We start from the raw sequence: 274,126 nt of genomic DNA, 5'->3' as shown, positions 1-274,126 counted from the left end.
ACAGGAATAGTGATACCGTACCTCCTCAGAGGTGCAGAAATTAACATTGGGGAGTGTTGGCCGGCGCCGCGGCTCACTAGGCTAATCCTCTGCCTTGCGGCACTGGCACACCGGGTTCTAGTCCCGGTTGGGGTGCCGGGTTCTGTCCCGGTTGCCCCTCTTCCAGGCCAGCTCTCTGCTGTGGCCAGGGAGGGCAGTGGAGGATGGCCCAAGTGCTTGGGCCCTGCACCCCATGGGAGACCAGGAAAAGCACCTGGTTCCTGGCTCCTGCCTTCGGATAGGCACGGTGCGTTGGCTGCAGCGCACCGGCCACGGCGGCCATTGGAGGGTGAACCAATGGCGAAAGGAAGACCTTTCTTTCTCTCTCTCTCTCTCTCTCTCTCTCTCTCACTGTCCACTCTGCCTGTCAAAAAAAAAAAAAAAAAAAAAAAAAAAAAAAGCACTGGGGAATGTGCCAGAGTACTTTGCACCATGCTGAGCGTGCAGTAATCCACTGTTACTAGAAGAGGATCTCCGCAGTAATGGACTCCTGCTTCAGGGCAGGAGGAGCCTTTAGAACAAAATACAGATTTCTGTAGATTCTGAACCAGGAGGGCTGGAGTAGCGCACCGCGCTGATCCGATGGCAGGAGCCAGGAGCCAGGTGCTTTTCCTGGTCTCCCATGGGGTGCAGGGCCCAAGGACTTGGGCCATCCTCCACTGCACTCCCGGGCCACAGCAGAGAGCTGGACTGGGAGAGGAGCAACCGGGACAGGATCCAGCGCCCCGACCGAGACTAGAACCCGGTGTGCCGGCGCCGCAAGGTGGAGGATTAGCCTAGTGAGCCGTGGCGCCCGCCATCCTAGGGCGAATTTTTAAAGATCCAGCTCCCTATCATGTGCCTGGGAAAGCAGCAGAGGATGGCCCAAGCACTTGGGCCCCTGCATCCACGTGGGAAACCCTGATGAAGTTTCTGGCTCCTGGCTCTGGCAGTTGCAGCCATTTGGGGGGGTGTGAACCAGTGGATGGAAAATCTCTCTCTCTGTCCTCTCTCTCTAATGCTGCCTTTGAAATAAATAAATCTTAAAAAAAATATTGAGAGAGAGAGGCTGGTTTACTCCCCATATGGGTGCAACCTGGTCCAGGGGCAGGCCAAAGCCAGGAGCCTGGAACTCTGTCCAGTTAGGGACCCAAGCACTCAGGCCATCTTGTGTAGAGCTGGACAGGAAGCAGAGCAGCTGGGTCTTGAACTGGCACTCGGATATGGGATGCCAGCATCGCAGGTGGCAGCAGCTTAACCTGCTATGCAACGCTGGCACCCCTGAGGGTGGTTTTGACAGGTTTGGGAATAAGTCTTGCTAACCTTGACTTAAGAAGCTGGCTTCACTGGGGCTGGCGCTGTGGCATAGTGGCTTAACATCCTGGCCTGAAGTGCCAGCATCCCATGTGGTCGCCAGTTCGAGACCCGGCTGTTACACTTCTGATCCAGCTCTCTGCTAGGAAAAGCAGTAGAAGATGGCCCAAGTCCTTGGGTCCCTGCACCCGCGTGGGAGACCCGGAAGAAGCTTCTGGCTCCTGGCTTCAGATTGGCCCAGCTCCAGCCGTTGTGGCCAATTGGGGAGTGAACCAACAGATGGAAAACCTCTCTCTGCCTATATATAATAAGTAAATAAATATTTGTTTATTATAAATAAATAATTTTTTTTTTTACAAAAAGCTGGCTTCATGAATATCTCCAAAGAGGTACAAAACAAGACTCAGGACAGGAATATTAGGCCTCCACCCTTAGACTAGCTTTGTTAGACGAGAGTTTAGAGAAATTGAACGTGGGGCCCGCCCATGCAGCCCCACAGCATGTTCATCGCATGTGGCCCAGATAAACTTACTGGAAACTTCAACTCTGTCAAGCGAGAAGGCTGCCAGGGGAGGGAACAAGCGATCCATGCAAAAGCCCTGGAAAAGCAGCAAAGGGCACCGTCTGGCTGGAAGGAATGAGTTAGGAAGGCGGGAGATGAGACCGTGGCGTGGAGCGGGGAGCAGAGGGTGTCCTTATTAGCTGTTCCCGTTTACTCCGGGTTTCTGGAATTGGGGAGCCCGCGAGTTCTGAGCACACAAGGAAATGCCCCGACTTAGGTCTCACAGGATCAACACACCGCAGGAGACGAGAGACCGCGCTGTTTTCAAGGCGGGCGCGGTTATTCCTTAGCCCCACGTCGTACGTGGCTGAGGTGGCCAGGTCGGCTCTAGCTCCCTCCCACACGAAGTCCGCCCCAGCCCGACAGGAGGCAGCATCCCCGAGAAAGCGCCTCCAACCCAGACGGGCGCCTGTCTTAGCTATACTCACCTCAAAGGCGGCTTCCTGTTGGTTGGAGTGGCAGCAATATCAACCAATGGCTGCCTATATCAGCCCGGCTGTGCCGGGCCGCCGACAGCGGCGCCCAATAGGCAGGGGCGCTGTCCGCGGCTTCTGATTGGCCGCTTCGACCGCATATAAAAAGCGCACGCCGGCGCGCGGCCCTTCTCTTGCCAGGCGTCCTCGTGAGAGGTTCGTGCGGGCCGTGGAAGTCGGGGGCGGGAAAAACTAGAGGGTTTTAGGGAAATTTTGGGGGTTGGGGAGGGCGGACCGCAGGGGTCCTGTCGTGGCTCGCTTCGGGCCTGGGCGGCGGCGGCGGCGGCCGCCGCCTCAGCCCTGGCGGACGGGAGCTCGCTCGTGGCCTGGTCCGCGCTGGGCCCTGGACGGGTAACGCCTGTCGGGGACACCGGGACTGAGCGCCCTCTCTCCCCTCAGTGACATCGTCTTTAAACCCCACGTGGCAATCCCTGACGCACCGTCGTGATGCCCAGGGAAGACAGGGCGACCTGGAAGTCCAACTACTTCCTTAAGATCATCGTAAGTTAGGGGGGCGCGGCAGCTGGGGCCTTGGGCTCTAGGAGGGGCGATCGGGTGCCGGGTGCCTGCCTGATGCCAATTACCGACGCGGCGACCTTGGGGCCAGCCTCGCTTGATCCTAACAGTTGGACCTGTTGCAGAGGAGCAGGTTCAGGCGGCTGCTCCTCCCTCGGGTCTGTCGGGCTCCCAAGGTACTGCGCGCGATGCTTCTGCAGCTTTGGTCTCCGTTGGGAGCGTCTGGGGCAAGGAGTGACTCACTGTGAGGAGGCAGGTTGCTGCCTCTTCAGCACCTGTCATCAGCAGCTTTGGGTGCTGCTCTTCGGGCACCTGGCTGCGGCCCAGAGCTTAGTCTGCATTGCATTTGCTCACGTCTGTCGTATGTTGTTCTAGACACAGCACAGAAGAGTCATACAGTAACCCAGATTATCTTGCCGTGTTTGCTGAATGTGTGTTGTAAACATAGCCAGTGCTTTGGGTCATTCAAAAGTAGTGAATCGGAGCCGAGCCTCATAATAGGGGAAATCAAAAAGTAAAAAGCAAGTTAAAATTTTTCTGAGTGTAGAGTTCTGATTTCCCTTCGTTCAGTCATGACAGCATCTAGCAGGGGTACGATCCAGTGGGGAGGTCTGTCCCAGGGGTCTAAAAGGCAGAGAGGGAGTAAAGTGGTTCTCCTGATTCCACCTCTCCTCCTTTCTTCCTGCTAAACTTCGTTTCTGCCTTGTTGTTGTAGCAACTTCTGGATGATTACCCAAAATGCTTCATCGTGGGCGCAGACAATGTGGGCTCCAAGCAGATGCAGCAGATCCGCATGTCGCTCCGGGGGAAGGCTGTGGTGCTGATGGGCAAGAACACCATGATGCGCAAGGCCATCCGGGGGCATCTGGAAAACAACCCTGCCCTGGAGAAGTCAGTCAGCTCCCTGCCCGGCGCCCCGGTCCCCGCAGCGTGGGGCCAGAGGGGCTCTGTGTTGTATAAACTTCTTTCTCCGCAGGCTGCTGCCTCATATCCGGGGAAATGTGGGCTTTGTGTTCACCAAGGAGGACCTCACTGAGATCAGGGATATGCTACTGGCCAATAAGGTAGAGGAGAGTCAAGCTGGCTAAAGAGGCCTGATGTTGGTTCTGTAAGGAAAACAGTCAGGCTGTGTGAGTGGAGAAGCTGTGCTCACCGTTCCTATCTTTGCTCAGGTGCCGGCTGCTGCCCGTGCTGGTGCCATTGCGCCCTGTGAGGTCACTGTGCCAGCTCAGAACACTGGTCTGGGGCCCGAGAAGACCTCCTTTTTCCAGGCTTTGGGCATCACCACTAAAATCTCCAGGGGCACCATTGAAATCCTGGTGAGTGGACCTGGTCTGCCAGTGCCAGCCTGGCCAATGCGGGCTTCTCTTGGAGGCTGTGGGCCTTTGTGTCCAGGTGGTGGAGTGCCCACTGTTGCCTTGTTCTGCAGAGCGACGTGCAGCTGATAAAGACTGGAGACAAAGTGGGAGCCAGCGAGGCCACGCTGCTGAACATGCTGAACATCTCGCCCTTCTCGTTCGGGCTGATCATCCAGCAGGTGTTCGACAATGGCAGCATCTACAACCCCGAAGTGCTGGACATCACGGAGGACACCCTGCACTCGCGCTTCCTGGAGGTGCCCAATCCAGCCCCCGCTCGCGTGACTGGCTGAGAGCGTGACCAGTGGCAGACGCCAAGTCCTGTCTGCGCTGCTTAGAGAGTTGTCTGTATAGTCCCTTAATCTACTTCCCTTTGCAGTTGTGAAACACGCTGACAGGAGACTGTTGATCTAATGAATTAGTGTAAAGCCTTGGAACAGTGCTGGGCCCTGGAAGGGTTCGTTCTGGGGCCAGTTACAAAGCGACAGGAGATTCTGGGCACCATCATGGTGACACTGTCAAGTCTCCTTCCCTGGAGCGACTGATTCTGCTTTTTTTCTGAGTCCACCTTGCCAGATGTCACCTTATGAAGGTTTTCACTGAGTAATGGTGATAGGAGATTGATTTAATTTTTGGACCAAAAAATCAATTCTATTTACTGTTTGCTCCTGTTAACTTTTTTGGAAGTCTCATTGGTGGATGAAATTCATAATGAAGTAATTTAAAAGTTTTCTCTCATGAAACTCAGTGGCTATGTGAATAGCCTCTGTTTTCCACAAAATAATGGTAGCTTTTAAAGTAAATAGTGTCATAGCTGAGAACCCTCAGGTGTGGCTGAGGGAGAGGCCCTGCTGGGAGCATTTGGTGTGAGGAAATGTGTCCTTGGAAGGAGCTGCTGGCCTAGCAGTTGTCTGCTGTGGGTTACTTCTCCTACCCTCCCTAGGGCAGCTCATCAAAAACGTCATCTTCCCCCCACAGGGTGTGCGCAACGTTGCCAGTGTGTGTCTGCAGATTGGCTATCCGACCGTGGCATCCGTGCCCCATTCCATCATCAATGGGTACAAGCGTGTCCTGGCTTTGTCTGTGGAGACTGAGTACACCTTCCCACTTGCTGAAAAGGTAGGTTCTGCTAGGACACAGTGGGCCTGGCAGCAGGGTGATAAGGGGTAGCCTGCCAAGTTAGTGTTTTTGTGATCATATTTTACACAGTGGATAGGTTTTTTAAGAGTTAAGAGGCTGGGAAACAGGGCACTTCAGAAATAAGATCCAGTGGTGAGGAGGTTGGGGGGGGTGTCCTGCTGGCAGGGGGTGTTCACTGACTTAGGTAATGGCTGTGAAATGGCTGGAGCCCTGTGGATGACCATTTTGACCACTGACTTCTTCCCTGCAGGTCAAGGCCTTCCTGGCTGATCCATCTGCATTTGTGGCTGCTGCCCCTGTGGCTGCGGCCAGCACCGCTGCCCCTGCTGCTGCCGCCGCAGCCCCAGCCAAGGTGGAGGCCAAGGAAGAGTCGGAAGAGTCGGACGAAGATATGGGATTTGGTCTCTTCGACTAATCACTGCAAAGCAGCCAGCTTTATTTGCGAAACAAGGAAATAAAGGCTTACTTCTCTTAAAGTTCTCTTTATCTTGAGGCTTATAGCGCTGTGTGCTGGATCTTACAGCCCTGGTAAAGCTAGAGCTTTGTATTTGGGTGGTGTCTCTGAATGAAGCTACTAACCTTCTAGTCCTATACTTTCCTAGACCCAGTTTGTGAGTGTACAGTGGTCCCCCCCGCCCATCCCCTTTTTAATTTTATTTTATAAAATTTATTTCAAACGCAGAGTTAGAAATCTCCCATCTGGGTCACTCCCCAAACAGCTGCAAGAGCCAGAGCTGTGGCAGGCTGAAGCCAGGAACCCAGAGCTGCTGCTGGGTCTCCCACATGGGTACAGGGCCCCAGGCCCCTGGGCCATCCTGCTGCTTTCCCACAGGCATTAGTAGGGGGCAGATGTGGAGCATCTCACTGTTTAAGCTGCTATACCTTTTGTTAAAAAGATACATTTATTTGAAAGAGTAACAGATCTTCCATCTGCTGGTTCACTCCAAATTCCTGCAAGAACCAGGGCTGGGCCAGGTTGCAGCCAGAGGCCTCTCACATGAGTGGCAGGAACCCGGGTACTTGTGCAGTCCTTTTCCTCCCAGGTGGATTGGAACTAGGCACTCTTGGTAAGGAATGGTGAGTGGCCCACACAGAGCAAACGCCTGCCCTAACAACCTGCAGGAATTACAGCCCAAGACCATCCCCTCCCCAAGCAGGAAATAACAGTATCTTAAATATTGGAGATTATACAGGGCAGTTAAGTAACACTATACCATAGTAAAACTGGTAGCATGATGAGTTGTTTGAGCACAAGAATCATGGTAGCACTACAGTTGGGTAACTTTCACCATGCTGAAATGCTGTGCAGTTGAAAGCTCAGGAATTACGATTTTCCATTTAGTTTCTTTGGATGGGTTGTCTAGATATGACTGGGAAGTCAGACCACAGGTCATGGGGATATTTTCCTGCACTACAAAGCTGGTTTCCACGGCCATCCAACCATTAGTCGGGCTTCCTCTCACTGCTCAGTTTGAGTTCAGGCTGGCTACAGCCAGTTGCTGAAAGAACAGGCATCCTGAAGCTTCCAGTTCGCCTGGAGCTGTGTGCGTGTGTGTCTGCTGTAACCAGGTTTGGCAGGTTTGCAAGCCGCTGCATCCGAACTGGGTACCTCCCTCTAGTCTACAGAGGGGCCACATCAGCACAGAGAAAACAGTGCAAACCCCGCCTTGGGGCATGAGGTGCTGCCCGCTCAGCCTTGGCTTTAACGTGCATCCTGGCGCGCCCAGCATTTAAACAGGCGGGCTGGTGCTTCGCCTCCTGACCGCCACCCCGATGCCACGTGTGCCCCAGTCGCCCAGCCCTCTCCAAGTCCGCCGCGGACCCCTCGAGGACACCTGGTTCAGTTCCTGCCATCCGGGAAGGGGCACTTACTAAATACATTCTCTAACGACTGTTGACTCAGCAAAGGCCTACGGCGGCGTGTCCGGCCTGGAGCTGCCGGTTCCAAGTGGCTCGGGTCTGGCACGGCGGTCTCGCCGCGTTACAAACCCTCAGCGCCTGGTCTCCCACGAGGTCAGCATGCCTGGGGCTCCGGGCTGGAACGCAGGCCCCGGAAGGGAGGCCTTGATCTTCCCGGGTCCGCGCCCGGTCCGCCCGACTCCAAGCTGCGGTTGCAGCGGCCGCCATCCCGCCCGGGGGCGCCAGGCCCGCGCTCGGACCCAGCGGGCTCCCGGCCTCGCCCTGCCGCGTGGGCCCTGCAGTGACCCGGAAGCGCTCCGGAAGCGGTTCCGGAGTCAGCGCCGGCAGGATGGCGGCCGACACGCAGGTGAGGCGGGCGGCCGTGGGACCGAGGCGGGCGGCGACAGGGCGCGGACGGTCGCCGTCGGGTCAGAGTGTCCTCGCCGTTCGGCCCGGGGGTGCGGAGGGTGGCGGGTGCGGAGGGCGCTCCCCGGGCTCGGCTCCCTCAGACCCGCCCCTCACGACTCCCGGCCCGGCTCGGCCGGGGCGGCGCTGACCGCCGCCGGGCTCGAGGAGTGCGGGGCTCCGGCCTCGATTTGGGCAGCTGGAGCCCGACAGGGCTCTCCGCGACCCTGCACTGGCTCGAGTTCGTCTTTGGGAGACTCCTCTCCTCCGGCAGTGAGCCCCTGGCCAACGCCGGATCTTCGGTGAACTTTGGATTCCGCAAGCGGCTCTCGGGCAGTTTCTGTGTGCAGGGACGTAGCACTGTAGTTCGTGGTTTGGGTCCCCGCTCTTCGATTTAACCCCCCAGGTCTCAGCCTTTCCATCTGTAAAGTGGGGTTAAAGTGCTGCCTCTCTTCCGGGCTCGTTGGGAAGACCCAGTGAAGTAAAGCAGGACCCTGTGTATGCTGGTTGTCACTAGTCGGTCCACGGTGAGATGGGAGGACTGGCCTCACCCGGGAGGAGCCTTGACACCTTGGAGTAGCAGCACCTGTTGACCCCTTGGGAAAATCTTCTTCCTCCACTTCAGCCTGGTGTTTTGAATATGGAAAAGTTCACATTATGGGGGGAAAGAAAAAAGACTGTCCAGGAGAGCTGGGCTTACGCGGGTCTCCAGGGTGATGAAATGAATTACTTGTAGGCTGGAAGACCAGAGGGTGACCACTTAATCAGAACGCTGAGAAGGCGTGTAGCCTTGGGCAAGGGGCTGCTGGTTAAAGTTGTGTTGTACTATATCCTAGAAAGGAGAACTTTTCCAACTGTTGGATGTTTCTGGGGGGGGGGGGGTTGGGGGAAAATATGCCGACTGTTGAACGTGAATATTCAGCCGTAAAAGGTGTTCTCCTCGAGAGCTGTAGCGTCCAGTGCAGTGGCCACCAGCCACGTGGCGATGTAGTTATTAGCCACATGGCCGCTTGGATCAGTTAAACGCCAGCCAGGCCTTTAGTTGCGTTAGCTGCCTTTCAGTGCGGTGGGTCCCGCATGTGGCTAGTGGCCGCAGCATCGGGCAGTATAGAACGGCTCCGTCAGCTCAGAAAGCGGCCCTGGCCGCTGCTGCTGGAGCGGTGATTCTTCTGAAGGAGCTTGGTGCCTGCTTCCTCAGTTTTGCTCTGACAGGTTCTCAAATGAGAGCTTGGAGCAAGAAAAGTTGTTTCTCTTTGCGAGGAAACCATAGCATTGTATGTAGAATTGCATGTAAAGACAGCTAGGTGGGGATCCTAGGTAGAGGATGGATTGTGTTCCTTCTTGTATCCATGTTTGTTGTCTCCTCAAACCTGTCTAAAGCAGTAACAGCACAGGGACTGGGAGAATAGGGAGTTGCAACAGTAGCAGACTTTTGTCTGTTGAATGAGTTACAGAGAGGGAGGGAGAGATGGATCTTCCATCTGCTGGTTCACTCCTCATATGACTGCAACAGCCAGGGCTGAGCCAGGCCAAAGCTAGGAGCCAGGAGCTTCATCTGTGTCTCCCACAAAGTGCAGAAGTCCAAGCCCTTGGGCTGTCTTCTGCTGCTTTTCCCAGGTATGTTAGCAGAAAGCTGGATTGGAAGTGGATCAGCTCAGACTTGAACCGGTGCCCATATGGGATGCCCGTGTCACAGGCGGTGGCTTTACCCGCTGTGCCACAGTGCCAGCCCCAGCAGCAGACTTGCAAGCTGGAAAGTGATGATGTGTGATAAAGGATTTAGCAGACCTAAGGGAAATGAATCCTACACCAGTAGTTAGGCAACATGACAGCCAACCTGATTTACATCACGGAATCTCTGAAAGATGGAAATTGATGTTATCGGTCAGCTAACCTAGAAATGAGTGTGAATGGTGAATGGGGATGGGATCAGTTAAGGAAGATTGGTTGAAAGCCCAGTTCAGACAGTCAGATTCCAAGCTGTCTTCTTCCACTTGGGCACAAAACTTGAGGTTTTCTCTCTGGAAACTGTAAAGCTGAGGAAGACTGTACCAGGAGCACTGACAAAGCACCAGTGTCCCAGGAAATCATCAACAAAATAATTCAAGAAACTTTTCCCCACCTGAAGAATTTGTCTCCAGACTTAAAGTGCTCAGCACAATGGATACAAATAAACTTGCAGCAAAGAAAAATTAACATGCAATTTTAGAACCTGGGACACAGAAGACCCTAGAAGCCTCCAGGGGGACAAACCAGGTCTCATCCAAAGGATCAAAAGTCAGAATGGCCTTGAACTTAACAAATTTGATGCTAGAACTCAATAGAGAAATGCCTTCAATATATTTTTTTAATTTATTTGTTTATTTGAAAGAGTTTCAGAGAGAGAGAAGGAGAGGCAGAGAAAGAGAGGTCTTCCGTCTCCTGGTTCACTCCCTAATCGGCCACAACGGCCGGAGCTGCGTTGATCCAAAGCCAGGAGCCAGGAGCTTCTTCCAGGTCTCCCACGTGGGTGCAGGGGCCCAAGCACTTGGGCCATCTTCTGCTGCTTTCCCAGGCCATAGCAGAGATTGGAAGTGGAGCAGCCAGGACTTGAACCAGCGCCCATATGGGATGCTGGCACTGTAGGCGGTGGCTTTACCCATTACGCCACAGCACTGGCCCTTCTTTCAATAATTTGTAGGAAAATTACTTCAACTAGAATTCTACATCCAGACAAACTGAAATGAAGTGCAAAGCTAGAATATTTTCAGACTTGGAGGGACTTCGCAAAATGGAGGATGTGCGACTCCTAAACTCAAGAGAAAATACATTTTCAGGGTGATAAACTGCACTTCAGCTGTGGGGGATAACCTGCCAACTTGTGTGGTGGAATGGACGAATCCACAGCAACAAACTTGGGGCAGTTCAGGAGACTCTGGAAGAAACTTTTCCAGGAAGGTGGGATTTGATGGATACCTGACTTACCTGAATGTATTAAGATTCAGACAAGTGGCAGAAAGTTGGGACTTGAATTAATAATAAGAATACACAAAATGAGGCAAGACTAGATGAAATAGGAAGAGGTAATTGCTAACTTCAGGGTAACAGAAAAAGCTGGGCAGGATGGGAAACATAGTTTTTTAAATGGATGTTCAAGCCGGCGCTGCGGCTCACTAGGCTAATCCTCCGCCTAGCGGCGCCGGCACACCGGGTTCTAGTCCAGGTCGGGGCGCCGGATTCTGTCCTGGTTGCTCCTCTTCCAGGCCAGCTCTCTGCTGTGGCCAGGGAGTGCAGTGGAGGATGGCCCAGGTGCTTGGGCCCTGCACCCCATGGGAGACCAGGAGAAGCACCTGGCTCCTGGCTCCTGCCATCGGATCAGCGCGGTGCGCCGGCCACAGCGCGCCGGCCGCGGCAGCCATTGGAAGGTGAACCAACGGCAAAGGAAGACCTTTCTCTCTGTCTCTCTCTCTCACTGTCCACTCTGCCTGTCAAAAAAAAAAAAAAAAAAAAAAAAAAAAAAAAAGGATGTTCAATGTTATTTACTTACAGTGTAAACTGACTACTGAGCTAACTCATAAAACAGGATTGTACTGGGTACATGGGGAGGGTATATGGGGAGGTTGGAGAAGGAAAGAGCTATGGTAGGAAGGCAGTAATACTGCAAACACAAGAAGTGCTAGCACAGACAGGTGACCTCCATATTTAGAGCTGCAGAGATGACTGTCAGCATAGCCAGAATCAACCCAAGAGGTTGCCTTTGGTTTTTATAGCAAACCTGCCAAAACTCTTTTTACTTATGTGTACCTATGGCTGTAAAAACAAAAAGGTATTTTGGAGCTGGCGTTGTAGTGTGGTGAGTAAAGCTGTTGCCTATGATGTGGCATCCCATCTGAGTGCTGGTTCGTGTCCCAGCTGCTCCCTTTCTGATCTGTCTCTCTGTTGGTGGTCGGGTAAGATAGCCCAAGTGTTTGGGGCCTGGCCACCCACGTGGGAGACCCAGAAGAACTGGTTCTTGGCTTTGGCTTGACCTAGCACTGATGATTGTGGCCTTCTGGGGAATAAATCTGCAGGTGGAAGGTCTCTTTCTGTTTCTATCTCTCTCTAGTTCTTTCAAATAAGTAAAAAATTTTAATGTTAAATCATGTGTGTAAAAGAGTTTTAGACATTATTTATTCATTGGGAGAATAATTAGTGCTTGGTTTAAGGACAAAAGAAAAACTCAAAATATTTTATTTCTGTCTGCATTTTTTTTTTTTTTTTGAAGATTGATTTATTTGAAAGGAGGAATGATAGGGAGAGACACATCTTCATCTGCTGGTTCAATCCCCAAGTGCTTGCACAGCCAGGACTGGGCCAGGCCAAAGCCAGGAGCCAGGAACTCCATCTTGGTCTCTCATGTAAATGGCAGAAATTCAAGTACTTGGGCCTTACCCATTAGCAGGCAGTTGGATTGAAAGCAGAGGAATCGGGACACAAACTGGTACTCTAGTATGGGAAGTGGGCATCCATGTGGTGGCCTAACCTGCTGCACCACAACGCCTGCCTCTACTTTTGACTCTCATGCTGCTAATAAGGCCTAGCTGTGGAACATCCCAGAAGAAAAAGAAGATGACACTGTGTGTTAGTTACAGGAATCTTAGTGAGCTCTGCTCTACTGCTCAGGAATCCACAGCCTGCCCACTTTGTGGCTTGTGGAATGGTGCTCAGGAGCATTAAGAACTGCCCCTCTCCTTGGGTCTTGTGCTTACATCCCAGTGCAGGGGACTGTAGCTATAGTAACTGCTGTTGAAAGCTGAGGACTTCCTAGCATCAGTTTATAGAGCTGTTTGGTTTCGGGTTTCGTTTCAAAAATGCAGGTGCTGTAGTAGTCAGCTCCACTCTGAGCAGTGACTTTGCCTCCTGGGGTGGTTCCTTCACCTATAATATGGGATTGCTGATGTCTCCCTTGCCCGCTTGTTGTTGGTAGCAGCTGACTTGTGCTTGGATGAGAGGAAATGCTCTCACACACCATCTTATTTGATCTCTGTAATAGTCACAGGAAGTAGGTGCTATTTCCTGCTTTGTGTGGATGAAGAGACAGAAGATGACGGGAAACTTCCACACCCAGTAAGAAGCAGGGCTAGGATCCAGTCTCTTAACCTTTCCCTTTTTAGCCAATGTGCTTATGTTCTACTAATAACTTAGCAGATGCTGACATTGCTATGGGGGAAGGTTAAGGTGAAGACCAAGGGAACATGTTGGTCATATAATAGGCTCTCGCTAGATTTTGATTAGTTCTGAAAGGATATTTTCTATCCCAAAGTTTTTGCCTTTTGCTCTCCCTCTTTTTGTCCACATTCAAATAAGACATTGACTGATTGGGTTAGAGTGGTAATTCACTGGGATGCCCCCCACGAGACATTTGACAATGTCTGGAGACAGTTTTGGTTGTCAAAACTGGGGTGGAAGGTAGGTGAGCTGCCTCTGGCATTTATGGTGAGTAGAAATCAGGGATGCTGCTAAAAACCTCAGTATGTACAAAACTAGCCTCCTATAACAGATGTATATGATTCAAATTGTCGGCGCTTGAAAAACCCTGCACTGGAGACGTTCACAGAATTCTGCACCCGTCCACTCCCTGATGTGTGCCCCCACACATGTACAGGCACTCTCTCGTTGTTCTGTAGTCTGACCGGTGTGAATTTCTCTGTGAACTTGATCTTCACAGGTTTCTGAGACACTAAAGCGGTTTGCTGGGAAAGTGACAACAGCCAGCGTGAAGGAACGGAGAGAAATCCTCGGTGAACTGGGGAAGTGTGTTTCTGGGAAAGGTACCTGCTTTCCATCCGTTTCAAAGGAAATTGAATTCTCTCTTCAGAACCATGGCCTCCCTTTCCCTCCCTGCACACCCTCTGCCTTTTGTATTTGCTTGTTACAGTGAGCATTGAGACATTAGTGGAGAGTATCCAGGTTAATCAGGTGCCAAAGCTTTTTTTTTTTTTTTACAGTTTAACTATTTTGTTTGGAGATACTTTTATTTTTTAAAGGTTAATTTTATTTATCTGAAAGGTAGAGTTACAGATAAAGAGAGAGAGAAGAGAAGACAGAGATCTTCCATCTGCTTGTTCATTCCTGAAGTGGCTGCAATGGCTTGGTCTGGGCTGGGCTGAAGTGAGCAATCAGGAGCTTCATCCGAGTCTCCCAAGTGGGCACAGGGGCCCAAGTACTAGGGTCATATTCTGCTTCCTCGTGTGTATTAGCAGGGAGATGGATCAGAAGTAGAGCAGCTGAGACTCAAAACAGTGCTCATATGGGACGCGATCCGAAGCCAGGAGCCTCCTTGAGTTCTCCCACATGGGTGCAGGGGCCCAAGGACCCGGACCATCCTCCACTGCTTTCCCAGACCACAGCAGAGAGCCGGATCGGAAGCAGAGCAGCCGGGCCTCAAACCAGACCCACATGGGATGCCAGCGCTTCAGGCCAGGGCATTAACCTGCTGTGCCAGAGTGCCGGCCTCTCAGGCAGTGTATTAACCTGTTGTGCTACAACACTGACCCCATGTTTGGAGATATTTCTAAAAGACACCAACAGGAGCTGGAGTTGTACCATAATAGGTTAAGCTTCTGCCTGTGGCGATGGCATCCCATGTGGGTACCAATTTGTGTCTCGGCTGCTTTTCTGATCCAGATCTCTACTTATGTCCTGGGAAAGCAGTGGAAGATGGCCCAAGTGCTTGGGCCCCTGCACCCATGTGGGAGACCCAGAAGAGGCTCTTGGCTTTGGATCAGCCCAGTCCAGCTACGGTGGCTGTTTGGGGAGTGAACCAGTGGATAGAGGACCTCTCTCTGTGTCTCACTCTCTCTTTCTCTCTCTGTAACTCTGCCTTTCACATGAATAAATCTTAAAAAAAAAAAAAAAGATACCAACAATCTTTGTTGATTCATATGCTGGGTGCAAAAATGTTTTCTTTTATGACTTGGGATGCTATCTTTCCTGATGTGTGTTCCATGGAAGTCAGCAAGATGGTAACAGGTGATTAACCAGTAATGAAGTCCAAGATCCATTAAGTTTGGGAGGTGCTATGTTTTCCAGTGCTCTCACAGAGAATTGACAGGGTGAATTAACTCACTAAGAGTTTTTCATCTGAAAACCATTTTGGGGCTGGGGAATGCATTTTGGGACCTGATCCTGTACCGTAACCAAAGAGTATCCCTGTGACGTGTTGGGGTGTGCAAGATGATTTCACCTTCATTCAGTGAATCCGTATTTGTTTTCTTTTTTGGTTTCCTCTTGGTGCATTTTTTTTAAGATCTTTATTTTATTTATTTGAGCAATAGAGTTACAGACAGTGAGAGGGAGAGGCAGAGACAAAGGTCTTCCATCTGCTGGTTCACTCCCCAAAATAGCCACAATGGCTGGAGCTGGGCCAATCCGAAGCCAGGAGCCAAGAGCTTCTTTCAGGTCTCCCATGCGGGTGAAGGGGGACCCAAGTGCTTACCACTTTCCCAGGCCTTAGCAGAGAGCTGCATCAGAAGAGGAGCAGCTGGGACTAGGACTGGTGCCCATTATGGGATGCCAACACTGCAGGCAGAGGATTAACTTACTGCGCCACAGCGCTGGCCCCTGGTGCTAGACAGCACTGGTTCTCTAAGTGCGGCCTCCATTGCCATTGGTTCTCCAGGCAGCGTCCTCACCATTGCCTCAGAACTTGTTAGATGAAATCTCAGCTCCACCCAGCAACAGATTCAGAAACCCTGGGAGTGGAACTCTTTGTTTTAATAAAGCCCTCTAGGTGATTCTTAGGTTTACTCAAGTTCGAGACCCGTGTTCTACATAGTTGGGCCTCCCTTTCCAGCAGCTTTCATTTCTTGCTAGTGAAGAACCTTCTTCCTCCTACTCTTTTTTTTTTTTTTTTTTTTTTTTTTTGAGAGGTAGAGTTATAGGCAGAGAGAGGGAGAGACAAAGACAAAAGTCTTCCATCTGCTGGTTCACTCCCTAAATGGCCACAACGGCTGGAGTTGGGGAGATCAGGAGCCAGGAGCTTCTTCTAGGTCTCCCACACAGTGCCAGGGCCCATTCACTTGAGCCATCCTCCAGTGCTTTCCCAGGCCATAGCAGAGAGCTGGATCAGAAGAGGAGCAGCCAGGACTAGAACGGGAGCCCATATGGGATGCCAGCGCTGTAGGTGGTGGCTGAGCCCACTATGCCACAGTGCCAGCCCCTCCTGCTGCTCTTTCCTTAAGTTTGCATTTGTTGCCTCTGACCTACTATTGCCTGGGTAACATACCCAAACTTGTTAAAGTGATGCGCAAATGAAGTCATTGCTGGCTTGTAAGCTTCTAAGAATACTTTATTTATTTTTTTTATTTTTATTTTTTTACTGTTCAATGGAAAAGGATTTGTGGCTGCGTGTTAAATGGCATTTTAAAAATAGCATATTTATGGGGCCAGCATCGTTATAGCCAGTAAAGCCACTGCCTGCAAACTGACATCCTGTGTGGGCACTCACTGGTTTGTGTCCCGACTGCTCCATTTCCAGTCCGGCTCCCTGCTAATGGCCTGGGAAAAGCAGTGTGTGAAGGCCCAAGCATAGGCCTATGCTGCCCCGATGGTAGACCCAGGCGAGGCTCCTGGTTCCTGGCTTCTGCTTGGCTCATCTCTGGCCTTTGCAGCCATATGGGGAGTGAACCAGCAGGTGGAAGATCGATCTCTCTCTTCCCCTTTTCCCTCTTCTTTCTCTGTAACTCTTCCATATAAATAAATGAACCTTAAAAGATAAAAGATAAAAGATAAAAGATATGTGCCTGTGTCAACAAGTAGGGATGTTAACTACAGTCCATTCAACAAATACTTGTTGAGCCTGTGTACCAGGTACTATCCCTGGGTCTAGGAACAGTGGTGGAGTACATAATAATGGGATTTGTACAGCCTTATGCTAAGGACTTTATTTTTTTTTAAAGATTTATTTATTTTATTTGAAAATCAGAGTTACACAGAGAGAGAGAAGTCTTCCATTCTCTGGTTCACTCCCCAATTGGCCGGAACAGTTGGAGCTGTGCCGATCTGAAGCCAGGAGCCTGGTGCTTCTTCCAGGTCTCTCACGTGTGTGCAGGGGCCCAAGGACTTTTGCCATCCTCCACTGCTTTCCCAGGCCATAGCAGAGAGCTGGATCAGAAGAGGAGCAGCCAGGACTAGAACTGGAGCCCATATGGGATGCCGGCACTGCAGGTGGCGGCTTCACCCGCTATGCCACAGCGCCAGCCCCTCTAAGAAACCTTTATTATGATTTTTGTGGTTTCCTCAGAGACCTTTCTGGCCACTTGGTCAGCAGGGTTCTAGTTAAGTGACAAGGTGCCAGCTGTGCACACCTGCTGAACCATAATGGTTAATTTTGGTGAATAAGTGGCAACTTTTAATCTGCTTCCTGCCCATTTTATGAAATATGGAGTTTGACTTCTGTGGGTGAAGTTTCTGAACTACTCAGAACCTCTTGAGAATGATTTTACTCTTTAGTTCTCTGATTCTACATTCAGGGTGAATTGCATTTGTAAAGTGCTTAGTAACCTTTGTTGTTCAGGTTCATAGTGGAAAGTTAACTACCTCCTTAAAATCCTTACCTCTCAATTTTCTACTTGTCTGAGTCTAAGGAAGGGCTGTTGCACAGTCCTGATTATTCTGGCCACATTTTTGTAGGGTAGCAGATAATCCAAGTGCATTAATCAAAGGTTGGGTGAGATGTTCCTAGCCAGGCTAAGGAGTTGAGGACTTCCTCAAAGCTGTCTAATCCTGGAGGCAGTTGGTCTGCAAGGCCCAGCTGGGCTTGTGTTGCCTTAGTTTCTTTCACTTAACAGATGTCCACCTGAACCTTTTCTGTACCAGGCATGTTCTCACAATCATATTTTGTCATTGCCTTTTCCTCTTGCGGATTCTATCTCAGATATATGAGGCGCGTCCAGTGGGCCAAGATCATATCTGGCATAGTGCCTGGCTCAAGCAGATTCTCACCAAGTTTTTTCCCCCCTTATTTATTTGTATTTATTTGAGAGAGAGAGAAAGAGATCATCTGTTCACTGGTGTACTCTCTAAATGCCCACAACTGCTAGGACTGTGTCAGGCTGAAGCCAAGAACTCCATCCAGGTTTCCACGGGGGTGGCAGAGACTCAACTACTTGAGCCATCTTCTGCTTCTCAGTCGTATTGGTTAGAAGCTGGATTGGAAGTGGAGGTGGGACTTGTGGGCATCCCAAGTCATAGTAACCCAAATGCCACAATTCCTACCCCTGCAAGTTATTTCCGTTGATCACTCTCTGTGATCTTTGGTTTCAGATCTGCCAGAGGGAGCAGTGAAAGGGCTCTGCAAATTGTTCTGCTTGACTCTGCATCGATACAGGTGAGTCCCAGTCACTGGTCCAGGGTCTGGAGCACTTCGTAGAGAAGTGATATAGGTTGTAGTTAGAGCCCGGGCATTGAAGCCAGATTTTCTTTTTTTTTTTTTTTTTTTTTTTTTTATTTTTGATAGGCAGAGTGGACAGTGAGAGAGAGAGACAGAGAGAGAAAGGTCTTCCTTTGCCGTTGGTTCACCCTCCAATGGCCGCCGCTGCAGCCGGTGCACCGCGCTGATCCGATGGCAGGAGCCAGGTACTTATCCTGGTCTCCCATGGGGTGCAGGGCCCAAGCACCTGGGCCATCCTCCACTGCACTCCCTGGCCATAGCAGAGAGCTGGCCTGGAAGAGGGGCAACCGGGACAGAATCCGGCGCCCCAACTGGGACTAGAACCCGGTGTGCCGGCGCCGCAAGGTGGAGGATTAGCCTATTGAGCCACGGCGCCGGCTCTGAAGCCAGATTTTCTGGCTCCACATCCTACCTGTTGAATCCTGGGCAAGTTACTCTGTGCCTCAGTTTCCTCTGTTATCTACCCCACACTTGGCTGTTAATAAGTCTAAGGATCCAGAACAGTGCCTGCACATCCTGAGTGCTCAGTATGTATATGCTGTTATCAGTCATGTTTCTAAAAGCACTTGGCCTAGTTTGTGGCCCTTGTAAATGCTTCATAAATGCAGGTGCTGCGGTTATACTCAGTGGCTCACTCACCCTTATCAACTGCTCTCAGGACTTAGGGAGGAGATGGATTTATCTAGACATTTCTTAATCCCATCCATCATCTGTGAGCCACAGTGCAGTCAGTTTTCCTGAGAAGAACCAGTACTTGGCCTAGGCAGCCAGGCGCCTACCCAAGTCCATGTATTAACCTGTCTCCTTGGTTTTTTCCTCTAGAGATGCAGCCTCTCGTAGGGCCCTGCAGGCAGCCATCCAGCAGTTGGCTGAGGCTCAGCCAGAGGCTACTGCTAAGAACCTCCTGCACTCTCTGCAGTCTTCAGGCATTGGCTCCAAAACAGGGGTTCCCAGGTAAGAGGCAAAGGCCGTGGCCCCTGGGGAACTGGTGTAGTCTTACTCAGGAGAAACTGGTGTGGGTGAGCCTCACTGAACAGGTGTGAGCATGCCTGCCTCTTAGCCCTTTGTACTCTGAATGGCTCCTGGAGTCTGCCTCTGAGTGGAGGGAGGAGCAGTACTGGGGAATCAGTGGAAAGAAGGCCGTTCTGGAGGGGAACCAGTTGCCCACTAGGCACTTAACAGGGAAACTGTTTTATTTGTTTTTATATTTGTTAGTGCCAAAAGAAGTGGTATCTGAATGAGGCCTGGACTCCTTATCCTGAATTGTCCCGTGTGATTTGTGGGGAATGAGATTCAGATTCTGTCCTGTTAGGTCAAAGGAAGGGTAGGGACTTGGGGAGAGCCTCTGTCCTGAAGATGCAGGCTGCTGATCTGTACTCACCCGTCTCCCTTTCCACAGTAAGAGCAGCGGCTCAGCCGCCTTGCTGGCCCTGACTTGGACCTGCCTTCTGGTGCGTATCGTCTTTCCCTTAAAAGCCAAGCGCCAGGGAGACACCTGGAACAAACTGGTAGGTTCCCTGGGTCTTTGGAGTGGTGAGGTCAGCTTTCTGTGCAATTAAGAGCACCGTCAAACACCTTTGTGGCAGGTGCTCTTCTGGGTGCTCAGGACAAAGCATTTTGAATTGTCCTGAGGTATGTGACTTTGGAATGGGCATGCATGCAACACAATCATATGCATCTGCTGGTGAACATTGTTGAGCTTCTCTATGTTAGACATGGTGCTCGGCATTGGAAGTACAGCGACAAGCAAGAGAAATGTGGTTCCCACCCTCGGGGCATGGGAGGAAGACTTGACAGGTTGGAGTGGGGAAGATAGTCAAGAAGCAAGTAAGCCAGAAAAGATGATAACGTAAATCATTTCATTTTTTTCGGGCTAGCCATCCCGTTCCTTGTGTTTGTGTTACAGTGTTAAACTGGCTAAGGGAATGGAATTCTGATCATGAGTTTTGGTCCTTAAATTCATTCTTCTCATTCTGTGCCCACTCCATCACATGCCCTACTTTTCCTTTCCACACATCTGCTAAGTGGGTGGCCTACTAGGTCAGATCTGCAGGTTCTTCTGAATGCCTAGATGTGCTTTGTGATGGATGGGAGGAATGGTTTCAGAGTTCAGTGAGAAGGAGTCTGAGGATCTTGTTATGGGTCTGATTCTTGGCTGTGAGATTTGGCCGAATCACTTATCTTCTGAGCCTGTTTCCTGAGCCTGTTTCCTGTTATGCAAAAAGGGTGGAAAAAGTACTGCCCACCCCATCCACTTCAAAGAATTGCCATAAAGATGGCTCAGTGGAGATAGGAAATGCCTGTAGGAACTGTGCAATGCTGTGCAGGTAGGTGTAAATGATGAGTGCGTGGGAAGCAGTCAGCTCCTTAGGCAGATAGTTGGCTTCATCCTTGGAAGTTTCTCCAGTACACTCTGGGACAGTCATGGAATGGTCACCAGTGACTGATCGTTGATGGGGAGAACATTGAAACCATGCTGCTAGAAGACATGCGGGGCGGGGGCCAGCGCTGTAGCACAGCAGGTTAAGTCACTGCCTGCAGCTCTGGCATCCCATATGGGCTCCCGTTCAATTCCTGGCTGCTCCACTTCCTTTCCAGCTCCCTAGTAATGGCTTGGGAAAGCAGCAGAAGATGGTCCAGGTCCTGGGCCCCTCCCACCAATGTGGGAGACCTGGAAGAAGTTCCTGGCTCCTGGCTTTGACCTGGCCCAGCCCCACCCCCACTCATTGTGGCTATTTGGGATCCGTGGAGGAAGATCTCTCTGTCTCTCTTTCTGTCTCTGTAACTCTGCGTTTCAAATAAAAAAACAAGTCACTACTGTGGATACCTGGAAGGGCAGTCTGGGGACAGTAAGCTCTGCAGGAATTGATGAGAAACTCCTTCAGAGTGTGGGTTTCATTGTTTCTTTCTTTTTTTATTTACTTATTTATTTATTTTTGACAGGCAGAGTGGACAGTGAGAGAGAGAGAAACAGAGAGAAAGGTCTTCCTTTTGCCGTTGGTTCACCCTCCAATGGCCGCTGCGGCCGGCACGCTGCAGCTGGCACACTGCGCTGATCCGAAGGCAGGAGCCAGGTGCTTCTCCTGGTCTCCCATGGGGTGCAGGGCCCAAGCACTTGGGCCATCCTCCACTGCACTCCCGGGCCACAGCAGAGAGCTGGCCTGGAAGAGGGGCAGCTGGGACAGAATCCGGCGCTCCGACCGATACTAGAACCTGGTGTGCCGGCGCCTCAAGGTGGAGGATTAGCCTAGTGAGCCGCGGCGCCGGCCTGGTTTCATTGTTTCTAACAGGCCACCTTATCAGATATCTCATCATGGGCAAGCTCACAGGCCTGCCTCTGTTGAATTCTTACAGTCAATTATCTGAGATAAGTCATTCTACTAATGAGTTAAGGAATAGAAGGGGTTGGCCCTGGAATATTGTGTTTATGGGGCAGCATGCATCAAATGCTTGAGACTATGTTACTTTTGTAAATAATTAGAGAAAGAGAGAGATTGACCTGGTTCACTCCACAAGTGCTTAAAATAGCTGGGGCTGAGCCAAGTCTAAACCAGGAGCCAGGACTTTCACCCAGATCTCCTGTCTGGATGGCAGGAACTCGTACTTGGGCCATCATTTGCTGCCTCCTGGGATACATCAGCAGGGAGTTGGATTGGAAATGGAGTAGCTGGAACTGGAACCAACACTGTGATATAGGATGCATGTGTCCTAAACAGCTGCCTAACCTGTACCACAATGCCCATGTGCAAATGGCACCCTCCCCCAATTCTGTAATTCTTTGTGTCTTGAATCTGGGACCTGGGCTTTTCCTTTGCTAGTCGCTGATGTCACCTACACTGTGGTTTATTGAGTTGCTCAAGTCTTTTGTTGAGGATCTGCTATGTGCTGGGTACTGTTCTAGGGGTTGACACTCAAGTGGTGTCCAAAACAGAGGAGCACCTTTCTCTCATGGAGCTTATGCTCTTGTGGAGAAGATAAACAATAAACAAGCTCACAAGTAAATAGTAGTAGTGCTAAAAAACCAGGCAAGAGGGTAGTGTGGTAGAGAGTGATGGTGGGAGGGAGGCCCCTTTGAGGAGCCATCGTTTGAACAGAGATCTAAAGGATAAGAGAGCAACCTACACTCAGATCAAGGGAGAGGGAATATCAGTGTAGTTTATGTGGTAGCAAACTTAAAGATCCTTTTTTAAAACAGTTTTTTTAAGATCTATTTTTTTAAACAAATTATTTAATTATTTGAGAGGTAGAGAGACAGACTGAGAGAGAGCTCTGGAGAGCTACAATCTGCTGGTTCATTCTGAAAATGCTTACAAAGCAGAAACAAAGAGGAAGAACTCAATACAGGTCCCCATATCTGTGGTAGGGACCCAACTACTTGAGCCATCATTGCTGCCTTTCCTGGTCTGCCCTAGCAGGAAGCTGGAGTCAAGAGCCAGAGCCAGGTATCAAACCTAGATACTCTAGTATAGGATGTAGGCATCTGAACTGGCATCTTACTTTCTAGGTTAAAGCCACTCTGCCCCCCAAACAGTGTATACTGGTTTTTCTTGTACCCCTATCCCTAGGCACCTTGGGCCCTTCTATTACTAGTTCTTATGTGTATGGTATGTTCCCTGTATTTGTGACCTAGTAGTTGTTTTTTTTTTTATATACATCAGTATACCACACGTACATTCTTCTTCTTCATTTTTTTTTGTTACCTTTTTTCTTAATTAAAAAAAAATTTTTTTTTCATTTTATTTGAAAGCAGAAAGAGAGATCTTCCATCTGCTAATTTTACTCCACAAATGCCTACAACAGTCAGGGTTGTGCCAAGCCAGAGCCAGAGCCTAGAACTCACTCCAGATCTCCATGTGGGTGGCATGGACCCAAGTGTTTGAGCCATTATCTGCTGCCTCCCAGGGTATATATAGCAGGAAACTAGAATCAAAAGTGGAGTAGCTGGGACTTGAATCAGGCACTCCAATTAGGAGTGCTGGCATCCCACGTGGTAAATTAACTGTTGCATCATGCACCCACACACCCATACCCCTTTAGCTTTTTTCTTTCTTTTTTTTAATTAAAATTTTTTTATATAAATGGAACAAATTTCAGGTATCTCATACCTACAGTTTTAAGAACATAATGACACTTTCCACACCATCCTCCCTTCTTCCCTTCCTCACTCACTCACTCACTCACTTCCACTCTTCCTCCTTCCTTTCTTATTTTACTTTTAATTTTTGCAATAAAATATTTTTTCCTTTATTAATGATAAAACTTGTTCTATCATTAATTGAAGAAGCACCTAAGGAAGCAAGCAATGGAGTTGGGAAGTTAGGCTTATGTAAAACTTATGAGACATAAGAATATCCTCCACTAATATACTAAAGTGAAATATATTTTGAGAACAAGTTTTACTATTAATTCTCATAGTACAACTCTTTGAGAACAGAGGTCCTGCATGGAAAGTTAGTGCACAGTGACTCCTGTTATTAGTTTAATAATTAATACTCTTTTGTATGATGTCAATGATCACCCAAGGCTCTTGACATGAGCTGCCTGGGCTATGGAAGTCTTTTGAATTCATAAACTCCTTCAGTACTTTTTTTTTTTTTTGGAATTAAAAGGTAACATTTATCTTGTTGCTCCTTCAGTATTTACAAAGGCCATAAGCAAAATGGAAGCTCTCTCCTCCCTTCAGAGAAAAAGTACATCCTTCTTTGATGACCACTTCTTTCCACTGGGGTCTCATCTGCAGAGGTCCTTCATGTAGGACACTTTTTGCCACAGTGTCTCGGCTTTCCATGCCTGAAATGCTCTTGTAGGCTTTTCAGCCAGACCAGAATGCCTTAAAGGCTGATTCTGAGGTCAGAGTACTACTGTAAGTGATTGTCTTTTTGAGTCTGGTGTGTGGACTAGCTCTTTTTATCTAATTAGCCTTGGAATTTGTTTCCAAGTAGTGTGTACAGGTTTTCTTACTCCTATTTTTTTTTTTAAAAAGATTTATTTATTTATTTGAAAGGCAGAGTTATAGAGAAGCAGAAGCAGAGAGAAAGAGAAGTCTTCCATCTGGGGGTTCACTCCCCAAATGGCTGCAATGGCTGGAGCAGGGCCAATTGGAAGCCAGGAACCAGAAGCTTCTTCTGAGTCTCCCACACGGGTGCAGGTGCCCAAGGACTTGGGCCGTCTTCTTCTGCTTTCCCAGGCCATAATGGAGAGCTGGATCAGAAGAGGAGCAGCCAGGACTCCAATCAGTACCCATATGGGATGCTGGCACTCCAGACAGTGGCTTTACCCACTACGCCACAGTGCCGGCCCCACATTTTCTCATTCTTTATGACTGTTTACTAATCTGAATATACCACAGTATATAAATGTAACTAGTCCTCTGTTGATGGCCATTTGTGTTATTTACAATCTTTAATGTTATAAGCAATGCTGCAGTGAATAACCTTGTGTATATGCCATTTTGTACAAATGGAGTTCAGCAGCATGGACTTCACAAGCACATCTTTTTTCTCAAGTGACAGTTCATGCTGCTCACATTCCTCATTTGCAGCTGGTGGTCTCTTTGAGGTTTATTTAGTTGAGCACCTATTATGTACCTCCTCCTGGGTTATACAGGGAGTTCCATGCAAGCTAGAATCACTGTCCAACACTTCATATCTACATTGCCTAGCCTACTGCCTGCTGTTTAGTCATTATTTGGTAAGTATTTGCAGCATGAATGAAGTACAAGTCAAGGCAGATAAGAGGTATGAGAGTACTTCAGAAATTCATAGAAAATGAAATTAAAAGATTATTTTGGTGCAAAAATTTTTAGATCCAGGCATATAAGGGGTCTTCAGAATATTCATGAAAAATGTGTATTGTGGAAAAAACTATGCATGGATTTCTGAATTTGCACCAAAATAAACTTATCTTTAAATTCCATTTTCCATGAACTTTTTAAAGTATCTTCATACATACCCTTGTGCTTTTCTTGTATGGTACTTTGCTCACTGAAGTGATTCACTCATTTGTGTGTGTGTTTAATACCCTGTTTGCCTCTGAACTAAAGTGCATCAAAGCAGGGACCATGGCTGTCTTGTTCCCAATGTGTCTGACTCAGTAGGTGCTTAATATTTATGGAATAAATACTTGGGTGACAGTAATTAAAGGACAAGGTGAAGTGTGGGGGTGGAGGGGAGAAGATCTGGCTAGAGCTGAATGGGAGAGGCCTACTGGAGATGAAACCAGGGTCTGGAAGGCCTGTCAAAGATCTGGGGCAGGCTTTGAGGGTTATGGGGCTCCCACTCTGATGCCACATTCTGATCTGAGCCTTTGCTTGCTGCTGGCAGGTGGAGGTTCAGTGTCTACTCCTGTTGGAGGTGCTGGGTGGCTCCCACAAGCATGCTGTGGATGGTGCTGTGAAGAAGCTCACAAAACTTTGGAAAGAGGTGACAGGAATCGATAAGGAGTGGTGGGCATTGCTTCCTCCGCACCACCCCCACTGCCATCTGATATACCGTCCTTACACCTTCCTCTTCAGAATCCCGGGCTGGTGGAGCAGTACTTGTCTGCCATTCTCAGCTTGGAACCCAACCAGAACTATGCTGGCATGCTGGGGCTGTTGGTGCAGTTCTGCACAAACCACAAGGAGATGGATGTGGTCAATCGGCACAAGGCGAGCTCTGGGGCAGTGTGACCATGGGGTTGCCCTGGGTGGTCTCAAAGGGAAGAAGGAGTGGGAACTTGTTTTGTGCTGATGGCCGCAGCTGCTGATCTCATCTGAAACCTTTTGGTTTTCTCATGTGAGTCCCTGACCTTTTCATCCTGATAGATGAATTTGAAGGAATTGGAAAGTTTCCCTTCCAGTTCTGGCTTGTAAATCCTGGCATCCTTTTTTGGAATGATAGATGTTTGTTTGTGCTGACAATAAGTTACCCCGGTTCAGCAGCTGCCACGTGCCAAGCACTTGCCAGGTGCTGGGGAGGAAGCACTGAGCAAGGGAGTCCCGACTTCTGCCTCTGCAGAGCTGAGTCTTAGAAAGAGCCTACCATTAGGCACAGAGGCATCTGGTTTTATTTAAATAAGGAAAGACGTGGTCAATGTGCTTACCACTGCATCTTTGGGCATTGGTTGGTAGATTTTGGAGGTACTCCCATGAGAGGGACGTTTTAGGTCCGAGATCAGACCCTTCAGTGTGTCAGGATCTAGCCAGACCTCTTTGTTCTTCTAGAGTGCTCTGCTGGATTTCTATGTGAAGAACATCCTGATGAGCAAAGTGAAGCCTCAGAAGTACTTACTGGTGAGTGGGAGGTGGGCCTTCCTCATGATACTAGTCAAATCTCATTTCAGGTTCTGGGATTCTGAACTGTCCTTTGTTTTTGTTCTGTTCTTTGGAGGGCTGAGCACCTGAATTCTTTCTCTTTGTAGGATAACTGTGCACCTCTGCTCCGGTACATGTCCCACTCGGAGTTTAAGGATCTGATACTGCCCACCATACAGAAGTCCTTACTGAGGAGTCCAGAGAATGTTATTGAAAGTGGGTTGAGATGAGTTGCCTGATAAGCTTTCTTCTTCTGGGCAGCGAGGAGCATGTGTGTCAGGGTGGGGATACAATATATTCACGGTTTACCTTGTTGGAGCTTTGGGAGAGAGATTAGGTACCCTTTTGAAAATATGTTGAAATTCATGGACCCTCCTACTAGAATGGATGAAAATACTCTCACTTAAAGTACGACACACAGGTTTAGAGTCCAAGCTCATCTGCAGGCCATTTGGATTAAGAACATCTTTTCAAGGGGCCAGCGTTGTGGTATAGTGAGTTTAGCTGCTGCCTGTGGAACTGGCATTGCCTGTGGGTGCCGGTTCAGGACCCGGCTACTGCACTTCTAATCCAGCTCCTTGCTATTGTGCCTGGGAAAACAGAGGAAGATGGCCCAAGTGCTCGAGTCCTTGCCACCCACATGGGAGACCTGGAAGAAGCTCCAGGCTCCTGGCCTCCACCTGGCCCAGCCCTAGCTGTTACAGCTAGTTGGGGGAATGAACCATTGGATGGAAGATTCACTCTCTCTTTGTTAACTCTGCCTTTCAAATAAACAAAAATAAATCTTAAAAAAAAAAAAAAAAGAAAGAAAAAGAATGTCTTCTGGACAATTTGGACGTGGTCTGGAGCTGGCAGCTGAAGTACTAGGGTGTGAGGGTTGACTCTCTGGCCCTGTTTATCTTGATAAAAGGTGTCAGTGAAATATTCCAAGGGCAGTTTTTAGTAGAACTTTGGGGAACCAGTGTGATTATTCATGTGGCCCTTTAGAGATGAGTGGTCCCAATTCCATGTGGCTAAAGAATAGGCCTGGTGGCATTTGTTGGGTATTAGGCAAAAATGTGTGTTTTTCTTTTTTAATTTATTTGTTTTGTAAGATTGACTTATTTATTTGACAGGCAGAGTTACAGAGACAGAGGAAGGGACAGAGATCTCCCATCTGCTGTTTCAATCCCCAAATGGCCACAATGGCTGGGGCTGGACCAAGCCAAAGCCAGGAGCCTGGAACCGCATCTGGGTCTCCCGTGTGGGTGCAAGGGCCCAAGCACTTTGACCATCTTCTGTAGCTTTTCCAGGCACATTATCTGGGACCTGGATCAGAAGTGTAGCAGGGGCCAGTGCTGTGGCACAATGGGTAAAGCCTCCGCCTGCAGTGCTGGCATCCCATGTGGGTGCCAGTTCAAGACTTGGCTGCTCCACTTCTGATCCAGCTCTCTGCCATGGCCTGAGAAAGCAGTGGAAGATGGCTCAAGTCCTTGGGCCCCTGTACTTTTGTGGGAGACTTTGGAAGGAAGGAGCTCCTATCTCCTGGCTTCAGATTGGCACAGCTCTGGCCATTGTGAACCATCAGATGGAAGACCTCTCCCTGCCTCTGCCTCTGCCTCTACCTCTCTGTAAATCTGCCTTTCAAATAAATGAATAAATTAAAAACGACAACAACAAAAAAATGGAGCAGCCAGGACTTGAACCAGTGCTCATAGGGGATGTCGGTATTGCTGTTAACCTGCTGTACCACAATGCCAGTCTCTGGGTTCATCCTTAAGACTGACATTGGCAGTGCTTTTTGTCTCCCTAGCTATCTCCAGTCTGTTGGCATCAGTGACTCTTGATCTCAGCCAGTATGCTCTGGACATTGTGAAAGGACTGGCTGGTAAGTATCCATCCCTCAGATGGCCCCTTGGGTCCAGTTATTCTTGGGTCCAGTTGTTCTTGTCCTGTTTACTATAGAAAAAGAGATAGAGAACAGCTCAGGGTTAGAAATAAGACTTTTAGCTCATCTACAGGCCATAGTTTCTTTCTTGAGATCATTTACAGTGAGAAGATTTAGTCAGGATTTAAGAGTTGGGAGCCTGGAAAAGATACAGATGAATGTCTGGACACTTAGTTGTGGGCAGTCTCTGAGCAACGACTCTGTGTGTTCAGGTCAGCTGAAATCCAACAGTCCCCGCCTGATGGATGAAGCGGTGCTGGCGCTGCGGAACCTGGCCCGCCAGTGCAGCGACTCCTCAGCCATGGAAGCCCTGACCAGGCATCTCTTTGCGATCCTTGGAGGTGAGCAAGCCTTCTTATTCATGGTGACAGCTTAGATGTGCCCTCGGGCATTACCTTGGACCCTGGATCTGATGGGGACTTGGTTCTGGAGTCTGCTTGTGGTGAGATGTGTGGCCAGGGTTCACACTGGGATGTGATGTGTGGTGTAATAAAGCACAGCCAAGGGCAGTGACTCTCACCTGGTTTTTTAAAATGTAGTTTTTAAAGATTTATTTATTTACTTGAAAGTCAGAGTTATGCAGAAAAGGAGAGGCAGAGAGAGAGAGAGGTCTTCCATCCGCTGGTTCATTCCCCAGTTGGCTGCAACAGCTGGAGCTATGCCCATCTGAAGCCAGAAACCAGGAGCTTCCTTTGGTTCTCTCACGTGGTTGCAGGTTGGGCCATCTTCAACTGCTTTCCCAGGCCATAGCAGTGAGCTGGACTGGCAGTTGAGCAGCAGGGACTTGAACTGGCACCCATATGGGATACTGGCACTGCAGGTGGCAGCCTCACGCACTACGCCACAATTGGCCCTAATGTAGTTTTTAATGGACACAAATATTTGTGTGGTATATATTTATGGGGTAACACGTGCTACCTTCATGTGTGTGTGGCAGTGTGTAATGTCCAAAGTGTTTGTAAGTATGCATTTGTCCCTTAGTATCTTTGGAGATTTGGTTTCAGGACCCCCTGAGATGCCAAAACCTGAGAGTGCTCAAGTCCCGTAAATAGGATGGGGTAATACTTGCAATGAAACTCATCCTCCTTTACTTTAAGTTTTCTTTTCTTTTTAAATTTGAGAGGCAGATAAATCCCACTTGGTTATTCACTCCCTAACTTCCCACAATGTCTGGGCGTGGGCCAGAGTGGAATCTGGGAGCCAGGAATGCAATCCATGTCTCTGACACGAGTGGCAGGAACCCAGTTAAATGAGCTGTCACTTTCTGCCTCCCAGAGTCTGCATTGGCAGGAAACTGAAGTCAGGCGCTCTAATGTGGGACATGGGTATTAACCTCTAGGCTAGAGGCCTGCTCCCCTCCAGTATTCTCTAAATCCTCTCTAGATTACATATAGTATCTGATACAATGTAAATGCTATGTAGTCCTGTATTGTTTATGGAATAGTGAGTGGCAAGAAAAAAGTTGGTATTCAAAACAGATGCGGAGGATGGCCCAAGTACTTGGGCCCTGCACCCCATGGGAGACCAGGTTAAGCACCTGGCTCCTGCCATCAGATCAGCGCGGTGCGCCGACCGCAGCGCGCCAGCCGTGGCAGCCATTGGAGGGTGAACCAATGGCAAAGGAAAACCTTTCTCTCTGTCTCTCTCTCACTGTCCACTCTGCCTGTCAAAAAAAAAAAAAAAAAAGAAAAAAAACAGATGCAGTTTATTTTATTTTTGATGTTTTTTGTGCATGGTTGGTTGAATCTGTGGATGTGGAATTCATGGATATGGGGGGTTCCTGTATATGCATTTTTGTATAAGCAGAAAAAATTAATATACCAAGATATTACTGACTTTGAGTAGTGAAAACTTGAGTGATTTTTTTTAAATGTTTTTATTTGTTTTCTGTTTTTTTTTTTTTTTTTAATTTTCTCTAAGATTATATTAGTAATAGTTTTTTAGCCAGAAAATGAAAAGCTAGTAGGTATTATTTTAAACTCAGCTTCACAACAGAGAGGCAACTTCTAGAATAAGAAACTGTATCATATAAGCTCTGTGCTCACTTGGTTAATCCTCCGCCTGTGGCGCCGGCATTCCATGTGGGCGCCGGGTTCTAGTCCCAGTTGCTCCTCTTCAAGTCCAGCTCTGCTGTGGCCCGGGAAGGCAGTGGAGGATGGCCCAAGTGCTTGGGCCCTGTACCTGCATGGGAGACCAGGAGGAAGCACCTGGCTCCTGGCTTCGGTTTGGCGCAGCACGCCAGCTGTAGCGGCCATTTGGGGAGTGAACCAATGGAAGACCTTTCTCTCTGTCTCTATATCTCACTGTCTATAACTCTACCTGTCAAATAAAAAAAAAAAAAAAGGAACTGTATCATAAATCATGCTTATCACTACCTTATTCAACCCCTGGGAGAATGTGGCAGATGAGAATTTGAATTGTTGCTGTCTTTCCTCTCAGGCTCAGAGGGAAAACTAACTGTTGTAGCCCAGAAGATCAGTGTCCTCTCAGGTACGGAATTCCCCCTGGGTTGTGGAAGCGTAGTCTGGTGGTAGGTGAGCTTTAGCTCATGGGTAAAATCTTGACTCTGTAGTGTTGGACGTGCCAGCCTGCCTCCCAGGACTCTCTTGCCTGCTTGATTGGCAAGAGACTGGTTCAAGTCTAGTAGAAGGCTTGGCTTCTGTGAAAGGCGGGGCTGTGGAGGATAATTGAGGAAAGGTTGGTAATGGCCAAAGAAGATGCATGCTTGCTGGGGGGCCCTAAGGAGGGCTGTGGTCCAGTATGCAGAGGTGGTAGCCGGGGGAAGACTCCATGTTGATGGTTTTGTACTCATGAGGGGCTGAACAGGGAATCTGTCTTTCAGGGATTGGGAGTGTCAGTCATCATGTGGTGTCTGGGTCTTCTAGTCAAGTCCTGAACGGGACTGTGGCTGAGCTGTTCATCCCGTTTCTCCAGCAAGAAGGTAATCCGTGCACCAGGGTGAGGGATCTGGACTCTTCCATGAGATTGGTTTCTCACCTGTCTTCCATAAACCCTGCTGAGGGAACTCCTCCCTCAGAGAGGCTTGGGGGTTGTCTGAGATTGCTTTTGCTGCTTACAGTGATTCGGCGTGGTTATAAGGTGTGGGACTGACTGGACTTCTGTGTCTTGCCCTAGTTCACGAAGGCACCTTGGTACATGCTGTCTCTGTCCTGGCTCTCTGGTGTAACCGGTTCACCACAGAAGTGCCCAAGAAACTCACTGAATGGTTCAAGAAAGCTTTCAGCCTTAAAACGTCCACCTCTGCAGTAAGGCATGCCTACCTGCAGTGCATGTTGGCCTCCTTCCGAGGTAAGTGCCTCCTGCAAGCCAGTGTCTGGCCTCCCCTGCAGAGGCGACCCAGTCTTCTGGGCTTGTCACCATTCCAGGCTTTCTCTCAGTTCAGTTTGTTTTATGTCGTTTCCTCCTGAGCCTCAGGGAGCATTGGGCTTAGCCATCCATAAAGCCTGGAATCAGAGCCCAGTCAATCTTCACAACCAATTCTGGCCTTGCCTCCTGTATCAGACTCTGAAAGTCCAAAGTTTTATTCAGGGAGGACCCAGAACCTGAAGCTGTCCTGGTAGTATCTGAAGTCAGGGGAGATGGTTCTGATAAGACTGGTTTAAAAGGCCCAACATGATGTAAACTTTACTCTGAACCTTTTAGAAATGAGCATGGCCTTGCTTCAGTGCCAACAAACCTACTGTCATGGGTGTGGCTTGGAAATCTGCCTCCTTCCCAAGGAGAGCAAAGGGAGGCTTCAAACCTGTGGTGGAGCAAGATCTCCAAACTACATACCTCTAGTACTCATTTCCATTTCTGAGAGAGATGTGCATTTATTTCACATAATGTTTGAACTTAGGATGAGCTGTGTTTAATGAAACCTGTAAGAGATTCCAGAGCTGCCTCTGGAGAAAGGATACCCTTCTGCGTGAAATGCGTCTTATCCAATGAACTTTGTCCCTATGTATGTATTTTTTTTTTTTTTTTAAGATTTATTTATTTATTTGAAAGAGTTACAGAGAGAGAGAGAGAGAGAGCCAGAGAAAGAGGTCTTCAATCCACTGGTTCACTCCCGAAATGACTGCAGTGGCCAGAGATGAGCTGATCTGAAGCCAGCAGCCAGGAGCCTATTCTGGGTCTCCCACATGGTTGCAGGGGCCCAAGCACTTGGGCCATCTTCTACTGCTTTCCCAGGGTATAGCAGAGAGCTGGATTGGAAGTAGAGCAGCCAGGACATGAACCAGCGCCCATATTGGAAGCCAGTGCTGGGGCTTTAACCAGCAGTGCCACAGCGCCAGCCCCCGTATTTCTTTTAATGGTTAGGGAAGAAGAATATGACCAGAGATTTTTGCACTGAGTTTAGAGCAGCAGATCTTCTTCTGGAACCTCTCTCCAGGCCTAGAGTTGTAGGTCATCCCTGTGCAGTGGTTTGTGAGGTTTACACAAAGCCACAAATAGTACTGATTGAAGGCGTAGATTTTCTGTGGGTGGAAATGTACAGTTCACACATTGTCAGCTACCTTGGGCACAGAGTGAGCGCATACCCTAATTAAAAACGGTCTATGTAATCATATGTCAGTTTGTATGTTTGCCATGTTGCCCAACCTTGGTTTTAGATGGCAGAGATTTGGTTTAACCTAATCCTCTTCAGCTTAAGCGACTTTTCTTTTAAAAAATTATAAAGAAACTTTTAGTATAGCCTTTCTTGGGTTCAAATCCATGACGTTATCCAGAATAATGGTTTTGTTGTGAAATGGTCTGATGTACCGATTTAGTAGTTAGATTCCTGCTATTTTTTTTTATGGGTTTAGTTCATAGATTAGCAGTTTGGTTCCTGTTTTGGATTTTGGGTCCAGAGATTATCTGGTATGGGGGAAGATTACCAGATAGAAATGGATAGGCTTTAGATTGGTATTACCTGCCTTAACCAGCTATGTGACATTGGGCTACTCACTTAACCTCTATGTTTCTTATCTATCAAATCAGTAACTGGACTGTTGGATTATGGTTGTAAGATTTAACCCTAGATTCTAACTCTGCTTCTTTGACATACTTGAAAAATTAACTGAAGAGTTTGGTCAGCTTGTTCCTACTTGGGTGGATTATTTCTTTCTCCAGTAATCTTGTCACCCTATGGATCAGGTGTCCTCTCTCCACAGGTGACACACTTCTGCAGGCTCTGGACTTACTACCCTTGCTCATCCAGACAGTGGAGAAGGCCGCCTCCCAAAGCACTCAGGTTCCTACAGTCACTGAGGGGGTTGCTGCAGCCTTACTGCTCTCAAAGCTTTCGGTAGCTGATGCACAAGCAGGTAAGAGTCTGGAGATGTCCAGCATGGTAGCAGACAGAGGCCTTGTTGAGTCCTTGGGAGGAGCACTGTGATGTTTAGGACCAGCAAGGCCCTTCCTGCACTGGCTCAACCAGTCATCTGTAGGGATGAGCCTCAGGGCATACTGGGCAGTGAGAATTCACCTAGAAGATTCTTGTCACTGTCCTGTGTGCTGTTGCTCTGGGGTATGGTTTTGTAGATGATTTGCAGACTGACCTGGGTTCAGTATTGGGGATGGTTTTTTTTGTTTTGTTTTGTTTTTTTGTTTTTAAGATTTATTTATTTATTTGAAAGGCAGATTTACAGAAAGGCAGAGGCAGAGAGAGAGAGAGAGAGAGAGAGGTGTCTTCTATCCACTGGTTCACTCCCCAAATGTCTGCAACGGCCGTAGCTGCACCAATCTGAAGCCAGGAGCCAGGAGCTTCTTCCAGGTTTCCCATATGGGTGCAGGGGCCCAAGAACTTGGGCCATCTTCTATTGCTTTCCCAGCCCATAGCAGAGAGCTGGATTGGAAGTAGAGCAGCCAGGACTTGAATGGGCACCCCATGGGATGCTGGCACTGCAGGCGGTGGCTTTACCCTCTACGCCACAGCAATGGCCCCCTGTACCTATCTTGAAAATGGCTCAGAATCAGTACAACAAAAGAGCTTTTAAATTCTTTTTTTTTTTTTTTTTTATTTGGACAGGCAGAGTTAGACAGAGAAAGGTCTTTCTTCCGTTGGTTCACCCCCCAAATGGTTGCTATGGCCGGCGCACTGCGCCGATCTGAAGCCAGGAGCCAGGTGCTTCCTCCTGGTCTTCCATGCAGATGCAGGGCCCAAGAACTTGGGTCATCCTCCACTACCCTCCCGGGCCACAGTAGAGAGCTGGGCTGGAAAAGGAGCAACCAGGACAGAATCCGGTGCCCCAACTGGAACTAGAACCCGGGGTACCGGCGCCACAGGTGGAGGATTAGCCTAGTGAGCCGTGGTGTCGGCCTGAAGTCAGCTTTCTTACATTATTATGTACCCACTGTGTATATGCCAGTGCCTTGGGCTACCCGGGGGTATGCAGAACTGAAACTGATGTCACTTCAGTACATGTTAGAGTGCTTACTTTACAGTAGGAGCGAGGAGGTGCAAAATTACATTTACATCTGTGATTTAATACAATATAGTGGAGTTAGAGCAATTTTTAAAAAAGATTTATTTATTTGAAAGTCAGTTACACACAGAGAGAAGGAGAGGCAGAGAGAGAGAGAGAGAAAGTCTTCATCTGTTGGTTCACTCCCCAGTTGGCTGCAATGAATAGAGCTGTGCTGATCTGTAGTCAGGAGCCAGGAGTCTCCTTTGGGTCTCCCTGTGGGTGCAGGGGCCCAAGGACTTTGGCCATCCTACACTGCTTTCCCAGGCCATAGCAGAGAGCTGGATTGAAAGGGGAGCAGCTGGGACTCAAACCGGCACTCATATGGAATGCTTATACCACAGTGCCAGCCCTGGGCAATTTTTAATTTTATTTTTTTTAAATTTGAGCAGAGAGATTGAGACAGAGTGTTCCCATCTATTGGTTCACTCCATCAATGTCCACAGTGCCCAGGGCTGGGCCTAGGGCTAGCACCAGGAGCCAAGATCTCAGTCCAGGTCTCCTACGTGGGTGGCAGGGCCCTGAGTACTTGAAACATCACCTGCTACCTCCCTGGGTCTGCATTAGCAGGAAGCTGGCAGTGGGAATCAAACCCAGGCAATCCAGTATGGGACACAGGTGTCTTAACCACTAGACCAATGCTTGCTTTAGAGCAATTTAGGAGTGATTGCTTTTAGTTTGGAGTGATGAGTGTTACGAACGGCTTCATAAGGGGAGAAGCATTTGAAGCAGTCCAACCAGTCTCTTTCAGGGAAGGGCCGGGAAAACCTCAGTGTGTGAACCTCAGAATTCCAGCTTGGTGTCTGGGGTAGGTGAGAATTCCAAATGAGAAGGAGCTTGCCTAAGCAGCGAACCACTAAAGGTTTTCATCTAGCATGTGATAGCCAAAGGGCTGAGATTCGTGCTCTAAACAGGAGAGCAGCCATCTCTGCCTGAGGAGCACTTCTGCCTGCTGCAGAGCAGAGTGTCAGCAAAGTCTGCCCCAGCGGCATCAGGATGGAGGGCACTGGGGACCGGTGAGCTATATTGTGCGGTGACCTTGTGTTTTCTTACAGAGACCAAACTGAGCAGTTTCTGGCAGCTGATTATGGATGAGAAGAAGCAGATATTCACTTCTGAGAAATTCCTGCTTATGGCCTCAGAGGATGGTGAGTTTCTGACCTCTTAGACTCGAAACTGGGGCCACGTCTCTAGCAGGCCTTCAGCGAGAACCCTTTCCTGCTGCCTGCTGTCTGAGCAGTCAGCTCTGCCAAGCCTGGGCTACAGTGATCTGCTTAACAGCCTATCTTTCTGTTGTAGGAATAAATTCATTCCTGTGGGGGTGTTTTAAAAGGCTCAGGAAATGGTGGGAACTGGGGAAATTTGTGGAGATGCTTGTAGGGCTGTGATTATAGCTGATTGGGTAATTGCTGCTGTCTCAGACATTTCCTTATGTTAGGAGGAGCTGAGAAGCTCTGCTAGAGCGTGGCAGGCTCTATTCTCCCATCAAGAGACACAAAACTACTGGTTGCTATCCTGGCAGAAAAGGAACAGTTTATCTTTAAATGTATGCTTAAAATTCAGTGTTGCCTTAGAGGTGTCTGCCACTAATTGATGATTTGAAGTCTTTTGACTCACAGATCACAACAACTTATTAAAGGACAGATTTGTTAGTCACTTTCTGGTTTGTTGGTTTCTTTTCCTTTTTTTAAGTTTTTACTTGAGAGGCAGAGAGAGATGTGACAGAGAGGGTCCAGCACTGTGGTGCAGCAGGTTAAGCTGCTGCCTATAGTGCCAGCATCCCATTTGGCACCAGTTCAAGTGGTGGCTTCTCCACTTTTTTTAAAAAAAGATTTATTTTATTTGAAAGAGTTACAGAGAAAGGTAGAGACAGGGAGAGAGGTCTTCCATCTACTGGTTCACTCCTCAGATGGCCTCAATGGGCAGAGCTGTGCTGATCTGAAGCCAAGAGCCAGGAGCTTCCTCCGGGTCTCCCACATGGGTGCAGGAGCTCAAGGACTTGGGCCATCTTCTACTGCTTTCCCAGGCCACAGCAGAGAGCTGGATCGGAAGTGGAGCAGCCAGAACTAGAACCGGCACCTATATGGAATGCCGGCACTTCAGGCCAGGGCTTTAACCTGCTGCGCCACAGTGGCAGCCCCTGCTCTACTTTCAATGCAGCCACCTGCCAGTGTACCTGGGAAAATAGCAGAAGATGGCTCAGGTCCTTGGGCTCTTGCCACCTACGTGGGAGATCTGGAAGAAGCTCCTGGCTCCTGGCTTTGGCCTGACCCAATCCTGATTGTTGCAGCCATTTGGGAAGTAAACCAGTGGATGGAAGCTCTCTCTGTGTGTCTCTCCTTCTCTCTCTAACTCTACCTTTCCAATAAATAAATACATAAATTTTTTAAAAGAGATATGACAGAAGCCGGCGCCGCGGCTCACTAAGCTAATCCTCTACCTTGCGGCGCCGGCACACCGGGTTCTAGTCCCGGTCAGGGCACCGGATTCTGTCCCGGTTGCCCCTCTTCCAGGCCAGCTCTCTGCTGTGGCCAGGGAGTGCAGTGGAGGATGGCCCAAGTGCTTGGGCCCTGCACCCCATGGGAGACCAGGATAAGTACCTGGCTCCTGCCTTCAGATCAGCGTGGTGCGCCGACCGCAGCCCGCCAGCCGTGGCGGCCATTGAAGGGTGAACCAATGGCAAAAGGAAGACCTTTCTCTCTGTCTCTCTCTCTCTCACTATCCACTCTGCCTGTCAAAAAAAAAAAAAAAAGAGAGAGAGATATGACAGGGAAATGAAGTTCTCATCCACTGATTCACTCCTCAAATGCCTGCAGTGGTCATGACTGGGACAGGCCTAAGCGGCAACCTCCATGCAAATGTCCCATGTGGGTGATAGGAACTCAACTAGTTGAGGCATCGCTGCTGCCTTCCGGGTCTGCACTGGTGAGAAACTGGAGTCAGGAGCTGAGAATTGAACCCAAGCCCTCTGTTAGGGATGCGAGCATCTTCACTGCTAGGTTAAATGCCCACTCCTGCCATTCTTAAAACTTCATTTTTCTGTACATTTTAATCCTATTTGAAGGATCTTCCATCTGCTAATTCACTCCCCAAATGCCTGCAACAGTCAGCAGTGGGCCAGGCAAAGCCAGGAGTCTGGTCCATGCCTTCCACATTTGGGCCATCAGCACTGACTCTCAGGGTCTGTGTTAGGGAAAGTGGAAGTAGGGCCAGTGTTGGGTATAACGGGTGAAGCCTCTGCTCCTAACGCTGGCATCCCATGTCAGAGTGCCATTTCATGTCCTGGCTGCTCTGCTTCTGATCCAGCTCCCTTTTGGTGTTTCTGGGAAAACAGCAGAAGATGACCCGAGTGCTTGGGCCCCTGCTACCCATGTGGGGGACCTGGATGGAACTCGAGGCCTCTTGGCTTTGGCCTGGCTGAGCCCTGACCATTGTGGGCATTTGGAGAAGTAAACCAGCAGATGGAAGATCTCTTTCTGCCTTTCTCTCTCTTACTTAAGATTTTATTTATTTATTTGAGAAGTAGAGTTATTAAGGGCAAGAGAAGAGAGAAAGGTCTTCCATTTGCTGGTTCACTCCCTAGATGGCTGCAGTGGCTGGAGTTGAGCCAATCTGAAGGCAGAAGCCAGGAGTCTCCTGTGGGCCTTCCCATGCAGGTGCAGGAGGGGCCCCAGCAGTGGGGCCATCTTCCACTGCCTTCCCAGGCCATAGCAGAGAGCTGGATCGGAAGAGGAGTAACTGGGACTTGAATCGGCGCCCATATGGATTCTAGTGCCACTGGCGGAGGCTTAGCCCACTGCATTGCAACACTGGCCCTGTCCCTTTTTTTTTTTTTTTTTTTTTTTTTTTGACAGGCAGAGTGGACAGAGAGAGAGACAGAAAGAAAGGTCTTCCTTTGCCGTTGGTTCACCCTCCAATGGCCGGCGCGCAGGCCCCGTCTCTTTCTCTTTGACTTTGCCTTTCAAATACATAAATCGATCAATTACCAGAAAGAAAAAGTGGAATGAGAAGCAGAGGTGGGACTCAAACCAGACACTGATAGGGGATGTAGTTATCCCAAGTGGCAGCTTAACTGTTACACTAGATGCCTGCACCTCTAATTTTTTATTAGAAAGCATATACTTTTCCTTATTCCAAAATATATGTGTATAAGAAGCAAAAAAGAAGGAAATAAAAGTGACCTATAATTTCACATCCAGTGTTAATCACAATTACATTTTGATATTTTCCAGTTCATTGCAGTTCTGTGTGTGTGTGCGCGTGCCTGTGGGTGCACTTGGCCTATTTTAAAAACACTTCCACTGTTTCCCCTCCCAGCACTGTGCAGTGTGTTGCATTTGACAGAGAGACTTTTCCTTGACCACCCGCAGAGACTCACCGGCAACAAAGTTCAGTAAGTGAGGCTTGCTTACCTTATCCCTTGGGCCCAATGCAGGGAACCCTAACAGAAGCCTGAGACATTGGTGTTTAGAAGCCTAAAGGTTTGGCTGTAGAAAACTCTGGTTTACAGCCTCCCGCAGGACAACTGTCCCTGTGCTTGCAGGCAGTACCACCGGGCCTTGGTGGCTGTGCTCCTGAGCCGTACCTGGCACGTCCGCAGGCAGGCGCAGCAGACGGTTCGGAAGCTGCTGTCCTCTCTCGGTGGCTTTAAGCTAGCCTATGGACTCCTGGAGGAGCTGAAGGCCGTCCTGAGTTCTCACAAGGTGAAGGTGGCTGGGCTCCAGAAGTGTGACTCTCAGACCTGCTTGGCTCCCCCCTACTTACCCCCTGGGGTGCTTTGTGGTTTTTTTGGTGTTGGGTGGGGTTACTCCTGGGCTGTTCTCTATGACTCAAGCTCTTCTCCCTGCCCTTGAGCACTGGTGACATCTTATATATAACTCCTTTTCAGGGGCTTTTTCTTCCCATGCCTTTGGACATGCAGCTCAACCTTTTAATTCTTGAGTAATTGAAAAAAACCTTAATGTGTTTAAAACATTTTAAACCCATTCTCCCTTCTGGTGGATAGGGCTTATTATCACCCCCCCCCCCCTTTTTTTTAAATATGTTGTCCTGGGTCCTGGGAGCTGAAATGATCTATACAGGGCCTTCCAGCCAGGGGGAGGAAGAATTAAGAGTAGACCCCATGGGCCTGACTCCTTCAGTGCTCTCCATGCCATGGTTCAGTGCTTCCCTTCCTCTAAGCCTGCTTGAGGAGCTGGTAGTCTTGTGCTGGGTGCCTGGGCCAGTTTCCATTACCTTCCTTTCCCCTGTAGGTTTTTTAGGTGCGTGGTCACAGGTCTGGCACATCTGACAGCCTGCAGGTCCCCGGGCAGGCGGCTGTGCATGAGGCTTTATTCCAGCTGGGAACACAGCAACGTGGGCGAGAGACACTGTGTCCCTGGCATCTTTGTCTTCTGTTTCCAGCATGGAAAGAGCTCTGAGCAGTAGGGGCTCATGTTTTGTTTCCACATAGGTGCTGCCCTTGGAGGCTCTGGTGACTGATGCTGGGGAAGTGACTGAGGCAGGCAAGGCCTACGTGCCTCCACGGGTCCTGCAGGAGGCTCTGTGTGTCATCTCAGGGGTTCCAGGGCTCAAGGGCGATGTCACCAACACTGAACAGCTGGCCCGGGAGATGCTGATCATCTCCCACCACCCCTCTTTAGGTTGGTGGCTGTGGTGGGTATAGGAGAGGCAGGGCTCTGTTGGGCAGGGTGACAGCATGTTGGGCAGATGACCTCAAAGAGCCTCGCTCCCTTTCAGTGGCAGTGCAGTCGGGACTGTGGCCAGCACTTCTTGCCAGGATGAAGATTGATCCTGAAGCCTTCATCACCAGGCACTTGGATCAGATCATTCCCAGGATCACCACACAGAGTCCCCTGAATCAGGTGATTGCTGGTTCTGGCCTCTTGTTGGGCTGACCTGCCTTCCCTACTTGCATGAAGAGAGGAATCAAAGAAGCAGGTGTAGGTACCCTTGGTACAAACAGAAAATGCAAACTGGTTTAAGCACAAAAAGGAATTTACTGTTTCATTTACCTGCAAAGTCCAAGAATGTGACTTACGCTGGCTGCGGAGACTCCAGTGTTGCTCATTGGACATTGTCACGGTGTCCCTCTTCCTCTGTATGATCTGTCTGTCTCTTGGCTCTGCTCTCCATGATGTGGGCTCTGTTCTCAGTCTGCCCCTTCCTGGTAACAAGATAGCTGCCAGAGCTCCATGCTTCACCCTGTGCCCCATTAGCTCCATTGAGGAAAGCCTAATAATGTTGACTGGCGTGGGTCTCATTGTCCCTCATTTGGGATTGAGGATGTGGGAAGTGTGTCCTTCAAAATCGGGGTGCTATTACTGGACAGAGGGGTGAATGCTTGCCAAGTAAGGGAGGCACAAACCATAGCTGTCTACCCTGCCATGGCACTTTGGCATGATGGGACCTTCCCTGATACACACTGACCATGTCTGCATTTGTCTGACAGTCTTCCATGAATGCCATGGGCTCCCTTTCCATCCTGTCCCCGGACCGGGTCCTCCCGCAGCTCATCAGCACCATCACTGCCTCTGTGCAGAATCCCGCACTTTGTCTGGTGACACGGGAGGAGTTTGCCATCATGCAGACTCCTGCCGGGGAGCTGTATGACAAATCCATCATCCAGAGGTGAGACCCGACTCGTGGACTCAGTTGCCTCTCCTTCCCAAGCCCTAGCTTTCGTGCTTGTGAGATGGAGACTCGCCTCCTTTGTAGGGTGGTTGGGAGGAGTTGTTGTCCATTCACTGACAAGTGCCTCCTGTGTTCCAGGCCTGGTGCTCAGGTTCTGGATCCCAGAATGTGTCGAGTGTCCAGTGCTTTGCTGGTGTGCGGTACTTAAAAGCTAGCTGGGGTTTCATGACTGTGGGAGGCTGAAGGACCTGGCTGCTCTTTGCAAGCTGGCTTATCACCTGCTCTGGTTTCTCAGTGCCCAGCAGGACAGCATCAAAAAGGCCAATATGAAGCGGGAGAACAAAGCATACTCCTTCAAGGAACAGATCATCGAGCTGGAGCTGAAGGAGGTGAGTTTGAAGAGGTGTCTCCTGTGAGGATGCTGCTGAACTTGGTGGGCTAGGGCCGGCTCAGCTCTCCACACAGGCCGTCCCCTTAGGTCACCTGAGGCCTGTGGCGTGCTGCTGCCCCCCAGGCAGTCCTGGTCCTCCAGTCATGCCATTTATTTTTTTCTCTATAACTTCTTTTACCCCCTACTCAAAGAAAACAGGTTTCTCTCTGTTAAGTGCTGACAGCAATTTGTACGTTTTCCCTGCTAAGTAATGCTTGATTCTGTGTCTGTGCCCTGAGTTCCGTGAAGACTGGGATCTGTCTTTACATGCAGTAGCAGACAGGGTCTGGCGCAGTAGACAGAGGGTCTGGGGAATCCTGGCTCGGTTGGTGCATTCAGCTTTGCAGAGAGCTGGTTCTGACAGGAGAGAGCGAGCGTGGGGTTTCTTGTGAGTCTCAGTTCTTCCCTCCGGTCCTTGTGAGCCTGGCTCTTGTGTGTGCCCTTCTTACAGAGGTGGCACCCTGTCTATCCAGAGCACATCCTCACCTCTCTTTCTGGTGACTGCACATTATACTCATTTCTTTTATGATTTGTCCTATCCTAAATCATCTTGTTTAGGTATTTGTTTACTTGTTTATTGTCTATCTTTGCCCACCAAATTTTTTGCTTTGGGAGGGCAGGGACCTCATCTATTCATGATATCCTTAGTATCTAGAACAGTGCTTGGCACAACCTAAGTGCTCAATAAATACTGAATGAGTGAGTGATTTCTCTGCCTTGTTATCTCAGTCCGCCTCAGCAGGCCTTTCCCAGGCTTCAGGCTGTATTGTGGTTAGAGCAGGAGAGGAGGCTCACGTATATTGAGGAAGTTTTTCATTTTGTTTCAAGGATTCATTTATTTATCTAAAAGGCAGAGGTACAGCGAGGCAGAAGCAGAGGCAGACCCAGAGAGAGAGATCTTCCATCTGCTTGCTCACTCCCCAAATGGCTACAATGGCTGGAGCTGGGCCAGTCTGAAGCCAGGAGCCAGGAGCTTTCTCCTGGTCTCCAATGTGGGTGCAGGGGCCCAAGGACTTGCATCATCCTCCACTGCTTTCCCAGGCATACCGGGAGGGAGCTGGATTGGAAGTGGAGCAGCCATGACATGAACTGGCATCTATGTAGTATGCCGGCACTGCAGGCAGTGGCTTTACCCCGCTATGCTACAGTGCTGACTCGCAGAAGTTTTTCTCTTTCTCTCTCTCTCTCTATTTTTTTTAATATTTATTTATTTATCTGAAAGTCAGTTTCAGAGAGAGGCAGAGACAGAGGGAGGTCTTCTATCCACTGGATCACTCCCTGAGATGGCCACAATGGCTGAATCCATGAGCTTCTTCCAGCCCCTGGGTGGCAGGGACTCAAACATTTGGGCCATTTTCTGCTGCTTTTCCAAGGCCATTAGCAGGGACATGAACTAGTGCCCATATGGGATGCTGGTGTCATAGGCACTGGCTTAACCTGCTCTACCACAACAGTGGCCCTGAGTTTTCTTTCTGTAACATAAAAAGCCCTCTTTGCTTTTATTATGGAGAATCCAGTGAAAAATTGCCTCTCTATTCTGGCCTCCATTCTGAAGAAACCAGATGGCTGTGGACTTCGTGGGGCTAGAGGAGGTCCCATGCTGAGTTTGGGGGCCCAAGTCACACACTTAGCACTGGCATGGTGCTTTTGGTGGAAGCAGGCTCACCTTGCCCTGGTAGGGAGGGTGGTCTGTTCCATGGCGATGGAATTGGTTTGCTAACCCTAACCCTTCAGGAGATAAAGAAGAAGAAAGGCATAAAAGAGGAGGTCCAGCTTACAAGCAAGCAGAAGGAGATGCTGCAGGTCCAGCTGGACAAGGAGGCACAGATCCGGAGGCGGCTTCAGGAGGTTAGTGGCTGCCACCCTGATGGGCCCATGCTGCAAGAGTCCTGAGCAGCCCCGGCCTGCTCCTCAGTGTCCTGGAGCAGGGCCCTGCTGACTTGCCTCCTGGGCCGCTCTGCTTGCAGCTGGACGGGGAACTGGAGACCGCGCTAGCACTGTTGGACACCATCCTGGCCAAGAACCCATCGGGCCTGACCCAGTACATTCCGGTGTTGGTTGACTCTTTCCTGCCCTTGCTGAAATCTCCCCTGGCTGCTCCCAGGATCAAGAACCCTTTCCTGGCTTTGGCTGCCTGTGTGATGCCCCCTAGGCTCAAGGCTTTGGGTTAGTCCTTGTTTCTTGGCCATGGGGAAGGACTGGGGCAGTTTGGGAGGTGGGCAGGGATGTCCTTGAGTGTAGGGGGGACTTGGTGACCTCTGCTGCTGGGTTTTGCTTTCATGTGGAAACAACCTTGGGAACCTGAAGCTGGATATGCTTTTAGGCCCAACACAGTGCTTCCTCTTCTCCCTTTTGCTTTCACTCTGGGGACCACGTTTTAGATGATAGTGTCTGAGCTTTCTGTGGCAGCTTTTGTTTTTAATGAAACAAATTATGTACTGGAGCTGGCACTGTGGCATAGTAGGTTAAACTGCCTATGGCACCAGCATCCCATATGGGTACTGGTTCAAGTCCTGGCTCTTCCACTTCTGATCCAGCTCTCTGCTAATGGCCTGGGAAAGCACTGGAAGATGGCCCAAGTGCTTGGGCACCTGTACGCACTTGGGAGACCAGGAAAAAGCACCTGGCTCCTGGCTTTGGATTGACCCAGCTCTGGTCATTGTGGCTGTTTGGGGAGTAAACCAGCAGATGGAAGACCTCTCTCTGTCTCTCCCTCTTTATATATATAACTCTGCCTCTCAAATAAATAAAAAAACTTTAAAGAAAATTAAGCATTTACACTTATTTGAAAGGTAGACAGAGGTCTTCCATCTTTCAGTTCACTCTTCAAATGCCTGCAACAGCCAGGCTGGGCTAGGCCAAAGGCAGGAGCCAAGAACTCAACCCAGGTCACTCTGGGTTACGAGGCCCCAGGTATTTCAGTTATCACCTGCTGCCTTCCAGGGTGCATGTCAGTAGGAAGCTGGAATCAGAAGTGGAGCTGGGACTTGAACCCAAGCACTCCGAAATGGAATGTGAGTGTCTCAAGCAGCAGCTTAACAGCGATGCCAAATGCCTGCCCCATTTACAATTTCTTGAGTGTCAAAAGGAGGAGCTCCCCACCTGCCTACCTGTGATAGGTAGCTGTCCTGAAAATTGAGTGAGAAATTAGGTTGAAGACATTTTGGCAGAGCAGAAGAGGTTATTAAGTTAAGGGAGGGACCAGGCTCCTCTGCACTGGGTCACTTTTTGTGCCTGGGCCACATTCAGTGTCTTTGTTTGAGTCATCCCCTGCCAGGTCTCTTCTCTTTGTCACAGGCACTTTGGTAAGCCATGTGACTCTGCGCCTACTGAAGCCAGAGTGTGCTCTGGATAAGTCCTGGTGCCAGGAAGATCTGTCAGTGGCTGTGAAGAGGGCCGTGACGCTGCTGCACACCCATACCATCACCAGCAGGGTGGGCAAGGGCGAGCCAGGTAAGGGATGGCACGGGACCATGGGCATGAGGCGGTCTACACCAGTGTGGGAAATGTAGCAACATCATCTGGGGTTTCCTGAGTCTGTGACCAGTTCCTTCCCTCTCTGGCTTTGGTTTCATCATCTAAAAAATGGGAGCTTTGGAACCAATGAAAGATTTTAAGTGCAATCTTGATATTCTTTGACCAAGACTGACACCACATTGAGGGTTTACCTTTTGTCACTGGCATCTGCTTCTGTTTTGACCTCTGGGCGTTTGTAGAGCAGAAGCAGGATTGGCTTTATCATTGAGCCAGCAGCTGTCGTCCCTGTTGTTGTACCATGTGCTTGGAGGTTTTGCAGGGGCTTCCAGTCTCAGCCTGGGGCACTGCCCCGCCTGCAGGATCACACCTGCTTCTTGCATCCACAGATGCCGCACCTTTGTCTGCGCCAGCCTTCTCCTTAGTCTTCCCGTTGCTGAAGATGGTGCTGACTGAGATGCCCCACCACAGTGAAGAGGAGGAGGAGCGAATGGCCCAGATTCTTCAGATCCTTACCGTCCATGCCCAGCTGAGGGCCTCCCCTGGCACCCCGCCTGGGCGTGTGGATGAGGTTGGCAGGGAAGCTCTGCACTCCCATTGGCCTGAGGGGAATCAGGGAGGCAGGGCTTGTGATGCTTGCTGACGTATGAGCAGTTCTAGCTGGGGAAGTAGAGAGTATGTGTCTATACCTATGGCTGCTACACATGTGGTATTGTGGGTTTTTTAATGCAAAAAAGGGTCCTGCTATTTCTTTCCTAGGATGAGATCCTCCAGATAGGTCAGTGTGTGTGGACCTGCCTAATTGACATCCCAGGTCACATGAGATCCTACAGCATGTTTTACTTAACTGTCCCTATTGATGGCTGTTCTGGGTGGTTTCTGACTTTGTCCTGTTTTGAACACCGCTCCGATGTTGTTTGGACATGCCCCTTACACACCTGGATGTGAGCATTGCTAGGACAGATGTTGGATGTGGGATTGCTAGGTTGTGTGGCATATTCTGATCTCTTCTATCTCTTAAGAGTTCCCTTTTCTCCAAACTTAATTCAACCTCAGGTAGTATTTGATGTTGCCAGTGATGGGTGAAAGAATGAAATATCTTTGGGTAAAGCTGAGTACCTCTTCAACTGTTTATGTTTCATCTCTATTCTCTGTGAATTTCAGGCACATTTCAGAATTTATTTATTTGTAGCTTCTGAGGATAACAGTTGCCTGGGGTTAGCGCCTGTAGACTTTATTGTAAACTTAATGAGATTTCGGCAGTGGAGTCAGTTGTATGGCCCAGAATGTTTTTCTGTGGGGAGGAGGATGCCACTTGACTGGCCACCAGGCTGGTTACAGACCTTCCCCACAGCCTCATCCTTACTTTTCTGCTGTTCTTCCTAGAATGGCCCGGAGTTGCTGCCGCGTGTGGCCATGCTGCGTCTTCTGACGTGGGTGATTGGGACAGGCTCACCCCGCCTACAGGTGATCTGGTTTTCAGTTGGCTGTTGCTGTGACTCGTGACCTTGATCTCAGGTTCCATGTCTCTCTCAGCTCTCACTTTCGGACTTGGGAAGAAGGACTGCTTTTGAGAGCCAGCCTGAATGTTCTTGGCTAGTGAGGGATTTTACTGGAGTCCAACACTGAGCCTGGTTGGGAGCTGGGGGTCTTTGCACTAGAAGGGCTTTGGGGGTGGATGGTCTCCATTCAAATCTCCCTCATTCTGTTGTTTGGCCCCACAGTAATACATCTTTGGTCAAGCTGAACCCAGTGGGTCAATGTCTTCTCTAGGTCCTGGCATCAGACACTCTGACTACCCTGTGTGCCAGCAGCAGTGGTGAGGAGGGCTGTGCCTTTGCAGAGCAGGAGGAGGTGGATGTGCTGCTCAGTGCCTTGCAGTCCCCCTGTGCCAGCGTGCGGGAGACTTCACTCCGGGTGTGTATCCACTCTGGTGGGGCCACTGCTGCGTGCCTTATCACTCTGTGCTTTAGGAGGATGTCTCTCACTCTAATGGGAGGTCCTAGAGACAAAGAGAAGAGATTATGGGGGTGTTTTGGGGGGTCCTAAAAATCAGGAAACTGGCACCCATATGGGATGCCAGCGCCATAGGTGGAGGCTTAACCTACTGCACCACAGTGTTGGCCCCTCTTGTTGGCTTTGGATCATTCCTAAAGAATCCACTTGGAGTCAGGCACTGTGGCATAGCTGGTCAAGCCACTGCTTGCAGCGCCAGCATACCGTATAGGCGCCAGTGCATTTTCTTAATAAAAATGTAAAAGATGATAGATAGCAATGTGATAAATTTTTCCTAAAAATTTATTCAACAAAGAGATTGTACTTTTTCTGGTTTTGTCTATCTTGTTTATTTAGAGATAAATTTTTTGTTGTTTTGTTTGTTTAAGGAATTAATTATTTATTTGAAAGGCAGAGGTGACAGAAGGAGTGAGATCTTCCATTTTCTGATTCACTCCTCAAATGGCCTCAATAGCTGGGTCTGGGTTAGGCCAAAGCCAGGAGCCTAGAACTCCATCTGGGTCTCCCACATGGGTGGCAGGACCCACGTACTTGAGTCTCCTGCTGCTGCTTTCCCAGGCACTTTATCCAGGAATTGGTTCTAAAATGGAGAAGCCAAGACTGGGACTGATGCTTCTATATGGGGTGCTGGTGTCATAGGAAGTGGCTTAATCCACTGTGCCACAAGGCTAGCCCCATACATTTTTAAGTTTTACATTAAAAAAATTGTACCATCACACAGCCTCAATTCATAAAGCAGTTTGAGGAGATCTGAGCGGGCAGGCAATTGAGCTGATTCACAGCAGTGCCTACACCAGTGCCATCTGGTGACATTTTCTACATTGATGGCAATATGTTATATCTGTGCTTGTCATGTGTGAGTACTGAGCACCTGAAATGTGGCTGATACTACTGAGGAACTCAGAGTTGATTTTTATTGGTTTAACTTTAAATATAGCCACAGTGAGGGGTGGGTGAGGAGGCAGGTAAGAGGCTCTTCTGAAAGGTCCTACTTCACACAGTCCAATCTACTCCCAGGGGCTGATGGAACTCCACATGGTATTGCCAACACCTGACACTGATGAGAAGAATGGCTTGAACCTTCTGCGGAGGCTCTGGGTGGTCAAGTTTGACAAGGAGGAGGAGATCAGGAAGCTGGCTGAGAGGTGAGAGCTGGCAGGAGGTTGTTTATTTCCTGCTTTGTCCTCTCTGCTGTTAGGAATTAATCAGACCTGGTGTACCTGGGTTCAGTGAGAGAAGGACTGAGTGGTTGGAGTCGGCAGCACATGTGCTGTAGTTTCTTCCCTGACCTACCTCTTTGGTGTGCTGTAGGCTCTGGTCGACAATGGGCCTTGATCTGCAGCCAGACCTCTGCTCCTTGCTGATTGATGACGTCATCTATCACGAGGCAGCTGTGAGGCAGGCTGGGGCCGATGCCCTCTCCCAAGCAGTGGCTCATTACCAGCGGCAGGCGGCAGAGGTGATGGGCAGGCTTATGGAGATCTACCAGGAGAAGCTCTATGTAAGTGATCTGGGTGGCGGGAAGTTGCATTGAACTCTGCTCAGCCCCCAACTACTCCAGATAGGAGTCTTGGGGCTCACGGTGGTTTCCTACCCCACAGTCCTATTGCTGGTCTACTGGGCTGGCTGGGGAAAGTACTGTAGAGATTTACCCTGTTGTCTGTTGCAGCGGCCACCCCCAGTGCTGGATGCTTTGGGACGAGTTATTTCCGAATCTCCTCCAGATCAGTGGGAAGCCAGGTATATATCCGCTGTTCCAGTCTTGTTCCACTCTGCACTTGCTGAGATGCAGCAGATGGGTGGGGTGGGTGCTGTGAGGAGGCAGTGTGGCATAATGGTACATTTAAAGGAATGAGCAAAGCTCCCTCGGAGTCCAGAGACCCGAGTTCAACTCTTGGCTCCTCCTGTGCCAGCTGTATGACCATGGGCATGATTGTTTTTTTTTCTCCAGGCCTCTGTTTCCTCAAGTGTATGAAGGACACAGTAACAGACCCTATTTCATGGGTTGTTAGAACTAGCCAATCAGGCTGGCGCCGCAGCTCAGTAGGCTAATCCTCCGCCTATAGTGCCGGCACCCCGGGTTCTAGTCCCAGTTGGGCACTGGTTCTGTTCCGGTTGCTCCTCTTCCAGTCCAGCTCTCTGTTGTGGCCTGGGAGTACAGTGGAGGATGGCCCAAGTGCTTGGGCCCTGCACCCACTTGGGAGACCAGGAGGAATCACCTGGCTCCTGGCTTCGGATCGGCGCAGTGCGCTGGCTGCAGCACACCAGCTGTAGCGGCTACTTGGGGGGGTGAACCAATGGAAGGAAGACCTTTCTCTCTGTCTCTCTCACTGTCTAACTCTACCTGTCAAAACAAACAAACAAACAAACAAAAAAAAACTAGCCAATCAGCAATATGTAGGCATGGGTGTTTGATGCAGCACTGAAGACGTTCCATATTAGAGTGTCTGGGTTGGAATCCTGGCTCTGCTTCCCATCCATCTTCCTACTAAAGCATGCTGTGGGGGCAGCAGGTGATGGCTCAAGTAGTTGGGTCCCCCTGCCATTCACATGGGAGACGTGGATTGAATTTCAGGCTCCTGGCTTTGGCCTGCTCAAGCCTTGGCCATAACAGACATTTGGGAAATGAACCAGTGGGCAGGAGATCTCTCTGTTAATCTCTCTGTTTCTGCCTTTCCAATAAATACAAAATAAGTGAATAAAAATGTATCTTAAAAAACCTATGCAGGGGGCCTGGCACTGTGGCATAGTGGGCTAAACCTCTGCCTTCCACACCAGCATCCCATGTGGGCACTGGTTCAAGTCCTGGCTGCTCCTGTTCTGATCTAGCTCTCTGCTATGGCCTGGGAAAGCGGTAAAAGATGGCCCAAGTCCTGGGGCTTCTGTACCCATGTGGGAGACCTGGAAGAAGCTCCTGGCTTTGGATCACCCAGCTGCAGCCATTGTGGCCATTTGGAGAGTAAACCAGCAGATGGAAGACCTTTCTCTCTGTCTCTCCCTCTCTCTGTCTAAAACTCAACCTCTCAAGTAAATAAATAGTCTTTTTTTTTTTCTTTAAAGATTGAGAGGAGGTCTTCCATCCGCTGGTTCACTCCCCAAATGGTCGCAATGGCCAGAGCTGTGCTGATCTGAAGCCAGGAGCCAGGAGCTTCCTCCGGGTCTCCTAGGCGGGTGCAGGGGCCCAAGGACTTGGGCCATCCTCCGCTGCTATCCCAGGCCATAGCAGAGAGCTGGATCAGAAGTGGAGCAGCCAGGTCTTGAACCTGCGCCCATATGGGATGCCGGTGCTTTAGGCCAGGGCATTAACCCACTGCACCACAGCACCGGCCCCTAAATAAAGTCTTAAAAACAGGCCGGCGCCATGGCTCAATAGGCTAATCCTCCTAGCGGCGCCAGCACACTGGGTTCTAGTCCTGGTCAGGGTGCTGGATTTTGTCCCGGTTGCTCCTCTTCCAGTCCAGCTCCCTGCTGTGGCCCGGGAGGGCAGTGGAGGATGGCCCAAGTCCTTGGACCCTGCACCCGCGTGGGAGACCAGGAGAGGCACCTGACTCCTGGCTTTGGATCAACGTGGTGCGCTGGCCACAGCGCGCCAGCTACAGTGGCCATGGGAGGGTGAACCAATGGTAAAAGAAGACCTTTCTCTCTTTCTCTCTCACTGTCCACTCTGCCTGTCCAAAAAAAGAAAAAAGTCTTAAAAACAAAAAAACCAAAAAACTACTCAGGGGCCAGCGTTGTGGCATAGTAGGTAAAGCTACTCTCTTTGATGCCAGGATCCCATGTAGGCGCTGGTTCGAGTCCTTCCTGCTCCTCTTCCAGTTCGGCTCTCTGCTAATTTGCCAGGGAAAGCAGCAGAGGAAGGCGCAAGTGTTTGGTCCCCTATACCCATGTAGGAGACCAGGAAGAAGCTTCTGGCTCCTGCTTCAGCCTGGCACAGTCCTGGCTGCTGCAGCCATTTGGAGAGTGAACCAGTGAATGGAAGATCTCTGTCTCTCCCTCTCTGTCTTTCAATGAATAAAATAGATAAATAAACCTTTAAAAAAAAAAAAACCTATGCAAAATGCTCAGTGAGTATTAAGTCTTTTCCCTCAGAGCCCATAAGTAGAATTTGAATGGTTAGGCAGTTGTCTTGGAACAAGTAGGAGTTGGGAAGACACCTCTCCCAGAGCAGCCACAAAACACACAGTGCTATCAGTTTTCTGGGTGGCTGACTCTGCCTTTCCCCACTTGGATGTAATTTTGTGTGTCAATGTGAGGTGATATATGAGCTCATCCTTGTTTAATTCTTTTCTTTTTGTGTAGTTGAGAAAGACAGAGAGAAAGCTCTCATCTACTGGTTCACTCCCCAGATATGTTGGAGCCAGGAGTTCAATCCAGCTCTCCCATGTGGGTGGCAGGGGTCTTGAGCCATCACCTCCTGGCTCCAGGACATAGAATTGAAGCTGGAATCAGGAAGGGAGGTGGGACTTGAACTCAAGAATTCTGATACGTTATGTGGGCATCTACACTGCTATGCTGAATGTCTTTTCTGGTTTTTTTTATGTGATGTTTTGATCCATGTATATATTATACCGTGATCAAATCAGGGTGTGACAGAGAGAGGGAAAGACAAATAGATCTTCCATTCCCTGGTTCACTTTCCAAATGCCTGCAACAGCTAAAACTGGGCCAGGCTGAAGCCAGGGGTCTAGTGCTCCATCCATGTGGGTGGCAGGGTCCCAAGTACTTGGACCATCATCTGCTTCCTTCCTAGATGCATTAGCAGGGAGTTCTGTTGGAAGCCAGGGCACCTGAGACTTGAGCAGCACTTCTGTATGAGATGCTGGCATTATAAGCTACAGCTTGACTCGCTGTGCCAGATGCCAGGCCTCCAAGTGCCTTTGCATCTTGATTCCTTTCTTTTCTCTTACAACTTGCCTTGGAGGTAGAGGAATGGCATTGCACTCAGATGTGGGGCAGTAGGTAGAACAGCCTCCCACCCAGGGTCACCATGTGGAAGGTGAACTTGGGGCAGGTGGCAGGTGGCTCTTAATTTGATGAGTTTCAGACCACTGAGTGAGCACTGGATGGTGGGCTCTGTGCTGTGCCTTCCCTGTCCTGTAGCCCTGTTTGCTGCTGCCAGGACCTCTTTGCTTGTTACACGTTGACAGCTTCCATCAGCGCAGAAGGCCCCAAAGGCTGGCCCCAAATTGCCAACATGCTCCCATTTCTTTCCAGGTGTGGCTTGGCCTTGGCCCTGAATAAACTCTCCCAGTATTTGGACAGCTCTCAGGTGAAGCCACTCTTTCAGTTTTTTGTCCCTGATGCCCTCAATGACCGAAACCCAGACGTCCGAAAGTGCATGTTAGACGCAGCTCTTGCAACACTCAACACCCATGGGAAGGTAAGAGGGTTCATTCTACCAGCCAAGTAGATAGGGCTGAGCCGTGGACACAGAAGTGCTGAATGCCAGACATCCTGGTGGGCATGACTAGCCTATGATGGGAAACTGCATATCTTTTTCTTTTGAGCCAGAAAGACCTTGAGGTTGTTAAATTCTTGTGAACCTGCTACAGTCTTTCTGGAAAACTGGGAAAGCTGCTGGCATTGCCGGTTGACTTGTCCGGCTTGGTCCTTGTGCAGAGACCATCACCCCCAGATAAAACCTGTGGGGTTGGCCTGAGCTGCTGGGTGGCTTGACTTTCTAGGAGAATGTCAACTCGCTGCTGCCAGTGTTTGAGGAATTCCTGAAGAATGCACCGAATGATGCCAGCTACGATGCCGTGCGGCAGAGTGTGGTGGTCCTGATGGGCTCCCTGGCCAAGCACCTGGATAAGAGTGACCCCAAAGTGAAACCCATTGTTGCCAAGCTTATTGCTGCCCTTTCCACACCCTCTCAGCAGGTACGTGCTGCCTGACCTGGGAATTGGGAACTGACCGTAAATAGGCAGAGGGTTGCTAGGAGCCCAGTGGGGGACCCCAAAGGGCCCATTCTCTGGGAGGAGTCATCCCCTCTCCCAGAGGAGTCTGGTGTATAGTTACCAGCAGGTTGTAGTATGTACCTGATGGGGCATGCGTGTCAGAAGAGGGTAGAGAACACTGTTTTCTGTCTCCTGTAACACCCAGGGCAGGGTGGAGTTGGGGCTTGGGGACATCTAATGAGTGCTGCACAGGACTGTCAGTCACCAGAAAGGCAGTCGTTGTGCCTGCTGTGCTGATGAGGCAGGCCCCTCCCATAGGTGCAGGAGTCCGTGGCCAGCTGCTTGCCGCCTCTCGTGCCAGCCATCAAGGAGGATGCTGGGGGGATGATCCAGAGGCTCATGCAGCAGCTGCTGGAGTCTGACAAGTATGCAGAGCGCAAAGGGGCCGCCTATGGGTTGGCAGGCCTGGTGAAGGGCCTGGGCATCCTGTCACTGAAGCAGCAGGAAATGATGGCAGCACTGACTGATGCCATCCAGGATAAGAAGAACTTCCGCCGGCGAGAGGGTGAGTGCCTCTGAGCGTGGTGCTGCAGGAGGAAGGACCGTGGCCTTTCTTCCCCAGCTGATGGGCTGCAGAAGGGGCAGTGTGTGACCCTTCACCGCAAGGACCCTCCTGAGTTGACCTGAACATTCTGCCTTTTTTTTAAAAAAATATTTATTTATTTGAAAGGCTGAGTTCCAGAGGGGGTGGAGAGACAGAGAAAGAGATCTTCCATCTGTTGGTTCACTCCCCAACTTGCTGCAATGGCTAGGGCTCTGCCAGGCTGAAGGCAGGAGCCTAGAACGCCATCCAGTCCACCGCATGGGTACAGGGGCTCAAGCTTCTTCTGATGCCTTCCCATGCAGATTAGCAAGGAGCTGAGTCAGAAGTGGAGCAGCCATGACTCAAACCAGGGTTCATAATGCCGGCTGCTGAACTTCCTGCCGTTTTCCTCGTCAGTGCCCCTTTGCTGGGAGATTCTGCATGACTCTCCTGCTCTGGCCTCTTGTGCTCTGCCATGGCCTGCTGTGTGGCTTCTCGAGCTGAGATAGTGTGTGCTGCACATTAGTCTCACAGTGCTCTGAGAGGTCCCAGAGGGTAAAGAGGTGCAGGAAAATTGCCAGCCCTCTCAGTCCCCTGGGGCTGTCCCAGCTGGCCTATTTCTCTCACCCCAGGAGCCCTGTTTGCCTTTGAGATGCTTTGTACCATGCTGGGGAAACTCTTTGAGCCGTACGTGGTTCACGTGCTGCCCCATCTGCTGCTGTGCTTCGGGGACGGAAACCAGTATGTGCGTGAGGTAAGTCCTAAGACTGCACATGCACACAGCCACTCACAGGCGTGAGGGTCAGCCAGGGGAGTCTGTGAGGTGTGGGAGCCCCTGTTCCCACTGCTGTAGTCCCTTTTGCCTGCACCTGGGGCCCTTGTTACTGGTGTGGACTTCCCTGATTCCCACTAAAGATGTGTTCTCAGCTGTGTCTGTGGTCTTGGTTTGACACAGACACCCGGTGAGTGAGGCTCCTTGTAGGCCACTAGGACTTGCATCAGGGCTGGACCCTTGCTTGGCTGAGGAGGCCCCTGAACGTCTTTTCTCCTTCCTTGAGGCTGCAGATGATTGTGCCAAAGCTGTGATGAGCAACCTGAGTGCTCATGGTGTGAAGTTGGTGCTCCCCTCCCTACTGGCTGCCCTGGAGGAGGAATCCTGGCGGACCAAAGCTGGTATAGTTGCTTTGTTCTGTCTCTCTCAGCTTCCTGTTCTGAAAACTGCCCTCATTGGGGATCTAGGTATCCTCAGCTCTTGTCCTCAGCTCTTGTCCTCTGTGTGTGGGCCCAGCCCGTGATAAGGCCAAGACTGTGCTTCTATAGTTCAGGTGCTTTCATGCCAACACCAAGTCTCTGACAGGCTACAGCCCTCACACAGGAAGTCCAAGAGCTTTAAGGCTACTCTGGCTAGTTCTGTGGCTTTAAAGCATTTTTTCCTCTCAGTGAAACTCTTTAAAAATAAGATCTTGTTTGGAACCTTAATATGCAAGACATGTAAGCAGAGCTTCCCTGGTTGTGGGAGGCGGGAAGGGTGGTGGTGTGGGAGCTTTGAAGTCTAAGGCTCTCCACCTGGGCTCTCCCTTGGTCCTTCATGCTTTGCCCTATTGTTCAGAACATCACAGATCTAGGTCAGTTCCCTCATTTGTGGATAAGGAACCTGGGGCCCCAGCATTTAAGTGAATGGCCCCTAGGTCACCAGCTCACCTCCATCCTGGTCTGCTTCTTTCCCCTACCACTCTGACCCTCACAGGGATCCTAGGCTCAGCAGCCTCAAGAGCTTTTTACTTCCTCTGCTGAAGCCAGCCCCATCCGTTCCCCTTCTGAGGACTGCTTGAATACAGTCTGCAGGGGGACAGACCGGATGGCCCCTGCCCATACAGTAGCCAGCCCAGGTGACTTGCTGGCCTGTGCCCAGTGATTTACTGCTGGGCACGTGTTTGTTTACAGGGTCGGTGGAGCTGCTCGGGGCCATGGCGTACTGTGCTCCTAAGCAGCTGTCATCCTGTCTGCCCAACATTGTGCCCAAGCTCACAGAGGTGCTGACCGACTCCCACGTCAAAGTTCAGAAGGCTGGACAGCAGGCACTCAGGCAGATCGGCTCTGTCATCAGGAACCCGGAGATCCTGGGTATGTGTCCTGCCGGGGCACTCACCCTGGTTGCCCCCACCTTTGGACGCTGTAGGAAGCATGCGCCTATTCAGTTAAGACATCTTTTAAATGCTGGGAAGCCCTTTTCCTAAAATGTTAGTTGAAGGTAGTTTGGAAGCAGCCTGTTTCCCACAAGTCTGGAGATGTCATTGGCTGCCCACAGGGACACCAGAGAAGCTTGACTCAGAGATCCCATGTGCTGAGCCAAGCGTGAAGCCAGCAGAAGTGAATAGCACTTTGGACCCTCCCAGTGCCATTCAAACTGTCTGCTGCTTTGGGAACTTTCTGTTCAGTCTCTTTCCAGGAGGCTGCTGGAAGGGAGGGTTAGGGAAAGGGTTTAGCCCCCTGACTGTACTCTCTAGAAACCTTGTTGTACTTGTTAGATTATAGGCTTCTGCTTCAAGCATCAGTGCCCGGAGTATTTCAGCTAGGGTATTGCTAGATGTTTTTTATTCAGAAAATGGTGGAGTCTTTTTGTTTGCTTATATGAATTTGTTATTTTTAAATTATTTCTTTATTAGAGAGAGGAGAAAGAGGCACAGAGAGTTCCTGTCTGCTGGTTCACACACTCTGTCCCCCAGAGATACCTGCAGTTGGGACTTAAGGAACTCAGTCTGGGTCTCCCACATGGGTGTCAGGGACCCAATCATTTGAGCCATCACTTGTCCCTCCCTGTAGTCTCTGCAACCATTGTTCCTCTCTGTATTCCTGTGAATTCAGCTTTTTTAATGTACAATAGGCCTGGGGATTTCTAAGGCATGAACAGTCTCATCTTTATCAATGAATAGAAATGCATGGACCTTTTTTGGAAAATTGTGATATAATTTGCATAATATAAAACTTTTAAAGTGTACAGTAAACTGGTTTTCAGTGTATTCACAAATTTGCGGTATTGTCACAGTTCACTGTTGTCCAGTTCCAGAATATTTTCATAGCTCCAGAAAGAAGCCACATAACCATTAGCATTCACTCATTTGTCCCCAAACCCCAACCCACAGTGTCAGTCTACATTCTGTCTCTACATTCGCCTGATGTGGATATTTCATGTAAACTGAAGCACATAATTAATGACTTTTGTGTTTGGCTTTCACTTAGCCTGATGTTTCCAGGGTTCATCCATGTTGTAGCAGGTGTCAGTACTTCGTTCTTTTTTATGGCTGAATAATACCCTTTGTGTGGATATATGGTTTTGTTTATCGTTTTATTCATTGATGGATTGTTTCCACCTTTTGGTTCTTAATAATGTGCTGTGAACATCTGTGTAAAAGTTCTTGTGTGGACATAGGTTTCAGTTCTCTTGGTTAGATTCCTAGGAGTGGAAGTGCGGGATTATGAAGTAACTCTGTTTAACTTTCTGAGAGCTGTTTTCCAATGTCCAAATGACTGTATCACTGGACATTTACAACAGCAAAGTATGAGGGTTTCAGTTGCTAACACATGTCATTTAATTTGCATTTCCCTAATGACCAATGATGTTGAGCATCTTTGCTATTTGCATATCTTCTTTAGAGAACTACTTGAGTCTTTTGATCATTTTTTTTTTAAGATTTATTTTATTCATTTGAAAGAATTACAGAGAGAGGTAGAGACAGAGAGAGAGGTCTTCCATCTGCTGCACCAATCCAAAGCCAGGAGCCAGGAGCTTCTTCCTGGTCTCCCACATGGGTGTAGGGGCCCAAGGACTTAGGCCATCTTCTACTGCTATACCAGGCCATAGCAGAGAGCTGGATCGGAAGAGGAGTGGCCGGGACTAGAACTGGCACCCATATAGGATGCTGGCACTGCAGGCCAGAGCTTTAACCTGCTGCACCACAGCACCGGCCCCTTGATAATTTTTGAATGATTAGTTTTTTTTTTTTTTTTTTTTTTATTTATTTATTTTTTTGACAGGCAGAGTGGACAGTGAGAGAGAGACAGAGAGAAAGGTCTTCCTTTGCCGTTGGTTCACCCTCCAATGGCCGCCGCGGCCGGCGCGCTGCGGCCGGCGCACCGCGCTGATCCGATGGCAGGAGCCAGGAGCCAGGTGCTTTTCCTGGTCTCCCATGGGGTGCAGGACCCAAGCACCTGGGCCATCCTCCACTGCACTCCCTGGCCACAGCAGAGAGCTGGCCTGGAAGAGGGGCAACCGGGACAGAATCCGGCGCCCCGACCGGGACTAGAACCCGGTGTGCCGGCGCCGCTAGGCGGAGGATTAGCCTAGTGAGCCGCGGCGCCGGCCATGATTAGTTTTTAAATTGTTGGTTAGCATGGGTCTTTTTTTTTAAAAAAAAATTATTTATTTATTTGAAAGGCAGAGTTATAGAGGGAGAGGAAGAAACAGATATCATCCATCTATTGGTTCACTCCCCAAATGTCCGCAAGGGCAGGGGCAGGGGCTGGGCCAGGCCGAAGCCAGGAGCCAGGAACTGGATCCAGGTCTCTCATGTGCTTGGCAGGGGCCCAAGTATCTGGGCTGTCTTCTGCTGCTTTCCCAGGCACATTAGCAGGGAGCTGGATCAGAAGTAGAGCCACTGGAATTGAACCTGTGCCTATATGGGATGCCAGCATTGTAGGCAATGGCTTAACCCGCAATGCCACAACCCCAGCCCCTAGCGTAAGGTTTTTTTCTTTTTAAGATTTATTTACTTATTTGAAAATCAGAGTTACACAGAGAGAAGGAGAGGCAGAGAGAGAGAGAGAGAGAGAAAGAAAGGTTTTCCATCCTCAGGTTCACTCTCCAATTGGCTGCAACTGCCAGAGCTTTGCCAATCCAAAACTAAGCCAGGAGCCTCTTCCGGGTGTCCCACACGGGTACAGGAGCTCAATCTCTTGGGCCATTTTCTGTTGCTTTCCTAGGCCACAGCAGAGAGCTGGATTGGATGGAGCAGCAGGGACTTGAACTGGTGCCCATATGGGATGCCTGCACTGCAGGCGGCGGCTTTACCCGCTATGCCACAGTGTTGGCCCCGCATGAGTCTTTATAGTGATTAAACTCTCTGGACTTGTTGAAGAGATAAGCTAGGTATCCCTTTTGGAATTCCTTCTGCCAGGCTGCTTATGCTGAATTTTAAAGAGCTTTTATCTGATCTTAGATTCTGTAGGACTGTGAACTTCACTCCCACCACTGGCTCAGAGGCTGTGGTTTCTCAGCAGATTTTTCTCAAGGCCACTTTCGAGTGACTGGTTTCAGGATAAGATCCATGGTGCCTAAGAACATTCCTGTGAGGCTTAGCACTTGGGCTGCCACTCAGTGTACAGTGAAGCCAGCCGACGGGCCCCATGCTGGATCAGCTCTAGAGCATAAAAGGGCAACAGCTGCTGCCTCCACGTAGCCCCCTCTATTTCTCACTGATGGAGCAAGGGTTGCTCTTTATAGACAGAGCTGGCTTCCCCAGCTGGTGACTTAGGGGACTGCAGTGGGGAACTTCCATGGACTTCCCTTTCTTCTGAGTCACTGTGATTCTGGGGACCCATGGCCTTGCCAGTACATGGTGTTTTTACAGCCAACCTCTCTCCTGTGTGGACCTATAGCCATTGCCCCAGTCCTGCTGGATGCCCTGACAGACCCCTCAAGGAAGACCCAGAAGTGCCTGCAGACCCTGCTGGACACCAAGTTTGTCCACTTCATTGACGCCCCGTCCCTGGCCCTCATCATGCCCATCGTCCAGAGAGCCTTCCAGGACCGTTCTACAGACACACGGAAGATGGCGGCGCAGATTATTGGCAACATGTACTCACTGACAGACCAGAAGGTAGCAACCCAGCGGGGCACGCGATGGGATAGACCCCGAGATGCTGGTGTAGGGTGCAGTGGCCCTGCCATGGCAGACACACAGGGATGTGGGCATTCGTCCCTGATGGTGTTTGGAGGAAGAAGTGGGCAGAGCTGGATATCTGGGCTCTGAGGGTGTCTTGGAGAGTGCAGTGTACCGGTCCTCGCTAGCTTAGTCTTCAGGCAAGGCCTCCACTTTGAGCTTTGAGAAGGCTTGGGAAAGTGGCTGCTTCTCTGCCTGCCTGCCGTGTTTGCCTGTCAGAGCATTCGCCTCTGTCAGCCTGTCAGAGGAATTTAGTGTAGTTTGGGGAGATTTGCTTTATTTGCTCCCAAAAACTTGCGTGTGTGATTTGCTTGGTGAGGCTGTGGACAAAAGAAGAGGAAATGGAAAAGTCATGTCAGTTCTAGAAAATTGGGAAATTAAAAAATCAGAAAAAGTTTTGCCCCTAGATCCCTGCCCAAATTAAAGCAATCACTGTTAATGTTTTCTAATTATATTAAGAGAATTATATTCCTGAACATAAGCTGCTGCTGCTTCTTTTTTTTTTTTTTTTAAGATTTATTTTATTTATTTGAAAGACAGAGTTACAGAGCAAGGTAGAGCCAGAGAAAGAGAGAAAGGTCTTCTATCCGCTGGTTCACTCCCCAAATAACTGCAATGGCTAGAGCTGAGCTGATCCGAAGCTAGGAGCCAGGAGCTTCTTCCAGATCTCCCAGGCAGGTGCAGGGGCCCATGGACTTGGGCCATCTTCTACTGCTTTCCCAGGCTATAGCAGAGAGCTGGATTGGAAGTGGAGCAGCTGGGACTCAAACTGGCGCCCATATGGGATGCTGGCGCTGCAGACTGCAGCATTAACCCACTGAGCCACAGCACCGGCCCTGTAAGCTTACTTCTAGATTATAACAAGTTATTCATAAACTGGGTTTTTAATAGTTATATAATATCCCAAGTTTATATACCATAACTTATATAATTCTGTCATTGGTCATATAGTGTCCAAGGTTTTTTTTTTTTTTTTTCTATTTTAAGTGATGCTGCAGTGAACATAAGGCGTTTTCTATATTTAAGATGACTCCCTAAAACTGAATGCTACATCAAGAGACATAAACATTTTAAGGTGAAGAAAGGGAAGATGGTAGAGGAATTCTGAAAGCAAAGTACCAGAAATAATTTGCTACGCATTGCACTGGGGGCAGGCCTTGGTCCTAAGAGAAGAATAGGAGGAATAAGAGCTTTGAACTGTAGCTGGTGGCTCTGGGACCTGCTGAGGATGGGCCTGGGGACCCTTGTCAGTTTCCCTGAGCAAGTTGCAGTATGCCTTCCAGGGAGGAGTCCAGAGGGGGATTTTCTTTGCCATTATACCTTCGCCACCTGTTCTCTGAGCAGTTAGATGTTTGTTCATGAGCTCTCCTTGTCAGCAGAATGGTGCGGATAGAGTCCGCAACCAACTGGGTCCTGGAGAAAGCAGGAATCGAGCCCCCACCTGAATCACCTTCTGTGTTGTTGCAGGACTTGGCTCCTTACCTGCCCAGTGTGACACCTGGCCTGAAAGCCTCTCTTTTGGACCCTGTGCCTGAGGTGAGTCTGGGGGTTAAGGGAAGAAGCTCATATTTTAGCCCAGTCCTAAAGAAACTGCTACCTGAGAATTCCCCGAAGCTGCTTTTGTGTCAGTCAGGTAGCGAGGAGACCTGTGTGGCTGCCTTGATGGGAAGTGCATCTCCTCATTTCCCTGCTCGGTTACCTGACAGGTGCGCACCGTATCTGCCAAGGCTCTTGGGGCCATGGTGAAGGGCATGGGAGAGTCGTGCTTTGAGGACTTGCTGCCATGGCTGATGGAGACGCTGACCTATGAGCAGAGTTCTGTGGATCGTTCAGGCGCTGCACAAGGTGAAGCCAGAGCAGGCCCAGGGGCCAGACTGGGAATGCCCTCTAGGGGCCTCCAGCTCCAGCGGGTTCATTGTGTCCTTGTGTTACAGGGTTGGCTGAAGTCATGGCTGGCTTGGGAGTGGAGAAGTTGGAGAAGCTGATGCCAGAAATCGTGGCTACAGCCAGCAAAGTGGACATTGCACCTCATGTTCGAGATGGCTACATTATGATGTTCAACTACCTGCCTATCACCTTTGGGGACAAGTTCACTCCTTATGTGGGGCCCATCATCCCCTGTATCCTCAAAGTAGGTACCGGTAATCATGCTGAGGCTAAAGAAAGTGAGCAGGGCAGGCTGCACGTGCCTTCCTGGAGTGCTGGGGCTGCTTGCACCTGGGGCCAGGTAGCAGAACTCCTCATCTGCTCTTCAGGGAGCTCCACTTCCTTTTGGTCTGGGTGCCCAGGGGAAGGCATCCCTGGCTGATCTACCCTCTGTGTGCCCAGGCTCTGGCAGATGAGAACGAGTTTGTGCGTGACACTGCCCTGCGTGCAGGCCAGCGGGTCATCTCCATGTATGCTGAGACAGCTATCGCGCTGCTGCTGCCCCAGCTGGAGCAAGGCCTCTTTGACGACCTCTGGAGAATACGGTGAGAACACGAGCCGGGAGGCCCAGTGGGCTTTTTGCACTTGGGAACTGTATTGAGAAATCAAGGGTAGAATGTTTCCCAGAACACTCTACTTGCTTTTCACCATTTTGTAGCTTTCCAATTTCCTGTAGCAATTTGCTTATTCTGATTTTTCCTTTGAAAGTTTCCTGTATTCCGTCCTCCACTTTGTGTTAAGATTTTAATTAAGATCTTTAATCTGGAAATTCCACTTACAGAAATTTTTTCTGGCCGGCGCCGCGGCTCAATAGGCTAATCCTCCGCCTGTGGCACTGGCACACTGGGTTCTAGTCCCGGTTGGGGCGCCGGATTCTGTCCTGGTTGCTCCTCTTCCAGTCCAGCTCTCTGCTGTGGCCTGGGAGTGCAGTAGAGGATGGCCCAGGTCCTTGGGCCCTGCACCTGCATGGGAGACCAGGAGAAGCACCTGGCTCCTGGCTTCGGAGCAGCGTGGTGCGCTGGCTGCAGCACACCGGCTGCAGCGCGCCAGCCGAGGTGGCCATTGGAGGGTGAACTAACGGCAAAAAGGAAGACCTTTCTCTCTGTCTCTCTCTCTCACTGTCAACTCTGCCTGTCAAAAAAAAAAAAAAAAAAAATTTTTTTCTAATGATATATTTGGTCCAGTGCTTAAAGCTGCATAAAGAGTGATGTTTATTGCAGTATCGCCTAACATTTAAAAAATTGGAAGTTGGTTTAGAAATATCATAGAATATCTATACAGTGTACTTTTGTTCAGCCACTACAGAGAATGATATAGGACAATATTAGCTGACACAGAAAGCTCTTTGATATATTGTTGACAGGATAACCCAGTCTGTCCTAGCCATGTGATGCATGCCTGCTTCCCTTGTGGGGGGTGTGCATGTCTGTGAGAGGTGGAAAGTGGACACAAGGCTATCATCAGAGGGTTAGGGCTGTTGCTTGAGTGCTGGGAGACTGAGTGATGGCTTATACTCTTCCTTTATGTATTTTTCTGTTTTCTTCAACTCTAGTGTGAATATAACTTTACAAAAAAAAAAAAAAAAGAAAGAAAGAAATTTGTTTATTTGAAAGGCAGATGTCAGAGAGGGAGAGACAGATTGTCTAGCCACTGGGAACCTCCCTAACTGCCTGCAACAGATGAGGTTAGGTGAGACCAAAGCCAGAAGCCAGGAACTCCATCCAGGTCTCCCATGTAGGTGTCAGGAACCCAAGCACTTGAGTCATCATCTGCTGCCTCCCAGCCACAGTAATAGGAAGCTGGATTGAAGACTGGAGTAGCTGGGACTCAAACGAGGCGCTCTGCTCTTAACCTGCTACACCACAACACTGGCCCCTGTTTACTGTTTATTGGAAGGGCAGAGTGGTAGAGAAGAGACAGACAGAGAGAGACAGAGGTGTATTTCACCCACTGGTTCACTCCCCACATAGCACAACAGCCAGGGCTGGTCGAGACTGAAGCCAGAAACCTTGAATTCCACCTGGGTCTCCCATGTTGGTGGCAGGGGCCCAAGCCCTTGGGCAATTTTCTCCTGCTTTCTTAGGCACATTAGCAGGGAGTTGGATCAGAAGTGGAACAACCAGTATTTGAACTGACACCCTGAAAAGGGATGCTGGCATTACAAGTGGCAGCTTAACCTGTGCCACAGTGCTGTTTCTTGAATATTATTTTTCTACACATTAAAAGCAATAAACCAAATTTATTTTGAGGCAGAAGGAAGTTTATCCTTCTAAGGCCTCCTGGTTTTTCCACTTCTGATGGTCTTTCTAGTTTCCTGTTCTGCCTCCCCTTTTTTTGTTCTTTAATGCTTTCTTATAACTTTTAATGTAGCAGTTTTCATACATGCATATTCTTTTTTTATTATTTGTTTATTTGAGAGAGAGAGTTACAGACAGTGAGAGGGAGAGACAGAGAGAAAGGTCTTCCATCTGCTTGTTCACTACCCAAATGGCCACAACAGCCAGTGCTGCGCCGATCCAGAGCTAGGAGCTTCTTCTGGCCTCCCACACGGGTGCAGGGGCCCAAGGACTTGAGCCATCTTCTACTGCTATCCCAGGCCATAGCAGAGAGCTAGATGGGAAGAAGAGCAGCCAGGACTAGAACCGGCGCCCATATGGGATGCCAGCACTGCAGGCAGAGGATTAACCTACTGCGGCACAGCGCCGGCCCGTGCATATTCTTTTTCATTATTAAAGTTCTATATGAACAGATGAGTATAAATACTAGAAAATATGTGGAAAGAAACGAAAATTGTCGTTTTTTTTTTTTTTTTTTTTTTTTTTGAAAATTGTCTTTAATCCTTTCCCATTCCAAGAAAATCACCATGACTGTTTGGGGTGTTTTTTCCTCTAGAGCTGGGCTGTGCCCTGAGACTGCCCTGTGCAGCTATGTAGCTTTTTTCTTGGCCTCCTTCACAGATTCAGCTCTGTTCAGCTACTCGGAGATCTCCTGTTCCACATCTCAGGGGTCACTGGGAAGATGACCACAGAAACTGCCTCTGAGGATGATAACTTTGGAACTGCTCAGTCCAACAAGGTGCGTGCCTGGGGTTGGTTTTCTTTCCTCTGCTGACTGTGGGATTCACCCTGGAGTTTGTGCTGGGGGCGCTTGCCCACCCTGTGTTCTTTTCCATGGCTGCAGGCAATCATCACTGCGCTGGGCGTGGATCGGCGGAACCGGGTGTTGGCAGGGCTGTACATGGGCCGCTCAGATACCCAGCTGGTGGTACGGCAGGCATCCCTGCACGTCTGGAAGATTGTCGTCTCCAATACCCCCCGCACCTTGCGTGAGATCCTGCCTACTCTCTTTGGGCTCCTGCTGGGTTTCTTGGCCAGCACTTGTGCAGATAAAAGAACGGTAAATTTCCTGGGTCTTGTTCTGGCCCAGCAATCCCTGATGCCTCCTTTCAGAGTCTAGAAATCTGGGTCCGCAGAGCGTGGTGGAGTCCTGAGTTTCCTCTAACAGGGAGTGTTTAGTTTTTTATGCAGCAAATTCTACTTAAGCGTCTCATATGTGCTGAGCAGGAACCTTGCCCGGGGGATATAATGGACAAGAAAGGCAGCCTCATTCCTTATCCTCATGAGCTGTAGCCTGGTCAAGGAGATGGCTATTAATCAGATAGTCATCACTCAGACAGACAGCTGTGGTTAGTACAACATGGCATTGCAGGTGCTGATAATAGGGGCATCTGGCAAGGAGGTCAGCAATGCTTCTTAGATGACATGATGCTTGAAGATGAAAGACAAGTAAGCGCCAACCAGGTAAGGAAGTGGTGAGACTATTCCATACAGAGGAAATAGTGCTTTAGATGCAAGCGTGGGGTGTGCAGAGGCCCTGTGGTAGGCAGGAACATAGCATATTGTAGGAGCTTAAAGAGGCCAGTGTGGCTGGAGTGAGAAAATAGGGCCTTGGTGATTGTGAGGAGGTGCCCAGCCTGGGTTCCTGATCACTTCTGCCAAATTTGGCTCACTTCCAGTCCTTAGCCCTGGCAAGCAAAGTGTATTTGATGCTAAACAATGGTTTGCGTGAGGCCTCAGAGAGCAGATGGGTTTTTTTCCTTAAAGTGTTTATTCCTTTTTTTTTTTTTTTTTTTTTTTTAAGATTTACTTATTTATTTGAAAGAGAGAGAGGGAGGGAGGGAGGGAGGGAGGGAGGGGTCTTCCATCCGATGGTTCACTCTCCAATTTTCTGCAACGGCCAGAGCTGTGCCAATCCAAAGCCAGGAGCTGGGAGCTTCTTCTGGGTCTCTCATAGGTGCAGGGGCCCAAGGATTTGGGCCGTCTTACACTGCTTTCCCAGGCCACAGCAGAGAACTGGATCAAAAGTGGAGCAGCCGGGACTTGAACCGGCGCCCATATGGGATGCTGATGCTTCAGGCCAGGGCGTTAACTGCTGCGCCACAGTGCCAGCTCCAAGTATTTATTCCTAAATCAGCTCCTCTTTAGCAAAAACACAGAAGTAAATTTTCAGCAATCCAGACAAATGGGCCCTAGGTGAATCAGCATGTGATATGTTTCATGTTCATATGCGAGGGGAGTTCAAACAGTTCATGGAAAATGGAATTAAAAGTATGAGTTTATTTTGTTGCACAACAATTCTTTTCATAATACGTGAACATGTGTATAATGAAGAACTATATGTAGATTTCAAAAATATTTTTTGTACCAAAATAAACATATTTTTAATTCCATTTGTCTATGAATTTTTTTTAAGATTTATTTATTTGAAAAGCAGAGTTACTGAGAGAGAAGGAAAGACACAGAGTTTCCATTCACTGGTTCACTCTGCAAATGGCTGCCAACAACTGGGGCTGGGCCAGGCCAGAGCCAGGAGCCAGTTTTCTTTCAGGTCCTGGACATGGGTGCAGGAGCTCAAGGGCTTGGCCTGTCTTCCGCTGCTTTCCCAGGCACATTAGCAGGGAGCTGGATCGGAAGTGGAGCAGCTGGGACTCAGACTAGCCAGGATGCTGGCACTGCAGGCAGTATCGAAACCTGCTGTGCCACAATGCCAGTCCCAGTTCATGAATTTTTGAAGTACTCTTTTGTAAGGTACCATCTCTTGCTTTAAATTGTGTAGAGATAATTTTTTTAAGATTTATTTATTTATTTATTTGCAAGGCAGAGTAACACAGAAAGAGAGAGAAAGATACTGTGTACACCGGTTCACTTCCCAAGTGGCTGCAATAGCCAGGTTACTGGCTCCAGCCTGGTCTCCCACATGGATGGTGGGGGCCCAAGTACTTGAGCCATCATTTGCTGGTTTCTCAGGTGCATTAGTAGGAATCTGAATTGGAAGCAGAGTACCCGGGACTCGAACCAGCACTCCGATATTAGAGACCAACATTGCAAGAGGCAGCTGAACCTACTGTACCGTAACACTGACCCCATAGAGATAATTTTCTGATGCAGTGTTTTGTGGGCCCCTTGGAAGCTCTTTAGGGGTAGGAGCATGTGGGAAACTTAAATCACTGTTTCAGATAAAGCCTGGAAGGGTCCCTGACCTTCATTCTGGAGGTCATCTGGGTGGCCTGGGGTTTGCAGGGAGTTAATGTCCTGACTTGATCTCTGCTGACAGATTGCAGCAAGGACATTGGGAGATCTTGTCCGGAAGTTAGGGGAGAAAATCCTCCCCGAGATCATCCCCATCCTTGAGGATGGCCTGAGGTCGCCGAAGAGTGACGAGAGGCAGGGCGTGTGCATCGGGCTGAGCGAGATCATGAAGTCCACCAGCCGGGATGCTGTGAGTATCTTTAAAGGGACCCGCAGGCCATGCTCCTGACTGATGGGGCGGTCACAGGAGCAGCCAAATTCACTGCTAGGCCACTTGTCCTGGGCTCTGGGACACACCAGCCTTGCTCTGGAGGGCGTTGCTGGCATTGGGATGCTAGCTGGACCATGTATGGCCTTCGCTTCCTTCTCAGCTTTCCTACCAGCTTTGCAGACTAAAAACGAAATGATTGCTAGGCCTCCTTGAGTGCTCTCAGGAAATTAGAGATGATCTTCACTGTCTTACACTCAGGAGTGCTCCAGAGCAGTCCCTCTTTGGCTCTTCTCGGTTCTGCTGAAGTGTGTAGTGCTGCCTCAGTGCAACAGCAGGGTTTGCATGTGTGTGAGTGGTGGAGGGTGCAGGGAGCAAGAGAGGTATGCACGCGTTCTTAGAAGGAGTGGAGTCAGTGAGAGGTTAAGTACCCAGTGGGTGGAAATGTATTCTCTCTAGCAATAATACTGTTCCCATAGTAGCAACATTCAGAGGCTTTGGAGTACTTTACTTTCCAAGGTTTGACCTTACTTTTAAGGTAATTGCTCTCAAAACACCCCTGGGGAGCAGGTTAAAAATGCAGCTAGGCCCTCAAGTTGGGTGAAGGCAGCGAAGCAGTGCAGTGGTAGGCTGGTTAGAACTAGAAGCATACAGCCAGTTGTGTCACTTGGACACCCTACTCTGACTTACTGGATCCCTATCCTCCTCTGTCAGTATGTGTCTTACATTTGGTTTTTGTGTTTGCTTTTGACAAAGAATCAAAATAAATCCTGTCACCCTAAAGACTTGTGAGTCATTACTAGTTACTGACCAAGTCCTTGCCTGTAAGATACTCGCAGTTCAATGGTGAGGCTGACACATCAGGCATTCAAATTCAGAGTGAGCTTTGTTATTGTGGAATTGGTAACAAGAGGACAGAGCTGTCACTGGTCCTACTGCTGACCTAAAGACTTAATAGGAGAGAAAGTGTTTGCATTGAGACTTGAAGAAAGGCTTGCAGATTTCCAAAAGGAAAAGCAAAAGAATCTAAGGGGAGAGGGGCCCTGATTGGGCAGGGCCTTGCTGTTGGGAAGTTTAGCATTCTATATATTTTTTATTAATTTATTTGAAAGGCAGTGTTACAGAGAGAGAAAGAGAGAGACAGATCTTCTACTATCTGCTGGTTCACTCCCCAAATTGCCACAATGGCCAGGGCTGAGATATACCAAAGCCAGGAACTTTATCCGGGTCTCCCACGTGGGTGCAGGGGCCTAAGGACTTGAGCCATCTTCCACTACTTTTCCGCGTCCATTAGCAGGGAGCTGGGGTACAGGTGGAACAATTGTGACTCCAAACTGGCGCCCATATGGGATGCTGGCATCTCAGGCCGTGGCTTTACCTGATATACCACATTTCTGGCCCCAAGTTTGGCATTCTTGAAGAATTCACTTAAACAGTTCTAGCTGTTAATTATTTAAAAAAATTTTTTTTTCTATTGAGTTTCAAAGAGAGAGAGAGAGAGAGAGATTAGGATCTTCTCCAACTGGTTCACTCCCCAAGTGGCCACAATGGCCAGGACTGGGCCGGGGCAGAAACCAGGAGCTTCATTTGAGTCTCCCACTTGGGTGGCAGGAGCCCAAGCACTTGGATCATCTTCCACTAGTTTCCCAGGCTGGTAACAGGGAGCTGGATCAGAAGTGGAGCAGCCAGTACATGAACTGGTGCCCATATGGGATGCTGGCATTGCAGGCAGCAGCTTAACCTAGTATGCCACAGTGCCAGCCCCAAGCTGTTAATTATTAAATCTGTGTGAAGGATACGTGGGCTGTATCACATCCCCTCTCTGTTTCTGTGTGAATTTCCACTGTAAACAATTAAGTGATAAGACAAAGGGGCCCTTGCCCACATTGCCCTGCTTGCTTCTGCTCCGTCCTGGTTGTTTGCGCATTTCATACCTTGCACTGGGCTGTTGTAGGTGCTGTATTTCTCTGAGTCCCTTGTGCCCACGGCGAGAAAGGCTTTGTGTGACCCTCTGGAGGAGGTGCGCGAGGCGGCTGCCAAGACCTTCGAGCAGCTGCACTCCACCATCGGCCACCAGGCTCTGGAGGACATTCTCCCATTTTTACTGAAGCAGCTGGTGAGTGGATCTGCCACACACCTACCAGCTTGGCTTTTGGTGTCTGTGTAGAAACAAAGTGCGGGGGGATTATTCTGCCAAGGCAGTAGGGATGTGGGCTCTCCAGAGGGAGTGGGCACAGCAGGATCAGAATTGGTTTTGTGCCTTCCCTTTGACAGTAAGTATGGATGCAGTGGGTGGGGGGAGAGAAACTTGGCTGTGGCTGGCCCAGCAGCAGAGAAGGTAACAAGAGCGAGCTGCTCAGCGTTGTCCCCGTTGCCCACCTGCAGGAAGACGATGAGGTGTCAGAATTTGCCTTGGATGGTCTGAAGCAAGTTATGGCCATTAAGAGTCGTGTGGTGCTGCCCTACCTAGTGCCCAAGGTAAGTCCCCACACACGGCAGACTCCTTCCAGTTCCGAAACCAGTTGTCATTGCTGGGCCTGCCTTGAAGATCACATGTAGGTGTTGGGGTTTGGTGGTGGGTACAGCACAGGCAGGATGCTCCCCTGTTGTCCTCCACGAGCTGCTGGATCAAGCCTTCTGCTCTGAGCTGCAGATGTGGGCCCTCTTGCTCAGCATTCTGTTACTGGAGCTCAGTGCAGGGCCTGGTATGGAGCAGCTGCATGGTGTTCATTAAGTTGATGTTGTTCATCATTCCACCAGCTGACAACTCCACCTGTCAACACACGGGTGTTGGCTTTCCTTTCATCCGTGGCAGGCGATGCCCTGACCCGCCATCTTGGAGTGATCCTCCCGGCGGTCATGTTGGCCCTGAAGGAGAAGCTTGGGACTCCAGACGAACAGCTGGTAAGGGGGCAAAGGTCATGATCGTCCCCATCACTTTCTGGTAGCTGTCCTACCCTGCTTAGCATACGTGTCTCATGTGCTTTTCAGGAGATGGCCAATTGTCAGGCTGTGATCCTCTCAGTAGAGGATGACACTGGGCACCGGATCATCATTGAGGATCTGTTGGAAGCCACCCGTTGCCCTGAGGTGGGCATGAGGCAGGCTGCTGCCATCATCCTCAACATCTACTGTTCCCGCTCCAAGGCCGACTATACCAGCCACCTGCGGAGCCTGGTCTCAGGCTTGATCCGCCTCTTCAATGACTCCAGCCCTGTGGTTCTGGAGGAGAGCTGGGATGCCCTGAATGCCATCACGAAGGTGAGGGGACCACTGGCCCCACATCCAGGAAACACTGGTACAAGGACAGACTCCTGCAGAGTCCCCCACATGCCATTTGTTAGCTCATGGCCAGTCTTGTTCATGCTGCCATCCTTCCTCATCCCCTTGCTGTATGATTCTGAAGTAGTCTTGAGAGGGCTGTACATCCTCTCTGCTTTTCCTTGGATTCCCACAGAAGCTGGATGCTGGCAACCAGCTGGCACTCATTGAAGAGCTGCACAAAGAAATCCGGTTCATAGGGAATGAGAGTAAAGGGGAGCACGTTCCAGGCTTCTGCCTTCCCAAGAAGGTAAGCCTGGGTCTCCTGGCACCTGGTGCTGTGAACATGTGGCCTGCCTGTGCCTTGTGCCCTGACCCCAGGTCTGTAGTGACCAGCTGGGGCAGCAGCCATGTTGCTATTGAGCATCTTCCCAGACAGTGTACTCCTTCCGTGGTGCCCTGATGGGGTCAGGGCGATGCCACCCTTGGTTTAAGCTGTGGTGGCCACCTCATTGCCTCTGTGGTGGGGCTTTTGGGGCCCTTTCTCCTTGACACCATCAAGTCAGGCCCTTCTCCAGCTGACCTCCTCCTAGACTCTGGTCCTGAGACTCAACCCCGATCACTTTCTCCCTTGGCACTGAGGAGGGCTGGCTTTCATGAACACCTTACTTTGCCTGGGAGGCCTGGAAGCCCCGGGCCTAGAGCCTTTGAGATTTTACTCTGTTTTGTTCTCTGTTCAGGGAGTAACCTCCATCCTACCAGTGTTGCGGGAGGGAGTACTGACTGGCAGCCCCGAACAGAAAGAGGAAGCAGCCAAAGCCTTGGGGTTGGTGATCCGCCTGACCTCAGCTGATGCCCTGAGGCCCTCCGTGGTCAGCATCACTGGCCCTCTCATCCGCATCCTGGGGGACCGGTTCAGCTGGAATGTGAAGGCGGCTCTGCTCGAGACACTCAGCCTCTTGCTGGCCAAGGTGAGCCACTACTGAGTCCATCAGTGGTCTATGTGGATCATAGAGAACGGAGCTGTATGTGGGAGACTGACACAGGTGTCATGTGGCAGCGGGCAACAGTTCTGTTATAGAGACATGATGTAGCAGAGGGAGGTAAGGCCTTGGCCTCTAGACACGGTACACCATGGTTCAATTCCAAGTCTTCCCCTTAGCAGCTGTGTGACCAAAATTACCTTGGGGAAAGGTTAGTGACCTCTGAGGATATTTCCTTACCAACGAATTGAGACTAGAAATCCTACTACCTCCCGAAGGGATCAGATGCAGTGGCATCGGGCACAACACCTGACGCAGACTAAGCAGTTGGTGTGCATCAACTGCCATTGCTTCAAAGGAAACTTTCTGAGCCGCAGAATACAGTGACAGTGTTATATCAAGGTGCTTCCGTCTCTTACTGCAGCTGTCTGAAGGGAGATACAAAGAATCTGGTGAGAGGATGAGAAGGAGGTCAGAGAGCAACTGAAATGATCTCATGTTTGGCCTGGAGATCCAGTGCATTAAACCATTTCTGATGTCTCAGGGGGCGACAATTAAACCCCTTGACTTTAAGAAAGTATGAACAGGCCGGTGCTGCGGCTCAATAGGCTAATCCTCCGCCTTGCGGCGCCGGCACACCGGGTTCTAGTCCTGGTCGGGGCGCCGGATTCTGTCCTGGTTGCCCCTCTTCCAGGCCAGCTCTCTGCTGTGGCCAGGGAATGCAGTGGAGGATGGCTCAAGTGCTTGGGCCCTGCACCCCATGGGAGACCAGGAGAAGTACCTGGCTCCTGCCTTCGGATCAGCACGGTGCGCCAGCCGTGGCGGCCATTGGAGGGTGAACCAAGGGCAAAAGGGAGACCTTTCTCTCTGTCTCTCTCAGTGTCCACTCTGCCTGTCCAAAAAGAAAGAAAGTATGAACAGATTCAAGATTTATTATTGCTTAAGAAAAACTGAATTAACACAAGATTTACATGAGGCTTAGTAGAAAAAGTAAGCTTAAAATCTATAGATTTTCCCTTTTGGTGGTGGGTCTGGAGAGCAGTATCCCAACTAGAAAATGAGATTTTGAGTACCAATCTTAATTTTGGGGGAAAATTGAACCTTTTTTAAAAGTTAAGTGTCATCTTCTTGTTGCATCCTGTGTTATTATTTTCTCTAGTGTTTTTATTATAACTCAGGACACAAGTGGAGCCCCAGTGTCATCCATGGGCAGGTGGTCCTCACCTCAGATTGGTCAGCTTCCCCCTGTAGCAGGTCTCCAGCAGCCTGCAGATGCTCCTGGCTCCAGTTATTTCCAGACCTTCATTGGTATTGAACCTCCACAAAGCCACTTCGACTTTCCCATTTAACAATAAATACTGTTCACTCTTGATCCCATATGTATTTTATCAAGTGTGCCAGTTTTTCTATGTATTGTCAGAGGTTGAACTGGATTTGTAATTAGGAGGGCGCACATGTGTACAGGAAGAACCCTGTGCGGTCATATGTTCATAGGCTTGCTCTGGGCAGGCTAAAGGCACAACACCAAGTCTGGCTGGCGCTGTGGCTCAATAGGCTAATCCTCCACCTGTGGCGCCGGCACCCTGGGTTCTAGTCCCGGTCGGGGTGCCGGATTTTGTCCCGGTTGCTCCTCTTCCAGGCCAGCTCTCTGCTGTGGCCCGGGAGTGCAGTGGAGGATGGCCCAGGTCCTTGGGCCCTGCACCCCATGGGAGACCAGGAGAAGCACCTGGCTCCTGGCTTCAGATCAGTGCGGTTGAGGGTACCTGCTGTGACACATCTCTCCATTGCTTGTCTTGGCATGAGAATTGCTTCAGCATTCCTGAGGGCTGTCCGCCTGCTCTGTTCTTCTTTTTAAAGATGTATTTATTTATTTGAAAGGCAGAGTTACAGAGAGGCAGAGGCAGAGGAGTCTTCCATCCACTGGTTCACTCCCCAAATGACCACAATGGCTGGAGCTGGACTGATCCAAAGCCAGGAGCCAGGAACTTCTTCCAGGTCTCCCACATGGGTGCAGGGGCTCAAGGACTTGGACCATCCTCTGCTGCCATAGCAGAGAGCTGGATAGGAAGTGGAGCAGCCGGACTCGAACTGGCGCCCATATGAGGTGCTGGCACTGTAGGCAGCAGCTTTATCCACTATGCCAGAGCACCAGCCCCTGCCTGCTCTATTCTTTAAGGGACTCAGAGGAGGCTTTTTGTAGAATTTTTATTTTCATTTTCACTTGAAAGGCAGAGGGACAGAGAAAAGATATCTTCCATTTGCTGATTCACTTCTCAAATACTGACCACGGCTAGGGCTGGACCAGGCCGAAGCTAGGAGCTAGGAACTCAGTCCGGGTCTCCCTCGTGGGTGGAAGGGACCCAAGCACTTGAGCCATTACTTGCTGCCCCCAGGGTGTGCATTAGTAGGATGCTGGGTCAGAAGCTGAGCTGAGACTCAAACGCAGCCACTCGGTATGGAATGCAGGCATCCCGGGTGGTGTCTTCACAGGCCTGCCCCCTGGAAGGTTTTCAGTCACTTGTCCACGTGGATGGGTTTCTGCTGAGTCAGGCCTCGGTATGACCAAGGCTGCAAGCCCTTGGACGATGGCTGCCGCGACTGCCTCTGCCGCCGCCCCCTTCACCCTGCTCCTCCTAGTGCCATGAGGATGCTGAAAAAGATGAGGGGGCTGAGGGAAACTCGCCTGTGCTTGACTCTTCTGTTTCAGGCAGAGGAGAGCTGGGTTAGCTGCTGGTGCTCGGTGCTGGCTTCCGTGCCTTTAGTACTCCACGGCCTAGAGCTCTGCCCCAGCTGTGTTCAGATGCAGCTCTCCCCCACAGGTTGGGATTGCCCTGAAGCCTTTCCTGCCGCAGCTACAGACCACTTTCACCAAGGCCCTGCAGGACTCCAACCGAGGCGTACGCTTGAAGGCTGCTGATGCGTTGGGGAAGCTCATTTCCATCCACATCAAGGTGGACCCCCTCTTTACAGAGCTGCTGAATGGGATCCGTGTCATGGAGGACCCAGGCATCAGGTGAGGTGCTGGTGAGGGAGTGCTGTGGACATGAGGAAACCAGGAGGCTGCTCCAGCTGTGTGGAGGAGAGCCGGGGTTAAATGGTACATTGGTTCTTTAAAAGGGACACCATGCTACAGGCCCTGAGATTTGTCATTCAGGGAGCAGGCGCCAAAGTGGATGCCGCCATCCGGAAAAACATTGTCTCGCTCCTGCTGAACTTGCTGGGACACGACGAGGTACAGTAGCAGGTGGAAGGCTGGGGTGGGCTCTGCGGGGTTCCCTTCTTTTTTTGGTTGGTTTCTCCGCTTTGTGTTAGAAGAGCTTGGTGCAGCTGCCAGTGGGTCAGTAATAACAGTCATTCCTGAGATTATGTTGCTCTGTATGGTTTACCAAGCATTTGCTGGTATTGTGAGGGACACGGGGTAGCCATCATTGACACTGATCACTCCGTTATACAGATGCATAAGGGTTGTTACATCTCAGAGCTGTCACTTAAAAATTTGTTCTCTGATCTTAAGTCACTGTCTCTCTCTGCCCCTCATTTTCCTCTTTATAACACAAAGGGAATCATTTATTGTATCAGGAAAAATTTGCAGAGCTGAAGAGCCTCACCCAGAGGTGAGTGAGGCCTTGGGTACAGACCTCAACAGACTTGGTATCTGGTGGGATACACAGTCTTTAGTACACATCTAAGTGGGAGCTCTTCACACTCTAGTAGACGGTGAGATGTGTCTGGGGCCACACCCTTGCAAGTAGAAGAGGCAGAGCCCGCATCTGGGCTGTGTGACTCCTGCTTTTGCCTAATTCCATTAGCCCTGCCCAATCTAGAAGCACTTCTTAAGTAGCAGTTGGCTGTCCAGCACTGTGGTGGGCCCAGAAGGAAGGTGAGTATGTGAAGAAGAGTCTTCTTGTTTCCCCTTTCGCAGCCCTCTGTTGTGAAGGCCTCACCTTCCCTGGGGGCCAAGACCTGTGGATTCATATGGTCTTACATTTGCACGTGTGCACACACTTGGGACTGGCAGTGTTGTCGCAGGACTTACAACGCACTGCAGGTCTAGTTCCGATCCCTAGCTTCTCGGCAGGTGCACAGGGAGTGTTTGCCCTCTTCTGATCAGAGACGTCAGGGCTTTTACAGGGTCATGCACAGTGCAAGCAAAATTTGCATTTTACCACAGCCAAACTTAAAATAGATCCACACTGGATAGGGTGGGTGTCAGGACCAGCTTTACCTTGCTTGGCACCTGGGCTTCTACTTAGAGCTCAGAGACCCAAACTGCAGGTAGTCCATCCTCTCGCCCTTAGAAATACAGTTGGATTTAGGGAGCCATCCAGGCCACAGCATGGTTTAAGCTTCTCCACAGGTCACTGAGCAGTTTGTGTGGACACATGTCAAGTGGGCACCTATTGATAATACAACACATAACATAAAATTCCCTCTCAGTGTTCCGTAGTGAGCTGGCCAGGGAGGAGCAGCAAGAGGCCATGGTGCAAGAAATTGTTTATTTTACCCACCTTCCTTGGGTAGTGGCTTGAGTTTGACTGCCTAGGAGAAACCCAAATCAGTTAGGTGGCAGTGGGGCACTGACACAGCAGAGAGGGAGCATGGAGTCGTTCTGGGTGTGAGATGATGCCCACGACTCAGGGAGAGAAGAGCATGCAGAGTGGTGTCTTTGCCAGCTTCCCTGGTGGCTGTGGGCTGGTGGTCCCCCTCTTTGGCCCCTCCCTGCCCCACAGGGCTATTGATAGTAATTGAGATACTACGTGTAAAGCGTTTGGACTTCCTAGGAAGAAAGATGCTAGTAAACACACTTGCTGCTGATACTGTGAGGCTGATTTATCATATGCACACATGTGGGGTTTCCTATCAGGAAGTGCAGTGTTGTGTGCGTCATTTTTAACTCTGCACCAAGTGGCAGTATCAGTGAGTGGCAGTTCCCGTGTGTTCAAGGAAGGCCCACATTTAGAGCTCCTGGTTCATTTGTTTTGCCTTCATGCCCGCCCTCTTTTCCCTGCTTCCCTTGGAGCTTGTGATGCCTGCGCCCCTTCACGCCCATCGTTGCTTTGTTAGGACAACACTCGGATCTCTTCGGCTGGGTGCCTCGGGGAGCTGTGTGCCTTTTTGACAGACGAGGAGCTAAGCACTGTTCTTCAGCAGTGCTTGCTAGGTAGGTCTCTTTCATACACTGGGGAGTCCCCCTTCAGGGATATGGGCCTCTTAGCCCTGAGGGAGAGTCCATGGGCACCTGTGGCCTTGCCTCTCAGAGGATCTGTCAGCTGCTGGAACAGATTTGAGTGGCCAGTGGTCATGTAACCATGAGTATCCTTGCTCAGAGAACACAGCTGCAAACGAGCCTTGTGTGAGAGTCCAGGAAGGTGGTGTGCAGTGTGGCCTCGGCTTTCCACCCTACTCTGGGCCTACACACTGGCCCTGAGGCAGGGTAGGCCCATGGGCTGTGTGGGTGGTGGGGCATACTCTGACATGCAGGTTCACCCCAGTTGTCCTCCCACTCAGCGGATGTGTCTGGCATTGACTGGATGGTTCGGCACGGCCGGAGCCTGGCACTCTCCGTGGCTGTAAACGTGGCTCCCAGCAGACTCTGTGCAGGCAGATACGGCAGTGAAGTTCAGGAAATGATCCTCAGCAGTGCCATGGCAGACAGGGTAAGGCTTTGGGGGAGCCAGGCCACTCCTTCCCTCCTCTGGTCAAAATTCGACAGCCATTGCCTTGCCGACTCCACCGGGGAAAACACTGGACTGGGTGTGAAGAGGCCTGGGTTCTTACTTCACCTTGGTTGGAAACTGCTTTGCCCTGGACCAGTTCTTGATCCCTCTGAGCCCCAGCTTTATCATCTCAAGCGAGCACTTTGGTTGGAAGCTGTAGCTGTCCCTTCTAGTCAGGTCTCTGGTCCTTCTTCCTGGGTCGTTTTGTCATCTGCCTGACATCTGGGGCAGCCTGTCTAAATGAATCTGTGATGTGCAGTCCCAGGGATGACGTGGTGGTGAAGGGTCCTGGAGAGTCCTAGGGAATGAGTTTGACCTGGCTCTGCTGCTCTGAGGGCTGACTGAGATGCTCTCTGTCTTCTCCCCAGATCCCCATCGCAGTGAGCGGGATCCGGGGCATGGGCTTCCTGATGAGGTACCACATTGAGACAGGAGGAGGGCAGTTGCCGGCCAGACTCTCCAGTCTGTTCATTAAGGTGAGTGGAGCAGAGACTGTTTGGCCCACTAAGTCTGGCAGCTGTGAAGACCCAGGACCAGAGAATGCTGGAGAGGGCCCCTTGGCCAGTTGTATTCTAACTGTCCATAGGTCGCCTCTAGGAGTTCCTTGGACTCTTAGGAACACAACACAAAGTGTCTATGTGTTTTTCTCTGAAAGAGTGTCCAACTTTTGGTCAGATTCACACATAGAGCTGTGACCCTAAATCCAGGTAAGAACCGATGTTTCATGAATTCTTCCTCTGCATCCTGTTTTGTAAAATCAGGAGGAGACCTGCGTTTGAATCTTAAGTCTCTTCCTGCTTCCCTGCTTTAGCTGGCATGGCACTTAGTAGTGTGGCTACTGTGTTGTATGCCAGGCCCCGATGAGGAAAGCAGGGGGATCTGATGGGCCCCCCTACTTCTCAGACATTGGTGTGCACACAAATCAGAATCAGAGTCTTCATTTTAATGAGATAGGGCCATGTCTAAGGCTCTGCCTTTGTAATCAGCTCCCAGGCACTGCCAGTTGCTGGGGTGTGGACTTCATTCTGAATGATGAGGTTCCCAGAGTGGCCACCTCCACCCCACAGACACCCAGAGCCCTCTGAGAGTCTCCCGGGGGCTCCGAGTTGCACAGTGCTGAGGACTTAGCGAGCATGGTCAGAGCTAGACCCAAGAAGGTGCGGAGGTGAACAAGGCTGGTCTCTAGAGCCTTGGGGAGGTCCCTTCTTTAGATGAGCTTGTCAGGGGAGACCTCAGAAGCATGAGCAGGAACAACAGCGAGGATCAGGGTAGACACATCCCAGGCAATGGAACTAACCAGAGGCTTGACCAAGGCAGGAAGAAGCGTGGCCTGTTGGAGGAAGTGAAACCCCACATGGACAAGAGTAGCGAGGCAGGGGGAGAGTGACAGAGATGGGGTAGGGCACATAGATAGGTGCTGAATCACACCCGTCTCCCTCCCATGGAAAGGCAGCATGGGGTCAGTGTCCATGAGGAAGGGTGAGCATCAGGGCCAGAAATCTGGGCGTCTTTGAGAAACAGACTGGATGTGTTGTTTGTTCCCCCTCACAGTGTCTGCAGAACCCATCCAGTGACATCAGGCTGGTGGCTGAGAAGATGATCTGGTGGGCAAATAAGGACCCGCTGCCTCCCCTGGACCCCCAGACCATCAAGCCCATCCTGAAGGCTCTTCTTGACAACACCAAGGACAAGAACACGGTTGTGAGGGCCTACAGCGACCAGGCGATTGTCAACCTCCTCAAGATGAGGCAGGGCGAAGAGGGCTTCCAGGTGGGAGTCAGGGACTGGAGTGTCTCCCCAGGGTCCTCCTGCCCTTTTTTTTTTTTTTTTTAAGATGTATTTATTTATTTGAATGGCAGTTACAAAGAGGCAGAGGCAGAGAGAAAGAGGTCTTCCATCTGCTGGTCCACTCCCCAGATGGTTGCAACGGTCAGAGCTGCACTGATCCAAAGCCAGGAGCCAGGAGCTTCTGGGTCTCCCATGTGGGTGCAGGGGCCCAAGGACTTGGGCCAGCTTCTATTGCTTTCCCAGGCCACAGCGCCACAGAAGTGGAGCAGCCAGGACTCGAACCAGCGTCCATATGGGATGCTGACACCAAAGGCGCCGGCTTCACCTGCTGCGCCACAGTGCTGGCCCCCTCCTTCTGCTTGACAGTCTTTAAGCCCCTGCTCTCCTCTGCCACTACTTCCTGTTAGCTTTCAGGAGCAGATTGAGATGCAGGTGCCTTGCCTAGTGCCTGAAAAATGTTTTCTCTGGTTTTCTTCAGATGAAATTTCTCAGAGCACTCAGTTACACCGCAGTGCCCGGGAAGAGCTGCCCCTTTGAAGGCCACAGCCCTGTTCCCTCAGTCCCCTGTCCCCAGCAGCCTTGAAAGCACTGAACACTGGGGCCGGCACTGTGGCATAGGTAGCTAAGCCTCTGCCTGTGGCACTGGTATCCCATATGGGTGCCAGTTCGAGTCCTGGCTGCTTCACTTCTGAGACAGCTCTCTACTATGACCTGAGAAAGCAAGAGAGGATGGCCGAAGTGCTTGGGCCCCTGCACCTGCATGGGAAACCTGGAAGAAGCTCTGAGCTTTGAGATGGCTCAGCTCTGGCCATTGTAGCCATCTGGGGAGTGAACCAGCAGATGGAAGATCTTGCTCTCTGCCTCTGCCTTTCTGTAACTCTGCCTTTCAGAGAAATAAATAAGTAATCTAAAAAATAAAAATAAGGCCAGTGCCGCGGCTCAATAGGCTAATCTTTCGCCTGGGGCGCCGGATTCTGTCCCGGTTGCCCCTCTTCCAGGCCAGCTCTCTGCTGTGGCCCGGGAGTGCAGTAGAGGATGGCCCAAGTACTTGGGCCCTGCACCCGCATGGGAGACCAGGAGAAGCACCTGGCTCCTGCCATCGGATCAGCGCGGTGCACCGGCCGCAGCGGCCATTGGAGGGTGAACCAACGGCAAAGGAAGACCTTTCTTTCTGTCTCTCTCTCACTGTCTATTCTGCCTGTCAAAAAAAATAAAAAATGAAAAAAATAATAAAGGCATGAACACGGTCACCTTCGCTGCCTCAGCTCAGGAAAAGCAAGATGAGTGTTTTTCTGGGCTGTGCTCTGATCATCTGATTTCCCTTAATTTTGCCAAATTCCACCTCAGTGGCCCTAGTTCTAAGGTTAACATTAACTTTTTTTTCTTTTAAAGTATATTTATTTATTTGAAACACAGAAAAAGCTCCCATTTGCTGGTTTACTCCCCAGAAGCCAGGACTGTGGGCTGGGCCAAAGCCAGAAGTCTGGAACTCAGTCCAGGTTTCCCACTTGAGTGGCAGGGACCCAACTACCTGAGCCCTTCCCTGCTGCCTCCCAGCATGTGCATTCGCAGGGAGCGGGAGTCAGGAGCGGAAGCGGGACTCTTATCCAGGCCCTCTGATATGGATGCTATTGTCCCAAGAGTGTCTTAACTGCTAGACAAAATACCGGCCTTCATCTTTGTCTAGATTCAGCTGGAGAATCTAAAACCAGTTTTCTGACTGCATCTCCTCATGCCTGTCCTCCCTACAGTCCCTCTCCAAGATCCTGGATGTGGCCAGTTTGGAGGTGCTGAACGAATGTAATCGAAGGTCCCTGAGGAAGCTGGCCAGCCAGGCCGACTCCACGGAGCAGGTGGATGACACCATTCTGACGTGATGAGCCTGGGTCCTGCAGCAGCATTTCAGCTCCACATCTTTACTCAATGTTTTCATTTTTGAAAATACGTTTGTTTGGATGGGGAGCTTAGGAGATGGCGTTCCCAGAAAGTATGTATCAACAACCACAGCCAAAGCCTTAAATGAAACCCACACACAACTGAAAATTGCCTCCTCCATCTCACCCTTTTCTTTGGAGAAGAGAAGAAAAGCACACGCGCAAGCCTAGGCAGATGGCAGCCCCAGGGCTGACCACCAGCTTTGCACGGCTGAGTCTGGAACATAGGGCCACCCTTCGAGTTCCTCTTCTGTGCTTGAGTTCTGGTCAAGGGCCAGTGCTACCCACCTTTTGCCTAGATCCCCAGTGGGACATCGAACTGTGGGGGACTGCCCAGTGTGGTGTGTCTTGGCTTGGCTTTTCAGTATTGGGCGGTCTGACTGGGTCTGACCCCATCAGATGAAAACAATACCCACAGAGTCTGGCAGCTCACACGTCTGGGGAGGGATATACCTGCAGGCCGTTTGAAGGAGGAATGTTTAATAAAGGCTTTGATTTAATCTTGACATAAGCAGTTTTTTTAATCTCCAAATATTCATTAAACATGAAGCTTCCTGCATCAGGAATAAGGAAAGGTTGCAGCTGTTGTTGTATTGACAGCATGCTGATTTCTGGCCATCCCCCCCTGCTGCTGGCAGGCTTATCAGTCCCTACAGATTGCTGTGTCCTGAGGTCAGGTCATGAGAGGCGTGCAGCCAGGCCTGTGCTCTTAGCCGAGTGGAGATCACAGGTTGAATGAGCCACTTCCTGGCCCTGTCCGGATCTGGATTGGTAGAGAGCGTCTGGAAGTCAAATAGTGCAGAGAAATCCACCCCTCTGGAGTAAGAACGAACCTCGTTCCCATAGTCGAAGGACTCGTGAGAGGAAACCAGAGTTGCAGTTCGGCACCGGCCTCCTTTATGAATGACTTCCTTCCTCCTGATTCTTAGAAGGCTCGTGACACATGTGTCCTGTCTGATGGAGCACACCCCACTGGGCCTGGTGACGCAAGTTTTTCTGGGCTGTTTTCCTTGGTCACAATAGGGAACAAACCTCTATCAAAATTACTGGCTGGAGCTGTGAAAAAGAATAAAAAGTGGCAATAGCAAACTCACTTTGTTGAAGGTAAAAAGTGCTCTACCTAAAAAAGCAAGGCCTTGCTCATTACTAATGCAGCAGAGGCAGAAAGTAGGCCTGTGACTTAGCACTTGTGATGAATAAGACAAGGTGACCTCTCAGACGGTGCTGATGAAATCCTTACTTTCTGCCTGAGCCTTCGGTGTCACGGACTTCCTCTCTCCTTGGAGCAGACCTGGTCTCAGCTGGCTCCCGGTAACTGTAGAATCCCAGGGCTGGAAGGGACCTTGAGAGGTCAGCTGAGTGGATCCCCATCGCCAGCCAGCCAATGGTTACAGCTTTTGGTAGCCATGGTAACTGCTGCCTGCTTCTGGGACTTAGCTGGTCACCAATGTGCTCCCAGCTGCCCAGGGCGTATGTCCAGCAAGCTGTCTCCATCTTTGTTCACCTCTACAGCAGCTATGGTGAGGAGCAGGAGGACTTCCTGTTGCGAGGGGGTGTGGGCTGGGAGGCATCGGCCGAGCCCTGGAGGTTTTCTTCAGTATTTCATCCAGGGTCTTAGCTTAGATGCCAATAGCTACCTTTGGCTTTCAGCCCCCCATCTGCAACTGGGAGGAGAGCCTGACACAGTTAGAGGTGGGAGACACTCATTAAACAAAATCCAAAGGAAAAACACCAGCTTTTGGTTCCAGAAACCGGAGGAGGATGAGATCTCTCTGTTCGGAATAGATGGATGGAGGTTGATTCACAGACGGAGATGACTCAAAGGCTCCCAGAGCGTGCTGAAGGGCATTCTGAGAGTAGAAGAAGGGTGTGAGCTCCCAGGAAGTGAGCTGCAAGGGGCTGTCACAGCCAGGACCGGGAGCAGGCACAAGGATCTTGTCAACCTGGAGTGACAGCTGTCTTGAACACAGTAGCCCAGCCCAGACGTTGGAGGAAATGGAGCCAGGCATGGAGAAGCAAGAGCTGTGTGTCAGGTTGGTAGAGCAGTCAGCCTTGGCCAGGTCATCTCAGCTCTGATCATTGGTTTCCTCCTCTGTGAAACACGGCAACGTTTTCCTCTGGCCTTGGTGGTAGAACAGATGACAGCTGAGAGCAGGTCACGTAACCCTGCCAACAGTGCCCTGGAGTCTGTCCTCACTGTTTTCCAGAGGAGGAAGCTGAGGCCCAGGGGTCACTCTCCAGCGCCCCAAGGCTAAGTAGCAGTCTGTCCCCAGAGCTCACAGTCCGAGGCTTTCACTCCTGTGCTGGCTGGTTAGGCATCAGCATTTTGCATTCTTAGAGCTTGCTCTCCAGGCCTTTCCTGGAGAGTCATTTCCCGACAATCACAGGAAATGAAAACCCACGTCCAACATTAGGTAAAGGGATGCCCCCCTCCAGATGAGCAGCCCAGGTCCACCCACCCCGGGGCCCTCCTCAGCTGCTCTCAGATTGAGGGGATCAGCGCCTCACCCTTTTACAGGTTGCCTGGGAAAGCCATCAGAGGAGACAGTACTGTCTCTCCCATCTGCATGTCAGTGAGCAAGTGGTCTCAATAGCATTCCCAATCCTTGTTCTAATGGGAATCTCTGGAAACATTGGCATCAAAGTGACTTTTAAGTGTCGGGTAATGTGAATGGCTCACATGTCCCTTCTGGGAACCACACCTACTGGTAAGTTCCCCTCCCAGGCTGCAGGGTTGATCACTTTGGTACAGGGATTTGGAAACATTCTTTTATTGAGAGATTTGGAAACAACATTGGCAGTTAGCAATGTGCTTGTTCTAGGTATGGTTTTATGTGCATGTATATTAAATTGGTTCTAGCCTTTCCAAATGAGAACAGTAAGAATAAAGAGGAACCAGTCTAGCTTAAAAAGTCAAGGTTCTAAAATACTTGGGAGGAAATTCAGACTCTGAACCACTTTAAAGATTCTAGTGTAGTGTGGTGTGGTTGCAGCCACAGGGACTAGGAAGTTAGGTTTGAACCTTAACTTCTTTTTTTTAAAGATTTTATTTATTTTATTTGAGAGAGTTACAGACAGTGAGAGGGAGAGACAGAGAGGTCTTCCTTCCATGGGTTCACTCCCCAAATGGCCGCAATGGCCGGAGCTGGGCCGATCCAAAGCGAGGAGCCAGGTGCTTTTTCCAGGTCTCCCACATGGGTGCAGGGGCCCAAGCACTTGGGCCATCTTCTACTGCTTTCCCAGGCCACAGCAGAGAGCTGGATTGGAAGAGGAGCAGCTGGCACTAGAACCAGTGCCCGTAGGGGATGCCGGCGCTGCAGGTAGAGGATTAACCTACTGCGCCACAGCACTGGCCCCTGAACCTTAACTTCATAGTATTAAGCTATGCTACCTGAGCCCATTCTTTCCTCATGTGTGCAGACAGTACAGTCTCCCAAGGGTTGTCACCTGGATTGAATGACATTGCCCCCTGCACAGGCTCAGCACACCGGAGGTCCTCAGTACCTGGCTGGTGTGAGACAGAGGATGCTGGGGGAAAGGTCGCTGGCTACTGCATAAGATGTGCTGCGGTGCAGAGCCTGCATCTGGACATGTGCTGCTGGCCCTAGATGTTGCAGGTGCAGCATGGACCTCTCAAGCCCATGGTTAGAAATTGACTAACGGAAATGCTCCTCGTGAGTAGTCGTCCTAGGATGATGAGGACTGCCTCACGATCCAAGCTGCCGAATGCGAGGTCTGGCAGCGTGTGGTGGTGATTGGTAATGGGCCATCATCACTGGGTCAGGGCTTCTACCATGTCGGGGATTGGCCAGCAGGAACGGCGGGCCTGATTCGAGCTGGGGCTTTCGAAGAGCAAGGCTGAGGCACAGATGGGAAGCAGCGTCCAAGACCATGTGGCCAGGCAGCAGCAGAACTGGGAAAGAATCCTTATTTCTTGATTCTTTGGTCATCATGGCCAAATGGCCATTATAGGGCCATTCTATAAAAATCAATTTGGGAGGTAGACTTGATAAAAGAAACTAGACAAGTTGTTGGTATGTGGCAGCTTGGGGTGAGTGGGTTTCACTTTTCAGAAGAGGTGGAGCCCAATTACTTCACCAGGTGATTCTGAGATGCTCCTTAAATCTGCACCAAAAAAAGAGGGGGGAAGATGGGGTGCAGCTGTATTGACCCAGTGTTTCTCAAATATACTTTGAGGAAATTATTGATAATACCCAAAAGTTCTTGCTTTCGTGTATCTTATTTCAATTTATCATTTGAAAAAAAAAAAGATGTTTGCAAATATTTGTTTGAAAGGCAGAGTTGGAAAGAAAAAGAGATTCCATCCACGGATTCACTCCCCAAATGGCCGAAATGGCCGAAGCTAGGAGCTTCTTCCGGTTCTCCCATATGGGTGTAGAGGCCCAAGGACTTCGGCCATTTTCCAGGGCTTTCCCAGGGAGCTAAATCAGAAGTGGAGCAGCTGGGACTTGAACCGGTACCCATATGGGATGCCAGCACTGCAGGCAACAGGACAGCACCAGCCCCGATTAACCATCTTTTTAAAAAAGATTTATTTATTTATTTGAAAGTCAGAGTTACAGAGAGAAGGAGAGGCAGAGAGAGAGAGAGAGAGAGAGAGAGAGGTCTTCCATCCTCTGGTTCACTCTCCAGATGGCTGCAATGGCTGGAGCTGGGCTGATCAGGAGCCAGGAGCTTCTTTCTGGTCTCCCACATGGGTGCAAGGGCCCAAGGACATGGGCCGTTTTATGCTTTTCCAGGCCATAGCAGAGAGCTGGATCAGAAGTGGAGCAGCTGGGACTCAAACAGGCACCCATATGGGATGCCAGCACGGCAGGCAGTGGCTTTACCCACTACGCCACAGCGCCAGCCTCACAAGTAACATCTTAATATCATGAGCATATCTGTCTTCACAGACCCTTTGAAAGAATCTTATGGAGCCCCTGTGTCTTCAGACCACATTGGAAAGGCTGGTCCAATCCCAAAGATGGAGCAGAAAAACCCTACTGAGTGGTTGAAGGTCAGGTTAACTGTGAGTTAGACCCCAAATTTGGCTGACACCCTACAGAAAGAAATGTAAGAGGGTTCAGCGCAGTTACCTCTGATACCTCTGAGTCCTTCCAGCCAACCCTAAATTCTGTGTGTGGCTTCCCTTTAATCCAACAGACACTGAGTGCCCACCATGGGGCAAGGTCCCCAGAGGATGTGAAGATGGGTAGGACGTGGTCCATGCAGCCATGGAACTCAGATTCAGTTGATCTTGGGGGCCAGGAAAGGGCAGGGCGAGGTCCGTCCCTCTTGGCTCAGCATGCCGAGGGGCCCCATCCCCCCTTGCTCTGTTGAGGCTTCTCTTTGGACGTGTTGGTTTCCTGTAATCCCTACCAGAATGCCAGCTCCTGGGAATGAGGGATTTCAAAGTTTTGCTTAACTCAGATCAGTGCGGGGCACACAGTAGGCCCAGAGATGAGTCGGAGGAAGGCAAGGCTCTTCTTCCCCTACTCTGCCGTGGGCAAACGTGCAAATACTGAATCTGTGAATGAGCCCAGTTACCAGGTAAATGATGTGGTTTTCTTGTTTCAAGTGGCTTTGTCTGGGTGGTGGTGTTTGACATCTGTTCCTTCCTGCTGTTCCCTCGCACCTGCACCCTGCACCCTCCTCCATTTCTTCATCAGACGAACACTACTGACTGCCCCACTGCTCAGATCCTTTCAGGGCCTCCTCAGGTGCGAACGCTCGTCCCAGAGCTGGCCACTGAGGACGGCGGTACCAAGGTCCAACCACGAACTCACTGAGGCTTAACTCGGGTCACGAAAGTTTAGTGTGTGTGTGTGTGTGTGTGTGGTGTGTGTGGTGTGTGTGTGGTTGTGTGTGGTGTGTATGTGTGGTTGTGTGTATATAATGGGAATTAAAGATGTTTATTTTGTTGCAAGAAAGTTTGAAATTCATGTGGAGCTTTTGTATAATATACATTTCCACAATTTTTCAAAACCCCATGTCTCAAAAAAAACCCTGTATCTCCATGGATTTCGAAGTTTGTTTGTTTGTTTTTTTTTTTTTTTTTTTTTGCCTCAAGCTAATTTCGTTTTCCGAACTTTCTGGAGTGTCCTTGTGTGTGCATATAATACTTACATTTTCTGTATCTATGGAGGGAGACACTTTAACAGGGCTCCTCACTGAACTGTAGTTTAAATAAATGTGCAACAATGTTTCTAGAGACAATTGCGCTCATTTTGGGAAGCCAAGCACACAGCCTGGCCTCCAGGGAGTTCCCCCGCCACACTGAAATGGATGACTCCCACAGCTGTGACAGGGGCTGTCTAAACACCCCTGACATTCAAAGCTCTCCCGTCTCTCGGTGCCTCTGAGGCCTACACTGCTTATTTGACAGCTCTTGCATCTACTGTATTATCATGTATTTTTAATTCTTCACGAGGATGTCTGCCGGGACTGTAAACTCTTAGAGGAAAAAGGCTCTGTTCTTACATCCTCTGCCATCTGTGGCCCACAGTGAAGAGTAAGCCCTCATTAAATAGTTAGAGGATAAATAAATGCAGGGACTAATGGCTGCTGCTGACATACCCAGGCCAAATCAGGAATCTCGTTTTCATCATGGTCAATTCTCCTTTACTTCCCACACTCCCCCTGCAGCCTGGGGACCAGGAGGCTGCCCTGGAAATGTGTGCTGGAGTTGCCAACAGGAAAGGCTTCAAGTGTGAATGAGTCAGCAGGAGGTGCCCGTGGTCAACACCACGAGTTACTATCCACCTCGACCGTGTCAGTATGTCCTAGGGGACTTACAGAGGCACACAGGTCCTCCTTCTGTGAGGACCCTGGGGCTCCGAACTGTGTGATGTGACGCAAAAGCACAGAGCTTCTAAGGGGTGGCATCAGGACCTCCAGGCTGCCCCTCAAGCCACAGGGGCCGGGCGTGCCTGCCTGTGGCTGCCCCGAGGCCTCTCTCCCCTAAAACTGCTTGGGTCAAAGAGGATGGCACGTTTTCCAGACTCGAGGGGCTGCTGCTGTCCGCCCTCAAATTCCAAGCCCCTGTTCATTTGACTTCAGCTCCTGGAAAAGTAACTCATGAGTCAGACACTCCCTGTGCTGCTCAAGGATCTTGCCTGAAACATTGTTTTTTATGAGCCACACGGCTGGCTGTCTCGCTGTCTCGGCAGCAGAGTGGTTAAATTCTAATGCAACCCTCAGATGAACTGCACGTTGCGGCTGTTAACTGATACAAGTGTCTATGAGCAAAGGGGCGGAGACGCTGCTTGGGTGGCCTGCATCCCATGTGGCAGTGTCTGGGTTCAAGCCCTGGCTCTGCTCCCAGTTCCAGCTTCCTACTAACGCACTCAAGAACTTGGGTCCGTGCCACCCACTTTTCGGCCTGGCGGAGCTCCGGCTGTTGTGGACAATTTGGGGGGTGGGCAGTGGATGCAAGATCTCCCCTCGTCTTTCAATTAAGTTTTTTAAAAAGTAATTTTTGAAAAGGAAGTATGATTAAAAAAAAAATGTGTCCAACAGGTGCTTGACAGGCAAGGGGCAGGGTTCTACGAAACAGGTGATAAGGAGCTCGGCGGCCTCCGCACTTCTCCGAAGATGGCAGCGGGAGCACCAGACTTTAATGGAGGGGACAAGGCAGGTGCGGGCTCGCTGTGACACTGGAGCAGCCTGGTGCTGACGACCAGGATGGCGGCGGGCGCACCGCCCTGGCCGCCGCGAGACGCGCGCTAGGAGCCATCTCCGCGCGCGGCTTCCGCCCCGGGCCACGCATCCCGCTGGCGCCGGCTCAAGCTGGGCGGGACTCCGAGTCTGAAGCCAACGCTCCCCGCCTTACAAAAAGGCAGCTGGGGCTCCGAGGGGTCGCAGGGCGAGGGCTGCCCCGCTAACGGCGGCTCCGGCCCGGGCGAGCATCAGCCGGCGGCCACCTGGCGCGCCGCACCGGGCGGGAGCGCGAGCCGGACCGCAGAAGGGGGCGGGGTGCCCGTCGTCCACCGCCGCCCGGCTGTCCTTCCACCCGCGAGCCCCGGGCTCGAGAGGCCGGCAGCTCGCGTGGGCCCCGCCCCCGGCCACCGCCTGCCTGTCATTTCCTCTCTGCAGCGCACGCAGGTGTGGAAGATGAGGGAGCGCGAACGCCCACGGCCGGTCTTCTCCGGCACCCAAGGCTTCTTTCAGTTAGGGCTCCACGCCCGCCGCTCCTCTTCGCAAGCCCCCAGCACCGCGGGGGGCGGCGGCCGTGGCGGCGCCGGCGTTCCACGAGAACACGCGAGGAACGCGGGTCCGCGCCCCCGGGGACTCTGCCAGGGCGCCTGCGCGGCGCGCGTGCGCGTGCGCGGCGAGGGCGCGGCTGGCCGGGGTTGCGGCTGCGCAGAGGCGGCGCTAGGCGCCGCGCCTGCGCAGTGGCGGGGCGGGGCGGGAAGGAGAGAGGCGGTGGCACCGGCGGCGGCTGCTGAGGAGGAGGAGGAGGAGGAGGGGGAGCGGAGGGAGGTGTTTCTGTCAGTTCCGGCTGTTTGTTCGGGAAGTGGATCCGCCGCTGCCGGAGCAGCCCGGAGGGAGCTGCGGTTTGCGAGGCCAGGACCGACCCCGCCCGCCCGCGCGCACCGCCCCCGCCCGCCATGGCCCGGGACTACGACCACCTCTTCAAGCTGCTCATCATCGGCGACAGCGGTGAGGGCCGCAGCGGCCGGAGGCGGCGCGGGCCCTGCCGGGCGCGGCCCGCGGGGGCCTCGGGGCGGGCGGGGAGGCGCCGGCCCGCGCGGGGCGGGGCTGGCCGGCGACCGTGGGTCCCGGGGTGGGGGGGCGCGCCGAGGGGCTCCGGGCCGCGCCGGGAGAGGTGGGGGCGCCGAGCGGCGGAGCGGAGGGGCCGAGCGCGCCGGGTCCACTCGCCGGCGCCCGCCCCTGCCTCACGTGTGACCTTGGTCGAGTCGCGCGATCTCCGGAGTTGTGGAGACCCTGGTTCGAGTCCTGGGACTCCCAGCCGCCTCGCTCCGTGACCTTGGGCAAGTTGCTTCACCCTCCCGAGCCGCGGTTCCCTCGTCGGACTTGCGCTGCTGGGTGGTGTGAGTCCTGGATGAGACAGAGGGAAGAGTGCCCTGCGCGGGAGCTGGCGGCAAGCGAGGGGTAAAGCTCCCGGCGACTTCGCCGTCGGGATTCTTAGCAGCAGCCTTTGGGAGACTCAGTTTGTTCCTCTGTAGAATGGGGCTGTTCCCGGGATCGCTGGGGGTGCAGATGAGGTAAGGCCGGAGGAGAGCCCTTTGCTCAGGGCCTGGCACAGTCCTGCCCGGTTGTCCTGTCTGCCCGGCTCGGTTTCCTCATCTGTAAGCTGGAATAATCGTAGAATCCGCCTCTTGTGGCCCATGCGCGTGTTCAGTGAGCTGTTGGGAGGGATGCCTGGTGCACAGCAGACATCAGCATTCGCAGGGCCGTTGGGGATGTGTGGGCCTCCGGCCACACACACACACACACACACCCTGCGGGCTCCTGTCTGGTCCGTGCATGGCACCCAGTGAGTGCTTGATGCGTCTTTGTTGAATGAATGAATGAATGAATGAATAGTATGTGTCCTTAGAAAAGACTGGTTCCCGGGGAGGGTTTTAGAAGTGTTTGGAGCGAGGCAGGCGGGCAGGTTTATGGGGTGACCACGAGGTCAGGGAAGCCGGCCCCGGGAGGTTTATGGGAGCGCAGCTGAGGTTCTGGATTACATGATGTCTGGGCAGGTGGCTTGGGAGTGCGCGGCATTTCCAGCGCTGATCACGTGACGGGAGGCAGAGGCCAGGCTGGTAGTGAGTCGGTGGGTTGTTAAGGAGAGAGGAGACCAAAGCAAACAGGTTGTGGGACCCAGGGTACAGGAGGGTTGGTGCAGTGTCACAGCGGGGTCAGAGGAGGGGATGGTTTTGTGAAGCTGCCCTGGGGTGTGGTTGGTGGTTTGGATCAGGGGAGGGGGGCTGAGGTTCTCAGGGTTGCTGATGGAGTGAGTTGCAAAGTTAGGGACTGGCCAGGGAGTTGGGAGAGTAACTGTGGCCGGGGAAGGAGCTCGAACTGGGGACTGGCGACGGTGACTTGGACGAAAGGAGAGCGGCGAGCTGTGCAGGCTGATCCTGGAGGTGGCCTTCGCCTCCTGGCGTACAGGTTTGCTTTTAGCCCTGGTCTTGGTTCCGAGGGTCTGGCACCAGACTGATTCATCTCCTTTTGGAGTTCAAGTCAGGGGTCTTTATCTCTCTCCATGATGTCTCAGGCTTGTGCTTTGATATCCAAAAATGAAAATGAAAAGCGTAAACTCAGCCAGAAGATGCAGCCTCTTGGCTGTCCTCCCCTGGAGGCCCTGGGGGACGGTTCGGGGCTGCTTGCGCACCGTGCATTTTGCTTGGTGTATTGATTTTTCACTCAGCAGTCAGGTGTGGGTGAAGACTCATTGGGTTGAGATTTATGTGGTCCGGCTGCTGGCTCAGTCTGGGCGTGCAGGCCTGGGTTGTGGAGAGGAGACAGATGCTTTGCTGTTTGCTTTCTCCTGACAGTGAGCTGACACTCAAGGCTGAGCACTTAGGAGACTGGAAGATGGGAGCCCTGGGAGTTGAGGCTGAGCTTTGGCCTCTGAGCACGGAGCCCGACATCCTGTGTTCCCCCGGACTGGGCTGCTGTGTGTCTGCCTCCTCTGACTCCCACCATCGCCGGAGTGGTGTGAGACGAGGAAACCAAGGCTCAGAGGAGGTGGCTGGCTTGCCCCGAATCGCACAGCTTGGCGGCGGCCAAGTGGGGAGTGCGTCTGTGCTGATGTATATGACAGCGGCTGGCGTCAGGGCTGGCACACAGTGGGCTCTCAATGAGTGTTACTTCTGCGTCCCACTCTGCACATCCTGCCTGCCTCCCGGGGTGTCCCTCAGCCCTGGTGGTCTCCTTTCTGCCGAGGTTCTACCCCTTCTCTTAGGCCCTGCTGACATCGGCTGGGGTTGGGAACAGCATTGGCTCTGCACCGGTGGGGGTGGCCATCCACATTTTTGGAATCTGGAGACTAGGGTGGCTGGTGGAATCTGGTTAAAGCCTTCACTCTGTGTTTCAGTAAGCTTTGGTTCAGAGGGGGCGTGGCTCCTCTGAGGTTACCCAGTGAGGTGGTGCCGAGGCGGGATTAGAGTTGGGAAGGATCTGAGGGCCTTCCACCGGCTGTAACCGAAGCCATGAGGAGTGGGCAAGGGGAGCTTGGGCATGACCGAGAGTGTTGTCTTCTGGCTGCCGAGAGGCATCGGGGCCACCAGGGCTGTGCTTCTAGCAGGGTAGAAGCTGATGGAGCTGGATTGGTTGGGTTTCCTACTGAGTGTGGCTGTGGGAAAGGTAGACTGGTACCCTGCGCTTCCTCCCTTAGACCAGTGCTGTGGGCTAAGTGATAGGGATAGTTAGGAGGTGGCATTGCTTGGTAGGGCGTAGTGTGTTCCTCTTGAAGGGAGAGCAAAATCAAAGTCTTATTTGTTTGAAAGGCAGAGAGTAGGGCTGGCCTGTGGCGTAGGGGTAATGCTGCCTTCTGCAGCTCTGGCATCCCATATGGGCGATGGTTCGAGTCGTGGCTGCTCCAGCTCCCTGCTAATGCGCCTGGAAAAGCAGCGGAGGATTGCCCAGGTGCTTGGGCCCCTGTACCCACTGGGGAGACATGGAAGAAGCTCCTGGCTCCTGGCTTCAGCCTAGCCCATTGCAGCCACTGGGGAGTGAATAAGTCTCTCTGATTCTGACTTAAAATAAATCTTTAAAAAAAGAGAGGGAGATATCTTCACCTGCTGGTTCACTCCCCAAATGCCCACAACAGCAGGGGTTGGGCCAACATGAAGCCAGGAGTCTGGAACGCCACCTGGGTCTCCCACGTGAGTGGCAGGGACCCACTGCCACTTTGACCTGCTGCTCAGCAGTACCAGCCCCAGCCTAGTGGTTTTCAGCTGCCCTACAGAGAAGCCTGGGCCTAAATGAAGGGGATGCTGTTGTGTTACTTCATGGAGCACCTCCCCCGCCCCCATTTTAAAGATTTATTTATTTATTTGAGAGAGAGAGAGAGAGAGAGGAGAGATCTTCTATTCACTGGTGCACTCCCTAAATGGCTGCAACAGCCTGAGATGAGCCAGACTGAAGCTAGGAGCCAAGAACTCCATCTGGGTATCCATGTGAGTGCAGGGTCCCAAGCACTTGGGCCATCCTCTGCTGCTTTCCCAGGCTTATTAGCAGGGAGCTAGATCAGAAGCAGAGCAGCTGGGACCTGAACCCATGCCCATATGGGATGCTGGTGCCGCAGGTGGACACTTAACCTTGTACGCCACAGTGCTGGCCCCAGCACGTCCCCCTTGTATTAGTTAGATATATGAGATTTGGGTACACTTTTATTTTATAAAGGGATTCTGTGCCCGCTGATCCCCAAAATTTGAACACCACTGCTTTACCTGCTATGCCGCAGCACTGGCCCCTGAACACCACTGCTTTAGTTTCTATCAGTGCTGCCCTAGTAGTGTTATAGCTGTCAGTGAGATTGGCGTCTGTGCAGTTGTGAACTCATTAGTCATTCATTGTTTAGTTTTAGATTCATTAAGCAGTGTTTTGTTGGCACCTAGTAAGTGCTGGACCAGGCTTCGAGCACTGAATGCATCGGGTGAGTGAGGCAAGGTCTCCGTGTTAGAGGAACGCCAAGCCTAGTGGCCCAGCTGTAAGCTTTTAGCTGAGTAAGCTGGACCCAGAAGGCTCTAGGAGGAAGCAGAGGAGCCGGCAGGGCCAACAGGGTGTTGGCTTGGGGCAGGGCACTGTGTAGGGCCCAGCCTAGGACTTGGGCTCTCCTTGGGTTTAGCAGGAAGCCTCATGGCGGAGCAATGAGGAAGTGGCCCTGAGCAAAAGCTCTGCAGGCCTTGGGGGCTGAGCACCAGGTGCTGTGGGCGCTGCTGTACCTATCTGCTTAGGAAAGCCTTGCCCCCAGCCTGCCTTTGGAAAGGTGGGGTCAGGTGTGTGCACTGAAGCATGTTCTCGCAGGCGTCCCCGAACAGCTCGCTCACCGGGAGACGTCCCCAGAGGAGACCCTGTGTGAGGATTTCCCAGAGAGGATGTCAGGGTTGCTTACTCTGCCGCAGTGGTTTGCAGCTGGCTACTTGGGGGATGGGGGCGGAGACCTCTTTGAGAATCGGATAGAAGCTTTGGGCTTCTCCCCCACCAATATGCACCTGCCTTCTAATTGTACATGGACTTGCAGGTTGTCAGGAACTCTGGGTTAGGAGCTCCCTGTAGCCTTGATGGTATTTTCATTAAGTCTAACAGCAGTGAGAAGTAGGAGCTCCAGGAGTCAATTTTTTTCCTCTTCCTGAAACAAGTACTGCTCCCCTGCAGTAGGTCAAGAGAGGAGGCACTTTAGGGCTCAGCCCTGGGTTCGAGTGTCAGCCCCACCACTTCCTGTAGAGGTCTTTAGGTCAGCTGCTCAGAGCCTCAGCTTTCTCTCTCTTTTAAATACATTTCTTCATTTGAAAAGAAGAGTTGGGGGTGGGAAGAGAGAAAAGAGAGAGAGAGAGAGGGGTCTTCTTTCTGCTAGTTCATGGGCCAGGCTGAAGCCAGGTGCTTAGAACTCCATCCCCATCTCCCACATGGGTGGCAGTGTCCCAAGCACTTGGGCCATCATCTGTTACTTTCCCAGGTGTGTTAGCAGGGAGCTGGATTGAAAGTGGAGCAGTGGGGACTGAAACCAGCGTTCATACGAGATGCTGGCATTGCACATGGTGGTTTAACCCACTGTACCACACCCTGCCCCCGCACCCGCCAGGCTTTCTCACCTTAAAGATGTAGTTGGATCCTGTAAAAAAAAAAAAAAAAAAAAAAAGTATGGTTTTTCTGAATCAGTTAAAAATAAAAACTTTAGGAGTGAGTAGTTCGCCTGGTGGCTAAGATGCCACTAGGGATGCCAGCGTCACGTTTCAGAGTGCCGGAGTTTGATTTCTGGCTTCAGCTCCTGACTACAAATCCTGCCAATACAGCCCATGGGAAGCAGCGGGTGATGGCTCCAATGACTGGGTTTCTGGCACCTGTGTGGGAGACCGGGATTGCATTCCTGGCCCCCAGCTTCAGCCTAGCCCTGTCCCAGATACTACAAGCATTTGGGGGAATGAACTAGTAGATGGGAGCTCTGGCTGTTGTCTCTCAAATAAGTAAACATTTAAACAAACAAAAAAAGATATCCAGCACACATGTGTGCACTGTGCATGCATGAGTGTGTGCGCGTGCACACACACACACACACACACACGAGATACAGTTGGAATCAGGAGCATCACAGTCTCCACCACCCAGACAGGGCTTGATATGTGCTGATTCTTTTTTTCTGTGATTAGCTGACCCGGCTGACCTCGGGTGGCTGGGGTCAGGATGGGATAGGAGGACACAGGACAGGCACACTTGGTGGGTGGAAGCTGCCATGTGTTGAAGTGAAGGGGACGTGAGCCTTACGAGGGATAAGCAGCCGGAGGAGCTGCGTTTTGCAGTGGTCTGAGCATGTGGGCTGTTGGCTTGACGGGTGTAAGGCAGAGTCTACACCCTACTGGCCTGAGACAGCTCATCTAGCTGTGGGGGCCTCAGTTCCCTCCCCTGCAGAACAGCCATGATGATCTTACTCGTTTCAAACTCTTTGTGCACTGAAGCTGCATACTGATGTGCAGTTTTCCAGGGACTGTGCTTGGACAAACTTAGGGTGTTGTCTCATTTGGTTGGCCTTTGTCCTGCTTGCATCGGCACAGGCCATGGGCATGAATTCCTATCTCATCTCTCCCAGGAGCAGATTGTCCCACGTGAGGATGAAGGCAAAGGCCAGGATGGAGTGGGGGAGATGTTTTTGGTGTGTGACTGGTTGGGGAGGTAGAAAGTGGCCTTGAGAAGGGAGCTGGCTCCTGCTGAACTCCTTGGGTTAGAGCTTGGGCAGAAGCTCCCGAGCAGGGACTGGGGCTAGGGGAGAGGCCCACCGCCCCCTCACCTCTGGGCTCTCTCTTGCAGGTGTGGGCAAGAGCAGTTTACTGTTGCGTTTTGCAGACAACACTTTCTCAGGTGAGTCTTCCCCTGGGGTGCTGCTGGGATGTTTCGGGTCTGAAATCCCCTTCCCTCGCACCAGAGCACACTTGCCTTGTTGTGGGTGAATGAGAGAACTGGCTCATTCTGGCTGCCAGAAGAGGGGACAGTGGGGACGGCTGCTGAGGTCAGAAGCCTCTGTGGTCTGAATCCATCTTGTTCAGAAAGACCCTTGGCTGGCCATCATTTTCCCACTCAGGCCTTCTTGTGCCTAACATTTTAAAAAAACAAAATAGTATGTGCCTGTGTCGGGTTTCCACAAGGTGAGGAGTGAGAGTTGTCCCTGCAGCCGCCTGGCTGCTGTGCAGCTCTGTTCAGTGTGGCGTGTCCCCGTGCCACTTCTGAGCCTGCACGCTCGCCTGCCCCTCCGCGTACCGAGGAGCACTCTTCCCTGCTGTGTACGGCTCACTCTCCTCTGCGGTAGTTGTGAAGTTTTCTGTACTGTGCATGTTTTTTCTTTTAAAAGATTTATTTATTTGAAAGGCAGAGTGACAGAGAGAGGGAGAGATCTTCTATTTGCTGGTTTACTCCCCAAATGACTGCAACAGCTGGGGCTGGGCCGGGCTAAAGCAAGGGACTCCATCCAGGTTTCCCACGTGGGTGTAGAGGCCCAAACACTTGGTCTGTCCTCTGCTGCCTTCTCAGGTGCATTGCGGGGAGTATGATTAGAAGTGGAGCAGCCAGGACTTGAGCTCCAATATAGGATACAGGCATCAAAGGCAGTGGTTTAACTGGCTGTGCCTTGACCCGGCCCCTGTGCTGTGCATACACGGACCATAACTCATTGAGAGTGCTGTGGACTGTGCGTGGTTTCCAATTGCTTCTGTTTATTAACTGATGTGATATTACCTGAGATACAGTGCCAGCGTATTCCTGTGCACACCTCTGTAGAAGCAGGGTGACTTGGTCTCACAGTGTGCATATAGCATTGTCCCGGGCACTGCCAGCTTTCCTTGGCGAGCAGCTGCAGTAATTTAACGCACATTCTGCCAACAGGGCCGTGAGAGCCCCCTGTGACTCTGATCAATGCTAGGTTTCAGAGGTTGTCTTCCTTTTTGCTGAGCTGATGTGCAAGTCTTGTCTTATTTAAATTTGTCTTTCCCTGATCACTGCATGTCAGGTTGGTTTGGAGGCTTTGCTGGACTCTCTGATGCAGGACAGAGTAGGTGTCCTGGGCTGTGCTGGGGCGAGCTGCCCTTAGAAGTGATGACAGGGCTGTCTTGGTGGCTTTTGCCCCTTGCTTCCCACAGCCATGGCCCTGCACCACCGCTGGTGCTGGATGGAATTGGCCTCTGTGTGACCTTGAGCTGGGTTATTGTGAGGCTACTTGCCATAATGCCTGGGACGAAGTAATCTCTCCGTCAGTGTCAGCCGTGGCTGTCGTCATGTTTGAGACTGATAACAGATGAAGCTGAAAACCTTCTTGTTCTCCAAAATGTCCCTTTTTGTCCCAGCCAGTCAGCTTTCAATGCGTGGGGCTCCCTTGCTGTCTCTCTCCTCTCCACGTCTGCTCCCAGTATCTTAGTTCATTGTTGGCTCTGGGCAGAAGCATCAGGCAGCCCCTACCTGTCCTATACCTGAGACCTGGATGCATCTTTTCTTTGGAAAAGTTCATGGAAAAATTGTACTAAAACATAAGGTACGCTTCCCATGAACTTGAAGAAGCCCCTCGTTCACACTCTGGCGGGGGCTCCCTCTCACCTGAGCTGAGTGGACAGCGAGGCCTCTCACCCGGGACACTTTGGGTCCTGCCACTCTGTTGTGAGGCTGAGCAGCAGCCCTGCCCTCTGCCCACAAACCCCCAGTGATAACAACCGAGAGGGGGTTCAGGCTCTGCCCGGGATCCTCTGGGGACACAACCACCCCCAGTGAGAACCACTGGTGTTCATCACCTGGTTCCAGCTCCCCTTTCAGCTTCCTTCCTCAGGCTGCTGGTTTAGTTATTCTTTGCTTCGCTTGCCTGCTGCTCACTCATCTATTCTGAGTTCCCTCGTTGGTGTCACCCAGGTCCAGAGGAGCACCAGGAGCTGGCTTATCCTCTGGATGTGCCTTGGCCTCTGCCCTGCCTGTGCGGGGTCTGTCCCTCTGTTGCAAGTGTAGTAACAGCACCAAGGTGGTGTTGGTTCCAATAAGGGTTTTTATTATGCAGTAGGGGAATAACACACTCTAGTTCACACAGCACACAGCACACTGGGTAAACCGACCATCCCAGGTACCCAAAGTACGTCCGGTGCTCCTCGTGACATGTCTTAGCCACAGAGGGTGGACTTGTTCCAAGTCCTCACAGCTAGTGCCCCGAGCCGCAGGGAAAACACAAGTCTTGATGGGTGAAGTGAAGTCTCCGAGTTGGGCGAGCACAGGGCTGGCTGGGGGGCTCTCGCGGGAAGGCCTGAGTGTGGCTGGTCAGCCCAGGGGTCTGGGGAAGAGCTCTGGCTCTGCCGCTCTCAGGAGAGTCTGCTCCGAGAGTCTCATCAGGCTGCTTTGCTTGCTGCTTGTATATGCTTCACTGGCCTCATCGTGGTCTGATACACGGTCAGGTGCGGCCTGCTGTCCATGGGCGTGCCTTGTTGGGTGGTTGCAGTTCATCAGTTGGCTGGAGCAAGCCAAGTCTTGTTTGCTGCTTTTGGTCCATGAGGTGGAGCAGCCATGTTCCATCTGCACCATACACCCTCAGCTAAGCTCAGTCTTCGAATCCTTCCCTTTCTCTCAAGCTAGGCAGAAACGTGACTTCCTCTCTCAAGTCTGCCTTGCTCTCCGCCTCACCCTCATCTTTGACCTTCCCTGTGCACTTGCTGCCTGTCACTTTCATTTCCCGGGTGTCCTGTCTCCTGTACCGTGTTCCATTGTTCATTCACACAAAGTTGGAGCTGGTCACACCAGCCAGACACACCGTCCCCCTCCCCCCTTAAGCATTTGTTTATTTGAAAGGCAGAGTTACAGAGAGGCAGAGAGCGAGGTCTTCCATCCACTGGTTCGCTCCCCAGATGGCCGCAACGGCTGGAGCTGTGCCAATCTGACGTCAAGAGCTTTTTCCAGGTCTCCCACGCGGTTGCAGGGGCCTAAGGACTTAGGCCATTTTCTGTTGCTTTCTCAGGTCATAGCAGAGAGCTGGATCAGAAGTGGAACAGCCTAGATTCGAACTGGCACCCACATGGGATGCTAGCACTACAGGCGGCAGCTTTATATCCACTTTGCCCCAGGGCCGGCCCCTAGACACTAGTCCTCTTCTACCCAGATGGCCTGAGAGCTGTTGAAAACGCAGCTCATGCACCTGATTAAAACCCTTTAACACCTTCCCAGCCCACACAAGAGAAAGTCCGAGTTCTTGAAAATGTCCCAGAGGCCCGGAGATCTGGCCACGGCCCCTCTACCTGCCTCCCACTGTGCTTGACCTCACGTGAACCATCTCCTCCGCTGCTGTTTGTGCTCCTGTCTCCTCTGCCTGGAACAGTTTTTCAGACTGCAGGTCATGGCCTGTTGGTGTGTTAGGAAGTTAATGTAGTGGGTCAGTTACAATTTTGAACAGAATAGGAATGTCTCATGGGTCTGACCCCAGCTGGTCCCCTGTCATTTCCTTTGTAGCATTTGTTACTCTGTAACATAATGTTTGGTTTCATTGTATCCTGTGTGTTGCCTTTGCCCTCCCTTGTGGCTCTGTCGTAAGCTCCAACAGATTGTCTTCCTTGGTCAGGGCTGTGTCCCAGGGACCCAGTGGTTGTGGGGCAGCGTCTCAGAGCCTGAGGATCTGCCCCGTGGCATGGGGATCCGTGCTGGGCCCTACTGATGGACATGTGTGTGCAGGCAGCTACATCACCACGATTGGAGTGGACTTCAAGATTCGTACGGTGGAGATCAATGGAGAGAAAGTGAAGCTGCAGATCTGGGACACGGCAGGCCAGGAGCGCTTCCGCACCATCACATCCACGTAAGCCGGCTGCGCCTGCTCCCACCTGAGACCCCACCACGGCCGTGTGTACACCGCTGAGTGACTTGTGTGTGGTGGTGGTAGGGATGTCACGGGCTGGGTCCCAGGGCTGGCGGGAAGTGCTCGCTGCTAGCCCCAGTGGGTGGCGTTTGCCTGTGCCTTTCCTCTTCCTGAAGATGCGGGAGGAGGCGGGGACAAGCTGTTTCTGCTGCTGTGGGCGGGCAGTGGCCGAGCGCCCTGGTTCTGGAGTGGCTGGACAGACTGCACCCTGCCTCGGGCAGTCAGCTCACCCTCGGACTGGCGCTTCATTTACCATAAGATGGCGACAGTGAGCGTCTGCCACACCAGCTGCTTGTGCTGCACCCTGCCCAAGCACACACTTAGTCAGCGGCACTTACTCTTAGCAGGTGTCATGCTGACAGCTGGGGCGGGGCCTCGCAGGCAGGCTCCTGTCACTCGCCCTCCTTGCAGGTGGCTGTCTCTTGGGAGGCCAGGGAAGCTGGTGGGAGGCCCTCCCTCTACTTCCCCAAAGCTGTTGTGTGGGAAATCTGTCCTCCGCATGTGGACCGCTTTACTCCTGCAGCCCCTCCGTGGGTCCTAGCTGCACACAGGGGATGACCCGACTCTGGCTCTGGGCTGGAGTCTTGTGCAGGGCTCTTGGTTATTGTGCTGTCAATAGAATACATTTTGGGAAAGAGCAGGCTTTGAAGGCGGTTTGGAACTTAAAATTCTGGACCTTGGGCAAGTTGCCTAACCTCTCTGTGCTTGGTTTATCTTTAGGGTTTGCTTGGATGTCCCTGCCTGTCATGTGCTGTGCTAGGGGTCTTACGGGGCTTGTCCTGGTGACTTGGGTGAGAACCCAGTGTGCTCGGCGCTGTTATCCCCACCTCTGCTGAGGGCACTGCTGAGGGAGTGGTCTGTCCCGTGACGGCAGGGCCCGGGCTCCACACCATGGAGTGTGCAGAGCAGTGCTGGTGTCTGGCCTGACCCCAGAGCACGTCTCTGGGAGTGGATCTGGGAAGATGAGGAAGGTCTGCTTCCTCCCTCCAGCGTGGGCACAGGGAGGAACGTGAGGGGTGACCCCTGCAGTGGTGGCCGGGAGAGTGGGGCTGCTGGCAGAGGGAGTGGTCAGCCGTGGGCCGCACTAGCAGGAATCTGTGCATGCACGCCGTGGTCGGCTCTGGGCCCACTGTGTGTCTCAGCAGCTGCCAGTGAGGACTGAGGATGACCATGGGGCCAGGCTCCCCGGGATGGACTTGACATTGAGAGCTTCAGGGAGCCTGGGGCAGCTGGGCCAGAGCAGGGCAAGACCTCCTGTAGTGGGCTTGGGGTCTGCAGGTCTGGACACTGACCTCACTGTGTCCTTCCTCTGGGCTAAGGACCTCACCTGCTTGGTTTCATTTAATCCTGATTAGGAGTCCTGGGCTCCTCTGCATTCTGTGGACAAGAACACAGGTCCAGAGAGGGCAGAGGGCCAGAACCTGGTGGATTAGGCAGGACTGGAACTGAGGGCTGTGTGATGCCAAAGCACAGGCCTTGACCCAGAGCCCAGCCCTGCTCCCTGCTGCCCCCACACCCTGGCATCGGGGCATATGGCCTCTGTCAGTGCTTCCCAGCAGGGTGCAGACCAGATGGGGGACTCAGCGTGGCAGACACAGTTAGCCCTGTGGCCCTGAGGAATGCTTCGGGCTGGGCCGCGGACCCTGGGGTGCCTGAGCCCTTTCAGCAGCTGGAGCCACAGCCCCTCCTCTGCTGCCTGAAGTCAGCTGCCGGGTGGGACGGGCAGGGCAGAGGCTGGGCCAGCTCCCCATTCTACTGGGGAGACTTGGAGGAGTTACTCAGCTGCCTGAGGCAAAACGTATTTTTCCAGGGTGCCCCTGGCTGCTCGGCCTGCTGTCTATGGAAGCTGAGGGTTGGCTGTCTCCCAGGGTCCCTGGCTGTGGCCCCCATGAGGCAGGAGGGAGCTCGGTGCCCTGTGGTGGTGGCTGGTGAAGAGAGGCGCCCTGGGGAGGTCAGCGGTTTGCACGGCAGGTCAGTCGGGGTGCGGCAGACTCGGGGCATTCAAAAGAGAAAATGAAACTGCTGCTGTGAGCCTCACGGGCTGCCGTCCCCCTCCCAGCTCGCTCTCAGCAGCCGAGGTTTGCTGGCCGGGGTGGAGTCAGGAGGGAGGGAAGCCCCTGGCCCTGGAGTCCAGCTTGTCAGCACTTAGTAAGTAGTGGCTAGAGCGCTCGGCACGGTCCTAGCCCGGTTAGTAAGCGGTGGCTAGAGCGCTCAGCACGGTCCTAGCCCGGTTAGTAAGCGGAGGCTAGAGCGCTCGGCACGGTGCCCAGCCCAGAGCAGAGTTCAGCAAGTGATAGTGATTCCTGGTGGGGATGGGAATGGGGTCCTGCAGCGCCTCCGCCTTCCGAGCCACTGCTCCAAGCCCCTGACTGCGTCCCCAGGCTCATTCTTTGCTCCAGATACAGCAGAAGTGATGCCCACAGCCAGCTGTCAGCAAAGGAGCGGGTGAGGCACTTGCACTACTCCCGCTGCACCCCTCCCACCCCAGTCGTCTGCGCCCCACACCGGCGGCAGCCCTGCTGTCTTGGGGCTGGAGCCACAGCAAGACAGTTCCACTGTGCTGGCTCTCCCAAAGCCAAGGTGCACCGTAGCTCTGGAGCAAAGCTGTGGGCAGAACCCAGCACCTGGGGAGGGTGGAGATAGCCAGGGCAGGGTGGGGGTGGGGCTGACCCCCGGGCACAGCGAGGCTCTCTGCTTGCTGCAGCCTTTGGGGTTGCCTCCTTCTTACCTGTCTGGGAGTGCAGACTGAGGGAACCTTGGTGACGAGCACACCCACACTGCCTTGCAGGCACTTCGTCCCCCTTTTTCCTTCCAGCTGCCCCAAGGGTTAAGTGCAAGGTTCCCTGTTGTAGTGACGAGGGAACGGGGGCTGGTGAGGTGGACACAGGAATGCGGCCATGGTCCACAGCCTTTTGGGGATGGAACCAGGGCTGATCTTGGGCCTTGGTCGGGCCTTGGATGTGAAGCGTGTGCCAGAGAGCTGAAGGGCACGGATGAGAATGGAGCTGTACCCACTGCCTGGCAGTCCCACCCTCACTCAGTTCCCGTCTCGGCCTCTGCACTGGGCTCCGGGCAGGGACTGATCGCCTCAGAAGCTGGGAGGTGCTCAGGGCAGGCAGGTGGCCACCTGTGCCCTCCTGGTTTGCATCCGTGGTTCTGGCAGCTTTAGGGAACCGCTCTGAGGGACAGCACAGGGTAGTTACGTGGTGTTGGCGGCAGCAGTGCTTTCTGGTCTCTGGCTGTCGCAAAGGAACAGGTGGCCCTGGTCCTCTTCTTCATCCTGGGCCTGACGCCCTTCATCCGAGCTCCCGGGACGCAGGGGCTGAGGAGGAATGTGTGGCTCCTCCTCCTTCCGCACCCTGCTGGGCCGGGCTCTGTGCACTTGGAGGATGGCACAGCTGGAAGTGCCCGGCTGCCGCAGGTGCACACTTGGCCAGGACTTCTTGGAAAGGCATCTCTCTAAGTCAGCCTTGAGAAGGCAGTGGTTCCTGAGTGTCCAGAGAGGACAGGGAAGATCTGACATCAAATACAAAAATCGCCTGAATTCTAACAGCAACAGCTTCAGAGAGGTTTCACGCTAGCAGCAGGGGTCGGCCCCGGTCACAGGTGTGAGGAGCCCGTGGCTGCCCAGGCGCCAGCCACAGGGACCTGTTTGTAGACACACAGACCTGGTGAAGTGGCTGCTCATGCAGGCTGAAGCTGACACACTCTCGCCCTCCAGGTATTACCGGGGGACCCACGGGGTCATTGTGGTTTATGATGTCACCAGTGCCGAGTCCTTTGTGAACGTCAAGCGGTGGCTTCATGAAATCAACCAGAACTGTGACGATGTGTGCCGAATACTAGGTGAGGCCGGGCCCCATGAGTGGGGATGGTGAGATGGGTGGCCGGGGTGCTCCTGCAGGGCTGGGCTGACCACTTTTTGCCTTGAAGTGGGCAACAAGAATGACGACCCTGAGCGGAAGGTGGTGGAGACAGAAGATGCCTACAAATTTGCTGGGCAGATGGGGATCCAGTTGTTTGAGACCAGTGCCAAGGAGAACGTCAACGTGGAAGAGGTGAGTCTGGCTGAGGCCCTGGGCGGGGCCTGCATGCCTCCTGGTTGACCCAGCCTGTTCTGCCACACAACCCTCCCCTCCCCACTCCTGGCCTGCTCGGGGCATCTAAGTGAGCAACAGAGCGTCACGGTAAGCACCGCTCAGGGTGTGCCTACTGTGTGTCAGGTACTGGGCCAGGCCTTTTCAAGGTCTTAGTGTGTGTCTCAGTAGTCCCGAGGTGGGCTGGAATTACTCCCATGTCTCAGGTAGGGGTGGTGGGGCTCCAGGTGTGTCAATAATGGATGGAACAGCACCCACCTGTGAGGGGCTGAGTGAGACTGTTCCCATGCTAAAGCCACGCACAGCCCACTCCAGTCCCCATCTCCTGGGCCTCCTTGTCCCCGGGATTGCCACGCCTTCCTGTGTAGCATCCTCTGTGGCCTTGGTTTCCCTGCAGAGATGAGGTTGCTTTCCTGTGGCCCCCAGGCCCCCTCCAGCAGAGGCGGCTTCCCCTCCGCACCTCCAGGCCTGCTGGAAAGCCGCTGTGATCCTGTGGGAGCGAAGCCAGACCTTTGCCACAGGCTCAGCCTGCTGCCACTCACTGGTCTTAAGGGGAGCCCTGCCTCCTGGCGTGTGGTGTTGAGAGGCCCCAGAAGTTGGGATCCCCACTGCATGGGGGACACAGGCCACCCAAGCTCCTGAGACAGGCTAGGGTCAAAACCCAGGATGTAAGCTCTCCGAGCTGTGGACTGGGGGCAGTGGGAGCCCTTTCTTGCAGGTTGTGGTGAGTGGTAGCAAGTGCTTTGCACACAGCGCACGGCTCAGCTTTTTCGTACCTGCTGCTCTGGCTGAATGCAGGGATGTGGGTTGTAGGTAGTTCTCCTGGGTCCTGGCATTGGAAGGTATCAGGTGGTTTGGGAAAGGCCAGACCTCTGGGCCTCAGATGCCATGGGGTGGCAGGCTGAGCCCACCCTGGCTCTGTCTCCCCCAAAGACCTTTGCCTTGTTGGAAGATTCCAGCGGAAGGGGTTCTCTTAAAAGAAAGGCAGGAAAATCCCCAAGGTTGACTTCCCCAAGTCTGCACAGTTCCTGGTGCTTTGATGTTGTTCCTTTTTCGCTTTAAAATAACTCGCCACCCCCTTCTAGAAAGGGCACTGAGGACACACAGGTGCTCCCTGCCTTAGGTGGGGTGATGTCCCAGGACCGCAGTCAGCACTGCACTGAATGCCTAAGTGAACACGCTAGGTGTGCGGAGCAGCACGGCTCACTGCAAAGTGCATTTTGCCCTCGTGAAGGTGGAACTGCCCAGGGCCCATGTGGCCAGCCCTGGAAGAGACAAAACCCAGAATTCCAAGTATGGCTTCTACGGAGTGCATATTGCCTTTGCACTACTATCAGGCCGAAAAATTCTAAGTGGAACCGTCATTAAGACGGGGACCACTGGTACGTGTACAAAAATTCACAAGTACAGACAGAGCCGGGCCCGGGAGGCAGGGAGGCGTCCTCGCCAGGCCTGAGGCCCTGCCTCTGTCTCCCGCACAGATGTTCAACTGCATCACAGAGCTGGTCCTCCGAGCCAAGAAAGACAACCTGGCCAAACAGCAGCAGCAGCAGCAGAACGACGTGGTGAAGCTCACGAAGAACAGTAAACGAAAGAAACGCTGCTGCTAATGCCCGCCTGCAGAGACTGCACTGCGGCCCCAGCCCGAGGCCCGAGGGGCTCCTCGGCGGACGGTCTCAGTTCCGTGCCGTTATTTAAAGAATTCTCTCCACGTTTTTGTACCGGGAGGCGCCATCGGCACTTCCTCCCCTCCCTGAGTGCCAAGAAGGCGTTGGACGAGCCCGCCCTTCCCTCCTGGTGCCCTCCTCCCCAGCCAAGGCGCCTGGACCTGGCGAGGACGCTGCCAGCCGAGCGGACCGAGTAACCCGTTGTACATAGTGTAAATTGCGTTAACCAGCTGCACACCCTCGTCCTGCTCTGGCTTCTGCCTCCTAAATGCCAGCCTGCTGCGACAGACCCTCCTGCTGCCCTCCCGTCCACCCTACCGCCAGCAGCTTCCTGAGGGGACAGCATCACGTTCTGGCCACGTCTTTGGCCAACCTGGGTCAGTGGAGTGGGCTCCACGTTGCTTATTCTCTCCTACAGGTGTCAGCTTCTGTCCCCGGCCTCCAGGCTTTCCCCGTTCTCTGCGGCCTGTGCCAACCCATCCTGACCCCAGACCTGCTCTGGGAGCTGGGGCAGCCTGACCTGGACGGAGGCCCTGCCGTCTGCTTTCACAGAGGAAGTCAGTCCTGCTGTTGGCCAACAGGTTTCTTGTCCTGCCTCCTAGACCCTTCTGAGCTACAGACCCAGGGGAGCCCAGCTTCTCAGCGATACCAGCATGTCTCCGTCCCAGCAGGAAGGCAGGGCTGCGTGTGCAGATGGGGCGCACAGTGGGCATTAGACTACTTTAACAGGTAAAGAAAATGAAGCCAAATCAAGTGAATTAAATTGCTCACAATTATTTTCTGTCCCTGAAATTTGGCACAGCAGCAAAGGTTGTGGCCACTGCATTTTTGGCCCAGGGTTTTTAGACAAAGTAAATGGCTTCCTGTCACCGTGGGGCTCTTGGCTGTTTCTTGGGAAAGAGAGGGCTGCCACTGGTGTCAGGAGACTGTGACATGGGGCCGTGGTGTCAGGGCTGCCGGACAGCAGGGGGATGACACGACCACCGACAAGAGCAGTCCGACCACAAAGGTGGTGGGAGGCCATCTCCACTGGTGGGGAGGAGTGGCACAGGGCAGTGCCCTGGAGGAAAAACCATTGTGACCTGCCCCCGACTACTGCCCCTCTGTCCCTCCCCTCTCCCCTAAAGGGATCACGTACGCTGGGAAGAATTGATTTCAGCACCATGATGTGTTTTATTAGATTTCCTTTCCTAGGCAATTTTCAGGCAAAGCCCTCACTGGACAATCACATTGCAGATCACGCTGCAGATTCTCCATGTTAACACTGTGGATGGGTTTGTAATCAATAAAAACTGGGGGTTTCTTCTCACCTGTTTCTCCACTTGTCCATACTGCCAAAAACGGGGGTTCTGTGCTGCAGGCTGGGGTTGGTGAGCCGGGCCTGGGAAGGTGGGTGCGGGGTGCTGCGTCTGGCTCAGGGGAGCTGGGATCAGAAGTGGGGGTCCTGTGCTCAGGACTGTCCTAGCTGGCTGTTGGCCTGTGGTGGCCTCTGAGCAGAGTCAAGCAGCAACAGGCGGTCGTGGGAGCCTCCAGCCCTGGCTCGACACCCATGTAGCTTGTGGGAACTGGACGCCCAGACCCAGGTGGCAGGGGTGAGCGTGGGATGACAGTGTGCCTGTCACACGGAGGGTTACACGCATGAACGGGATGGGGGGGGTGGGGGACTCGGGGCTGGACCGACGTCCTGGTGGACCGGCTATGAAATTCATGTCAAACAATACAACTTTTAAATGGTTTGCTAGGATTATTTCTGTATTGAAAGTTTCTAATTATGCTTTTTAAAAAAAATACTAAAAATAAAGGTTCAAGCTGCCAAATTTTCTTGCAGGGTCTGTTTGCTCTCCCTCCACTTGTGCCCTGGGCGGGCCTGGCTCCTTCCCGCCCATTGTGTCCAGCTCTTGTTCTGGGCCTGAGTTTGGCGCAGGTGCCTCTGGAGGCCCTGGACCACGTGCAGAAGCCAAGTCCGTTTTCTCCGTGAACACGTGGTCGAGGCTGTGTCCCCTCATTCTGACGCACTGGCACTGGCTGGAGCACACGCGGGCAGGTGCCAGGGGAAGGCCTGTGCTGATTCTCCACAGGCCGGAGGGTGCGGCAGAAGCCTTCGCCTCGAGTAATGCTTCCGGCTGGAAGTTTCTGCCACGCTCTAGGGCCCTGCTCTGGCCTGGGAAGTGGTGCTGGGCGGGAGGGCTGCCTCAGTGCAGTGCAGCTCTGGCCAGGAGCCCAGGGCCAGGCTGGACACGGAGGCCGAGCCAGATGAGAGGGTGCAGTGACCCACCCTGGCAGACTCCATGAGGGGGTGGCCTCCAAGGGGCAGGGACCGTGACTGCCGCCTCCATAGCAGCCGGGGGGGGGCTCTGACAGCTGCTGGAGCCCAGACAACCCTTCCCACATCCAGTGACTGAGGCAGGAAGCTCTGTAGAAATTCTTTTTATTCTTATTCAGACTATTTTCAAAAGAAGCAGTGGTGCGCTGTTTATCTAAAAATATGCCTTTATAGATTTATATATGTATATTATAAAATCCATACATGTATTTACACGGTTGCTACATACAAAATCCCAGCACTGTGGTATGTACATATCTATAGGTACATTCTTTCCGCTCTTCCCTGCTGTGCTTTCCCCGGGAGGGAGGGAGACCGACTCAGTGGTGAGCAGCTGGGCCCGTGCAGAGAAGGTGGAGTGGCTGCCGCGCGAGGAGCAGAAGCAGCAGGGTACAGGCCTGGTCCCTCCAGGCCTGGTGGGCAGTGTCAGGAGGTACCCAGCAGTGGTGCCAACGCTGCCCTCGAGGTGTGGGGCGGCGGACCACAGATCCCTCTGGGACCATCCTGTGGCCTGGGCTTGCTCGGCTGCGCCAGGAAGTGGCGTGAAGGGGTAGGAGGCTACAGTGGGGAGGCCAAGACCCTCCTGGCCCTGGCCCAACAAGGACCTGTGGCACACACTGCTGGCCCGGCCCTGCACCGGGGTGAGGCTGCACTGCAGGCAGCTGGGGAGGGGAGCCAGTGGCCAGGGCCCTTCTCCCCGCGGCTCGGGAAGGCCTCAGCGGAGCCCAGGTATCCCCAGCTCTTAGGCTCTGAGGCCTCAGGCGTGGCCTCCTGCCTGCAGAGGTGCATGCACGTGGGTGAGGGGCCGCCTCCCCCACTGGACTCCCTGGGTCAGGGCCTGGGCAGGAATGGAGGCTGAGGCCTTCGAGGTGCAGACCTCCTGAGGCATGCCGGGAAGGGCATCCCTCTGTTCTGCTCCCTGCCACCTAAGACAGGTGGCAGCGGTGCCTGCGGCGTGGGCCGCGATTCACCGGTCCGAGCAGCACAGCCCTGTCTAAGGAGCTGCTTTGGGAGGTGGTCTGAGCCCTACTCAGTAACAGGATCTGGGGGAGCCCAGGCTTGGGCTTGGCCGGGAGGTGAGGACAGGGCTCCTGCCCGTCCGTGGGTCGAGAGCAGCCTTCCGAGGCCATGGCAGGGCCCCTGCTCTTGGTCTCCATCCTCGACCAAAGAGTGCAGGCTCTCCCGGACTGATCAGACCGCAGCACAGATGAGCTGAGCCCCAGGACACAGAGGAGGCCCTTGGCTGTGCCGCCTGCTCAGCCACGTCCAGTCTGTCCATCCTCAGGGGCCCAGCTCTTCTCAACTTAGATTTTCCTGAAGAATGAGAAGAGCCGTTTGCCTTCCATGGAGCCGGGGTCGTCCCCCCGACCTGTGCTGTGGCCCCTGCAGAAGGCGTCAGCAGGCCGGCCCCGTTCCTTCAGGTGCGTGTCCATCAGCTGCCGGTCAATGACCCTGTGCATGTCATCCTGCAGAGAGGGGAGAGCGCGGGGCTGAGCAGAGCCCTGACGTGGCCTTGGGACAGGCAGGGAGGTGGCGGATCTCAAGGACATGAGATGAGGATGAGGAGTGATGAGTGAGTGGCCACGATGAGGCTTGCCTGGCCGACAGAGCAGGGCATGTGGGCGCGACACCAGGACACACACAGTCCACACGACACCTCGTCTCCTCAGGGCTTGGGCTGGCTTCTCCTTGCCAATGCCATCTCCCACCTGCCCCCACGTCCTCTCGGCTGCCTGCTCAGATAGGGGTCTCCCGAAGCCCAGGTAATGGTACAGTCCCCACCCTGGCACTCGGCCTCCTGGGACCAGCCCTCTGTGCCTGCCTCCGTGTCCTCTGGGGCCATCTGTGGCCCTGCCTGGGTTGCCACCACCACAGGTGCCCAAGTGACCTTCGCTCCCCAGCCCAGCGGCCTGGCCTCAGGGGCTCCTCCTGTGACCTCCAGCCCTTCCCACTAGTCTAGCTGGACCGCAGAGGCCCTGTGGCAAGGAGACAGGCTCCCTGGTGCTGCCCTCCCCACCTGTGGCGCGGCTCCCCTGCAGCAGGGCCAGCATCAGCGTCGTCGGGTGGTCTGGCACCAAGGCAGGGCCCACCTCCTTTAGCTTCCTCACTGGCTGGGGGCTTTCCCCTCCAATGTGCTTGAGGTGCCTAGGAACGCCCCCACCCCGAACAGCAGCTTCCAGGCCAGGGGGCTTGGACATGGCAGCTCTGGCCCGGCTGGGGGCCTCTGGTTCTGAGACTCCACGTGGGAACCTCTGCCCGAGACAGGAGCAGCTGCTCAGTCCCTTCGCCCTGGAACCCTCTGGGCTAACCCTGGACTGAGGCAGCGTGTCCGCCACACCCCCAGTCTGACCCAGGCTCTCACCCACGGGTGTCACCCATGTCTGCAGGTTTCAGTGTTGAGACCCGAGGCGGCGGAGCCCTTTCTTGCCGCTGCCCCATCCCCTCCTCAGCCTCCTGTATCCTCAGCACTTCCTCCTTCCCTGCATCCCACACAGCTCTCAGACCCGACACTGCAGCCTCTGCCGGTGTGCGGCCCCGACTTTGGGACTTCGCACTCTCGGGACACGCGCAGTCAAAGGCAACGCTGAACTACCACAGCAGAGGGGCCGGCGCTGTGGCGAGGGGGCAGCACTGGCATCCCACGCGGGCACTAGCTCATGTCCTGGCCGCTCCACTTTCAACCCAGCTCCCTACTGCGCCTGGGAAGCAGCAGAAGGGGGTCCAGGTCCTTAGACCCCTGCTCCCATGTCGGGGACCCAGAAGAAGCTCCTGGCTTCTGCCTGGCCCAGCCCCAGCTGTCGAGGCTATCTGGGGAGTGAACCAGCGGATGGAAGACTATCTGTCCCTCTCTCTAACTCCTTCAAATAAATATATAAATAAAAAAGTAAGTGTTAATAAAGGTTTTTCAGAAAAGTCTTTTCAAAGCTGTGAATGCTTTTTCCTAGCACCTTGCACAAAACTGCATTTTTACACTGAGCAATCAGTCTGTCAAGGGACTCTCGTGAAATGCATCGCCTGACGCACGCACGTGCTGCTCCTGACTCCCCCCATGCCTGCCACTGCCCCTGGGGTCAAAGCATCCACTTGCAAGAAGGAGACGCTGAGAAACCAGTCAGCCTGTCAGAGACGGGGCAGCGCCGGGCCACGCGCTGTGGCGAAGCTCACCGGACATGAGAGTGACGGCAGGTGTGCCAGGGCTTGATGGCAGAGGACACTGCACAGAGATGACGCCGGGCTCCGGCACACAGAACACGGCGGGCCACAGAGGGAGGCGGTGGGGGCAGAACAGCAATGGCAGCGGGGTGGGGGGACGTAGGACTCCGTCTCACCTCGAAGGCAGGAGGGGTGTACAACTAAAGCTGTTGATACGGGAACTGAGAAAGGCCACTAGATCAGAAACCAAAGGAGCCAGATAGTAAAAAGCCCTGAGGAAGCAAACTGCAGCCGGGAGAGAAGAGAGAGAAGGGCGGTCAGCGGGTAGGGCCGGCCGCGGGGGCAGGAGCCGGGGAGCCGGGCTGGGGGGGCCCTGCTCAGCGCACCTCCCGCAGCCGCGGGCGGCCTTTCCTGTTGGTTAGCGCTTCTCAGGGGAGAGTCGTGAGGATGCTCCATTCTAAAACCGTACCACCTCAACCCCAACACACAGGCGGCCACGGCAGCGCCTCTCGCCAGGGCCAGGGCAGGGCCCGCCGCGTGCTCTCAGCAGCAAGGACGCTGGCCCCTGAGCTGCACCAAGCTGTGGACTTTCATCCATCCCGCAGGTTTCCCGCCCTCCACCCTACCGGCTGCTTCTCTGATTTCAGTCCAGCCCAGAGGAAGGCCGCTGCAGGGGCCCTGAGGCCACGCTTCCGCCGGTCACAAACCCTCCAGCGGCGCCCAACTCTCCCAGACTCGCCCCACGCCCGCTGTACCTGCCAGGCCTCCAGCTGCTGAGAGAGGCTCAGCTTCTGCTGGATGGCGTCCAGCAGCTGGCTGTTCAGAGACATCATGTCCATCTTGCACTTGGCGAGTTCCAGCTCCACGGCGTTCTTCCTGCGCACAGACACACCAGAGCGAGCCTGGACTCCCTGTGCCAGAGGCACTCGGGGCCTCCGGAGTCCACAGGAGGAAGCAGGCTCTGACCTCAGACGGACGTAACTGAGCCAAGGCTCATCCCGGCTATTCTTCAACAAGCTAACCCACTCTGGTGAAGCCGCCATGCGCCATCTCCGACTCACCACTCAAGAGACAGCTTCTAAAGGCTTACAAGCGCAGGCCGCCTGAACGGGGGCCGGGACCCACAGGAGATGCAGGCCGCTCACAAAGCCTCCACGCCCCGGCCCCCTGGGACGGGGAGGAACTCGCCTGAGCAGCACAGGAACCTTCCTGGGGTGCTGCCGTGTGCACAGGCAGCCTGCGGCGGTGTGGTCACGGGCTGGCGGGGCCCAGTCCCCGGGAGCTGGCAGCTGGCAAGCAGGTGATGAAGCCACCGTGGGGAATATTCACTGAATGCACGATGCGCTCAGCGGGGGAAAGAACCAGAACACAGGTCCAGGATGAGGCTAGTTCTCCAAAGTAAAGACTGCCTCTGACCTAAGGGCAAGGCCGCTGGTCGGATGTCCACATTCCTAGTGGCTGGGGCTGGGTCCCGGTTCCACTCCCGACTCCTGATTCCTGCTGATGCACCCCTGGGAGGGAGCAGGTGACAGCTCCAGTCCCTGCCACCCATGGGAGTAGACTGAGTTCCTGGCTCCTGGCTTTGGCATGGCCCAGCCCCTGCAGCTGTGGGCATTTGGGGAAGGAGCCAGCAGATGAGAGCTCTGTCATTTTGTCTCTGCCTCTCAAAATACATAAATAAATTACAAAAATTAAAATACAGAAAAGAAAAACCTTTGTGTGTTGAAAGGCACACAAAACTCTAGCTGATTATCTCTGGGTGACCGTTGATGAGCAATTCCCACCCACACTTGTGCATTTTGCATTTGCATGCTTAGCATGTTTCGGTGTTACTATCATCCTCGACATTCCTAAATTATAGCTATTAGATGCCAAAGAAGGGGCTGACGTTGTGGTGTAGCAGGTTAAGCCACTGCCTTTGAGGCTGACACCCCATACTGGCGTGGGTTTGAGACCTGGCGGCTCTACTTCCAATCCTGCTTCCTGCTAATGTGCCTGGGAAAAGCAGTGGATGATGGTCCAGGTTCTTGGGCCCCTGCACTCCATGGGATATCTGAAACTCCTACAGAACCTTAAAAAAAAAAAAGCCGCAGTGGAGGGCGTGGCCAGCAGCCCCTGCAGAGGCGGCTCTTGTGGCCCAGCTGCCCTTGCCGGCATCCAAGTGTCCTCACCAAGCAGGGCCAGAGGTCACAGCACCGCCCAAGGGCAGCAGACGGGCTCTGCCTGGGGACACCGCCTGCACTAACCTAGGCGCGGTGAGAAGCAGGAGGGTCCCATTCACAAAAGCGCTCGCGCCAACCCCACGTCCAGCACCGAGCACTTTCGGCCCCTGCTCTGACTCCAGGCCAGGCCCCAGAACTGCGCCCAGCTCACCCTCCCTAGAGAGGCAGCTCCAGACAGCTCGGCCCGCGCGTCGGCCCCACCCACTGCAGCTGCTCGGATAGGACCCGAGCGTGTCCAATGGGCGCTGGTGGCTCAGCTGCTGCAGGCTGACTTTGCCACAAGCGCTGCCATTGGCCCACGGCAAACAGCGGAAGTCCTCGCGTGGCTCCAGTTGCCATAGACGCCTGGCCCGGGCGCCCCCAAGCGGCGCAGTCTCCTGTTTCCAGGTATCTGCCAGCAGGTGGCTCCACGAGCAGCCAGGAGTCCGGGGAAGGTGCTGACTAACGCCGTGGGGGCGGGGACAGTCCCCAGGGGCAGGGCAGGAGCAACCCCAGACCCAGCAAGCAGAGCTGCGGAAGTCACTGACGATGTATTAATCACATTTAAAAAAAGGAATATACCCAAGGGCTAGAAGAACTCCTTAAAGGAAACCACCAGCGACTGCTTTTTGTTTCTCTAAGGCAGACTGTACTCCCAGATTTATTTTCTGCGCTCTGTGAGGGTCTTTCCCCGACGAGGAGAGTAAACCATCACTTAAGGGGCAGACATCCGAGTGGTCAAGCACAGGTCTGTATCCCAAATCGCAGTGCCTGGCCCCGGGGCCACCCCATTTCCGGTCAGGCCTCCAGCTAACGTGGGCTCTGCAGGGGCAGGGACGGCCCAGGTTCTGGGGCTCCTGCCACCCACGTGGGAGAAAAGGCTTCCAGGCTCCTGGTTCGGCCTGGCCCAGCCCTGGCCATTGTGGCACGCTCTGTCTCTCCCGCTGTCCTTCAAGGAAAACAAGTGTTTCCAGGGGAAGAGGATCCTCCCTCCAGAGCCTCCCGTCAGACAGCAGGGTCGCACTTAGGTTGGGCAGCCTCCTCTCCCGCCAGGGGCAGAGCTGCGGACCCCATTTCTGAAGGCAGTGGGACTGCACCGGCGACTTGTGTGTTCTCTCCCGCACAGGCAACCTTAACCACTAGGCTAACCACCCTCCTCTCAACATTCTATGATGATTCCCAACAATTACAGACACGTGAGAGACAACTGTGAACATCTGAACTCAGACTGGACACCAAGTGGTATCAAGAAAATACTGTTTCTTTTCAAATGGGATCACTGACTTACAGCTGTGTTTTTCCAATGTCTTTTTCTGGGAGAGATAGATTCTGAAGTGTGTATGGATGTCTTGTGATTTGTTACAACATAATCCAGTAGAGAGGTGGAGGAGGCAGATGAAATACACTGGCTGTATGTTATTTAGTGTTGGAACTGAGAGATGGATAGACAGAAACATCACACGGACCCCTCTTTTGTACATACTTGCAAATGCCCACAACTAAAAAAAAAGTAAACATTAAAAAAGACAGGCTTGTTATAATTAATTGGAAAACTCTCTAGGAGATGGTGGACAAAAAAGCAAGACATGCAGAGTTGTCTTGCTGATGTCTGAAAACCCTACAACTGTGTGAAGACACACCCAACCCACAAGTATGTTACACACACGTATGAAGACACACCCAACCCACAAGTATGTCACACACACGTATGAAGACACACCCAACCCACAAGTGTTACACACACCCATGTATGAAGACACACCCAACCCACAAGTGTTACACACACCCATGTATGAAGACACACCCAACCCACAAGTGTGTTACACACACCCACACATGAAGACACACCCACCTTTCAACAGAAGTGTCTATCTGGGGAGGATAGAGATTGGGATTGGGGGTGAAGAGTTCTTCTGTATGATTTAATTTTTAAGAATAACTTCTTAAAGACCTTTCTCTCTGTCTAATTCTGCCTGTCAAAAAAAAAAAAAAAAAAAAAAAAAGAATAACTTCTTAAAACAAAACGAAATGGGCCGTCCCCACTCACTTTGCAATGGCCTCGTCCCGGTCCCTGATGGCCTTCTGAAGCTGCTCCTTTGGCTCCTTGTCCTCAGATGTCACTCTGAGTTGGTCTCTCTCCTCTTTCAGCGCAGTCATCTCCACACTCAGCAGTGTCACCTGACAGGAGACCAAGAACGAATGTAATGCCATCACTGCTGCTGGCCTGGGGTGGTTCACCTCCAGGAGGGAAGGAACAAAGGATCCCAGGGCAGGCAGAGGGTTTTTTTTTTTTTTTTTTTTTTAAGATTTATTTACTTCAAAGTCACAGTTACACCCAGAGAGAAGAAGGGGCAGGCAGGCAGGCAGGCAGAGAGGTCTTCCATTTGTTGGTTCACTCCCCAATTGGCCACAACAGCCAGAGCTGCACCGATCTGAAGCCAGGAGCCAGGAGCTTCCTCCAGGTCTCCCATGCAAGTGCAGGGGCCCAAGGACTTGGGCCATCCTCTACTGCTTTCCCAGGCCATAGCAGAGAGCTGGACTGGAAGTAGAGCAGCTGGGACTTGAACTGGCGCCCATATGGGATGCCGGCACTTCAGGCGTCAGCCTTCCTTGCTTTGCCACAGCACCAGCCCCAAGGCAGAGGTGGTTGTGTGGGGTGCGGGCTGGCTGCAGCCCACTGCTGTCCTGCTCCCAGGGAAGGCCCACTGCCTGAAGACAAGATGCCATGTGCTAGGCCCAAAGCCAGTGCCAAGGGGGCCAGGGAAGTTCTCTCTGGCCCTGCAGGCCTGGGCCCAGATCCCCTTGTACTCAGCACTGCATACCACCTCCTCCATCCTAAGGCACTCCTAGATGGTGGATGAAAGAAGAGGAGTTCATCAGAAGTCTGAACCACATTTTTACTCAAGTTTTGTTTCCAGCCATCTTCTACTCAGCATGGAATGCTGCCATCCACAGGGCCCTGGGTGGACCTTGGCAGCACTTGGCATGGTCTGGCTCGCTCTCATCCTTCCTCACTGAGTTTCTAAGGTCAAAGCTACATGGAAGTTAGACATCTTAATGATGCTATCACCTTTTACTTCTAATCTGTTAACCTCTTCTGTGGCCCATGGCTCTGTCAGTGGTACCACAACTTATTCAGACCTCATGACCAACACAGAGGCAGCCCCTGGTGGTGAGGTGTCCCACCTAGCAGCTCCATCAGCGACCACGACAGCCACTCCACACTACAGTAACTGCGTGAGCTCCACAATCTGTGGTGGCAGGAGGCATGTCCCACCTTTCTGTGCATCCCACTGCAGAACACCTGTGCAATGGGCCACTGCCACTCCTGGGGACATCCTGGGTTTCGTGAGTCTTGCTGGAAGATAGGGCATGACTCCTTGCTGAGGAAGCCCAAGGGGGACAGACCTCTCCCTTTCACCGGCAGACTGGGCATTCGAACTAGATTTGCCAGGCAGCCCAGCCCCCACCGGGACTGCAGCTTGTGAGGGAGTCCAGTAAAACTGCGGGCAGGGGGCTTAGTCACCAGGGCAGAAGATGGCTTGTCCCTTTCCCACGTCTCTTTCCTGTTTTGGAGCTGAGTTCTCCCGCCTCCCTGTTGATTCTCTAAGCTGTCAGATGTAATTCAGTACATTCTCTTTCTGCTCAAGTTAAGCAGAGCAAATTCCTGTTGTTTGCAACCAGAAACCCTGCCTCATAGAGCTTTCAATAAATATTTGTTGAATAATGGAAGGGAGGGAGTCCCTGCTCAGTCGGCAGGATCAGGTGTGAGTCAGCATGCCTGACCCCACCCTCCTGTTAAGCACTGCAGACATCTGGACATTCTCCCAAGGTAGGATCGCTCCATAAAGGTCTGCCTCCCTCCCACAGATGTCACCTCTCAGCACACTCCTCAACAGCTTTTTCTTTTTAAAGTTATTTATTTGAAAAGTAGACCACAGGGGTGGGTGGAGTTGGGGAGGAGAGACTGGCTGCAATAGCCAGGGCAGGGCCAGGCTGAAGGCGTCAGAAACCCCATCCTGGTCTCCCACACGGGTGGCAGCAGGCCCAAGCACCTGAGCCATCACCTGCTGCCTTTCCAGGTGCACCAGCAAGAAGCTGGGCTGGAAGCGGAGCAGCTGGGACTTGAACCTACACTCCAACATAGGATGCTGGGGTTACAGGTATTGGCTTAACTTGCTGTGCCACCACGTCGGCCCCTTCCTGGACTTTACGTCGTAGGTCTAATCATCTTCAGGCAGAATTAGAGTCAGGGCTCTAGGACTAAGGCTGAAGATCAAGCTCCCTAGATGAAGAGAGCAGGGCCGCCAGCCCTCAGGGTAGCCACCACTCAGATGGGAGTTCACAGGGACAGAACAGTTTGTTGCCATCATGGCTGACAGATTCCATACTCTTAGGGGTCTGGTAAGGGCCACCAGGCCCTGATATTCTGAACTGAAAACAGCCCCAGGCAGCATCTCTCCTGCTGGCCAAAGCAGAGTGAGCAGGCTGGAACCCTCAGAGGCTACAGAACGCATATGTACCTAGCCTGAGGCAGTCAAGTGCTGGTGAGAGCCCAGCCACCATCCGTATCAGCAGGCCCAGCAGCCTAGCAGGCTGGAACCCAAGACCCAGAAACCACCTGGCAGAGTGCCAGACCTCCAGAGACCACATGAACCCTGACATGGCCGTGGGTCAGCAAGATGCTCTGCCAGCTGTGCAAGGATGGGTAAAACTACATGCAAGGCAGGAAAAGCCAACATTTAATATGGTTCAGATAAATCTCTGAAACTATTTCCCTGGGCATGGAAAAGTTGGTCAAGATAAAGTCCACCAGCCATCTGCCTTAGAAGTGGCATTGTGGCATAGTGGGTTAAGCTGCTGCCTGCAGTATCGACATCCCATTTGGGCACTGGTTCAAGTCCTGGCTGCTCCACTTCCAATCTAGCTCCTTGTTAATGCGCCTAGGAAGGCAGTGGAAGAGGACCCAAGTGCTTGGGCCCCTGCACCCATAAGAGAGACCCAGATGAAGCTCCTGGCTTGTGGCTTTGGCCTGGCCCAGCCCTGGCTGTTGTGGCCATCTGGGGAGTGAATCAGCAGATCTCGATCTCTCTCTCTCTCTCTCTCTCTCTCTCTCTCTCTCTCTCTCTCTCTCTCTCTCCAACTCTGTGTTTCAAATAAGTAAATCTTTTTTTAAAGAGTGACAGGGGCCTACCCTCTTTTAGCCATACATTTCATAAAAAGCAGAAATAAAAATAACTGCTCCGGGGGCTGGTGCTGTGGCGCAGTGGGTTAACACCCTGGCCTGAAGCACTGGCATCCCATATGGGCGCCGGTTCAAGACCTGGCTGCTCCACTTCCCATCCAGCTCTCTATTATGGCCTGGGAAAACAGTGGGATGGCCCAAGTCCTTGGGCCCCTGCACCCAGTGGGAGACCCGGAAGAAGCTCCTGGCTCCTGGCTTCGGATCAGCGCAGCTCCAGCCATTGCGGCCAATTGGGGAGTGAACCATCGGATGGAGGACCTCTCTCTCTCTCTCTCTCCTCTCTCTGTGTAACTCTGACTTTCAAATAAATAAATTTTTTTAAAATAATAACTGCTCCGTACCAAAAATTTTTGAAAAAAGATTAAGAGATAAATTCCATCAAGGGCTCCAGTGCAGTCAGTGGCCAGCATATGGTTGTGAGCTGTGCTCCCTACCAGGAGTCAGAGGCTCAGCCCCGCAGCCAGAGAAGGCCCAAGAAATCATTTGGTCTGCTACTGCCAAGGCAATTGCAGGCAGGACTCTGAATTCAGTAAATCCATAGCAGGCTAATTTTTCTGTTGAAATTTTGCATGGCCTGCAAATGTTACAAATATCCAAATGGCACCTTCCCCCTTCTCCCTGGAGGCAGGACCTGGCCTTAGGTTACACCCGCCTCTAAACCCACTTTCCCAAGTAAGGTGCGAGTTCTCAGGATCAAACAGCATCGAAGAAGCAACACGAAGTCCTGTTTCTAGCGCTTCACCTGCTCTTCTGTTGTACATCTCCTGATTCCCTCCAGATGAGGGCTGACTCTGGACTAGGAGCTTCTGGCTGGCCATTTGGCCCCACCCACCCTCCTGGACCCCCCTCCTAAAAGGGTCTAGAGACAGTTCTGAATTGCCCTCACTGCCCTTGAGATCCAGGAATGCACAGGGTCCCTGACCACTGATCTCAGGTTCTCAGAGCTGAGTGTTACGGCAGGTACAGGGCAGGTGCTCAGATGCAGCGTGATCCTTGTGTGAGGCACACACGACCGTGCCTGCGGTGTTGGCTCCAGTATCTGCCGTCCCCCTGGAACTCAGTCTGCGCCATCCCAGCGCCAACTCCCAACTCTAACAGACAGCTGGTGTGTGCAGTGCGGTTGAGAGCTTTCTGCTTTGTGTACCTGGGACAGGAAGCCTACAGGAGAGCCTGACCCACACTCCATGTGGGATGTTGAGTGCAGCCATCTGCTGGGTGAACTACTTGAAAGGGAAGTTACGGAAACTGGCCTAAACCTGTCGTCAGCGGAAGTTCTGAGGAAACCTCCCTGGTGGAGACAGTTTCCTAGATAGTTCCGAGCCAGGTTCCCAGCAGCCTACACTCTGCTCATGTTTCTGAATGAAATAATGCCCTTGGGTGAATTTTCAGTTTCATGGAAACTTCAGTTTAAATGGAAAGTGGAAGTCAGGTTTCAATTCCACTTCACAGGAATTTCCTGTAGCAGGAAGGGATGAGCAGCTTTGGACGAGGAAAGGAGAGGGGAAGGCTGGGAGCTGTAAAATGCTACTCGAGAAGCTGGCACTTGGCACAGTGTTAAACTGCCATTTGGAAGGCCTGCATCCTGCAACAGTGCCCAGTTCACGTCCTGGCTAACTCTGCCTCTGATCCAGCAGGCAATGGCTCCAGGACTTGGATCCATGCTGCTGACACGGGAGACCTGGATGGAGTTCCTGCAACCTGGTTAAGGCTCGGACCGCCCCCCAGTTGATGTGGGCATTTGAGTAGTGAACCAGTGGATGGGGGGGCTGCTCCTAAAACCTTATACAAATTTTCAGATCAGAATACAGGTGTCCTCCAGAGTTCTCAAGAGACATAAACTCGGCCAGAACCGCGGCTCACTAGGCTAATCCTCTGCCTACGGTGCTGGTACCCCGGGTTCTAGTCCCGGTTGAGGTGCTGATTCTGTCCTGGTTGCCCCTCTTCCAGGTCAGCTCTCTGCTGTGGCCCTGGAGGGCAGTGGAGGATGGCCCAAGTGCTTGGGCCCTGCACCTGCATGGGAGACCAGGAGGAAGCACCTGGCCCCTGGCTTCGGATTGGCGCAGCGTGCCGGCCATAGTGGCTTTTTGGGGGTGAACCAACGGGAGGAAGACCTTTCTGTCTAACTCTGCCCGTAAAAAAAAAAAAAAAAAAAAAAGAGAGAGAGAGAGAGAGAGACACACACGAACTCATGATCAAACAGGAAAGGAACAGTGAGGGCAGCAGAAGTTCTTCTAACACTGAAAAACACGCTGACAGAGGAACGGCACCTGTGAAGAGGGAACGGGTCTGTAAAATTCATTGTTCCTTGGTTTGCCAATGTCTCTGCCCAGAAGCTGCTGGGAAAAAAATATCCAAGTGACCTGGGAGCCACTGCACTTTAAACTGTCAGCATCCACCAGTCACACTAACTTGGCTCTGTGGGAGGCAGCGCATCCCTGGAGGGTCAGCTTCTTAGCCCCGCCCCTTTCACTTGGGCTACTAGAGGACTGGTTTCTTCTCCTGCTGAAGACCCCAGCTCACCTCAGCTTCAGGTCACAGGCCCCTCAGGATCAGATGGCAGAGGGCTGCTTCTCACGTACAAGTGCAAAAGAACTCAATGGTCCCCAGAGAGCAAGGGAATGCGTGCACATTCCCCATGCTGGACTGAAGATGAGACGCTCACCTGGCTGTGGAGTTGCTGCAGCTCTTCTAGGCTTTGCCTCAGTTTACCCCTCTCTCCCTCCATGAGTTCCCTTAGGGCTCTCGAGTCCTCACTGGTCTGCCTTATCTGTTCTTCTAAGGAGTCATCATCAATTCTCCGGGAGCTCTGACAGCCAGAGAGAGTCGCCCACAGTGGTAGGGGTATACGTGTGACAGGGAGGGGAATGGGGAGGTAGGGGGTGATGGGGAAGACAGTGGAGACACAGAGGAGGGACAAAGCAGGGAAGATCAGAGAGGGGAGGGAGAAAAAGAAAGGGCAAAGACAAGGGGGGAAGAAAGAAGGGTTAGAGAGAGATTCTCTTCTCCATTTCAATCTGCCAACCATGGCAGACATTCAGTTTCATTTTGAGCTTCAGGAAAAAGAAGCCAAGTTTATGAAAAACACATCTTCTACCATGACCCATTCCACTGCAGTATCAGGAAAACAACACCCCTCTTCATCCTACTGCATCCAATACAGGGAGAAAAACACATCTGTCCCTTCGGAGGGTGTGTCCCTTGAGGATACAGAGCAGCCCAAGAGCTGAGGGCAGGAGTGGAGAGTCAGTCTGGGAGAGAAGTGCCGTAGTTGGGAGGATGCTCCAGTCTGCACAGGAAACCCAGGAGAACATCCCTCTCCTGCACAGGAGCAAGGCCCTTGACACTGAACCTCTCAACTTCCCGTGCCGTGCTCACTTGTGTTCTTCAATCCCACCACCAGAACCAAAGGGCTACTTGCAGTTTTACCTGGATACAGATTTCTAAATTCAAACTTTCCAAGGAAAGCCCAGTCACCATTGTCTGGACACGAACTATATGGAGGGAAAGACTCCATCTGCACCCTGGTGTCAAAAAGCAGGTAATTTTGGAGCCTTCCGTTCCCTGGCACTCACTCAGTCCCCGGCCTAGTAACAGTGGTCAGTGCTCTCAAACAAATGAAGAGGGCTTGGAGGTAATTCTTGCAGATATGTTAAAAAGGTTTCAGATTCAGCGTTGAGCCCACCTTCTGCACTGGGTTTCAACCTCCCACAGCCAGACCCTGTTTAAAGCTGGCTTCTTACCGTGGGCTCCATGCCATCCACAATGCTCTGTATCAGCCTCTTGAGCTCGTTGAGGGCAGTGCGCAAGCTGCCGGCTGGCACATCCTTGGCGGATGAGGTTTCTGAAGACTCGTCCATTGAAGAGTCCGTGGAGACGGCTGAATCCGCGCTGTCATTTCCTCGGAGGTGTGAGCAGAGATAGCGAACCTGGCAGTAGGCTTCCCAGAGCTGCAGTCTCAGCTGTGACACAAAGAGGTACTCTTGGTTACGGACTCCAGAGAACACTGCCACCTGGCCACCTTATGCTAGTATCTGAGCCCAGAATACTGAGCCCCAAGACAGCAGTTCTAGGACAAAGGTATTACTTATCTACTTATAGATCGACTGCCCTAAGTGGTGATGATAGCTATTCTGGGCCCAGAACATCTACTCACTCCCAGTTCTTGTTTCACCTATTCACTAGTCTTTTTTTTTTTTTTAAGGTTTATTTTATTTATTTGAAAGACAGAGTTACAGAGAGAGGCAGAACCAGAGAATGAGAGAGCGAGAGAGAGAGAGGGGTCTTCCATTCTGCTGGTTCACTCCCCAGATGACTTCAATGGCCAGAGCTGGGCCAATCTTAAGCCAGGAGCCAGGAGCCTTCTCCAGGTCTCCCACGTGGGTGCAGGGGCCCAAAGAGCTGGGCCATCTTCCACTGCTTTCCCAGGCCATAGCAGAGAGCTGGATCGGAATAGCAGTAGCCGGGTCTCGAACCGGCACCCATATGGGATGCTGGTACCACAGGCTGAGGCTTAAACCCACTGCGCCACAGCGCCGGCCCCTAGTCCTTTTTTCTCTGTCAAGTAAAGCACTTCTTTCTAGCGTCCAGTCACTTTGCTTGGAGTCAGGACATGATTAGATGAGTGACTGGCTATGGGTAGTATGAAAAGCAGCCAGCTGGACAGACAGCATGGATTGGGAATATTAGAACGATATAAGAAGTATGACCTTGATCATTAGCCAACAATCTCTTCCTAAGACAAACTGGGCAAGACTTGGTGGGATGTGACTCTGCCTAGACATTCTGTCCTCTGGCAACTCTGCCAGTGCCAAGGTGGGAGCAGAACGGAGGGCCAGAGACACATTTCAGTCAGGATCTGCTTCATGATGCTCAAGCCAGCAGGTCTGAAGGGTTCTTGCCAGGCTGGCAGCGGGGTGCTAGGGAGGACCATGTGCTCCAAGAACCCGCAGGCCACCTTGCACGCCGGAGGGACCAAACGTCAGCACCTGCTCTCTTTCCTGCTCCAGCTCCTCGGCCTCCATGCTCTGCTCAATCTCCGACAGCAGGGACGCGCTGGTGGCGGCAGAGCTCTGCAGACTCCTCTCCTCAGTGAGTTCTTCCACCTTCACCTGCAGCTGTCGGTAGGAGAGCCGTACTTCCTGGAGCTCGAGTTGGCTTTGGTGCAGCTTTCAAAGAGAGAGTAAATGGTAGCGAGGCTTGCCAAAAAGAAAAACAAAACAGAGAACTGTCCCTGAACCTGACTGTGCTTCCAGATTCAACCATCAGTTTATGGAAGAATACAGAGGCGAGAGGAAGTTGTCGGGCATTAGGGGATACAGTCAGCAAAAGCCAGATCTGGGATTTTCTACAAGGCAAACAACTCCATTTCTTTAACAAATAAATTTCAAGAAAAGATAAAGGAAGAATCTAGAGATTAAAAAATACTTAAGTGATATATCAACTATCTGCAATATGTAGGCTTATTTAAATTAAATCTTGATTCAAACAAAAAAAGTGAAAAAATATGACATTTAAAGATACCTGAAAATTTAAACACTCACTGGTTATTTGATAGTATTAAGGAAATTCTGCTACATTTTAAAGTACTTTAAATAGTACTGTGTTCATATTATTACTTTAAAAGATTCATTTTGAAAGGTCCACCAACAGAGAGAGGGAGATACAAAGACAGGGCTTACATCCACTGGTTCACTTCTGCAACAGCCAGGTCTGGGCCAGGCCAAAGCCAGGAGCAAGGTTACCCTATCCAGGTCTCTCACACATGGGTGACAAAGGCTCATATACTTGAGCTGTTAACTGCTGCCTTCTCAGAGGCATTTAGACAAAGCTGGCTTAGGAGTGGAGTAACTGAGACTCAAACCAGCCCTCTAATATGGGATGCAGATGCCACAAGCAGTAGCCTAACTGTACCACAATTTTGGCCCCCCCCCCACCTTTTTTTTTTTTTTGGACAGGCAGAGTGGACAGTGAGAGAGAGAGACAGAGAGAAAGGTCTTCCTTTGCCGTTGGTTCACCCTCCAATGGCCGCCGCGGCCGGCACACCGCGCTGATCCGATGGCAGGAGCCAGGTACTTCTCCTGGTCTCCCATGGGGTGCAGGGCCCAAGTACTTGGGCCATCCTCCACTGCACTCCCTGGCCACAGCAGAGAGCTGGCCTGGAAGAGGGGCAACTGGGACAGAATCCGGCACCCCGACCAGGACTAGAACCCTGTGTGCCGGTGCCGCAAGGCGGAGGATTAGCCTAGTGAGCCGCGGTGCCGGCCCCCATATTTTTTAAAGTTCTTATCGTTTAGGGGTACTTTTTATTTACAGGTGAATTTACTACAATTCTGACATTTACTTTGAAAATAACACAAGTGAAGAGGCAATGAGTGTTACGAAGATGGGGCAGACCCAGCCAGGGACAAGCGGGCAGTCGTGCACGTGAGACTTCATGATACTGCTCTGTCATTTATTTTGTTGAAAAATCTTCATCAGACAAACTTAAACTAGTTCCTTACACACAGGCACACAAAATATGACACCATTACACTTTCACAAAATGGCAAACATAAATAATTAAAAAAAATCACAGTGACATCAAGTGTTAATGAAGATAGGGAACCAGAAGTCTCATTGCTGGTGGGAGTGGAAAACATATAAACATGTTTGAAAACTGCGTGGCATTTTTTACAAAGATTTATTTATTTATTTATTTTGAAAGTCAGAGTTATGAAAGTGAGATCATCTCTCTATTGGTTAACTCCCCAGATGGCTCCAACGGCCAGTGCTGGGCCAGGCTGAAGCCAAAAGCCAGCAGCTTCAACCAGGTCTCAAATGTGGGTAACAGGGCCCAAACACTTGGGCCACTTTCACTGCTTTCCCAGGTGCATTAGCAAGGAGCTGGACTGAAAGTGAGCAGTTGGTACCAGAACTGGCACCACATGGGATGCTGGCATCGCAGGCAGTGATTTAACCCACTATTCCACAATGCTGGCCCTGGCAGTTTCTACAGTTTAAGATATACCTGTCCTATGATCTGGCAATTCTACTTTTAGGTATAGATCCAACAAGAATGAAACCTGAAGGGTTGGTGTTAGCGCCAGGTCGGGGCCTGGCGCTGTGGCACAGAGGGTTAAAGCCCTGGCCTGCAGTGCCACCATCCCACATGGGTGCTGGTTTGAATTCCCACTGCTCCACTTCCGATCCAGCTCCCTGCTAAGGGCCTGGGAAAACAGTAGAAGATGGCCTGAGTGCGTAGGCCCCTGCACCTGCGTGGGAGACCCAAAAGAAGCTCCTGCCTGGTTCCTGGCTTTGAATCGGCCCAGTTCCGGCCATTGTAGCCATTTGGGAACTGGCAGATGGAAGACCTCTCTCTATGCCTCTGCCTATTTGTAACGCTGCCTTTCAAATAAATAAATAAATCTTAAAAAAAAAAAAAAACAAACAGATGTCAGTTGTCTGACACCAGCATCCCATATTGGAGTGCCTGGGTTCAAGTCCCTGCTCTATTCACATTTCCAGTTTCCTGGGAGGCTGTAGTGATGGCTCAAGTGGTTGGCTTCCTGCCATGCACATGGGAGACGGCCTGGCCCAGCTCTGGCTATTGTGCACACTTGGGGAATAAACTAGTGGATGGGAGCTTGCTGTCTCTCAAATGAATAATTTCTTGAAATTTATTGTAGTGTATTCCCATGTTGGAATATTACCTCTCAATGAAAAAAATATACTGTTACTACTGCTACAACAGGGATGAATCTCACAGACACAATGATTGCACAAAAACCTGACAAAAGAAGTGTATCATATATAATTCTATTTACAAAAAGTTCCTGAACTTCATTGAGACACAAGAGACAAAAGTTAGAGCACCCGTTTGCCCTTGAGGAAGCGCCAGGGCTTGCTTGTGGGGTGCTGATAATGTCTCACATCTGGTTCTGGGTGACAGTTATGCAGTTGTATATATTTATGAAAATTCTTTGGACTGCCCACATAAGGTCTCTACACTTCACTATATGTACATTATATTTTCATGAAAAAGATTAGAAATAACAGGAGTGCTTGGACAGGAGCTGAAGGTAGGATTTGGAGTAACATGGAAAAAGCAGTTTCCCCCCACTTTCTGTATCATGCTAACTGTTCACAGAGAAGGCTGAGGCTGGGAGAGGCCATCACCCTCACTTCCCACAAGAGGTGGCTGAGCCACTGGTGAACAATGACTTTCCCAACACCACCATGAAGCACAAGTGGACTCATGACTTCTAGTCCAGGGTGCCTTCCATTCCTTTCTTCTTCCCACACACCATCCTCAACCCAGACAGAAGAGATGTAAGACTGTCTTAAAAGGTCTCTGAAGGGGGCTGGTGCTGTGGCGCAGTGGGTAAAGCTGCAGCCAGAAATGCCAGCATCTCATACGGGTGCCAGTTCTAGTCTCAGCTGCTCCACTTCCAATCCAGTTCCCTGCTAATATGCCCAGGAAAGCAGCAGAGACAGGGAGAGACAGATCTTCTAATTTTCTAGTTCACTTCCTAGATGGCCACAATGGCTAGCTGGGCCAGGCTGAAGCCAGGAGCTTCACCTGGGTCTCCCATGTGGGTGCAGGGGCCCAAGCACTTGGGCCATCTTCTGCTGCTTTCCCAGGCACATTAGCAGGGAGCTTGATCAGAAGTGGAACAGCTGGAACTACACAGGGGCCCATATGAGATGCCAGCACTGCAGGTGGTGGCTTAACCTACTACAGTGCCAGTTCCTCAGTTCTCTCATAGAAATGCACACATTTTTTCCCCCTGTCTAACCTAAATCTTTCATCTTCAACATTAAACTGCTTGATCCATTTTGGTCCTTTCTGGAGACTGAAAACAGCTGATGATTACATTAGCAGGGAACTGGATCAGAAGTAGAGTAGCCAGGACTCCAACTAGTGTCCAAACAGGATGCTGGTGCTGCAGGCTGGGGCTTTAAGCTGTTGTGCCACAGCGCCAGCCCCCACCAATTTACTTTTAACAGAGTGAACCCTAACTGCAGAACCATCATCAGTGTGTCAGCTGCCAGGCACAAGGCCACATGCTACACCTGCACAGAAGCCATCTTTCCTACTCTTCATATTGGTAGGCTATACTCTTCACTTAAAAGATTTTGGGGGTGGGGGGTAGGGGAGAACTTCCTGGGATTTAACTAATTCATCCTTTCATAAGTAGCATTTCTGGAGTTACCTCTGTTCTACTAGAAAGAGTTGACACTGCACTGGTCTTTTCCAAACCTGGCCTGGAGCTCCTGCAGAGATGGTCTCTGTAGGGTGGCTGGCAGCAGCTCAGGGATTCAGTTCTCATGCAGAGCAAGCTGTCTTGCAGAGCCTTTAGCCAATCCTTCAGGTGCCCTGGGAGTCTCCCCTTCACTTGTCACAGCCAGGAAATGGCTGGCTAATGGCATCAGTGTCTAGATGAGCCCTAACTAGAAAGAGTCTGGAAGCTGGCTGCTCAGAGAATGAGCAAGTAACTGGCAAGCCTACTCTGTGTGCTTCCTGTGGATCAGCACTGCCTGCCAGTCCAGTGGGAACTCCTCCAGCCCCAGTTTTGAGGAAACCCAGAAAGAAAAAAAAATCAGGGTTATGAAAAACAAAAAAGACATTCCTAGGAGTCATCTGGCACAATTACAAATGGCATATTAAATTGGCAAAATGCTTTACAATTATTTTCTAGACAACTTCACATACATCTCAGCAGGGGAAGCTCAGCACAGACAAGTACATGTTCTTATGCACTGGACAAAATTAGTTCAATTACTCATTCACACTCAAAGGTGCTTAATAGATTGTAACAGCAGAAGAACAAAAGACCAGGAGAGATCTGCACACTCTGGTTAGTAATGGATTCATCAGCTGGACAGACACACGCAGAAAAACTAAAACAGGCCTGGGATTAGTCTATTAAATCTAAGAACTTTCAAAAATAAGAAATGTATCTTTCATGTGACACAGATGGCACAAAGTATAATGAACAGGATGACGACAAATGTTTTGTGTTTGTACAGCACAGTGAGTTTCAGCTCACAGCACTCTTGTGAGCACAGGTGGGCACTCTCATCGCTGGGTCAGAGGGACGTTAAGTGATTCGCCTATAATGATCAGCATCATGGCAAGTTCTAGACTCCAGCCCACTTGCTTTCTAGGCTGCCCACAGTGAGTGGGGTTGGGTTCTGCACACACCTGAAAGGTGCCCAACTACATATGAAACAGGACAGTTAAGTGGTCCTTCGAGGGTAAAAACCAATTTCTTTTACCGGGTATTAAGAGTTTAGCAAAATGTTTGATATATACTGTGTGCTCAATAAGCAATTTTTATTCCTATCTCACGTTTGAAAAAAAAAATCCAAGTTGGATATGATCAGAGGTCCAGAAATCTGATTTTGACAGCAGGACTCCAATTACTTGGTGAAACATGAAAAGGGGTTTCTCCAGTGGGGGCAGACTTTCTGCCTGCTCAGCTTTCTCAGACTTGTCTGAGGGTTTCAGATCATGGGATTAAACACATTCCAAGGCCACTAGCTCTATGCTTTACAGGTCAGAGTTAGGACCATGCAGCTGCCACCTCAGCAGGCTGAGGTTTAACTTTTGTGTCAGTTCAGGTCACTTACAGCAACAGAAGGGGCTTCATGGAGGACACTGGTAATTAGTGGCCACTTAAAGAGACTTTCACATGATCAGCAGGAAGAGAGTTACAAACAGGAAAGACAAGAATTCAGGCAGCAAGTGCGGATTTTCCCGAGCAAGGTGGGAACTGCCTGCTTTGCTGCAGGGCCTTGGGTGAGGGATAACTTGTACTCCTGAAGGAGTCTGACTGGAAGACAGAGGACAGACAGTGATGGTGAGGACGTGCATGTAGCAGGACCTGAAGTTCTCATTGCTACCGACACAGACAACTGTGCTCCTGATTACCTGATGATGGTTCACACATCTCAGATCTCTCCCCTCATTCCCAGGTCAACTCCTGATCTGAAATATGGACTTTCCATCTTTGAGTTCCTGCTAGACTAAAGCTTCTTTTAGGCAGGAGCCATTTCTCTATTTTCTGGACTTCTTTTCCTTCTCCTGTCCAGGAGTGAGCTTGATGGAGGAAGTAACTGCTATTCCAACACTGACTTTCAAGGTCAAGGGACATGCACAGAATCTTCACTGAGCAACAGGCAAATGCGTGGGAGGGCTGTGGTCTCATTCTACTGAAGACTTACTACCTGGCTTTGGATAAAGGACTCACTTTTTCTAAGCCTCTGCTTTATGATGTGGGTGGAAGCACTCTGTCCCCCATTGAGAAGCATGTGAGTGTCCACTGCTATTGTCAATACAACAAGCAAACTCCTTTCCATTTTGAAAACTGCTGGGAGGCTTTAGCCAGCACCATATTTTAGTCAACATTTACTGAAGTCCCACTATGTGCTCAAAATTAGAAAAGCTGCTAATTATTCCTTAAACAGGTGCACCACTTAGGTGGCACCTTAGCTAATGGTATGGTATCAGTGACAAGTAGTCTTAGCCTCGCTGTTTCCTCATCTCACAGCCCTCCCATGAGCTCAGTGGGGCTTTCTGTGGCTTCATCTTCGGGCAGGGACCTGCATGGTGCTCAGGTGCACCTGGCTGACTGTGACCACCTCCACCCAGAGGGTACTGGTACTCTGGCATGTGCAGAGAGTGCCCAAAGGGGAGCAATGCATCCCTGGCGTCTGTCTCCAGAACTGCCAGGCCAGCCCAGCCCAGTGCCTGGGTAACAGATGCCACAGCCATTTCTAGGGGGCTTAGAGGGGTTATCTCTATTTTGGGGAACGTTTCTTGTCAAATGTGAACCTGGACATTCAGCTGAGGCAGTCCCCAAAATAAGGACAAATATGGCAAACTCCTTCAGGAGAGAAAAAAGAGACTAACGAGGCTCATACAGGGTTGGTCACGGACAGAAGCAGGATCTAAGTCTTGCTGTGTTTAGCAGGCAGCACCTTGCTTTCAGCTCCATGCCAATCAACTAAACCCACCAGCCCAGGAAAGTAGCAGCAGAGAGAGCTGGGAGCTGAGGACAGAGAACCAAAGGTTCCCTGGAACTCTCCTAGCAGATGAACAGATGTCACAAGTGCTGGAATGACACTCCTGGAGTTCAGTGTTCCTGCCATGTTAATAGCCCAGAAAGGACTTGGTGATACTGCTCCAGGAGCAGTGACTCAGAACACAGTGCAGGGATGACCTGGCTGATGATGCATTCAGTCTGAGCACAGCCAGAATGGCTGAGTTAGTAAGTACCTGAGGGGATGACAACAGGCCACCGTGAGACCGCAGGGTCACTCACTATCAACCCCCGTGGTAGTTCTGGCCCATCAGCCTTTTCTTTTTGGTGAAACAGCTAAATCTCCTTTAATCTGGGCTAGTCCTGCTGGAGAGTTGCTCTGCCCCAGTACCTGTAGGTCTTTGTCATGGCCCTGCCTCTCCAGGATCAGCACCCGGTCCTGCAGCTCCTCCACGGTTCCTTGCAGCAGGTCATTCTCCTCTAAGGTGGCACTGAGACGATGCTCCAGCTCCCGTTTCCGATCTGACAGCATCTTGATCTGCAAGGGTGGAGAGCCACAGCAGGGTGTGGAGTTACACTTGGGCTGACTGATGAGCAGGAAGGAGGGAGGAGCCCCCAAACACGAAGGCACATGTCTCAAAGTGTTCTGCCCAGAGACTCGGTGCCCCTGTCTCTGAGAGAACAAATATGAAATCCTCGGCTGGAGAGCTAACCCCTCCTCTCTGGAAAGCTGTTTGGGAAGGGTGGGAGTCAAGCTTGGGGAAGCTGGAATGTGGGATGCCAGGCAGAGGGAGGGAAGGCTGGTGCTCTGGAAATTCCAGAGATAACACAGAGGAGGCCTCACCTTGCCTGCCCTCAACTTCACCCCAACCCCACAATTTGCAGGGAAGTGGAATCTAAACTGCTGCATTACTCTTCCTTCTCAAGTCACATGCTCAACAAATGCCCACAAAATGCTCAAGGCTGCTGCATCCCACACCCTAGGACTGCTCTCAGCCCTTTCCCCACTGCTTGCCCTTCTGGCACTGGAGGGCACAGCTCAGTCCTGGAGCTCTGAGTCCATGGAGGAGCTAGGAGGGACAGAGGGCAAAGCAGTGCCTGCACCAGGCCATGTCCTGCGAAGGGCAGGACACTACAGAAGAGACAACTGACTTGTACCGAGCAAGTAGTTCAGGAAGGGAAGCAAACTCTCCTTTCGTGAGACTGGCTGATGTGCTTGTCTGATGGGTACTGGTCAGTGTCAAGATGCATAAATCCTCTTCTGGAAAGCTCTGTCTACTCAGTGTCAGAGAGGAAAGAGGTGCCAAGTCTCCTGCAGGGACAGAAGTGCACCACTGCCCCCCAGGCCAGCGATGCTTCACCAGGGGACACCGCCCTGCACAGGGGCTCCAGAAAGCCTTTCAGAGTCTTCCTTCTTGGTACCAGCTTTGCAGGAACTTCTGGGGTCTTGTGGCCCCCCTGGTTCCTCTTACTCATCAGTTGCCCCCTGACTGAGTGCTCAGCCAGCCTCGTGCTTGTAAATACTCTGTCAGGACTGACATGTCCCACAGGTGCTCTGGTATAGCCTGCGTAACAATTCCATTCCCAGAGGTCCTACCTGGGCTGAGCTCGGGGCTAACTTCGGAGCCTTTCCGGGGAAGATTCTGCAATGCAAGTCTAACTTGTTCCAGGTCCTCTGAGATAGACCTTCCCCTCTACTTTTCAGTTGCTCTCACCCTCTGCATGCAAATTCTGTTCAAAGGGCATACATCTTCCCTGGCCACAAATCAATCAGATAGGATGCCTTTCTGGAGAAACGAGGAATGTGCCCTTTGTCCAGAGAGATCAGGTATCTGACCAAACAAAGGAATACTGTCTGTCAAGCAGGCACCCTGGGTAAAGGACCAGAAGGAGCAAGCCCCTTTTGTGAATGGGGCCACTATTCCCCACACTGAGGCAAAGTTAAGGTTACCCATGTGATGCGAACTCTTACTCTAATTGATTTTCATTTAAACACCTTCTGACCTTTAAATTTTCCTTCCCATGGATCATCTTTGATTCCCAAGTTTCACTTAGTGAAGTAATGAGCTAATATAATTATGATATACAACTGACCCTTAAAAAACTTTAGAAGTTCAGAGCTACATGAAGTAACTTATTTGGAATAAACAGTTTCATAGTTTAGCTTTCAAAAGTAGACATGTTAACAGATGACGCAAGGAACTGGCATGAGGCTGCCAACTCCCTCAACCAACCCTACACACCCAGAGACTTGTGACCAAATCTGGCAGTAAGCATTCCTGGAAATGATCCTGTTTACAAGGGTCTAAAAAAGTGAACAGGTGGGGAGAAGAGGAAGACAGGCAACTGGAAGGAGTCGGAGCCTGGCAGACGCAGCTGGATGGCAGGTCATGCACACAGATGGTCACAGACAGGCATGCCAAACCCCACCGCAACAAGCTTACTTACTTCAAGAACCTGCTGCTCAGTACCAGTAGGAATTCCCAGAGAGAGGAGGAAGGAAGGGGATGGAAGCAGGAGAAAGAGAAGATATTGACAGACTTTAGGAAAAACATCCTCAGCTCATTTACGAAGCGGAGAGCAGCCATCTGGGTCTCTCTGGCCTCCATCAGGGCTGATTTCTGAAGCTCAGTGGAAGTGCTCAATCTGGCCTTATGCTGTCCCTCAAAGCTTGGCTTAGACAACGGGCTGCTGCTCACATACTTGGCTAAGGGGCCCAAAGAGGAAGGGTAGGAGGAAGCCCCTGCCTGGGCTGGTGATGTGACCTGCACCCTCTCTTCACCTCCCACAAATGGATTCTCACAGTATTGTTCCCCAAGTGCTTTCTTTTTCCCTCTGGCTAACACAGGACCACAGAACCTGGCAGCATGTTCTGATCTTTCATACGCTTTCAACAATATCCCTACATTCTAGGTACCAGACAAGGTGTGAAAGTATGAAAGTACTTCAATAAGTTTCTGGAAAACACAACTAAAAGATAACAGTTTTGGTACAAACAGTTAAAAATGCATACATATGGGGTCGGCGCTGTGGCACAGGGTTAACACTCTTGCCTGAAGCGCCAGCATCCCATATGGGTGCCAGTTCAAGACCCGGCTGCTCCAGTTACGATTCAGCTCTCTGCTGTGGCCTGGGAGGGCAGTGGAAGATGGCCCAAGTTCTTGGGCCCCTGTGTCTGCATGGGAGACCCAGAGGAAGCTCCTGGCTCCTGGCTTCAGATCGGTGCAGCTCTGGCTGTTGCAGCCAATTGGTGGAGTGAACCAGCGGATGGAAGACCCCCCCCCCCCCCCGCCGTGTGTGTAACTCTGACTAAAATCTTTAAAAAAATGCATACATTGAGGAGTCTTCGAAAAGTTACTGGAGAATGCGAACTATGTACAGTTATGCACAGATTTCCAACTTTTTGCACCAAATAAGCTGATCTTTTAATTCCATTTTCTGTGAACTTTCTGAAGTATCCTTGTTTTCACCCACCAAATCTTCACAAAAGCTGTATGACCTAGAATCCTCTATTATTCTCATTTTACAGACGAGAATAATAGTTCACCCTGTTAAGGTGGACTTTAAGTTCACTTCAAGGTGAACTGGACCAAAGTGGAATGGAGAAAGGGAGGATGCCCTTCCCCAGTTTTTCTTTGGGACTGGTAAGATATTTCTGGAGGGATCAACACAGTCAGTAAAATGTAGGTCACTCATGCTTCCAGCTCACTCAGCAGTAACTCTGGGCAACTTTATTCTTCCAGACAACAGGCTACCCAGAGGAGCATGGATCAAGTGTTACCCATCTAGTTTCTCACAGAAATGCCTCTCTATGGAGATTGTGGTTCCTTTTATATAGAACAGGTTTTTGTTTTCCAGTTCAGAGGGCTCCTTATCCAAAGGAGCTGGTGCAGAGCCTGCTGTGGGAACAGCATCGCCAGCCCCAAGCACTGCCACCCAGGGGAGGCTCACCTCGGCCTGAAGGCTCTCGAGCCGGATGATGTGCTGGTTGGTTGACGAGTTTTTCTCCCGGAAGTCCTCTCTGAGGGCGTGGACCTGCATGGAGAGTTGTTTCTCCACTTCTGATGCCTGCAACAGAGGAGAGCCTCAGAGTTAACTCAAAGGTTGTACAAAGCAAAGCTGTTGAGATTTCTGCCTTCATTTCTTTAGCATCTCTTTGTACTTCCCACTCTACATGGAGTGCTGGGTGGGGTACTATATTCTCACCCTACATCCATTTGGTGTTTGGCATCATAATCAGACAACCCCCCCCCCCACACACACACCATCAATGCTCAGAGCATAGTAGTAAACTTCAGACACCAGTGATCATCACTATACTGCATAACAGAAGCTCAGCAAACACCTAAGTAGACAGAAGCCAGCATTTTACATAAGGAAAGACGGATATACTACAGTCTCACACGTTACTTTATTCCTGCCATCGACTTCCTCAGCTGGGCTCAGGAAAACTATCTCTGTCCGCACCTCTAATTTCCACTCAACATAGGTACTACTCGAAATCCCCAATGATGGCTATTGAATATTTTGCAAAATTCAAATCTTCTTTAACTTTTAATTCTCTGTGGTGTGCTGGCTGAGCTGCTTATTCCCTAACCCAACGTATTTATTCTCTCTTGCTGAATGATGGCCAACAGCAAAATGCCATTTGGTGCCACAGCAGAGTCCTCTGAATGCAGGCTCACTTGGGAACACATGAATGCTGGTCCTCCTCCTGAGGGCCTCACCCAGACCCCACTGAGGACAGCCCTGCTTGCTGCCTTGTGGAGAGGAGAGTTCCAGAAGAAGAAACTGCCCAAGTGCTTTTCTGAGGCCAAATGGGGTCAGTTCGCTTTATGGGTTTTTGAGAGAAAGCCATGGGTGCCAGAATGGCCAGCAAAGGCCTCTGGAGGCAGTGAGATGGTGATCATGTTGAAATGGTTGGCTGCCTGCTCAATGAGGTGCTTTCAATAATAGTTACATGTTCAGTAGTTCTTTTTATCTTCAAATACTATATAATCAACTGTCTGTATTTTTGGGAGGGAAATGTTTCCAAAGATCCAACAAACGTTGCCTCCCTGGACTACAGAGCCATGTGAGAATCTTAACATACGCTTAGTTCCATTTTTATCTTATTTAATTTTATTTGAAAGGCAGAGAGATAGACACACACAGACAGATTTCCATTCACTGTTTCACTTCCCAAATGGTTGCAATAGAAGGGGCTGGGACAAGCTGAACCCAAAAGTTAAGAACTCAGGGCCGGCGCTCACTAGGCTAATCCTCTGCCTTGTGGCGCCGGCACACCGGGTTCTAGTCCCGGTCGGGGCACCGGATTCTGTCCCGGTTGCCCCTCTTCCAGGCCAGCTCTCTGCTGTGGCCCAGGAGTGCAGTGGAGGATGGCCCAAGTCCTTGGGCCCTGCACCCCATGGGAGGCCAGGCGAAGCACCTGGCTCCTAGCTTCGGATCAGCATGGTGCACTGGCTGCAGCGTGCCGGTCATGGCGGCCATTGGAGGGTGAACCAACGGCAAAGGAAGACCTTTCTCTCTGTCTCTCTCTCTGTCCATGCTGCCTGTCAAAAAAAAAAAAAAAAAAAAAAAAAAAAGAAGAAGAAGAACTCAGATCAGGTCATGGGTGGCAAGGACCCAAGTACCTGAGCTTCATCATTTGCTGCCCCCTAGGATGTGCATAAGAAAGCTGTAATCAGGAGTGGAGTCTGCACTTGAATCCCTGCATTCTAATACGCGATGCAGATACTGCAGGTGGCATCTTAACTGCTGTACCAAGTGCCTGCCCCTACTTCTGCTTTTAAAATGACAATTACAAAACACAAAACAAAATCATCTTCTTCCTCTATATGCTAAATTTAATTTGATATCATGAACAGGTTTTAGACTTCTCAGTAACTTAGAAACACATTTGTCAGTCACCCTTACCTAAAAATCACTGGCAACATTTACTGAGTTCTTACTACGTACCCAGAATTGCACTAAATGCTTTCACTGTATCATCTGAACTATTGCCCCCTCCTCACCCCTGCATATACTAAGGAGGTCATAGACTCAGGCAATTGAAGGAACCTGCCCAAGATCTTAGTGAGATAATCAGCATGGTAAACTTTGGGCTCTCTTATCCTCACATGAGGACTAAAACACTGTGTTTTTGTACTCTTTTTCCTATTTCTACTGATTATTATGAGACCAAAGTTTACATGAGTATAACTCAGCAAGACCTCCTCCTTCTTTTTTAATGTGAAGCAATTTCATTTAAGACTCTTTGATTTTCCTCCAATGAAATGTAGGGCCCATTGGGAGAGTTCCCTTATATGCTGTATCCCTGACTGTACTGAATTCAGTTTACTATTGGGGTTTCATTTACATCTGCAAAGCACCAGGTAATTCAGGTAGCTGATCTTATTCCTAGCATCACTGTCTTGACACTAATCATAAGACCACAAAGCCACAGAGATGCACTGAGGACTACAACTCTAGCCCAGCTGGCATTAGAAGTGCTCCTGTTGTAGTGTCCTCTCAAGGCGCTCTTCTTATAAACAGAAGCCTGTCTCTCCCTACCCAGAAGTTTGACTCTGGGGCCAGAGATCTTAGTCATTAAGCTAAAATGTTTGACTCCTCAAATGTGCCCAGGGATGCACTGTTTCCAAAAGGTGTCTAACCTGTATTTCTCATGTGAATCCCTCATAGCCTAAGAAGCAGAAATAGTGCACTGGTCTTGCTTTGCGGAGAAGGAGGTGAAAGCTGACAGGGAGTGTCACTGCTATGGTCTTGGGTTGCAGCACCTGGGACACCTTTCAGACAGGATGCCAATCATTTGGCTACAATGGTGATGAAAGGGATACTCAGACCAGTCGAAGTTACAAATCTACCATTTGCTGGGAGCTAGTGCACCTTTCAAAGCAAATTATGTTCTTTTTCAGAGGCTAAATATGGCTCAGATAAATTTAGATTTGACTAACAAAATGAATTTTCAGTATTTCTGCACATTATCTTAAGTTTGTATATAACTCTAATGTTCTAAATGATTTTTTTTTTTTTTAAATCAAAGTAGCAGGAAGCACAAAGGCAGCCCTGGCTCCACCATGAATCTCAAGCTTATCTGAGCTCCTCAGGCCAGGCTAACTGCAGTTTCCCTGAAGTTTGCTCCTGAGAGGAGGGATGGCATCACTTGAAGGAAAAAATTAAGGTCAAATGGGCAGGGGCACAGTTTCTGTCCATCTGTACACGTGTGTGCAAGTTACATGAGTCACTTAACCTGAGTCTCACTTTCCGAAATTATATTTTTCCTTTATCTATTTTTTTAAAGATTTATTTATTTATTTGAAAGTCAGAGTTACACAGAGAGAAGAGAGGTAGAGAGAGAGGTCTTCCATCCAATGGTTCACTCCCCAGATGGCTGCAATGGCCAGAGCTGCACCAATCTGAAGCCAGGAATCATGAGCTTCCTCCAAGTCTTCCCACATGGGTGCAGGGGCCCAAGGACTTGGGCCATCTTCTACTGCTTTCCCAGGCCATAGCAGAGAGCTGGATTGGAAGAAGAGCAGCTCGGACTAGAACCAATGCCTGTATGGGATACCGGCTCTTCAGGCCAAGGTGTTAAACCGCTGTGCCACAGCGCTGGCCCCTCTCCTTTATCTATTAACATAGATGGGTATTCTTTAAAAAATATTTATTTATTTATTTGAAAGAGTTACACAGAGAGAAGGCAAGGTAGAGAGAGAGGTCTTCCACCTGCTGGTTCACTCCCCAATTGGCCACACGGCCAGAGCTGCACCGATTCAAAGCCAGGAGCCAGGAGCTTTTTCCAGGTCTCCCACACAGGTTTGGGGCCCAAGGGCTTAGGCATCTTCTACTGCTTTCCTAGGCCACAGTGGAGAGCTGGATAGGAAGTGGAGCAGCGGGACTCCAACTGGCACCCATACAGGATGCTGGCACTACATGCTGTGGCTTTACTCACTATGCCACAGCACTGGTCCCAGATGGGTATTTCTTTTTAAAAAGATTTATTTATTTATTTGAAAGATAAAGAGATGAGGAGAAACAAATCCTCTATTTGCTGGTTCACTCCCCAAATGTCCACAACAACCGGAGCCAGGCCAGGCCGAAGCCAGGAGCCACCGTAATTTTTTTTTAAGATTTTTTAAGATTTTTTTTTAAGATTTTTAAGATTTTTTAAGATTTTTAAGATTTTTTTAAGATTTAATTGTTTACTTGAGAGGCAGAGCTACAGAAGGAGGGAGGGAAGGAGGGAGGGAGGGAAGGAGGGAGGGAAGGAGGGAGGGAGGGAGGGAGGGAGAGAGAGACAGAGAGAGAGACAGAGAGAGAGAGACAGAGAGAGAGGTGTCTTCCATTGGCTGGTTCACTCCCCAAATGGCTGCAATGCCAAAGTAGGGCCAATTTGAAGCCAAGAGCTTTTTCCAGGTCTCCCACTTGGGTGCAGGGGTCCAAGCACCGGCACCCATATGGGATACTGGTGCCACAGCTGGAGACTTAACCTATTACACCATAGCACTAGCCCCTGATGATTCATTCTTCCAGTAGAAAATGACAGGCATGGGTCTTACAGTTTATTTCTTAAAATGAGTTTTGGCTCCTGCGCCTGATTAAGCAGCAATAACAGCTGTCGCAAAAAACCTCTGGGTACTAGTCCCGGTTGCTCCTCTTCCAGTCCAGCTCTCTGCTGTGGCCCAGGAGGACAGTGGAGGATGGCCCGAGTGCTTGGGCCCTGCACCCACATGGGAGACCAGGAGGAAGCACTTGGCTCCTGGCTTCGGATTGGCCCAGCACCGGCTGTAGCGGTCATTAGGGGGGTGAACCAATGGAAGGAAGACCTTTCTCTCTAACTCTTCCTGTCAAAAAAAAAAAAAAAAAAAAAAAAATCTGAGTGCTTGCGCTGGCATTGGATTTCAAGCAGTGGATTAGGCCACTGCTTGAAATGCTGGCATCCCATATCAAAGCGCCAGTTAGATCCTGGCTGCTTCTTCCTGCTAACGTATCTAAGAAGGCAGCAGATGGTACAAGTCTTTGGGTCCCTGCCACCTGTGTGGAAGATTGGGATGGAGTTCCTGGCTCCTGGCTTCTGTCTGGCCAAGGCCGCCAGGTTGTTGTAGCCATTTGGGGAGTGAACCAGAAGATAGAAGATCTGTCTCTCCCTCTCACACTCTTTCAAATAAATAAATAAATAAATATTTAAAAAATATCTGGCCGGTGCTGCGGCTCACTAGGCTAATCTTCCACCTTGTGGCACCGGCACACTGGGTTCTAGTCCCGGTCGGGGCGCCGGATTCTGTCCCAGTTGCTCCTCTTCCAGGCCAGCTCTCTGCTGTGGCCAGGGAGTGCAGTGGAGGATGGCCCAAGTACTTGGGCCCTGCACTCCATGGGAGACCAGGAGAAGTACCTGGTTCCTGCCATTGGATCAGTGCGGTGCGCCGGCTGCAGTGCACTGGCCGCGGCGGCCATTGGAGGGTGAACCAACGGCAAAAGGAAGACCTTTCTCTCTGTCTCTCTCTCTCACTGTCCACTCTGCCTGTCCAAAAAAAAAAAAAAAAAAAAAAAAAAAAATCTGATTTCTTGGGTTTTTATTATTTAATGAATTCTCAAATTGGCAAAACAAACTGCCAGCGTGTCCCTTCTCCCTGACATGCTCGATGCGGCCTGGGTACTGTCGAAGACAGGTTTCTTCCTCCCCACTGAGCACAGCTGTTTCATGATTACAGACTCACAACATGATCAGTAACACGTGAACACTCCCCAAATCGGAATATTTAAATATAATCTGTTTAAAGTGGCCAGAGCAGAACTCAACTATTGGCTTTCTTCTTAAATGGTGGAAAGGAGGGGCCAGCACTATGGCGTAGCAGGTAAAGCCACTGCCTGCAGTGCTGGCATCCCATACAGGCGCTGGTTTGAGTCCCAGCTATTTCTCTTCCGAGCCAGCTCTATGCTATGGCCTGGAAAAACAGCAGAAGATGGCCCAAGTCCTTGGGCCCTTACACCCATGTGGGAGACCCAGAAGAATCTCCAGGCTCCTGGCTTTGGATTGGCTCAGTTCTGGCCGTTGTGGCCATTTGGGGAGTGAACCTGCGGATGGGAGACCTCTCTCTCTCTGCTTCTCTGTAACTCTGCCTTTCAAATAAATAAAAGAAATCTTAAAAAAAAATGGAGGAAAGGAAACTATTAGTTACATATGAGACTGGATTTAACTTACTTTCAAAAAGGAAAAAATGAACCAATTAAGTTAAAAATGATCACAGGAAAGAACTATCATTTTAATACTTTGCCTAAATAACTGAGTTACACTTTAGGAGAAAACCTCCTTTATCTGTCTTCTGACAGGGAATGATGGACACTGGGTACCTTGGGGTGGGAGTGAGAATGACAAAGAGGAGGAAGATGACAAAGAGGAGAAAGATGATGACAATCACATCAATGTTTCACATTGAGCATCTATTAAGTCCCTTACACTATTCTAAGCATTTCACATTTTTTATCACATCTAGACACATCATAAAGAAACTGCAGAACATCAAGGACTGAGAGATGATTTTTAGAAGATAGAAGGAAAAAGAGAGAGAATGAATCCTCCATCTGCCGGTCCACTCCCCAAATGGCCACAATGGCTGGGCCAAGCCAAAGCCAGGAGCCTCTGGGTTTCCCATGTGGGCACAGGGGTTCAAGCACTTAGGTAGTCCTCACTGCCCCCCTTACAGGTGCATTAGGTGGATCAGCAGGGACTTGAACTGGTGCCCACATGGGATGCTGGCACTGCAGGTGGCCCAACCTTCCATGCCACAGTGCTGGCCACAGCAGATCTCTTTAAAAGAAAGAGACACCATAAAATGTCAATGTGAGAAGATCTTTTATTTCTTTTTTTTTTTTTTGAAAGGCAGAGTGGACAGTGAGAGAGAGAGACAGAGAGAAAGGTCTTCCTTTGCCGTTGGTTCACCCTCCAATGACCTCCGTGGTCGGCACGCTGCGGCCGGCGCACCGCACTGATCCAATGGCAGGAGCCAGGTACTTCTCCTGGTCTCCCATGGGGTGCAGGGCCCAAGCACTTGGGCCATCCTCCACTGCACTCCCTGGCCACAGCAGAGAGCTGGCCTGGAAGAGGGGCAACCGGGACAGAATCTGGCGCCCCGACCGGGACTAGAACCCCATGTGCCAGCGCTGCAAGGCGGAGGATTAGCCTAGTGAGCCACGGTGCCGGCCGAAGATATTTTCTTACTGAAATCTTAAATAGTTCCCTGTTATCAACAAGCACAAAAGACTTTCCCCTATCAAACTTGTTATCCCCTTCCCCCTGGGTAGGCTTCTCCCCAGTTTTCACCGGATGAAGACTTACCTGCAGCACCCCCTCCCCGAGGAAGTCATCTGTGGACCAGGCTTTCCACATGTGCCCTCCTGAGCTCCCAGAGCACCCTGGCCATGGACTTTCAGAAAAGCACAGACTGTAGCTCATAGTTATCTGTGTACAGTCTTTCTCCATCACCTCACTGGAAGCTTTTTGAGGAGAGTAATTGCATTTAACTCGTTTTTGTGTTCCCAGTGGCTAGAACTGTACTGGCCCAGAGCAGACACGCAGGAAATGTCTGGACTAACAAGGATCTTCCCACTCCTTGAGAAAATGAAAGCATTATGTCTAAATGTACAACAGATACCTACAGAATGAAAATAAAACAAGACAGGGTCTCCAAAGAACCAGAGTAGACACACAGAACCCATAAAATAAATGTCAGTAAACATTTATCAAGCCTTAACCGTACAGACGGATTTACCCAAGGTCCTGGGGACAAAACAGTGAAGACATATCTGGTTCCAAGACATTAGATTCCAAGAATGTCAGATTTGGACTTTACTTAAAAAAATCAAGCAATCAATAAATAAAATCAGGTATTTGAACTCTCTCATTACAGATAAGGAAACTGACACCCAAAGGAACCATCTTAGTCACCGAGTGCTAAGTAAATAAACAAGACTCCAATTCAGGGAGAAGGAGAAGGATGGGGAAGCAGATCACAGGGACCAAGGACTTGGACTTTGGCAGCAACACAGCTTACAGAACAGCTAAAGACGGTGGGGAAAATGAAGATCCTTAGCTAAGTAGTGCCCTGGCTGTTTGCACTTAAAGGGAAGTACTTCCTTCTCATGGCCGCTCATCTTGGGCTTCAACTAGTTTAAAGCTCCTTTTACTAATTATTTTAATCTCTTTCCTGCTAGGCTTTGAGCCCCAGCATCCAGGACATTGGCACTTCCTTGCTCCTCATATTTAAAGAAAGAATGGTTTGCATTCTCTTATTAGGAAGTCACGTTCCCTTTCAAATTCTATTTTTATTTTATGAGACCTCGTAAAGCACTATTTTATTATTGAGCCAAACAGACAAAAATCTAATGGCTTGTTCAAGTGAAAAATTTGAGATTTTAACAAAGTGAAGCTCAAGCTTTTTATTTTTAGTGTTTAATAAGCATCTGTTTCCTGAACAACCCCAAAACTGAGGCCTGTGTAGGTTGACATTTGCACATTTCATCCATGCTGAGCTAATGACTCCGTGTACATTTATGCTGCTATATGATAATGGTTCTGGTTCCAGACATCTGCTGTACTGCTACTAATACTACTCTGGTTAAGATGACACTCACATGGTGCCTAAGATTTATGTACAAGGATGCTCAATGCTGCATTTTTTCTAATAGTAAAAAACTGGAAGCAAATCTAAGTGCTTACTGGTAGTAGACTGGATTACAGCATTAGAGTATTTCAGGGCAACAGAATACTGTGCACATCTACCTACATTAATATGGAAAGACTTCAACAATGTACAGTAAATAAATGGCATATTTGATGTCATTTACTCAAAATCCTATGTATATGCTTATTTACATGTATATGTGCAGAGAATGCCTGGAAGGCTGGTTATCAAAATGTAATCAGTGATTATCCCTGGGGGATGAGATACCTACTAATTTTTACAGTGGAAAACTTAATTTTTTGTAATACTTGAATATGCTACAGAAGTATGTATTGTCTCCCTTTTGAAGCAACATCTTTCCATCAGATTGATGAATCATTTAGTTTGCTTTTGACTGGAGGATGTACCACTGTAATAATCAAGAAAAATAAAGTGATTCTCACTTTTTGAAAATAGGTAAATTCCTAAGAAATCATCAACCTAGGAAGAAAGGTGAAAAAAATTGTGTTGGTAATACCCAATGAAGATCTGGGATGTCACTAGTGATGAGGCTGGGGAGAGTGATGGAACAGCACAACAAATTTCAGAACGTGTAGGCCTAGAGATATGGGGGGGGGGCATCATTTGTTTTTTGGAAAAAAAAACTTTTCAATTTTGAAAATGTATAAAGTTTCATGTTCAGTGGGAGATTAAAGAAAAAGTGTCCATCCCTAAATGAAGCACAGAATAAATATCCATATACTGTGGCAGGTGGGATGAGAAGCACAGAGGTAACGCAAGGTGACAACAGGAGCTGTCTTAAGAGCAGAGCGGAGTCCAGGACAATCATTTACTACTTTCTACCCCAGTTTCCTCACCTAAAGGATGGTGATTAAAAAGCTCCACCTTTTAAGTTGTGCCAGCCTTAAAATGTCTTAATATACAAAAAATGTTCAGTGGCAATTACATATCCAATACATTATAGCTAGTATTATTGCTTATGATAAAGTGAAAACTCTGAACAGAATACAGGCATTGGCCCAAAGGAAAACAGGCAGTTTGAGAGTTGGAACCTTGATGACCACCTGGTTCAGATGCTTGATTTCATAGATGATCAAACTGAGGCAGGGGTCAAGAAAAGTCATGCCTGTCAGGACTAAGGAAAACGAGAGTCCTGCCCAAGAACACTGCTGGGTAGCTCTCGATTTCCATTGCAGTTTCCATTAGTCAAAAACAAACAGCCGCATATTGGATGGTTTTCAGGGATGACGAAAACTCATCTTCTTGGAATGAGGAAAGTCTCTCTCTCTCAGGTTTACTATTCTTACAAGGGAATGCCTGATAAAGTCAGTGCATTGACAGTCCTGCTCATAGGAGTCATGTATTGCAAGCCACTATTTTTATTTTAAAAGTTTTTTTTAAGCTTTATTTTATTTAGGAGAGATTTATTTTTATTAGGAGAGCATCAGAGAGACCATCAATCTGCTGGTTTGTTCTCCAAATGGTTGCAACAACTAGGACAGAGCCAGACGGAAGTCAGGAGCCTTCATTTAGGTCTCCCACCTGGGGTGCAGGAGTCCAAGCACTTTGGCTATCCTCTGCTGCTTTCACAGGCACCTTAGCAGCGAGCTGGGACTTGAACCAGCGCCCATATGCGATGCTGGCATTGCATCCTTATGCCACAATCCTGGCCACAGCCACTGACATTTAGAAAGTATACCTGTCCATTAGACAGGGGCTGAGTCTAATTATGTTTTATTCCTACTGAATTTAAAATTAGTGCACAGTACAATCTTGTTTTGATCATTATCACAAATGTAATCCCTCAGCACCAAAGATCAGCAACTTTAGCAGTACAAGCTTTAATTGAAAAAGAAACAGGACAAATGGTAACCCACTTTTGTTACTGAAAAAGGAGCATTATTTAGCCTACTGCTAGTTAATGTAAAACATTTCAGAAGTCAGAGATAATAATTTTCATGTTTTATTTTAAATGTTTTTTTATTTTTTTGACAGGCAGAGTGGACAGTGAGAGAGACAGACAGAGAGAAAGGTCTTCCTTTGCCGTTGGTTCACCCTCCAATGGCCGCCACGGCCAGCGCACCGCACTGATCCGAAGGCAGGAGCCAGGTGCTTCTCCTGGTCTCCCATGGGGTGCAGGGCCCAAGCACTTGGGCCATCCTCCACTGCACTCCCGGGCCATAGCAGAGAGCTGGCCTGGAAGAGGGGCAACCGGGACAGAATCCAGCGCCCTGACCGGGACTAGAACCCGGTGTGCCGGTGCCGCTAGGCAGAGGATTAGCCTGTTGAGCCGCGGCACCGGCCTTATTTTAAATGTTCTGTGAGGGCTTATATAAGGTCCCAGATTTCCCCCAATACACTGTATTCATAATTAATACTTTTGATTCATTCTCTATTTTTTTTAACCAAAATGACATAATCTTCTGAGTTAACTTGATAGCCTGCCACTTTGCACTAATTCCAAATTCTAGCATTGATCGAACACTTAATGTGCTTTGAGCTGTAGATACAGAGACGAGTAAGACACAGTTCTTAAGGGAAAACTGTCTTCCAAACTCATGGTCTAAAAAGCAAAGTCTCTTCTCTACCACCCATTGTACTGTTTGACCTCAAACTGCTCAACTCGATGCCTTAGTTTCCTAATGAAAAAAATGAGAATAAAGTAGTACCTACCTCACAGGATTGTGTGAATGAAATAATACACACAAAGTGCTTAGAATAGTGCCTAGTGCATAGTAAGTACTATGTGTGCTAGCTGTCACTATCATTACTTTCTGCATCATTATTCTAAGACAGCTCTATCATCTTTTGCAAATATCAATCCTGATTGAAGATGTGATGTTCAAGTCACTGGCAGGGAAAACTCTAAAGTTAAGTGTAAATGAGGGCAGGCCTTCAACAGTGTAAGAAAATCTGGCACAGAGATTGATGGAGGAAGGAGAGGACAGCTTTCACAAAGGCAAGGCTTAGGGAGTTCAGGGGCTTTCCTCCTTCCACAGACAGTAGTGTAGTAGTAGTAGAGAAAGCCTGAAAGGCCTTTGGGGTAAGGGAGAAGTGAACTGAAATGTACCCAAGCAGGCCGGTGCTGTGGTGTAGCGGGTAAAGGGGCCGCCTGCAGTGCTGGCATCCCAATTGGGTGCCGGTTCAAGTCCCGCTGCTCCACTTCCTATCCAGCTCTCTGCTATGGCCTGGGAAAGCAGTAGAAGATGGTCCAAGTGCTTGGGCCCCTGCACCCACATGGGAGAACCCGAAGAAACTCCTGGCTCCTTGCTCCAGATCAGTGCAGCTCGGGCCGTTGCAGCCAATTGGTGAGTGAAGACCTCTCTCTCTCCCTCTCTGCCTTTCCTCTCTGTGTAACTCTGACTTTCCAACGAATAAATGAATCTTAAAAAAAAAAAAAAAGAAAAAAAAAAAAAAAAAAAAAAAAGAAATGTACCCAAGCTAAACAGGGGCAATGCACAATTCTCAGCAACATGTCCACCTTGGAACAGGCTTTCCTGTCTGTTTAGGGTTGACAATACAAGGGTAATTCAAAGCATCTATAGAAAATGGAATTAAAAATATGAGTTGATCTTGATGCAAATTTTTTTCATAATACATAGAGAAACAGGATTATAAAAACATGCATGGGTTTAAAAAATCTTTTGTACCAAAATAAATTCATATTTTTAATTCCATTTTTCCATGAACTTTGAGAAGTACCCTCATACCGAGTATCACAGACTAATCTGGAATGTTAAAAGCTTATGCATTCAAAAGGAGACTGTATGGAAATGCTTTGAAAAGAAACTGAGAAACTTCATAAGCAGGAAAACTGGGAGAAGATACACACTTTGTATGACTTTTTTTTTTTTTCTTTTTCAAAAGGTTTCTGTGAAAGCAGAGTTAGAGGGAGAGAAAGAGATCTTCCATCTCTGGTTTATGGTCAGAGGTCTCCCACGTGGGTGACAGGGGGCCCCAGCACGTGGGTCATCATCTGCTGTTTTTCCCAAGCAGGGGGCTGGATCAGAGTTGAGAAGCTGAATGACATTCTACTTAGCAAACTTCAGTTTAGAACAGTGATGAGAAGGGGCTGGGGTAAATACTTGGAAATCCTTTCCTGGAAGACAAGTGATATCACAGGGACACACTCAGGATTCTATTATGTCTAATGCTAATTTAAAAAAAGGACAACTCTAATATTTTAATGCATTTTTTTCTTTTGGCCATATGGATCACCATGTGACTTATCTAGACTTAAAAAGTTTAGGAAATTAAAATATTCTTTTTTTGGAGTTGGAGAAAGATTAGGGAAAAATTGCTTTCCAAACTGATGGTCAGTTTCTTCTTTTCCAAGACAAAATTGCTAACGAAATGATGCCTTTTTCTCCAAAGTGCCATGTTCCTGAACCTGCCTCATGACCTCGCTCACAGTGTGCTCCTTTTTGAGATATCTTTCTCTGAAATTTTCACCTGACAAATTCTTAAACTGAACAGACCCATTCAGAGCTAAGTTCTATGTTCTTTATAATCTCCAAGGATAAAATTATGATTTCAGTCCTGTAATACTCTATGGCAGCAATTATCAACACTCCTTTGTGTTTTCTTAGATGATTACGGGCACGAATTGCACCTCTCATTTATCTTTGTTTCCTTAATAAAGTACACACGGTACATAGTAGGCACTCAAATGTTCACTGTATAAAATAAGATCTGAACCTCTCAAGTTTGTTTTACACAATAGTCAAGCTAAGACTGTGGAAAACAGAAGTAAGATTAAGCTAAACCCCAGAGTGCCCCTTAAGCAAAGTTCCACCACGATCACCAGGGAATTAACGAGATAATTCCTTCTGATTTAAATGGCCCATGCCCATTCCCGGTCAGGGCACTATTCCCTCCTAGAGGTCATCGCCGTAGCCCAGCAGACTTATTTAGCTTTGATGTAAATTACCCAGGACTGATCCCTGGATTTGCCTCTCAGTGCTCTCACCTATCCCTCACTCTGCATCTGCACGGGGAATCCTTTGATACTCTTAACCCACAACTTCTCTCCCTGTGCCGCCTGCAAACCTCTTTAAAGACCTTTCTTTTTATAAGGTTATTAGCATTTGATAGAGAGGGACTTGAAATTCTTGTTTTTGGGAGCTTGTCATTGTTGACATCTCCCTTCCTCCCCACAGAAAACTAAGGAGAAGGCTGTAAATTCAGACTTCTGCCATCCTAGAAGAGAAGCTCATGTTGTCAGTTTGGGTTGACTGCAACAAACTAAACCTGAGGAAAACAGTAATAGGTATTAAGCCCTTTCTATGTCTCAGCACTGCTCAAGTATTTTTATCTTAGCCACTACAGATACTGTTAAATCTATTTTATACAAAAAGAAGCTGAAGCTAAAAGAAACCAAGTCGCTTAGTTTGGGCCACTTAACTGAGAGTGAGAGGCTAGGATTCAAATGCAGGTCTGACCCCAAGGCCAGTGATAATGCTCAAGGGAAAAGACTGCCTTCAGTTCTAGCTGTGGTCTGGCTGAACAGAAAAAAACAAGACGCGGTTGTTGGCACTTTCCTGAATGCTTTGAGATCTCTTTTGTAATTTACCTCCTGCCTTAACCTCTCTCCTCAGAATTCGGGTTCTTCTATCTAAATGCCTACTCCACACATTCACTGGGACAGGTAATCTGCATTACAAACCCAACATTTCCAAAACCTGTACCCCTGCTTAAAGGGCTTCAACCCAAACATGATTCCCCCTCCCCTTCCCTTCTCAGGAAATGGTAAATTCATCCTTAGGAGTTTAAGGCCCAAAAAGGAGTCATCCTTTCTTTTTTTTCCTCACATTTCATATCCAATCATCTATAAATCTTATGGACTTGACCTTTGAAATTTACCTCAGAGGATTGTTACAGGCATGAAATGAGCTGATATTTGTAAAGCTATTAGAACAGTACCTGGCATAAGTGCTATATGACTATTTATTGAATAAAATAAATATCCAGCATCCTACCACTTTTCTCTGCCTCCACTCTCTTACCAGAGCTCCAGCACCACCTACTACTGACTGCATAATTACCTAGATGGTCTCCCAGCTTCAATCCTTGCCCTCCTTCAACCTATATCCCTTCCATGTAGCAGAGCAACCCTTTAAGAACTCGGGTGGGCATTCAACACAGCAGTTAAGTTGCTGTTTGGGACACCCACATCCCTTATCAGAGTGCCTGGTTGGAGTCCTGACTCCTCTACTTCTGATCCGGCTTTCAGTTAATGCACACTCTGGGAGGGAGCAGGTGACAGCTCAAGTACTTAGGTCCTTGCCACCCACATGGGAGACCTGGATTGAGTTTTGGGCCCCTGCCTTTGGCCTGGCCCAGTCCTGACTGTTGCGGGCATTCAGGGAGGGAACCAGTAGATGGAAGATCTCAGAGTCTGCCTTCAATTAAATGAAAATAAATTAAAATAAAAAAAGTCAGCTTTCTTTCTTACTCAGGGTTAAACAAAGTCCTGGTTATAAAATTCTGATCTCTTGGGGCTGGCATAGTGCTAGTTTGTGTTCTGGCTGCTCCACTTCTGATTCGGCCCCCTGGTAATGGCCTGGGAAAAGCCACGGAAGACATCTCAAGTGTCTGGGCTCCCTCCACCCATGTGGGAGACCTGGATGAAGCTCCTGGCTCTTGGCTTTGTGCTGGCTCAGGGTTGGCTGTTGTAGCCATCTGGGGAATGAATCATCAAACAAAGATCTATCTTTCTCCCTCTCTCTCTGTAAATCTTTCAGATTAAAAAAAAAATCTTAAAAAAAAAAAAAAAAAGAAAGAAGGGCTGACATTGTGGCATAGCAGGTAGAGCCGCCACCTGCAATGCTGGCATCCCATGTGGGTGCTGGTTTGAGTCCCAGCTGCTCCACTTCTGATCCAGCTCTCTGCTATGGCCTGCGAAAGCAGCAGAGGATGGCTCACGTCCTTTGGCCCCTGCACCTGCGTGGGAAACCTGGAGGAGGCTCCTAGCTCTGGATCAGCGCAGCTCTGGCCGCTGTGGCAAACTGGGGAGTGAACCAGCAGGTGGAAGACCTCTCTCTCTCTGCCTCTTCTTCTCTCTCTGTGTAAACCTTTTAAATAATGGATAAATCTTTTAAAAAAAAATAAAGAGTTTTGATCTCTTATCTACTGCATTCTCTCTATTCCACTCAAACCACCTGCTTTCTGAGCATGGCTGAGTACTCTCTCAAGTCAGGGCCTCTGTGTTTGCTGCTCTCTGCCTGGAACATTCTTCCCTTGATATTCACAAGACCTATTCTCTTACTTGACTCAGGTCTCTTCTCAAATGTCATCTTATCAGAGAGGCCCCCTTTATTCACCCTACCCTATCTGTGTCAATCTGTTTTTCTTCTGTTTAATTTTTCCCTGTATCACTTATAACACATGACATATAGTTCTTTGGGTAACCCAGTTATTAGTCGTTCTGCCTTTGACGTAAATTCCAAAAGATCAGGGCTTTTGTTTTATTCGCTGCCATAACTCCAGTACTGAGAACCATGCCATGCCAACAGGAAGCCGGAGTGAACAGAAGAAAAACATGTACATACTAAACTCATTTTCTTTTTTTAAAGATTTATTTTAATTACTTGAAAGAGTTACACAGAGAGAGAAGGAGAGGGAGGGAAGAAGGAAGGGAGGGAGGAAGAGACAGAAAGGTCTTCCATCTGCTGGTTCACTCCCCAATTGGCCGCAACGGCTGGCCGGAGCTGCGCCAATCCAAAGCCAGGAGCCAGGAGCTTCTTCCAGGTCTTCCCACGTGGGTGCAGGGGCCCAAGGACTTGGGCCATCTTCTACTGCTTTCCCATGCCATAGCACAGAGCTAGATCGGAAGTGGAGCAGCCGGGACTTGAACTGGCGCCCATATGTGATGCTGGCACTGCAGGCAGCAGCTTTACCAGATACACCACAGTGCCAGCCCCATACTAACTCATTTTCAAGTTAAGGCTGTCTTTAGAGGGACAAAACAAATACTATAAAATCTCTATAATATCATTAATTAAGTTTTAAACAGGACTTATTTTTAAATATTAAGAATTTTATCTTTGAGGTCCATGCTATGGCATAGCAGGTAAAGTCACCACCTGCAGTGCCGGCATCCCATATGGGCACTGGTTTGAGACCCTGCTGCTCCACTTCCCATCCAGCTTTCAGCTTTGGATCTGTGTAGCTCCAGCCATTGTGGCCATCTGGGGAATGAACCAGCAAATGGAAGACTTCTCTCTCACTCTGCCTCTCAAATAAATAAATCTTTAAAAAATTTTGATTTTTAAATCTTCCCTTTAACCTGAGTAAAACTGAAGATCACTTCAATTTTTTACTCTTGACCCTACTTATTTTTTTAAAACATTTTATTTATTCATTTGAGAGGTAGAATTACAGAGATAGGGAGAGACAGAGAGAAAGGTCTTCCATCCGCTGGTTCACTCCCCAGATGGCTGCAACAGCTGGAGCTGTGCCGATCGTAAGCCAGGAGCTTTTTCCAGGTCTCCCACGCAGGTGCAGGGGCCCAAGCTCTTGGGCCATCTTCCACTGATTTCCCAAGCCACAGCAGAGAGCTGGATCGGAAGAGGAACATCCGGGACTTGAACAGGCACCCAATATGGGATGCCAGTGCTGCAGGTGGAGGCTTAGCCCACAATGCCACAGCACCAGCCCCTCTTGCCTCTGCTTATTAACAGTCACAAAAACTTTACATAAATTAGATACAAAACCTCTTTGCCTTTCTCAGATTTATTTTATGTTCATTTTGCTCAAATTATTCAAACAGAATACAAGCACAATGCTATTTCCTTACAGAATAAAATCCATGGCAAAATTTTTTCCTTAAAAGTATTTCCTACTAAATGTTAAGTCATTTGTCTGGCAATCTCTCAGTGGGACATTCTACCAGTTAAATTGGGAATTTATGATGAAAATACTTCTTACATCTGGCCTCACAGATTATGCATCATCTGATGGTTGCCACAGAAATAGCAGTAATGCTAACAAGGATTAGCCCCATAGGGTTTACCACTGGGTGTAGAATTACTTTCTGCACAATCACTGGGGAGGCAACACAGTGTGCAGGAAAAAACTGGTGTGATTCCCTGACTTGGAGAAGTGAGAAACCCAGATTCCTCTTCTGAAGCAGAGTCTATCCATTCCTTATCCTTACAATACCTATGGTTTGAAAACCAAAGTTCTAGAGCCTCTTTAAATCCTATATCCTCCAAGAAGTCTTTTCTAATAAATTCCAGCTCTCAGTTGCTGTTTTTGTCTCTCAATTCATATTTTTTAAACCAGCCTTCATATAATCATTTAGTGATGATGTCTTGCATAGTTCTCTAGATTTAAGTTGAAGTTATTGAGTACCTACCCTGAGCCAGGCACTGTCCCAAGTGCTATTACATAAAGTATTTCAATAAATCCTCATAATAATATGTTAAACAGGTATTATTAACCTACTCTTTTTATTTTTCAACTTTTATTTAATAAATATAAATTTCCAAAGTACAATTTTTGAATTATAGTGGCTTTCCCCCCCATAACCTCCTTCCCTAACCTACTCTTTTTAAAAATGTATATTTATTTATTTGACAGGCTGAGATAGACAGAGATAGACCAAGGCAGAGCGATTGGGACCTTCCACCTTCTGGTTCACTCCCAAAATGACTACAAAAATCAGGGCTGGACCAGGCTGAAGCCAGTAGCCAGGAATTCCATCCGGGTCTCTCACGTAGGTGTCAGGTGCCCAAGCATTTGGGCCATCATCTACTGCCCCCGCAGGTACATTAGTAGGAACCTGGATCAGAAGCACAGCAGCTGTGACCTGAATCAGTATTCTTCCATGGGATGCTGGCCTCACAAACAGCAGCTTAACCTGCTGTGCTACATCACTAGTCAACCTACTGTTTAGATGAGGAAATGGAATTTCAGGGAAGTGACCTTCCCAGCAGAGTAAGTTATTTCCCAAAAATAAGCCTTTTCACTAGCATTAAACAATTGGCTCCTCAAAAAAAAAAAGGGGGGGGGGCTCAACTTATCCTGCAACCTTCCTAGAAAGATCTTAACTCACAAAAATTGGTAGACAAATGTGACCTAAAAAGCAATGAAAATAAAACATTTGATGTGAGCAGGTGGGGAGTAAGAGTCTGCTGGGTTTTTTCATTTTCATTTTGTTTTGGTTTAAGAAATCAAATGTGGGGCCGGAGCTGTGGCACGGCAGGTAAAGCCTCCACCTGCAGTGCCAGCATTCCATATGGGGGCTGGTTCGAGTCCCAGCTGCTCCACTTCTGATCCAGTTCTCTGCTATTGCCTGGGAAAGCAGTAGAAGATGGCCCAAGTCCTTGGGCCCCTGCACCTGCAAGGGAGACCTGGAAGAAGCTACTGGCTCCTGGCTTTGGATCAGTCCAGCTCTCGCTGTTGAGGCCATTTGGGGAGTTAATCAGTGGATAGAAGACTTCTCTGTCTCTGACTCTCTGTAACTGTGTTTCAAATAAATAAATACATCTTTAAAAAGAAATCAAATGTACTAAAAGACTTCTGACAATGTCCATAAACTATTTTTGAAACAAAAAACCCACATACATAAATCTTTAACTATGAACATCTGATTTTTGGTCATGATTAGATGTGGATATGTTTTAAGTCTTTTGTGGTGACTGATAATAGCGAAGTAAATCCTTTTCTTGAAAGAATATCTCTTTGAAACAATCCTGAATGCTCACTCACTAGAACTCTGGGCAAATTGAACATTACAGAAGCATTTTGAGCTGTGTCTTAATGGAAAATGGAGAAGCAGCACTATTTCAAGGAAAAAGTACTGGGATGGGGACCACCCACTCCTGGCCTCCATTCCTACTGTTGCTGGCTCACTGAGAAAACCAGCCATGCAAGCAAACTGTCCTTTGTTTCCTTAAGCCATCCAAGACATGGGACAAAGTATCCCTTATTGCTGCACCAACACTGCTCTGTGTTCTGAGCTGGCATCTACTCTGCCTTCTTGTCTCTCCACGGATGGTAAGGGAGCTAGAAGCCTGCTACTTCTGGAAACTTCCTAGTGGATGGGTTTGTGGAAATGAAACTGGTAAGATGTGAAACTGACTCAGTTGTTCTCTGAGAAAGACGGAAGGTCAAAGAAGACTCTGAGAAACAAATTCAGATTTTAAAAGAGAAACATCCTGGGGTTCTGCGGTATAGTAGGAAGACTACAGATAATGTACTATTTGTTTCACAATATGTAAAAAACAAAACAGGAGGGTGTATAGTGCAGTGGTTAAACCACCACTTGGGATGCTCATATTCAGTTACTGGAGTACCTGGTCTAAGTGCCACTACTCTGCTTCTGAATCAGCTCGTGCTAATACACATTCTGGGAAGCAGCGGGTGATGGCTCAAGCACTTGGGTCCTCATCACCCACGTGGGAGACCCCAACTGTGCTCTGGGTTCCTGGCTTTGGCCTAGTCCAGCCCTGGCTGTTGTGAGCATTTGGGGAGTGAGACAGCAAATGGCAGATCTCTTTCTCTGCCTTTCAAATTAAAAAAAATGGAAATAAATGAAACTTTTTAAATAGTAATAGAATTTAAAAAAACCTAGAAGATAGGAGTTTGAATGTTTTCACCACAAAGAAATGTTAAATGAGGAGATACATAATTTTACTCTGATGAGACATTATACAGTTTATAGATTAATCAAAACAGCACATGGTACCCCATAATTGTACAATTTTTATCTATGTAAACAGTTTTTTAAATAAAAATTTATACTTTAAGAAAAATGTATATGCAAATCAGGCTACAAAGCATGTATGAGATTTTGAAATTTATAAATAAAGCTGTTTCTACGTGAATATCATCTTCTCAGGAAGGGTTAAGAGATTAAAAGCGTATCTCATTTTCTCAGTACTAAATACGCTCATAGTAAAAACCCATTTCCTGCTTCTCCAAGGTGTTGGAACATCGATTAGTTAGTGTTTGTGAAGGCTTTCAGGTATAAAATGCTATCTCACTGCTAAGCACTCTTCTATTTAAACTTGCCCCTGCTTCCTTTTTATCAACCAACTTCCGTGTCTATCTGGGATGCCATGATGAAGAATATTAATGAACTGAAGTCTTCCAAGCTTGAAAATTCTCAGGAGCAGGAAAGCTTAAAAAGATAAAAATGAAAACTCAGAGCTTCTAGACCAAGCTAATTTAAATGCCAGAATAATTATTTCAAGAGAAAAAATTGATTTTGAATAACCTGTCACCTCAGAACTCCAAGGTGAGAAAGAAGGTGCTGTATAGTTCAAAATGATCATTTAATAAATCTAACACACTGGTTTCCTTTCCTCAAAGCCAATCCATGAGGCAAATACTAGGATACTTCAAAATGTTCATGGAAAACCACAATTAAAAAGATATTTATTTTGGTGCAAAAGAATTGAAATCCATGCATAGTTCTTTTTAAAAAATGTTTTCCTTAAATGTTCTGATGTACCTTCATACAACAAAAAGAATTCCAAATAACGTGGTGTCAGTACCATTTGACATATAATTGCTGAATGGCTACCAAAGGCAAGGCAGTACTGTGCCAGGCACTGAGTGAGAGCTCTTTATTCAAGGCAGGACATGAGACATGAAAGAAGAGAGACTTGCTAAAGTACGAGAAGCACATGTTGAAGCACAACTGAAAAATCATTCAAGTGAAGGAAGATCTAGATAATAAACTTGCAAAGAAAGCATACTTAATCAATTCCTTCACTACACATTGGAAAATGGCAAACTTTTATACATGGTATTTCTGTGCTATGAGATTCACCAACAGTTTTAAGCTTTCTAATCAGCCATGACTACTACATAAACCCAAAATGGGCATTAGGAAGCATGAAATACATTTCCAGATGAAATTTAGAAAGAAAACAAGTCTATTGCTATCCTAGTAGTGCTCACCGACTCAACAGGTCATTTCCACAGACTGGCAAAGTATAGCTGGTTTACACAGCAGTACAAAGAAACCAGAATCAAGGCTATCTTACTAACAATGGAGTAAATTCACGGAAGTCCTAAAATCACATCTCCTGGTTATACCTTTTGATCCATTAATTTTATTGCTAGAAATCTATCCTCTGGGAATAACTGGGAAAGCTGTCAACGATGTATATACTTTGCAATTCCCTAGGAGTATATTCTACAGGAATGTGAATATATGTGCACCAGAATATATATTCAAGATGGTTGATAGCATTATTTAATAGTTAAACCCTATAAACAACTAACACCAGTAAAATGGATGTTAATATCCATACAATAACACCAGTAAAATGGATATGATGTTAATATCCATACAGATATCCATAATAACAGAAGATGATAAAGCAAATGAATTAACTTAGCTACATGCATGATGGATGAATCATAAAAACAAACTGTTAAGAAGTCATTTATATAGGGGTTGGCACTGTGGCACAGTGGGTTAAGCTGCTGTCTGCAATGCCGGCACCACACATGAGTGCTGGTTTCAGTTCCAGCTGCTCCACTTCCAATCCAGCTCCCTGCTAATGTGCCTAGGAAAGCAGCAGAAAATGCTTCAATACTTGAGCCCCGGCCACCCACATCCACATGGGAGACCTGGATGGAGTTCCAGGTTCCTGGCTTCAAGCCTGGCCCAACCCTGACCGACACAGTTGTTAGGGAGTGAATCAGTAAATGGAAGTTCTAATTCTGCCTTTCAAATAAATAAATTTTAAAAATTATAAAAGAAGTCATTTTTATAAAATTCTGAACAGGCAAAGCAAAATGGCATCATTTGTGGATATTTACTTAGCAGGTAAAATTCACCGTAAAGAGAATGGGATGACCACCACAGAAGGGGCTGTGCTTCTGCAGGATGGCGGACTCTGAGCACTAGCAACACTATTTCTTGTCCAGTGTGGTAGTTAGATAGGCATTAGCTTTTATTTAACACATTGTTAATATGTGTATGCTTATGCTTCTTCTAAGTAGTTTAGCTTTAGAAAGCGTTCTTTAAAAAGATTTCTGCACAAAGGTGTCCCTCAGAGCTTCACTTACATGAGGTAGTTTAAGAGCAGGGCCTGAGTGAGCCGTCCTTGACGTGCATCCCAGCTCAGCCACTTGTCAACCATGTGCTGTGATTTCAGGAAATGCAGTTATCATATCTGAGCTTCTCTCCCTCGCCCCACCCCACCAAAGAATTAGGAGAGGGCTACACACTACAGAGGGTTGACATGGCGTTCAAATGAGAGGAAGTGTCTGATATTATGCTTGACACACAGTAAGTGCAACATGTTTTCTCCTTTTATTCTTTCTTTGGAGCAACAGTTACAGAAACAGACAAACTAAAAATATCTTCTCTGTGCAAAGCATAATTGTGCTAAGACCAACAGGAAATAAAAACATACTGCTGGGGCCGGCGCTGTGGCGCAGTGGATTAATGCCCTGGCCTGAAGCGCCAGCATCCCATATGGGTGCTGGTTCTAGTTCCAGCTGCTCCTTTTCCAATCCAGCTAGCTCTCTGTTGTGGCCTGGGAAAGCAGTAGAAGATTGCCCAAGTCCTTGGACCTCTGCACCTGCGTGGGAGACCCGGAAGAATCTCTTGGCTCCTGGCTTTGTTGCGGCCATTTGGGGAGTGAACCAGCAGATGGAAGACCTCTCTCTCTGTCTCTACTTCTCTCTGTAACTCTTTCAAATAAACAAAATAAATCTTTTAAAAAAAACCATACTGCTGCAATCTCATTGGAGACAGATTTTTTAAAAATTTGTTTTAAAGACACTTATTTAATTTGAAAGTCAGAGTTATGGGGGGGCGGTTATCTTTTATCTCCTGGTTCACTCCCCAAATGGCCACTGGAAGTCAGGAGCCTGGAACTTCATCTGGGTCTCCCAGGTAGGTGGCAGGACCCAGGCACTTGGGCCTTTGGCTGCTTTCCCAGGTACTTTAGCAGGAAGCTGAATTGGAAATGTAGCAGCTAGACGTTGAACTGGTGCCACATGGGATGCTGGCTTTGCAGGCAGTGGCTTAACCCACTATGCTACAGCGCTGGCCTCCTTTTTTTAAAAAAAATTAGAGACTAGAAGTGTCAGCAGCACTCCTGCTGGCCTTGAGGAGGCAAAGAGCTGTGCTGTGGAGACAGGCAGCCTCTTCATGGGTCACAGTCCCACAACAGCAAGGAATGGGATTCAACCAACAACCTGAAAGAACTTAGAAGAGGACGACGGGCTCTACATAAGAATCTGGCCCAGCCAACACTTCTGATCACGGAGAACCTAGGCAAGCCAGTGCCAACTCTTGGCTTCCAGTCATAGCGGGATGATCAACAAAAAGCCTCTGTGTTCCTTGAGAGGAATTGGTAGCTGAAGCCAAATCCCAGTAGGGGAGTTTCTTGGATGATCTTGTATGCTAAACAAGGTCATAAAGTCACACGTCCTGCTTCTCCAGGGATCAGCTGCCCAGGACCAGATGCCTCTGTTCAGGATCAGTGCTCCCACCCCAGAAAGGGGGACCCACTGCCAGCCAGTAGCTCTCAATCCTCCTTGCATTTTGTTTATTTTTAACTAAAATTATGGTACTAAAATTTAGTCTAGTCTTGCCTTCTTGAGTTACACTCAAGTAACCCTGATTCTATTTTACAGATTCCTAACTCTGGTACTCATGAAAAGAATTCTCAGTTTATCATTTCTAGAGAGCAGATTCTAATTACTAAATTGAATTCTTCCCTAATTTCATTCTTAGGGATAAAGTATAATTTCTTTTATTCTATAACTAGACTGGTTAATTTTCCAAAAGCAGAATACCAGGTTATATGGATCAAAACTATGTAGCAAAGTTACACAGAAAAATTTGGTTGATGACATGCTATTTTCAGTAAAATGTTCAGTGACCATGTAGGATGAAAAACTGTGCTCCAGTCGATGCCCAAACACTTCACAGATTATTTTTCTTGAAAAAAGGATAAAACGAAACTGAGCAGTAGAGGACCTCACATCGTCAGCATGGTCCAGAGGGACACCAGCTATGTAACAGCTAATGTAATGCTTCAGAAGTACACATTTTCTAGCCAAAAATGTCTGACTTGAATCCATCAAGCTTTTAAACATAAAATCCAGTTAACAGGAAATACCAGGGGATAGCAGAATGAGCTGTACCTATGATGAAGTAGCCAAACAAATAAAAGAATCTGAACTCTGTATAGGAAAACTGGCCCAGTTTGTTCAACATGTTATTGGCATAAAAAAAGGTGAGTTACGCCAGAACAAGTAACACGGAAGGTACCAGACACAATGCATGATCTTGGATTGGATCCTTTTTTATTTTTAAAGATTTATTTATTTAATTGAAAGAGTTACAGAGAGGGAGGGAGGGAAAGAGGGAAGGAGGGAGGTCCTCCATCCCATGGTTCACTCCCCAACTGGCTGCAATGGCTGGAGCTGCACCAATCTGAAGCCAGGAGCCAGGAACTTCTTAAGGGTCTCCCACGTGGGTGCAAGGGCCCAAGGACTTGGGCCATCTTCTACAGCTTTCCCAGGCCATAGCAGAGAGCTGGATGGGAAGTGGAGCAGCCGGGTCTCGAACCGGCACCCATTTGGGATGTCAGCGCCTTAGGCCAGGGTGTTAACCCACTGCACTACAGCTTGGGCCCCTTGGATTGGATCTTGATTGTGAACCGATTGTAGGGGATATTTTCTGAGGTCAGCTGAGATAAATCTGAATATGTATTGAGATTGCAATCACAAAAAATTACTGGAGTGGGAAGGTGATTATCACTGATATAAAAAGGAGGTTATAAAATAGTGTATGGGAAATGCATTATTTTGGTTTAAAAACTACAGATGTGGAGCTGGCATTGTGGCTCAGTTGGTTAAGCTGACACCTGCAACAGTGCATTCCATATGAGTGCTGGCTCGAATTCCAGTTGCTCCACTTCCTATCCAGCTCCCTGCTAATGTGCCTAGGAAAGCACTGGAATACAGCTTAAGTCCTTGGGCCCCAGCACCCACACATGGATAGAGTTCCAAGTTCCTGGCTTTGCCTTAGTCCAGTGCTAAACTCTAGATATTGATGAGGGGTCTTCAGAAGACTCATGGAAAATGCATGTTATGAAAATCTATGCATAAATTTCACTTTTTTATACCCAAATAAGCTTTTAAGTCCATTTTCCATTACCTTTGAAGTACCTTCATAACATCTAAAAGTATTTAGGAGTAAAGGTTACTGATGTCAACTTACTCTGAAATGTATCAAAAATAAGATGAAGTCATGGATGAATATTGATGGATTGATGCATGATGAAACACACAACAGAATAACATTAACTGTAAAATACAAGTGAGGAGTATATAAGGTATTCACTGACTACTTCTTTCAACTTTTCTGTGTGTTTGAAAACTTTCAGAATCAAGTTTTGGGGAAAAATACATATCTTGCCTATAGCTGGAATCAGTCCTCAATATATGTTTGCTGAATTTACAAAAACCAAAAAGGGTTGAACATGGTAGGCTTTAAATGTGTATCAGAAAGTATGTCCTTTAAGACAAATCTGAAGTTTGGTCAAGCCCAAGGTTTTTGATTCTCGGAGGGCAAAACTGAAGCTGCAAGACCAACAGTGTCATGTCCAGGCTGTGTTCATCAATCAGTTTTTGTAGAAAGAAGTGAAGACAAAAATAACCCAGGGTAGAAATGCAGCTTCAGGTACTCACAGTGAAAAAAATTGGGTATGAAGAAATATACATTTCTATAAAAAATTAGTAAGCACAGAAGTGGGCAAGTACATTAAGTGATGAGGGCATAAGTCCTGACTTGGAGCTGAAGCCAGAATTCCAGGTATGCCAGTTCTACTACACAGTAGTTGGGTCATGTGACCTTTGGCAAGTCCCTGATTTAAGGTTCCTTTTTTGTAAGATGGGGATAATATCTGCTTTTCTACCTCACAGGGTTCTGATCATGTAAATAGAAGTTTTGTAAATCAAAGCTAAACACAAATACAGGATGAAGTATCCTCTTCATCCTGTTAGCACCAAGTGACACAAACCTGTCCCATTGTCCAAAATATACTCAACTCTTCTGGAAAACAGAGATCACCATCATTGGTTCCTTACTTGAGTTTTTCTATTTTCTCAATAAGGGCTTGACCTTTCCTCTAAATCATGGGGCTACATTAATAATATATATCCCTAACCATTTCAAATTCAATCTACTTGACTTATTATTCTTAGGAGTATGTTCTGTTCCCACAATTATGTAAGAAATGCAGTTAATAAAACAGTACTGTTTACTTAAAATTTGCCATGAGAAAGATTTTGGTATCTTCCCCTTCTCTCTCTTTCACACATACCCCTATCTGCTAACTGGTGATAGATGTGTTAATTTTATTGTGGTAATAATTTTAAAATGTATCTAAACATCAACTCATCATGCTGTACACTGTAAATATATATAATTTCAGTTGTCAATTATATTTCAATAAAGTTGAAATAACAACAAAAAGAAATATTGGAGTTCAGGTTAGTAGGTACTAACAACAAAACCCAAAACTCTGAGGTCAGACATTTGGGAAACCTTGGGTTACAAAAGCTTTCAGCATACTGCAAATCTCTAACAGGAGGATATGATATTAAACGTTTCCTGGATTCATTCAAACATAGGATCTTCTTTATTCTGAGACATTTTTCTTAGGACTGATGCTATAAGGGAAAGCTGCTATAAATACTTTTGAAAATTCTAAATAGATCTACATTTCAATTCAGGGTCCATATACAACAATCAAGTTAAAAATAAAAGGGGACATTTAGTTATAATAATCACAAAGCCACAGAATGAAACTTAGGGATTTGCGTCCTACCTACTGATGGGGAAAATGGTGCTAGCTTTTAGGTAAAATTACAGCTATGCAATTCAGAGCACAAAGCAGAATGCTGCCCTGGGGTCCCACAGTACATACTGTGCACACCCGTGGTGATTTGAGCATGTCTATCTTTGTGTGACTTACTGCAGTATCCACTGGGGGCCTCTGACCACAACCACTAACAGCCATGGTTCTAAGCCCCACACCTTCAGCTCAAGGCCTACATTTGCTCAGCATGTGTTGTAACAGCCTTCTCACTGATTTCTTGGATTACAACCATCTCAACATCCTTTTTACCAGCCTGCTTTGCCTAAGTCAGCTGGCAAACCTCTAACTTAAGTCCTTGCTTACCTATAACAAGGGGTTCTACAGACTCTGCCTATATTGCTAAGTTACTGGCAAGTCCCCAATCAATGCTGCCTTATTTCATAAAATAACATTTTCTTGATATTTTCAACATCCTATTTTTGGTGAGGGGAACTAGTTCTTGAATGGGTGGTTGAAAGTGGGCCTATATAAAGGTCAATGAAACAAAGAGTCTGAAAGGCAGAGAGCAAAACAGAATTAGAGATATTTCCTTATTAGTTAAAACTCTAGTGAAAATAAGGACCAGAGAGACTGCCTCATGGGTATTTCTAATAAAGCTTGTAGTCCCAGATAATGATAGAGCCCCATTTCAGTTCCAGATCTTTGGTGAAACTGACAGTCATGATCCTGATGATCGAACATTATTATTATTGGCTACTTCAAAGTAGCCAATTTCCTGGATAAATTCTGAGTCACTAACAGCATAAAGATATGGGTAAGGCAGAATGTGATTAATAGTCACCACTGGCTCAATTAAAATTCTGCTTTAAAAGCACCCATTTAAGAACATGACAATCAACATTTTAGTGTCCCTGACCCTGAGTCTTTTTGCTGTTCACCTGCCCTATACCATAATTGCAGATGAGGAATAAACAGTCGTTAATTAGGATTGGTGGTGTTAAGTTACCTTAGCTTCTGTCTTGGACGAAAATAACTAAACTAGTCCTATGGGGACCAAAGATATTTTGGATGCCTACTAAGTCCAAGAGAAAATTCTGGGACATAAATCATTCTACAAGAAAAGTCCTATCTTCAACATCCAGGGAGTGCAACTCAGATTTTTAAAGATCTCAAAGAAATCCGAGGAAAAACAGTCGTGACAGAAAACAGAAAGTGACATGATAATTTGTGCAGGATCCAGCTGATCAATTCTTTAACAAATCACAGATGTGTCTCAGTTTTCTATCTGTAAAACTGGCAGAACAATATTAATTTGTTTTCCTTATCTATTATAAAAGGATAGTAGGGGTAGGTATTGTGGTGTAGCGTGTAATGTCACTGCCTGTGATGAAGGCATCACATATGAGTACCAGTTGAGTTCTGGCTGCTCCACTTCAGATCCAGCTCCCTGCTAATGCACCTGGGAAAACAGTGGAAGGTGGCCCAAGTGCTGGGGCCCCTGCACTCATGTGGGGGACTTGAAAGAAGCTCCAGTCTACGATCGAGTCCAGGTTTGGCTGCTGCAGCCATCTGGGGGTAGTGAAACAGTGGACAGAACATCTCTGCCTTGCCCTCTTTCAAATAAATAAAATCCTTAAAATTTTTTTTTTAAAAAGAGCTGTTTCACATGAAATAATATATGAAAACTCAAACTGTAAGCATTTTCTTTCAAAGATTTATTTATCTGAAAGGGAGAGTAACAAAACAGGGAGAGAGGAAGAGAGAGATCTTCCATCTGCTGGTTCACTTGCCAGATGTTCATAATGGCCAGCCAAAGCCAGAAGCTTCATCTGGGTCTACTGAGTGGATGCAGGGGCCCAAGCACCCAGGCCATCTTCCACTGCTTCCCCTTGTGCATTAGCAGGGAGCTGGATCAGAAATGGAGTGGCTGGGACATGAACTGGCACCCATATGGAATGCTGGCATTTGGTAGCTTTGGGATCCGCAAGGAGAAGGCCTATACTTCCGGGAATGGAGAGTCCCTACCCGCACTTCCAGGGAAGAAAAGTCCTTGTCAAGGTCCCCACAGGTGCCTAAAGGTCAACCATTGATTGGCCGGCACCACGGCTCAATAGGCTAATCCTCCGCCTTGTGGCGCTGGCACACTGGGTTCTAGTCCTGGTCAGGGCACTGAATTCTGTCCCAGTTGCCCCTCTTCCAGTCCAGCTCTCTGCTGTGGCCCAGGAGTGCAGTGGAGGATGGCCCAAGTGCTTGGGCCCTGCACCCGCATGGGAGACCAGGAGAAGCACCTGGCTCCCGGCTTTGGATCAGAGCAGTGCACTGGCCGCAGCGGCCATTGGAGGGTGAACCAATGGTAAAGGAAGACCTTTCTCTCTCTGTATCACTGTCCACTCTGCCTGTCAAAAAAAAATAAATAAATAAAAAAAATAAAAAGGTCAACCAATGAGGATCAGACCTGCCTCAACCTTTAACCTCTACGCCCCGTATCTATAAAAGGAGCCCTCCCAACCTCTGATGCTCTGTTGGGACCAGGGAACCTCGCCCAGGAGCGGAATCCCAATAAAAGCTTGTGAATTAATTGATTCATCTGCCTGGGAAGATTTGTTACGTGCTGGACACCTTGCATCATTGTATGCAGCTGCTTTACCTGCTATGTCACAACGCCAGCCTCAGACCATAAGCATTTTTTGGTATTACTGATTTTTAATTAGCTTTTAACAGATTCAATGTAATTTCAGAGCAATTCTAAGAACATAATGATATTCCCTCCCCCCCCCCACTTCCTTTTCCCTCTGTTTTTCCAAACTGCAAGCATTTTTAAGGTAAAGTGGTACCTCATGGGGAATAAAGTGAGACTGAACTTCATTTCAAAGTGAATGGGAATTATACTTTCATTCTCATTTAACCACTGGATAATTCATTTTTCTTTGCATGATTCCAATTTCCCTCATAGAATTTCTACATCATGTAAATCAACTCCAACTCAGCTGTATGTGTTCATGTGGGAAGGAAAAAACTTTCTGAGGTCCCATCTTTGTCATGCCACACATTGCCCAGGGATCTTAGGAAGGCAGGGCAAGTTAGTGGAGCAACACACAGAAGCATCAAGGAAAGTAAAACAGATGGCTGAAAGCCAAAGCCTATGACAGTCTATAAGGAATCTCCTCCATGCCCCCACACCAACAAGTGTTGGGAAACTGCAGTAGTGACTGGTCCTTCCTGCAGCAGGGCTGAGCTGAAGTAGCCCTTTGCCTCAGTTTAGCTTATTTCCTTGTTAGAGACACTTTACATTTACTGTGTTTGCTCTTTTTCTTAAGGGTGTCTACTTCTCATTGGTCTGGATTTCATGACGCTTTTGTTATATATTATCTTCAATCTCTTACCCACCTACCTTCTTCTTCTTCTTCTTTTTTTTTTTTTTTTTTTTTTGACAGGCAGAGTTAGACAGTGAGAGAGAGAGAGAGAAAGGTCTTCCTTCCATTGGTTCACTCCCCAAATGGCCGCTACGGCTGGTGCTGCGCTGATCCGAAGCCAGGAGCCAGGTGCTTCCTCCTGGTCTCCCATGCAGGTGCAGGGCCCAAGTACTTGGGCCATCCTCCACTGCCTGGGCCACAGCAGAGAGCTGGACTGGAAGAGGAGCAACTGGGACAGAATCTGGTGCCCCAACTGGGACTAGAACCCGGGGTGCTGGCGCTGCAGGCGGAGGATTAGCCTAGTGAGCCACGGCGCTGGCTACCTACCTACCTTCTAATCCACTGTTCTAAATGATAGATTATTTTTTTATAGGAAAAAATTCCAAACATAAAGGAAAGTAGAGAAAAACACTATATGAATATTCATAATCCAACACCTAGAAGTACTAACTTTTTTAAACTGAGTTTTTAAAAAATTTTTTTGATCTTTTTCTTTTTTTAAAATTTTATTAATTTATTTGAGAGGTAGAGTTACAGACTGTGAGAGGGAGAATCAGAGAGAAAGGTCTTCCATCTGCCAGTTCACTCCCCAGATGGCTGGAACAGCTGGAGCTGAGCCCATCAGAAGCCAGGAGCTTCTTCTCGGTCCCCCATGCAGATGCAGGGGCCCAAGAACTCAGGCCATCTTCTACTGTTTTCCTAGGCCATAGCATAGAGCTAGATTGGAAGAGGAGCAGCTGCGACTCAAACTGGCACCCAAATGGGATGCTGACACCTCAGGTAGAGGATTAACCTACTGCATCACAGAGCTGGGCCCCTAGAAGTATTAACTGTTTACATTTTATTTGTCATTTTTTTCTTGAGTGTTTCCCCACCCCTTGGGTTTTTTACAAACCCTTGTGCTGACTTTCAATAGATCACAGCAAGGAAGCTGTTCTGCTACATAAGAAACCCTGACGTTTTAAAATAAATCAGACACTATGATATCCACCTCTATAAATGCATATTCATAAATATTTGCATATGAATTTCAGAATAATGTTCTAAAATAGGTTTATCAATTTTTATAAAACATACTTCAATAAGAAGATCTAAATAAAAGAATGTGGACCTTATTGAAGTATATTCCATGATACTATTTCACATCTATAAAGATTAAAATAATTTTATAATATCAGACACCCACTGAATATTCAAATCTTAGCTATGCTAATATCTTGCTTTAAAAATAGCCTTATTGCTGCATAACTGATATATGTATAAGATATTTAAAGTATACACTCTGGGGCCGGCGCCGCGGCTCAACAGGCGAATCCAATCACATTTAGGCTGCTTGAAGTTACTCCATAGCTCTCTGATGTTTTCTTTCTGTGTTTCACTGTGTAGTTCCACTGCTATGCCCTCAGATTCACATTTCTTCTGTAATGTCTAATCTGTCATTAATCCTATCCAGTGCATTTTTCATCTCAGACAATGTAGTGTTCATCTCTAGAAATGTTTCATACCTTCGATGTCTCTACTTAACTTCTGGACAGCTACAGGTATACAGGTATACCAGGTGTAACAACTCAAGGTCATTCTATGTTAATCCTAACATTTGCCAGTTTCAATGGATTATTTTTATTATTATTATTATTTTTTTGACAGGCAGAGTGGACAGTGATACAGAGAGAGAAAGGTCTTCCTTTGCCGTTGGTTCACCCTCCAATGGCTGCTGCGGCTGGCGCACTGCGCTGATCCAATGGCAGGAGACAGGTACTTATCCTGGTCTGCCATGGGGTGCAGGGCCCAAGCACTTGGGCCATCCTCCACTGCACTCCCGGGCCACAGCAGAGAGCTGGCCTGGAAGAGGGGCAACCGGGACAGAATCCGGCGCCCCGACCGGGACTAGAACCCGGTGTGCCGGCACCACAAGGCGGAGGATTACCCTAGTGAGCCGCGGTGCCGGCCTCAATGGATTATTTTTGCCATGGAATGTATTTTCTTGCCTCTTTACATGTGTGGTAATCTTTATGCCAAACACTGAATTGTACTTTGTGAGGTATTGGATATTTCTATGTTCCTATAGCTCTTCTTGTTTTGTTATGGAAAACAGTTAAGTTACTAAGAAACTGTTTGATCCTTTTGAAGTGCACCTTAGGAGGCAGCAGGTGATGGTTCAAACAGTTAGGATCCTACCACTCATTTAGGAGACCTGGACTGAGTTCAGTTCCCAGCTTCAACCTGGCCCAGTCTCAGATGTTGCAGGCATTTGAGGAGCGAACTAGTGGATGAAAGACTAGTCTCTTTTCTGCATCTCTGTGTCTCTTTCTCTCCAAAAAAGTATTTGTTAGGCAGCACAAGAAGTACTCAATCTAGAGCAAATTAGTCCCTACTACTAAGGGAAGACTTTTTCTATGCCTCAAGAATTGTGATGTTTTCTGCAAGATTCTTTAATAGGCAGTAGGCAGTACTGTACTGGGGAATTCCAGGCCTGGGACGGAAAGTAGCCACCACTCGCTTGCAGCCCCTGGGGTTGACAGAAACCCACTTGGCCATCCTACCATGCAGGTGATGCTGTGCATGGAGCTCACACAGAGCATCCTGTGGATGGTTTGGGGCTGCACTGCTAGCTTCCCACTAGCCCATGTCCTAAGGTGCACAATGCTTTGTTCTTTATCTGTTTCCTTTGTAGACACCCAGGTCAGGCTAGATCTCATCTCACCACCTGTGGATCTCAGGTACCACCATGATGAAACAGAAAAGGAATGCACTGCCAACATTTTGTGACAAGCTTCGGCACCTGACACCAGAGGCTTGTGGCTCTTCTGTGATTTCGCCAGACCAACTCCCCTTCCCAGGAGACTCCTTAAAAACTCCGAAGTATTCTCACTCAGAAAGGTATCTGTTGACAAATTAAACTTTTTCCTTTACCCACAAACTTTGTCTGCATTATTTCAATTCAGCCCTGGGAATAGGAACCAAACTTTGGGTAATATTCTGAGTCTGGAATAGTTGGCTCACATGCTAATACTGATTAGTTTTGGCTGAATACGAAGAGCGAGCCTTTGTGGGGCCTGGGGTTCTCTCTCTGCAAGTGTAGTTGCACTGGTCTCCCTGGACACATGGTTTCATGTCAACTCAGGGAGTCCACTGGGCTCTTGCTCACTATCAGTATCAGCAGTTTGGGGCAATCGTAGGCCTCACTTCCTCTTTTCTACTTCTCAGGGATAGCTGTCATTCATTTCCTGATGCACAGTCTTGAAAACATTGTGTCATACAGTTTGTGTTTTTTTTCCCTATGAAACTGAACAGGCCCTTTCTGGATTTGTCTGATGGCTTTGTTAATTAATTAGCTCCTCTAACCCAAGGGGCTAACAAACTTTTTATAAAGATCTAGGAACTCGGCCGGCGCCGCGGCTCACTAGGCTAATCCTCCGCCTAGCGGCGCCGGCACACCGGGTTCTAGTCCCGGTCGGGGCGCCGGATTCTGTCCCGGTTGCCCCTCTTCCAGGCCAGCCCTCTGCTGTGGCCAGGGAGTGCAGTGGAGGATGGCCCAGGTGCTTGGGCCCTGCACCCCATGGGAGACCAGGAAAAGCACCTGGCTCCTGGCTCCTGCCATCGGATCAGCGCGGTGCACCGGCCGCAGCACGCCAGCCGCAGCGGCCATTGGAGGGTGAACCAACGGCAAAGGAAGACCTTTCTCTCTCTCTCTCTCACTGTCCACTCTGCCTGTCAAAAAAAAAAAAAAAATCTAGGAACTCAATAATATTTATGGACCATATACAACCTTTGTTATGTATTCTTTTGTGTTTTTTGGTTTACTGTATTTTTTTTTTTAAACAATCCTTCAAAAAGGTAGAACCAGCATCTTAGTTCAAGGGCCATACACAGGTAAGCCTTGGACTACATTTGGCCTGAGGGGTACAGTTTGCTAACTTCTGATCTAACCCTTGTGTTTTCAGGTAAGGTCTTGAACAGATTCAGGTTAAACAGTTTTCACAGACACACCAGAGGTGACACTGTCTACCTCATACTGCAGCACAACAAGAAGCACACAACTACTGCTTATCCCACTATCTTGTCTAGCTGGAAGCAACAGACATTGTGACTGCTTTTCCTATTCCTTCTCTTTCCTTCAGGTTCTAAATCTGGTGAAGTTTGCTCCTGTGGTTATGTTGATCAGTCTCTGCTAATATGTGCATCACAGAAAGCACATACTATCTGGTTATCCCACTATTACTGATGTTAAGATAGAGCACTACAATAAGTGATTCTCTATTATAAAGTTAAATTTTCCTCCTGGCAATCATCAAACAATATGTGGAGCAACATCCAGTCCTCTATCTCCTTTTCACCTAATGTTTTTGTCATCTGTAGATGACTTCAGCCAGATTGAGTTTATTAGGAACTGAAATTATTACTCTCTAATATCACTACTTCGATAAATATTAGCTGACATTCTTATGTAAAGAAAAACATGCTTTCATTACTTAGAGTTATTTGGCTACCTTAAAAAAAAAAGTTTCAAAGACCTCCCAAGACAAGCAAAAAATAGACCAATCCTATAAGAAATGCTTAAAGGCATCCTACATCTGGAAGCAAAAAGACAATTAACTACTGTCATGGGGGCCAGCACTGTGGCGCAGCAGGTTAAAGCCCTGGCCTGAAGTGCCGGCATCCCATATAGGCGCCGGTTCGAGACCCGGCTGCTCCACTTCTGATCCAGCTCTCTGCTATGGCCTGGGAAAGCAGTACAAGATGGCCCAAGCACTTGGGCCCCCGCACCCACGTGGGAGACCCGGAAGAAGCTCCTGGCTTCGGTGGGCACATCTCCGGCTGTTGCGGTCAATTGGGGAGTGAACCAGTGATGGAAGACCTTCCTCCCTCCCTCCCTGCCTCCCTCCCCTCCACCTCTCTCTGTAACTCAGAGAGAGTTATAAATAAATAAATAAATAAATCTTTAAAAAAAACCTACTATCATGAAAGCACATATGTGATTAAAGCTCACTGGTAAAGCAGACACAGCACTGAAAAAGAAAGAAGCAAATTTTATCACTACAGAAAACCACCAATTCACAAAAATGAACAATGAACAAGAGAGATGGAAAGGAACACAGACTATACAAAACAATCAGAAAACAAAATTGCAGTAGTAAATTCTCATTAATAACCCTGAATATAAATAGATTAAACTCCCCAATCAAAACAGAGAGAGTGTTTGAAAGGATAAAAAACCAGAGCCAACTATATATGCCTACAAGAAACTCACTTCACCAGTGAAGACATACAGATGAAAAGTGAAGGATTAGAAAAAGATATGCCACACAAATGAAAATCAAAAGTGAGCAGGAGTAGCTATACTTATATCAGATAAAAGGAAATTTGTCTCTTTTTACAGTTTTTAACTCAGTTCCTTTTATCCAAAGTGTCTAACAATAAAGCTCAGTTCAATAAGAGGAAATGAAAATCACAGATATAAATGTACCCAAGGTTGAGGCACCCAATTACATAAAGTAAACATTAGACCTAAAAGGAGAGATGGAGTGCAATACAGTAATAATTGGCTACTTCAACAGCCTGTGTCATCAATGGTTTTATTATCTAGATAAAAATCGACAAAGAAAAAACAGTTAAATTATACTACACACCAAATCGACTTAACATATTTACAGAAAACCGCATTCAAATTCATATCCTTCTCATTAGCATGTGGGACAGTCTCATTACCATGTGGGCCATTCTTAGGCCACAAAACAAGTTTCAACAATTAAAAAATAAAATCAGAATCACATTATGTGTATTCTCTGACCACAATGGAATGACACTAGAAATCAACAAGAACATTACAAACAGTACAAATATTGGCAATTAAACAGCACACTCTTGAATCATCATGGGTCAATGAAGGAATCAAAAGGGAAATTAAAACTTTTCTTAAAACAAGTGAAAATGGAAGCACATCATACCAAAACCTACGCGATACAGGGCTGGGCACTGAGGCTCAGCAGGTCAAGTTGCTGTTTGGCATGCCCACATCCCATACCAGAGTACATGGGCTTGAGTCCCACACCTCTGCTTCTGATCCAGCTTCTACTAATGTGCACCTTGGGAGGTAGCAGCAATGGCTCAAGTACTTGGGTCTCCCAGCCATCTATGTGGAAGGCAGGGATGGAGTTCTAGTCTCCTAGTTTTGGCCTGGCCCAGCCTTGGCTGTTGTGGGCATTTATGGAGTGAACCAGCAAATGGACAATCTCAATCTGTTTCTCCACCTTCTTTCTTTCTCTCTTTCTTTCTTGCAAGATTTATTAATTTGAGAGGTAGAGTTACAGAGAGAGGGAGAAAGGTCTTCCATCTGCTGGTTCACTCCCTAGCTGGCCACATCTGAATCCAGGAGCTTCTTCCAGGTCTCCCACATGGCAGCAGGGGTCCAAGCACTTTGGCCATCTTCCACTGCTTTCCCAAGCCATTAGAAGGGAGCTGGAGGGGTAAGTCCTGTGGTGTAGTGGGTAACGCTGCTGCCTGCAGTGCCGGCATCCCATATGGGCGCCGGTTCAAGACTCAGTGGCTCCACTTCCAATCCAGCTCTCTGCTGTGGCCTGGGAAAGCAGTAGAGAATGGTCCAAGTCCTTGTGCCCCTGCACCCCACATGGGGGACCTAGAAGAAGCTCCTGGTTCCTGGCTTTGGGTTGGCTCAGCTCCAGCCATTGCAGCCATCTGGGTAGTAAACCAGTGGATGGAAGATCTCTCTATGCCTCTGCCCCTCTGTAACTCTACCTTTCAAATATAAATAAATAAATAAATAAATAAATAGGGAGCTGGATTGGAAGTGGAGCAGCTGGAACTCAAAGCAGCACCGCTATAGGATGCTGGCATCACAGGTGGAGGTTTAGCTTACTATGCCACAGTACTGGCTCCTTCTCCATCTTTAAAATAATAAAATAAATAAATAAATCCTATAGGATACAGAAAAGCAAGTACTACAAGGGAAGCTTACAGTAATAAGTATCTACATCAAAGAAAGAGAAAAGATTCCTAATAAATAGTTTAATGATGCAAATCAAGAAATAGAAAAAGCAAAAAACTAAACCAAATCCCAAATTAGGAGAAATAAAATCACAGCAGAGATAAAGGTAGAAGAGATTTAAAAAATAAAAAAGATCAAAACAGAGTTGATTTTTTAAAAAGTGATAAACAAAAGCAACAAATTGTTAGCCAGGCTAGCCAAGAAAAAAGAAAGATGACCTAAATTAAAAAAAAAAAAAAAAAAAAAAAAAAAAAAAAGAGACCACAGAGAAGGTATTGCAACAAATACTATAGGATCATTTGGAAGTACTATGAATATCTATATACCAACAAATTGGAAAATCTAGAAAAAATATATAAATTGCTGGGTACATATAACTGAAATTTTGAACCATGAAGGACCAGTTATCAGCTATGAAATTCAATCAGAATTAAAACGTATCCTAAAAAATAATGTCCAGGACTTGTTTAACTTCACTGCTGACATCTATAAAATAAAAGACCAATGCAATTCTTCCTACATTATTCCAAAAAACTGAGAACTTTGCTGAATTCATTCTATTAGGCCAGCAAAACCAGACAAAGACACAAGAGAAAAAGAAAATTATAGACCAAACTCCCTGATGAATATAGATGCAAAAATTCTTCACTAATTACTAGCAAACTGAATCCAACAGCAAAGATTATACATCATGATCAAATGGGATTCATCCCAGATACAAGGACAGTTCAACCTATAGAATAAACAAACAATACAGCACATCAGTATACAATCATCTCAATAGATACAGAAAAGGCATGCAATAAAATTCAATATCTCTTCATGATCAAAATACTCAATACATTTGGTATTGAAGGAACTTCTTTCATTACAACAAAGGCTCTATAGGGACTCCTCAAAATGTTCATGGAAAATGTGTATTATGGAAAAACAATGTATGGATTTCAAAAAAATCTTAGTCCCAAACAAATGCATACTAACTTGATATAATATGTCTGAACAGGATCTAGTTTGAGCCACTAAGAATCAGTCTGAAAATAGCCCCCAACAGAATATAATTCTACCAACATTTAAGTGAGAATGAATTTATGAAGATTGAGTGTAAGAGTGGCAAAATCACTGATGCTTTATAAAAAGTTTCTGGGGACAATGCTCCAAAGAAATCAGCAATTTACAAATGGATGACTTGTATTAAAAAGGCATGAGATGATGATGAAGCCCATAGCAGCAGACCAACCACATTAATCTGTGAGGAAAAAAATTAATCTTATTCATGTCCTAGTTGAAGAGAACCAATGACTGGCAGTAGAAACAACAGCTAACACCAACACTTTCTGCTTGATGGTTACCAAACTGCTGTGCCTAGATCAGCTGCAGACAAGAGAGCTTTCAATGGAAATTTTAAACAAGTAGGATTAAGGTCGTGAATCATTCAAGTACTGTAAAAGAAAATGAAACAGCTTTAACAGTAGGATTCTGAAGACAAGCACAATCAAAGCAAGCGGCAGAAGTAGTCTATTCAAAGCAAAAGTGGACCGATCAACAGCAAAGGTCTTGGCAACTGTTTTGGCATGCACAAGACATTTTGCTTGTTGACAAAAATTTTTACTTATTTATTTTCATTTTACTTGAAGGGGAGAAGGACAGAGGGAGAGAGAGGGGGGAAGGAAGGAGAGAGGGAGATATGTGTTTCATCTGCTGGTTCGTTCCCCAAGTGCCCACAATAACTAGGGCTGGATCGGGTTAAAGTCAACAGCGCATAACTCAATCCAGGTTCCCCATGTGGGTGGCAGGGGCTCAAATACTTCGGATACTGCCTGCTGCCTCTTAGGATGACGTCAGAAAGAAGCTGACTGGAAGCTCAGGTGAGACTCGAACCTGGGCACTCCAACATGGGATGTGAGTGTCCCAAGGGAGGCTTAGCCACTGCACCACAATGCTAGCCCCTGCTTGTTGACTTTCTGGAGAGCCTAAGAAACCATCTGCTTATCATTAATGAATAGTGAGAAAGGCAAAGCTTTAGCAGATGGCCGGCGTGGTGCTCAATAGGCTAATCCTCCGCCTGCGGCGCCGGCACACTGGGTTCTAGTCCCAGTTGGGGCGCCAGATTCTGTCCCGGTTGCCCCTCTTCCAGGCCAGCTCTCTGCTGTGGCCCAGGAGTGCAGTGGAGGATGGCCCAAGTTCTTGGGCCCTGCACCCCATGGGAGACCAGGAGAAGCACCTGGCTCCAGACTTCGGATCAGCGCGGTGCACCGGCCGCAGCGGCCATTGGAGGGTGAACCAACAGCAAAAGGAAGAACTTTCTCCCTGTCTCTCTCTCTCTCTGTCCACAGTGCCTGTCAAAAAAAAAAAAAAAAAAAAAAAAAGCTTTAGCAGAAAAACACCTAGGAAAGCTTCATTAGATAGAGTTCTCCATTACAACAATGCTCCTGCTCATTCCTCAACCCACAGCAATTCTGCCAAGTGATGGGAAATTGGGCATCCCTTATGTACTAATGCAACCCCATCTGACTTCTTTTTGTTTTTGATCTTAAAAAAATCTTTAAAGGCCAGCAATTCTTATTCGGTTAATAATATAAAAAAGATTCCATTGGTATGGTTAAATTCCCAAGACACTCAGTTCTTTAGGAATGGACTAGATGGTTGGCACTACAGCTTACTGAAGTGTCTTGAACTTGATGGAGCTTATGTTGAGAAATAAAGTCTATATATTCTGATCTTTTAATTCATTTTTCATGAATATCTTCAAGTTTCCTCAGATGACAAACACACAGCAAATATGCTAAACAGGGAAAAACTGAAAGTGTTTCCTCTAAGATCTCAAACAAAACAAGGAAATCCACTTTCATCATTCCTATTCAAAATAGTACTGGAAATCTGAGCCAGAGTAATTAGGCAAAATAAAGAAATAAAGGGCATCCAAGTTGGAAAAGAAGAAGTCACATTATCCCTGTTTACCAATGATAGGATATTACAGGTACAAATTTTAAAACACTCTTAACAAAAAAATCTCTTGGAACTCATGAACAAATTCACTAAAGTTTACAGGATACAAAATCAACATAGAAAATACTGAAGTGTTTTTACATCTGCTCTGATTCTGCCATTCATCACCCTCATTGTGGACTGTGAACCTCCAAAATTATGCACTGAAATAAACTTCCATAGGTAGCTAATCTCAGGTACTAATTAACGTGATGAAAAGCTGAAACTTGGTACTGAGGATTGGGGTTGTCATCATTAACTATTCCTGAAACTGTGCAAGAGCCTTTAAAATTAGTTTACCAAAAAAAGTTGAAGAGTTTAGAGGGGCAGACTAGAGAAAGTTCAGAATACCAGCAGCAGAGTGGGTGATTCTGATGATGGCTCAGAATACTGACAGGGTGTGGACACTAGAAGTCATGCTCATGAGGTTTTTAAAAAATTTATTTACTTTTAATTTACTTAAACAGCGAAGTAACAGACAGACACACTCAGATTGCTAAGCCGGTCTGTCCCACCACCAGCCCCGAGGCCTGGAAGGGTAGAATTATTTTGTGAAACCCTAGGGTGCTTTCAGCAAGCTTCCCAAGACCACCCTGTGATTCCTGTCCCTGTGTTCAGCCAGAAAAGCACTTTGGGATTGAAGCCATGGTTCCAGTGAGCTAAGGTGGCGCTCCTGCTGGTGTCCATGTGATGTTGGCTGTGCAAAATCCAAGAATTAGGGGTCCTGGTGGCTTTCACTGTGATTTCAAAGGGAAGTATGGGAGGCGAGGTAGAGTTGTGTCACAGGTTGGAGTCCCTGCATGGGGCAATGGCTAGTGAAGCTGAGGGAGTAAAGCCACAGTGGGGACTTCAGGAAGTTGGAAGTATCAGCATGAGACACCTATAGAGGAAAGCTGTAAGCAGCTTGCCAGGCAAGCCTGTGCAAGCCACTGACATCAGCATGCAGCCTCAGAGAGCAGGCATGTGGGCAGAGACCAGTAGCACCCCGGAGGTCTCCACACAGATTTCAAACAATGTCTCAGACAACCTGGCAGCCCAAGCAGGAACAGGTGGCAAGGGTAAAGTCACCACAGAGAAGCCCCACTAGGGCAATGCCAAATGGAAATATGGTCTTGGAGTTGCTGCACAGGCCCCAGCAGGCAATGCCTGGTGCAGCTGCAGAGACAACTCTCCCGTGAGAACCGAAGCACAGCCTACAAACAGCAGAGAAGCATCAGTGAACCTGCTCCCTCTCTAGATAGTTTGTCCAGGATGCCATTTATGGAGTTTCGGGATTTCACATTGCCCTGCTGGTTTTTGGTCTTGCTTTGGACTGACTGATCCCTTCTATTTTTTCTCCCCCTTTTGGAATGGAAATATTTACCCTTTTCTTGCTCTGATGATGTACTGTGGAAGTATATAACTTGTTTTTGATTTTACAGGGGGTACATAGCTAATGGATTTTTGCCTTGAGTCTCAAATGAGACTTTGAAGTTCTGAATTAGTGTTGGACTGATTTAAGATTCTGAAATTACTGGAAAAATTGTTAAAATGTCCATTATACCCAGAGTGATCTACAGATTTGATGCAATCCCCATCAAAATTCCAATGATAGATAGCAAAGAGGTGAGAGGTAGAGTTACAGAAAGTGAGAGGGAGAGATGAGAGAAAGATCTTCCCTCCGCTGGTACACTCCCCAAATAGCCACAATGGCTGGTGCTGTGCCGATCTGAAGCCAGGAGCCAAGTGCTTCTTCTTAGTCTCCCACACAGGTGCTGGGGCCCAAGCACTTGGGCCATCCTCCTCTGCCTTCCCAGGCCACAGCAGAGAGCTAGATCAGAAGAAGAGCAGCCAGGACTTAACAGGTGCCCATATGGGATGCCGGCGCTGCAGGTGGAGGATTAACCCACTGCACCACAGCGCCAGCCCCATGAACTGTGTATTGAAACACTGTGCCGAGCTGGTAAAGGGCAACATTGGGCAGATCCTAATGGCCCATGTCCCGAGGCCAGTGCCCATGAATGGACCTTTGAGACTTGTCCCCAGTATCAGGTGGAGATCTGTGGGATGGTGGTATGAACTTGATTCACTGTGTATCACTGCTAGCTTCACGTGGGCCTGGCATGCACCCCCAAGACCTTGTGACTGTGAGGTCCAGGTGTGACCTCCTAAGTGCCAATTTGGGGAGCCCAGGTGCTGCCTCTATTATCTCTCCTCCAACCTTGAGCAGACAGACACCACAGGACTATACTCAGCAGCACACTGGTAAAACAAAACAATAAGCAGATCTTAACATCTATCCCTAGACCAAATGCTACAGATGGAGCTTGTAGACCTCCTTCAGTGCCATGTGGGGTTCTGTGGCCCCAGCTGATTGGTCTTATATCCCAGCCAGCAACACCAGTGGCTGGTAGGGGCAGCCTCAGGCTCTGAGTACACCCCAGTAGCAGACTATAGCAGGGTGGCCTTTGTTCTATCCCAGGCTGCACTGGTCTTGGAGGGCTGAAGGACCTGAGTGTGGGCTAGCATTATGGTGACATGACTAGGTGTCTGGGCCTACCCCAGCTACAGGAAGAGATTTGTTGGAATCAACTACCCCTTTGTAAACACCTCCTTAATTTATTATTTTTTCTTTATTTATTTGAAAGGGGGGGTGGGAGGAGGGGGACCTTCCATATGCTGATCACTCCTCAAATGGCCACAACAGCAGGGCTGGACTAGGCTGAAACCAGGTGCCTGGAACTCCATTCTGGTCTCCATCCTGGTTTCCCACATGGGTGTGGAGGCCCAAAGATTTGGGTAATTTGCTGCTGCTTTCCTGGGCACATTAGCAGGCAGCTGGATTGGAAGTAGAGCAGCTAAAGGCTGGCACTGTGGCGCAGTGGGTTAAGGCCCTGGCCTGAATTGCCGGCATCCTATATGGGTGCTGGCTTGAGTCCTGGCTGCTCCTCTTCCAATCCAGCTCTCTGCTATGGCCTGGGAAAGCAGTAGAAGATGGCCCAAGTCTTTGGGCCCCTACACCCATGTGGGAGACCCAGAAGAAGCTCCTGGCTCCTGGCTTCAGATTGGCACAGCTCCGGCCATTGTGGCCATCTGAGGAGTGAACCAGCAGTTCGAAGTCCTCTCTGTCTCTACCTCTCTCTGTAACTCTTTCAAATAAATAAAAAATAAATCTTACCAAAAAAAGTAGAGCAGCTGGGACTTGAACCAGTGTCCATATGGCATGCTGACATTGCAGGCAGTGGCTTAATGCCAAAATGATGGCCTCCCTAGTTCATTTTTTTAAACAAATTTATTTGACAGGTAAAGACTCTGCCTTTCAAATAATTAAATAAATCTTTAAAAAAATAAAAGGGGAAAAAAAAAAACCACCAGCGCCGCAGCTCACTAGGCTAATCCTCCACCTAGCGGTGCCGGCACCCCAGGTTCTAGTCCTGGTTGGGGTGCTGGTTCTGTCCCGGTTGCTCCTCTTCCAGTCCAGCTCTCTGCTGTGGCCCGGGAAGGCAGTGGAGGATGGCCCAAGTGCTTGAGTCCTGCACCTGCATGGGAGACCAGGAGGAAACATCTGGCTCTTGGCTTCGGATTGGTGCAGCGCACCAGCTGTAGCAGCCATTTGGGGGGTGAACCAACGGAAAGAAAACATTTCTGTCTCTAACTCTGCCTGTCAAAAAATAAATAAATAAATAAATAAATAAAAGGGCGGCCAGCGCCATGGCTCACTTGGCTAATCCTCTGCCTGTAGCGCCGGCATCCCATATGGGTGCTGGGTTCTAGTCCCAGTTGCTCCTCTTCCAGTCCAGCTCTCTGCTATGGCCTGGGAAGGCAGTGGAGGACGGCCCAAGTGCTTGGGCCCCTGCACCTGCATGGGAGACCAGGAGGAAGCACCTCACTCCTGGCTTTGGATTGGCGTAGCTCCAGCCATAGCAGCCATTTGGAGGTGAACCATCAGAGGGAAGACCTTTCTCTCTGTGTCTCTAACTCTATCAAATAAAAAAAAAATAAAAAGGTTTTTGCTTTCACTCCACAAAACTGTTTCCTCAGACAGATGGTGTTCCTTAGGCAGAATAAAGACTTACCTCAGAGGATCCTCCAGTGGCTTGGTGTCATTCTAACAGGGAATGTGAGTCCATTTTATTCTTTACTGATTACAATTTTACTAATTAAAATATTTGTAACATTAGCTGCTGACACTAATTAGGTGAGAGCAGCTGTCCCCAATCTTGCTTTTATATTAGAATAGTAAGTCTCATCCCTGGCAAAATATCACAATCACCTGCTTTTAAGAATCCTGACGCCCTAGGGTCACATCCCAGACTGATCAGGTCAAATCTCTGGGGTTGGACCTAGGCTCAGTGTTCGGCTCAAATGCTGCTCAACTGATTCTAATATGCAATCAGGGATGAGACTTGCCATCTTAGAATACAGGAATAAGATTTACTAAGTCACTTTAAAATCGAGTACAAAAGGTTTACATCCAAAAGAGATGAAACCAATTGAAATGGGTAGATACAAACAGAATCTGAAGTCAGCAAGAATTAAGCATGGAAATAGGTGTTAGCAAGCACCTACACAGCCTCCATTTGCAGGGAAGTTTGAGAAAAGACACTACTGTTAATCTAGTCAGATTCAGGCACATTAGAATTTTCACCTGTATAGCCCCAGCATACTGCTTCCCCACTATCAGGAATTGAGCAACTATTATGAGACCAAAACTCAACAAGTGTTCCTTTAGTCCTCATGCAACTTTATGAGATAGGTTTCTATTTTACAAATGAGGCATAGAAAGGCACAAATAGTATATTTCTAAACAAGTCTCCTTGTCCAGTGGTTCCCAATGTATAAGTTACAGATCTTTTTGGGATACTAAGTTGCTCTAAGAGTAGAAACTGGGGGCTAGCATTGTGGCATAGCAGGTTAAGCAGCCGCTTGAGACACCAGCATCCCACACCAGCATTGGTCCCTGTCTGGCTGCTCCACTTCCCATCCAGCTCCCTGATAATGGCCTGGGAAAGCAGTGGAAGATGGCCCAAGAGTTTGGGATCCTGCACCCACGTGGGAAACCAGGATACAGCTCAGGGCTCCTGGCTTTGGTTTGGCCAGCCCTGGCTTTTACGGCCATTTGGGGAGTGAACCATCAGATGGAAGATCTCGCTCCTTCTCTGTCTCTCTCTACTTCTGCTTTTCAAATAAATAAATCAATTTTTTTAAAAGATTGATTTATTTTACTTGAAAGTCAGAGTTACACAGAGAGGAGGAGAGGCAGAGAGAGAGAGAGGTCTTCCATCCACTGGTTCACTCCCCAATTGGCCGCAACAACCGCAGCTGGGCTGATCCGAAGCCAGGAGCCAGAAGCCAAGAGCTTCTTCTAGGTCTCCCAAGTGGATGCAGGGGCCCAAGGGCTTGAGCCATCTTCTACTGCTTTCCCAGGCCATCAGCAGAGAGCTGGATAGGAAGTGGAGCAGCCAGGACTCGAACCTGCTCCCATATAGGATGCCAGCACTCAGGCGGCAGCTTTACCTGCTATGCCACAGTGCCAGCCCCAGTAAATAAATCTTTAAAAGGGGGGGGGGGCACAGGGGTAGACAGTTAGCCTAGCACTTAAGATCCTGGTTGGAATGCCTGTATCCCACACTGGAGTACCTGGGTTCCATTCCCAGCTCTGGTTCCTGATTCCAGCTTCCTGCTTATGTGGACCCTGAGAAACAGCAGTCAGGGATCAAGTGGCTGGGTTCCAGCCTCCAATGTGGGATGCCTGGATCCAGTTCCCAGCTTCAGCCTAGCCCAGTGCCAGGCATGGTGGAAACTTGGGGAGTGAACTACCAAGATGACAGCTTTCTGTCTGCCTGCCTCTCAAATACATAAGAAATCACTGTTGTTGAATATTTTAAAAAATAAAGTAGTAGAAAGCACTGCCTGTAGATTGAATAAGTATATCATGTTGGTGAATGCTGTTGTGATTACATAATATGGATCCTTCTCAAAATATTATTCAATCCCTAATAATGTGTTATCTTAATAGTTTTAATCAATATGCTGATACTAAAGTATGTCTATTACCAAGTTAGAGTCTACAGTTACATATATTTAAAAGGGATAAACTGGAATCCTGATGCACTGGTGATATTGGTGAAAATATAAAACAGTAGATGCTTCTCTGAAAATCAGTTTGGTTTACTTAAAAAGTTATACAGCCTTTCATGAAACAGTTCCAACCTAGGTATATGCACAAGAGAAATGAAAACACATGTTCACAAAAATGCTTGTACATGAATGTTCATAGCAGCACTATTCATAATAGCCAAAAACTGTAAATAATTCAAAAGTCTATCAACTGGTTGGTAGATAAACAAAATGTATCCACAAGTGAAATACTATTCAGCAATACAAATGATTTATTATGTGCTATAGCAGGACTAAACCTCAAACACACTAAATGCTAGAAGCTTGACACAAAAATTATGCACTGATTTCATTTTAATGAAATATCCAGAAAAGAAAAATCAATACAGACAGAAGACAGGTCACTGCTTGCCTGGGACTGAAGGTAGGCAGAGGAGTGAGGACCGACTACAGAAAGAACTTTCGGGTGTGATGGAAACATTTTAAAACTGGATTTTATAGTGATATTACATTTATACACTTACTACATATATTTACTATAAAATAACTGATTTACATACTTACAATGGGTGAAGTTATACTTCAATGTGCCTATTCAAAAACACTTTAGGTTTCAAAGCAGGGAAGAGTTCTTACACTGAAAGACTGAGAATCAGTGATCTAGTTAGGGTGAAGGAATTCTACAGAGTATGTATTGAAGGAAGTGAAATATCAATTTTCTGGGTGGGTAAAACCTTTTAGTAATTGGTTAAATCTGTATGCATTTGAACCAAGAAACTGAGTCTAATTCTAAAACATACCCAGCTTTTAGTCAAGGTGCTCAGTCCTCTGTAGAGCAGACTTGGGTGAGCAGTTGATTCTGCCAATTACATGCACTGACCATAGTAAATGGCAAAATGGAAACGACTTTTAAAAAGGTACTGAGGTACTCTTGGTGGCTGCTAGGAGAGATCAAAGCTGCTGGGAGGGGGCTGGCGCCATGGTGCACTAGGTTGATCCTCTGCCTGCGGCCGGCATCCCATATGGGCACCGGGTTCTAGTCCTGGTTGCTCCTCTTCCAGTCCAGCTCTCTGCTGTAGCCTGGGAGTGCAGTGGAGAATGGCCCAGGTGCTTAGGCCCTGCACCCACATGGGAGACCAGGAAGAGGCACCTGGCTCCTGGCTTCAGATCGGCGTAGTTCTGGACGTAGTGGCCATTTGGGGAGTGAACCAACATATGGAAGACCTTTCTGTCTCTCTGTCTGTAACTCTACCTGTCAAATAAATAAATAAATCTTAAAAAAAAAAAAAAAAGCTGCTGGGAGAACAGCAGCAAAAGCGTCAAGAAGGAAGTAAACGGCTGAGTCTGAGGACTGGGAGAGATTCCACCAGGTGGCAAAGGGAGACAGGAGACAGGAAGGCACAAATACAGTGATAATGGGAGACACAGCTGGAAAGGTATTCTGGGTCTGAATGGGCCTTTTTTTTGTTACGCAAAGGCGCGTCCCTAGAAGGACTCAAGAGTTTGCAAGGTGGAAGGTATCTCTGACAACAGAAAAAAAAAATGCAAAGGGGCAGAGCTTAAATACAAGGGATTACTGATTGAAGAAAGCTTCAAGGAGGGATGGGGCAGCAAGAAGGGAAAGGAGGAAGGGAGACTGTCCTGACCAGAAGGGAAGGTCTTGAACTTCGAGACCTGCTGAGGGCTTCTGCTTTGTCACTTTCCTTGATTCTCAAGGGATCTGTCTCTTCCATTGTTTAAGTCCATATAACCCACACCTTTAGTAAGCTGTATTTAATAAGACACATTTTCATTCTTTTTCTAAAAACAAAAAGACTCTATTTGGTAAATAAATTCCTTTCACTTTAGCTAAGTGACATCATGGCAAAGAATGGCTTTTTCATTCAAATCCTGCCAGTTTTCAAACAGGATGTCAATTTTGAAAGACTGGCCTATGCTATGCTGGCTATGCTATGCTATGTTCTATTTCAATTTGTTTTTTGAGGAATAAGTCAAATATTTAACTGTCAGACTGCAAGGCTCTGACTTGACCTGAAATAACTGGTGTGCTCTTCAAAGAGCTCCTGTTGAACACTGAAGTTCTTCTTTAATAATGTATGTGACTGCCCGCTAGTTAAGTGAATAAAACAGAACACTATAATTTAAGCAAACAATAAGTTTTACTGCAAATATTTGTAAACCTTGTTTTCTACAAAGACTTTTTTTATACCATGCATTTGCATTAACCACAGCTTTAGTGGCTCTGTGACCTCAGATGAGTCACATCCTCTTGGGCCTCAGTTGTTTATTTAACTGTGAGATGAAAAGGGTCAGACAAGATAAGAATCAGGCAAGATGGGTTAGCCTGGGCCTTCAGCAACTGTAACATGAATAGATCCTCACCATCTTAAAACATTATGCTAGAAATCTAAAGTCAAATTAGTAATTATCTATCCTTTCAGTCTTCAGAACAAATCAATATGCCTTTTCTGGATCCCTGCCACATGTGTGGAACTAAGCATTACAGGATAAAACACCTGTAGAAAGATATAGTCCCTGTTTTCACATTATCTAACAACCTAACAGGAAAAAAAAACAAACATTAAATTACAGACATTAAATTAAAAAAAAAAAAAAAACCTGGACCAAAGGCTTTATTGTTTATATAAATTAAGAGTCTGATCATTCATTTCCAAAAGCCCCCAGATGAGAGCAGCATCAAGGACAGTGATTACACTCCATGTGTAACCCTCCCAAAGGAGGCAGCACGCTGGTCTGGGGGGAGTATGGCAGGTCTCATATTCATATTACATAATTCTGTAGAATGGATAAAGAAACAGACTGTGTCAAGAATTCAGCTAATACTTCCTGTCCTTAATTTAAATAATATTAGAACACATGAACTCAATATGTTTACTTATATCATTAAAGGAAAGGAAAATAGACATATGCTAAAACATCTGACATCACAGTTACGTTTTACTCTGAGGCTGACAAGAACAGTGTCATAGGAAGAGGGATAAATGGTATCCATAGCAACATCACCAGACTGGGACAATATAAAAATCTGTAACCTAGCAACTGATGACGAGATATGTCTGTAAGGGGAATTCTTCCAGTTCTGCAAGTGACAAACATGCAGCACTGAATGTAACTAATCACACCAGGGCAATGTGGAAAACCTGACTCGTAGGGAGCTGAGAAATGTCAACCTCAAAACCTTGGTACTATCATGCATAATTTTAAACAGGAAAATCACATAAACACCTCCTCACTTTCCATACTGTCAACTCTGTGCAGGAAAAGCACCTATGTGTCATGACTGGAATGGAAAATTAATTCCGTTGTGCAACCAATCATCTCAATCACTATTGCTTGTTATATAGAGCAATGAGTTTAGGTGAGAAGAGAAACCAACCCTGGTTCTAGAACAGGATGAGTTTTGCTTGCAAAGAAGGTAGCACGACAAAGCTACTAGGCACAATATGCATCATGTGAGAAATTTCCCCCTAAGAACTGTCTTTCTGACAGAGATCACACCCACAGAAGCAGACATTTACAGAATGAAGGAATCATGTAATTCAGCCTTCTTGTTTTACTTAGACTCAGAGCAAAGATTTACTCAAGGTCAGAAAGTTAGTGACAAAGTGTGGGTTCGAATAACCTAGGTCTCCTGTTTTCCAGGTCAACCCTTTCCATTCATACAACATGCTATTTTTTCTTTTTCATGGTTAAACAGGAATGCTGGGCTTCATAGGAATGAGAAATTTCTATCATGTAAAGCCATCAAGATCTTAGGGTTTATCTGTTTTCAGTTATTGTCCACAACAACAAAACCACCAACCCAGTCAAGAAATAGGCAAAGGACTTAGACATTTTTCAAAAGAGGAAATTCAAATGGCCAACAGACACATGAAAAAATGTTCTGGATCACCAGCCGTCAGGGAAATATATCAAAACCACAATGAGGTTTCACCTCACCCCAGTTAGATTGGCTTTCATACAGAAATCAATGAACAACAAATGCTAGCGAGGAAGTGGGGGAAAAGGTATCCTAATCCACTGCTGATGGGAATGTAAACTGGTAAAACCACTATAGAAGACAGTATGGAGATACCTCAGAAATCTGAATATAGTCCTACCATGTGACACAGCCATTCACTCCTGGGAATTTACCCAAGGGAAATGAAATCAGCAAATAAGAGAGTTACCTGCACCCCCGTGTTTATTGCTGCTCCATGCACAATAGCTAAGACATGGACTCAACCCAAATGCCCGTCAACTGAAGACTAGAAAAAGAAATTATGGGAGGCCAGCACCGAGGCTCACTAGGCTAATCCTCTGCCTTGCGGCGCTGGCACACTGGGTTCTAGTCCTGGTCGGGGCGCCGGATTCTGTCCCGGTTGCCCCTCTTCCAGGCCAGCTCTCTGCTGTGGCCTGGGAGTACAGTGGAGGATGGCCCAAGTACTTGGGCCCTGCACCCCATGGGAGACCAGGAAAAGCACCTGGCTCCTGCCATCGGATCAGCGTGGTGCGCCAGCCCCAGAGCACCGGCCATGGCGGCCATTGGAGGGTGAACCAACAGCAAAGAAGACCTTTCTCTGTGTCTCTCTCTCTCACTATGCACTCTGCCTGCCAAAAAAAAAAAAAAAAAAGGAAATTATGGGATATGTACACTATGGTATACTATACAGTAGTAAAAAAAAAATGAAATCTGATCATTTGCAACAAAATGGATGAATCTGGAAAATACCATGCTTAGTGAAATAAGCCAGTCTCAAAGGGATAAATATCGTATGTTCTCCCTGATCTGTGATAACTAACTGAGCACCTAAAAGGCAATCTTTAGAAGTGAAATTGACATTGAGAAGCAATGACTTGAACAGCTCTTGTCTTGACTGTAGACGAACAGTTTTTTTTTTTCTTTGCTTAATACTATTTGTTGAACTCTTTACTCAACATAGTTAATCAAATGTGTACAAAGGCAACTGAAAATAGATCTCAGTAAAAAATAAGACTGGGAATAAGAGAGGGAGGAGAAGGCTGTAACTGTAAAACTGTATAGCTCTACGTACATCCCTCCCTCCTTCCCTCCCTCCCTCTCCCTCCCTCTCTCTCTCTCTCTCTCTCTTTCTTTCTTTCTTTATGAGAGAGAGACAGAGAGAAAGGTCTTTCTTCCATTGGTTCACTCCCCAGATGGCCGCAATGGCTAGAGCTGTGCTAATCTGAAGCCAGGAGCTTCTTCCGGGTCTCCCATGTGGGTGCAGGGGACTGAACACTTGGGACATCTTCTACTGCTTTCCCAGACCATAGCAGAGAGCTTGATTGTAAGAGGAGCAGCCGGGACTCGAACCGGCCCCCATATGGGATTCGGGCACCGCAGGTGGAGGATTAACTTACTGTGCTACAGCGCTGGCCCCACCTACGGACTTACTTCTAAGGGTACAGTTTAAAAACTTGCCATGGTACCTCTAATCCCATTTAAGCTGGGTGGTAAAAATAACATCTTAAGTGTTAAAGTGATCATATTGAGTGTTGAAGTGATCACATAAATAAGATCAAAGGTCTGATAATAATAGAATTAAAAAGGAGAGAATGCTCCAACATGGGAAGCAGTCCACACAGCAGACTCATAGAATGAAAATAGCTTTAAACAGCACTCTGACCTCAGAATCAGCCATTAAGAAATTCTGGTCTGGCTGAAAAGCCCGAGAGCATTTCAGGCATGTATAGCCAAGACACTGTGGCAAAAAAAAAAAAAAAAAAAAAAAAAAAAAAAAAAAAAATAAATCCTACATGAAGGATCTCTGTGAGTGAGACCCCAGTGGAAAAAAGTGGCCAAAGAAGGATGTACTTTTCTCTGAAAGAAAGGAGAGAACTTCCACTTTGCTATGGCCTTGTCTAAATACTGATGGAGATTGTGTATTCAAAAGGCTTCCATAGCCTTGGCAGCTCATGTCAAGAGCCTTGGGTGGTCACCAACGTCATACATAAGAGTGTTAATTGCTAAATTAACAACAGGAGTCACTGTGCACTTATTTACTTCCCATGCAGTACTTCTGTCCTCAATGAATTGTACTACGAGAATTAACTGTAAAACTTGTTCTCAGTGTGTGTGTGTGTGTGTCTGTGTGTGTGTGTGTGCGTGCGCGCAAACTGTTGAAATCTTAGTATGGAGTTGGCCTTTGGGTATAGTTAATTGAAAATGAATCTTAATGGAGAATGGGACTGAGAATGGGGGGAGGTGAGGGGTGGGAGAGGGGTGGGAGGGCCAGTATAGTGAGAAGAATCACTATATTCCTAAAGTTGTATTTATGAAATTTGTACTCATTAAATGAAAGATTTCTTTGGAGAACAAAAAAAGTTACTGTCACCCTACCTCATATAACCATGAATGGATCTATCCTACTCCAAGGCAATCAGACAAAGATGCTGCCTTTTCTTACAACGTCAAAGGAACTAACTCACCTCTGTGATTATCAGGGATATTGCCTGAGTACAAAAAGACCAAATAGCTTCTCTATTTGGGTAGAATGGTGTATGCGTACAAAAAAGGGAGCCACTGTTACAACTATGTCAGCCCTGGAATCTTAACTATTCAGGACTGCAAAGGACTCAGTAACTGGCCAGTTCAACCCTTTCAGAAAATGGAAGGTTGGAGAAGTCAAGTCCAGGAGTCTCTCCTGACACTGTTAGGGTTCAGACTGGTCAGCTGTTCACTGACCTCTCTCTTTCCCCTGGGCACTATATGGGCCGACATTGCCCAGCCTCTCCTATAACTAAGTGTGGCCCTGTGACTGAGCTCTGATGCGTGCCATTTCCAGGCAAGGCTCTTTCCCTTCTGCTATCACCCTGGACAGCACCTCTTGAAGATGGCTGGGTCACAAGATGCAAAGAGATGGCAGCATCACTGAATCACTGCCTGAACTGACAGTCACTCCCTGATCAGGAAGACCAGTTTTTAACTCCCGTTAAGCTACTAAAATCTGAAGATTTATCTATTACAGCAACTCAATGTTAACTGGTAAAACCATAACTAGGATTATCCTTCTATAAATAAAGAATATGAACCCCCCCCCCTTTTTTTGACAGGCAGAGTTAGACAGTGAGAGAGACAGAGAGAAAGGTCTTCCTTTCCATTGGTTCACCTCCCAAATGGCCAATACAGCCAGTGCGCTGCACCAATCTGAAGCCAGGAGCCAGGAGCCAGGAGCTGGGTGCTTTCTTCTGGATCTCCCACGTGGGTGCAGGGCCCAAGGACTTGGGCCATCCTCTACTGCCTTCCCGGGCCACAGCAGGGAGCTGGACTGGAAGAGGAGCAACCGGGACAGAACTGGGCGCCCCAACTGGGACTAGAACCCGGCGTGCTGGTGCTGCAGGCGGAGGATTAGCCAAGTGAGCCATGGTGCTGGCTGACACCCACTTTTTTAAAGATTTTATTTATTTGAGAGGTAGAGTTACAGACAGAGACAGAGAGAAAGGTCTTCCTTCCATTGGTTCCCTCCCTAAATAGCCATAACAGCCAGAGCTGTGCCAGTCTGAAGCCAGGAGCCAGGTGGTTCTTCCCAGTCTCCCAGGTGGGTGCAGGGATCCATGGACTTGGGCCACCCTCTACTGCTTTCCCAGGCCATAGCAGAGAGCTTGATTGGAAGAGGATCAGCTGGGACTAGAACCAGCGCCCATATGGGATGCCAGTGCCACAGGCGGAGGATTAAGCTACTGTGCCACAGTGCCAGCCCCGACCCCCCCTTTTAAAAATCAATACTGCATGATTTATTTCCAAAAGAGATGACTTGTTTTACTTGTTGAGCCAGTAATAACCCTGCTGGAAGTCGCAAATAACTGGGACTGCAGACTTGGGAAAGTCACTTAACTTTCCTGCAGCTCAGCTTCCTTAACTAGTTACAGACTACTGATTTGCAAATTATTTTTTCTTTAATACACAGCTGAAAAATTCTTTCCAAATCATATATCAAGCAGAATGAAGGGGAAATGAAGAAGTGGACAGCAGTCCACCAGCTTAATGTCTCCTTCAGTTCCTCCTGGCAGCTTCCTGAGGTGCTGCTTGGAGACCGGGGCTCCCAAGCACGCAAGTCTGAGACCTGCTCCTCAGGACCAATGATTTCAGAATCATGCGGGCTTTCTGTTGGCGGCACAAATCTTTTCCATGTGAAATGTTTTAAGAAGCCTCAATAAACAGAGCAGATAATCTTTTTTTTTTTTTTTTTTTTTTTTTTTTTTTTTTGACAGGCTGAGTGGACAGGGAGACAGAGAGAAAGGTCTTCCTTTTGCCGTTGGTTTACCTTCCAATGGCCGCCGCGGCCGGCGCACTGTGGTGATCCGAAGGCAGGAGCCAGGTGCTTCTCCTGGTCTCCCATGGGGTGCAGGGCCCAAGGACATAGGCCATCCTCCACTGCCTTCCCTGGCCACAGCAGAGAGCTGGCCTGGAAGAGGGGCAACCAGGACAGAATCCGCCGCCCTGACCGGGACTAGAACCCGGTGTGCCGGTGCCGCAAGGTGGAGGATTAGCCTATTGAGCTGCGGCGCCAGCCCAGAGCAGATAATCTTTTATCAATATTAAAATATTTTACAAATTTAAATGTATAAAATTTCTAAACTCAGAAGAATGAGGCCTTTTCAAAACACATGAAATAGGAAGATAAGGGGAACAGTGGTAGTCTTACTCAGTATTAATATTTTGTGGATTTAGTTTTGCTCTCAAATATTGAAAATGATTTTATTTACTCAGTGAAATAGTTACAAACGCAACGAGTTTTTAGACAGCCACCCTCACAATGGGTAACATTCCTTAGTTAAAAGAGCAAGAATCTGTAATCCCAGTATCTCACACAGGCCAGCACAAGTAGAGGCACTGATGGTGTCTTCTGTTTAAAAGTGGTTTTAGGGGCCAGCGCCATGGCTCACTTGGTTAATCCTTCGCCTGCGGCGCTGGCATCCCATATGGGTGCCGGGTTCTAGTCCTGGTTGCTCCTCTTCCAGTCCAGCTCTCTGCTGTGGCCCGGAAAGGAAGTGAAGGATGGCCCAAGTGCTTGGGCCCCTGCACCCACGTGGGAGACCAGGAGGAAGCACCTGGCTCCTGGCTTCAGATCAGCGCAGCAGCAGCCATGGTGGCCATTTGGGGGGTGAACCAACGGAAGGAAGACCTTTCTCTCTGTCTCTCTCTCTGTGTCTAACTCTGTCAAATTAAAAAAAAAAGTGGTGTTTATACTACACTATATCTATTTCAGTCACGGTTTTTCAAAATGTTGCAAGTTTTAAAAACACAAACAAATTTGCAGAACATTTTACAAATCACTGGCCCAAACTCTTGTAGTTCTAAAAATCATAAAATAGCACACTGAATTGTTTCCCAGAACCTGATCAAGAGTGAGATGTTGTTATCAGCATCAAAGGATTACATACTCTTCTGCTGGTTATGTTTATTCACTGAATACTGATATTTTATTTTTCAAAGCAACAATATTTAGGGGCCAGAAAAAAAAAAAGCTAGCTAGCATAGGTAACAAAAGAGAGTGTAATTTTCTGCTAATTAATTTTTTCTCTGCCTGTAAACTCCAGGCTTCCTGCTACCTGCAATCCATTTGAGGACACCACCCTACATCAGGCCAGAACAGCTTATTCAGCTATTTTCATCTCCAACACAACACACAAGTTGTCTGCAGGGACTGAGGAAATTCAGATTTCAATATCAAAAAAAGGCTGACACCCCAGTAATTCACTTGAATCTTGGGACTTGCCACCTCCAAAACTTAAGCTTTAACATGAAAGTTTCAGAAAGTTATAGAAAATGTTCATTCTTCTAGCTCAATTTTTCCATGAAGTACTTGAAGCCCCTTCATATGGGAGAACCTTAAACTTTCCTATTCAATAAAGAAAATCAGAACTAGAACTAGATACAGTTGCAACCAACACAGCTAACCTGAAGGCACTTGAATCAAGTATAGATTGCTGGGTAAATAAGAACAGGTTTAAATAATCAACACAAGACTAGCAATAAAAACACCCACATGCTGAGAGGATAGGCAATCACCACTGTAACGGGCTGACCTACTAACTAGCAATAACACCAATGTGGAAATGCTGTCTTCCGAGAAAAGAGCTCCTATATGCAACAGCCCCTTTTACACCTCAGCTGAAGTGATCCTCTCAACATAATTTTTCATCTTTTTAGCACACCCTTGATCTAACAGACAGAAACTGCTAAAAACGAATCCTAAACCTTTGGATTTATTTAACCCATTGACACTAAAATAAAGTTAAGTGGCATCTAAAAAAATGCCACCAGCAAATAGGTAAAAAATCAACTACACCAACGAGAAAGAAAAACACATGAAAAGGTTTTTACTTCTGATTCACTACCCGTCCTCAAAGATGTTCAAAGACCAATTCTCAAGCCAGAGGTTAACCTGTAACCAATGCCAGACCTTGGGCAAGCATCATTAAACATTTTTCTCCCTTTTATTTATTTTAAAAGCAAAGAGACAGAGAAAGATACACACAGAGATCTTCCTTCTGCTGGTTCACTCCCCAAATACCCACAGCCAGGGCTGGGCCAGGCAGAAGCAAGAGACTCTTACCTGCCAAATAAATAATTATGACTACTTCTGTCGTGGGGCCAATGAAACCAGAGGAAGTCAGGTGTGACTGTCCTCTGGAAATTTAAGATACTATTATTTGGCCTGGGAAATAATCTTTTGTCAGTTCTTCTAAGGATAAGATGACTAAAAATTGTCATTTTTTTTCTACCACACCTGTAAATGAAAAAAACCAACACAGTCCCCCACGTCAAAAGGAACAATTAGGGGCAAGCTTGTAGATAAAGCTGCCACCTACAATGCTGGCATCCTATATGGGTGCCAGTTGGTCTCAGCTGCTCTAATTCCAATCCAGTTCTTTGCTACTGCACCTGGAAAGCAGTGGCAGCTGGCCCAAGTGCTTGAGCCTTACGCCCACATGGGAGACTCGAGTGGAGCTCCTGACTCTGGCCTGACTCCACTCTGGCAGCTGCAGCCATCTGGGCAGTGAACCACTGGATGGAAGATCTGAGTTTCAAATAAATAATTCTTTTTAAAAGGAACAATTAAAGCTACTTCTGATGAGTAGCTGTTGTTTGCTGTACAATGTCCTAGAAAGAAGGGTGGCGATGTGTCACCCAACAGAGGCAATGCAGCCATGACACAGCCATTCGGCCTTGAACCCTAAGTGAGGAACCTGGGAGAAATTTGCTTCAAGAAGTGTACCAGGTACAGAGCTGCTCATCCATAAACAGGAATCTGTTTATTCTTCAGAGGAAAATGAGTCTTTCTAGGAAAGATTAGCTTTGGCTGCTATATAAACTGGATTTTTTTAAGAGATTATTTGAAAGGCAGAGTTACACAGAGAGAGGTCTTCCATCTGCTGGCTCACTCCCCAGGTGGCCCCAATGGACAGAGCTGAGTTGATCCGGCTCCAGGAGCTTCTTCTGGGTCTCCCATGTGGGTTCAGGGGCCCAAGGACTTGGGCTATCTTCTGCTTTCCAAGGCCATAGCAGAGAGCTGGATGGAAGAGGAGCAGCCGGGACTTGAATTGGCACCCACATGGGATGCTGGCACTGCAGGCGGCGGCTTTACCCGCTATGCCACAGCACCAGCCCCACAAACTGGATTCTTTATATGTGGGTAAGACAGAGGCTGAGAAACAGCTCCAGACAGGCAGGAAACAGACAAAGCCCCTGTCTCCATCAACCCCCTCCAACACATCTCATTTCAGAGACAGGAAGTCAGCAGAGTGGCTCTTCAAGGAGCCAAGAACATGAAGGTTGGGGTTGGGAGTCGGGGGGTGGGGGTGGGGGTGGGGGTGGGGGTGGAGCTCTAACTTCTTAGGTGTCAATCTAAGGAAAAGCACTAGGACAGCATCAAGTGCTGAGAGCTTGGATGGCTGTGGAAGTTCATCTCAATACAACAGAATTCTCGTTGTCCCACCTTGTGAAACGATGCTTAAAAGACAACTCAAACTTAACAGTCCTCACGGTACAGAAAGCAACATTTCATTCTATTTCCCAAACCTTCCCTCTATCCCTCCTCTCGTTTTTGGCTTCTCAAGTCAAAAATGTCACACTTCTCCTCCAGCAGATTCCTGAGACAAAAACCTAGGAGTTATTTTTAATTTTTTTTTCCTTAATTCCCCTTCCTACACCCATTTATTCCATTAGCAAGTCTTAGTGGCTCTACCTTCAAAGCACATGTCCAATCTAACCCTCTCGGCACCTCCATAACAAGCTATCAGCTACTCTCCACCTGCAGAGTGGCCTCACACAGGTCTCCGACTGCTGCCTTGCCCTTGCAATCCATCCTCCACAGCAGCAATCTTCTAACTGTTACCATCAGGTCATGATGCTCCCCTGCCAAAATCACATCACTGGCTTCCTAGCACCTTGAGTAAAATCTCAACTCTACACTACAGACAGCAAAGTCCTACAAGTTTTGGTCACTGACTACCCCCCTCTGCCCCTCATCTCCCACCTTCTTCCCAAGCTGACTACACCCCAGTCACATCAGCCTTCTTTCCATTCATTCCCAGCAGGAGCACTTTCATGCTTTTAAAAAGTTTATTTGAAAGCAAGGAGGGGGGGAGGGGGGAGAGGGAGAGAATGGGAGGGGGGATGGAGAGAATGGGAAAGGGGGAGGGAGAGAGAAGGGGAGAGAGGGGGAAGAAAGGGAGAAGAGAGGGAAGGAGGGATGGGGGAGAGGGGGAGAGGGAGGAGAGAAGTAGAGAGGGGGTAGAGAGAGATAGACAGACACTGTTGATTCACTCTCTAAAACCTGTAACAGCCAGGGCTGAGCCTGGCTACCTGCTGAATGGCGTTCATCCCTCTCCCTCTCTCAGAGGGAGCCTGGAATGAATTTCATCCAGGTCTCCCAAGCGGGGAGCAGGGACTCTTACTTGAGTTATGATCTGCTGCCTCCCAGGATGTGCATTAGCAGGAAGCTAGATCAGAAATGGAGTACCGGGCCCGGCGCTGTGGCTCACTTGGCTAATCCCCTGCCTGCATCCCATAGGGGCGCCAGGTTCTGGTCCTGGTTGCTCCTCTTCCAGTCCAGCTCTCTGTCGTGGCCGGGGAGGGCAGTGGAGGATGGCCCACGTGCTTGGGCCCCTGCACCAGCATGGGAGACCAGAAAGAAGCACCTGACTCCTGGTTTCCGATCAGTGCAGCGCCAGCCGTAGCGGCCATTTGAGGGGTGAACCAACAGAAGGAAGACCTTTCTCTGTCTCTCTATCTATAACTCTACCTGTCAAAAAAAAAAAAAAAAAAAAGAAAAAAAAGAAATGGAGTAGCCAGGATTTGAACCAGGCACTCTGATACAGGCTGTGGGCATCCCAAGCAGCAGCTTAACCTGCTGTGCCACAACACCTGCACTTTCATGCTTTTATCCTGCTCAAACTTCACTTCCCTAAAGCTTCTGACAACTCTGCTGAAAATGAACTGCTTTTACAACCACCATCCCCCACACCCCTTTCCTGCTTTATTATTTTCTTTCCACAGCACCTATCACTATCTGATTTGCTTACTTATGTTATTTCCTTCTTTACTGTCAAACCTCCTGCACCATTTCAAGACAGGGAATTTACTTTATTCACTGCACTCTGTTATCCAGAACAATGCACCCATGGATAGTAGGTGCATGTTATGTGTTGAATGAATAACTGATTTTTTTGTGTGAAATATATAAATACATAAAACATGCATTGTTTAACAAATAATTATAAAGCAATTGTCTAATTACCATCAAGGTCAAGAAGTAGAATGCTGCCAGCTTTCCAGAGGCCTCCTCCCCAATTTCCATTCCCTGAAGAAAACCACCCCCTGCACATTCATTCCCCAGACTCCTCAGGTAATCATCATCCTGGCCTCTGTAACAAGAGTTACCTGTTTTCTTTACACTTATACTACGCATGCATGAAGAATGAGAGGTTTTTCAGTCTTAATACAGACAGATGTTAGGGAGAATAGAGACCTTGAAAACATTCTTGGAAGGCAATATAATACCTATTAACAAGTTTAAATGCATCTACCTTTTGACCTAGCCATCCTGTTTATAGGAATCTTAGAGAAAAATGCTAATATAAGAGTGCAAAGATACATGAACAAGGATGTTTAAGGCAGCAGTGTTTATAACACTAGAACACTGTAAGCCCTTCAATAGGAACTGGTTACCCTGTGTAGCAACCAACTGTACTTTATGGAACTTCTGGAAATACAAAAATAGTCCAAGATATAACAAGTGAAAAAAATTCAAGCCATTCTGTTTAAATGAAAGTGAAAATAGGCTGGTGCCGCGGCTCACTTGGCTAATCCTCCGCCTACAGTGGTGGTACCCCAGGTTCTAGTCCCAGTTGGGGTGCCAGATTCTGTCCCAGTTGCTCCTCTTCCAGTCCAGCTCTCTGCTGTGGCCTGGGAGGGCAGTGGAGGATGGCCCAAGTGCTTGGGCCCTGCACCCGCATGGGAGACCAGGAAAAAGCACCTGGCTCCTGGCTTTGGATGGGTGCAGCACACCGGTCGTAGCGGCCATTTGTGAGGTGAACCAACGGAAGGAAGACCTTTCTCTCTGTCTCTCTGTCTCTCTCTCTCTCACTGTCTAACTCTGCCTGTCCAAAAAAAAAAAGTGAAAATAGAAAAATTATGCACATATGTATATATGTGTCATTTATTAAAAAAATACAAAAAATTAACACCAAACAGCCATTAGTCTTTCTGTGGGAGATGGTCTTGAGAGATTTTTAATGTTTATATTAAACATTTCTATATTGTTTCAGTGAAGAACATTATAGTGAACACTAGTTTTTTGTCATCAGAAAAAAATGATACACACACACACACACGTATATATTTAAGTGCAAAAATCTAGAAAACATAAGAAACTTAGGATAGAGGCAGAATTAGAATTCCCAAATTTCTACTGAAGGATGGTCAATAAAGCTCAGTTCCTTAGGAAGTCACCCCTATTCTGGCCAATAAACCAAAATTCACAAAAAGACCACCTCTGGGTGCCAACTTCTCAGGCAGACTTCAAACTGCCTGGCCTCACATGAACTACAGTGGCTCTCGGTTCTCCATTTTCAGCCCTCCCTCACCGATCTTCAGACTATTCCTCAGGTACTTCTGAGTCTAGGCCCGAGTGCTTTAAAATGCAGTCTCTGGTTCTCCCGGTCTTGGACCTAGGCCTAGCTTCCTGCCAAATAGCATTCATCCCTCTCCCTCTCTCAGTGACTATAAAATGTAACTCTTTTTGGCCATACTCAGCCTTTGGAACAGCCCTTTTTGTATATTGCCTCAAATACAGTTTCTTGTGTTGGCACAGAGAGTACAGGCCAAAGTGATAGTGACTAGGCACAAGACCACACTCCTGGATATGAACAATCAGGCAGAACTTGTTAGAGAAACCTGTAGACCCACAAGGGAAAGAAAATACCCTAAGAAAGCAGAATCAAAAGGAATTTATCTCAGTGCCTAAATAAATGAGAATAATAATTTTAAGGCAAACTCTCAAGTGTTTTATTACGTAAAAAAGCCATCAGGGCTGCACAGGGAACAACTACAGCTGCTGGATGAGGCTCTGTTCAAAAGCACTCACCATTTAGCTTCCCAAAGGGGACTCTCCAGCTGCTTACTCCTCCATCCAACAGACAATTCTGCTCTGTAAGAATGGATAAGAGGCCGGCACTGTGGTGTAGTGAGTAAAGCCATCACCTGCAGTGTTGGCATCCCATATGGGCGACGGTTTGAGTCCTGGCTGCTCTTCTTCCGATCCAGCTCTCTGCTATGGACTAGGAAAGTAGTAGAACATGGCTCAAGTCCTTGGGCAACTGTACCCTGCACCCACATGGGAGACCCGGAAGAAGCTCCAGGTTTCTGGTTTTGGATTGGTGTGGCTCTGGCTGTTGTGGCCATCTGGGGAGTGAGCCGGCAAATGGAAGACCTATCTCTCTCTCTCTGCCTTCCAAATAAATAAATAAATCTTAAAAAAGAAAACGAATGGGTAAGACAACACTGTAGTTGGAGACAGGATTTCTTTTGTCCAGAGTACATGTATGCTCCCAGGAAGTGGGGAAGCCATAGTGATATTCATACCCAAATAATAGCCAACTCTCCCATGAGGAAAGAGTTCTTTTGTAAAAGATGAAATGTTCATTTCCAAATCCATATGCAAGGTGAGAAGACTACAGGGTAAGTCACTCAGGAACTGACTACAGACCATACAGCACAACTGTCCCCCCCTTATCCACTGGGGATATGAAACACACCTATGGTAAAATTTATAAATTAGGCACAGTAAGAAAATAACAATAACTAATAAATTAGGATGATTATAACAATATAATAGTTAAACTTATCAACATGGCCTTTCTCTCTAAAAATACCACCTTGTACTACTGTACTATACTCATCTTTCCTCCTGTGATGACGTGAGAGAATATTTAAAGATGTGAAGGTCATAGTCACAGAGAGTCAGGGGGAGAGAGGGAGAGAGAGAGAGAGAGGGAGAGGGAGAGGGGGAGGGGGAGGGGGAGGGGGAGAGGGAGAGAGAGGGAGAGGGAGGGAGAGAGAGGGAGAGAGAGGGAGAGGGAGGGAGAGGGAGGGAGAGAGAGGGAGAGAGAGGGAGAGAGAGAGATCTTCCATCCACTGATTCACCCCCTAGATGGCTGCAATTGCCAAGCTGAAGCTAGGCACTTCATCTAGGCCTGCACATAGGGGGCAGGAGCCCCAAGAACTTAAGCCATCTTCTGCTGCTTTTCCCAGGCCATTAGCAGGGAGCTGGAACAGAAGTGGAGCAGCGCATGAACCAGTGCCCTTATGAGATGCTGGTGTTGCTGGTGGCAGCTTTACCTACTACACCCCCATACCAGCCCCATGAGATGATGGTTAAGGATGCACTTTACAGCTCCTCTTTGGCACATCTGAACTGCCAGCATCATTATTCTTGTATTTTGCGATCTTTATAAAGTAAAATGAAGCCTAGCTGATCACAAGCATCGCAATGCTACCACAGCCAATCTAATAACTGAGGTAACTATTAAGTTATCTTAATGGAAATGCTGGATCAGGTGTCTGTAAGCAATTTTAAATTTCATTCTCTGGAAGAAATCAATTGTTTCTCCTATTCCTTGATGAACAGTTGCTTTTCTGACCCCGGTGTCCCCAAGAATATGTGGACAGTATTTTATTAAAGCTGTGAAAATGCCTTCTTTTACCTTTTACTGACAGTTCAAACACTAAGAATCATTTTGAAAATAGTATCTTACTGGCCGGCGCCGCGGCTCACTAGGCTAATCCTCTGCCTTGCGGCGCTGGCACACCGGGTTCTAGTCCCGGTCGGGGCGCCAGATTCTTTCCCGGTTGCCCCTCTTCTAGGCCAGCTCTCTGCTGTGGCCAGGGAGTGCAGTGGAGGATAGCCCAAGTGCTTGGGCCCTGCACCCCATGGGAGACCAGGAGAAGCACCTGGCTCCTGCCATCAGATCAGCACGGTGCGCCGGCCACAGCGCACAGGCTGCGGCGGCCACTGGAGGGTGAACCAACGGCAAAAAGGAAAGAGAGACAGTCCTGAAGAAGTCTGCCAGTGAAGACTTTAGTGAAAGTGAGAAAAAAAAAAAATAGTATCTTACTAGAATTGCTTCTGATGACTGAAAAGGTTATGTAAGAAACTTGCTCTGGGCTAACATTATGGTGTTAGTGGGTTAACTCACTGCCTGTGATGCCAGCATCCCAAATGGGCACCAGTTCATGTACTAGCTGCTCTTGCAATCCAGCTCCCCACTAATAATCTGGAAAAAGCAATGGAAGATGGCTGAAGTGCTTGGGCTCTGGCAACCCATATGGGAGACCCAGATGAAGCTCCTGCCTTCCACCTGGTCCGGCCCTGGCCATTACAGACATTTGGGAAGTGAACCAGTAGATGGAAGCTCTCTCTCCATCTCTAACTCTGACTTCCAAATAAATGCATCAGTCTTTGAAAACAAAAACTTGCTACTGGGGCTGGAGTAGTGGTGCAGTGGGTTAAACCATCACCTGTGAAGCCAGTATCCCATACTGTAGTGCCTGTCCAAGTCTCGGCTGCTCAGTTTCCAATCCAGCTCCCTGCTTACACACCTGGAAAGGCAGCTGAACATGGCCCAAGTACTTGGGTCCCTGCTTCCCATGTGGGAGACCAGGACAGAGTTCTGGGCTCCTGGTTTGGGCCTGGACCAGCACTAGCCATTACAGCCATTTGGGGACTGCATCTTGCCCTGGGTCTGTCTGTCTCTCTCTCTGCCTTTCAATTAAATATTTAAAAAAAATTTAAAAAAGGCTTACTGTTGCTGATATGATTATTAATTCGAACAAGACTGTTTCTACCTTATTCAATTCACTGCTCTGGCTTTCTGATGTGTAAGTAGGCCTAAAACGTTTTACACAAGTATGGTTGCGGCAAGTTCCATCAGTGAAGAACCACTGCAGGACTCTCACATTGATCAGGACGCTCATCTTTGCTGAGGCTACTGGGAAGGAACAATCTGGAGGTTGATGTATTATGTAGCAGAAGGATCATCACAAATCCCTACTCCAAGTCTTACATTGGAGAGACTCACCTTGGGTGACAAAGATGGACTGTGTCTTTCTTCTTTTCTGGAAAGCACGTCCCATTGTATTTTTTTCCCACTCCAGTATAGTTAAAATAAGTGTCTAAGAAGTCCCATTAAACCCCATTGTCAATGCCACCCTGGTGTTACTTTTTAATTTTAGAAAGTGAATTATTTTCTCCAAATATGTCAGTCTGAGTTAAAAAAAAATACAGAATCTTTTGAAGAGAACTTAGAGAGCATTTTAATAAAACAAACAAATAGATATCCCTAAGGTATATGCAACAGCATCAGGGGGATACTGGGTGCAACAGCAAACCTGACTCAATTCCTAGGAGGATCAGTTCTACATAAATATTTCTGAGTACAGCTTTAACTACTAAACAAAACACTATACATACTGATATATTAAAACTAACAAGTCACTCGTGTGCAAAGCTCACACGAATTTTTGGAATTTTTTTTTTTTTTACTTGCTGGGTCTGAGGATATGTCAGTTTGATCAGTTTAATAAATCTCATCTATAGGACACAGACATAATTATAATGATGGCTACTGTTTTTCAAGCACTTATTATACGATAGACATTGTGGTTGTTAGAGCTTTACATGCATTATCTCATTTAGTCCTCATAACACTATCAGGTACTAGTAGTAACAGCTGTTTTCATAATACAGCGGAAGGTAGGGCTTAAAAAAGGTCAAATGATTTCCCAGGTTCATGTACTTTTCCCATGTTCAATCTGCTAGTAGCAGAGTTGGTATTTGATCCCAGGGTTACCTGGCTCCAAAGCCTTTGATCTTAACTGCTGCTTTAAAAAAATCTCTCTCTCTTTTTTTTTGATGATCAAAAAAAAAAAAAAAAAAAATCTGAAACTGAGAGGCCAGAACTGTGGGTCAAGCTGCCTGCAATGCCAGCCAGTTGGTGTCCTGGCTGCTCTACTTATGATCCAGCTCTCTGCTAACATGTCTGGGAAAGCAGTAGAAGCAGTCAGTCTTGAGCTGGAAGATACTTGAGATATGGACCTTTCTGTCCCTCAAGTTTTTCCAAGCGTAAAATGAGAACAATCCCCAACTCTTCCTTCATCTTAACAATGATCCAGAAGCTCATGAAATACTTAGGCTCACAGCATCCTATTTTAGAACTGAAAGTACTTAGCTCACAAAAAAACTTGCACATCAATGTTTATGGCAGTCTTATTAGTCACATTAGCTCAAATATGGAAACAACCTAAATACCAGTCACCTGATTTGTGAACAAAAGGTTTATGTACATATAAATGGAAGACTCTTCATGAAGTACTGAAACACATTACAGCATGGATAAGCCTTGCAAACATTAAGTGATAGAAGCCATGATTGACCTCACTTGTAAGTGATGTTCAGAGCAGGCAAACCCACAGAAACAGATTAATGGTTCCCAGTGTTTAGGGTATAGAGATTAGGATGACAAGGAATGAGGGATTACTACTAATAGGCACAAGCTTTCTTTTGGGATATGTATAAAATCTTCTTTAATTGAACAGTGATAGTAGTTGCACCACTTGGTAAATATAGTAAAAAATATATAGTTAAAAAAAAAAACCCAAAACACCACACTGTAGACTTTTTTTTTTTTTTACAGGCAGAGTGGACAGTGAGAGAGAGACAGAGAGAAAGGTCTTCCTTTTGCCATTGGTTCACCCTCCAATGGCCGCTGCGGCTGGCGCACTGCGGCCGGCACACGGCGCTGATCCAATGGCAGGAGCCAGGTACTTACCCTGGTCTTCCATGGGGTGCAGGGCCCAAGCACTTGGGCCATCCTCCACTGCACTCCCTGGCCACAGCAGAGGGCTGGCCTGGAAGAGGGGCAACCGGGACAGAATCCGGCGCCCCGACCGGGACTAGAACCCGGTGTGCCGGCGCCGCAAAGTGGAGGATTAGCCTAGTGAGCCGCGGCACTGGCACTGTAGACTTTTAAAAGGTAGATTTGGAGTAGACGTTTGGCCTAGCAGTTAAGACACCTGCATCCCATATCAAAGTGTCTGGGTTTGATTCCCAGCTCCTGACTGACTCCAACTTCCTGCTAATGCAGATCTTGGAAAGCAGCAGATGATGGTTCAATACTTGGGTCCCTGTCACCCACATAAGAGATCTGGTTTGAATTTTTGGCTCCTAGTCCAAGCCTGGCCTAGCCCTGGCTGTTGCAAGCATTTGGGGACTGATCCAGCAAACGGGAGCTCTCTGTCTCAAATTTTAGGAAGTGTTTTAAAAAAGACAAACACTATGGTATGTGAATTATAGCTCAATAAGGCTGCTACATTATTTAAAAAAAAAAAAAGAAAGCTGGAGGCCATGGCAGCCAAAAGCAATACATGTAAAAATACTCTGGACAGCATCACAGAAATACTGTATAACATTTTAGACATGACACATTTCATAAGAACACATTACAGTCAGCCCTCTGATCTGCAGTTTCCACATCTGTGGTTTCAACCAACTGTAGCTGGAAACATTCAGAAAAAAAAAATCATGTCTGTACTGAACACATACAGATTTTTTTCTCCTTGTCATTATTCACTAAACAATATGGTATAACGATTTACAAAATATTTACATTGTATTAGGTATTATAAGTAATCTAGAGATGATTTAAATACATAGGAGGATGTATATAGGTTCAGCAAAAATACTACACCAGGGCTGGTGTTGTGGCATAGTAGGTAGTGCTGCCACCTGCAGTGCCAGCATCCCATATGGGCGCCAGTTCAAGTCCAGGCTGCTCTACTTCAGATCCAGCTCTCTGCTATGGCCTGAGAAGACAGTGGAAGATGGTCCAAATGCTTGGGTCCCTGTACCCATGTGGGAGACTCAGAAGAAGCTCCAGGCTACTGGCTTTGGATCAGCCAAAGCTGATCCATTGCAGCCATTTGGGGAGTGAACCAGAGGATTGAATACCTATCTCTTTCTCTCTCTCTCTGCCTCTCTGTAACTCTGCCCTTCAAATAAATAAATAAATCTTTAAAAAAATACTATGCCAAGGGATTTAAGCATCCACAGATTTTGGTAGCCACAGGAAGTCCTGGATCCACCACCCCACCACCACCCTGGATATAGAAAGAGGACCACATATACATTTCAAAGTTCAGCTTTCTACTACTACCTCTGCTGGCTGCTATCTTGTCCTAAGATAATTTTTTTATTATTTATTTTTATTATTTTTTTGACAGGCAGAGTGGACAGTGAGAGAGAAAGAGGCAGAGAGAAAGGTTTTCCTTTTCCGTTGATTCACCCCTCAATGACTGCTGTGGCCGGTGTACTGCGCTGATCCGAAGGCAGGAGCCAGGTGCTTCTCCTGGTCTCCATGCGGGTGCAGGGCCCAAGGACTTGGGCCATCCTCCACTGCACTCCCAGGGCACAGCAGAGAGCTGGACAGGAAGAGGAGCGACTGGGACTAGAACCTGGTGTGCCAGCGCCGCAGGCGGAGGATTAGCCTATTGAGCCATGGCACCGGCCTTATTTTTTTTTTAAATTTTTTATTTACTTGAAAAACAGAGTTACTGAGACAGACAGAGAGACGGCGAGAGGGGGAGGGGGGAGAAAGAGAATCTTTCTACCACTGGTATACTCTCCAAATGGTTGCAACAGTAGAGCTGAGCTGATCAGAGGTGAGGAGCTTCTTCTGGGTCTCCCGCATGCGTGAAAGGGCCCAAGGACTTGGGCCATCCTCTGCTGCTTTCCCAGGTGCATTAGCAGGGAGCTGATTGGAAGTAGACTTGAACAGGTAGCCAAATGGGATGCCAGCACTGCAGGCTAGGGCTTTAATCCACTGTGCCACAGTGCTGCACTCCCTAAGAGAATCTTAATTCACTTCAAAGTACTAAACACCTCTTTTTCTGGAATATCCAGTTAATAAAATGATAATAAAATGCAATCTAAACCTGCTGCTGATGGAAACACCTGGACTTTAAAAGAAAAAGGGAAAAAAAGTCACAAAATTGCCAAGAGTCTGTATTCATGGCCATAGAGAATAACAAGAATCTACATCTAGTGGAGATATTATCTTTCTAGATTGTCTTGGGAGCCGCTTATCAGGATTTTCTACAAAAAATTAGGAAACGGAACAACTATAAATAAACTGCTTTAGTAAAATAACCATGAACACTGAAACAATCCTTAATTTATGTTACTATAAACACATTATCTCATTTTCATTTCCCTACTGTATGTGGCACAAATTTTTACTCCCATTTTAAAGGAAACTGAGTCATAAACAAGGTCACCCAATTAATGAAAAGTATAATCAACCCAGGCTCTATGGTCTTTCATGATGTATTTGCTTTTTTCCTTCACCCCTCCCAGTCTCTCTGCTTTCACTGGATCAGAAAATAGGGTCAAGACTGCTTTTGCTCACCATATTTTACAACTTGAACTTAACTCTCAAGAAATCTTAATTTCCCCTTTAACTGTTCTGGTTTATTGCATTTGTTCCATAAGTGTCCATACAAAACAATGATTCAGAGCACACATTAATGTCTTTGAACAAATAAATCAATCCCATGCCTATCTGGTTAATCTTCCTTGAATAATGAATGAGAATACTTAAAATCCTTAAACTTCTATAAGAATAGAGATTGACTTCACGGATGCAGAAATAGGTTTCAGAACTAAGTCAGAAATCTTGTTAACAATCTGGCCCGTGAAATGCACTTGTCGAGCACTTGCTTGCCAACTAACCAAATATGCTTAAGTTCTCCAGACAAGAAACCCACAGGTCAATCTTCAGCTCTGTCCACCTTACAAATCCTCACCTTCTACAGATATTTTGATATTTTCCTGCAACCATCTGTTTTCCAAGTAGTTAGACACCATTTTCTTTCTCTTTCTCCTCCATCTTCTCCGCACTGGTAGCATTTACTTCGCATTTCCTTGTGAGGCATGAAGGTTTTCAATGGTCTTAGAACACCCATGGGAGATGACACAAACTAATGAGATAACTTCATATCGTGTCACCCATCAAATCAGGGAAAGATCCAGGACTTTACCACATTCTGCACTAGCAGACTTTCCCCAAGATGGGGGCAGCAAACACTAACCACGCCGACTAAGCTGTGCTCGCAACAGAACTTAGTGCTTACGGATGAGTCATCTTTTCTCTGGTAACTAAGAGTCAGTAGTTTTATTTTCCACACACAAGAAGGATTGAGGCATAATAGTAAGTGGAAAAGTAGATGGATTTAAAAACCAAGGCATTAATAATATTCCTGTATTTGTTAAAAAGATATGTTCTATATTTCAATTAGTTTTCACCTCTTCAGCCCCCAATGTCCTCTATGCAATGGTTTCATAGTCTTGACTTTGGTTAATTAATACTTAAAGAACATTACCCCACACAAGTAAAGAGTTTTTACTTAATGTGAAAATAAAAATTTAAGAAGACACACATATCTCCCTTCAGACTTAAGTAATATGAAAGAACTCAGAATCACAAATGCAACACCAATAAAAATCATTCCCTCTAGAAATTTTCCTTAAATTTTTCAGTTTAAAGACAACACCTTATAATATCTGAACTACATGAATTAACATCATTCACCAGTGATACGCTTTTTTTAGGTAAAGAAATCACAAACTTTTAGAGCAATAGGAACTTTAGAAACCATTAAGCACAGTTCCTTCATCTTAAAAATGAGAAAATCCCCAAGACAAGTGACAACTGGTTTATCAGAAACACAGGTCTTGGCTCCTGACTCCCGGTTGGGTACTGCTGAAGCTCCCATAGACGGAACAGATTTAACTTGCTGATATCAAAAGCAGAGGCATCAAAAGCAGCACTGCTCTTACTATATACTCATGTGTGACTGATGTCACAGAGAAGCTGCTTCACCATAAATCCTTAATCTGTGACTCACCCTGCTGAGTTGATCCAACAACCTTTGGTTCTGTTCTGATAGTTCCTGGACAGCCCGTGTTTTTTCTCGATCTGCTTCCCGCAGATGAACTTGCTGCCTCTCCAACTCATCCTGTAGCTGTTTCACATCACTCTCCAGTTCTGACACTCGCCCTTCCCACTCTCCTTCTCGGTTCTCAAATCGTCTTCTCAGTTCATGTTTTTCTTGTTCTAAGTGCTGGGTGAAAAAGTGAATAGGATTTAAAAACTGTATCCCACAGCCTTTTTTCTCTTTTCCCACTCTAACTTCTTTCTCCTAGTCAGTAGCACACAACAAAACACTGCCAAATCGGACAAGTTTCCTAATTCAGTTTCAAAAATATCCCCTTGATCCAGAGCAGGGAAGGAGTTGGTTTCACAAAGGAACATCACTCCTACTGGAAACATGCCATGTTATTATGTTTATTCTTATCCTTGGTCATGAGGTTCTACATTTGGGAATTTACTTGAAACTTACAAGTTATTTAATCAGTTGGTCAACTCTACATTTAAACAACTAGAAATGAGTCCCACAACCCAAATACTTATTACTTTTTTTGAAGAGACTTTTTTCAATCAACTATTATCTATGGCATAAAGCAGGCTCTTATAATCAGAATTTTCAGAGGTGGAAAGAATCCCAGGGCTCCTTTATTTTTTTAATGTATTTCTTAAAGATGAACTTATTTATTTGAAAGAGTTACAAAGAGAGGACAGAGGGAGCAAGCTTCCATTCTCTGGTTTACTCCCCCAAAGGGCTACCATGGCCAGGGCTGGGCCAGATCAATGCTACAAGCTCCATCTGGGTCTCCTATGTAGGTGGCAGGAACCCAAGTACTTGGGCCATCTTCTGCTCTTTTCCCTGGCTCATTAGCAGAGAGCTGGACTAGAAGTAGAGCAGCCAGGACTCAAACTGGCATCCATGTGGGATGCCAGTGTCATAGGTGGTGCCAGAACTGCAGCCACCCCCCCACTCCCTGGAGATCCTTTAATTGTCTGTTCTTACAGACGAGGCAACAGAGGATAAGCAGTTAACTGACAAATGCAAGGCCAAGACTATTAAATGGATGAGCTGCCATTTGTATCTGAGTCAACTGACTAGTGTTCTAAATCACATCTCAATAAATACTTGTTGCTGTCTCCAATATAGCACTATATTTCCAAAACAGCAAAGCAAGCTCAGGTTCAGGCCTACTTTAAATCATGGCCTATTGCGAAGACTTGCATATTTATTTCTTATTTGTCTTTTTTTTTTTTTTTTTTTTAAGATTTATTTGAAAGTCAGAGTTAGAGAGGGACCCTGCATCTCCTGGTTTATCCCCCAGATGGCCATAACAGCCAGGGCTGGGCTAAGTCGAAGCCAGGAGCTCCATCCGGGCCTCCCATAGTGGGTGGCAGGGGCCTAAGCACTTGGGTCATCTTTCAATGATTTCCCAGGCTATTAGCAGGGAGGTGGACTGAACAGCTAGAACACAAACCAGTGCCCTTATGGAATGTTGGCACTGCAGGTGGTGGCTTAACCCACTACACCACAACACCAGCTACTATTTATTTATTCTTGAAAGTCAACCATGTTCTGGGCACTATCCTGGATTTATGGTGATGAGCAAAACAGATATAGTCCTTGTCTTTATGGAGTTTTCAGAGACTGATAAAAATATAAATTGTCTGTGGCAAATGGTATGTAGAAAAGGTTCTGTTGAAGTAGCAGTTCAATAAAAAAATATTTATTTTGATTGAAGGAAATAAGAACATTTTTGTTTTAGTGAGATAAACAGTTCTCCTACTTGAAAAGTACAGTATGTACAATAGCCAAAGCTATATTTTTAAAGAGTATATGAAATATAGGATATAGGCAACAATCTTCAACTCTTTATTTTATATTTTTATTTTTTTGACAGGCAGAGTGGACAGTGAGAGAGAGAGAGAGAAAGGTCTTCCTTTGCCGTTGGTTCACCCTCCAATGGCCGGCGCACCGCGCTGATCCAATGGCAGAAGCCAGGTACTTATCCTGGTCTCCCATGGGGTGAGGGGCCCAAGCACTTGGGCCATCCTCCACTGCACTCCCGGGCCACAGCAGAGAGCTGGCTTGGAAGAGGGGCAACCGGGACAGAATCCGGCGCCCTGACCGGGACTAGAACCCGGTGTGCCGGCGCCACTAGGCGGAGGATTAGCCTATTACGCCGCGGCGCTGGCCGAATCTTCAACTCTTGATGCCCTCAGAAAAGTTCTGGTGTATGGTCCAAAATACACCCACTTGGACCCCAATTCATTTTTTTTTGTTGTTGTTTAAGATTTATTTATTGGGGGACTGGCGCTGTGGCTCAATAGGTTAATCCTCTGCCTGCAGCACCGGCATCCTACTTGGGTACCGGTTCAAGTCCCGGCTATTCCTCTTCCTTTCCAGCTCTCTGCTATGGCCTGGGAAAGCAGTGGAAGATGGCCAAAGCTCTTGCACCCCTGCATCTGTGTGGGAGACCTGGAAGAAGCTCCTGGCTCCTGGCTTGGGATTGGCCAAGCTCCGGCCATTGCAGCCATTTCTCTCTGACTCCCCTTGCACTGTCTGTAACTCTACCTCTTAAGTATTTATTTTATTTTATTATTATTTTTTTTTGACAGGCAGAGTGGACAGTGAGAGACAGAAAGAAAGGTCTTCCTTTGCCATTGGTTCACCCTCCAATGGCCGCTGCTGCCAGCGCACTGCGGGCGGCGCACCGCGCTGATCCAATGGCAGGAGCCAGGTACTTTATCCTGGTCTCCCATGAGGTGCAGGGCCCAAGCACTTGGGCCATCCTCCACTGCACTCCCGGGCCACAGCAGAGAGCTGGCCTGGAGAGGGGCAACCGGGACAGAATCTGGCACCCCCACCGGGACTAGAACCCGGTGTGCCGGCGCCGCAGGTGGAGGATTAGCCTAGTGAGCCGCGGCGCCGGCCTTAAGTATTTTTTAAAAATATTTATTTATTGGGGCTGGTGCTGTGGCATAGTGGGGTAAGGCTCTGCCTGCAGTGCCAGTATCCCATATGGCACCAGTTCAAGTCCCAGCTGTTTCTCTTTGGATCCAGTTCTTGCTATGGCCTGGGAAAGCAGTAGAAGATGGCCCAAGTGCTTGCACCCACGTGGGAAACCTGGAAGAAGCTCTTGGCTCCTGGCTTCAGATCAGCTCAGCTCCAGCTGTTGCGGCCACTTGAGGAGTGAACCAGTGGAGGGAAGACCTTTCTCTCTCTCTCTCTCTCCTATCCTCTCTCTAACTCTACCTCTCAAATAAATACAAAAATTTTAGAAAAATGACTTTTTCACACTATTTGTTGAACTCTTTATCGAGTATAGAGTTAATTATATGCGTATAAAGTTAATTGAAAATAGATCTTAGGGGGCCGGCACTGTGGTGCACTAGGTTAATCCTCCGCCTGCGGCACCGGCGTCCCATATGGGTGCCAGTTCTAGTCCTGGTTGCTCCTCTTCCAGTCCAACTCTCTGCTGTAGCCTGGGAAAGCAGTAGAGGATGGCCCAAGTGCTTGGGCCCCTGCACCTGCATGGGAGACCAGGAAGAAGCACCTGGCTCCTGGCTTCAGATGGGTGTAGCTCCGGCCATTGCGGCCATTTGGGGAGTGAACCAACAGAAGGAAGACCTGTCTCTCTCTCACTGTCTGTAACTCTACCTGTCAAATAATTTTTAAAAATCTTTAAAGAAAATACATCTTAGTAAAAAATGAAAATGGGAATAGGAGAGGGAGGAGGAAGGGGGTGGGAGTGTCAGTGGGAGGGGTGGGTACAGTGGGAAGAATCACTCTATTCCTGCTTATGAAATGCATGAAGTTTGTATTCCTTAAATAAAAGGTTTCTAGAGCAAAAAAAATTATTTTATCTGAAAGGCAGAGATGGGGATGGGAGGTGGGGGAGAGAGAGAGAGAGAGAGAGAGACAGACAGACAGACAGAGACAGACAGACACAAAGAGAGAGAAAGAAAATCTTCACTCTCCAAATGGCCACAATAGCCAGGGCTGGGCCAGGCCAAAGCCAGGACCTTCTTCCAGGTCTCCCATATGGGTCCAAGGACTTGAGCCATCCTCTGCTACTTTTTGAGGTGCATTAGCAGGAATCTGGATTGGAAGTGGAGCATCCGGGAAATGAACAGGTGCCTACATGGGACACCAGTACTGCAGGCAGAGGCTTAACCTCCTATGCCACAGTGCTGGCCCCAACCCTGATTCTTAAGATTGTGAACCAACGGCAAAGGAAGACCTTTCTCTCTGTCTCTCTCTGTCCACTCTGCCTGTCAAAAAAAAAAAAAAAAAAAAAAAAAAGATTGTGACTCAAGGATGGAAGACCTCTCTCTCTGTAACATTCCCTCAAATAAATAAATATTTAAAAGATATTATGTTTCAATTGAGAAAGAAATGAGGTGTAGGCATCCACGTATGTATATGTACTTGTTCTTCAGGAAATTCTGATGCACTGAAAGTTGAAACCAAGCACTGAGACTGGTTCCACAAGCCAAAACGAGCACATGAATCTTCTCTTTCAGAGCACTCGACTTTCTCTTCACGTTGGGAAGTCACTTTTATTGGAAGGTGTCACCTTCTATATATATATATATATTTTTTTTTTTTTTTTGGAACACTTCTTTGGAAATCTTCAAGGACCAGCTTACAGTGGTGCAAGAAAACAAGTTCTGGGGCCAGTGTTGTGACGTAACAGGTTAAACTACCACCTACAATGCCAGGATATTTCATGGGCACCAGTTTGAGTCTGCTAATGCAGATGGGAAAGCAGAAGAAGCTCCTGACTCTGGCTTCAGCCTGGCTCAGCCATGCCCCTGCAGCCATCTGTGGAGTGAACTAACAGATGAAAGCTCTCTCTCCCTTCCTAACTATGCCCTTCAAATAAATAAAATACATCTTTAAAAAAATAAGAGAAAATGAGTCCCATTATTTCACTCCTGAGCTACATCTGAAAAATGAGATTATCCCACTTCATCCTGCCATAGTACTACCCTTTCTCTGCTGAGTAACTTGCGACTGCTCCAGAAGTCAGTCTTAGCCCCCAAAGATGAAAATTTACCATGACTAAGTCAAAAGAATGTGCCAAAAGATAAAACAGCAATCCAAAATTAAAATTCCAGGCTTATCAGCAAATGCAGTTTTCACTGAAAACTGAAGTAGACTGCTTTAAGAGGATAACTCATTTAACTCATTTGGCTATAGTCACTCTAGTGTTTTTACTGAAAAATAATCACATTTATTTATACTTGCTATTTATACAGTCTCATTTTAAAGCATATGGGAAAAGCATAAAGGGAGGACTTCTATCCATCAGCATTAAGTTTTTGCTCTATGCTTCCCTCATAATGCTGAACTTTCAAATATGAAAATGCTTTCATCACTTAGAAACTTCACAAAGTTAGGATACAGAAATTGCTAATTGCAGTTCTAACACTGTGATCATTAGTTTTATTAAATTTTTCCAAAACAAAAAGATTGAACAGAAGGCAACAGCAAAAACTCAGTAATCACTGTGTTACTGAGAGGCCAGATAAATTAGGATTGTGTTCTAAAAGAACAGAAAGACTTAAAAATACTCAGCAAACAGCTGCTCAACCAACCAAGCAACTAAGACAATCCAATCCACTTAGGGGGAGGGTCTGTCGACAGGTGATACTCATCAAAAAAAAAAAAAAAATTCCAGAAAGGTGACACTATTCTCATACCTAAGTCCAGGACATGATTCTTGAAAACATAAAGAAAAAGATGGTTAGGAGGATCAGCACCGAATGCAGAACCAAGACTCCTGGATTTGCTTCCCTAAATCTAGTGGTGACTCTCACTATTGTGTACTTATTTTTCACCTTATTTTTCGTCCTCTTAAAAAATTGTACAAAAGTCATACTAGAAGGGCCAGGGTTGTGGCATAGTCATTAAGCCACCACTGTCACACTGGCATCCCTTTTGAGCACAGAGTCCTGGCTGTTCCACTTCCAATTCAGCTCCCTGCTAATGAGCCTGGGAAAGTAGAAGGTGGCCCAAGTGCTTGTGCTCTGCTGCATATGTGGGAGAACAGGATGGAATTCCTAGCTCCTGGCCTCAGTCTGGCTAAGTTACAGCTGTTGTTGCCATTTGGGGAGTGAACCAGCAAATAAAAATATCTTTCCCTCTCTAGCTCCTTCTCTCTGCAACTCTGCCTTTCAAATCAATCAATCTTAAAAAAAAATTTGTACTAGAATCCTGAAAATTGGCCTAGGGAAGTGGGAAGAAACTGAGGGAAGAGACTTCTGCAATAAGAAATAATCCAAACTCAGTCACAATGGAAAAGAAGAATGACAAATATTTGTATGACAAATACTTGATCCCTGAAGGGAAAAAGTATATAAATTCAAATTGCTACATTAGTTCATATTCTGGAAAAATACTAAGGACTTGGCGGTATATAAGTTTTTATCTGTAGATACAGAAGAAATAATTTTTTAAAATGCCTTTAGAACTTTAAGCATATGAAAATCTGGATCGTGGGCTTAAATCAATAATAAAATACAATGCAGTCAATTCAACAGTGGGAAAATAACTAAAATCCTAAAAGTTTCCCAATTAATCTGCATTTTCATTATTTTTAAAAAGACATTTATTTTGGCCGGCGCCGTGGCTCAATAGGCTAATCCTCTGCATTTCAGTGCCAGCACACCGGGTTCTAGTCCCGGTCGGGGCGCCGGATTCTGTCCCGGTTGCCCCTCTTCCAGGCCAGCTCTCTGCTGTGGCCAGGGAGTGCAGTGGAGGGTGGCCCAAGTCCTTGGGCCCTGCACCTGCGTGGGAGACCAGGAGAAGCACCTGGCTCCTGCCATTGGATCAGTGCGGTGCGCCGGCCGCAGCGCGCCGGCCGCGGCAACCATTGGAGGGTGAACCAATGGCAAAAGGAAGACCTTTCTCTCTGTCTCTCTCTCACTGTCCACTCTGCCTGTCAAAAAAAAAAAAAAAAAAAAAAGACATTTATTTTAAATGCAGAGATACACAGAGGCAGAGGCAGAGAGAGGTCTAGAGGTCTTCCACCTGCTGGTTCACTCCCCAAATGGCCACAACGGCCAGAACCAGGTCGATCAGGAGCTAGGAGCTTCCTCTGGGCCTCCCACACCAGTGCAGGGGCCCAAGGACTTGGGCCATCTTCCACTACACAGGTGATAGCAGAGAGCTGGGTTGGAAGCGGAGCAGCTGGGTCTTGAACCAGCGCCCATATAGGATGCTGGCACTGCAGGTGGTGGCTTAACCCAATACGCCACAGTGCCAGCCTCTAAATTTTCATTTTGACCTTGAGTTGTACAGTAAAAGTCTCCTGGGAGCAGGCAATTGATCTAGTAGTGAATACACCTGCATCCCACAGTGGAGTATCTGTTCTGTTTTCAGTCCTGGCTCTGGCTCCTGATTCCATTCCTGGGAATGCAGACAGTGGTGATGGCCCAAGCAAGTGGGTTCCTGCCACCATCGTGGGAGACCTGGATTGTGTTGCAAGCTCCTAACTCCAGCTCAGCCCCAGTGGTTATGAGCATCTGGGGGCAGGGAGTGAACCAAGGAATGGGATCTCTCTTGTTCTGTTAAATTTAATTTTTTTTTTTTTTTTAATTTGAGTACCTCTTCAAGTTCTGGCTACTCTGCTTTTGATTCAGCTTTCTGCTAATGTGTTCTTGGAGAAAGTGGATGATGGTTCAAGTATTTGGACCTTGCCACCCACATGGAAGACCCAGTTTTAGGCTCCTGATTCAGCCTGGCCCAGCCTTGGCTGTCTGAGGCATCCTACGGTAGGGGTGGCGGTGGGGTGAACCAGGAGGTGGAGGAGCTCTCACTCTGTTATGCTGCCTTTCAAGTAATGAAAATAAATTGAGGTAAACATTAAAACACAGTTTGTTCAAAAACTATGTTAACCTTTAAACTATTAGAGACTTTAAACAGCATGCTTCTAATGACCAGTATACGATAAAGTACTTTATGTTTTAAAAGAGAAAAAAAAAACACTTGGATTTGGCAAAAAGAACTGGAGAGGTATTTAATATTAATTACTGAATAGCTAGAAAAAGTCTTTAAAATGGTTTAAGTTAAAAAGCCTTCAGTTTTGTAATAAGGGAGCAGAAAGGATTAAAATAAAACCAGTTTCATTTAACAGTGAAACTACTATACCCTCAGAATCCACTAACATGTCTTTCAAACCAACCTGTGAGATAATGTGCTTGACTTCAGTATTCTGACAGTTTGTGGGAAATTATGCTTAAAATAAGGGCTAATTCTCTACTCCTAAATGTTTAAATTTTAGGTAAAAATTTAATTGAAAATACAGATGCTGTGTCAAGGTTTAGAAAGCACTCTGCTTAAATCAACATTCAGAAATCTAGGTTGTTCAAGAAATACACTGTGGGGAAAATTCACTTGCAGATATCAAGCCTTCTGTAAATGAGTTTGTCTCATATTAACACTAAAAAATTAACAAGCAACTAATGGTAGTATCTTTATAAGATATTTATTTTTAATTGTACACTAAAAAGCTTGAAGATTTTTTCCTGATAATTTTCAAAAAACACCCAGAAGCAATAGTGTAACTGAACCCTCATCACTCAATAATGACCCATATTTGGCCTTTTATAAATAACTTTAACTTGGCTATATTCTGATTGTTATGAAGCATACATAAGCACTTACCACCCTACCCATTTTTAAGTGTACAGGTCAGTGAGGTTAAGTACATTCACAATGTCGTAAAACTAACCTCCAGAACTTAAAACTTAACACTAAAGTTCAAATGCTGATCAGCAGAGGAGTGAAGATTTTAAAAATAATTTTAGAGTCTTAAAACTATTTTATTATTGTCCATCAGGTCATTAACAAATATCAATGAAAAGTTATTCTTTCACAATGAATCTTTTTTGTTATGATAGAATTTTAAAGCTTTTTCCTTTGTTGAGTAAATGTACAGAAGCTCTCTGTGGAATCCAAGGTGTAACTGTACACTTAGGATTACTATGAAATTTATCACTAATCAAACTGATAATGCTGTTCTTTTAAAGTTAGCTGTCTCTTCAATCAGGGCCCTCACTAAAAGGATTTCAAATCACAAGTATAAATCTCTGCCATAATACTTCTTTACAGAATTGTGTAATTGAATCTCTTAAAAAAAAAAGACACCCTTTTATTTCTGGACCTCTACTTCAAGCGAAATTAGACAAATCCATTCATTAGGTTGCTTTTTGGCAGTGTACCTATAGGTTTCACAAACGACTTTTCAGACAGCTATCTGAGGGGTTCATCGACTGGCAGCCCTAGTTAGCAGGCCAAGGGAACTACACAGCACTCCTTGGTTTCCTTTTTCCCTTTGATTTTACTTGTGAGGTGTCACTGGGCTACATGCACATTCCAATTTTAGAAGCATTTCTAAATCTACATTCTGTCTGTTCAACAAGTAGCAGGGATATGGCACCCAATGAGGGTCAATTTCAGACCTTGTTCAGGTTTGCATTAGTCTCCTGTTCCAGGAAACAGAACTGGCTGCACCCAAACTGGGTAACAAGAGCAAACACAGGGCAGAAAGGGATACGCTGCTCTCCACTGCCACAGAAGGACACCTTTTCGGTTTTCTGGCAAATCTTTAATTTTTTAGAAATGCTGGAATTCTGTATTGCCATTCAAGGCCCTTTTCTAGTTAAGGGCAAGCAAACAAACAGGTATAGCTCCAAGAGACTTTGGTCCAGAGAACTGGCAGAAATATCACAGGTAGTTGAAGAGATATTTGCAACAGTAAAGTAATGTGGTTCTGCAGGCCTGAGAGAACACAGAAAAGTACTGCTTAAATACACAAATACCGGGCCCAAATTCAACCCACCACCAGCAGCCACACGCTGAGCCCTGGCTCGCCGGATTTCTGCAGTGGAACCACATTTCCTAATCCCCGAGTATCTGCAGGCTATATAAAGCTCCTTTAGGAGCACTTGTTTCCCACAACTCTTCAGCTGCCTGCAAGTTAAGAATGACAAGGGCATCTAGAGGCCTTACTGCCCCAACTGGAAAGCATTAGGCTAACACCCTGATTAGAGATTAACTACTTCCCTGAAAACCTGGAGCCTATTTTAAATGCTTCCCGACTTTCTCATTTCTGTGTGCAGACATCACCTCAGCGCCGTATAAATTAGTCATACTGTAAGCTCTATTTTAGATGCTGTATACAGTACATATATAGAACGGCCCACGGCCTTGGGAGCTGGGCAAGGACCCGTTTGCCGAGTGCAGAGTGGGAAAGTCAGGTGGATTCCATGAACGCCCTCACCTGACCATCACAGACCCTCCACGCTACCTCCCGTTCCAGGAATTTTCTGCGAGGCAAGGAAGGGGGTGGGGCGGGTGATTCCAAAACTGCTCGGGGCCAGGAGGGTACCTGGGCTGCCCCAGGAGAGGGCGGTCCTCACCTCCAGCTTATCTGTCAGCTCCTTGTGCATCTGCTCATACTGCCGGCTCATGTCCTGGTTCCTCTCGAGCAGCGCCTTGCCCAGCCGGGCCGCCAACACCAGATCCTTCTCCTTCTGCCGGATCACCGACAGCAGCTCTGGGTCCTGGGCGGACGGCGGCTGCGGGGCGGCCCCCTCGGCCGGAGGCCCGGGCTCGGCCTGAGAATGCTCCCCGGGGTCGGACAGCCGCTCCCCGGCCGCCAGCAGCGCCAGCTCCTCCTCTAGCGCCAGTTCCAGGTCCCCGGGGCCCCCGGGGAAGGAGACGAGGGCGGCGGCGGCGGGGCTCCGGACTGCGTCCCTGGCCGCGGCGGGCAGCTCCATGCAGCAGGCGCTGTCCGGCTCGGCGGGTGCTGAAGCGCGGCCGGCCAAGCCCAGGCAGAAGGCGGACATGGCCCGCGCGCGCGGAGCCCGCAGCGGTGCGGCCCGGCCGGCGCGCGCCAGGCTGCAGGGGGGAGGGGCCCCGCCGCGCCGCCCCGCGCCCCGCGCCTCGCCTCGCCCCGCGCCGCGGCACGCGCCCCCCGGGTCCCCGCGAGCCCTGGGCGCGGCGCGCGCCGGCCCGCCCCTCCCCCGCGTCGGCGGCACGCGCCCCCGCCCCCGCCCCCGGGCTCAGCTGTTCGCGCGCGCAGGGGGGACGCGGAGGGGGCAGGAATGGGAAGGCTGAGGAGGGGGCCGCCTCAGGGGGGGCGCGGAGCGGGAGGGGAGGTAGCGAGGAGGTAAAGCCGCCGCCCGGGTTTCAGCCGCCCTGTTGCTGCTGCTGCCGCTGCTGCCACCGCCGGCCGGGCAGCGTCTCACGGGGCGGGCTGCGCTCCGCTGTGGCCGCGACGCTCGCTGCTGCTGCTGCTGCTGCCGGCGGCCGCCCTCTGCAGCCGCGCTCCATGTCCCTCGGCTCGGCGGCAGCCCCAGCAGCAGCAGCGGCGACGGCGGCGGCTGCTGCAGGGGCCGAGGCGGCGGCTCCACATCGCGCGCCGCCCAGCCCGGCCGGCTCCTTCCTGCCTTCCTCTCGCTCACGGGGCCGGCCGCACCCCGCCCCGGGTTTCCGGCCGCGCCCCTAGCCGGCGCCTGACGCGCGCGGGCACCTGTTCGCCGCGCCCGCGCAGGATTCGCCGGCTCGCCAGTCTCCTCAGCGGCGCCCAGGTGGCGCCGGCGGTCTTAACCCCTGCGCTGCCTCGCGGCGGGGTGGGGAGGGAAGGTGGCGGGCGGGGTGCGGCTGCGCGCGCCGCCGGCGGAGGCGGCTGGCGCATCCCCTCACGGCCTCGGGCGCGGCCACGCCCCCGGCCCAGAGCCCACCTCGCGCTGTGGCCCCGCCCCTGGCACGCGCACCTCGGGGCGTGGCCCCGCCTCCAGCCTCGTTCTCGCCCCGGGTTGGAGCGCGGCCCCGCCCCTGGCCTCGCTGTCGCCTCAGGTGCGTGGCGCGGCTCTGGGTCAGGTGTCGCGCTCAGGCTTGCCTGTCACCTACGAGGTGGTCTCTGGGCCAAGGGGAGTGAGGGCGTTTCCTCCACGACAGGTGGCCTGGGCCCCGGGAGATTCGTAGTCGCGGAATGCGGGAGCTCCGCAGTCAGGAGAGGGAGCTCTCGAGAGCGGTAGGAAGACGGATGACTTGGGAAACCCGGCATCTTGGTGGTGATGACTCAGGGATATGAACGACCGGAGGCCTCGGGGATCGGGGCTTCTGTGGAGAGATGACGGAAACAGCTGCTCACGGGTGGGATTAGGGCGCAAGGAAGCGCCCTCGTAGTAACTGCCGCTCATTTGGCGCTTAGCGTGGCCGCTGTCCCGCGCTCGGTGTGCACGACCTCCTTGGACTGTCCTCTCCCCCCTCCACAGAGGAGGAAATGGAGTTCTGACAGGTGGCGTCTGCCCAGATCACACAACTGTGGGAGTGAGGGCTCGCCAACGTGCCTACTCTTCACTCTCTTAGTACGTGGCCCGTGGGCAGGCAGGTAAATGCTAATTAGTGGCCGAGAAGGGTTGGTTCCGTTTAGAAGAACGTCCCGCAGTGATGAGAGGGGCAAGGAGCCGGCTGGGTGACTTGCCCTCCGCTCTTGTGGCCTCCTCGGTGACGCTCTGTGTGCCCTGTTTGCAGAGGCAAACCCGTCTGGAAGCTGGAATTGGGCCTTACTTCCTTTTCCTCTTGGACAATGACTCACTTTTGTATTAGATTTACTTTGATTCTTTTTTTGATCAGTCACCAAGTGCTGAAATGGGTCAAACCATCTCTCCCGGTTTTTATTGGCTATTAAAGCCAGAACCTAAAGAATGTTGAGGTGTTTACGTCACTGCCCTGGGACTAACGTCTATAATCCCAAAGGTGCTGAGTCTCAAGGCTGGGTTTATTCACTTGTGTGGAAAGGAGACAGAAAATAGAAGGGTTTCCTTTTTTTTTTTTTTTTTCCAGAGCTGAATCTCTGCAGTTGACCATAGGACCATTCCAGCGATGGAGCTTTCCAACACTCTTTATTATTTATTTTGGTTCTTAGATTTTTCTGGTTTTAGAATCAGTTTACACTCAACGATTATTGAGAGCCTCAAAACCCTTTAGTATGCATAGGTTTAGAAGTTGATATCTACACCACATTAAAAATAAAGGTTAAAAGTTTTAAAATATTCACTTAACGTACTTAGGGGTGGGCATTTTGACACAGTGGTAAAGATGCTGCTTGTGTCTCCTGCATCCCATATCAGAGTGACTGGACTTGAGTCCTACCTCTGCTTCCAATTCCAGCTTCCTCCTAACGGACACCCTTGGGCAGTGGCAAGTGATGGATGATACTTGAATCCCTACTCTCATGTGGAATCCTGGATTGAGTTCCCAGCTCCTGACTTTGGCCTGACCCAGCCTCAGCAGTTGAGGACATTTGGGAGAGAACCAGCAGATGGAAAAATCTCTGCTGCTTCTCTCTCTCTCTCTCTGCCTTTTAAATAAATATAAGTTTTTTTTTTAATTATTTATTTGTTTGAAAGTCAGAGTTACAGAAAGAGAGGGGAAGAGAGAGAGGGGTCTTTCATCCACTGGTTCACTCCTCAGATGGCTGCAACAGCTGGCCAGGGCTGCTCCAGACCAAACCTAGGAGTCAAGAGCTTCATCTGGGTCTCCCACATGGGTGCAGGGGCCTAAGCATTTGGGCTGTCTTCCACTGCTTTCCGAGGCACATTAGCAGGGAACTGGATTGGAAGTGGAGCAGCCAAGACTCTAACTGGCACCCATATGGGATGCCAGTGCTGCAGATGGCGGCTTAACCCACTATGCCACAGCACCAGTCCCTAAATAAGTTTTTAAAATAAAACTATTGCCGGCGCCGCAGCTCACTAGGCTAATCCTCCGCCTAGCGGCGCCGGCACACCGGGTTCTAGTCCCGGTCGGGGCGCCGGATTCTGTCCCGGTTGCCCCTCTTCCAGGCCAGCCCTCTGCTGTGGCCAGGGAGTGCAGTGGAGGATGGCCCAGGTGCTTGGGCCCTGCACCCCATGGGAGACCAGGAAAAGCACCTGGCTCCTGGCTCCTGCCATCGGATCAGCGCGGTGCGCCGGCCGCAGCGCGCCGGCCGTGGCAGCCATTGGAGGGTAAACCAATGGCAAAGGAAGACCTTTCTCTCTGTCTCTCTCTCTCACTGTCCACTCTGCCTGTAAAAAAAAAAAAATAAATAAAAAAAAAATAGAACTATTTATAATGAGGGCCGGCGCTGTGGCTCACTTGGTTAATCCTCCGCCTGCGGCGCCAGCATCTCATATGGGTGCCAGTTCTAGTCCCAGTTGCTCCTTTTCCAGTCCAGCTCTCTGCTGTGGCCCGGGAAGGCAGTAGAGGATGGCCCAAGTGCTTGGGACCTGCACCTGTATGGGAGACCAGGAGGAAGCACCTGGCTCCTGGCTTTGGATAGGTGCAGCATGCCGGCCATAGCGGCCATTTGGGGAGTGAACCAACGGAAGGAAGACCTTTCTCTCTGTCTCTCTCTCTCTCACTGTCTATAACTCTACCTGTCAAATAAAAAAAAAAAAAAACTTATAATGAATGTTACATGTTATCATAATGCATTTCTATGAATTATAGCTATATATCCCCAATTTATTTTTTTTGACAGGCAGAGTGGTCAGTGAGAGAGAGAAACAGAGAGAAAGATCTTCCTTTTGCCATTGGTTCACCCTCCAATGGCTGGCGCGCTGCGGCCAGCACACCGTGCTGATCCGAAGGCAGGACCAGGTACTTATCCTGGTCTCCCATGCAGGTGCAGGGCCCAAGCACTTGGGCCATCCTCCACTGCACTCCTGAGCCACAGCAGAGAGCTGGCTTGAAAGAGGGGCAACCAGGACAGAATCCGGCGCCGCAACCGGGACTAGAACCCGGTGTGCTGGCGCCGCAGGTGGAGGATTAGCCTATTACGCCGCAGCACTGGCCGAAGGGTTGCATTATTTTTAAATTTTGCAAATCTCTGGATTAACAGTAGAAAACTAGATTCTTATATCCACTTTTTCATTCAATGCAGTGATACTTTGAAACACATAAAGAAAATCTGGTCTCAGACATGTCGTTGGGAATATTTTAATATTTTCAGATCACTTTGGATATTTTCTATGATATTACACCCAAACTTGGAAAATGATAGTTTCTTAAAAGTTAGTTACAATATGGAATCTAAAACCATACCAAGGAGCTGGCATTGTGGGTTAAGCTGCACTTATGGTGGATATCGGAGCACTGGTTTGAGTTCTGGCTGCTCCACTTCTCATCCAGCTTCCTGCTAATGTGTCCTGGGAGATGGCAATAGATGGCCCAAGTGCTTGGGCCCCTGCCACCTATGTAGGAACCCAGGTGGAATTCCTGGCTCGGCTTCAGCCTGGCCCAGATCTGGACTGAACCAATGGATGGAAGACCACACTGACTGTCTTTAAAATAGGTGACAATAAATAAATATTTTAGAAAAAAATTACAAGAAAAATCCATTGATTATCTTACAGTTTAAATGGATCTTTTGGGGCCAGCACTGTGACACTGAGGGTTAAAGCCCCAGCCTGCAGCGCCAGCATCCCATCTGGGCACCAGTTCGTGTCCCACTTCTGATCCAGCTCTCTGCTATGGCCTGGGAAAGCAGTAGAAGATGGCCTAAGTCCTTGGGCCCCTGCACCCACCTGGGAGATCCAGAAGAAGCTCCTGGCTCCTGGCTTCGGATCAGCTCAGCTCTGGCCATTATGGTCATTTGGGGAGTGAACCAGTGGAATAGAAGACCCCCGCCCCTCTGGTTCTACCTCTCTCTGTAACTCTTTCAAATAAATAAAATAATTTCTTTAAAAAAATAAATTTAAAAAATGCATCTTTTGGCCGGTGCCACGGCTCACTAGGCTAATCCTCCGCCTGCAGCACTGGCACCATGGGTTCTAGACCTGGTTGGGGTGCTGGTTCTGTCCCAGTTGCTCCTCTTCAAGTCCAGCTGTCTGCTGTGGCCCGGGAAGGCAGTGGAGGATGGCCCAAGTGCTTGGGCCTTGCACCTGTATAGGAGGCCAGGAGGAAGCACCTGGCTCCTGGCTTTGGATAGGTGCAGCATGCCAGCCGTAGTGGCCATTTGGGGGGTGAACCAATGGAAGGAAGACCTTTCTCTCTGTGTCTCTCTCTCACTGTCTAACTCTGCCTCTCAAAAAAATTGATCTTTTACATATATATGATTGATTCTGTAATGGCATGCATTGTTCATTGAGTTATGCAGATTTTCTAAATATTGCATTTTATGTCATTTTATGCACTATCAGAAAGAATCACATTCATTAATGTCACCACTGATCTTATAATAAAAATCTTTAAGTATTATGGAGGGAGCTATTACACTTAGTGACACAGCCAGGAATTTTCCAAATTTTTTATTTTCTTTTAAAAATTCAAATGTTATCATCAGTAACATATATTGTCCACCACTTTGCTTGAAGTGACAGGCTTACTTCATTAATTCCTAAGACAATGTCTGCCAAATACCCAAACCTGAATGTGATATAGTTTCCATTTAAACCGGAAGATAAAGCAATAGATTTTCTTGAAATTTTTTTCTAAAACTATCATGCTAGTTTCTAGTCATTCATTCCAGTAAAAATGGTGTCCTGTGAAAAACCATGGCTAGTTCAGCTCCTAACTCAGATGGCGGTACAGGTGTCTTACCTCAAGGCACCCATCAGGTCTCAGTATGCAGTGGAAGTGCTTTGTGGATGCTTCCCATTTCATCACATAGACTGTTGAAAAGATGTGTGCTCAAAGGTATGGATTATATAATTATTGCCTCATCAGGAACCTTCTTTAATGAAAAATACCCTTTTCCCCCCCTCTTTGAACACATGAGAATAAAGAATAATATGTCTACCAGTGCACCTTGGCTCAGCTGCCTTGGTTTATGGTGTTACCTACTGTTGTTTTTGCACTATAGTGCAAATGTCAACATTGTCAAAAACAGACATGGGGTGGGGTGTTAGGTGCAGTGGCCACATGGGATGCCTGCATCCTATAAGTGAGTATCTGGTTTGAACCCTGGCTACTCTGCTTCTGATCCAGCTTCTTACTAGTGCACATCTTGGGAGGCAGCAAATGATGGTTCAAGTTTGTGGGTCCTTGCTACCTGCATGGGAGAGCTGGAATGAGTTCTGTCTTTGGCCTGTCTCGATCTTGGCTGTTGTGGGCATTTGGGCAGTGAACCAGAAGATGGAAGATCTCTATCTGCCCATGTGTCTCTCTTTCTTCCTTTCAAATAAAATGAAACTAACTAAGCATTTAAAAAGAAACATTAGGAGACAACTGGTATCATGAAATAATTTTTATGTTTATTAATAAAATTAGAATGATTATAATCACAACTATGATAAAAATAGTTTTTACTTGGTAGCCTCTCTGGAAGGTTCTTTGGGACCTTCTGGGTCAGCGCAGCATACTTTGAGAACTGCCGGTTTGGAGCCACTCAGTACTTTCAGATCAGCACCAAAGTCACAGGATGAACATCTACCTGCCTACATGGAAAACAGTGTCTGGATTTAAAACTCAACCAATGCGAAGATGTGACAGCCCTTAGACTTCTAGGAAGCTTATTATTGCATTTATTCTGCTTCATGCCTGAATACTAGCAGCTAAAATACATTTAGCATTATGGTACACATCCTTTATGTAACACTTTCTTATCTAATCCTCACAATAACCCTTTAAAGGAAGCATATAACACCAATATGTATTAGTACGTGACACTAGGATGCTAATATTCCAACCCTGACTCCAAAAGGCTGTGGTGCTTCACTTCCCAGTTTTACCCCTTACATATCCTTCTGAATATATTTGCATTTGTATTGGTCGTGGTGCTATATTCTGATAAACTTGAACATAATCCACTTAACACAACACGATGGATTTCCGCAGAAGTGCTGTGACATCACCAAAGGGTGGCAAACTGAGATTTGCCTTCTTAGAAATCCTGATATTTCCAGATACGATAACACTCATCCGATTTCCCCAAGTTGTTTACTTTTATTAACATTCTGATCTGTAAAAGCTGGAAAGTGTAAAAGACAAAACATTTCCCAGAAAATTTGTTTTTGAGAAGTGAAGTGTTGAGGAGACAGGAGGAGCTGGCAGAGCGCATGAGGGAAGCCGTTTTAGTTCTATGCGTGTATTTTCATTCAGCAGTGAGAAGTGTATGTGTGTGTGAAGTTGTATGTTTTCTTTGTGGAGAAGTAGTCGTGGAAACAGGAAAGTCTCAAGAATTCTTAAACTGGTACCCAGAGCTTCATATATATATATATATATATATATATATAGAGAGAGAGAGAGAGAGAGAGAGAGAGAGAGAGAGAGAGATGAGTTGACTCAAGCTTTCACAAAATGTGGCGTGCATACCCCTGGTGGTTCTCAAATTGAGTTTTAGAAAAAAATATTAAATTTGGTGGCTGTAGCTCATCAGCATCAGTCTTTTATTTTAGTGTTTTTTTTTTTTTAAATCTATTTTGAAAGACAGAGTTACAGAGAGAGGTAGAGCCAGAGAGAGAGGTCTTCCATCAGCTGGTTTACTCCCCAGATGGCTGCAACAGCCGGAGCTGCGCCGATCTGAAGCCAGGAGCCAGGTACCAGGAGCCTCCTCTGGGTCTCCCACGTGGGTGGAGGGGCCCAAGGACTTGGGCCATCTTCCACTGCTTTCCCAGGCCACAGCAGAGAGCTGGATCAGAAGAGGAGCAGCCAGGACTCCAACTGGCACTCATATGGGATGCTAGCGCTTCAGGCCAGGGCTTTAACCCGCTGCGCCACAGCGCCAGCCCCAAGAATCAGTCTTTTTATTTTTATTTTTATTTTATTTTTATTTTTTGACAGGCAGAGTGGACAGAGTGGACAGTGAGAGAGAGAGGCAGAGAGAAAGATCTTCCTTTTGCCGTTGGTTCACCCTCCAATGGCCGCCTCGGCTGGCGCGCTGCGGCCGGCGCACCGCGCTGATCCGATGGCAGGAGCCAGGAGCCAGGTACTTCTCCTGGTCTCCCATGGGGTGCAGGGCCCAAGCACTTGGGCCATCCTCCACTGCACTCCCTGGCCACAGCAGAGAGCTGGCCTGGAAGAGGAGCAACCGGGACAGAATCCGGCGCCCCGACCGGGACTAGAACCCCGTGTGCTGGCGCCGCAAGGCAGAGGATTAGCCTAGTGAGCCGCAGCGCCAGCCCCATTATTTTCTGACCACTATAGTTTTCAACTTCGAATCCACTATTAAGATGGTGATATTCAAGTTCACCAGAGTATCCAGACACCAAAACAAACACTAATGCTCTTCTGTGTGGGACTTTCTTAGTAGCTAAAGGTATGAACTCACAGAGATAAGCTCTTCCCATATGAGTGCCAGGACTCTGGCTGCTCCATTTCCAATCCAGCTCTCTGTTCCTGTGCCTGGGAAAGCAGCAGAAGATGGCTCAAGTGCTTGGGATCCTGCCACCCACAGGCCCCTGGTGTCTGCCTGGCCCAGCTCCTGCCGTTGAGGATTTGTGGATTGAACCAGCAGGTGAAAGATCTCTCTCTGTCACTCCCTCTATGTCCCTCTCTCTGTAACTCTGCCTTTCAAATAAGTAAAAAAAAAAAAAAAAAAATCTTTAAAAAGAAGTGAGAGTGTAGACTCACAAGCTAGTTTTCCTGGGCTAGAATCCCGCTTCTGCCACTTACGAGTTGGGTGACCTTGGACCTCTGTATCTCAGTTTCCTTATCAATAAAATGTTAATAATAATAGTACTTACCTAATAAAGTTGTTCTTAAGACAGAAATATTTAATATATGTAAGGCACTTATAATTGAGCCTGGCCCATGGTCAGTACAACATTGAGTGCTTGGTAAATACATAAAATAAAATAAGTAAAATACTTGAGCACAATTCTCTCCTGATGCTGTGGTCTTTCCTAATGTTTAGGTTGGTCTCTCTCTCTCTCTTTTTTTTTTTTTTTTTTTTTAATAAAGACTTATTTATTTGGGGCTGGCGCTGTGGTGCAGCGGGTTAACGCCCTGGCCTGAAGCTCTAGCATCCCATATGGGTGCCGGTTCTAGTCCCAGCTGCTCCTCTTCCGATTCAGCTCTCTACCTTGGCCTGGGATACCAGTATGCTATGGCCTGGGAGGGCACCGGCCTTCCCTCTGTTTCTTTTATTTATTTATTTATTTATTTATTTTTAATTTTTATTTTTGACAGGCAGAGTGGACAGTGAGAGAGAGAGAGAGACAAAGCTCTTCCTTTACCATTGGTTCACCCTCCAATGGCCACAGTGTGCCAGCCATAGTGGCCATTGGAGGATGAACCAACAGAAAAGGAAGACCTTTCTCTCTGTCTCTCTCACTGTCCACTCTGCCTGTCAAAATAAAAAAAAATAAAAAAAGACATTTTATTTATTTGAAAGTCAAATGGCTGCAATGGCCGGAGCTGTGCCAATCTGAAGCCAGGAGTCGGGAGCTTCCTCTGGGTCTCCTACATGGGTGCAAGGGCCCAAGCACTTCGGCCATCTTTTACTGCTTTCCCAGGCCATAGAAGAGAGCTGGATCGCAAGTGGAGCATCCTGGACTTGAGCCAGCGCCCATATGGGATGCCAGCATTGCAGGCAGTGGCTTTACTCACTGTGCCACAGTGCTGGCCCCATATGTTGATCTTTTCCTTCATATACCTGTTTCATCTTAAGTTAAAAAAAAGTCAACTCCAATAAAAGAATCAGTAGTACAGATGGTATTGGGGATGAAAAAAATCAGGGTGGTGGTTTGCAATGACTAAAGCTGGGGTGCAGGGGAATTATCGGAGTGACAATCTGGGGTTCCTGGATTTGAGCTACCCTGAAGCAGCTGTGTATGTTTGAGCAAGACCTGGGCTTTGGTTTCCCCTGCTGTCTAGTCAGAGGTTGGATTGGTTCATCACTTCTTCATTCTTTTTTTTTTTTTTTAAGATTTATTTATTGATTAGAAAGTCAGAGTTACACAGAGAAAAGGAAGAGAGAGAGAGAGAGAGAGAGAGAGGTCTTCCATCCGCTGGTTCACTCCCCAATTGGCCACAACGGCCAGAGCTGTGCCGATCCAAAGCTAGGAGCCAGGAGCTTCTTCTGGGTCTCCCATGCGAGTGCAGGGGCCCAAGGACTTGGGCCATCTTCTACTGTTTTCCCAGACCATAGACTCGAACTGGAGCCCATACGGGATGCCAGTACTGCAGGTGGCGGCTTTACCAGCTACGCCACAGTGCTGGCCCCCACGTCTTCATTCTTTAAACTTGTAGTTCTCAACCTGGGGTGATTTAGCAATTTTGGGGGGTGCACCCCTCAATTCCCCAGGGACACTGAGAACCATTTAGAGACATTTTTGGTCATCCCAACTGGGAGGTTGGTGGTGCATCGAGCAGCTTGTGGGCTGAGGTCAGAGATCCTGCTTAAGTAGCATCCTAGTATGCACTAGACAGAATGACTGGGATTCAAATGTTAATAGTGCCAAGGTTGAGAAGCTCTGATTTAAAGAATGGGCATAGGCTGGGACCGCGGCTCACTAGGCTAATACTCCGCCTGCGGCGCCAGCACACCAGGTTCTAGTCCCGGTTGGGGTGCCAGATTCTGTCCCGGTTGCTCCTCTTCCAGTCCAGCTCTCTGCTGTGGCCAGGGAAGGCAGTGGAGGATGGCCCAAGTCCCTGGGCCCTGCACCCACATGGGAGACCAGGAGGAAGCACCTGGCTCCTGGCTTCGGATCAGTGCAGTGCCAACCGTAGTGGCCATTTGGGGGGTGAATCAACGGAAAGAAGACCTTTCTCTCTCTCTCTCTCTCTCTCTCTCATTGTCTAACTCTGCCTGTCAAAAAAAAAAAAAAAAAAAAGGTAGCTATAATTTGACCATGGGCTTTGTTTCTCAATAAAGATATAAACGGGCTCCTTCTGTGAGAGGTTATGATGTGAGCCTAAGGGTGCTGTTGGCTGCTGTCAGGAATTTCCTCCAGAAAACCTACCTTTAACAGAGCCATATCATTTGGGCAAACACATGCATAAACAAAAAGCGCTCCTGCTTTGGGCTGAATTGTTCCCAGCATCGACTAAATTGCTCTCTGGTCTCCTGGTCCTGCTAATGATTTAGCTGTCAACATTGCCCAAACTCATCAGAAAATGATTCCTTGATACTCAGGTTGGCTACTTTTGCTTCTTCTGATGCCTACACCGAGAAAGATTTGTGGTTTAATTTTCTGTGCGTTTACATTTCCCTGCTTCTTTTCAGCGATCTTGGCCCTCGACACACTGCTGATGTGTTTTGCTACATATATCATTCAGCTGAAGCTATTTTGAAACATTTCCTAGTTTTATTTCATTTCAAGAATTTGCCAAACATTTGTTATATCCTGTTCTTTCTGCATCACATTCTGGTTTAATCTCTTGGCAGGCAAGTTATTTATATCTACTGATACTGCTCATACTAGCTAGCACTGTTTCTTAAGTGAATTTCCTCCCCCTTTTTTTCTTTGTCAATTCCAGAGTAAACTGATCATAGAAATTGGACATCATCTGGTTGCCAGGACAACTGAACATATTTGCAGGTAGGTAGGTTAAATGTCTTTGATCTATTTTCCATAGTTTGCGTTATTGTTGTTGCTACTGCCCTCTTCATCATCTTTTTTTTCTTTAGGACAGATTTATTTTATTTATTTGTAAGGCAGTGTGACAAAGAGACCAGGAGAGACAGAGAGGTCTCCCCTCTGCTAGTTCACCCCCCAAAATGGCTTTCACGGCTGGGGCTGGGCCAGGCCAAAGCCAAGAGCAAGGAGCTAGGAACTCCATCGGGGTCTCCCACGTGGGTGGCAGGGGCCCAAGTACTTGGGCCATCTTCTGCTGCTTTCCAAGGTGTATTAGCAGGGAGCTGGATTGGCAGCTGGAAGCAGAACAGCCAGGACTCAAACCATTACTCCAATACTGCAAGTAGAGGCTTAACCCGCTTCACCACAATACTGGCTTTATGTCCTCCCATTGTTGATAAAAAGCCTTTATGGTTTTCTTTGTTTCTTCCTGTGATCAGAGGAACATTATTTTTTTCTGAAGGGTCAAGATGTAATTGCAGGTCTGGGAGGCTGTAGCTTTTTGCGTCGGGTAGATGTGTAGGTGTGGGATATGTATGTATATCAAACATTCTGGAAAGATAGTTGATATAATACACCAGTAAACAGAAATGTTGGCAATCTAATTTATAACTGGGAAATTTTTGAAATAATGATAAAATATTTTATGGACAAATTAATTTTTCAAAAAGATTCATTTTTTTATTTATTTGAAAGGCAGAGTTATAGAGAGAGAGGGAATGAGAGAGAAAGAGAGAGAGAGAGAGGTCGGCTCCGCGGCTCAATAGGCTAATCCTCCGCGGCACCCCGGGTTCTAGTCCCAGTCGGGGCGCTGGATTCTGTCCCGGTTGCCCCTCTTTCAGGCCAGCTATCTGCTATGGCCCAGGAGTGCAGTGGAGGATGGCCCAAGTCTTTGGGCCCTGCACCCGCATGGGAGACCAGGAGAAGCACCTGGCTCCTGGCTTCGGATCAGCGTAGTGCACCGGCCGCAGCGGCCATTGGAGGGTGAACCAACAGTAAAGGAAGACCTTTCCCTCTGTCTCTCTCTCTCTCTGCCTGTCAAAAATAAAAAATAAAAAATAAATAAAAGAGAGAGAGAGAGAGAGAGAGATCTTCCATCTGCTGGTTCACTCCCCAGATGACTTCAATGGCCTGGACTGGGCCAGGTAGTTTTATCTGAGAATTTAGGATTTTAGAAAATTTTAGAAAACGTGGTCCCTATCTTCAAGGAGGATTCTGTCAGTGTTTGTATAAAAGAGTGGTCAAACCGGACATTTACTGGTCTTACCATGGCTTGCCCATAGCTCATGCCATAGGAAATACAGTGATCAAGATCATGATTTCTAGTGTAAGCCCTGGTTTCAAATAAAGGCTCCCCCAGTTACTAGCTGAATAACCTCGTGCGAGTTAATAATTTTGTTCACTAATGGAGTCTCTTTTATCCTTAAAATTTATTTGAGAGGCAGAGAGTAGATAAGATAGACACAGAGAGATTGCCTTTCTGCTGGTTTGCTCCCTAAATACCCACATGTCTGAGGCTGGGATGAGATTGGAGCTGGGAGCCAGGAACCCAATCCAGGTCTCCCATGTGGGTGGCAGGAACCCCATCACTTGAGCTGTCACAGCCAGCTCCCAATGTCTGCATTAGCAGGAAGCTAGAGTCAGGAACTGGAGTTAAAACTCAAACCTAGGTGCTTTGATGTGGGATGTGGGTGTCTTAATCAGGGCTTCAACTTCTAGGCAAAATGCCCACCCCACTAAGGCATGGGTTCTTTTTTTTTTTTTTTTTTTTTTTTTTCAGTGGGAGGTAAAATAGCAAGGTTTATTAGGGAAGGGACATCCGTAAGGATGGATGGGCACCCCTCCAGACAGAGCCTGAGAGACTGGGGCGGGGGGGGGGGGGGAGGAGCGAGGTTACATGATTGAGTAGAGAGATTACACCTGGCCAGACCAGGCGGGTGGCTCAGCAGAGAGGCAGAGGGCTGAACGCGCAGTCTGGTTGAGGCTGGGGGTTTTTAAGGAGATGGGTCTCTGTCTTCACACATTTCCTCCTGAAACAAAGGATTTTATGGCTGTAAATACTAAGAAGCTCCTATCTGAGTTTTTCCTTGAAGGTATCAGACAGGAGGAAACCTAGCTGGCGCCATCCTGGGTTCAGAGGAAGGGTGAGCAGGACCCCCTAGAGAATGGGGATCCGGAGCAGGGTGTTTGAAATGCAGATACTGGGCTGCATCTGGGAGATTGTGGAAGATTTGTCAGGCATGGGTTCTTAAGGTCTAACACTGTGGCTACTACATTTTAAGAACTGATATATAGCCGGCGCCGCGGCTCACTAGGCTAATCCTCCACCTAGCGGCGCCGGCACACCGGGTTCTAGTCCCAGTCGGGGCGCCGGATTCTGTCCCAGTTGCCCCTCTTCCAGGCCAGCCCTCTGCTGTGGCCAGGGAGTGCAGTGGAGGATGGCCCAGGTGCTTGGGCCCTGCACCCCATGGGAGACCAGGAAAAGCACCTGGCTCCTGGCTCCTGCCATCGGATCAGCGCGGTGCGCCGGCCGCAGCGTGCCGGCCGCGGCGGCCATTGGAGGGTGAACCAACGGCAAAGGAAGACCTTTCTCTCTGTCTCTCTCTCTCACTATCCACTCTGCCTGTCAAAAAAAAAAAAAAAAAAAAAAAAAGAACTGATATATATATAAGCTGATATATATATATATAAGCTGTCTGCTTATATATGTTATATATATTATATACAGTGGGTTTTTTTAAAAGATTTATTTATTTATTTGAAAGGCAGAGTTACAGAGAGGCAGAGGCAGAGAGACAGAGAGAGAGAGAAAGAGAGAGAGAGAGAGGTCTTCCATCTGCTGGTTCACTCCCCAAATGGCTACAAAGACCAGAGGTGGGCTGATCTAAAGCCAGGAGCCAGGAGCTTCTTTCCAGGTCTCCTATGTGGGTGCAGGGGCCCAAGGGCTCAGCCCATCTTCTACTATTTTCCCAGGCCATAGTAGAGAGCTGGATTGTAAGTGGAGCAGCTGGAACTTGAAGTGGCGCTTATGGGATGCTGGCACTGCAGGTAGCAGCTTTAGCAGCTACACCATAGCACCGGCCCCAGAACTGATATATTTTTACAATGAATAAGTAATGTGTGTAAAGCACTTAGCACATTGCCAACACATAGTAATCACTCAATAAGATATTAAAAACAAAAACAGAAAAACAGACCACTTGATCTCAGAAGGCTGGATTTGTTACACATTAAAATGGTCTGTGTGGCTTGTATTAACTTCTTCATTCATTCAGAACCTTTATCATGTGGATATTATGTGGGGGGAAAACAAAGATGTATATGCTATGATCTGTGCCCTCAAACACTTTATAATTTAATAAAGAATAGAAAATATGATCAGGAATATCTATACTTACAGACAGTACTGGAATTATATTAAACAGTATATTAAAAGCATGATAAATTATGCAGTACGTGTTTTAGGATTCAGAGAATAGGGATACTTCTGGGTACAGCAGCATAAAACGCGAGGCTCAGGCACTTTTTATTTTCACCATTTGCTAGCAATTCTAGACATTAAGTTTCCACATACTCCCACGCCTTCCACTGCCCTTCAACAGGCCACCGACTGCATTCAGGGTTTGTACTAGAGAGTGTGGTCTCCCTGGACAATGACTACTGTCACCATGGCTTGCCTGTAGCTTACCCCACAGGAGGGAAAGTGGTGTCTGTGTGAACGACAGCACCTCTGCTTTACGGGGCCAGCGTGGCTGCAGGTGAGATGACCATTTCCCCTATCTTCCCCGACTCCCATCCGTAGCACCCTGCATCGGGCTCCTCCTACTGACAGCCCACTCCACCCACTCATTCCCAATCTAATAAGAAAAAGGATTAAGGAGAGAAGCCAGCCTTGCCAGTGGGTTCAGAAAATAATTGCATAGAAGGCTGTCTGCTTGTTTTATTATACCTTTATATTTACAAAAAATCAAGAATGCAAAAGCTTATGTGCAAGAGGACATAAGAAATCACCCAATTAAGAGAAGAGATGGCACAGGCTCAAAAATTGGTTACATAATTTAGCTTAATTGAAGAAAAACCAAGAAATACATCAAAGGTATAAATCAGCATTTCCCTGGGGTCTCAATTGAGTGATTCAGCTTTCTTTCTTTTTTTTTTTTTTAAGTAAGTGGGTCAGAAAACTGCTAATCTTATAATGATTTTTGTTCAACTGCACTCAGCAGCTAGATTTATTTCTTGCAGTTTTTTTCTAAAAACCAAGTATGTTGAAATTGTCAGAGTTGATGTCAACCCAACATCAAATTGCTTTCTTTATCAGCCATGAATGCAGTGTTTAGTTTCTTGATTGAAAATCTGTCCTTTTAATTGACAAGTAGTGACAATGATGTTTATGGTTTTATTTTGAAATGCTGCCTTCTCTATTGCACAATTTTATGGCTTAGTTGATACAATGTTGCCAAATAATAGAGAGTCTCAAGCAGAATGAAATTCCACAGGACAAGCCCATTGTACCAGGAGAACAAATGTAGGAGCTGATGTAGTATTGGTTTTGAGGAACTAGCTCAAGTTTAAAAACACAAGTCACATGTTAGCATGGAAGCATTACATCTTTTGTGGTGCTAAAAGACACAAAACAGTTTATCATCGTACCTATTTTTAAGTGCACAGTTCAGTGGCATTAGCCACATCCAGGTGGTTGGGCAACCCTCACCACCATCCATCTGCGAACTCTTTATCTTGGGAAACTGAAACTCGGATACCCATTAAACAGCATCCCCCATCCTCTCCTCCCCACAGCCCCTGGCAACCACCATTCTCAACTTCCTGTCTCTAGAAATTTGACCATTCTAAATACCCTGTATACATGGAATTATCCAATACTTGTCATTTTGTGACTGGCTTATTTTCATTTGGCATAATGTCCTCATAGTTCATCTACATGGTAGCATACATCAGAACGTCTTCATTTTTAAGGCTGGGTGATCACTAATTGCATCTGTATCCCTCCAGAACCTCTGACTTTGTTGTTGGCACCTTTTGATTGCCGTGAATAATGAAACTGAACAAGCTACATAAATATGGAAGCTCTTCATAAAGTTTGCGGGAAATGGATATTATGGAAAAAATTATGAATTTCAAATTTTTTGCACCAAAATAAACTTTTTTCCAAGTTTTATTTATTTATATTCATTTTATTTCAAAGGTAGAAAGATAAGGAGAGAGATAGAGACAGAGACAGAGGCAGACAGAAAGAGATCTTCCATCCACATTTCATTCCCAAATGCTTGCAACAACCAGGGCTGAGCCAGACAGAAACCTGGAACTAGAAACACAATCCAGGTCTCCACGTGGGTGTCATGAACCCAGCTACTTGAGCCCTCACTGCTCCTCTCAGGGTGTGTATCACCAGGAAGCTGAAATTTGGAGTGGAGCCAAATTCAGACACTCTAATATGGGATTCAGGTATTCCAGGCAATATCTCAGCTGCTGTGCCAAAACCCTCCCCCAAATAAACTATTTTATAATTTCATCTTCCATGAACTTTTTGAAGTACCTTTATATCTCTTTTGAGTTCCTGCTTTCAATTCTTTTGTGTACATAACCAGAAGTGGAATTGCCAGATCATATGAATTCTATTTTTAATTTTTTTTGAGAAACAGTTATTCTTAAAAACGGGTGTCCTGTTTTTCCTAGTGGCAGAATTATTTTTAAGTCACTTAACATTGGGATGCACCCATTCATTCCTTTACTCTCATTCCTTTTTTTAAGGATATGTATTTATTGATTTGAGAGGCAGAGTTAAAGACACAGAGAGGGAGAGACAGACAGAAAGGTCTTCCATCCGCTGGTTCATTTCCCAAATGGTCGTACTGGCCAGAGCTGAGCCAATCTGAAGCCAGGAACTTGGAGCCTCCTCCAGGTCTCCCATGCGGGTGCAGGGTCCCAAGGACTTGGGCCATCTTCAACTGCTTTTCCAGGCCATAGCAGAGAGCTGGATCAGAAGAGGAGCAGCTAGGTCTAGAACCGGCATCCATATGAGATACCAGCACCTCAAGTGGAGGCTTAGCCTACAAAGTCACAGCGCCAGCCCTTTCACTCTCCTTTTTTTTTTTTTTTTTTTTTTTGACAGGCAGAGTGGACAGTGAGAGAGAGAGACAGAGAGAAAGGTCTTCCTTTGCCGTTGGTTCACCCTCCAATGGCTGCTGTGGCTGGTGCGCTGCGGCCGGCGCACCGCGCTGATCCGATGGCAGGAGCCAGGAGCCAGGTCCTTTTCCTGGTCTCCCATGGGGTGCAGGGCCCAAGCACCTGGGCCATCCTCCACTGCACTCCCTGGCCACAGCAGAGGGCTGGCCTGGAAGAGGGGCAACCGGGACAGAATCCGGCGCCCCGACCGGGACTAGAACCCGGTGTGCTGGCGCCGCTAGGTGGAGGATTAGCCTAGTGAGCCGCGGCGCCGGCCTCACTCTCCTTCTATCAACAAACATCATGAAAGATTTGCCTCACATAGTGATTCTACTAGGCTCTGTGAAGTTTATACATTAAGACAAATTTGGTGGTACAAAAAAAGATCTATGCAATGACTATACAATAGACAAAAATAGAGACATATAATCACTCCCAACCCAGAGCAAGGCTTGAATCCAAGAGTTTATCACAATTATGATTATTTTTTTTCTGTCAGAAGAGGAGTTATTTTATTTGGACACAAAGGAAAAGAAACATACAGAATTCAGCAATAACAGTCTCGTTAAAACATAGCTCAACAATGAATTTCAGGTGTTACTGAATCATTGGTGAGGCTATGCCAAGACACAGGGTATCTAAAAGCTGAGCTAAAGGACACTTGTTTAGCCCATTCATTTAACTGTCCTCGCTTGAATTCTACGCTCCTGAGGCTGTGTCCAGATGGTACTTTGGCTTCTTTGCCTACAAAAGGAAAATGATTTTGGTCCTGCCAACACCAGCTTTGTCGCTCCCCCTCTTCGTGGAGGAACGACACAGGACCCTGCGCTGTTCTTTCGTCTGCTCGGCCCTCCCCGGGTTTGCTGCTGGTTCTTCCCGGGTTGGCTACTATCCCTTCCACCTCCGTGGAAGGGCAGTTCCCCCTGGCCACATTCCCCACTTCCGCAGGGGAGCGGCGCACCGCTGGCCGGCTCTTCTCGGGGGCTGCACAGGTGTTCCTCTTAGATGTTCCCCATAGATGTTCCTGGTGCATGCCGTCTCTCTCCTCCCTTATAGTCCTCCTCCGCCAATCCCAACTCGGCTGCCCACACGCCGAGTACGCTGCTCTCCTCCAATCAGGAGCAAGTCCTACAGTTTATTGGCTGAACTGGAGGCAGCTGTGTAGAAGCCTCTTTCTTCTCTCCCAGCGCCATATTGTAGGAGAGCAGATGCATAGAATAAGTCTTAATTCCAGTAACTTAGTCCAGTCCGGGCTGCTCCCCACAGATCCCCCTTTCTTTTTATTTTTTGCGTTGATACGCGCCTGTCTTCGGTGTCCCGCGGCACACACTCTGCTCTACTTGCTAGAGTTGCCACAGGCTCTTACAAGTCCTATCAATCAGGCAAACCGAATCCGGGTCCTCTCTTCGCCATGTTGTAAGGAGGTTTTTAGGCGCTGATGCGTGCCTGTGTTCGGTGCCCTGCAGCGCATGCTCTGCTCTGCTAGAACTGCCTGCAGGTGCTTACAAAACCTATCAGGCAAACCGAATCCAAGCCTTCTCAGCGCCATATTGTGGGGAGGCTTATTGGTGTTGATTCGTGCCTATCTTCGGTGACCTGCAGCTCATACTCTGGTCGAGCTGCCTGCTGGTGCTTATCGCCTAATCAGGCAGACCGAATCCAAGCCTCCTAATTGTATTGTGGGGAGGCCTTACTGATGTTAATTCGTGCCTGTCTTCGGTGACCTGCGGCGCATAAGCTGCTAGCCGCCGCAGGTGCTCATCGCCTCACTTATCGGGCAGACCGAATCCAAGCTTTCTAATTGCCATGTTGTGGGGAGGCCTTTCTATTTCTCTATTTCTCTATGTCCGGGCATTCCTATTTCTCCCATTCTACTTCCATCTTCCAGCATTCCCATTTCTCTCATTTTACTTCTAAACTTCTGTTTCTCTTATCCCTGCGGCTTCCCGGCGGCGCCCGCCCCGAGGCTGCTTCTCGGCACCTCGCCCCGCGGCAGCTTCACGGCTCTGCGAGGCTTCCTGGCGCCTCGCCCCGCCGGCGGGTTCCCGGCTCTGCGCGCACGCTCCGCGGTCTCCACGCACTTCGCGCCCGCACCACGGCCTCGCGCCAACGCCCCGTGCTCTCTCTGCACGCGGCGGCTTCCGCGAATGTTTCCGCCACCACCGGCATTCAGTCCAAGTTCCCCGGACTAACCTGGCGAATCCTGGCGGCCCACGTCTCTGCCTCTGGTTCCAGATCTTCGCCTCTTGCTCCCCGGGGTGACTTGAAGAATTCCAAGGTGGCTTGGCCTGCACTCGCGGCTTCATCCTCCCTAACATTTTTCTCTACCCGGCATGCTTCCCCAAGTTTTCTTCCAACAATATTCCTCCCTCATTTCTCCTGGCTTCTCCCCACAGTCCATATCCGAGTCCAAGTTTCCTCTAGGTTTCACTTTCACTTTCAACCTGCAGTCCGTATCTAAGTTTCTTCTTGCTTTCACTTTAAATCCTAACTTCTTTCCCACAGTCCATATCCGAGTCTCTGCCTAGGCTTTCAATAGCTTCTTCTGGCACCTAGGCTCTTTGCTAGTCTCTCTCTCCGGTATTTTCCTGCTTCTTCCCTCCTAGGTTTCCTATCCGTCCTAGGTTTCCTATCCGAGTCACGGCACCATTATGTCGCTCCCCCTCTTCGTGGAGGAACGACACAGGACCCTGCGCTGTTCTTTCGTCTGCTCGGCCCTCCCCGGGTTTGCTGCTGGTTCTTCCCGGGTTGGCTACTATCCCTTCCACCTCCGTGGAAGGGCAGTTCCCCCTGGCCACATTCCCCACTTCCGCAGGGGAGCGGCGCACCGCTGGCCGGCTCTTCTCGGGGGCTGCACAGGTGTTCCTCTTAGATGTTCCCCATAGATGTTCCTGGTGCATGCCGTCTCTCTCCTCCCTTATAGTCCTCCTCCGCCAATCCCAACTCGGCTGCCCACACGCCGAGTACGCTGCTCTCCTCCAATCAGGAGCAAGTCCTACAGTTTATTGGCTGAACTGGAGGCAGCTGTGTAGAAGCCTCTTTCTTCTCTCCCAGCGCCATATTGTAGGAGAGCAGATGCATAGAATAAGTCTTAATTCCAGTAACTTAGTCCAGTCCGGGCTGCTCCCCACACAGCTTTTTGGTCTTCAAGAGCTTAAATTGCTTTTCATAAACTAATTATCTGGATTAGTTTTAAGCATTGGACTTTGTAAGCTCTAATTAATGTGAGTCCAATTCTAAGGCATGGACTCACTCTTGATGTGCTGGGAAAATCAGATATCTGAGAAAATCAGTCCATAGACGAGAGCCAAACTTGTAATAAGCACTCTCTAAGTGTTGAATCTTGTTATTGACAGGAAATCCTCCCAGGTAATACTATTACCTTATGAGACCTCCTGGTGGATGAAATCTGACCTCATAGAACAAACAGGCTTCTTTCCCACTGGAATCTGCATAAGTCTTAGTCTCACAGTACAAGCAAACATGGGGAGGATTTGTCTTGGTCATCTCCTTACTTCTTTTAGTTCCTTTTGGTTCTGCTTCTAAGAACCCCACACTTTCAGGATTTTCTTCTCTGGTAACATTAAACCGGTAATCACCAGGTAGGCTCCAGGTTTCCCATAACCCGGCAGAATTACTGTAGCCACTATGGGAATTTTATTGATGTCAGTGCAGTCATGACTGATAATGTAGATCACACAAATTTATGTTTTAAACTTCCTGGAAATTTATTGCCAACTTTTTTTTTTTTTTTTTTTTTTTTTGACAGGCAGAGTTAGACAGTGAGAGAGAGAGAAACAGAGAGAAAGGTCTTCCTTTGTCCGTTGGTTCTCCACCCCAAGTGGCCGCTATGGCTGGTGTGTTGCAGATGGCGCGCTGCGCCGATCCAAAGCCAGGAGCCAGGTGCTTCCTCCTGGTCTCCCATGCGGGTGCAGGGCCCAAGCACCTGGGCTCTCCTCCACTGTACTCCCGGGCCACAGCAGAGAGCTAGACTGGAAGAGGAGCAACTGGGACAGAACCAGCACCCCAACCAGGTCTAGAACCCATGGTGCCGGTGCTGCAGGCAGAGGATTAGCCTAGTGAGCCACGGCGCCGGCTTATTGACAACTTTTAAAGGAACACTTTGAAGTTGCAGAATTTAATTGACTTGAAAGAGGCCCAAAGGGACAAAACTACTGGGTCATATGAGGCCCATTCTGTATCACTTGGTCTATTGTTTTCTTTTAAAGATTTATTTATTTATTTGAAAGGCAGAGGCAGAGAGAGAGAGAGAGAGAGAGAGAGAGAGAAACATAGAGTTCTTCCATTCGTCTGGTTCATTCCCCAAATGACCGCAATGGCCAGAGCTGAGCCGATTCAAAGCCAGGAGCCAGGAGATTCTTCTGGGTCTCCTACGTGGGTGCAGAGGCCCAATCACTTGGGCCATCTTCTACTGCTTTCCCAGGCCATAGCAGAGAGCTGGATCAGAAGTGGAGCAGCCGGTACCTGAAAGAATTACTAAAGGATTTAAAGGGAGATATAGATTCAAATACAATAGTAACAGGGGACTTCAACACCCAACTCTCACCAATGGACAGATCAACCAGTCAGAAATTCAACAAGGAAACAACAGAGTTAATTGACGTTATAGACCAAATAGACCTAATAGATATATCTTCAGAACCTTCCACCCCACAGCCAAAGAGTTCACGTATTTCTCCCCAGTACATGGAACGTTCTCTAGGATTGACCATATGGCCCAACTAACTGGAAGAAATGGATAGATTCCTGGACACATACAACCTTCCTAAACTGAGCTGTGAAGATACAGAAAATCTAAACAGACCCATAACCATGGAAAAAATTGAATCAGTAATAAACGCACTACCGAAAAGGAAGAGCCCAGGACCGGATGGCTTCACCGCCAAATTTTACCAGACATTTAGAGAACAACTAACCCCCATTCTTCTCAAGTTATTCAAAACAATTGGAAGGGAGGGAATCCTCCCAAATTCTTTCTACCAAGCCAATATCACCTTAATTCCTAAGCCCGGAAAAGACACAACAGAGAAAGAAAACTACAGACCTATCTCCCTGATGAACATAGATGCAAAAATACTCAACAAAATTCTGGCAAACCGAATCCAACTGCACATCAGAAAGATCATTCTCCCAGACCAAGTGGGATTTATCCCTGGTATGCAGGGATGGTTCAATATTCGAAAGTCAATCAATGTAATACATCACATTAATAAATTGAGAAACAAAAATCATATGATTATCTCAATAGATGCAGAGAAAGCATTTGACAAAATACAACACCCTTTCATGATGAAAACCCTAAGCAAATTGGGGTTAGAAGGAACATTCCTCAACACAATTAAGGCAGTCTATAATAAACCAATGGCCAGCATCGTATTGAATGGGGAAAAGTTGGAGGCATTTCCATTGAAAACTGGCACCAGACAGGGATGCCCACTCTCACCATTGCTTTTCAATATAGTCCTAGAAGTGTTAGCCAGGGCCATCAGGCAAGAAAAAGAAATTAAAGGGATACAAATGGGAAAGGAGGAAGTTAAACTATCCCTATTTGCAGATGACATGATACTATATATAGGGGACCCGACAAACTCCTGTAAGAGACTATTGGAACTCATAGAAGAGTTTGGTAAAGTAGCAGGATACAAACAACGCTCAGAAATCAGCAGCCTTTGTGTACACAGATAATGCCAGGGCCGAGGAAGAACTTCTAAGATCAATTCCATTCACGATAGCCACACACACAAAAAAGTACCTTGGAATAAATTTAACCAAGGATGTCAAAGACCTCTATGATGAAAATTACAAAACACTAAAGAAAGAAATAGAAGACGACACAAAAAAATGGAAAAACTTGCCATGCTCATGGATTGGAAGAATCAATATTATCAAAATGTCCATTCTCCCAAAAGCAATTTACAAGTTCAATGCAATACCAATCAAAATACCAAAGTCATTCTTCAAAGACCTAGAAAAAACGATGCTGAAATTCATATGGAGAAACAGGAGACCGAGAATAGCTAAAGCAATACTTTACAATAAAAGCAAGGCCAGAGGCATCACAATTCCAGACTTCAAGACATACTACAGGGCAGTTATAATCAAAACAGCCTGGTACTGGTACAAAAACAGTTGGATAGACCAATGGAACAGTATAGAAACACCGGAGATCAATCCAAACATCTATAACCAACTCATATTCGACAAAGGATCTAAAACCAACCCCTGGAACAAGGACAGCCTCTTCAACAAATGGTGCTGGGAAAACTGGATGTCCACATGTCGCAGTATGAAGCAAGACCCCTACCTTACACCTTATACAAAAATCCACTTAACATGGATCAAAGAACTAGAGATGTGCCACGACACCATGAAACTAATTGAGAGCATAGGGGAAACCCTTCAAGATATTGGAACAGGCGAAGAATTCCTGGAGAAGACCCCAGAGGCACGAGTAATCAAAGATAAAATAAACAAATGGGATTACCTCAAATTGAAGAGTTTCTTTACAGCAAAGGAAACAGTCAGGAAAGTGAAGAGGCAACCAATAGAATGGGAGGCGTTATTGGCAAACTACACAACAGATAAAGGATTAACAACTAGAATCTATAAAATGATCAAAAAAACCACAAAATCAAAACAAACAACCCAATAAAAAATGGGCCAAGGACCTTAACAGACATTTTTCAAAAGAGGAAATCCAAATGGCCAACAGACACATGAAAAAATGCTCAGGATCCCTAGCCATCAGGGAAATGCAGATCAAAACCACAATGAGGTTTCACCTCACTCTGGTTAGATTGGCTTACATACAGAAATCAACCAACAACAGATGCTGGTGAGGATGTGGGGAAAAAGGGACACTAATCCACTGTTGGTGGGAATGCAAACTGGTAAAGCCACTATGGAAGACAGTTTGGAGAATCCTCAGAAACCTGAATATAGCACTACCACAGGACCCAGCCATCCCACTCCTTAGAATTTACCCAAATGGAATTAAAGGGGAGAAAAAAGAGCCATTTGCACCTCAATATTTGTTGCAGCTCAATTCACAATAGCTAAGACATGGAATCAACCTAAATGTCCATCAACGGATGACTGGATAAAGAAACTATGGGATACGTACTCTATGGAACACTATAGAGCAGTAAAAAACAATGAAATCCAGGCATTTACAACAAAATGGAGGAAGCTGGAAAACATCATGCTGAGTGAAATAAGCCAGTCCAAAGGTACAAATATCATATGTTCTCCCTGATCGATGGCAACTAAATGAGCATCTAAAATGATACCCATTGAAGTGAAATGGACACTATGAGAGACAATGACATGATCAGCGCTTGTCTAGACTGCTGAGGAAAAACTTACTATTTTATTCCTTTTAGTATTTTTGTTGTTGTTGTTGTTGCTCTGTTTGTTCTACATAAGACCACTGGTTGAACTCTGTAATCAATGCACAATCATTCTTAGGAGTTTAAAATTAACAGAAAAGTGATCTCTGTTAAACATAGGAGTGGGAATAAGAGAGGGAGGAGATATATAGGTTGGCACATGCTCACTCGAACTTACCTCCAATGGTGGAACTAGAAATGTGCCAGGGGATTTCAACTCAATCTTACCAAGGAGGCAGGTACCAATGCCAACGCACTTGGTAAAGTGATAATTATAAATACACAACCGATCAAAAAGATAGGGTATGTGTCAATGAGATTTCACAAATAAGACCAGTGTCAGCAAATAATGAAGGATAGAATTAAAAGGGAGAGAATGATCCTGCGGGGGAAACAGGACACACAGCAGACTCATAGAATGGCAGCACTCCTGCCTCAGAATCAACCCTTGGGACATTCGGATCTGGCTAAAAGGTCCATGAGAGTGTCACAGGCATGGAAAGCCATGACACGGTGGCAAAAAAAACAATCTAAATGAAAGATCCTGGTGAACAAGACCCCAGCAGAAGGAACAGGCCATCAAGGAGAGAGGCGCCTTTCTCTGAAGGGAGGAAGGAACCTCCACTGTGATACGGCCTTGACTAAACAAGTTCAGAGTCGGTGAACTCAAGGGGCTTCCATAGCCTAGACAGCTCATAGCAAGAGTCTCAGATGATTGCTGACGTCATAAATAAGAGTGCCAATTGTTAAATCAACAACGGGAGTCACTGGGTACATGCTCCCCACGTAGGATCTCTGTCCTTAATGTGTTTTACTATGAAACTTAAAAACAACACTACTAGTCGAGCAATACCCTATACCTTGTGCGGTTGTGTGAGTACAGCTTGTTGAAATCCTTGCTTAGTATACACTAAGTTGATCTTCAGTATATGCAGGTAATTGAAAATGAAACTCAATGAAGGGTAGGATGGGAGAGGGAGTGGGAGAGGGGAAGGCCACGGGAGGGAGGGCGGTTGGTTGGGGGGAAGCCATAACAATACAAAAGTTGCACTTTGTAAATTCATATTTATTAAATTAAAAAAATAACTATATAACAAACAAAAAAAAGAAAAAGAAAAAAAAGAACTTAATACTTTACCCTTTTAGTATTTTTTATGTTCTACTTAAAACTATTGGCTGAACTCTGTAATTAATACACAATAACTCTTAGGTGTTTAATGCTATAACTAGTACTCAAATAGTATTTTACACTTTGTGTTTCTGTGTGGGTGCAAACTGTTGAAATCTTTACTTAATATATGCTAATTTGATCTTCTGTATATAAAGATAATTGAAAATTAATCTTGATGTGAATGGAAGGGGAGAGGGAGTGGGAGAGGGGAGTGTTGTGGGTGGGAGGGAAGTTATGGGGGGGGGGAAGCTATTGTAATCCATAAGCTGTACTTTGGAAATTTATGTTCATTAAATAAAAAAAAAAAAAAAGTGGAGCAGCCGGGATTCGAACCGGCACCCATATGGGATGCCGGCACTGCAGGCGGTGGCTTCACCTGCTACACCACAGTGCTGACAGTCTATTGTTTTCTCTCCTGTCCACTTTAAGAGTTCTGGGTGAGGGGCTGGCGCCGTGGCCCACTAGGTTAATATTCCGCCTTTGGCGCTGGCATCCCATATGGGCGCTGGTTCTAGTCCGGTTGCTCCTAATGGGAGACCAGGAGGAGGCCCCTGGCTCCTGGCTTCGGATCAGCATAGCTCCAGCCGTGGCGGCTATTTGAGGAGTGAACCAACGGAAGGAAGACCTTTCTCTCTGTCTCTCTCTCTGCCTGTAACTCTACTTCTCAAATCTTAAAAGAAAAAAAGAGTTCTGGGTGGCAGCATTTGGTACAGCGGTTAAACTGCTGCATACGACACCCACATTCCCAAACGGGCTTGTAGGTTCAAGTCCTTCTGCATCTGATTCAGCTTCTTGCAAAGGCATGCCCTGAGACTCAGCGGGCAGGGGCTCAAGTATTTGAGCCTTCCATGGAAGGAAGCCTTCCACCCACGTGGAAGACCTGGACTGAGTTCTGGGCTCCTGGCTTCGTCCTGGCTCAGGTTCAGCTGTTGTGGACATTTGGGGAATGAAGCAGTACATGGAAGATCTCTGTCTCTTTTCCTTTCATATAAATAAAAATAAAATAAAACACACAAGTTCTTTTTTTGTCATAGGCCTAGAATTCCCTTTTTAAAAATTATTTATTTTAATTTTATTTGTAAGGTAGAGAGACAGAGATCTTCCACCTGCTAGTTCATTCCCCAAATGCCCACAACAGCTGGGCCTGGACCAGACCAAAGCCAGAAGCCCAGATCTCAATTTGGGTCTCCCATGTAAGTGGCAGCAACTCAGCTCCTTGAGCCACTGCCTGCTGCCTCCCAGGGTAGTATTAGCAGGAAGTTGGATTCGAAATGGGGTGAGGACTCCAACTGAGGCACTGTGATATGGGATACGAGCATCCCAAAAGGCATCTTAACCACTGTGGCGAACAGCCCCCAAGGACTTTTGTTCTTATGTGACCTCATGGGATTTTCTGAGATCTGCAGAGGTTCGTGTGAGCCTGGGAGAAATTTTGGGGGCTAAATTAGAGGTGTGGATGTGGGTGAACCCCCGAATAGTAACTATAAGGCAGTTTGGGGCCAGAGGTGCTGAAGAATAACATGCGTGGAGCTGACCACAGTCTAGGACAGACTTTCTTGTGGAGCATGGCTAGGCTTGGGCCAGAACATAAGCAAAAAGCCAGACTCATCACCATTCACTTTGCTACTTCCTAATGATGTATTAATAGACAACACCACAACTAGCCAATAGTTCAGAGAATCGCAGAGTATAGTTAAACAGCTGGTAAACAAAACCAGTGAAGAAAATGATTGTGAGTAGGATTATGCAACCTGAAAGATGTAATAGCACACCCTGTTATTTCACAGAAGGTAGCGATCAACTGCTCTCTGATTGCACTGAAGGATTTTGTTAAATATCAAAAAACATTTTCTGAAAATACAGGTTTCCACACTCTGTAATCATTTACTGATTTTGCTGGCTCTGGACAGCTTTTAAAAATTAGAGTGAGGGCAGGCATTTGCTCTAGCAGTTAATATGCCACTTGGAATACCTGTATCCCATCTCTCTCTCTTTCTCTCAAATAAAAATGGGAATAAGCATTGTGGCTTAGTGGGTTAAACTGCTGCTTGGGATGCCTGCATCCCTTTTCATGGTGACTGGGTTTGAATCCCACTCCACTTCAAATCCACCTCCCTGCTAATTTTCTCCCTGGGAGGTAGCAGATGATGGCTCAAGTACTTGGGTCCCTGCCACCCATGGGAGAGACCTGGATGGAATTTTGGGTTCCTGGCTTTGGCCTGGCCCAGGCCCAGCCCCAGTTGTTGCAGGCATCTAGGTAGTGAACTGGTGAATGGAAGATCTCTCTCTCTCTGTCTCCTTCTTTCTCTTGCTCTGCCTTTCAAGCAAATAAAAATAAATAAACAAAACAAATTGAGGTGAGAGTGTTTGGCCTAGCAGTTAAGATGCCAGTTGGAGTACCCACATCCCGTATTTGAATGCCTGGCTTTGAGTCTTGGTTCCATTCCTAATTCCAGCTTCCTGCTAATGCACACCCTGAGAGGCAGTGGGGATGGCTCAAATGGCCATGTCTCTGCCACCCACGTGGGACACTTGGATAGCATTCTGGCTCCCAGCTTCAGCCTGTTCAAGCCTCATCCATGGCAGGCATTTGGGGAATGAACTGGTGAGTGGGAACTCTTTCTCTCCTTGCCTCTCAAATTAAAAAAAAAAACACATAAATATATTTACATACATATAGGGATGGTAGGCAAGAATGTGGCTTCAAGAGGATGGTTTGGGTGTGGTCCTGAGGAATATCCAAATAAATGATACATAAATTGGCTTTTCATTCTATTATGATTAACCACAAAAACAGAATTTAATGTGTGTTCATCTAATTTCATCTGCTATATTGGTCATTTATATTGTCACTCTATAGCACCCAATACTCTCATGAAATCCTTGTCTTTAATTTCACACTTAGCTTGTTAAGGGAACTGGACATCATTGAGACATCTTTGTTTTGACTGTGGGATGTTTGGAAGCAAAAAGTGAAAAATACCATTTTATATCAAAGACAGCCACAAGTCCCACCATAAAAATTACTTTTCTTGTCATACAAATGGACTTTGAGGCTAAGATTCAGTCTCCATTAGAGTCTGTGTAACAGACATCTCAACTTCAGTAGAACCACAAACTGTGACTCTTCAGAAATGATCCCTGGACCACTTCCTGCTGGAGCAGAGGAGCTTCCCTGTGTTGAAGTTACCTGGAGAAGAGTGAAAAGTGGCCGGTGCCGCGGCTCACTAGGCTAATCCTCCACCTGCGGCGCCGACACCCCGGGTTCTAGTTCCAGTTGCTCCTTTTCCAGTCCAGCTCTCTGCTGTGGCCCGGGAAGGCAGTGGAGGACGGCCCAAGTGCTTGGGCCCTGCACCTGCATGGGAGACCAGGAGGAAGCACCTGGCTCCTGGCTCCTGGCTTCGGATCATCGCAGCATGCCGGCCACAACATGCTGGCCATAGCGGCCACTTGGGGGGTGAACCAATGGAAAAAGGAAGACCTTTCTCTCTGTCTCTCTCTCTCACTGTCTAACTGCCTGTCAAAAAAAAAAAAAAAAAAAAAAAAAAAAAGAGTGAAAAGTGTCTCATGTACACCAGTCGGGGCCATCAACCTTCTGGTTGCATTTGCAGTAGTAGGCGACAGGGATCTTCTTCTGGGTGGGTGCAAATATGGAGTCAAAGTAGAAAGCATGGTGTTAGTGGGAGGTCAGATCAGGACCAGCGGCTCCAGTTAGCGGCAAGCTTTTATAGCATCAGAAACTCAGAATCCTATATTTTTCTGCTTGCTTTTTTTCCCCTTTTCATGCTTTTGGTACTTCCTTTGTTTACCAAGAATCTTCTTTTGAAAATTGCAGATGATCTCATCTTTGCTAAAGGGAGCAAGGAAATGTAGGTTATAAGTTTGTCTGTGTTTAAGCCGACATTGAAAGTGAGAGATGTTTATGGAGAAAGAGATGTAGTGGGTTTTTGCTTTTTTTTTTTTTAAGATTTATTTATTTGAAAGGCAAAGTGACAGAGAGACAGACACACACATATACACACACATCCAGAAAGAGAGAGAGAGAAAGCGAGAGAGAGAGAGAGAGAGAGGAGAGATCGTCTATCTGCTAGTTCACTCCCCAAATGGCTGCAATGGCTGTGGCTAGGCCAGGCCAAAGTCAGGAACCTGGAACTCCATCTGGGCCTTCCACATGGGCAGCAGGGGCCCAAGCGCTTGGGTCATGACCTGCTGCCTTCCCAGGTGCATTAGCAGGGAGCTGGATTGGAGCCAGAGCAGCCAGGCCTTGAACTGACAACATGAGATGCTTGGTGCTGCAGGTAGCAGCTTAACTTGCTGAGCTACTCAGCCTCTTTTGTTTGCTTTTTTTTTTTGCCAATTTTTTTTCTTGATTAAGCAACCATTAGGCAAATCATTTAAGGTATGGAATCATGGTATAACACGGAGAACATATACACACACAGACAACTAACTACTAACTAACTAACTAACTATAAACATGGATGTCCCAACATGCATAGTCGTTTTTCATTGTTATAATGGAATACCTGAGGCTGCCTACTTAAGAAGAAAAGAGGTTTGTGGAACTCACAGTTTTGGAGGCTGAAAATCTGGAAAGTATAGTGCCAGCTCTGGTGAGGGCCCCATAGCATATGGTGGAGTGTGTGAGGGTAGAGAATCACATGTTGAAACAAGAAGCCAAAGAGGTTGGGTGGGGCCACACTCAGGGTTTTGTAAATCCTCTCTCAAGAGCTACGTGGGGGCCAGTGCTGTGGCACGGCGCTTTAAAGCTCCGATCTGCAACACTGGCATCCCATATGGAGTCCCAGCTGCTCCACTTCTGATCCAGCTCTCTTCTATGGCCTGGGGAAGCAGTAGAAGATGGCCCATGTGCTGGGGCCCTTGCACCAGAGTGGGAGACCTGCAGGAAGCTCCTGGCTTTGGAGGGGCCCAGCTTCAGCTATTGTTGCCATTTGGAGAGTGAACCAGCAGATGGAAGACCTCTTTCTCTCTGCCTCTCTGTAACTCTGCCTTTCAAATAAATAAATAAATAAATCTTAAAAACAAACAAACAAACAAAAAACCTAACCACAGGGCCAGCGCTGTGGCACGGTGTAGTGGGTGAAGCTGCCACTTGCAGCACCGGTATCCCATGTGGGCACTGGTTCGAGTTCTGGCTGCTCCTCTTCCAATCCAGCTCCCTGCTGATGGCCAGGGAAAGTAGTGTAGGATGGCCCAAGTCCTTGGTGCCCTGCACCCATGTGGGAGACCTAGAGAAAGGCCCTGGCTCCTGGCCTCAGAGAGACCCAGTTCCAGCCTTTGTGGTCATTTAGGGAGTGAATCAGTAGATGGAAGATCTTCTCTGTCTCTCCCTCTCTAACTCAGCCTTTCAAATAAATAAAATAAATCTTACAAACAAACAAACAAAAACCATGACTGGGGCCGGCACTGTTGCGCAGTAGGTTAATCCTCCGCCTGCAGTGCTGGCATCCCATATGGGTGCCGGTTCTAGTCCCGGCTGTCCCTCTTCCAATCCAGCTCTCTGCTGTGGCCTGGGAAAGCAGTAGAACATGGTCCAAATCCCTGGGCTCCTGTACCCACATGGGAGACTGGGAAGAAGAACCTGGCTCCTGGCTTCGGATTGGCGCAGCTCCAGCTGTTGCAGCCATCTGGGGAGTGAACCAACGGAAGGAAGACCTTTCTCTGTGTCTCTCCCTCTCATTGTCTATAACTCTACTTCTAAAATAAATAAATAAAATCTTTAAAGACAAACAAACAACACAACTAACCAGGATCTCCCGAGAAATGCCGAAGGCAGACCCTACTGACCCAGGCATTTCCCATGAGGCCCTCCTCTTAAAGGTCCACCTTCCAACACCACCACCCCAGGGCCCAAGCCCTCAACTTGTGAACCTTGGGAAGACACACTTAGATCACATCCAACCCAAAGCAGTGACCAACTTTGGTATCTCACAGTTCACTAAAAATTGAACTGTCACAGCGTAATGTATGGGGCTGATGATCCTTTTCAGAACAGAGTCTGGGGCATATCTGACACAGCCAGCTCTCATTATTTCAAATGATGATTAAAAACGAGTATTTTGTGGTAGAAAGATCGTTCTGTTATTTATTCTGTAACCTCTTTGGCTGTCATCCGTGGTAGAGTTCCTCTCACTTTAGGAAGCGTGCATCCAATTTTGCTGTTAATGTATTCAGTATCAAGGATCCACTTGCACGCGCTCTGTGTGGGTGAATTTTGGAATTGAGAATTCCCTTAAGAAAATGAGTTCTGAGTTTTAAGTTGACTTTGATCACTTGGCCCCTTTCTGCTGGCTCCCTGCGGTGAAGAAAAGCTCAAAGGATCTGACGCTGCTTTTCACTTTGGGTTTGAGTCATGCCGAGTAGGTTTCACCTTAACAAAAACAGAAGAAATAAACCCTGAAGTGTAAGTGTTCATCCTAATTTATAGGGCCTCGACAAGAGGCCCGAGCTATTTTTAAAAACTCACACAGAATGTGGTTTTCGTTTCTGCTGCTTGAACTCTCAGGTATTGCCTAGCTCAAGCCTTTGATGAGAGCAACACAATAATGTGCTGTTAGATTCTGGACAAAGTTTCCCCCAAGTCCGCCCCACCTCCCCAGCTAGTGCCTCTGCCTCTCGCCAGCCCCTGCTTTTGCGCAACACAGAGACTCTCATCAGCTTTGGAATGCCGCAATGCTCCAGCCCCCACCTGTCTCCTGGCCTTATTTTCTGTCCTTGTTGAAGCTGTTTCTCCTGTTTGTAATTAACTAACCTTGGAGGTTGGGATAACAAAAGGTGAAGCAGGTTCAAGTAGCAGGTGGGAAATTTCCTTCACAAGTGGTTTCTTTCCCCTTGGTGGAAAAAACAGAACTGAGTGGGCAGCAAAGATGGCCTCAGAATTAATCATGAACCAAGTCTAACATGCATCCGCCTGATCCAACCAGTGTGTTCTGAACGAACGGATTTGCCTACCTGAGGGGAGAGAGGTAATTCTCCAGCACCTCTAGCCGAGCCTAGAAGGAATGACGCCCATGGGAGCTCAACCCATCTAGGATAAAAATGCACTAAATCTGGGTATATACCCAGAAGAATTGAAACTAGGATGCTGTCATTTGGATGTGGTTTATCTTCCCAAGGGTGCATGGGCTGGAAGCTTGGTGCCCAGTGTGACTTAAAGATGTGGGGCCTGGTGGGAGTGATTAGGTCTTTAAAAGGAACCAAGGGAAAAATCAAGGGATTTCCCCAGAGTCGTTATGAAAACAGCTAGGCCAGCTCTTTCCCTGTCTCTTTGCTGTGTGATTCCTTCTTGGCTGGACTAATCCACTTCCTGCTTCTCCACCATATTATGATACAGCCAGAGAGCTGTTGCCAGGATGCCAGTGCCGTGCTGCTTAGCCCTGCCAGGTAACAGAGCCAAGAGCCAAATAAATCTCTTTTCTTTCTTTCTTTCTTTTAAATTTATTTGAAAGGCAGAGAGAGAAAGAGAGAGGCAGAGATTTCTCATCTGCTGATTCACTCCTTAAATGCCCAAAAGGGCCAAGCTGAAACCAGGAGATGGAAACTCAGTTCTGGTCCCCCATGTGGATAGCAGGGATCCAAGTACTTGAACCATCATCTGCTGTCTCCCAAGGTGCATCTTATCAGGAAGCTGGAATTGGGACAGGAGCGAGGACTTGAACACAGGCACTCTCATGTGGGCTGCAGTGTCCCAAGTGTGGGGAGCAACTGGGAGCAACTCGGACTAGACTAAGTTACTGGAATTAAGACTTATTCTATGCATCTGCTCTCCCACAATATGGCGCTGGGAGAGGAGGAAACAGCTTCTACACAGCTGCCTCCAGTTCAACCAATAAACAGCAGGACCTGCTCCTGATTGGAGGAGAGCAGCGTGCTCGGCGTGTGGATAGCAGAGTTGGGATTGGTGGAAGAGGACTATAAAGGAGGAGAGAGACAACATGCACCAGGAACATCTATCTGAAGGAACACCTGTGCAGCCCCCGAGAGAGCCGGCCGGCGGTGTGCCGCTCCCCTGCGGAAGTGGGGAAAGTGGCAGGGGGAACCGCCCTTCCACGGAGGTTCTTCCCGGGAAGAACCAGCAGCAAACCCGGGGAGGGCCGAGAAGACAAAAGAACAGTGCAGGGTCCTGTGTCGTTCCTCCATGAAGACGGGGAGTGACACCAAGCGGTGTCTTAATGCTATGCTAAACACCTGTCCCTGTTATATATATTTTTTACCATAATTGAAATTAAAAACACTGATTAAAAATCAAGGAAGAGTTGGAGAGGCAAAGAGAGACCAGGATTGGGTCCTGGACACAGATGGGGGATGTAGTTGGCACCACCCTGATCCCTACTTGCCCTGGATGCCAGGGAGAGCTGTGGACTGACACCAGCTGTCAGCCCTTTCTGGGAATCCCCCTCTGCTGCGGGGAAAACCATTGCACCCAGCATCACACCCAAGTCCACAGGGCAGCGTGCATCCAATGAGAGGCCAGTCTGGGGCAATGATGGCCCAGTTCTCACCCCAGCTAGGCAACTCTAAAGCAAGAGCCCAGCTTCAGAGGTCTGGGTGAGGTCAGCTGAAATTTCATGGTGATGTATTTCTGTAACCTCTGCCTCTTCTCCCTCTGCCCCCTGCTGCTTTCCTCACTCTCCCAGATGCAGATGCTGAGAGCTCTCTCTAACTTCCTGCCTGCTAAGATCTAGAGATGACGGTCAGAAGCTTTTGTGAGTCTGCAGAGGTGGCCACTGAGGCTGGCGGGGGTGGGAGGGGGGACATAGCATGGGCAGTGGAGGAAGGAGAGGATGCTAAGTACAACCTTGAGACCAGTCGCAATGGCAAGGGCTGTGGTTCATCCCACAAGTCCCCTTCCTTGAATTCACCCTCAGAAGAGAAGCCCACTGGAGCCTGAAGGTTTAGGGAGATGTGGACTAAGCAGAAGGAGATATAGAGATGTGCTGCTCAGGTCCCCCTGTAAGGAGGGACTAGGTGTCCAGCTGTGGGCAGTGCGGTCAGCAGAGGGCCTCCAGCTGTCAGCTCCTTCAGGGTCAGCCTCACTTAGGTTATGTACTTCCCCGGTCAGCTTGCTTCAGAGCTTGAAGGATGAGGGTACATGAAAGGGGTGGTTATCTTGGCCCAAGAGCTTCCTTGCTGGTGTGGCCAATACTATTAGGTTGATTGACTTCTGCCTCCTCCCCTTCTTTAAACATCGCTACAACATGGGATGGATACTCTTAGCTGCTATTCTTCACCTACCTGGTTGTCTGTTACACTGTAGGAATTCAGTAAATGTTTGTTGAGTAAATAATTCAAACTCACAAATGTTTACTGAGTAACCTCTATGTAAAAGGTGTTATACTTTTGATTATTCAAAAAAAAAATGCTGTTTTTAGTGGAGTTTATTGTCCAGCGCCCTCGTAGTAGCACCTGGCCCATGAACCAGGTGACTACAGTGGTAAGGATGGAGATCATGCATGGAATCCAACAGCTTGAGCCCACCCAGGATGCTCTGGCTTTGTCATGGCTGACTATCCAACTGCTAGCAGGAGCCATCAATATGGCATCAACACTGAAAGAGATCATCAACCTTGGCCACCAGGTGGCAGATCCAGGTCGCCAGTCAGATCCTTCTGTCTTTGGAGAACTTAGAAATTTTTCCCTTTAAACTTATTATGTCTATATATGGGTTTACCTTCCTTTTTCCACTAGTAATACCAACAATTGGTGGTCTGCAGGTAGTATGTATTGGAAGTTATATTACATAACCTTGGAAGAAGGTACCCATTTAAAAACAAAGGCAGGGTGATAATGGTCTTACCATTCACTCCATCACCCAGAACTAACTGTCACAGTAGAATAGAATGATGGGATGGCCTGTTGCATCTGATGTTTTGAGGTGTAGATCTTGCTGACCCTGGAGAAACTGCTCCTCCCAGAATAAGCCAATTCCTAGAGATAGTAAACAGCCTTTCACACTCATAGTAACCAATCAGAGCCCATGGCTCACTCTCCCCACCTCCTCTTTTGGGCCCTTGGACTCTGGGTCACTATTTTCCTGAACTAAACCTCCCAGGGTCAACTGTCTCTAGACAGTTACAGACAGGGCCTGCTGCAGTTCCTCAAACTAGGTAATCCTAAACCTGCTCACTCTCTCTGTTTCCTTCTGCGGAAATTAGAATAAAGGCTCTTTTTTTATTTTTATTTTTTGACAGGCAGAGTTGGACTGTGAGAGAGAGAGAGACAAAGAGCAAGGTCTTCCTTTTCCCGTTGGTTCACCCTCCAATGGCTGCCACGACCGGCACGCTGTGGCCGGCGCATTGCGCTGATCTGAAGTTGGAGCCAGGTGCTTCTCCTGGTCTTCCATGCGGGTGCAGGGCCCAAGGACTTGGGCCATCCTCCACTGCACTCCCGGGCCATAACAGAGAGTTGGCCTGGAAGAGGGGCAACCGGGACAGAATCCGACGCCCTGACCGGGACTAGAACCCGGTGTCCCAGCGCCGCAGGCAGAGGATTAGCCTAGTGAGCCACGGCGCCGGCCAGAATAAAGGCTCTTATCCACTTTCCCCAATTCCTTCAACCTCCTGACCAACACTTAGGCTTCTCTCATTTCCTCACTTGGTGTGATGTGTCCACTGCTCTTGGGCACTGTGACTAACAAACTATCTTATGGGGCAGCACTATGGCATAGCGGGTGAAGCCACCACCTGCAATGCCAGCATCTCATATGGGTGCCAGTTCAAAACCGGCTGCTCTGATTCCAATCCAGCTCCCTGCTAATGGCCTGTGAAAAGCAGTGGAAGATGCCCCATGTGCTTAGGCCCTGTCAGATGAAGCTTCTGGCTCTCACCATTGGCCTGGCCCAGCCTGGGTCATTGCAGCCATTTGGGGAGTGAATCAGTGGATGGCAGTTCTCCTCTCTCCTTTCTTTAACTCTGCCTTTCAAATAAAAGTAAATACTAACAAAACAAGAAATTATCTTTTCAGCAGTAATTGTCTCCTGACCTGTTGGCATTGCCACATCTGAACAATAGTTAAATCTACATTTTTAAACATCTGTTGAGGCCGGCACCTGGCGGATCACTTGGCTAATCCTCCGCCTGCGGCGCCAGCACCCGGGGTTCTAGTCCCGGTTGGGGTGCCCGATTCTGTCCCAATTGCTCTTCTTCCAGTCCAGCTCTCTGCTGTGTGGCCCGGGAGTACAGTGGAGGATGGCCCAGGTCCTTGGGCCCTGCACCCACATGGGAGATCGGGAGGAAGCACCTGGCTTCTGGCTTCGGACAGGCGCGGCGCGCCAGCCATAACAGCCATTTGGGGGGTGAACCAACAGAAGGAAGACCTTTCTCTCTGTCTCTCTCTCACTGTCTAACTCTGCCTGTCCAAAAAAAAAAAAAAAAAAAAAAAACCTGTTGAAGGCTCATTTAATGTACAGGCAAACCATTGCAAGGATGGCCGGCCATCCTGAAAGACGTGATTTGTTCCCCAAACCAGCGAGTGAGATACCACGCTAAGCCTATAGAACTAGTGTATTCTGTTGGGGAAAAAGGAATGGCCTGTCTCACAAGGATACCCAGGGACCCACTTGCAGATTTTATGTTTTATGTCCTTGGAACCCAGGGCTCTTTAGGGTAAGAGTTTCTGATTTCTGGAGGAGCACTTAGGCCAGGTGATATTGTAAGCATCCTACTGAATTGGATACTTGTGACTCTACTGTGACAATCTGAGCTCCTCAGATCACTCAATCAACTGGCAGAGAAGGGATTGACTGCACTGTTTGGGTTGGCTCCTTCTGGCTGCTATGGGGAATTGGAATTCTTATTCAACAAGGGCAGGAAAGAGAATGTCTGGTACCCAGCGAGTTCACGAGTGTGTCATTTGATACTTCCATGCTTTGAATGATTGCTAAGGGGCAGTTCCACCAACTGTGACCTAGCAAGGGCGCCTAAATACTCACACCCCTGGGGGATGGATATCTGGGCTACCCTACCCAGATTAACCAAAATCTTAGTGGAAGATAAGGGAAATCTACGTGGATAGTAGAGGAGAGAGCTGATACATTGCTGTGATGACCCCTGAACTAGCTCTAGGAATGGAGACTCTGTTAATTTCCTCTTGCTGCTATGACAAATTACCATGTACTTAGTGGCTTAGAGCAACACAAAATTTTCTTACAGTTCTGTGGGCCAGAAGTCCAACTCTGGGCTAAAATCAAGACATTTTCAGGCCTGTACTCCTTTTTGGAGCCTGCAAGTAAGAAGTTGCTTCCTTGCCTTCTCCGACTTTTAGAAGTTTGCCCACGTCTTCGGTTAGGGCTTCTTTTGCCATCTGTGAACACGGCAACGAAGGCCTCTCTGATCTTCTGTGGTTGCACTGCTCTGACCCACAATTGAAAATGCTGCGCTGATTTCAGGGACTAGAGTGATCCACCTGGAAAATCCAGGCTGTCTTTCTCGACGTCCTTAACTGTAATCCTCAATGCAATGCACATGTTTCAGGCAGTAGGGTACAGATAATTTGGAATTAGGTAGATATTATTCTGCCTACCAAAGACTGAAATTTATTTCACTAAGCCTCTCGTCTCAGCCTTCCTGGAGTTGATGACTGGTTATCTCCTTGAGACACGGGCTCTGTAATTGGAAGTACGTGTTCCTTCCCTCTTTGGGAAAGAATGAAGGCAAGTTTGTGCTGATGGACACAATGGTGGCTCCAAAATGGAAGGGCGTGGGTGGACCTGAGTAGTGTGGGAGCCTTGCATTAGACATAATCCTTACGAATCTTTCCAGACTCCCTCAACTGCCTAACCTCAGTGAGTTTCCTAACTTAAGGCAATGCCATACTATGGGAATTTTCCAGCCTGGGTGGTTGCAAGGTGCTAAGTTGCACAACTGGGAAGTTTTTGGAAATGAGTTTGCCAAGGGATGGAATTTTTTTAAAGATTTATTTATTTATTTGAAAAGCAGAGAGAGAGAGAGAGAGAGAGAGAGAGATCTCCTCCATCCACTGGTTCACTCTCCAAATGGCCACAAGAGCCAGGACTGGGCCAGTCTGAAACTAGCAGCAAGGAGCTTCTTCCAGGTCCCAAGGACCTGGGCCATTTTCTGCTGCCTTTCCTAGGCATATCAGTAGGAGCTGGATCAGCAGCGAAGCAGCCAGGACTTGAATGAGCTCCCATAAGGGATGCCGACGTCGCAGGCAGTGGCTTTATCTGCTTTGCCACAAAACCGGCCCCGAGGGATGAATGTTGACTCCTGAGAAGTGGGAAATGGGGTGAGGGTAGCTGAGCAGATAGAGTTGCTCTCCTTTTCCCCTTTCTGCTCCCGTTTCTAGATGTGGCTTCTCCCTTCTGGAAAGACTGCCAAGCAAGCAAGGCTGTGAGCAACCTGCTGCGGGTGACTGGAATTGGTGGCCGGTGTACAGATGTGTCACATTGCTTTGCATTTTCCCTCACCTCCTTCCTCATTCTTTCTGTTATACTCACCTGCATAGACTTTAATCTCCTAAATAAAACATTATCCTCATCCCAGGCTAAGGAGGTAGAACCCAGGAAACAAATTATTTTACTGCAATAAAGGAAAGAGCTGTCTTATAGGGCATTTAGATACTTGGGAAGAGGGCGTTAAGATTATAGAGAACTCTGAAAAGGAAGCCTCCTGGCTTACCACTTCTGTCGAGATCTCTGGAGTGGGAAATGAAAACAGAAAGGTGGTGTAGTCGTATGTGCCAATGACAGAGAAAGTCAGGACAGCAGGAATTCAGAGGTTGGAGGGAGAAATTCAACAAAGCCTTTTATGAGCTACAATCTAGATTTATCTCACCCATTCATGTCTGCATCCATCTCCCCATCCATACGCCCCTAGGCTTCCTCTATTTATTAAACCCCTCCAATGTGTCAGGCATCATGTGCTAAGTACACAGCAGAGCAGAGAGAGATAATGGTCCTGGTTCTTTTGGACAGACAGTGAGAGAGAGAGACAGAAAGGTCTTCCTTCCGTTGGTTCATCCCCAAAATGGCCGCTACCGCCGCTGCGCTGATCCGAAGCCAGGAGTCAGGTGCTTCCTCCTGGTGTCCCATGCGGGTGCAGGGCCCAAGCACCTGGGCCATCCTCCACTGCCTTCCCGGGCCACAGCAGAGAGCTGGACCGGAAGAAGAGCAACCGGGACAGTATCGGGCACCCCAACCGGGACTAGAACCCGAGGTTCCAGCGCAGCAGGTGGAGGATTAGCCTAGTAAGCCGCGGCGCTGGCTGAAGGTCCTGGTTCTTATGGAGCTCAATGTTCAGCAGCAAAGACAGAAAAGACATGTCTAAATGAGAACAGGATTTAATTGGAGAATTTGTTTTAGGAGTCTTGGTGCCAAAAAAGCAGACTGTCTTTAATTTCTGTAAGGATCTTAATGGAAATAAGGAAGGCGGGGATCTCAAAAGGCTGCTGGGCCTTGTGGGAACCCGGGTAAAAGTGGATAACTCAGCCTCCCTTGGGGTATTAGAACTGAATCCTGGTGGGATCCAAGTGAGTACAACCAAGGTCAGAGCCGTAAGGCCCTGAGATCCACCGTGGCAAGCCCAGCTCTGTTATTTCATGGATAAGCGACTGTAACAAACAGATTTCTGAGGCCAGGAGCTTACACAAGTTAGATTTTTTTTTTTTCATATGCTAGTCCATAGATAGGAGTTAGTTCAGGGAGATTAGGCAGCTCTGGGCCGTGAAGCTGAATATGAACTGAGAGTCCTCCTCGGCGGTTGCTGTGGTTTCCTGGGCAGGTGCTGTCTTCATCTGCATAGATCAGAACAAGCACTCAGCTCTGTGGAAAGTGGTGAGAGAGCAAGCAAAGGGAAAAGTGGTTGACACGGTGCCCTTCCCTCCCACTCATGTTCTCAGCACGACAACCAATCAGGAGCCCCTCCTAGAGCGAGGGAGGCTGGGCAGTGTGGTCCCCAGGTGGGCTGAAACTCATGGGGTGAGTGAGGAAGGGGGAGAGATACTGAGTATGGCTGAGTATGTGGGATGCCCATTTTAACCTTGAGTTTCAGATAAAAATGAATACTTTAAAAAATACAACGATGTCCCATTTTTCGGGTAGTCAATGAGTATGTCTAAATGGGACATAGTTATACTAAAAAATTATTCATTATTTACCTAGAAGTCAAATTCAGCTGGGAGTCCTGGAACAAAGGGATGTGAATGGCAGTGCTCTTGACCAAATGTATATGAGCTACAACTGAATTCTCAAAACTTACCCTGGTGTCTTCCTGTTCTAGATTTTACATGGCCAGCTCTTCCTTTGTTTTCATAAAATCTCTAGTGTCTTTTCATTATCTTCCTCTCCCTGTTTCTCCTTGTTTTTTCCTTTTGAAAAAAATTATTTAAAAGGCAGAGTTATATAGAGAGAGGAGAGACAGAGAGAGAGAGAGAGGGAGGGAGAGAGAGAGAGTCAGTCCTGCCATTCACTGGTTCCCTCCCCAGATGGCCAGGCTGAAACCAGGAGCCAGGAACTTCATCTGGGTCTCCCACATGGATGCAGGGGCCCTTGGACTTAGGCCATCTTCTCCTGCTTTTCCCAAACCCATTAGCAGGGAGCTGTGTTGGGAGTGGAGCAACTAGGATTCAAACTGGTGCCCCTATAGGATGCCAGTGTTGCAGGTGGCAGCTTTACCTGCTGTGCCACAGCGCCAACACTATCCTGTTTTCTCCTTTGGTGCTCATGTTGGCCACAGAACATTTCTGTTACCTGCAATCAGAAATTTGCAAACAAAACAAGGCCTATACCCAAGTTTAACCTTGAAAGAGACATAAATGACAGGAGCTGTTTTGGCAGCATTTGTCATTTTGAGACATCTGTAAAAGCCATCACTTGTGTCAGCAATAGGATTGAATGTGCTCCTGTGGTTTGTGTTTTATTGTGGTTTCTAAAGAAACTACCCAAGGCCTGGGTTCTAAATGGAAGAGGCATAGATGCATGCTGATAGCTGTCCCCTCAACTTTAGGAGGTAGAATTTGAATACATTTCCAACACTGAGCAGGCTGAGAAAAAACTGACCAATGGAAATTGTATTTTACTCTTCTCTCCAGTCTGACAAAGGAGAGAAATAGGGGTGGAGAAGCAGAGGGAGACGAGAAAGAAGAGAAAAAGCCCAGGCAATCTGTAAACTGATATTCAGGGATCCGTCATCATTGGATGATATCAGACTTAGCAGATAAACTAATAGATGTTTTTAATTTTCAAATTTAATGTATTTATCTGAGAGGCAGAGGATGAGAGAGAGAGAAAGAGAGATACAGAGACAGAGAGAGAGATATCCCATCTTCTGGTTCACTCCCTGGATGCCCATAATGACTTAGGAGCCTAAAACAAGGAGTTGGAACCTCAACCCAGGCCTCCCACATGGATGGCAGACACCCAATTACTTGAGCTATTACCACTTCCTCCCGGGTTCTGCATTGGCAGGAAACTGGGAAACCAGGGTCAAGGACTGAACCCAGGTATTCTGGTGTGGGCAGGCTGTAGGCATCCTAACTGGTATTTTATCCACCAGGGCAAACACCTGTGCCAGGAGAGGCTTAGATCAGACTTAGAGAGGCCCTTCTGGATAGTTAAGTCCTGATTCAGCGCAAGGAGAAAGCAGGAGTGGCCGTGGATCTTCATCTCGGGAGAGTGGGAAGAAAAGGACAACCTGCTCTTACCTGGGACAGGCTGGGGGAGCTCGGGCAGATTCTCCAGTCCTATGACTCATCCTTGGGGTTCCGTGAGATTTTACCCCCCCAATTATTTTAATGCGTGTTCCTACCAGCCCGGAGCCTTCCTGGGTGAGCTCATTTCTAGGTTACCCTATGACCCCCTGGAGGGCAGGGCCCCTACGGACCATTGCAAGTCAGCCCCTGACTTACACAGACACAAGCTTCTGATGCCTCACACCCTTCTTCGGAAATATGATTCAGGCCTCACAACACACTCAGAAGTGTGGCGTACCTGACAATCTGTCAGCCCCCAGCATGCTAATCATGCAGAACAGCCACAATCACATCCATGGCTACCTCTTGTGAAATGCAAACGTGCCACTTCAGTGGCTGCCAGGTGGTGCTGAAATAAACAGGGACACTTCACCTTGAGAGCGTTTGGTAAGTGTCGGGAAACAAAACAGAAATAAATGATTTACAAAGCTGGATTCCCTGCATTCAAATAGTCTAGTTCAGTGATGCCATAGCCTAGAGCTGTTTTTTTTTTTAAAGATTTATTTATTTATTTGAAAGTCAGAGTTACACAGAGTGAGAACGAGAGAAAGAGAAAGAGAGAGGTCTTCCATCCGCTGGTTCACTCCCCAATTGGCAGCAATGGCTGGAGCTGTGCCGATCCAAAGTCAGGAGCCTGGAGCTTCCTCTGGGTCTCCCACGTGGGTTCAGGGGGCCCAAGGACTTGGGCCATCTTCTGCTTTCCCAGGCCATAGCAGAGAGTTGGATTGGAAGTGGAGCGGTAGGGACTTGAACCGGCGCCCATATGGGATGGTGGTGCTTCGGGCCAGGGTGTTAACCTGCTGCGGCCATAGCACCGGCCCCTAAAGCTGTTTGTACTTTGAAGGTGGCTAGTGTGTTGGAGGGACTGAAGTCATTTTATTTTAAATTTATTTGAATGACAGAGTTCTTTCATCCGCTACTTTACTCTCCAAATACCTGCAAATACCAGGGCTGAGCCAGGCTGATACCAGAAACCTGGAGCTCAATCTAGGTCTTCCACGTGGGTATCAGGGACTCAAGTTCTTGAGCCATCACCTGCTGCCTACCGGGGTGTGCAATGATAGGAAGTCAGAATGGAGAGCAGAGTCATGACTCGAACTCAGGCTCTCTGATATGGGATGCAGCTGTCCAAAGTGGTGTCTTAACTGTTATGCCAAATGCACACCCTCATTTATGGGTTTTATGAGATCTAAGTACAAAGGAATTATTTCCAACTCAAATTTAACTTCCTGAGATACACTTGAAGTATAATTTTACACTTACATTTTGAAAACTTAGTACACAAAAATGTAAAATATCCTATGCACAGGGCTGGCACTGTAGTATAGCAGGTTGTGCCACCATCTGCAGTGCCAGCATCCCATATGGGTGCCAGTTTAAATCCTGGCTGCTCCACTTCCAATCCAGCTCCCTGTTGGTGTGCCTGGGAAAGCAACATCCATGTGGCTGACGTGGATGAAGCTCTTGGTTTTGGCCTGGCCCAGCCTTGGGCCACTGGGGCCATTTGGGAGAGAACCAGCAGGTGGAAAACTTCTCTGCCTTTGCCTCTCCCTCTCTATAACTTCACCTTTCAAAAAAAAAAAAATCCCAATCCCATGCATCTTATTATATATTGATTGCATGTTGAAGTGAGGTTATTTTAAAATATTAAAGTGGGTTTAATAAAATTTTTCACCAAAATAGATGTCACCTTTGTCGCTTTACTTTTTTCATTGTGGCTACTAGAACATTTAAACTTGTGTGTGTGACATAACAGCAGGACTGGGGGCCAGGCAGAAGCCAGGAGCCAGGACCTCAGTAGGGATGTGACAAATACTTGAGCCATCACTTGGTGCTTTCCAGGGTGTGCATCAGCAGGATGCTGGATGGGAAATAGTCTCCAGGACTCAAACCAGGCATTCCGATATGAGATGTGGGCGTCGTAAGGTGTGACTTTACCTGCTGTACCCAATGCCCACCTTCTTCCTGCTTTATAACTCAGCATTTGGTGATACACCATCCCGTCAGTTTTGGATGCACCGAGTGTACCTACCTTTGTGCAGAGGGTAAACATTCTCTTAGGGAGGTGCATCTACCAACAATGCATTGGGTGATATCATTGCTGTGCGCTGTGCTAGATGTCCAGTGAAAGGAGACAGAAAACAAATGAGAGTATCACAGATGCTGATAAGTGCTTGATAAAAATGCAGGTTTTTTTGGGTAAAGAGTAACTTCCAATCAAGATTAACTTTACCAAATAGTTGGGGAGCAGGAGGGCTCTATTGCAAATAAAATGGCTGGGCAATCTCTCTGAGAAGAGGACATTAGAAGACTAAGAAGGAGTCAGTCGTACAAAAAGAGCCATGGGCAGAGCACACCAGGCAGAACGCTTCCAGGTGGGGAGGAGGTTTGATGAGTTTGGGGGATAGAAAGGAAACTGTATGCCTAGGATGTGGAGGGGGGAGGGGGAAGGAGTAAGAGAGTGGGGATGGTAAGTTGGAGCCATCAGGAGCTGGTAGGGCACATGAAGAAGTCTGAGTATTATTTTAAAGGAGATAGGGAGCCCTGATGGTTTTAGAGCACAGAATGATCAGATACATTTTTTTATACAGATGACCAAAGAGTGGCCTTAATGGACAGCTGACCATTCACCTGAAAGGAAGACCTAAGACCTGAGCAGTTTTGGTTGGTGTCCTCGACTTGCCACTGTTGTTTTAGTTATTGACATATCAACACATCTTGTACTTTTTTGCTTAGATCCGGTTTTTCCATGACATACTCAGAGACCTCCCAGGATATAATTCATCAAAGGCCAATCAGACAAGTTTGACTTAAAGAAAGGCTTGTTTGGCTATTGTTTGCATGGGTGGTTTTTGAGAACATGGGGTACCTGTCACCCAGATGAATTTTCAGGATCAGTTCTTTTGGGTTTACCATTGCCCGAGTTTCACCTGGTTAGGACTGCAAGTAAAGGTTAAGATACTTTAAAAAAATTATTTATTTATTTGAAGGGCAGAGTTACAGAGGCAGAAGCAGTGGGGGGGGGGGTCTTCCATCCACTGGTTCACTCCCCCCAAAAAGCTGCAATGGCTGGAGCTGCACCAATCCAAAGCCAGGAGCCAGGAGCTTCATCTGGGTCTCCCACATAGGTGCAGGGGCCCAAGGACTTGGGCCATCTTCTGCTGATTTCCCAGGTTTGGGACTTGAACCAGTGTCTATATGGGATGCCAGCACCACAGGTGGTGGCTTTACCTGCTAAGCCTCAGCACGGGCCCCATGGTTAAGAGACCTTATTTAATAAAAACCTCTTTTTGGTGGTTGCTTAGGGCTAGAGTAGGACCAGAAGATTATGAGAGTTGTGACTAGAGGATACAGGGTTCCTTTTTAGGTGGTAAAAATGTTCTAGAATTGACTGTGGTGATTGACATATCATATGTCGAACCTATTTGTGAATGTAGTAAACATCACTGAAACACGTGTACTTTAAATGGGTGAATTATATGGTGTGTGAATTGCTTTTCAATAAAGCTTTTTTTAAAAAGAAGATCTAGAATCCATCTAACAAGCTAAAACCTAATATAAGCAGAAAGAAAAATAATGATTAGGATGAAAATAATTAAAACAGGAAAACAGCAGAGAAAAATCAACAAGACTAAATATTGGATCTTTGAAAAGACCAACAAAATTGAGTGAAAAGTCAAGTGACAAGACAGCAAATAATTATTTGTGTGTTGGTGAAAATGGATTTGATGCTCAAATCTGCAACTAAATTTGAGATGTTAGTTTAGGGATTTTCCTAACTTTTCTAGGTTTCAGTTCTTTATCTTTGTAATTGAAAGAATTGACATGGATTCAGTAAAATGTATTTCAACAAACATACCATATGCAAAATATTTGAATTAATAAAATATAATTTTTATTGCAAAAAAACCCCCTCTTTTTGGTTGTGAACAATATTGTTCTCGTATCTTGTCAGTAGGCAGAATATGACGTGGCAGTGTGGCTAGGAGGCATCCCCTCTGCTGAACATCAGATAACTTTGGCACCTTGGGCCAACTGGCACCCAGTGGGAGGCAACAGTGCCCAGTAGCAAAGATGGTACCTAATGGTACAAAGTGGAGATACATCTTGGAGAAAGTGGAAGTCAGCCAAGATACTAGTCAATAGCAGAAATAGCAGCACAAGTTGCTGTGGGGGAATGAAAGGAGCAAAGGGGGAAAAACCCAGAAACATGGTAGCTGAGAGGTCGTGGGGAGCTGTCTTTGTGTCGGGATCCCCAGGAATTCTCGCTGAGGCAATTGCTCACATGCAGACCTATGATCCCGGGAAACAGTAGTCTGGGAAGAGGGAAGCGGAGACACAGAAAGAAGACAGCTCTGAGGGTCTGTTACCAAGCAGGTTCCCACGATGGGCACCTGCAGTTCATCTCTGCTGGGGAGCTCCGGAAGATGCGTACAGCATGCCCCAGTGCCATCTCAGGGGAGGGGACAGGGAGCGGGCTATTTATTTACCAACTCCCATCTGTCAGAGGGTAGGGGCTGTTGTTAGGGACATGAACTCTTTGGTTCCTCTTGGCTGTGCTGATTGCTGGCCAGGTGTGCCCTCATTCAGGGAGTCACATGACCATCTTGAGTATCGAGAGATGAGTGTTGCGGGGCCCCAGTAGAACCCACTCCAGCAGTGATGACACGAGGCTTTGTGCACGGAGCAGATGTATCATGTTTACCTCTGTGTTGCTCTTATTTCTGGCCCCCATTTCAAACCTCATTTTTGTTTTGATTTTCTTTTGCTTTTTCCTCTTCTACTTATAATTCATGTTATCTGGATATTTTTTATGTATCTATGTAAACAACCTAAAATTTTTTTCTGGAACACAGAAGGCTATAAATAAATAAACAAATACCAAATGAATTTCAGCATTTTTCTTTTCTTTTTGACCATTTTTCCCATTCTGTGATCTTGGAACAGAGAATTTTTGGCTGTGCCTAGCATTGTGCTGAGTATATCCAAGGAGGACATTTGACTGTTGCTCTGTAAAAGGACACATACCACAAAGGTACACAGAACTCTTCACAAATCTACTCTGTGACCAGATGGAGGGGAACAGTCCCCTCTGGCCCCTTCCTTCCTGAACTGTCTCCTATCACATAGTAGACATGTTAGAAGAATTAGTGAGAATTACATACCATAAGATATTACATAGGCCATCAGCTAGAAATCCGCCAACATACTAGAATTGTGCATTTCATAAGCTCAAAGTTGCCCTTGAAATTGCTATCTTGTGGATGTTTTTAGTTTTATAAGTGCTAGCTAGGGGGTAGGGTCTAAAGATAGATCTAGAGATGCTGTTTTAAACGTATACCCAGCAGGCTGTATAAGTGTAAGAACACCCAATGGCAATTCAAATGCATGCTGTTTATGAGCCTAATCTGTGCCTGTAGGTGTCCTGGCAAACTGTTCCCAATAATACCCCCATTGAGAACAGAATTGCCAGCAATGCTGGAAACTGGGCTCCCCAGGAATTTCAGATGCTAGAAATTGAGTAACTTCCTTACTTTCTATGAACCAGAAAGAAACTGTTGTTTAAGGGATGGGTTACAGGCATAGAAGTATCTGAGGTTTTTCACTGTCATGTTTTTCCCTTAAGAAGCAAGCATAGTAGTTTTCTTTAATGAAACACTAACTAGAAACAAAAAATTATTCTAGCCTTTGAAAGTCAAATTCTTGCCATTCAATTTATTAGCGTTTTCCCAAAGGTAGACTATTTCCAGGAAGTTCCGTGTTTGTGCAGAGTTTAGCAGAGGAGAGAGAGAGTTTGACAGTTCTATTGTGCATTTTTAAAAATAAATTATTTATTTGAAAGGCTGTGTGTGGGGAGAAGGGGAGAGAGAGAGAGAATCAGTCTTCTTCTATCTGCTGGTTCATTCCCAGATGGCCATGCCAAGAATGGGGCTAGGCTGTAGCCAGGAGCCAGGAACTCCATCCTGGTCTCCCACTGGGTAGCAGGGACCTAAATAATGGGGCCATCCGCTGCCTTCCCAGGTACATTGTCAGGAAGCTGGACTGGAAGCGAAGCACCAGGCACACAAACCAGTGCACCAATATGAGATGCCAGTGTTGCAGGCAAGAGCTTAACCTACTGTGCCATAATACCGCAGCCCTGTTATACAGTTTTAATTGATAAATAGTTCACATGCTATAAAGCTTATCTTTTTAAAGAATATAATCCAGTGGTTGTTAATATATTCACCACTAATTCCAGAATCATCACCACCCTCTAATTCCTGAACATTTTCATCACCCCCAAAAGAAGCCTTGTACCCAAGTCAGTCCCCAATCTTCCCTCCTCCAGTCTCCTGTCACTAACCTACCTACTTTCTCCATGGATTTGCTTATTCTGGGTATTTCACATAAGTGGGATCCTACCATGTCTGGTGACCTTCCGTGTCTGGCTCCTTTCACAGAGCATGATATTTTCAAAGTCCATCCATATTGTAGCATGAGTCAGTATTTTGTTTTTAAATTTTATTTATTTGAGAAGCAGAGAGAGAGAAAGTTCCCACTCCCCAGATGCCTGCTACAGGTGGGGCTAGATCAAGGCCAAAGCCAGGGCCCAGCAACTCAGTTCAGGTCTCCCGCATGGGTAGCAAGGACTGAACCACTTGAGTAATTCATCATGGCTGCCTCTGAGGGTTGGCATCATCAGGAAGTTAGAGTCAGGATCTGGAGATAGGTATTGAACTCATGTGGGATAGAGGCTTAGCCATTAGGCCAAATGCCCAACCCAGGACTGCCTTTTTTTATGGCTGAGGAATGTTCCATTGTCTAGAAACACATATTTTGTTCATCTGCTCATCAGACGACAGGCATTTGGGCTGCTTCCACTTTCTGGCTAGGATGCATAAAATGGTAATGGCTGTTGGTGTGCAAATATCCGTGCAAGTCCAGGCCTTCAGCTCCTTGGCGGATGCATCTGGGAGTGGAATTGCTGCACCACATGGGAATTTTTTTAAACTTTTATTTAATAAATATAAATTTCCAAAGTACAGCTTTTGGATTACACTGGCTCCCCCCCCCCAATAATCTCTCTCCCACCCAAAACCATCCCATCTCCAGCTCCCTCTCCCATCCCATTCACATCAAGATTCATTTTCAATTATCTTTATATACAGAAGATCAATTTAGTATATACTAAGTAAAGATTTCAACAGCTTGCACCCTCACAGAAACACAAAGTGTAAAGTACTGTTTGAGTACTAGTTATACCATTAATTCACATAGTACAACACATTAAGGACAGAGATCCTACATGGGGAGTAAGTGCACAGTGACTCCTGTTGTTGATTTAACAATTGACACTCTTGTTTATGGCGTCAGTAATCACCTGAGACTCTTGTCATGAGTTGCCAAGGCTATGGAAGCCTTTTGAGTTCGCCAACTCTGATCTTATTTAGACAAGGCCATAGTCAAAGTGGAAGTTCTCTCCTCCCTTCAGAGAAAGGTACCTCCTTCTTTGATGGCCCATTCTTTCTGATGGGATCTCACTCACAGAGATCTTTAATTTAGATATTTTTTTTTTTTGCCACAGTGTCTTGGCTTTCCATGCCTGAAAATACTCTCATGGGCTTCATAGCCGGGTCCAAATGCCTTAAGGGCTGATTCTGAGGCCAGAGTGCTGTTTAGGACATCTGCCATTCTATGAGTCTGCTGTGTATCACCATATGGGAATTTTAACTATGAGAAACTGCTTAACATTTCTCAAGGTAGCTGCACCCCTTTTTATGTTACCATCAGCAATGTGTCGGGGTTTAAACTTCTCCATATTCTGCTAATATTTACATGTGTGTGTGTTCAAAATAGCTATTTTAGTGAGTGTGAACAAATATCTCACAGTGGGTCATTTTATTATTTTTTGGAAGTTTTGATGCCCCTCTGTCCCATCTGAGCCCAGACACACTTGTCCTAGAGCACCCAATCCATGGTTTCTCCACCACCACCACCATCTTTCCTCCTTTTGCTTTATTTTAGGACAATTTTAGGTTTATAGAAAAGTGAACAGGTAGTATAGTTGCTGTTCCACAGTTCCATTTCTTATTAAGATCATACTTGAATGTGGTGCATTAGTTAGAATTGATGAATCAGTATTGATACATTAATTAAAGTCCACACTTTACATGGGGGCTCATTTTTTGTGCTGTGCAGTTGTATGGGTTTGGAGAAATACATATTGACATGTGTCCACTATTAAAGCATCGTATAGAATCATTTCATTGTCTTAAATTTGCCCTGTGCTTCCCCTGTTCATCCCTCCCTCCCTCTGCCAAACCAGCAGCCAGCACAAATCTCTTCACTATCTCATTTCATGGTAACACACTTAACTCTTTGAAAAAAAATTGATTTTCATTTTTATTTGAAAGGCAGAGAGACTTAGAGAGGTTGTCTGTCTGTTGTTTCACTCCCCAAATGCCCACAATTGTTCAGGCTGTACCAGGCTGAAGCCAGCAGCCTGGAACACAATCTAGGTCTCCTGAATGAATGACAGGGACCCAAGTACTCGAGCCATCATCTGCTGCCTGCTGGGTGCACATTACCAGGAAGTTGTTAACAGAAGCAGAGGAGCTGGGACTCAAACCAGGCGCTCCAATATGGGATGCAAGCATGCCAAATGGCAAATTAACCACAGTGCTGAACACCTGCCCCAACAAACATTTTAGTTTTTACCCAACCTCTGTCTTTTCATATATTCAGAATCATACAGCATGCAGTCTTTTCAGACTGGCTTCTTTCACTTAGTGATATGCATTTAAGTTCCTTCTGTGGCTTTTTTTTTTTTCTTTGTATCTCATTTCTTTGTATTACTGGCTATTCCATTGTGTTGGTTGCTTTTGGCTTTTGACAATTATGAATAAAGTTGCCCTGGATATTTGCAGGTTTTTGTGAAGATGTGAGATCTGAATTCATTGGGAAAATACCTCGAAGCCCCAGTTCCTGGGACATACAGTAAGGTTCTATGCACTCAGTAAGCAGCTGCCAGCCGCGGTCCAACGTGACTGTCCTATTTTGTATTCCCACCAGTGGTGAATGAGCTTTCTTGTTGCTCCATGTTCTTCTAATACCCAGCATTTGTGTTCACACGCTTCTGTACTGCCCTCTTTGTGAATGGGGACAGGACCTGAGACTTGCTGCTTCTTTTCTTTTTTTTTTTTTTTTGACAGGCAGAGTGGATAGTGAGAGAGAGAGACAGAGAGAAAGGTCTTCCTTTTGCCGTTGGTTCACCCTCCAATGGCCGTGGCGGCTGGCGCGCTGCGGCCGGCGCACCACGCTGATCCAAAGGCAGGAGCCAGGTACTTATCCTGGTCTCCCATGCAGGTGCAGGGCCCAAGCACTTGGGCCATCCTCCACTGCCTTCCAGGGCCACAGCAGAGAGCTGGCCTGGAAGAGGGGCAACCGGGAAAGAATCCGGCGCCCCAACCGGGACTAGAACCCGGTGTGCCAGCGCCACTAGGTGGAGGATTAGCCTATTGAGCTGCGGCGCCGGCCGAGACTTGCTTCTAACGAGTGAGTATTGCAACTGATGGGACGTCACTCCCATGACATGTTACATAGGCTGCTAATGTCCATCTTGATGGTAGATGTTCTCTCTTGCTGGCATTGATAAAGCAAGTCGCCATGTTAAGGAAACCCAAGTGGTGACTGAGAGAAGAGAGCATCAGGCCAAGCAAGAGAAGGCTGATTGCCAGGAAGAAACTGAAGGACAGCAGCTCTTGGTCTCACAGGCTGCAAGGAACAGAGTTCTGCCAACAATGCCATACATGAGCCTGGAAGGGCCTCCTTCCCCAGGTGATCTGCCAAGATAACAGCTCTGGCCAGCACCTTCACGGAGGCCTGGTTACAGTAGAGGAAGCAGAGGAACTGGCTAATCTGTGTACTTCTGATCCACAGATTATGAGATTATAACCGTGTATTGTATTAAGTTGCTAAGTTTGTGGCATTTGTCTCCTAGCAATAAATATAGCTGAGCCATGTGGCTAATCTTCTACATAGCTCAGGAATCCTCAGTCCCAAGTCTCCAACAGGCAAATGCTGGGAGGCACTTGATTAATAGGAAATGGAGTGAAAATCTTGCCTTAAAGGTGAGACCAACTCAGACCAAGGGCTCTATTTATTTCAGGTTCTTTGAAGACGTTCTGGATTGTTCCACAGTACACTGAATTCCATCCTATCTGGACAGTGAATTGAGCCATTGAGAAATTTCAGAGTTGTTGTATTAAGGGGGCATTTCTGAGTATATCTGTGATGGGGAATTCATGATCTACGCTGTGAGTGTAGTTAACAGATGAAGTTATGTTTGGTGTTTTTCTTCTTCTGTAGTTCTTTATAAAAATTACTTGGGTAGCCGGCGCCGTGGCTCAATAGGCTAATCCTCCACCTTGCGGCGCCGGCACACCGGGTTCTAGTCCCGGTTGGGGCGCCGGATTCTGTCCCGGTTGCCCCTCTTCCAGGCCAGCTCTCTGCTATGGCCAGGGAGTGCAGTGGAGGATGGCCCAGGTGCTTGGGCCCTGCACCCCATGGGAGACCAGGAAAAGCACCTGGCTCCTGGCTCCTGCCAGGATCAGCGCGGTGCGCCGGCTGCAGCGGCGGCCATTGGAGGGTGAACCAGCGGCAAAGGAAGACCTTTCTCTCTCTGTCTCTCTCTCTCACTGTCCACTCTGCCTGTCAAAAAAAAAAAAAAAAAAAAAATTACTTGGGTACATACCATAAAGTTAGAATCCAGGGATTTCAGGATAAACTAGCAGTCAGAGGGTTGGGGGCTTCTTAAGAGAACCATCCTGGGGCCAGCGCAGTGGCGCAGCAGGTTAATCCTCTGCCTGCAGCGCCAGCATCCCATATGGGCACTGGGTTCTAGTCCTGGTTGCTCCTTTTCCAGTCCAGCTCTCTGCTGTGGCCCGGGAGGGCAGTGGAGGATGGCCCACGTGCTTGGGCCCCTCACCCACAAGGGAGACCGGAAGGAGGCTTCTGGCTCCTGGCTTTGGATCGGAACAGCTCTGGCCATTGCAGCCATTTGGGGAGTGAACCAATGGAAGGAAGACCTTTCTCTCTGTCTTTCTCTCTCTCACTGTCTGTAACTCTACTTCTTAAATAAATAAATAAATAAATAAAACCATCCTGTAGTGGATGATAGCAATGCTCCACCCTTATCCGCCCACTGTACCTCTTCCCGTGGATGTTGGTCCAACCTCGACCTGCTAGCCCTTGCATTTCTCTGCTGGAGGAATTTCAGCAGCGGCAAGCTGGAAGTGCCAGAGGGCAAAAGGCCCTGGGAGTAGCCTTCAACCATTCACTTCAGGACTTGGTGTAAAAAAACCCAACCACTGTCTCTCGATGGAATCTCTGAGGTGGTGCCTGTTCTAGTTAACTCTGAATTTCCTCAGACTGATGGTTTGGGGTTAGGGTCTCTGAAAGTAGATGCTTATATGGAGTTTGGAGTATGAAATGCTGGTTAGAAATCAACCCTGGTTGGAGGGGAAGGATATTTAGCGTAGAGCTTAAGATGCCCACATCCCATATCTGGATACCTGGATTTGACTCCTGATTCCAGCTCCTGGCTCCATCTTCCAGCCAACCCAGGCCCTAGGAACCAACAGTGATGGCTTGAGTGGTTGGGTCTCTGCCACCTAAGTAGAGACATGCATTGAGTTCTCAGCTTCTTGTTTTGGTCTCCCTGGCCTGTTGTGGGCATTTGGGGAATGAACCACAGATGAGAACTCTTTCTCCTCTGCCTCTCAAATACATATAGTTCTTGGAGATTTGCATAATTTTGATTTTGCCATCATCTTACCACTCTTTGAAGTGAGTGATTCTTAACAAGAAGCTGAGAATGGACAAGGGGAAAGAGTTCATTTTGACCTTGAATGCCATCAACGCCTTGTTTATGTGAGTGAGTCATCACATCTTAGAGCTGAGGCAATTTTCAGGACCAGCTAACCCATCGACTCTCCACCTTTTCTTCTGTTAATGATGCACACGGTTGGTATGCACACGTATAACACCCCCATGGGAATCCCCAGTATGCCAGCAGTAACCCCACTCTTTTTCTTCCCACTTAGGAAATCATATTAAATGCTGGCAAGAATGAGATTGTTACAGGGATAATGTATTTTTTAAAAGAGCTGACTCATGCTCAAGCTCTGGTACTTTATTAACATCAAATCAGTCATGACACAGTTCGTGACTGATTGAATTTGGGAATTGCTGATCTTCTTCCAAACCCCTGAATTACATAAACAAGTCATTCAGCCTCATGGTGTCTTCATTTTCTCACCTGGAAATGGGAACGGTCAAGTCCACTTCTTGGTGTGGTTGAGTTGTGATGGAAGGCAGATGAGATAATGAATTGCAAGCTTTGGGAAACATAAAAATTTTAGATGGGGGTGTGTGTTGGAGGTGGGGGATGTTTAGTTTAGTTGTTAAGACATCTGTGTCCCACATCAGAGAACCTGGGTTCAATATGGACTCCAGCTTCCTGCTACAGTGCACTGTGGAAGGCAGCAGTGATGGTTCAAGCAGTTGGGTCCCTTCACCCATGCAGAAAACCTGAATTGTGTTCCTGGCTTCCAGCTTCAGTCCTGGCTGTTGGGGGGTATTTACAGAGTAAACCAAGAGATGTGATCTCTCTCTCTCTCTCTCTCTGCCTTTCAAACAAAAAACTTTTTAAACATTTATTTATTTGAAAAGCTGAGAGAGGTATCTTTTTTATTATCATTTTTTATTTATTTGACAGGTAGAGTTACAGACAGTGAGAGAGAGAGAGACAAAGAGAAAGGTCTTCCTTCCATTGGTTCACTCCCCAAATGGCTGCTACTGCCAGTGCTGCGCCGATCCAAAGCCAGAAGCCAGGTGCTTCTTCCTGGTCTCCCAAGTGGGTGCAGGGCCCAAGCACGTGGGCCATCCTCCACTGCCCTCTCAGGCCACAGCAGAGAGCTGGACTGGAAGAGGAGCCACCAGGACTAGAACCCAGTGCCTATATAGGATGCCAGCAGGCAGAGAATTAACCAAGTGAGCCATGGAACCGGCCCAAGAGAGATATCTTTTTTTTTTTTTTTTTAATAATTATTTGAAAGTCAGAGTTATATATAGAGGGTGAAAGACAGAGAAAGAGAATCTTCAATCTGGTGATTCACTCCCTAATGACCACAATGGCCAGGGCTTCTTCTGGGTCTCCCACTTGGGTACAGGGGCCCAAACACTTAGCCATTTTCCACTGTTTTTCCAGGCCATTAGTAGGGAGCAGGATTGGAAGTGGAGCAGCAGGGACAAGAACTGGCACCCATATGGGATGGCGGCATCGTAGGCATCAGCTTTATCTGCTAAGCAACCATGCCATCCCACTATCAATCTTCTATATACTGGTTCATGCCCCAAATGGCTGCAATAGCTGACCAAGAACTCCATCCAAGTCCCAGCCAGGGATCCAAGCACTTGAGCCAGCCTCTGCTGCCTTCCCAGCCACAATAGCAAGAGGTTATATCAGAAGCAAAACAGCCAGAACTTGAACCCACATTCTGATGTGGGATGCTGCCTTAACGCCCTAGGCAACAGTGGTGGTCCCCAAGTCAAAAAATGATCTTACATAGGGCCATCTGTACTTGACAGGAGACAGCTGTGTCTGTTGAGAATGTTTAAGCACCACATCAGGATTTACAAAATATGCCCACTGGTGAATTTGCATCTGTTTGCTTTGCATAGGGA

The 274,126-nt window shown here is 48.1% G+C and overlaps 4 protein-coding genes across 10 annotated transcripts; 3 read left to right on the top strand and 1 right to left on the bottom strand.

Moving 5' to 3' along the window:
- The first annotated feature begins 2,497 nt into the window (after positions 1–2,497).
- On the top strand, positions 2,498–5,857 carry RPLP0 (ribosomal protein lateral stalk subunit P0). Its single transcript, XM_070066000.2, has 8 exons — positions 2,498–2,523; positions 2,767–2,868; positions 3,599–3,774; positions 3,860–3,947; positions 4,056–4,202; positions 4,313–4,498; positions 5,220–5,360; positions 5,632–5,857. The coding sequence occupies exons 2-8, from the start codon at positions 2,815–2,817 to the stop codon at positions 5,794–5,796; spliced, it is 957 nt and encodes a 318-aa protein (XP_069922101.1). The 5' UTR covers positions 2,498–2,523; positions 2,767–2,814; the 3' UTR covers positions 5,797–5,857.
- A 1,668-nt stretch (positions 5,858–7,525) lies between these two features.
- GCN1 (GCN1 activator of EIF2AK4) lies at positions 7,526–81,651 on the top strand. Its single transcript, XM_008272306.4, has 58 exons — positions 7,526–7,647; positions 13,372–13,474; positions 17,970–18,033; positions 18,919–19,050; positions 19,496–19,604; positions 25,419–25,517; positions 25,610–25,744; positions 26,300–26,368; positions 26,497–26,605; positions 28,182–28,256; positions 28,529–28,657; positions 30,756–30,806; positions 31,159–31,257; positions 31,452–31,625; positions 33,476–33,628; positions 35,824–35,916; positions 39,086–39,161; positions 39,312–39,471; positions 40,221–40,410; positions 40,508–40,632; positions 41,220–41,398; positions 41,697–41,790; positions 43,566–43,679; positions 43,799–43,997; positions 45,129–45,284; positions 45,695–45,876; positions 46,692–46,772; positions 47,079–47,222; positions 48,339–48,466; positions 48,633–48,822; positions 48,991–49,061; positions 52,536–52,701; positions 53,006–53,200; positions 53,537–53,783; positions 54,434–54,555; positions 54,860–54,974; positions 55,746–55,925; positions 59,457–59,677; positions 61,208–61,276; positions 61,447–61,585; positions 61,675–61,871; positions 62,069–62,211; positions 64,624–64,741; positions 64,847–65,062; positions 67,280–67,444; positions 69,417–69,578; positions 69,848–69,940; positions 70,223–70,366; positions 70,454–70,723; positions 70,920–71,033; positions 71,464–71,694; positions 74,526–74,719; positions 74,824–74,938; positions 76,771–76,867; positions 77,215–77,363; positions 77,792–77,899; positions 78,975–79,193; positions 80,963–81,651. Exons 1-58 carry the CDS (start codon positions 7,630–7,632, stop codon positions 81,086–81,088), a joined length of 8,016 nt encoding a protein of 2,671 aa, XP_008270528.1. The 5' UTR covers positions 7,526–7,629; the 3' UTR covers positions 81,089–81,651.
- A 7,075-nt stretch (positions 81,652–88,726) lies between these two features.
- Positions 88,727–107,260, top strand: RAB35 (RAB35, member RAS oncogene family). Of its 3 annotated transcripts, none has more exons than XM_089323278.1 (6): positions 88,727–88,784; positions 96,131–96,181; positions 100,004–100,127; positions 103,909–104,033; positions 104,121–104,245; positions 105,766–107,260. In XM_089323278.1, exons 1-6 carry the CDS (start codon positions 88,742–88,744, stop codon positions 105,892–105,894), a joined length of 597 nt encoding a protein of 198 aa, XP_089179404.1. In that variant the 5' UTR covers positions 88,727–88,741; the 3' UTR covers positions 105,895–107,260. The 3 variants fall into 3 exon arrangements, with proteins under 3 accessions (XP_089179404.1, XP_051682566.1, XP_051682567.1); XM_051826606.3 differs by lacking the exon at positions 88,727–88,784 and adding an exon at positions 89,655–89,809; XM_051826607.3 differs by lacking the exons at positions 88,727–88,784; positions 104,121–104,245 and adding an exon at positions 89,655–89,809 and having other exon boundaries at positions 105,766–107,243.
- A 1,102-nt stretch (positions 107,261–108,362) lies between these two features.
- Positions 108,363–217,387, bottom strand: BICDL1 (BICD family like cargo adaptor 1). 5 transcript variants are annotated; one of them, XM_051826604.3, is made up of 11 exons: positions 216,821–217,387; positions 206,373–206,588; positions 134,848–134,964; positions 131,288–131,434; positions 123,859–124,038; positions 122,614–122,832; positions 121,536–121,679; positions 115,676–115,806; positions 112,183–112,303; positions 111,604–111,648; positions 109,605–109,740 (listed from the first exon to the last, which is right to left on the bottom strand). In XM_051826604.3, exons 1-10 carry the CDS (start codon positions 217,247–217,249, stop codon positions 111,628–111,630), a joined length of 1,725 nt encoding a protein of 574 aa, XP_051682564.3. In that variant the 5' UTR covers positions 217,250–217,387; the 3' UTR covers positions 109,605–109,740; positions 111,604–111,627. The 5 variants fall into 5 exon arrangements, 4 of the variants coding, with proteins under 4 accessions (XP_008270532.3, XP_002719842.3, XP_051682564.3 ...); XR_016227242.1 differs by having other exon boundaries at positions 109,715–109,740; positions 111,604–111,712; XM_008272310.5 differs by lacking the exon at positions 111,604–111,648 and having other exon boundaries at positions 108,363–109,740.
- Positions 217,388–274,126: the final 56,739 nt, after the last annotated feature.

Source organism: Oryctolagus cuniculus, chromosome 21, assembly GCF_051225735.1.
Source record: "Oryctolagus cuniculus isolate XC-2025 breed Fujian yellow rabbit chromosome 21, ASM5122573v1, whole genome shotgun sequence".
In the NCBI taxonomy this organism is placed as follows: Eukaryota; Metazoa; Chordata; class Mammalia; order Lagomorpha; family Leporidae; genus Oryctolagus; species Oryctolagus cuniculus.
This window is presented reverse-complemented; position numbering and strand designations above follow the sequence as displayed.

Coding starts and splice junctions, on each gene's coding strand:
- RPLP0 (XM_070066000.2), top strand. CDS start 2,815: ATGCCCAGGGAAGACAGGGCGACCTGGAAGTCCAACTACTTCCTTAAG. Junction 3,948..4,055: donor ATATGCTACTGGCCAATAAG/GTAGAGGAGAGT, acceptor ATCTTTGCTCAG/GTGCCGGCTGCTGCCCGTGC. Junction 4,499..5,219: donor TGCACTCGCGCTTCCTGGAG/GTGCCCAATCCA, acceptor TTCCCCCCACAG/GGTGTGCGCAACGTTGCCAG.
- GCN1 (XM_008272306.4), top strand. Junction 71,695..74,525: donor TCAGCCTCTTGCTGGCCAAG/GTGAGCCACTAC, acceptor TCTCCCCCACAG/GTTGGGATTGCCCTGAAGCC. Junction 76,868..77,214: donor TCTTCAGCAGTGCTTGCTAG/GTAGGTCTCTTT, acceptor CCTCCCACTCAG/CGGATGTGTCTGGCATTGAC.
- RAB35 (XM_051826606.3), top strand. CDS start 89,758: ATGGCCCGGGACTACGACCACCTCTTCAAGCTGCTCATCATCGGCGAC. Junction 89,810..96,130: donor GCTCATCATCGGCGACAGCG/GTGAGGGCCGCA, acceptor TCTCTCTTGCAG/GTGTGGGCAAGAGCAGTTTA. Junction 104,034..104,120: donor CGATGTGTGCCGAATACTAG/GTGAGGCCGGGC, acceptor TTTGCCTTGAAG/TGGGCAACAAGAATGACGAC.
- BICDL1 (XM_008272310.5), bottom strand. CDS start 217,249: ATGTCCGCCTTCTGCCTGGGCTTGGCCGGCCGCGCTTCAGCACCCGCC. Junction 122,833..123,858: donor TGGAGCAGGAAAGAGAGCAG/GTGCTGACGTTT, acceptor TTTGTGTCACAG/CTGAGACTGCAGCTCTGGGA. Junction 115,807..121,535: donor TGCAGCAACTCCACAGCCAG/GTGAGCGTCTCA, acceptor GTCTCCTGTCAG/GTGACACTGCTGAGTGTGGA.